This window comes from Rhodamnia argentea, chromosome 2 (assembly GCF_020921035.1).
Source record: "Rhodamnia argentea isolate NSW1041297 chromosome 2, ASM2092103v1, whole genome shotgun sequence".
Taxonomy (NCBI): Eukaryota; Viridiplantae; Streptophyta; class Magnoliopsida; order Myrtales; family Myrtaceae; genus Rhodamnia; species Rhodamnia argentea.
In genome coordinates, this window is record NC_063151.1 from 34,800,664 (window position 1) to 35,057,719 (window position 257,056).

General features: G+C 40.7%; 34 protein-coding genes and 3 long non-coding RNA genes across 60 annotated transcripts; 24 read left to right on the forward strand and 13 right to left on the reverse strand.

Annotated features, from left to right (window-relative positions):
• Window positions 1-665: 665 nt before the first annotated feature.
• LOC115748119 (eukaryotic translation initiation factor 3 subunit I-like) lies at window positions 666-4,587 on the forward strand. The gene is made up of 8 exons (XM_030684566.2): window positions 666-1,046; window positions 1,148-1,363; window positions 2,356-2,483; window positions 2,631-2,750; window positions 2,835-2,924; window positions 3,711-3,797; window positions 3,890-3,969; window positions 4,337-4,587. Exons 1-8 carry the CDS (start codon window positions 863-865, stop codon window positions 4,410-4,412), a joined length of 981 nt encoding a protein of 326 aa, XP_030540426.1. The 5' UTR covers window positions 666-862; the 3' UTR covers window positions 4,413-4,587.
• On the reverse strand, window positions 4,423-4,852 carry LOC115748198. Its single transcript, XR_004016202.2, has 2 exons — window positions 4,715-4,852; window positions 4,423-4,641 (listed from the first exon to the last, which is right to left on the reverse strand). It is a non-coding gene; the product is annotated as an uncharacterized LOC115748198 (long non-coding RNA).
• A 3,487-nt stretch (window positions 4,853-8,339) lies between these two features.
• LOC115748040 (U-box domain-containing protein 3) lies at window positions 8,340-11,654 on the forward strand. Its single transcript, XM_030684447.2, has 2 exons — window positions 8,340-8,739; window positions 10,485-11,654. The coding sequence occupies exons 1-2, from the start codon at window positions 8,450-8,452 to the stop codon at window positions 11,335-11,337; spliced, it is 1,143 nt and encodes a 380-aa protein (XP_030540307.1). The 5' UTR covers window positions 8,340-8,449; the 3' UTR covers window positions 11,338-11,654.
• Window positions 11,655-14,365: 2,711 nt separating this feature from the next.
• On the forward strand, window positions 14,366-22,840 carry LOC115747524 (E3 ubiquitin-protein ligase FANCL). 11 transcript variants are annotated; one of them, XM_048274783.1, is made up of 11 exons: window positions 14,366-14,472; window positions 17,965-18,068; window positions 18,315-18,385; window positions 19,651-19,729; window positions 19,803-19,877; window positions 20,003-20,117; window positions 20,204-20,261; window positions 20,347-20,418; window positions 21,318-21,448; window positions 21,542-21,665; window positions 22,560-22,840. In XM_048274783.1, exons 2-11 carry the CDS (start codon window positions 17,985-17,987, stop codon window positions 22,636-22,638), a joined length of 888 nt encoding a protein of 295 aa, XP_048130740.1. In that variant the 5' UTR covers window positions 14,366-14,472; window positions 17,965-17,984; the 3' UTR covers window positions 22,639-22,840. The 11 variants fall into 11 exon arrangements, 8 of the variants coding, with proteins under 8 accessions (XP_048130740.1, XP_030539727.1, XP_030540112.1 ...); XM_030683867.1 differs by having other exon boundaries at window positions 17,965-18,036; XM_030684105.2 differs by lacking the exon at window positions 14,366-14,472 and adding an exon at window positions 17,070-17,207.
• Window positions 22,841-23,393: 553 nt separating this feature from the next.
• LOC115737203 (probable aquaporin NIP-type) lies at window positions 23,394-25,077 on the forward strand. The gene is made up of 5 exons (XM_030669217.2): window positions 23,394-23,556; window positions 23,703-23,924; window positions 24,281-24,478; window positions 24,609-24,670; window positions 24,746-25,077. Exons 1-5 carry the CDS (start codon window positions 23,419-23,421, stop codon window positions 24,963-24,965), a joined length of 840 nt encoding a protein of 279 aa, XP_030525077.1. The 5' UTR covers window positions 23,394-23,418; the 3' UTR covers window positions 24,966-25,077.
• A 1,594-nt stretch (window positions 25,078-26,671) lies between these two features.
• Window positions 26,672-42,162, forward strand: LOC115740761 (protease Do-like 7). Its single transcript, XM_030674373.2, has 24 exons — window positions 26,672-27,122; window positions 27,705-27,775; window positions 29,105-29,239; window positions 31,306-31,364; window positions 31,808-31,844; window positions 32,221-32,346; window positions 32,443-32,532; window positions 33,425-33,490; window positions 33,586-33,642; window positions 33,715-33,780; window positions 34,289-34,396; window positions 34,639-34,719; window positions 35,449-35,498; window positions 35,852-36,017; window positions 36,868-37,374; window positions 37,780-37,962; window positions 38,044-38,149; window positions 38,668-38,838; window positions 38,917-38,996; window positions 39,066-39,293; window positions 39,592-39,807; window positions 39,998-40,155; window positions 40,683-40,794; window positions 41,691-42,162. The coding sequence occupies exons 1-24, from the start codon at window positions 26,822-26,824 to the stop codon at window positions 41,853-41,855; spliced, it is 3,339 nt and encodes a 1,112-aa protein (XP_030530233.1). The 5' UTR covers window positions 26,672-26,821; the 3' UTR covers window positions 41,856-42,162.
• A 679-nt stretch (window positions 42,163-42,841) lies between these two features.
• On the reverse strand, window positions 42,842-43,324 carry LOC115737627 (leucine-rich repeat extensin-like protein 1). Its single transcript, XM_030669835.2, has one exon. The coding sequence runs from the start codon at window positions 43,322-43,324 to the stop codon at window positions 42,842-42,844; it is 483 nt and encodes a 160-aa protein (XP_030525695.1).
• A 3,664-nt stretch (window positions 43,325-46,988) lies between these two features.
• Window positions 46,989-47,658, forward strand: LOC115740911 (uncharacterized proline-rich protein-like). The gene is made up of 2 exons (XM_030674595.2): window positions 46,989-47,247; window positions 47,281-47,658. The coding sequence occupies exons 1-2, from the start codon at window positions 47,018-47,020 to the stop codon at window positions 47,465-47,467; spliced, it is 417 nt and encodes a 138-aa protein (XP_030530455.1). The 5' UTR covers window positions 46,989-47,017; the 3' UTR covers window positions 47,468-47,658.
• Window positions 47,659-49,209: 1,551 nt separating this feature from the next.
• On the forward strand, window positions 49,210-53,137 carry LOC115737641. Its single transcript, XM_030669861.2, has 2 exons — window positions 49,210-49,620; window positions 52,992-53,137. Exon 1 carries the CDS (start codon window positions 49,291-49,293, stop codon window positions 49,522-49,524), a length of 234 nt encoding a protein of 77 aa, XP_030525721.1. The 5' UTR covers window positions 49,210-49,290; the 3' UTR covers window positions 49,525-49,620; window positions 52,992-53,137.
• On the forward strand, window positions 52,659-52,982 carry LOC115737661. Its single transcript, XM_048273687.1, is given in 2 exon segments — window positions 52,659-52,872; window positions 52,874-52,982. Coding segments are annotated over 2 exon segments (234 nt in total). The 5' UTR covers window positions 52,659-52,740; the 3' UTR covers window positions 52,976-52,982.
• A 3,722-nt stretch (window positions 53,138-56,859) lies between the features above and the next one.
• Window positions 56,860-57,273, forward strand: LOC125313706. The gene has a single exon (XM_048273546.1). It carries the CDS (start codon window positions 56,860-56,862, stop codon window positions 57,271-57,273), a length of 414 nt encoding a protein of 137 aa, XP_048129503.1.
• An 11,010-nt stretch (window positions 57,274-68,283) lies between these two features.
• On the reverse strand, window positions 68,284-69,509 carry LOC115740833 (uncharacterized protein At1g66480-like). The gene is made up of 2 exons (XM_030674484.2): window positions 69,018-69,509; window positions 68,284-68,849 (listed from the first exon to the last, which is right to left on the reverse strand). The coding sequence occupies exons 1-2, from the start codon at window positions 69,292-69,294 to the stop codon at window positions 68,440-68,442; spliced, it is 687 nt and encodes a 228-aa protein (XP_030530344.1). The 5' UTR covers window positions 69,295-69,509; the 3' UTR covers window positions 68,284-68,439.
• Window positions 69,510-70,619: 1,110 nt separating this feature from the next.
• LOC125313878 lies at window positions 70,620-73,236 on the reverse strand. Of its 2 annotated transcripts, none has more exons than XM_048274792.1 (2): window positions 71,864-73,236; window positions 70,620-71,252 (listed from the first exon to the last, which is right to left on the reverse strand). In XM_048274792.1, the coding sequence occupies exon 1, from the start codon at window positions 73,150-73,152 to the stop codon at window positions 71,866-71,868; it is 1,287 nt and encodes a 428-aa protein (XP_048130749.1). In that variant the 5' UTR covers window positions 73,153-73,236; the 3' UTR covers window positions 70,620-71,252; window positions 71,864-71,865. The 2 variants fall into 2 exon arrangements, with proteins under 2 accessions (XP_048130749.1, XP_048130748.1); XM_048274791.1 differs by having other exon boundaries at window positions 70,620-71,249; window positions 71,861-73,236.
• Window positions 73,237-75,622: 2,386 nt separating this feature from the next.
• Window positions 75,623-82,297, forward strand: LOC115729573 (pyridoxal kinase). Of its 2 annotated transcripts, XR_007197350.1 has the most exons (13): window positions 75,623-75,880; window positions 76,662-76,755; window positions 76,876-76,980; window positions 77,936-78,019; window positions 78,585-78,658; window positions 78,800-78,864; window positions 79,481-79,544; window positions 80,436-80,501; window positions 80,923-80,979; window positions 81,178-81,222; window positions 81,306-81,359; window positions 81,788-82,044; window positions 82,156-82,297. XR_007197350.1 is itself a non-coding variant. In XM_030660220.2 (12 exons), the coding sequence occupies exons 1-12, from the start codon at window positions 75,794-75,796 to the stop codon at window positions 81,926-81,928; spliced, it is 936 nt and encodes a 311-aa protein (XP_030516080.1). In that variant the 5' UTR covers window positions 75,624-75,793; the 3' UTR covers window positions 81,929-82,061. The 2 variants fall into 2 exon arrangements, 1 of the variants encoding a protein (XP_030516080.1); XM_030660220.2 differs by lacking the exon at window positions 82,156-82,297 and having other exon boundaries at window positions 75,624-75,880; window positions 81,788-82,061.
• A 1,820-nt stretch (window positions 82,298-84,117) lies between these two features.
• LOC115729263 (protein AAR2 homolog) lies at window positions 84,118-115,319 on the forward strand. 2 transcript variants are annotated; one of them, XM_030659873.2, is made up of 13 exons: window positions 84,118-84,342; window positions 84,583-84,665; window positions 85,203-85,260; window positions 85,377-85,436; window positions 85,817-85,946; window positions 86,173-86,396; window positions 86,555-86,647; window positions 86,723-86,794; window positions 87,583-87,615; window positions 87,767-87,907; window positions 88,129-88,185; window positions 88,773-88,868; window positions 115,044-115,319. In XM_030659873.2, the coding sequence occupies exons 1-13, from the start codon at window positions 84,247-84,249 to the stop codon at window positions 115,083-115,085; spliced, it is 1,185 nt and encodes a 394-aa protein (XP_030515733.1). In that variant the 5' UTR covers window positions 84,118-84,246; the 3' UTR covers window positions 115,086-115,319. The 2 variants fall into 2 exon arrangements, with proteins under 2 accessions (XP_030515733.1, XP_030515656.1); XM_030659796.2 differs by lacking the exon at window positions 115,044-115,319 and adding an exon at window positions 88,943-89,575 and having other exon boundaries at window positions 84,119-84,342.
• On the forward strand, window positions 90,057-118,081 carry LOC115729503. Of its 5 annotated transcripts, none has more exons than XM_048273874.1 (3): window positions 90,057-90,192; window positions 90,278-90,357; window positions 117,071-118,081. In XM_048273874.1, exons 1-3 carry the CDS (start codon window positions 90,098-90,100, stop codon window positions 117,856-117,858), a joined length of 963 nt encoding a protein of 320 aa, XP_048129831.1. In that variant the 5' UTR covers window positions 90,057-90,097; the 3' UTR covers window positions 117,859-118,081. The 5 variants fall into 5 exon arrangements, with proteins under 5 accessions (XP_048129831.1, XP_030515988.1, XP_048129832.1 ...); XM_030660128.2 differs by lacking the exon at window positions 117,071-118,081 and adding an exon at window positions 90,991-91,894 and having other exon boundaries at window positions 90,059-90,192; XM_048273875.1 differs by lacking the exon at window positions 117,071-118,081 and adding an exon at window positions 91,022-91,894 and having other exon boundaries at window positions 90,076-90,192.
• LOC115729662 (transcription factor MYB1-like) lies at window positions 96,470-101,633 on the reverse strand. Its single transcript, XM_030660319.2, has 3 exons — window positions 101,300-101,633; window positions 101,091-101,220; window positions 96,470-96,965 (listed from the first exon to the last, which is right to left on the reverse strand). The coding sequence occupies exons 1-3, from the start codon at window positions 101,415-101,417 to the stop codon at window positions 96,512-96,514; spliced, it is 702 nt and encodes a 233-aa protein (XP_030516179.1). The 5' UTR covers window positions 101,418-101,633; the 3' UTR covers window positions 96,470-96,511.
• Window positions 118,082-123,564: 5,483 nt separating the features above from the next.
• On the reverse strand, window positions 123,565-125,062 carry LOC115735756 (heavy metal-associated isoprenylated plant protein 21). The gene is made up of 3 exons (XM_030667151.2): window positions 124,919-125,062; window positions 124,573-124,648; window positions 123,565-124,101 (listed from the first exon to the last, which is right to left on the reverse strand). Exons 1-3 carry the CDS (start codon window positions 124,988-124,990, stop codon window positions 123,803-123,805), a joined length of 447 nt encoding a protein of 148 aa, XP_030523011.1. The 5' UTR covers window positions 124,991-125,062; the 3' UTR covers window positions 123,565-123,802.
• A 729-nt stretch (window positions 125,063-125,791) lies between these two features.
• On the reverse strand, window positions 125,792-128,253 carry LOC115737157 (suppressor protein SRP40-like). The gene is made up of 4 exons (XM_030669158.2): window positions 127,976-128,253; window positions 127,170-127,519; window positions 126,765-126,807; window positions 125,792-126,403 (listed from the first exon to the last, which is right to left on the reverse strand). Exons 1-4 carry the CDS (start codon window positions 128,088-128,090, stop codon window positions 125,943-125,945), a joined length of 969 nt encoding a protein of 322 aa, XP_030525018.2. The 5' UTR covers window positions 128,091-128,253; the 3' UTR covers window positions 125,792-125,942.
• Window positions 128,254-128,376: 123 nt separating this feature from the next.
• LOC115737166 lies at window positions 128,377-130,798 on the forward strand. The gene is made up of 2 exons (XM_030669171.2): window positions 128,377-128,746; window positions 130,320-130,798. The coding sequence occupies exons 1-2, from the start codon at window positions 128,488-128,490 to the stop codon at window positions 130,472-130,474; spliced, it is 414 nt and encodes a 137-aa protein (XP_030525031.1). The 5' UTR covers window positions 128,377-128,487; the 3' UTR covers window positions 130,475-130,798.
• A 1,648-nt stretch (window positions 130,799-132,446) lies between these two features.
• On the forward strand, window positions 132,447-133,149 carry LOC115736099. The gene has a single exon (XM_030667623.2). It carries the CDS (start codon window positions 132,498-132,500, stop codon window positions 132,963-132,965), a length of 468 nt encoding a protein of 155 aa, XP_030523483.1. The 5' UTR covers window positions 132,447-132,497; the 3' UTR covers window positions 132,966-133,149.
• Window positions 133,150-133,324: 175 nt separating this feature from the next.
• Window positions 133,325-134,800, reverse strand: LOC115736108 (loganic acid O-methyltransferase-like). The gene is made up of 3 exons (XM_048273547.1): window positions 134,729-134,800; window positions 134,501-134,650; window positions 133,325-133,657 (listed from the first exon to the last, which is right to left on the reverse strand). The coding sequence occupies exons 1-3, from the start codon at window positions 134,798-134,800 to the stop codon at window positions 133,325-133,327; spliced, it is 555 nt and encodes a 184-aa protein (XP_048129504.1).
• A 5,657-nt stretch (window positions 134,801-140,457) lies between these two features.
• LOC115735105 lies at window positions 140,458-141,296 on the forward strand. The gene has a single exon (XM_030666193.2). It carries the CDS (start codon window positions 140,619-140,621, stop codon window positions 141,120-141,122), a length of 504 nt encoding a protein of 167 aa, XP_030522053.1. The 5' UTR covers window positions 140,458-140,618; the 3' UTR covers window positions 141,123-141,296.
• A 3,115-nt stretch (window positions 141,297-144,411) lies between these two features.
• LOC115729880 (6,7-dimethyl-8-ribityllumazine synthase, chloroplastic) lies at window positions 144,412-148,768 on the reverse strand. Its single transcript, XM_030660538.2, has 8 exons — window positions 148,549-148,768; window positions 148,320-148,435; window positions 147,322-147,417; window positions 147,118-147,213; window positions 146,902-146,980; window positions 146,091-146,137; window positions 145,922-145,981; window positions 144,412-144,489 (listed from the first exon to the last, which is right to left on the reverse strand). Exons 1-8 carry the CDS (start codon window positions 148,712-148,714, stop codon window positions 144,433-144,435), a joined length of 717 nt encoding a protein of 238 aa, XP_030516398.1. The 5' UTR covers window positions 148,715-148,768; the 3' UTR covers window positions 144,412-144,432.
• Window positions 148,769-150,576: 1,808 nt separating this feature from the next.
• LOC115729756 (DNA ligase 6) lies at window positions 150,577-162,863 on the forward strand. 2 transcript variants are annotated; one of them, XM_030660412.2, is made up of 20 exons: window positions 150,577-152,995; window positions 153,119-153,236; window positions 153,355-153,436; window positions 154,279-154,381; window positions 154,513-154,609; window positions 154,889-154,991; window positions 155,280-155,393; window positions 156,267-156,314; window positions 157,088-157,185; window positions 157,284-157,349; window positions 158,127-158,286; window positions 158,411-158,518; window positions 159,080-159,129; window positions 159,466-159,500; window positions 159,621-159,682; window positions 159,752-159,913; window positions 160,007-160,095; window positions 161,119-161,218; window positions 161,952-162,289; window positions 162,437-162,863. In XM_030660412.2, exons 1-19 carry the CDS (start codon window positions 150,700-150,702, stop codon window positions 162,258-162,260), a joined length of 4,200 nt encoding a protein of 1,399 aa, XP_030516272.1. In that variant the 5' UTR covers window positions 150,577-150,699; the 3' UTR covers window positions 162,261-162,289; window positions 162,437-162,863. The 2 variants fall into 2 exon arrangements, 1 of the variants encoding a protein (XP_030516272.1); XR_004013999.2 differs by lacking the exons at window positions 160,007-160,095; window positions 161,119-161,218; window positions 161,952-162,289; window positions 162,437-162,863 and having other exon boundaries at window positions 159,466-159,544; window positions 159,752-159,791.
• Window positions 162,864-165,697: 2,834 nt separating this feature from the next.
• Window positions 165,698-168,552, forward strand: LOC115737969 (histone chaperone ASF1B). 2 transcript variants are annotated; one of them, XM_030670440.2, is made up of 4 exons: window positions 165,698-166,044; window positions 167,634-167,749; window positions 167,850-167,903; window positions 167,988-168,552. In XM_030670440.2, exons 1-4 carry the CDS (start codon window positions 165,936-165,938, stop codon window positions 168,207-168,209), a joined length of 501 nt encoding a protein of 166 aa, XP_030526300.1. In that variant the 5' UTR covers window positions 165,698-165,935; the 3' UTR covers window positions 168,210-168,552. The 2 variants fall into 2 exon arrangements, with proteins under 2 accessions (XP_030526300.1, XP_030526290.1); XM_030670430.2 differs by having other exon boundaries at window positions 165,702-166,044; window positions 167,850-168,552.
• Window positions 168,553-170,228: 1,676 nt separating this feature from the next.
• On the reverse strand, window positions 170,229-196,364 carry LOC115738843 (zinc finger CCCH domain-containing protein 14). Of its 2 annotated transcripts, none has more exons than XM_048273424.1 (11): window positions 196,003-196,364; window positions 194,799-195,547; window positions 194,030-194,280; window positions 186,438-186,443; window positions 177,255-177,259; window positions 173,375-173,443; window positions 173,170-173,220; window positions 171,789-172,036; window positions 170,717-170,842; window positions 170,578-170,631; window positions 170,229-170,484 (listed from the first exon to the last, which is right to left on the reverse strand). In XM_048273424.1, exons 2-11 carry the CDS (start codon window positions 195,531-195,533, stop codon window positions 170,407-170,409), a joined length of 1,623 nt encoding a protein of 540 aa, XP_048129381.1. In that variant the 5' UTR covers window positions 195,534-195,547; window positions 196,003-196,364; the 3' UTR covers window positions 170,229-170,406. The 2 variants fall into 2 exon arrangements, with proteins under 2 accessions (XP_048129381.1, XP_048129380.1); XM_048273423.1 differs by having other exon boundaries at window positions 194,799-195,553.
• LOC115738757 (2-hydroxyacyl-CoA lyase) lies at window positions 175,364-180,015 on the forward strand. Its single transcript, XM_030671483.2, has 2 exons — window positions 175,364-176,857; window positions 179,095-180,015. The coding sequence occupies exons 1-2, from the start codon at window positions 175,445-175,447 to the stop codon at window positions 179,407-179,409; spliced, it is 1,728 nt and encodes a 575-aa protein (XP_030527343.1). The 5' UTR covers window positions 175,364-175,444; the 3' UTR covers window positions 179,410-180,015.
• LOC125313637 lies at window positions 181,992-183,486 on the forward strand. The gene is made up of 3 exons (XR_007197294.1): window positions 181,992-182,638; window positions 182,889-182,894; window positions 183,476-183,486. It is a non-coding gene; the product is annotated as an uncharacterized LOC125313637 (long non-coding RNA).
• A 10,760-nt stretch (window positions 196,365-207,124) lies between the features above and the next one.
• LOC115738838 (agamous-like MADS-box protein AGL82) lies at window positions 207,125-208,159 on the reverse strand. 2 transcript variants are annotated; one of them, XM_030671572.2, is made up of 2 exons: window positions 208,122-208,159; window positions 207,125-207,917 (listed from the first exon to the last, which is right to left on the reverse strand). In XM_030671572.2, exons 1-2 carry the CDS (start codon window positions 208,145-208,147, stop codon window positions 207,140-207,142), a joined length of 804 nt encoding a protein of 267 aa, XP_030527432.2. In that variant the 5' UTR covers window positions 208,148-208,159; the 3' UTR covers window positions 207,125-207,139. The 2 variants fall into 2 exon arrangements, with proteins under 2 accessions (XP_030527432.2, XP_048129384.1); XM_048273427.1 differs by having other exon boundaries at window positions 207,125-207,918; window positions 208,133-208,151.
• A 2,780-nt stretch (window positions 208,160-210,939) lies between these two features.
• Window positions 210,940-212,974, forward strand: LOC115738771. 2 transcript variants are annotated; one of them, XM_030671519.2, is made up of 3 exons: window positions 210,940-211,717; window positions 211,995-212,511; window positions 212,551-212,974. In XM_030671519.2, the coding sequence occupies exons 1-3, from the start codon at window positions 211,074-211,076 to the stop codon at window positions 212,824-212,826; spliced, it is 1,437 nt and encodes a 478-aa protein (XP_030527379.1). In that variant the 5' UTR covers window positions 210,940-211,073; the 3' UTR covers window positions 212,827-212,974. The 2 variants fall into 2 exon arrangements, with proteins under 2 accessions (XP_030527379.1, XP_030527363.1); XM_030671503.2 differs by having other exon boundaries at window positions 210,941-211,717; window positions 211,995-212,974.
• A 1,442-nt stretch (window positions 212,975-214,416) lies between these two features.
• Window positions 214,417-217,202, reverse strand: LOC115738743 (protein PLASTID MOVEMENT IMPAIRED 2). The gene is made up of 3 exons (XM_030671472.2): window positions 217,030-217,202; window positions 216,690-216,818; window positions 214,417-216,555 (listed from the first exon to the last, which is right to left on the reverse strand). The coding sequence occupies exons 2-3, from the start codon at window positions 216,810-216,812 to the stop codon at window positions 214,753-214,755; spliced, it is 1,926 nt and encodes a 641-aa protein (XP_030527332.1). The 5' UTR covers window positions 216,813-216,818; window positions 217,030-217,202; the 3' UTR covers window positions 214,417-214,752.
• Window positions 217,203-221,143: 3,941 nt separating this feature from the next.
• On the forward strand, window positions 221,144-231,598 carry LOC115738704 (RAB11-binding protein RELCH). Of its 2 annotated transcripts, none has more exons than XM_048273420.1 (20): window positions 221,144-221,604; window positions 222,439-222,594; window positions 223,018-223,190; window positions 224,590-224,697; window positions 225,402-225,572; window positions 225,659-226,225; window positions 226,497-226,571; window positions 226,667-226,795; window positions 226,880-226,954; window positions 227,059-227,268; window positions 227,474-227,626; window positions 227,715-227,929; window positions 228,020-228,137; window positions 228,246-228,378; window positions 229,015-229,213; window positions 229,299-229,404; window positions 229,484-229,624; window positions 229,705-229,828; window positions 229,986-230,102; window positions 230,947-231,598. In XM_048273420.1, the coding sequence occupies exons 1-20, from the start codon at window positions 221,406-221,408 to the stop codon at window positions 231,321-231,323; spliced, it is 3,546 nt and encodes a 1,181-aa protein (XP_048129377.1). In that variant the 5' UTR covers window positions 221,144-221,405; the 3' UTR covers window positions 231,324-231,598. The 2 variants fall into 2 exon arrangements, with proteins under 2 accessions (XP_048129377.1, XP_030527277.1); XM_030671417.2 differs by having other exon boundaries at window positions 221,146-221,604; window positions 222,442-222,594.
• On the reverse strand, window positions 231,467-231,765 carry LOC125313638. The gene is made up of 2 exons (XR_007197295.1): window positions 231,717-231,765; window positions 231,467-231,681 (listed from the first exon to the last, which is right to left on the reverse strand). It is a non-coding gene; the product is annotated as an uncharacterized LOC125313638 (long non-coding RNA).
• A 2,336-nt stretch (window positions 231,766-234,101) lies between these two features.
• Window positions 234,102-234,782, forward strand: LOC125313635 (non-specific lipid-transfer protein 2-like). Its single transcript, XM_048273430.1, has one exon. It carries the CDS (start codon window positions 234,181-234,183, stop codon window positions 234,490-234,492), a length of 312 nt encoding a protein of 103 aa, XP_048129387.1. The 5' UTR covers window positions 234,102-234,180; the 3' UTR covers window positions 234,493-234,782.
• Window positions 234,783-238,124: 3,342 nt separating this feature from the next.
• LOC115738854 (non-specific lipid-transfer protein 2-like) lies at window positions 238,125-238,740 on the forward strand. Its single transcript, XM_030671609.2, has one exon. The coding sequence runs from the start codon at window positions 238,197-238,199 to the stop codon at window positions 238,512-238,514; it is 318 nt and encodes a 105-aa protein (XP_030527469.1). The 5' UTR covers window positions 238,125-238,196; the 3' UTR covers window positions 238,515-238,740.
• Window positions 238,741-245,181: 6,441 nt separating this feature from the next.
• LOC125313636 (non-specific lipid-transfer protein 2-like) lies at window positions 245,182-245,686 on the forward strand. Its single transcript, XM_048273432.1, has one exon. It carries the CDS (start codon window positions 245,225-245,227, stop codon window positions 245,534-245,536), a length of 312 nt encoding a protein of 103 aa, XP_048129389.1. The 5' UTR covers window positions 245,182-245,224; the 3' UTR covers window positions 245,537-245,686.
• The last annotated feature ends 11,370 nt before the right edge of the window (window positions 245,687-257,056 follow it).

A 257,056-nucleotide genomic window follows, 5' to 3' on the forward strand; every position in this document is an offset into this window, starting at 1 on the left:
TCATTCGATTGCGGGCAATAGGAAAAAATCTCAAGCAAACTCTAGATTAAAAGAGAGAGCAATAAAGTGTTAATCCGATATCTATTTCAAAAAACAAACTAAGACTTACGTAAATGGAAAACTAATTAGCTCATTGCCCAACAAATAAAAGCATTAAGTTAAGACTTAATTATCCCGTGGCATTAGCCACATAGGCCATGTCTAATAGTCGCGATAAAATTCAGGATGCGATAAGATTTATCTTATTCTATGTTTGATGTCCGCTCGAGACATAATAATAAAGTTTGTCTATTTCTTAGAATCATTTATATCGATATGCCGTTTATATCAAATAATGAAAACGATACAAATGAGAACATATTCGATTTTATCTTAAATAACAAATAAAAATATAACAAAGTGCGCATGACAACATTTCTAGAATAAAATTTCTCTTCTAAAAATGATTTTGGAATAGAGATTCGTTTGTTTACGCAGTTTTATTTTTCTAATTCTGAAGTATTTTTTGGCTTTAGAAATAATTTCAGACTCGCTTGAAAAAGTAAAAATTACCAGCAAAAGTAGAAAAATCGATTTTTTCGCATGCTTTTGGATTCAGTCTTGATCTTGGATATCATCTGCTTGAATACGATATATGATTAAAATCAAACCTCCGTTAAAACGCGTGTCTGGAAACTAATAGAAGAATCCTCTTCCCCACACTCAGCTAGGGTTTTCTCTACAGCAGAGCACGGACCGGAAGAGCAGAGACCAGCCGGCGGTGACGCGCCCCTCCGCCCGTCGGAAAATCCCCAAACCGAAGCTGCATTAGCCCTAGCCGAGCTTCTAAGAAGGAGGCGTTTCACCGATTCAATCGTCAACCATGAGGCCGATTCTGATGAAAGGCCACGAGAGGCCACTGACGTTCCTCAAGTACAACCGGGAGGGCGATCTCCTCTTCTCCTGCGCCAAGGACCACACCCCCACCGTCTGGTTCGCGGACAACGGCGAGCGCCTCGGCACCTACCGCGGCCACAACGGCGCCGTCTGGTGCTGCGACGTCTCCCGTAAGTGCCCCCACCGCCTCGCTTCTGATTTCGGTTTCGATTTTCTTTTTCCCCGGCTGGTCTAGTGAATCTGCTTGCGTGCTGTCTGTGTTGTTTTGAAGGGGATTCTAAGACGCTGATTACTGGAAGCGCGGACACGACGGCGAAGCTGTGGAGCGTGCAGAACGGGACGCAGCTGTTCACGTTCAATTTCGATTCGCCCGCGAGGTCGGTGGATTTCTCCATCGGCGATAAGCTCGCGGTGATCACCACCGATCCTTTCATGGAGCTGCCTTCGGCTATTCATGTCAAGCGCATTGCCAGAGACCCTGCTGACCGTAAGTGCGACTATTTTCGGCCTCTTATTAGGAAAAATCAAATGGCGAGATGAGTAGAAAAATAATTCGTTCTGTATAGCATGGTTTAAACACTTGTATCAGTGGGGGCTCGCTCGTGTCTTCGATTTCTGTGGGTTATGTTTTAGTTGCTTTGGACCTATGCGCTTCCTGGTATGACTAATTATTGGATTCATTGGCTTGTATGCACCTAGAAATTAACAACCGACTTTACCCCAATTGTTGGCACCAGCCCTCGAATATTAAGTACTCTTTCAAGCGTGGCTAATTACGATTGAGTGATATATGTGATGCCTCTGTTGAACCCACGGCAGAAGTAGGATATCTTCACAGGTTTTAGTTTCACTAACTTCCTTAGTAAGTGTATTGACGTCAATGATTTCATGGTATCTTGTTATCTGCCTGTTTCCTTTCCTCTTTTGTCACAAGCTCTTTGACTTCCTTGTATTCATAGGTAAGTAGTTTGTGCTCTTCTTCCTCTTGTCAAATACTGCCTTAGCAAAGTATCAGGTAACGAGGATCGTTGCTTAGTTTTTATGTCTTTGGCTTGTACATCCTCGAGCATTCGAGATTGAGATACTTGTGGCTAAGCATCCTCTCTCATGGGGTCTATTTCTTATAGAACTTCCAATTATTTGGGTTGATCTAGAGAGGTTGAGTTTCAACAATATGAGCAAATAAATTGATTCGATTGTCAAATTTGTTAATTTGTTGATTTTAATTCAAACATAGGAATTGTTTCAAGTTGGACAACTAATAGCTTTAGGTGGGTAAGTGTTGGCAAGTGATGTGGTTAGAAGTTTCTTCTTGGATAGTCTCAGTCAGCCACTAGTATTCCATGGATGAACATACCCCGTTTTCCCGTGGGCATTATTCAATCTGGTGAATTTTCAGAACCTTGTGGTGACTGTGAATTTGTTGGCCTTTCTTTCGACTCTCTCAATGCCCCGCCTTCATTAATGGCCTTATCGCAGAGACTGGTGAGTCTGTCCACATCCTTCGGGGTCATCAAGGAAGAATAGCTCGAGCTGTCTGGGGGCCTCTGAACACGACTGTTATAAGTGCTGGAGAAGATGCTATAATTCGTGTTTGGGACTCTGAGGTATACAACTCTTTCCTTGTTACGGTTATCAATTTGCACATTTGGCTTTAGTTTGTTCTTGAGTACTTAATGGTTCTTCGTTAACTGGAATTTGCTTGCTGTGGACACAAGTACTGACTTCTTTATTGCTTGTTTGTGAAATTGCAGACTGGGAAGCTTCTCAGAGAGTCAGACAAGGAAACCGGCCATAAAAAGGCGATAACTTCACTTGCAAAGTCCGCTGATGGTTCGCATTTTGTCACTGGTTCACAAGATAAATCTGCCAAGGTAATTATTCCAAAAAGGACATTTGATTTTATTTAGGTCACAGTTCTCCTTTTCTGATACTAACATATCTTTCTATTATCTCAGCTATGGGACATCAGGACATTGACTCTTATTAAAACATATGCGACAGAGCGCCCGGTCAATGCAGTTACAATGTCTCCACTTCTTGATCATGTATGTCCTCGCCTCATCCTTTTGAATGCTGGTTGCTTTTGTGACATGGTCATGAATCTTTCTATTCGTACTGTATTGTAGTTTTCCTGGTTGAAGTTGGCACTTTGCCATGTTAGATTTAGTCTTACTACCAGTACTACCAATAGCTGGCCGTGTAATTCACTGACACTCTTAATCATATTAATGCTATTTCTGTATTAGAGTTATATAATTATGTTTTTGAGTTTACATGTATTGGCATGTTTGAGAACCAATTTTGATGAATCAATGAGTTTTGTGTTAGTTATTAGAGGACTCGATGGGCGCCATTCATTTGCTTGGGGTTAATGAGTCCAAAAATTGGGTGAAAACAAATGTACTTACAAAAAGCAGCAGCAGTACCTAGAGACCAAGGGTTTGAAACTCCTCATATTATTCTTCAAATATTCAATGCTAGCTCCTTACGCTTCTTTTACTTTTATATTCTTTTCCCTTCGGGGCAACCAAGAGAGCCATCAAATTCAGGATTTCTCTTCTTATTCCATCTGTTCTTATTCCTGTCCAAGCTCGCTCTCTCACTGAACCTGAGGAGGCTCAAGCTAATACTACCAGATTACTAGCCTCATCCCCTTGTACATAATGTATAATCCGGGAGTATGCACCTTAAAATGATTTAGTGCGTCCTCACACTACTTTCAGAGTTGACACGTGCTCTCCAAGATATTCCCTCTTTTTTGTGCTTTTATTTTGATGAAATGTCGTACATTCGTGCTGTATTTACACGTCACGAAGTTCTCGTCCTTACAGGTGGTCCTTGGAGGTGGCCAAGATGCGTCAGCTGTAACCATGACTGATCATCGTGCTGGAAAGTTTGAAGCCAAGTTTTTTGACAAGGTAAATTATGCTGTATTGACTCATTGGATGTTCGTTTGTTCACTGGTTTGTTGAGTATTTCATGTCATTTTGGTGGTCCTGCTTTTGCATAGATTCTTCAAGAAGAAATTGGAGGTGTGAAGGGACACTTTGGGCCTATTAATGCTTTGGCTTTCAATCCTGATGGGAAAAGGTAAATTTGTTTAATTCTGTGGTAGTATAATACTGTGGACGATGATGCTGTCTTAATGTCTAATACAAGTGACTTGATAAGCCAAAGTGTAACTTTTTCAGTAAAAGTTGCTTAGAACGTGAAATAAGTTGATTTTTTCCAAAACATGAGAACTGATTCGACATGCCTGGAGTAAGAATATGGTGGAATTTGGATGTGATTGCAAGTCGACTATTGATTTTGTTCCAGTTTTGCAACTGATTTTGTGTGATATTGATACTCATATAAAGTGAAATTGTTGCAACTCTATTATACCTCGCATGTTTTGTAAAATCATGTTATGAGATTGAGTTCTAAACGTTTTCCGGCTGTATTTCTGTCTTTTCAGTTTCTCAAGCGGAGGTGAAGATGGTTATGTTAGATTGCATCACTTTGACCCGGATTACTTCAACATCAAGATTTAGCTTTTGAGAAAATAGTTTTGCAGTTTCGAAAAGTTGCCTCTGCCTTCAGAGTGGCGGAATTTTTCCAGAATGTTTATTACCGTGTTAGTTATCTATCTTAGATTGGAAATTTTGTTTTCAAGATCAGGTTGTCAAAATTATGAGGAACTTAATGAAATGATTTTATTTCCTAGCATCGTCTGTTATATAAAAGTTCTTTCATCTCTTCTATCAGCAAGGTCATGGGGAGCTTCCCCGTGTCCACCCCATTTGATTGAAGAGTTGGACTACGTTCCTTTGTTATTGAAAAAGAAAGTCAGGACCTCTGAAGGTTGAAAATTATCTCTCTAATCTTGGCACTGGAAAAGTAGATGGGAAGTTCGTTGTTCCGCGTCGGTTACTTCTTTAGGATATTGAAACAAAGAGACGCTGTATTCTTTTTCGTTTTGCCTTGTTCAGCTGTAATGCATTCAGTTCGTGCACATAAACGAGTCGGCAAATTGTGAAGATCGATTCATGGGGGATTGCTACAGGCTACGCCCACTTTGTCGACTTGGCGGGTAGGTGAGATCGTTAATTAGTGTGAGGGATGGAAATATGGAGAACTGTTGCGTCATCTTTTGATGAAAGAGATGTGAATGTAGGGCTGGGGTTGTTTTCCCACGTACGGGTTTTGCACCCACCTCGTGCGGTCGCATTATGGACAATTTTGGTGATGAATGAAACGTTGTTGTATTACAACGGGACGGTGAGCTTTGGCTCTTACTTATGGTCCAGACGTCCTCGTAGCCCATTCAAGATGAAAGTGCCAAGGGAGGGTGCTTGAACCACTCGTCCTATATTCACTAGTCACTGTCCTCCGTGGGACGCATTCGAGGGAGATTGAATTCGACTGTTTCCACCGAGACAGGGGACATCGGTTTACCGAGAAGCTTTTTAGCTAGGGCGGCTTCGCTAGTCGCCACTTGCCGGCAGTTTCTTTGCACGCTGCATTCTGTGGATTCCCTCTCGAAGCGAAGCGAGGGATTAAAAATGGTTTCCAACTTTGGCCGTTCCCATCTTTTCCTTTTTAAGAAATCAAACTTGTTAGACAATCACTTGAAGTCCAAGAAAGGGATTTCTTCAGCTCCATTCTTCTCTTCTTTCCCCGCTTACTGATGAAATTTATGGATACATGAATTTTACTCTACGCACGCACATGTGGTCAAAAGTGCAAAAGACGACGCCCCACCAACCAGTGTCCTGACTTTCTCCATCGTTTTATGCACATTTTCCAGGCCAATGACGACGAGCCATCAACCAGATTAGAAAAGCCTCGCGATCATCATTACTGTGAATACGATTCGTCGGGTGAGAAATCATTCGATCCACGACCAAGTCCTTTTCGTTATCGCGTAGTCGATACGTGGTCATTTCGAGACCCTACGGTCGCTTTAAACCTCTTAGAGTAATCTCGACTTGATTGCTGTGGTGCTACTGTGTTGGAGCAGTTGCCATCATAATTCATGGAGATCCCCTGGAATCGATGGGCCAATTTTGAGGAGTCAAGACATGTCTGATTTTGCCAATTTTGATTATATTTTCTCGCACCTTTTCCTTTCGAAGTGTTGGGTTGGTTGTGCTTAACCTAAATCGTGTAAGTCCAAGCTTCTTTTCCATTTCTTTTGATAGATCAAAAGAGGATAACACGCTATTGTTAGGATTAAGCACGAATGCGACCTGCTTAAGCCGCTTAAAATGGCCTAATTTCAACCCCGACCCAACTCGGCCGATCGCGGGGTCCCGATCATTATGGTTCCGTGTTGGCAGTAGCATCATTATTCAAATCGATTAGGCAACCTAGTAGTAATCCAAGGTTAGAAAAACTAGCACACCAAATTGCAAAGATCAGATTGGGGTGGTGGTCAATGGATCAGCAGGATTTCCACCTACCAACCTGACTTGGACTAAGAAAATCAAAGGGAAAGATGTAAAGGAATGATCTTTTGGATTTATGCGAGCATTAGATGTGATTAGAGTCCATTTGCTGCCTAATCATTGAATGAGCCGTCGTTGCAAGAACAGTAATGTTGACCGACAGGGCACTCTGAATCCCTTTTTACCCAACTGCCCATGACCCTCCTTTTCGGACCACGAACTACCACGAGGTCCACGAAAACCCCTGAGCGAATCCCCAATTCGTCTTCCCCCACTCCCCGACATTAATAATCGAAAAAATTGTAAGAAAGTGTTGGAGACACTTGTTAAATCTCGTCAATTGCGCCTCGAAAATGTAGGTATTTTCATATAAGATATGCTAATTTTTCCTCGAACATGTTTACGCCGGTTGAAGCGTGCTGATTTTGCTTCATTCCCAAATTTCAAGCGACTTCAAATGATGCTTCTGAACTAATCGTTGATAGAGACTCTTATTGATTTAAGTCTAAATTAAACGAGATCTAGAGAATTTCATATCGCCCTCCACATTGCCCCCCACCCCTCCCAATGAAAACATGTTTATACTCACGTTATTCAATTAGTGTTAGTATATTTTAAGATATCGTATTGCTAGTCCCTAAAAATGAAATTCTGAATTGATGTCTGAGATTTCGGTAATATAGCGCGTCGAGAGAAAATTAAATATGCAAAGCAACTTCTCTTTCCTTTTCATATTTTCTGAAAAATATTCATGAGACTATACCTCAACTTGGCGTCATTATACTTTTGTTGCGTACGGATACGACGGTCGCATAATCGGCTTAAAAAAAAAAAAAGTAGAGCCATCACGAAATGATACCGAAAATATAGTGATCTTAAAAACTCTACATCCATTTTCGGTACTTACAAGCAAAAAAAAAAAAAAAAGTTTTGTACGACGTCCTTTTCTGCAAAACTCACCCATCAACATTCATCGGCGCAGTAGAAATCTTTAGACGTGAACGGCGTAACAAATCCTACTCATACATTTGTCGCACCCGCCTTTACACTGTTAGATACAAAATTATCAACAAAAGGACATTTAAAGTATTAGTATTTGTGTACGGCGCTAGCTTTTAAGTCAATTTTTTTCGTTGACTCACTTAAATACCAAATCGGAGGAAAAAACGATCACTTGTGTGCCAATTTGGGGTAAAAATAATTACTTAAGTGTCAATTTCGACCAAACAATACACGCGGCAGTTTTTTTATATCAATGTTTTAATATTACATGACAATTTAAAAAAAAAAAAAATCAATCCACGTGGCATCCACATAACTATTCAACTTAAAAATAATTAATTTTTTAAAAAAATTAAAATTAATCCAAAAGATAACCTTATAAAAAAAAAAGGGGGGAGCAGAGGTTGCAGCGGCGAGGACTTTGAGTCCTCGTCGCCCCACCATCATCGGTAATGGTCGACGAGGGATGGGGATGGCTAAGGGGGATTGCCAAGCCTCAGAGACCCCTGTCAAGGTCTCGCAACGGCGGGGTCTCTCTGCGGCTTAGCGCACTTGGCCTCGCCCGGTGATGGCTCGCCAACCCCGGTGAGGCCTCGGCGATGGTGGGGTGGCGGTGACGAGCTGCAATAGCTTCCCTCGTTATTATTATTATTTTATTATTTTTTCAATTTTTTTTTATTTTTTTAATATTACGTGAATTTTGTTTATTAATTCTCATTTATTTTTTGCTGACTATGATTCTCCCGTGAGTCACGTAGATGCCACGTATGATTTCCGATGAAGGTCACCGGAGTTGGCATTAAAATAACCGTTTTAAAAAAAAAATTAGCACTTAATTGATAAAAAAAATATTAATAATAAAGCGAGCACCGCACACAAATAAGAATTAATCATCATCGCTCGATAAATATTTTCTATCTATTAAAGTAAACTATAATTTAATTTATAAATTCATTTTTCGACGGGTGTTGATATATAAAATTAAAAGAAGCAAAAAGCAGGGCCCTAACTGTTGCTTAACGCCACCCCTTCCCTACAAACTTCCCCTCTCCCTTTCTCTCTCTCTCTGTCAAAATCCCACACTGAGATTTTTTTCTCTCTCTCTCTCTAGCTCTAGCCTTCGCTCTCTGTGTGGAGGAATGGACTATTCGCCACCAGAGCACCACACGAATGCTTCGGAGGCGGAGGCCACCCCTCGCTCCACCTCCTCCGCCGTCCTCCGCGCCCTCCGCCTCCTCCGCGCCGACGACTCCGACTCCAAGCTCCAGGCCGCCCGCGACATCCGCCGCCTCACCAAGACCTCCCAGGCCTGTCGGCGCCAGCTCGCCGACGCCGTCGGGCCTCTCGTCTCCATGCTCCGCCTCGACTCCCTCGAGCTGAAGGACGCTGCTCTCCTCGCCCTCCTCAACCTCGCCGTCAAAGACGAAACGTACCTACCTCTCTCTCTCTCTCTCTCTCTCTCTCTCTGTATGTGTGTGTGTGTGTGTGTGTAGCACTGATTGATTGTTGTTCGATTGTCTCCGTGTTTCTATTTATATGGACGCGATTCAAACTCGTTTACGATTTTTATCTTTTTGTTTTGCGATCCTTTTTCCCACCTTGTCATTTTTGTGGCTCGGGGACGATGTTATCGAACGTGTTTGTTCGAAAAATCCAGCCTGAATTTGGTCAGGCTTTGGCGGCTTTTATTCATACCCGACGCTTTCGCTGCCTCATACGCTTTTTCTTTTCATCTGTTCATTGTTTTGGACGTTTTGGTGGTTATCTGTGGCGAATTGCAGCTGTTTCTCGAAGAACTTGATTGGGAATGGATACTTTTTTGTGCAGAAGATTCTTCTTTTTCTTCGTTTCTGACCCTATAGAAGCTGACGGATGATGATGATGATGAAGATGATACTTTGCTTGAGTTGCTGCTGTTCCTTTCCTTCTCTCTTTCTCTCACTTGCTTTTACCTCGGATTCATCAACTAGGGAAATTTTAAAGAGGGGAAAAAGTGAAGTATGAATGGATGATTCCTTATTTTATTACGTCGCTTTTTTTTTCCTTTTCCATCTCTCCAACACTCTTTTCGTGCTCTATTGGTTGTTTCAAGTCGCGGTTTTTTCTGGGAAATGGGAAAGTTGGGCTAATCTTAAGCTTTCTCAGTTGATAATATGTGAAACTTTTCGTGGCATTATTATCTTGTTTAATCAAAAGATGCGATCTTTAACTTATGTTGATAAAGTCGTTTCATTCGGTCAACAAATATCTTCCTCTGTAGCTTCCTGTGAATTACTTTTTTCACTGTTGGATAGGGTCGGTTGGATAGATGTGCCAACCGGGGCATATTCTTTTGCTCAGGGAACATGTGGGTGTTCTGTGGTTGAAAGCTCACCACTAATCAGACTCAAGGGTGGTTCTTCTTTAGTTCACATGTTCCGCTCTTTCTTTTCATTGCCTTTTTCTTTTCCCTTCTATTTGCATCTTATGCTGTGCTGCTTGTGAAGTAATCCAAATTTCAACTGATTCCGAGAGTTCATTGGAATCATTCAAGACTTCTGAGGTGGCTCCATGAGCGTGGAAACTTACATATTTCTGTTTAACCAGTTGGAACTGAATCAGATAGTAATTTGTCAACTGTAGTGCTTATTCTTGCATCACAAAAATATGCGTATGCGGACTATGGCTTCTGCATCTTCGTTACCATGCTATTCTCATGAGCATCAAACCACCCTATAGTGATGAGGCAATTATTGGGTAGTAACTTTAGCTTTCCATGGAGTCAGTAACTGCGGAACTACATGTTTTTTGCCTTGTCTAGAATGAGAAGATTGTTTAAACACATATGGATTATACAGAAATCTCATTAGCTGGTAATCAATTGCTTCTATGATGGGCCAGGCCCATAATATGTTGCGACAAAGCTAAGGCAAATATTTCACTGTTAGCTTCATCGTTCTAATCAATGAAGCTGCTGTTACTGTCAGGGAATCTTGCTCAATCCCCTAGATTGAGGAAATCATAGGAGAGGTCTTAGTTATATTTGTTTTTGTGCCTTAACTGGTCTTTGAATTTATTGATTGCTTGCTGCTTGCCTTTCATTCGTTGCTCATGCTCCACTGATTTTTACGGTAAAATAGCCTCTTGACTGGACTGGAAGATCGACGCTGATATTCATTCCCATTTATCTTGCAGTAATAAGGTGAATATTGTTGATGCGGGTGCTCTTGAGCCAATTATCGGCTTTCTCCAGTCAGATAATGTTGAACTCCAAGAGCATGCAGCTGCTGCTTTGCTTACTCTATCTGCTACTACCATCAACAAGCCGGTCATAAGTTCTTCCCGAGCCATTCCTCTCTTAGCAGGAATCCTGAAATGTGGAACCCAACAGGCCAAGATTGATGCCTTAATGGCTCTTTACAATCTCTCGACACATCCAGATAATCTCAACGTTATTCTCCAAGCGGATCCAATCACTTCCATAGTGAACTTGCTGAAAAGCTGTAAGAAGTCATCTAAAACTGCTGAAAAATGCACTGCTCTTCTAGAATCATTGTTAAACTTTGAGGACGGTAGAATAGCATTAACATCTGAGGAAGGTGGAGTTTTTGCCATAGTTGACGTGCTGGAGAATGGGTCCCTCCAGAGTCGAGAGCATGCAGTCGGGGCTTTATTAGCAATGTGCCAGAGTGATCGCTGTAAATACAGAGAACCAATCCTCAGAGAAGGTGTGATTCCTGGTCTCCTCGAGCTCACTGTTCAAGGGACATCAAAGTCTCAAGGAAACGCACATACACTGTTGCGGTTACTGAGGGAATCTCCATATCCAAGATCCGATCACCAACCTGACACACTTGAGAATATTGTCTGCAACATCATCTCTCAAATTAATGGAGAGGACCAGTCTGACAAGGCGAAGAAGATGCTTACTGAGATGGTGCAAGTAAGCATGGAGCAGACCTTGAGACATCTACAGCAAAGGGCTCTGGTATGCACACCCGCAGATGTTCCCCTTGCCAATTGTACTTCCGAAGTTTCTTCCAAGTAAAATCGTCTTCAATAATTATCATCTCTGGATGAATATTTGTTGTAAAAGAAAAATGTTCCTGTGAGATATGCCAGTCCTGGCCATAGTGGTGGTATCAGGTGACTGGTCGGAATAAAACTGAGTAAGTGTGTCTCAGTACAAGGTTGAAATCATAGTATTTTCTCTGCTGTTTGTTTGTAAAGGTACTATTGTATACATGTTAACACAGATTGTAAAGGTTTCTTTGCCTTCTGTTTCCAAACTTCGTGGTCTCTTCTTGTTGTTGGCAAAAGACATGAACTTAATGAAGGAAGTATATGCGCGAAGTCTTCTCTCAATGCTGTGTAATGAGTTTGTAACTCGAAATAAACATGATGTTTGGGATTGGGATTGGGATTATCTCAACTTCTATGTTTCTGCTGCACTCGTCCTTCCCCTAACGCGTTAGGTATGTAGTGAACCTAGGTCGTTTTAAAAGTGGCATATGTGGATCCTCTGGGCTCATTCCGGTATAATTGGCTTGGTCAACAAAGACGAATCGAAACAAACATCTTCGGAACTGCCTCTGGACCGCATGTCCCTCTTTTCCATCCAACTAGAAGTGTAATCTTTGATGCCTGTCCACTTGATTACTCAATCTTGCTAGTTGATACTTGAATTTGGCAGGACCACGTATAGTTGGTTGGTGGGCTTCTTTCCTCTCCTCAGTTTTGTCACAGGTGACACTGTGACGTTCAGGTCAATGGGAGCGTGCGTTGAGTGACATGATGGAGAGGGAGACGCCATGTTTGCCCATATCACTTGTGAATGGTTTATGACTTTTCCCATTTCTTCTTATGGAATCGGTAAGGCTAGCTCACACGCTGAAGGGTAGAGACTTACGGAGCGCTGATTTCGTGTGTGCAATTCTGTCGTTGAGTAACTCCGGCGAGCCTCCGACTGTCGTATTACATGCGCATAATATCGGCAAGTCATGGACTCCTCTTACCAAAAAAATTATAAACCTATTACAAATTTGCCAATTCAGTCTTTGTCTTTGATCAATTTAGTCATAAAGCTTTTGCATTTGTGTCAAATCAGTCCATCTAGCCAGTTTTGATTTGCTGGCGTTGCGTGGACTTTTTAAATTATTATTTTAATATGTTTTTCTTTATTTTTTTCTTTTCCACTCCATTTATGGTCGGCGAGGGGGAGGGAGTGTGGCCTCTCCCCTTTGATCTAGCGAGGCCACCGCAGGGGTTACTGGCCTCGGACAAGGGCGTCTTGGCCTTCGTCGGCCTAGGTGGAGTGAAAAAGAAAACCTAAAGAAAAAGAAATAAAAAAAAATTATAAAAAAAAAGTCAATTTTTTTTAAAATATTATTTAAAAAATCTATGTCAGTTGCAACCAATCAAAATTTTTCGAATGAACTGAATTGACACAAATACAAAAGATTTATGATTGAATCAGCAAAATAAAAACAAAAGTTTAGAATTGAATTGACAATAGATTTAGGACCTTTTTTTTTTTGTGTGTGGTAATTCTCCCTAAGTTCTTGCCAAGTTAAACAGAATTGCAAGTGCTTAGCATTTCGTCTCTGCTTTCACCACAGCCTTCAAACTTTGTCGTAGCTGCCATACACGACCTGGTTAAGACTTCATTATGTTGTCCTCTTTGTGTTTTAGATTCAAATTCATTTACGTTTTCTGTTTTCGTTCTTTCAGCTCACTTCTCAGCCGTCTTCCACGGTACTGTTGGGGACTCGATTCCTTTCTCTCTCTCTCTCTCTCTCTCTCTTTTTTTATATAATTATTTTTTCCGTATATTTAACAAAATTGCGGGAAAATTCATTTGAAATTCACATAAGTACGTATTAAAAAATATGAGTTTTTTTTTTTTTTTCACTAGAATGGTATAAAACAAGCAAGTGACACAAATTTCCTGCTTTGCAAATTAATATCATCCTAATCTGAACGTGGTTTTTTACCGTATGAAATTAGGCACGCACTTTTTAAAATGTTGTCTGGTTTTTCCAACGTGTAGTGTACTCTATTCTACTATCAACTCAAGTTGGTCGGAAGCCACAACATGAAGAATGAAATTAAAGCATGAACGTGAACAAATCGAAACTTAATTTGAACCCGTGGAATGAACAAGCGCTTCACTCAATTAAGTAGGTATTAGAAATAGAACTCGAGTTGAACTCGATTTCTCTTTTTCCTCTTTCATCTACTTATGAGTTAACCCATTTGTAATCGGTAATTCTTTCACTCGTCAGTTAGTTCGTACAGTTGTCAACTTCTAATAGTTTAAACTTTCATACAAATTGTTACACCACTCAATTTAATGGAAAATTTCAAATAAAGGTTTGAAATATCATTATTTTGTCAAATAAGAGTATGAAGTTGAATTTATTTCAAATAAGAGTGCTCTCATTATTTTAAAGAAAAGCTTGATCAAGAGTATTATCGCCATTTTTTTTTTTCCTTTTCTTCTTTTTCCCCTGTTCCCTCTCTCGCCCATCGCCGAGTCTCATTGATGGCTAGACTTAGGCGAGGGCCACCCTCACCCGCCTAGTCGAGTCTTCATAAAACTTCGAAGCAATCACGTAAAGACGACTTCATCTTCGACGAACTCCTAGGCGAGTGAGGGCGGCCCTCGCACGATCTGGCGAATTAGTGTCCTTCCATTTCCGTCGTTCAAAGACAAACACTTTGCCTAATTCCTTGCCAATCTACTGCCCGATGGCTTTACATAGCTAAGGAAATCCGTAATTGATAGCAAGAGCTAAGAGTCAACCCGTGCCCTTGCCTAGGTTGCCCTCGCCTGACGCTGGCGATGGCTGGTGAAGGGGAGAAGAAAAAGAAAAAAAAAAGGAAAAGAAAATGATAAGAGAAAAATAAAAAATATTAAATTAAATTAAAAAATGAAAAGGTCCCTCGAAGCTTTTTTTTTAGATTATTTGAGCACTTCGTACCTTTATTTGGAAAATTTCCCCCATTTTAACGTGATGAAAATATTTTGACATTTAAAGGATAAAAAATTAAATTTTCGCGAAGTAGTCGAAAGAGTAGCAGAGACTGAGAGAGAGACCTGCAAGTAGCATCGCGAGTTCAGGAGCTGTGGACTGCGTGTATGATGGCGAAGCGAGGACTTCTCCGAGCTGGCATCGCTACAGTATGTCCTCAGACTCTTGAGACCGTGTATCTACTCAGGCGTTTGCTCATTCTCGGCGTCTAACGTTTTCGCAAATTTGCATTTCCGATTTTGAATGTGATTTCGAAACTTTCAGCGATAAATTTCTGTGTTAATTTGGACTCGTGGAGGCTTTTAAGCTTGGGCGTTTGATTCTGTACAATCCTGAATATCCTGGGCTGAGACCACAACTTTTGTTCCTCGTTGAGTTGATTCAGCGATTCCACGGCGAGCCTGACGATAACCTCTCCATTCTACCCTGAGAAAGATACGTAATGAAATACATGTACGTAGCTCGACCCGACCCGACCCGATTTTGACGACAGTTGGATTGAGATAGCATTGTGCTTGGCCATCTGAGGGGAGAATACCGTTGAAATTTGGAAACGCGAGTGAACATGATGGACACTCGTTGCCGCAAATTGTGTTCAGAGGTGACCAAACTGAAATGTGCAGGCCGAACAGTGTCGTCCACCATCTGCGCCGCAGGGAGGTTTTAGTGCGGAGACCGAGCCACGGGATGCTGGTTGTTTTCCGCCGTGTCCCCTCGTTTGATGTGGCGAGCATTCTAGCATCCCGCTTTTCCTTTCCTGTTTTCACATTTCAAATTGTCAGATTTAGGTGTAGTTTGCCTCCCTGCCTAGACAGTAACCTTCATGGGACTGGACACTTCAAGAACTGCACGTTGAGTCTGGACAACTTTTTCGCTTCTCTCATTGAAAACTCAACGCGCTTAAGACACTTGAATCAAATCCATGCCAAGTTGCTGGTCCTAGGACTGCAGGATGATAGTTTTTTGATCACCAAGCTAGTCAATTGGAGCTCGAACCTTGGAGAAATTCGATATTCCCGGAAGGTGTTCGATGAATTCTCTGACCCAGATGTGTTCTTGTGGAATGCTATAATTAGGGGTTACTCAAGGCACAATATGTTCAGTGATGCTGTTGAATTGTACTCTAAAATGCAGGGGACTGGCGTCAATCCGGATGGCTTCACTTTCCCCTACATTTTGAGAGCATGTACTGGCTTGCCTGCTCTTGGAATAGGTAGGCGTGTACATGGGCAGGTTTATAGGCATGGGTTTGAATCGGATGTGTTTGTGCAGAATGGTGTTGTGACGCTGTATGCCAAATGTGGCAAGGTTGAGCATGCTAGGATTGTGTTTGACCAATTACGTGATAGGACTGTTGTATCGTGGACATCTATGATTTCTGGGTATGCTCAGAATGGCCAGCCGATGGAATCTTTGAGAATTTTCGGCTGGATGAGGAAATTGAACGTACATCCTGATTGGATTGCTCTTGTAAGTATTCTTAAAGCATACACTGATATAGAGGATCTTGAACAAGGGAAATCTGTTCACAGTTGTGTCATCAAGATGGGTCTTGAACATGAACCAGACTTGCTTATATCTCTCACAACTTTTTATGCTAAGTGTGGTCTTGTCACTGTTGCCCGAACATTTTTTGATCAGATGGAGATGCCGAACTTGATTTTGTGGAATGCCATGATTTCTGGGTACTCAAAGAATGGCTATGCTGAGGAAGCTGTGGAGCTATTCCGAGGCATGATCTCTAAAAACATAACAACAGATACTATATCTGTGTCATCTGCTATTTTGGCGTGTGCCCAAGTGGGCTCTCTTGAGTTGGCAAGATGGATGGATCAGTACATCTCTAAGAGTGAATTTAGAGATGATATTTTTGCGAATACAGCACTCATTGATATGTTTGCAAAATGCGGAAGCGTACATTTGGCTCGAAAAACTTTTGATCGTGCACTAGACAAGGATGTTGTTATGTGGAGTGCTATGATTGTGGGATATGGATTGCATGGTAAGGGCCGAGAAGCCATTGATCTTTATCATGAGATGAAGAAAGTTGGTGTGTGCCCAAATGATGTCACCTTTGTTGGACTTCTCACTGCATGCAACCATTCAGGTCTTTTAAAAGAGGGGTGGGAATTTTTCCACAGCATGAGTAGTTATGGGATTGAACCACGTCATCAGCACTATGCTTGTGTGGTTGATCTTCTTGGACGTGCTGGACATTTAAACCGAGCCTACAATTTTATTCTAAAGATGCCAATTGAACCAGGTGTATCTGTATGGGGTGCTCTTTTGAGTGCATGCAAGATTCATCGCAATGTGGCACTGGGTGAATATGCTGCACAACAACTTTTCTCACTAGATCCATATAATATTGGACATTTTGTTCAACTCTCGAATCTCTATGCTTCATTACGTTTATGGGACCAAGTTGCCAAAATACGAGTACTGATGAGAGAAAAAGGTCTCAATAAGGACCTTGGATACAGTTTGATTGAGATCAATGGAAAGCTTCAGGCCTTCCGTGTAGGAGACAAGTCACATCCAAGATCTGTGGAAATATTTGAAGAACTTGACAAATTGGAGAGTAGGTTGAAGGAGGCCGGTTTTGTCCCCAGTACAGAGTCTGTGACGCATGACTTGATACATGAAGAGAAGGAGCAATTCCTTTGTAATCATAGTGAGAGGATTGCCATTGCGTATGGATTGATTAGCACTACTCCTGGAACAACACTTCGTATAATAAAAAATCTCCGTGCATGTGTTAACTGTCATGCAGCAACCAAATTTATATCTAAGCTTGTCGATAGAGAGATTGTCGTGCGAGATGCGAATCGTTTCCACCATTTTAAGGATGGGCTTTGTTCCTGTGGAGACTACTGATGAGGAGGTATTGATCAGTCACATCATCTTGTTTTCTCCTCAGTAGAGGAAAGAAAGAACAAGTATGTCTAGTTATTATGGCTTCTCTGGCCGCGTTTTGTTCTTGTCTGGCCTATCAAGGTAGTTCTGGAACTTCAGTAAAAAGGTTGGCATGTACATGGGCTGATTTCAGTGGTGGTAGCACCACATCAAAGTTTTTAAATGCCCTTTCAGAAAAAGCTTATTGCACTTTTATTTTATGACGGTTTGTCGTTGCTGTCCTTTTCGCAACTAAACAGGATTGCTTCCAATTTTTGCCTACTTGAAGAAATAGAAACTCTACATGCTAATAAATTCCATTTATCTGGTTGCAAGTTAGAGTGGAAGTAATTTCCTCAATTGAAGTCAAGTTTCATTATTTCTTATTCCAATTCCCAAAGTTTGTTGATCTTGTTGAACAATTTGTTGTCCTTTCTTATTTTCATGACACGTAATCAATGATTATGAGTTTATTTAGACAAGCTCGTCACCATGAGTGGCCAAGATGATATTGCATGCATTTTCTCGCTCTGGATAATGTTTTTGATATCGATTATTTTAATGACCTATGCACATGTTTCATATTATTCCTTGCATTCAACACAGCCGAGTATATTTTTACATACGAGACATTTACTAAAAGGTCCATTGATCGCAGGATAGCCGAGTTTTCACACAATTTGGCAATCTTAACAACAGCATCAACTCTGTATTTGTATGACAGGCACTCTTTCTTTAAACTACAGGAATGTGCTGGACAAATTAGATGCAGAGAGCTGGCAAACTCATCTTCTTTTTGCCGCAAATTGTATTCAGAGGTGACCAGAGTGTAATTTGCATGTGTGCTTCTGTGAGTATTTGCATTTATGGAACTCTCATTGTATCTCGCTTAAGTAGCATCATCATTATGAAAAGTCCAATATGGTTGAAATTTGCAGCATTGTGCTAGTTCTTGTTCTTCTGAGCTTGTTTCACTATTCTATCTGGGGGAGGATTTTATGTTCAAGATGAATGATTCTCTTTCCTTCTGGAGGCATTTATGAATTCTCTTTGTTACCTTGACATGATAAGTGGATAATTTTCTATTTATATGCAGATCGAAGAGGTTGGATGGGAACATTTGGTGCGGCTAGATGACAATCTAACATTTCTCAGCTTCCGCGTCCTGTAAGTTGCACTCGTTGATAATAATTTTTTGACTTTTTTTTCAAAAAAGGAGCTATTCACCATTTCTTTTAACCCTTTCATCTGACCTGAATTTTTCACCTTTTCCTTGTGCACAATCTTGTAATTCCTATATCTTTTGTTTTGCCTTTTGAATGATTCTCGGTTGGCTTCTATTCTTTTGATTATTTGGTAATTGTTAAGATTTGGATCGCAAGAGAGGAGACAAAAGTACGAAGGGCTACTCTTTTTCACTTGAGTTGATGTAAGATTACATATACTCTACTTATGGAGCATAGAGCAATAATCTACTTAACACCCAAGTTTCTAACTACCTTCCTTATGCTACCTGACACTTATTGAACTAGTATTCTTCAATACTCTTCCTCAAGCTAGGGCATTTCCAGCCTGAAACTAATGTGATGGTACAGTTAAGCTCCTCTCCAGCTGTGAACCCCCTTCACACCTCTTGCGGGTGCACCATTCACAGTCTGTCCATGATTGCCGGTTGTTGTTCATCATCCACCATTGAGTTCATTTGTCTATCCGAGTTGCATGAGCTCAGTGGCTTCTCTCTTCATTGTCCATCAAGTTCTAGGCATCCACTAAATTACCTATGCTTTTGTTGTCTTTGGTTATGAGGCTAGCTTCTTCTGCTCTGTTGTAGTTTTCTTGGTCTTTATTTCATTAACAAAGCACTTGCTGTTAGTGAAAAGGGGAAAAAAGAAAAAGAAAAAAAGGAGGAGGTGACAGCCTTTCATATGCGGTTCTTTCTTTTGGTGCTTCATCAGTTGGATCCGGTTTTGATGTGGTCACACTTTGTCTTTTACGTAAGGTCCGGCTTATACTCCTGTCGTCTACTTTAGCCTGGTTTGATACGGCCACATCCATGTGAGGTGTGCCTACACTTGCTGCTGTTGGAGATAAAATCTATTCCATTAGTGACATTGAAGAAAGTTGTAGCTATACTACTGTTTTTAGCATCCCTGCTGAAACTTTAACTTTTAATGCTGTTGAATATTTAGCTAAGATTTTGGATAAGCTTGCCTTAATGGTTCTTGTCTTTCGTAGTTTCAAAATATGTATGCACACACACAATTTGATGGGGAGCTGTGTGTTCGTGCATATTCTGGAGACATTTACTTTTTTTCCTCTTATACATTGTTTATCCTTCTCCTTGTTTTTACTAGTTTTACTGGATATAACCTGTTTTTCTACCTCTCTCGAAATCCTAAAAGTGCTCAACTTTTTGGCAAATCAATTACAAGGGATGCAAGTGGAAGGGTTCATGTCATGGAAGTTCAAGTGGATAAAACTTACCCCCAATGTCCTCCTTCTATCTCAGGGGTCAGTATACTTACTTTTGATCATATCTAACTTCCTTTTCTGAGGTCATAATACTCGCTGAACCTCTTGCCAGGATGTACCATATATTCCTAAAATCGAGTGGTCAGCGACTTCAAGATTGAAGGATGCGGTGATTCAGTTCAAAAAGGTACATATCCAGGTTGTCAATTGAAGGGTTTGATGATTAGTTCTCTCTGCCATTTGGGAGAAACTCTATCTTCTTTAGGGACTAATTTATAAGGATGGTGTTAATTTGTCCATCACAATTTTTAGCATGTGGATACACTTGAGGACTTTTGGTCCACATTAGATGATATTGACAACTCTCTATGGGTTGTTAATCCTAACTTTCCATGCCGAGCTATGTGCCATCGTCTAGTCAATATAGGTAATTCCTCCTTTCTCCAACATCAAACTATATTTTTAAAGTCTGTCCTTCATCTAACTCCAATATTTCTTCTTTCTTCTTGCAAGGAAATGACTGCATTGTCTTGTTCTCTATAAATGCACGGAGTCCTAAGACTGTACCAGAGTAAGAATAGATTCTATATTATTACTGCAGCTGGTACGGTGGACTTGTTTTGTGCTGCCAACAACTTGAATTTGTACTGCTATAGGTGCCGCTTCATGGGTCCAGATTCTAGTATAAGCCCTTTGAGAAAGGCGTGGAGCAGAAACTGCAAAAAATGGTACTTAACTAGTATATTTTACCATGATCCTTTGGATTGTATGACACCATCGGCTGGCTTTAATAGAAAAGGAAGTACTTGTCGTTTGCAGCCCCTGAGCTACAGATGGACATATTGGGTTTGTACCCTATGTATGGGATCCAAGGTACTCATGCGCGCGCGCATTTGTCAGTGTGCATGTACGTAAGAGAGAGACAGCGCACCTGCGGAAGGAGAGGAGGGGGGGGTCCTTAGAATTGGCACTGGAGGTTGTGTACTACCTTTCTGCCTTCTTGACCATATTAAGATTATGCTTAAGCTGACCAAATATTTGGTGAGGAGTTTAATGCTTTGATATCATTGAAATGATTACTATAGAAAAGATCTTTTATACTTTTTGCTTCTGAATAAGTATTGGCAACTTGCCTATTGTTTTCTCATGTATTCTTAGTTTTTAAATACTTAAATGCATATAAAGCAAGTATATTTCATTAGTGGTACAATCAAGACTTGATTAGCTAAATGTCTTGAAGCTGCAGTTCAATGTGACCCATCACTTTGCGATCAATCTTCATCTCATTTCTAGATTTTCAGTAACTCTGTTGAGAGCTAGTTAGAACTAAAAGGGATCGAGTGCGTGTCAGATCAGTTAATGTGCTTCTAAGTAAAACCATGATCATTATATATCTCTCTTTGTTTCAATAACTTCAGTTGTGATATCTTGTCAGAGTTTCCTATTATTGTGCTCTATACTGCCAGGTCCAACCATCAGCACAGTGCTATAGATCTGGAACTGTTAAACAATCATTTTGGCCTCAATTTGGAACTATCTATTTCTTTCTTTTCTTATACTAGTGCACCCATCTTGTTACAGTCGCTTGTATCATTTAATTTGCTTGATTTGCGCTTCTCTGTTATAGGATGCAAGAAAAATCTTTTCGAGATAATCTGGTCTGTGTTTTTGGGTTTGAGCTACCAAAGTCCCCAGATACAGAGAAGGATGAGCAGCAACTGGAATGTGGAATCTGTTATGCTCAGCATCTTCCCATTGGTAATACATTCTCAGATGCATGACTACATGCAATGGACCACAACTATTAGTTGATACTGTCTCACCTTATAATTTTCTGTTACCTACTCATAGAGGACGAACTTGGAACCAAGAGTGGATGCCCAACGGACTACCAGTGTGATAATGCGAACTGCAGAAGAGCTTTTCATGGTCTTTGTCTAATGGACTGGTTACGGTCTATCACCACAACTAGGCAGTAAGTTGACTTTTCCTAATCCCATGCCTTTTCTTTACCTACTTCATGCATGAAATAGCTCGAACCATTTTAGTTCCTGTAAGTATGTTAGTGAGCAGTTTGGTCTATACTCTTGGAGGCTTCTTCTGTCCTTCCCCTCATAGTGAGCTCTTTGAATACCAGAGGTTAGACATGACCAAAATGAACCGGGGCCCGGAACTGGCCCGTTGACCGGGCCCACGGTTCCAACCTGGTTTTTTTTTTAAAAAAAAAAAAGGGAGGAGGCCCGGGGAAAAATAGCCGTTGGGCCTAGGAACCGGCGTCCGAACTGGAACCGGCCCGGAACCGGAACCGGCCACGTCTACCAGAGGTTGAACAAGTACGCAGCACTTTTACTGCAGTAGTCTACACTACTTTTTGAATTATGCGCCACATGAAATATCAAAAAGTGATTATTGTTTGCTTTTGGAGGACGCAAGGAAGATTTGAGCATTACACGTGCGTATTTTGGCTTTGCACACCAAACTGTCACAAATCTAGACAAATCATCCGTTGAAAAGTCACAAGCTTGCACAATTCGGCGGTCGGTTTTATTTTTCTGAAGTGGATACTTGCAAAAAGCCTAACATTAGGAATTAGCTTTCATAACCACTACAAAGTCACGAGTTTGTCATACGTTATTTTGATCTGAGTCATTGGGGACTTTAGACTCTCATGCCTTCTAATTGTCCATGATGCCCTCCACCTTGATTTGTTCACTGCACTGCCCAATTCCAAATCACCTCCAATATTTTGCGTCTATGGACAATGTGCTATATTTTCCTGGACCTTCTATGTCTGTGGTTGCCTGTTCATCTCCTCTCCTTGTTTTGCTTGCAGTGAATTTGATCTGTTGTTTGTGTGTTGTTACAACAGGTCATTTGATGTTCTCTTCGGCAGTTGTCCGTATTGTTCCGAGCCAGTCGCTGTCAAAATCACCAACACCAGGAGCTAAATCAATGTATCACAGTTTCACTATGAGAAGAGATATTATGCAAGTGATAGCTTTTGGTGAGAATGGGCACCTTCCTCCCCCTAGAATCAATCCCTTCCAAGTAATTTCATCCATAGCCCTTTGTCTGTGGCATGAATTCGTAGAGACCATTGTTCTCACACGCGTTCGGCTTTTGATCTATTTCTCCTTTTACGCCGCTTGATTTATATCGCCCTATCTGTCGTCGCGACGCCTACAAGAAAATTATTTGCTCATGGAAGAACAGTTATTCACATGCATAACTCTTGCAATGCTAAAATCGCAAACGATCTTTGTTTGACCTCGTAATCAATTAGTTACTCAAACCTCGACCTACTTCGACCACATGCCCTTGTCCTCAATATGATGTTTTTGGCTTGCTACATCACTTCTTCAGTATCCATTTATTTTTTTGAAACTTGGTCTAATTCTACGCATAACACACGACAAGATCTCTCCCACCTGAAATTTTGACTAACTATAATTCATATAGGGCTAAAAAAAAATACCGTGTATTTTTACCATATTTTAAAAGATAAAGCAGATATAATATTATTTAGATAGATATTAATTTCGAGTAGATAATGTTTCTAAAATATCAAATAATTTACCTATCCGGATAAACCTCGCTCAGCTGATTTTAAGCTCCCACTTACCCCATGACCAACACTAAATCCACGATATTCTCTCTCAACTATTTCCATTGCAAAACTGCCCATTTCATCTCATCTCATCTCTCTTCTCAACATCCAATCTCCGGCTATGGCGACGAGGGTCGACGAGGTTGAGGAGTCGGAGATTTCGAGCATGGAAGACGGGGTGGCCGCCTCCGCCGCCCGCACGCCCGGCGGCTTCATAGGCTTTTGCTCCTCGCCTTCTGTCGTCACCACTGCGCAAAAGGTTGGCGAATTCATCCACTTTTGCGTTCGTAGAAGTCGTGGCAGTACCAACGATTAACCCTTCTCTTTTGCCGATTTTCTCTTGACGTGGTCACTTCCAATGACTTTTGCATGGCTTGTGTAATTCGATCACGCACGTGAAAAAAGTTGATAGCGGAGGTGATCGGTACGTACTTTGTCATCTTCGCCGGCTGCGGCTCCGTGGCCGTGAACAAGATATACGGGCAAGTGACGTTCCCGGGAATATGCGTCACGTGGGGGCTCATCGTCATGGTCATGATCTACACCGTCGGACACATCTCCGGCGCACACTTCAATCCGGCCGTCACCATCACTCTCGCCGCGTTCCGGCGGTTTCCGTTTCGGGAGGTGAGTGGCCATATTTCAATTTCGAGTTTATGGATTTTGAATTGAAAGCTCATTAGTATCATGAACGGCAGGGGAAATGTGAATGGTCTTTTAGTAGATTAATCTCCTTCTCCTCTTGCTTAAGAGCCATCTGTTAGATGGCATATTTCTGTTGCATTGGCTACTTTTTGGGGGAGACATTAGTAAGAGGAACATAAGAAATAGATCTGGTTTCTAGCAAATCTTACCTAATTGTACATGGAGAGACGGGGCAAAATATTACATTTTGATTTTGTGAAGTGTTCAAATCTTAACCAGAATATAACTAGTTAAGAACAGATGTTATGTGGTCGAAATTAAATATGGTGTTGTTATAGGTTCCACTGTACATAGTAGCCCAGCTCATGGGATCGATACTCGCGAGCGCCACCCTCACCGGAATCATGGACGTGACTCCTAACGCTTTCTTCGGGACGGTACCGGCCGGATCCTGCGGCCAGTCTCTATCGGTCGAGATCGTCATCTCCTTCCTTTTGATGTTCGTCATCTCCGGCGTAACGACGGATAACAGAGCGGTTCGCTTCCTCTATCACGAGCTCGTTTCAGCGCCCCGTTTTCGCACCGTCTGATCGTGCATGGTTTGGCCCTTTTTGTAAGGTAATTTTGGGATGGATCGATTCACGCGTGTTATCGATGTTTTGACAGAGAGGAGAACTCGGAGGAATCGCGGTCGGGATGACGATAATGCTGAACGTCTTCGTTGGTGGGTGAGTCTCTGATCCAATCTCATTACCCTATTTGCCCATATCCCTGCAATCAACAAAGCTCGATTTGATTCACAGGCCAATATCGGGAGCTTCGATGAACCCGGCAAGGAGCCTTGGACCAGCCATCGTGAAGCACACCTACAAAGGTATATGGCTGTACATAACTGGGCCGATCATCGGAGCCCTAGCCGGGGCGTTCGCGTACAATCTGATCCGGTTCACGGACAAGCCGCTCCGGGACATCGCCAAGAGCAACGCCCTCCTGAGGACCATCTCCATGAACAGCCACCCGTGAAGCCAAGGGCCTGCATGTCGAGTGGGATCATCCTGTTCCGTGTCCTCCGCTTTTCTCAGCTAGTTTCATATTCGCCTCGTCATTTTCTCTTGAACGGGAAATCGAGAAGTGAACTTTTTAGGTGTCGTTCTTCAGTATGGACCCAAATTTATTTCGGACTGTATGCTATTATTACTTATATGACTTGCACCGAAGCTGATTCTCCGTCCCCTATTCGCGTTAGTAAATTACGGCCGTAATGGTTGATCTTGATATAAAAATAAGTTGGACTAATAAATTCTTATAATTGGCAAGTTTTTTTTAACATACGAAACATATAAAAAAAACATTTACGTGGTCGATGGATTAAAATATTCGTATGGAAAAATCATAGACATATTGCACTTGTGCCAATTCAGTATTAAATCTTTTGATTGTGTCGATTCGGTCCTAAATTTTTTGAGGATTTGCCAATATAGTCGTTCCGGCCAATTTTGACCGAATAACGCCGACATAGTGGTCTAGTCGGTGCTGGCTGTTCATGTGGCATATCGAATGTGCATAATTATTTTTATTTTTTTTTATTTCTTCCTTATCGTGGCCTGTCTCAAGTGATTGCCGGAGAGAGCTAGGCAAGGGTCACCCTCGCCAGCCATAGGAGAGCGAGGGTTGTCAAGCCCTTGTCAACCGTAAAAGAAGAAGAAGAAGAAGAGATTAAAGAATTTAAAGAAATATAAAAAAAATTGAAAAAAAAACTATCCACATCAAGCATCGGCGGTACCACGTAGGATGGTCAGCCACGTCAATAATTTTAAGTAAAAAAAGATTGAATGGACTACCAAATTGCTAAAATGTATAAGACTAAATTGATAAAGTTAAATGGTTTAGGGCTAAATTGACACAAATATAATAAATTTAAGATTTTTTTTATAGTAATTTTCTCTATTTGTACGTGTTTAAATGATCTTCATGTACATCGAGCAATCAGTTAATATTTACGTATATAAGTAAGTTTCACAATATACAAAAATATACAAAAAGCTTTCTGGAAATCTGAATGAAAATGCATGTGAGGATGCCCTTCTAGGAATAAAATTGATCGTGACGGGAAGAAACCGAATGCTACAGATCCAATGAAACTGTCGTGCATCATGGCGTCTACCTGCCCATAACGACAACGTACACATTGTATACATGTATATAATATATATGGTCTAAGGTCATTATGTTGTCACTTGTCCGAATTACAAGGCTGTGATGTTAACCCATGCCATGCAGAAAACCACACGCCATTTAAATAATTTTGTAATTAGCAGGTTCATTAGGTCTGGAAAATAATTAATTACTCGCTCGCGATGTCGATCCCTCATCTCTCGATTCTTCCGCATTTTCTCGGGGTCATATTAACGAGCGCGAAGGTTGCGCTGCGCGGCTAGCAATATCGCGAGCGGTGAAAATCCGTCCGATGCTCGAATCGCGACATGTTTTTTCATTATATTAATTGAAAAATTAGGCTAAAGAAATATTTTTTATTATATTAATTATGAGAATTAGGCCAAAGGGAAAAGCTAATTAACCCCTTTTTCTTAGTCACTGCAATAATATTTGTTTTTTTTTTCCCATTTTTGTTTGGCAATCTTCATCACTGTGTTCATAAACCCAGAGAGAGAGAGAGAGAGAGAGAGAGAGAGCGAGACAGAGAGAGGGTACGGAAGGAACCCAGGTCCCCGGCTGCCCTTCACTTTTTACTTTCTCTCTCACTTTCCCGAGAAAGTAGAGACCCGATCGGATAGCATCGAAACCCGAGTCGTCGATTCACATCGAGATTCGGCTGTCTCTGAGAGAGAGAGAGAGAGAGAGAGAGAGTTCGCGTTTGGATGGGGGATCCGCTGGAGAGATTGGGTTCGGATTCCGCGACGGCGATGGGGATCGATACCCCCACGAAGGACGGCGAGCTCGGCATGGAGATCGACGGCGCGGCTCCCTTCAGGGAGAACGCCGCCACCGCCGAGGACTGGCGGAAGGCCCTCAACAAGGTGGTCCCCGCCGTGGTCGTGCTGCGGACCACGGCCTGCCGCGCCTTCGACACGGAGGCGGCGGGTGCCAGCTACGCCACCGGCTTCGTCGTCGACAAGCAGCGCGGGATCATCCTCACCAACCGGCACGTCGTCAAGCCCGGTAAGTCGGTGACATTTGATTCTTACTCGAATGGGAGAACGTGTGTTTCTGTCTTAGCTGTGAAGCAAGTATTATCATTTGGTTCTCAGTATGCTGATCGATGATTCGTTGGTTTTAGTTTCCACATGGAAATGTGGTGAATAGCGAGGATTCTAGAGTTTTGTATCCTTGAGAAGGGAGTTTTTTTTTTTTTAATTGCTGCGAAAAGAAAATAATTAAGTTATTGCTAGATTTATCTAATGAAGAAATGCATGTTTGCGGAAGAAATTTTGATAGTTCAACAGTTATCCAATTCAAAGGTGGCTTCTTCCCAATCATTTGTGGTGAGAGCTTTTAGATGATTATCTGTCTGGTCATAATCAGGCAATGTGAAGAGTTCCTGGCCCCTACCTTATGAATTTTTTTAAAGCCGGAGCTGGGAAGAGAAATTACACCAGCTGCTCCCCAGAGTTTTAGTTTTCAATTTTCTTCTTTTTCAAGTTCTAACTTTAAATGCCCGAGAGAAGCTAATCACTTATGTTCTTGTGGAAATGACATACGTTCTCGTTGAATTTTAATTATGATAGCTATGCACTTTTACAGGACCGGTAGTTGCAGAGGCTATGTTTGTCAATCGCGAGGAGATTCCAGTGTTTCCCGTTTACAGAGATCCGGTGAGTCTGACTGTCCTGGGGTATCCTCCTTGTCTTCTGCACTATAAAACTCAGTGCAGGATGTTACTGGATGCTCTTTACTGTCTAGAATGAGGCCAAATATCAGACTAGTTAACTAGATAGAGATTTTGCTTGTTGAAGGCTAATTTAGTCGAACAAAGATTGGTTCTTGAAGTGGAAAAAGCTTTTAGTAGTGGCTATATGAGGCCAGTAGCTTATTGGCCAGGGAGGCACACATTGGAAGTAGGATTGTGGCAAAAGGAAAAGTAATGTGAATGTTCTGGAAGGTCGCTTATTCTGGGTGTGCGAGCCCATCACAACATACTAAGCAACTTTATTTTGAGGAAAAAGCTATAAAAGGTGTGTGGGATGATGTTTACTGAACAAGTCTTTTGTAAAGGTTCTCTTCTTCTTTACGTGTGACACATGTTTTTCTGACTTGCTGTTATTTTTTTTTCCTCTAGCAAGAAGGATTTTTGCCTGTTGACTCTGATTTGCTTCTTCGTCCTTAAAAAGGACTAGATAACTTCCTCCTCGACATCTCTTAATAAGCAGAGTAATTCCTCTGCTCTTTTGGATTTCTGATCGCCTCCCAAAGATGCGTATCTGCATAACCTTTTTAGAATAGCTTATGTCAGCAACTTCTATGTCTCTCATGATGAAAACCTTTTCATTCTCAATCTCAATGCATGTGTTTTGCTGCTATGGAGGGATTCTTGCATTATCAACAAATGATCCATTTCATATAGATTGGGAAAATACTGTCTGTCAAGTTCAACTATATGATTCACTGGAACTTAGGGCTTGGAGCGAGACGTGCAAAAAATCTAGCAGTAGCGAGTTAGAATTAAATGTCGTCACTATAGCGGTGAATCAATGCAAAGCTGGATTAGGTCTTTTCATATTCCTTATTTATTGAGAAATATGTTTGGTTTCACATAATCTGATAGAATGAGCGGATCAGGTTCAAATATTATGTCTTTGTGGACTGCCAGGACCAATGAAGTTAGGCTCTCTGGAATTTATGCCATCTAATATTAATTTGAGATAACAAAGTGCAGATGGATGTACAGCGTTTTTCTGCATGGATGTTAATAATGGGTCGGGATCTCACATAATGTTCTCCTTTGTAGCACGTCATGCTGGATGATGCTTATCACTGAGTATGGAGATCTTTTCATTGCCCATCTGAGTGCCATGTATTTGTCCGATTGTTCTCTTTCTGTTTAAGTTGTGGATTCCATATTTTAATAGTGGCTCTTGATTTCCACTTTTGTTGTTGATATCGTCTTCATGTTATAGAAACTTATGTGTTGTAATTTCTCATAGGTTCATGATTTTGGCTTCTTTCGCTATGATCCTAATGCAGTCCAATTCCTAGATTATGAGGAAATTCCACTTGCTCCTGAGGCTGCATGTGTTGGATTGGAGATTAGAGTTGTTGGTAATGACAGTGGGGAGAAGGTACGTAACAAGCAACTGCAGTTATTTGTTTATCCCCAGATATATTTTATGTGACACTCTTCTTTTGGCTTTCTTTGTCTGGCAAGAGGATGATTGTTAGTAATGTTTTTCGGGGAACTTTTAGGCACCCATTAGCTCCTAGCCCAGTAACAGGTGAAGTGGAACAAGATATTATTATTGCAGATGACCATTTTGTCCTCTATTAAATGAATGAGGGAATCTCTTGCTTTTTAACCCTACTTTTGCTTATGGCACGATAGGATGGGACATGATGGCATAGGAAATCAATCTCATTTTCTAACATCACATTCTTTGTTTGGAGAATGATGGAAGATGAAGCCAGAGGAGCTTATCTGGCTAATTTTACTGCCCATTTCTGATTTGTTCTTTTGCTCTTAGGGAGAAAAACCCGGTTTAGTTGACATGCATTCCTATTCAGTTTAGGAACGCACCATGTAGGACTCATATGAATATAGTAAAGGAACAAGAAACAAACTCACTACCAGTCGTCTAGTGTTATTCAGCATGCATGGCCAGCGTTGGACTTTGGCCATCGAGTTTTACTGGTTTGCAAGTGTCGTCTAGAGAGTGACTTGCATGAAGTTATGGCCATGATATGATTTTCCCTTGCTCAGCCAATCGGCTGATTGAGGCAAGATGGATGTGGCTTGACTTGGATTTTGACATTCAAGTTGTGACCAAATAGTGGTAAAACTGGATGATGTAATTGGGGTTGGGGGTTAGAGAGCTAGGGAGGGAGGGAGATGGTCACTCTCGACAACGACAGTGGAATTTGGAAGTGATTGTCGACATTCTTCAGTTTTTATTCTCTTTTTCCTAATCTTAGTTTTGTTGTATGAAGGCCTTTTTCCATCCACAAATACATCGAGGAGTTTTCAGTTATATCCATCTCTAAAGCTCACATGCTTCTCACTTATTGACAGAAAAGTTGATTGGACTAACAGTTAAGGGCTGAGAGTAGTTGTAACTGTTCACTTTTAGCCATTAAGTACAACACTCCTAAAATTTAGCTGGGTAAAGTGCTACATTTAGTGGAGACATGAAATCTTCTTTCGTCTTCAGCTATATCCTTTTTGACAAATGGGAATATTATAGTGACAGTCATCTACTAGTATTCAGCATGCATGGCCAGCGTTATACTTTGGCCATCAACGAGTTTTACTAGTTTGCAATTGTTGTCTAGAGAGTGAATTGCATGAAGTGGTGGCCGTGATATGATTTTTCCTTGCTCAGCCAATCAGCTGATTGAGGCAAGATGGATGTGGCTCGACTTGGATTTTAACATTCAAGGTGTGACCAAAGAGTGGTAAAACTGGATGATGTAATTGGGGTCGGGGGTTAGAGAGCGAGGGAGGGAGGGAGATGGTCACTCTGAACAACGACAGTGGAATTTGGATGTGATTGTCGACCTTCTTCAGTTTTTATTCTCTTTTTCCTAATCTTAGTGTTGTTGTACAAATGCTTTTTTCCATCCTCAAATGCATCGAGGAGTTTTCAGTTATTTCCCATCTCTAAAGTTCACATGCATCTAACTTATTGGCAGAAAAGTTGATTGGACTAAAAGTTAAGGGCTGAGGGTAGTTGTAACTTTTGCACTTTTAGGTATTAAGTACAACACTCCGAAATTTAGCTGGGTAAAGTGCTGCATTTAGTGGAGACATGAAATCTTGTTTCATCCTCAGCTATATCCTTTCTGATAAATGGGAATATTATAGTGACAGCAGCTGATGCAATTTCACAGAGTTACTTAAAGGAGCCTCATCTTTTGATGTTTTTATGCTTTCTTTCTCATAAGCAATTAGAAGCACCACTCCTAGGCTATGTTAGAGCCTTCGACATTATCTATCAGCAAGATTGCTGCTTGCTTGTACCCTGCTTTGGTTTTCTTTATCACTAACAGTGACATTGATTTTGGTCCTTGCATTGATCTTTCACCTATAGGACCAACAACGAGGAAAAGAAATATACTTCTTATTCTATTTCATCTATTTAATGATATAAGTCTTACATCAGCTCTATCGGCTAATAACACTTTTATTTGTCAGGTTTCTATATTGGCTGGAACTCTTGCTCGCTTGGATAGAGATGCTCCTCACTACAAGAAGTGCGTTCTACTTTGGTTTATTCTACTTTGGTTTATTTAACTATTTGCTAGCATCAATTTGGTGCTAAATGATGCTATGTACTGATTTTTAATCTGTTTTTCCTCCATTGGAGTTGGAGTCTTAAAGAGCTTCTTTAATTAAAGGTTCTCATCAGAACAAGTTGATCAACTATGTTGGAATTCTCTCAGAGATTGCTTGCTCACGATTACTTGATAAAAAAAAAAAAACTCATCTCCCCTTCTTTAATGTAGCGGTCAAAGTAAACTGATTTGGGGAACAAATTACTACATGAAATTGACTTTAGTATTTGGTTAGCTTTCTTTAGTAAGCATGAAAATTAGATGTCATGTTTTTATCATTTACTGGTACTTTCTCATACCTTTTGGTTTACCTTACTGTTAACTTTGTCAGTAGGGTCAATAACAATGATTATTTGGTGCAGGGATGGATACAATGATTTCAACACATTCTACATCCAAGTAGGTTACTTTCTTTGTCTGTAAAAGAGCTATTTTACTGTAAATTGGGTTGCCAGAGTGTTAATTCTTTGATTTTACTTGGTCAAGTAACCTACCGTGGCATAAATTTTAGAGGACAAATTTGACATAATGTGGATTTTCATAGTTAGGTAAAATTAATTTTTGCTTGATTTTAGCCATGATGACAGATATATATAAGTGAGAGCAATCAAGCATGTGACTTTTCTATAATTGGGATAGGGAACATCAAGCGTGCTAGTTGGGCTATCCTGTTTACTCGGTTCTGTTGTAGAAGTTGTTCAGTTTGCAGTTTGTGGATTCTCTTTTTTTTTGGGTATCTGAGATAGTGTCATGTTCTTTGTCACCTTATTTTCAGGCTGCTTCCGGAACAAAAGGTGGTTCAAGTGGCTCCCCCGTAATTGATTGGCAAGGTAGGGCAGTAGCCTTGAATGCTGGGAGCAAGACTTCAAGTGCATCGGCATTCTTTTTACCTTTAGAACGAGTAAGTTCACCTGCTTTTACAATTATTACTAGTTCCTTTGTAGTTCTGTTAAGCACCTGTGAAGTATTTCAATCTGTTGCTTGTGGCTCTTCTCAGGTGGTAAGAGCATTGGAATTTCTTCAGAAGGGAAGAGATTCACATGGAAATAAATGGGAGGCTGTCTCTATTCCGCGGGGAACACTTCAGGTAAGTCAGGACACAAATATTAGTTCTATCAGTGCTTTTGTTTTTGCTTCACCAGTCACATATCAAATCAATGGACCCTAAATAAAGCTTAAGCTTGACTAGCAAACCAATGTAGACTCATTCTTCTCGGCAAGTTGAACCATGTTTAAAAACCAGTCTTCTGCATCCACTCGTTCAAATGGGATTTTCCTGTGGGAGTCTTGTTCCTCTTTATTTTGAACGAGGTTAGTATCACATGTTACTCGTAACATGAGCTCAACATGTTCCATGATATACCCATGCAGAACAGTCTTGGCTTTCACCCAATAAGTCAGTTAATTCTACCTCAGAACTTTCTTTTAGCAAGGTGCTAGCATTAGTAGATTCATTACCATTCCCCAAGTTAACTTCCTCAAGGGTTGGTATGTTCCAATGAAGGAAGGATTAAGATCTTTGGTGATAATTATGATACAAAGCATATATTTCTTATGGATGCAACATCTCAGAGTTACCAACCTAGAAGAGAAGATAATTTGGTCGTACAGTTACGTTGGATGACAGAAGATGTATTCTTAATGCAAGCTATCTCTGTCTGTACAAAGAAAGTCATATGAAAATATGATCATATGAAAGCAGGGATGGATAAGTTATTTGGCCAAACAACTCTTCGTGGTCTGAAGGAGGCAGTTTTCTGGCTCAGTCTTTATGAACTTTAGTAGTTATCTATACCTTCTGTATTGCTAATTCTGCAGCTATCATTAGCCTATAATTTGGTGGCAATTTGTTTAGAGCCAGCAGGTTGGGCAGCGAGAAAGTTTTTGTTTCTACACAGCAATATGCCTTCTTAATCTGTGAGCTATAAGTAGTCTCAGGATGATCAGTTTCTGCTATCGGTATGATTCATATGATGTAGGTGACTTTCCTTCATAAAGGATTTGATGAGATACGTCGATTGGGTCTTAGGAGCGAGACAGAGCAGGTATATATGGCTCTTAATTTTTGGAGGCATTTGCTATATCTTTTTTCAGAAAATTTTCATTAATATCTCCTTCTTGTTATCCTTTGAATGATTAGATGGTTCGCCATGCATCTCCACCTGGGGAAACTGGCATGCTAGTTGTTGACTCTGTGGTAAGATAGGTTCTGTTGGTTCTCAACTGTGCCTATTGATATACGAGGGACTTAGCATTGGACCTATTGCAGGTACCTGGTGGTCCTGCACACAAACATTTGGAACCTGGCGATGTGCTGATCCGGGTGAATGGGGAAGTAAGTTTGACTTAAGATATGCATACTGGTTTGGTGGACTATAGTAAAACGTGGATGTTGCTTTAAAACCTTTTCAAATAGTGAAATTCCACGTCTTGTATCTGCTTATTGGACAAGTCAGATACTTCAATTTTCCTTTGTGGTTGGCAGTGCTGTTTATTTAGTTTGTTGCACACATTGGCTGATAACGATAATTAAAAGAGTTCCTTGATGGAAACAAATTGTTGTAGATGGTACGGTACTTTGTCAAAAATGTTGTTTTAAAGTTCATTTTTCATCCTCAGTTCATTGGTTTTATTTTTGAATTGGGAAAGTTATTATATAAGTGAAACATGTGACTAAATAATATCGTTGTGCTAATTATCACCTTGACATAATAGAATCATATTGATTTATGGGAATGCTCTTTGTTATAGTCTTTTCCAGTATGTGAACTAAATATAACTGGAGGTCAAGTTGTTGCGAGCCTATTATGTTAATGTCTTGACTGCTGTGAATCTTTGTGCAGGTGATTACTCAATTTCTTAAAATGGAAACTTTACTTGATGACGGCGTTGAACATGAGATTGAACTACTGATCGAAAGAGGTGGCATTCCCGCCACTGTTAACCTTATGGTATGATTGTGATTGCAGCCTTTCTTTAGGTCATGTGATAGCTATTTTGCTTTTGTTTACCTGGATGCTGTGCTGTAAATTTGACTTTCTGACCTTTGGACTTATTTTTGTAGCTTTAACTCAGCTGGATAAATCGAATTTTAAGAAGAAATTAGGCGTTAATGCTTGTTTGTCTAAAGTTCATTGGGATGAGACTTTACTGTTTTGCCATCTATTTCTCACTGGGAATATTCAATTTTCAGGTTCAGGATCTGCATTCGATAACCCCTGACCACTTCTTAGAAGTAAGTGGTGCAGTAATACACCCTCTCTCATATCAGCAGGTAGGAGAGATTCTCCTTTTCTCTTGGTCAAATTCGAGGCTCATGCAAAAAATGCACATGTATCTCATAGAATCTTTTTACTATGTTGAACAACGGTTTTCAGCCATAAGTTAAGCTGAGGCAAGCAATGTAGTTAAAATGTATATCAAGCATCATGTGTTTTTTTCCCTTTCCCATGTGAGTGAGCCAAACCTCACATGTGAAACATGGCATGTCGATACAATCACATCAATTAAAATTGGAGGACGTATGAGAGTAAAAGAAGTTGGGATTTGCACCCTTTGATATGAAGCTTTGGTACCATGATGAACAATTGGATTCCAATAAAGGTTAAGCTAGGAAACTTGGCCATTCTATAAACTAAGTACTCATCTTAATAACTTGTACCTGCAGATCTGTTATGTTATCCATGTTCTTGTGTACTTCCATGGCATGTAGTCTGATTCCTCTGCTGCAATGGTTGCTTTTACCACATCGTTCTTGGTGTGTCATTCTGGAGTGCCTGCTAAATGATCCCGTCTTTTTCCCTCAAGAACAAATGTTCCTCATCTGTCGTGAAAACCATTTTAAGCTCACTTTTCCTTTAGTGAGAACACCCAGGTTGACTTTGTCTGGCATGATATTTAGTATTTTGCTTAGAGAATCACATTTGCTTAATGCTTTGTTTGAGGCGATTAATTTGTCTGATTTGTTTAGCACTGATAACTTATTGACCTCTGTTTAACACAGGCTAGAAATTGTCGGTTCCGCTGTGGTCGGGTCTACGTTGCAGAACCAGGGTATGTAGTGCATCTAAAGATTCAATTTGTATATCACTTAGTAATTAGTATCTGCATGTTGCCTTTTAATTATGCCTTTTATGTGGAAGCAACTTGTCTTAATCTCCGTTTAGAAGACTTTATTTTGAGCGTATACTCATGTGCTTGGTACAAATATATATCTATGATATATGTGCACATTTTTAGTTGAGGACAGCTGTATTGGAAAGATCATCAATCGTCTTGAGAGTTGTTTCACTGCTTGGAATGCAAATTGCCCACATCCATATAAGTGATTGAAAATAACAAATAGTGATAATTCATTTGATGTTCGCATATAATGTTTCTTTAATTTTCTTCATGACACAATCCAGATATATGCTCTTCAGAGCCGGAGTTCCTCGTCATGCCATTATTACGAAGTTTTCTGGTGAAGAGATTTCAGTACTTGATGATCTAATTACAGTTCTATCTAAGCTTTCTAGAGGTGCTCGTGTACCATTAGAATATATCAGTTACTTGGATCGGCATCGTACGAAGGTATATTCTGAGTTCTTTTAGTTAATTGTGGTTTCTTGAAACAGTGGTAGCATTACATTCGCTTATATCAGACCAATTACTTGATACGAAACACTGCTTTGTCCTAGAGACATGGCTGTGTGATTTCAATCATTCTGTTATGACTATAAACAGATACCATGCCCAGCACTTATATCCTATTTTTCTTCACTGGAAAGTTATTTCAAAGTCTTAAAACTGGATGATTGGCTTACTGATGCTCCAACTTGGTAGTGGGCCTTTATCTGGTTTTGGAATCACATAAAAATCAGTTGAGTGGTTATTGTTTTCTTGGATCTGCACAGAGCTTTTATAGGCTCAAGACTTGTTTTCTACCTGCAAAGGCTCCACCTTGCTATTTAGGGCCATTGAGACTAACTTCCTAGGATCTGTCGTAGGGCCAGAACAATGGAGTGCCTTAAGTTTTGTATCGGAGGCCTGCATTGATACAGTTTCACTTACTAAAGTCGCGGTAGTTGAAGGTTGCGTCTGTGATATTGATTGAAGTTTAAATTCAATGTTGATAATTTTTCCACTGGTTTGGTTCAGAATACATTGATTATGCTCAAGAACTGCCAACTAGTGCAATACAAACTATCTGAATGAGAGATCGAGGAGCTATTTTTTTGTGCGGGATAATGCTTCTACTCTAGTGTTATCAATACAGTCAAATAGTGTTATGAAGGAAGATGATGTCGAACAGTGTTGAAAATCTTATTGATTTTATTCTCCTGTTCTCATTTTGTGTCATGGGTTCAGTTACACAGCTTTAAAATTGGGAAAAAATATATTTTAGACTTACTCGTTTTATGTGTGCTTGTACTGCCTGCAGTCTGTACTGGTTACAGTTGATCGCCATGAGTGGTATGCTCCTCCACAATTATATAGTCGTGATGATAGTACTGGTTTGTGGTCAATAAGGACTGCCTTTCAACCTCCGCCTCCCCTACCACATTCTTCTATACTCGATGGTGATCTGGTGCTAGCCAAGCAAGCAGCTTGTACTGCTGAGGTCACAATGGAACAAGTTGATCAGGAGAGGAGACAAGAGTTGATTGATGGTGTTGCTAGCATGGAAACAAATGATGGACATTCTTCTGAAGGTTCCCATGCTCAAGATGAATCAGATATTGGAAAGAAGAAAAGACGTGTGGAAGAAGATTTATCAGCTGATGGGGCAGCTGCCGACTATTCATTGCTTGATAATAGGGAACTGGAGTTGAAGGATACCAGGAATGGGGACAGTACAGTTGTGACAGATTATCAAAGTCCACCGGCATCATCAGCGAATGCTTCATATGCTGAACATGTGATAGAGCCTACTCTAGTAATGTTTGAGGTAAGTAACTACAAAAAAATTTATTGTTGTATTTTCCAAGTTTATTGATTAATCAGACACCCTACTGCGACCTTTAACAATTTAATCCTATCTTCATAAATGTGCTTTTGGGATATCACCGTCTCCTTTCTTCCAAGTGGTGTTTTATTCTGCTACCTTCGAAAGTATCAGGATCATGTTTTAAATTAGTGACAACACTGGTGGTGGTGCTTCTTCATATGTAAATTCATGTGGATTTATCTCCATTTGATGAAGACATACTTTGAACATCTGATTTGGATGAGGTCTTATCCTCCTATCTTAGGGGCTCCAGTAGGAAGTCTTAATTTTTGCAGTTTCGCGAGATGTTTAGACATTGCTTGTGATGGCTCTCAAAATTTAATGTTATCATACTTGTACTTGCAGGTTCACGTGCCACCATCATGTATGGTAGACGGCGTCCATTCTCAACACTTCTTTGGGACTGGTGTCATTGTATACCATTCTCAAGACTTGGGATTGGTTGCAGTTGATAAAAACACAGTTGCTATATCTGTCTCTGATGTGATGCTTTCATTTGCTGCCTTTCCAATTGAAATTTCGGGGGAGGTAAATATTAGTTGATGTTAGTTATGGTGAATTCTCTTCCTTCATAATCTGATTTGTGCCACCCTTTACCTTTCGTTGCAGGTGGTTTTTCTCCACCCTGTTCACAATTTCGCTCTTGTTGCATATGATCCCTCTGCTTTGGGTCCTGTTGGCGCTTCAGCTGTTCGTGCTGCTGAACTGCTTCCTGGTATATTTAATTTTCAGTTTAGTTCTTCTTGTTCACATGAAGCTCCAGATGTTCAGAGAATATGCATTTCTCTTCTGACCATTTGAGTTTACCACTCTAAGGGATTGTATTCTTTTTTCTTTTAATTGGATCACTTCGAATGTAGCTAATCTGTCTATTGTGTTCGGGATATGATAGAATGTTATTTCTTTATATTTTAATTGTATTCTGTCTAAAACTGCTAGTAGCGTTGACATAAACACGTGACCATGTGTCAATTGCATTAAGTTGGTGTTTCATTTCCCCGAAAGTAGCTTCTAAGTCAATTACTTTAGCTGTGGCAAGATAGAATGTGCATACTTTCAACCATTAGAAGTTGCATTTACAGCAGAAAATTTCTTTTGGGTGTTCTGGTTGGATCACTTCTATTTGTCTGGCTGTCTCTGTCTCTCTGTCTGTGAAGCCGTGGATTTTTTGTCTGCCAGTTCTTGTAGTAACTTTGTTGCGACTTAAGGGGCTGGTCTTGTTGTGTTCTGCAGAGCCTACATTGCGCCGGGGTGATTCTGTCTATCTTGTGGGGCTGAGTAGAAGTCTTCAAGCAACATCAAGGAAATCCATTGTAACTAATCCTTGTGCTGCTCTTAATATTGGCTCAGCGGATTGTCCAAGATATAGAGCAATCAACATGGAAGTTATTGAGCTTGACACAGGTTTGCATAGTAGTCCATTCTTACTGCAGATCTTGGTTATCCGAATGTTGGCTTCTGTTGTAATGCGGTGTATTGCAGATTTTGGCAGTACTTTTTCTGGGGTGCTAACTGATGAGCGTGGAAGAGTTCAAGCTATATGGGGAAGCTTTTCCACTCAGGTTTGCTAATATTCTTTTGCTTCTATTAGTGATCCTTCTATGTTCTGATGCTTATTTTTCTATTTGCAGCTGAAATTTGGCTGCAGCTCCTCAGAAGATCACCAATTTGTTAGAGGTATTCCAGTTTATAGTGTAAGTGAGGTCGTCAACAAAATTGTATCTGGTGCCAAGGGGCCCCCTCTACTCATAAATGGTGCCAAAAGGCCAATGCCGCTTGTTAGGATGTTGGAGGTTGAGCTGTACCCCACACTTCTTTCCAAGGCCAGAAGTTTCGGACTGAGCGACCAATGGGTTCAAGTAGGTCCTTTCTCCCCCTTTGGCCAAAAAGCAAGTAGGGTTTTTTCCTCACAAATAGGGCATTATATACAGTCATTCTTGTGAGACTTTTTTAACAGTAAGGATATATTTTTGTGTGAGAGAAACAGCAAAGCACTAGAATTGACAGAAACAGCAGAATCGTCTACGTATAAAAAATGACATAGTTTGTCTAGACATGATAAATCCGAATAATTAAATGCTTAAATATGATTTTATGAAGCAGCAATTACCCTGGCATTTGTAGGCAGAGGATTCTGACCAGTGGCAATTATTGTAGGCTCTTGTTAAAAGAGATCCAGTTAGGCGACAAGTTCTACGCGTTAAGGGCTGTTTGGCTGGTTCAAAAGCTGAAAAAATATTGGAACAAGGCGATATGGTCCTGGCCATAAATAAGGAGCCAGTTACTTGCTTCCGCGACATAGAAAATGGTTGCCAAGCATTGGACAACTCTGATGACACTGATGGGAAGCTTAACGTGACCATTTTCCGGCAGGTGAACCATTAGATATCTTGTTCTGATTGCAAAAAAGAAAGAAAGCATACAATATCTTGTCATTTTTTGCATTCTTTACATGCCTAGGTCGTTCTGTTTTATTCAAGATTGAGGTTAACTGTGCTTATAATTTTAAGAAAGAGCTCGAGAAGTAGATGATTTTCATGTTTGAATCCTTCTTTCATTTCAGGGGCGGGAAATTGATATTCTTGTCGGGACAGATGTTAGGGATGGAAATGGTACAGCACGCGTGATTAATTGGTGTGGATGTATTGTTCAAGAACCACACTCGGCAGTCCGTGCTCTTGGATACCTTCCTGAAGAAGGGCATGGTGTGTATGTTGCTAGGTGAGTCTTGCAATATCTTTGAAGACGATACCCTGTCTCGTCTTGAATTGACAGTGATAGTATAAACTTTTCCAGCTCCACGCTTTTTCTGTATTTAAGATGATTCCGCGAGGAAGTTACAGCCCCTTTTTTCTGCTCTGCTTAATTTTGGAATACATCGAGCCTGGCGTCCCGTGGGAGAAGGATTCTTGATTGATTTTCAAATGAAATCGAGCTCTGCCTTGAGTACTCCTGCATTCCTAAGATGCTTTGTGGCCCTTAGCATCAACTAATCTATTATTTCCTTAGCTGAACCAAGCAGCTATTGCTGTACAGTCAACTGCTATGCAGTACTTACTAGTTGTTTTGATGTTTTCTAACCTTTTTCAATGTGTAAGATTGTCTCTTTGAAGCATTCTTTTTAGCTGGTTCTTGTCCTGATTTTATGCTTTAGTTTCACTTTGCCCTATATTTGGTGCTTCAAACAAGTCTCTCTTAGGATAGATAAGCGAAGAATCTCATCTTTTTCTATTTTTTTTATCTTCCAGGTGGTGTCACGGAAGTCCTGTGCATAGATATGGTCTATATGCTCTTCAATGGATTGTCGAAATTAATGGAAAGCCGACTCCTGACTTAGATGCATTTATTAGTGTGACAAAGGTACTTCTACTGTGTGCTGCGGAAGAGTTACAAGTATCATTCTGCCATATAGTGGAGAGAGTGCTCATTTCTTGTGAAAAAAGTTAAAACTAATACAGCATTATCATATTAATCTTCCATGCTACTCTCCCTGAGGTCACTGCTTTGTCCATAGCATTTTGGGAAGTAAGATCTGTTCTTTGATTTGGCTGTATTGGCGCATGTCAACCCTGTAGATATGATTGGATTGACACAGTGAGCGCAGGGTTTTTCGGTAGAATCACTTCATGCGACAGAATAATAGTTTTGGGTGGTCAAGTTTGAACATCATATAGGATAGCAATTTCTGAAATACAACCAAGACATGATATACTGGTGGGCGGTGATTCAGTGTAATTTTAACCGGCATTTAAGTAGTCCAGGTCCTCTGTCAATTCCTTAACCTCCCATATGTACTACCGCACTATGTGTTTTATTGCAGGAACAATGTGTTTTTTTTCCCCCACCAGTATATATAAAATTGATGATTGGAAAAGAGAAGTATTACAAAATTTGTTTTGGTTGCCAGTCATTCTCGGATACTGAGAATTGCGGTCATCATGAAAATGTATACGAGTTGCAGCAACTGCCATTTGTTTTGAAATGTTATTTATGGCTTTCTAAATTCTGATTGTGTACCATGAAAATCCAAAATCGTGTGCATTCGCCCAACCCTGGATGTGTTTGGCTAATGAAGCAGGTAAAGTGTACAATTGAGCTGTTATAATATTTTGTAAATCACCTTGATAGATATTTGTCAATCTTCACTTTCTTGTCATCGCCTCCCGGCATTGTTGCTTAAGTATGCCTTTGCATGTAAATTGTTCCTACCAGAGTGGGGGAGATAGATATACATGATAATATTTTACTGGTTGCAGGAGTTGGAGCATGGGGAATTTGTTCGTGTGAGGACAGTACACTTAAATGGGAAGCCGCGAGTGCTAACATTGAAGCAAGATTTGCACTATTGGCCTACATGGGAGCTGAGGTTTCACCCAGACACTGCAGTGTGGCGTCGCCAAATAGTCAAAGCATTAGTGTGATTTTGTGCAGTCTTACATAGTTGTGGGAGAGGAATGGCCGAAAAGAAGCGGCACATGCATGGAGGCGGCCTACCTAGACCATGTAAAATTTGATTCATCATCAATCCCAATTGCGTTCACTAATGCAGTGCAGTCACCATGATCATGGGCCACTATGCATCATGTGGGCATGGGAGTCTTAAGTACGAAGTCGATGGAGTTGCTATGCAAGTGGAGTACTTGTAATTTGGCAAAAACCAAAGTCACAATACATTGAGTAGAGGAAGGAAATTAATACATGCGAAGTACACTTAAGTCATTGAATTGACGCTTAAGAATAGGTTTGCTGGCGCAGATGATCCCAGGGAATTAATAGACTGCCGAAACTGACTTTGGTCAGGTGGTTTAGATGTTGCTTGAGTATCTGTAAGGCGGGAAAAGAGGCAGTTTCAGAACAGAACTTTGAATAGTCTAGACATGTGGCATGGGAATCGTTTGTTATGAAACTTTTTTATGGTGCTTGAAAATTCAGTGATCCAGACTAGAAGAAGAGGTCTTTGCTCTTCGATTCTGTACCTCCTTACACTGTACTGGACCAAGGCGCACTTGTATTTCACGATTTTAGTCTATCGATCAAACACTCTCGACGCGTTCCAAGAATGGCAAGGATCATAGACCTGGTCTTGATTTAACGATGGAAATCTGTGGATATGTTCACGGAGATCTGTCTATCGTCCGTAAGAATGTGCGAGATGATTGACATTGCAGCGCCGGAGCGATTACCCAGTCAAAAGTTTTCTAAATATCTGGACACTCCACTAAGAAGTCCGAAGAGCATGGATCCCTCAATTCATGCCTCAAATGGCAAAAATGAAGACAAGCTGCTGCAGCGTCTTCCTACTCCTATACTAATTGGTTGATCCGTTAATTCTCAGCTGGTGGCAAAACACCTTATACCTTTACTGTAATTCAAAAAACGCGAAAAAGGGAACATACGCAGTGATCTATCACATAGCCACAAGAAGAACAATATAGAGAAAGCATAGCACCACTGCAATGGTGACCATCGATTGTGAATGAATCGTTTCCGGTGATTGCGACCGGAAAGGAGGATGTTGGTAGTACCACGGGAAGTACGGCATTATTGGGTCGGGGGGGGGAGGAGGGATGGAATTCATGTACCAATTAGGTGGAGGAAAAGCATAGGGTATGTACCCAGAGTCCGGAGGCGGATAGAGGACGAAGGGCGGCGGTTGGTCGGCAAACGGCGGCAATGGCGTCGACGACGGCTGTGACAGCGGAGGAGGCGGTGATGGGCAGTCCATGGCCGCACTCGGTGGCGGAAGACAAGGATAAGGACACTCATTCGAGTATGCCGGAGCCTGTTCAGCTAGTGCAGGTTGCGCCAGCAACGAGAATTGCAAATTCAAGTGCGCCGCCACGAAGTATAAGGCAGTCCTAGTGCTTCCATGACTGTTGACCTTGGCCATTCCAGATTGAGAGAAGAGGGAGTGAGAGAAAATGGGGAATGTGTGGAGTGATGCATCAAAACGTTCGTTGAGAAAGCTTCAAAAGTGAAACTATTTGAGGTGTGGTTGGAAACACAGAAAGCAAACTCTACGTGCATGCGTATCTTCTAAGGGTCGTGATGGTAAAGAGCTCACTTTGTTGCTTTTTGTGTCACCAACCCCCTTTGGAGTTCTTTGGAAGTGTCAAGAACTCGGGAAGGTACATCTCTAGGAATTCATAAATCTCATCCACCATGATTCTCCCTCTGCTTCCAGGGACGCCAAAACCAGGAGACTCTTATGGTGAAGCAAAGCTATTTATGATGGTAGAAAAGTGACTCCTAAACGTCAAAGCTACCGCATACAGATTCAGACCCACTGAACTTGTAGCTACAGTAATTTCGCGATAAATGATCTGCTTTTTGGCCACGAAACTATGTTGGTGGCAAACGTTTCATGCCGGTATGTCTTATATTTAAGCGGCGAAATGATCTTCTTTCACGAAAAGCTTTATCGTGGCCACATTTTCACCGTCGCTCAACAATCGCCTCTTCATCCTTTATCGCTAGAAGTACAATGATTTTTACCACAACTTTTCAACCACGATTCTTACCTTCACCAAAACGGATACACTCATCTTTGCCACAATGCTCTAGTTATGAATTTCGGATATTTCCAACAAGAAAGCTACTGGTCTAACGGTATTATCGGTTATTTTTTATCACATGATCTCCCAATCAATGAGTGCTTATGCAAAACACGCGGTTAAAATGTGTGGATCTATGATTGAGATTGTACGATCCTTGTGATCTCTGTCAGAGAAGCATTTTTCAATTTTTTTTTTATTTGAGATCCCGAAGTTACAACCATCTATTGACTTTTCATCACAATAGGTTGTCCCCTGGGCCATGAAATAAAATTCATAGCCATAGAACGGTTGCTTCACTTTGCTGCAAAAAAACTTTCTGAGCAAAAACTATACTTTTCAGGTATGAAATTATTTGATTTCATCACCGAGACCTATTGCCAAGGATCTTCAGCCATGATCTTTTCGGCCACGAAACCTTCCGTCGCAGGACGCCCTAGCCATGAAATTCCACGCGCCAAAATGTCAATCTTCTTGCGGCGGGATGCATAGGAAATGTATCCTCTTTGGGCTTCCTGATCATGTCAAATGATCTTGTGCTTAGCTAGCTCTTTTTAATATGAATCTTGGGTTCAGTCCTAGTAGTGAGGTGATCCTAGGAAATTTATGAGTATGCACACGTGGTTTTCTTAAATTCCTGGTTTTGAGTTATGTTAGATCTGCCCGAATTGCTCCTGATGGGTTATGTAGTGATAAGTAAGGGCTACTGATATACATCTCTACTTTTTCCTCTCCAATGTAGTATCCTTCGGTTAATAAGATTAGATTCTGTCAAATTCAGTAGAATATGCCTAGCTAACATTAGAGGCAGACATTAAATATTCGATTAGGGGTAAGATGCCATGTCACATCAGGTTAATTTTGTTTTTCGACCAAAAAAAAAGTTAATTTTGTTTAGCATGTATTTATTGCGGTACCACACAAGCAGATAGATGAGATTCAATTGATTCGTGTAAGATTTACGTGCCGGATGACCTTCCCAAATACTCTTCCAAGATGAATTCCAAACATTCATGACTTGGAAGTAAACAAGTCGAATTTGTAGGGAATCACGTGAAAACGGATGGATCTTGCAACTTAATGTCACCCAAGAAGAAGCAATTACCAGCGAAATCGACGTGGAACACAAAGAGCATCGTACATTTACGTGGTTTGATCACAGTGTCGGTACCAACCCACGAGAGTAGACAGGTTAATCCACTATTGATCGGGGAGCTACAGTGTTATAATCGGTAGCTCAATCCCATTTATACTTTCCAGTCCTAAATTACAGCCAAGTGATTTCCAGTCCTGTTTACTCACAATCTCTCACATGTTTTCATCAAGAAAATTCGAACAGAAAATCTTAAAGACAGCGTCAAAATCTACGAGTGATTTACATTGAACGGTACCTTGGACGTCGCACACGAACTCACGCCATAAAGCTTTGCTGCAACAAGGCACAAAAGAGAATAGGTCGAGGGTGGTGGGCACACCCTCCACCAAGAAGGATTTCAAGCCCTTTTTTTTTCTTATATATTGAATTAAAGGTCGATTCACCAAGTCGATCTACAAAATATTGAATCCGATGAGTAGAGCTCGTGTGCTTGGTTGTGATGAGTACCTAAGTCTTTAAAATCGCGGCATTTTATTCTCCAACATAATTGGGCTTCTCACAATCGAGATTTCGGGCCCATCCGGTTAAACGGGCTCAAACTCGAGACGAAATCATCACTCATCCCTCGGTTGATTAGTGAGCTAAAGGCCTGTTCACAAAATCAACCTACAAAATAATGGGGGACTCCATATGATTAGTTGCAAACACATTGTAACTCGATCTTTACGCACATAGCGTCGCCTTATTCCTCGCAGAGACAACGAAACGCGACCCGAGTATATTAGCCGGAAGACCCAATAATCGAATGGAAGAATAAGATGCAAAGCTATGAACTTTTGGAAAAGTGGACAATCGAAGGGGCGTTGTCATGTTGGAAAAAGATACATATATACCCGCAAAAAGGTGGGGCATGTGTGAGCATAAAGCTTAAGACCTTCCAATCCTCTTGATTCGTCCATTGGGAAAAAGTGTATTATTCCCAATGTGGCTTTGCTCAAACATCAACTTTCGATTCATATCTTTTTCTAGGTTCTTTAAAAGCGACGCAGAATATCAAGGAAAGGTCTGATTTTGATAAGCCTGGAGATTCTTGCAGTTACTACATATTTATGGTCTAATTCATCTTTTGAACAGATTCCCCTTTAGCTCTGGCGAACATGGCCTGAGAACTTATTCTTCGCGCAGCCCGACTTTATCTGCAAGTGATGAGTATACGAAGGCATGAACGATCCGGTCTCTCTTTCTTCAGCAAGCAGAGAAAACTCTAGCTAGGTAAAAACAATCTGTATCTCAAAGATCTAGGAGTCTTTAACATTCGGTACCATATGAAATGTAGTGCAGACAAATTCTTTTGACAAACTTGTAACCAATAATGACATCCTTGGGCCTTAACTAAACCGTAGCATCTAGATGTACCATGTAAAAATGGAAAAACTTGACACGTTTTGGAAAAAGGAACTCCATTGGAACCGAAATTGCGACGAAATCATTCGTTTTTCATAGATGCGAAATCGAGAACCTGTGTAAAGAGTGGAGTGGAGAAAAGGAGGAGGAAAAGCTAGGCATGACTTTGAAAGGAGGGTCCTAAGTCTAAGTCATTTAAACCCACCACATGCATCTCTCTCTCTCTCTCTCTTTATATCTAAGACGAGCGACTCATCATCAAACCAATCTCTCTAAAGAGTCACTTTCCTTGCTCAACTGTGCATTCCTCCGAATTAACTGATCCGCCACCTAACGCAACCCCACATTATTTCTCTCCCTCTCTCTCTCTCTCTCTCTCTCTCTCTCTTGTATTTGTGCCACAATCTTACTACGCTCTTCTTCACGTAACTACAATCCAAGACCAGACTTCTAGTTATTCAAGAGAAACCCCATCTCTCTCTCTCTCTCTCTTGGAGCCTCCCCCTTCCATCGCGGACCCGGAAAAAGCATGGTGCACTCGAGCTTTCGGCAGCTCATCTTCCTCGTTCTCTTTCTCGCCGTTTCCCTTTCGAACGGCGATAGCACAGTCCCCAGGGAGACGGAGCCGGACAAGACGACGGGGACTTTCCATGCGACGAAGAGCGGGATCAAGTGCTCGACATGCACTTGCTCGGACCCGTGTGGCCAGCAGCAGAGCCTGCCGCCGCCTCCTCCTCCTCCTCCCCGTCCCCCTCCACCACCGCCTCCCCCACCGAAGGCCACGTACTGTTGTCCGTTGCCGCCTCCTCCGCCGAGGTTCATCTACGTGACGGGGATGCCGGGGAACTTGTACTCATCCGACACCAATGACGACTGGCATTACTATTACTCAGGTGCTTCTCGGAATCGTGTCGCGGGTTACAACGAGTTGGTGCTTTTGGTTGGATTTGGCATTTTGGGTGCTGTAGCAACTTGGTGATGGTGGTGTTTATATATGGCTGTGAATTTGATTCGGCGAAACTAAAAAAGAAACGGTAAATAATGCTGTTGGCTCAGGAGGGTAGGTACATAGATGTCGGTGCTTTATTCATTCATCGATGTTGATGTTGGTACTCTCGACATTATTCTATGAATCTTGTCTCACTGATATATAGAGTTCGTTCTTCTTTCTGAATTCTTTTTGTTGGATGACCTTCAAAACCGAATAAACGGTGGAATTATAGTGTCAATCAAGCTGAAGCTTGGGATAATTTCTCTCGTTCGTGATTGATTGGTCTCCTTAGGAAGATGACCCCCCATTGGCATTCTGGATTCACCCGAGACAGGATTTTGACCGTGTGTGAAAAAATTTCGAAGACCAAGTTAGGTAAGGAAAAGCCCAGTTTCAGTACATGCTCATGCTGAAAAATTAATTACGTACGCCATAGTAGTTGCATGCAACAACATTATCGAATACGGGCTTTCGAGGTGGTACGCTAACTATGGCAAATAGAATTAAAGCTACGAATTACAATTTCTTCACATGGATAAGTCAGTTTAGTTAGTTATCTTTCGTTTCTACAACGCTTAGATTGGGTTGGAATAACATATGAAAAGGATCCATACCCTCATAAAAACTACCATATAATCGATTCTATTTTCACATTGGGTTATCAAACTCAAACTTTATCGGAAAAATTGTTCAAAAACTCTTAAATCTATTGCACTTTTGCCAATTCAGACTTAAACATTTTAATTATGCCAATTAAGTCTTAAACTTTTTTGCATTTGTCAATTGAGTTCATTCGGCCAATTTTCGTCAGAATTGCCGACGTGGATGCTAGCTATGTTATGTAGCACGATAGGCGCTAACATGGGCCATCCTTTACTATTCATTTGAATTTGAATTTATTTAATTATATAAATTTTTTTTTCTTTTTTTTATCCTAAATGTGGCCGGCGAGGGCCTTGCAAGCCTCATCGGCCACTTTAAGAAAAATAATTAAATAAAATAAAAATTCAAAAAATTCAAAAAAAATATTAAAAGATTATCCTCATCATCGTCGATCATGCCACATAGGACAGCCTGAGTCCACGTATGCAATTTCCATTCAAAATTGGCCATATGGACTCAATTGGCAAAAAGTAAAAAAGTTTATGACCCAATTGAAAAAATTTAAAATGTCTAGGTTTGAATTGACAAAAATGCAATATAATAGATCTAAAACTTTTTGGACAATTTGTCCTACTTTACTTGATACAATAGAGACGTGATGCGAGTTGAAAAACACGTATATTCTTCTCTTGGCCCTACAATTAATTTGAAATAGCATGTACTGTTTCATCTCTTAACTTTGTTCATGAAATCTACAAGCGCTCGTCCAAATTAAAGCTATTTCTAGCATCCAAGGCTATCCATCATCCATTGTATCGCCGACCGCCCCATGCCAATTTCTCCTCGTCCTCTCTTTTTTTTGCATATAGACTCGCACCTATGCCCGCATCATCCTACCAATAATTCAATTCGGGCGTTGGACCGGAACTTGTTTCGTTGCAACAAATAGAAAATGGGCAAATCAGAGTGATCCCCACGCGCACGTGTCACCTACGTGTCCGTAACACCTCACCTCGTGGCCTATCCAAACTCTCCTACGAACGCCACGTGGCGGCTGTCCCCGAAGGATGGAGCCCTATAAATTCACTCGGTCGGCCATTCCTCCAACTTCATCGTCCTGTACTAAACCTTCCCTCTCCAATCTATCTATATTCACGTATTCTCATTCACTCGTAAAACCTCTGATCATACCCCGAATCACGAGTGACATGGCCGTCGGCGTAGGAATCCCGATTTGCGTACAATGCGGGACGGCGAGCAACCCGTGCCGGTGCAAGGTGGTGGGGCCGACTCTGGGATTCCTGGCCTGCGCGGCCACGGCCATCGTTGAGTGGCCAGTCGGGGCGCTTGTCTACTGCTTCCGCCACGGCAAAGGCCGCCGCATCATGGCGCATCCGGCGACCGTGGTTTATCCATCCGTCACCAATGCAATTCCCATTTGAGTAGATGGTCCCCCGGGGGCTCCAATCGGCTGACTGGATATGAGTGTATTCAGCTTTTGTTGTGGTGTGCCTCGTGTTACGCTACGAGGGTTTGACTCTGGAGCTATTTCTGGATGTGGAGGACAAGAGCTATTTCCTTGTGGCTGATGATAAAGTTTGTTCTACAAGTCCTTAATGAGATAACCATTTTCACATTCTCCTGTCGTATCTTGTTGATCTGAGCGGGTCTTTTAGTCCATTGAAGAAGGGGAGACATGAATTGACAAAAATTGCTTGCAGCGTTGGTAACGTACGAGAGAAATTGTGAAATTAGCTCAATTTGTGTAAGTTAAACCTGTAACAATGCGATATGCCTGGCCAATTGCCGTTGGAAATGGCCGACGTGGTATCCAGTCATAGCCGCTCATAACTTTTTTTTTTTTACTTAAAAGGACATGCTACGTAAATCATTATGTGAATGATTTTCACGTCAATGATTTTTTGCTGCAATTCTGTGGAAGGATTACATAGGATTTTTTGCATAAAGGTTTATGACTGCATTGGTAAAATTAGAACGTTTAGAATTGAATTGTCATCCATATCGATAAATTATCGGTTATTTTTTTCAAATATTATCAAGGCATCACATCAAAATTACTTAAGAGCAAAAAAAGTAAAAACCAAACAAACATTTGTCAATCCACCGGACGAGTGTGAGCCCACGTGGCTTCACTAAAAATCGGCATGTGTCCTTTGACATGAAATAAAAAAAAATAAAATTAAAAACCTAGTTTTTATTGCGGAAAAGCTAAGCACAAACAAACATTTATCGCAAATTCTTTCTCTCTGCTCTTTGCAACCAAAGCCATTAGTTTGAACGGAGCTTCCGTCCTCCCCTTCCTCTTCCGAAGCCCTGTCACTCACCTCAACCCTTCCCCTCCTCCTCCTTCTTCGCCTCCACCGTTGCCGCCGGAGCCTCATCGGCGAATTCTGTGAGATATAAAACCATTTTCACCTGCCGCTCGCACTTCTTCACCGGACAGATCAGGGTTTTTCCTTCCTTCTCGTCAGCGCCATAGTAAGATCTTCCTCGCTGCTTATCAATGTACGGTGAGACAAGGAGCGAGGGAGGTTAAAATGTAAGGTACGTACCAATGAGAGAACCAGTCCGGCCATTGAGTTGATGGTCCGTTTCACGCAGGGTCTGATTCTTCTTGCGTATAGGATTATGGCGGTTTGCTTGCAAGGGTGGAGGAACATTTGTTGGGTGTGGCTGAGTGAAAGACGAATTCTTTGTCAGGAGTTTGTAGGTGTGTATGAGTAGAGATCTTGTCGTGGTTATGGTTATATGAAAAGCTGATTCCGTTTATATCAAACGTGTTGTGTTCGAATCATATAAAATTGATTATTAGATTTGAACACGTTAGCTGCTGTTCTGGATTTGATTGTTGGCGGTCTTCGAACAAAACCTTGATTCATGGTAAGCGTGAAGAAGGGTGAAGGGAAAAAAAAAACTGCAACCAAGCATGAAGACAAAGAGCTCAACAAAAGTCATTGAATTCTCCATGGAAAGGTACGCACGCTTTCAAGTGCATTTATGATGTTCGTTTTATTTGACTTTGTGTTCGTGATGTTTTATAATTATGGCGAGACCCCATCGACATTCTGGATTTATCCGAGACAAAATTTTGGCCGCGTGTGAAAATTGTGGAAGACCAAGTTGGATAGGAAAAGCCCAATTTCAGTACATGCTTAACGTGAAAAATTGATCACATGCCCCATAGTAGTAGTGCACACAAAGCACGTAGAAGCATGATGATTAAGCGCTAACTATTGATTGCCAATATAATTAAGGTTACAAATGACAATTTGTTCACATGGATAAGGAAGTTTAGTTATCTTCCGTTTCTCTGGATGACGCTTGGATTGGGTTCGAATAATAAATGAAGAGGATCCGTAGCCTATTAAAAGCTATCGCATCGCATTGAATATTGCTCGTGAGTTATCAAGTTCAATCTTTTCTTGACAGACAAAAACACGATCGAGGAGGAGAACTTCGTATATTCATTTCTCATCCCCAGCATTAATTTAATGTAGCTGAAGAGTTACCAAAAAAAATCATAAACCTATTATAATTGTGCCGATTCAATTCTAAACCTTTTTTTTTCATTTTTGCCAATTTGGTCCAGCCAACTAATTTTGATACAAAATTGCTAACACGGGGCGATCGACACCGACATGGACAATTTTTAATAATGTTCTAATGTTTTTTTTCGATTTTTTATTTTTATTTTTTTTATGTTTCTTTTTATTTTTTCCTTTCCTTTCTTCTTACTCCAGCCATTTGTCGGCATCTCGCTAGAGGCGAGAACCGGTGAGATCGAGGTGAGGTCGTGCCTTGTGCCTTGCCTTGTCATATCTAGCCGAGGCTCAACCCCGCCCAACGACGGCAAGGCCGCACCTTGCCAATGCCCGGCGAGGGCGAGTTTCACCAGATTGGCCCTTGCCTCCGGCTAGCCTCAGATGTACGGCGACCAATTAGAGGAAGAAGAAAGAGAAGAAATAAAATAAAAATTAAAAAATAGAGAAAAATATTAAAAATTTTCACTTCAGTGCCGGTCGTGTCACATCAGCAATTTCCGATTGAAATTGGCCATAAAGGATTGCATCGGTTCAATTTCAGTAGGTTTACGATATTTTTTATAATTTCCCGGTAAAGTATCATAGATTGTTTCATTTCTGAATTTTGTGTATGAAATCTATAAGCGTTCGTCCAAATTAAAGCTACTTCTAGCATCTAAGGCTTCCCCGTTGTCCATCCTATCGACCACCGCGCAATACCAGTTTCTCCTTATCCTCCCTTTTCTTTCCATAGGCTTGTCCATGCGACGCCCACATCGGCCCACCAATAATTTAATTCGAGGATTGGAACTCCAAAGCCACTTTCATCAAAACTTGTGTTATTGCAACTAATAGAAATGGAGGGATAAATCAGAGCGTTCCCACACACGTGTCACCTATGTCCGCAACACCTCGCCTCGTTGGCCCATCGAAACGCTCCCACGAACGCCACGTGGCGGTCGTCCCGAAGGATGGAGCTCTATAAATTTCTCTCGATCGGCCGTTCCCTCCAACTTCATCGTCCTACACCAAGCCTGTGCTCTCCAAACCATCTTTCACAAAATCTCAATTCACTCCGTGAAACCTCTGATCATCCTCCGAATCGCCAGTTGTGACATGGCCCCCAGCGTCGGAATCCCGATATGCGTGCAATGCGGGACGGGGAGCAACCCCTGCCGGTGCAAGGTGGTGGGGCCAACTGTGGGATTCCTGGCCTTCGCGGCCGCAGCCATCGCCGAGTGGCCCATCGGGGGCCCTCGTCTACTGCTTCCGCCACAGCAAAGGCCGCCGTGTCATGGCGCATCCGGCCACCGTGGTTTATCCATCTGTCACCAATGCAATTCCCCTTTGAGTAAAGACGGTCTTAGTTTTGAGGCTATTTCTGGATGTGGAAGACAAAAGCCACGGTTAATAGCTGTTTGTGTATTTCCTTGTGGCTGATACATCGGTCAACAGTTGCGTTTTCTGCTGATGGTAAAGTTCGTTAAATAAGTCGTTAATGAGATAACCACTTTCAAATTCTGCTCTCGTAGCTTGTTGATCTAAGAGGGTCTTGGTCCATTGAAGAAGAAGGGGAGATATGAATTTGACATAAATGCTTAAAGTGTGTTGGTACGCACGAGAGAAATTGTGAAATTAGCTCGATTTGATTTGTGTAGGTTAAAACAGTAACAATACGATATGCAAAGGTCGCAATCATTTGGTTATTAGGAAGTTTTATTATAGTCAGGCTCCGTTTGTTTTGGAACAAATCGAATAATTTGAAATTTTTTTTGTTTTTTAAAACGATCACCGGCAACAAATATGTAAGTATAAATATTATCGATAATGAAAGCATTTCTTGTTGATGAATTATTGCAATTGATACATGCGCTCTCGTTTTTTTTTTTTTTTTTTTTGAAAAATGTTATCAAAATCGTCTCTTTTTTCGCGAAGCAAACGGAGCCATTAGTAGTCTCTCATCGAATTGCAAACGGTCCCTTCATCCAGGAAATTATTCCTATACTTCTCAAAAGGTGCCATCGTTATATAGTTTTCTTACTCCACTCAATTATCTTTGAAATGGATTACATAATTGTGGGCATGGATGTCCAAATTCACGGGTCATGTGACGATTAATTAGGATACTCTGGATCGATTACCAAATTAACGATACATCTATTTTACGGATGTCAATTCAGTCTTGGAAGTTTTCAGTTTTGCGAAATCGTAAACTTTTGCACGGAATTTTAAGTCCCGCCAATCAATTGTCGTAAAAAATTGTTGACGTGGCATTCAGTTATCGTTGCTCAACCTACATGGCACGTGGAGTGGGCAACTTAACTCAAAAGGTCATCCTACGCGAATCACCACATCGATGATTTCAACTGCAATTCGCCGGAAGGATTATATAAGGATTTTGCGCAAAGATTCAGGACCACATTGATAAAATTTGAAAGTTTAGGACTGAGTTAAGATACATACAATGAGCTATTGACAATCAGTCACATCAAAATTACTCCGAGGGTGAGAAAATGCGTATCCATTCTTGATGCAAGGGTGCAAGGTACAGAGCTACGTGTGTGCGTGTGTGCATCTGATGTTTTTTGTACGCGAGAGAAATGAAGGTGTACTCAACTTGCTATTTGGACTGGAGAAGGAAAGGGAAAGTGTTTGTGATGAGGTGAACAAGGGCTTGCACTGATCTGCATCCCTCACCGCCAAGCTCAAGCTCTAAGCCCATGGCCACAAGGCAAAAATTTGGAGCTCGCGGGCAACATGGCCAAATGTAGAGTTCACCGTATCTCAAGCTCGTGGCCACGATCGCTTTCGATCTGGTCTCGCAACCATAAGCTTGTGGCTCTCGAGTTCGCCGCCATGATATGGTCTCGCGGCCACCATGGTACACAAGATCTAAAGCTCATAGATCTTGGGTTCCCAGCACCATGGCAACGTGACCTCTCTGCATCATGGTTGCACGAATTGGAGCTCGCGGTTCAGCCGCGAGCGATAGCCATGAGCGGGGTATTTACTAAGCATAATTCTCGCCGCGCGGCTGTTAAATTTCATAGAATTTTCATTGACTTTGGTTGGGTTCGAAGGAGAATCTAGAGAGTGTGTGTGTGTTAATCAATAAATATGTAGCAGCATCAACATCACGTCAGTAAAGTCCGTCACTTGAACAACCTAGGGACTATCTATGGCATATTTCTTTCACAATAGACGGATACTTTTCACCAGAAAATGGTAGAAAGATGATTATGCATTTAAGAAACGAATGTACACATTAAGGGCATATTTGGCAACGATTTTGATTCTCTGATTCCGATTCTGTTCTTCGGAATAGAAAAAGATTATAAATCTGTTCGGTAACATAAATGATTGTGATTCTCAACTGTTTTGATTTTGTTCCCCGGAATAGATTTGGAGCATAAACAAGAATAAAAAAAAAGTTGATTTTTTGTTCCAAAATCACTTTTGAAAATCAAGACCAAAATCACTTTTGAGAAGCAAGACAAACAAAGTGAGAAAACTTGGGGAAGGCTCTCACTTTCTTTCCTTGACAAAAAAAAAAAAAAAACAAAGCCTCAAGAAGAATGCTCAACCAGCCATCTCTCGTCACTCAACCACCGCTCCTATCACTTGACCAGCCAGCACCAACGCTGCCATCCGCCGGAGACAAAGGAAAAAAAAAAGAAGAAAAAATAATACTTTAGAAAGAAATTAGAAGTACGATTGGACCTCGACGCTTGAACTGGGGATCCCGACGCCGGGGCCCGAGACCTCAACTCCTGTGCTTGAGACCTTGATGATTAGGCCCTGGTCCGCCATGGCAGGCCTAGGTGCCTCGAGCCCTAGTTCAGGTCCCCGGTGCCTAAACCCGAGGACCTAAATTTAACTCGAGACTTTTTCTCAAGTACATATTCACTAATTTTGTAGCAAACATCTGAAAATGACTTCCTTATTATTAGTTAAAAACAGCTAAACATAAAGGTAAATGTCATTCTCCTTATAAACAAGTTAAAATAATAGTAAAAACATTTTCGAACAAGGTTTATTTCTCGCCAATCAAACGATGCTGGAACGGCTCGTGGTTATCCCTTAACCGGCTAGAAAACTAACAGTGGTAGATTGGAAGGATCCTGGTTCAGGGTGCTGAAGCAGAAGTGGCCCTAATCGCACGTCACAGGCTTGCCCTTCAAGTGAATTTCTGCACGCTTTGACGTGAACGTTGTACTGGTGCATCAAACAATTTGACAGTATGCACTACCAAGATGCCTCCACAGATTGAATTGGTTACGAGACATGGGGATAATACTCACTGCCTACCACTATGTATAAAGAACTTGGAAAGTATATATATAAATTCAGTTGGACTCAGGCCTTTGCTTAGAAGCCTCTCAAGGTGCTTTATTCTTTCCAAGTCGAAGCAAGCACTGGGAACCCACGTAAAGCAAGACATAAACAATCCAACACATCCATCGACCTTTAGGGTACACAAATTTAGCTTTCGTTAGTTTTCGTTAAATTATACTGTCAAATTGTAAAATTGGATGACATGTAACGCTTAACGTGTGTACCGGATTGAGATTTTCACTCTTCGTTTATCACAGGTGTACATATGTAGAGTTTTTTTTATGGTAATAACTTAATTTATCGAAAACTAATGGAATATAAATTTGTCACGGGTGTACCAATTTATGGTTTTTAGTGGTCAAAAAAATAATTTGGATTAAATTTGTCACGAGTGTACCAATTTTGGATTTTTTTGTTATATATATTATTACAATCTTTATGACTTCCCAAGTAGTACTCGAGCTTAACGGTCAGATCATATTCCTAGTGCAATTTTAACGTTGAACGAAAGATGATCGTCATGTCTTATTTTTCTCTGTCTCTTGTCTACTTTCGCCAAGAATGACCAAATAGGCTGTGTTTTGGTGGATATAAAGTTGGCATGATTGGACCGCCGTGGACGACTCAAGTCGACTCTCAGTCAAGGTCAGAGTCAATCCAACCGGGTGAAACACGGCGTGCTTATCCCTCACTTTTCAAAGGACCAATTGCCAAGAGCCATCTCATAAGTCTTGTTAAAATGATGGACTTTTTGACTGACTATGTATCACAAGCCAATAAGTTCTCGTCAAAGATTGACGCAAATCTCATAGAACATATAGAGGCCGAGCGACATCATCAACCTCCTTCATATGTTTCCTTCTCTTGACAACCTCGTCCTTTCACTAATTCTCACACACAATGGCAAGACCAATGCCAAGACCATCGGTCTCGATCAAAACCCTTGTTCCGTTCTCTGCAACCTCTCTCACCTTCATCTTCCTCTTAATCTCCGTCCTCCCCGTCCTCTCTATCTTGACGTTCCTTTGCGCTTCCCACGGCAAACCCAAGAAGTCGGCAAAGCGCGGCCTGTCTGTCCCTGGGTCCAGCGAGAAGAGGCTCTTCTCGAGGCTCAACAGCAGCATCAGCAGCAAGGCGCTCCTGATGGCGAAGATGATATCATGGAAGAAGACGGAGGGAGGAGAAGAAGACGATGGCGAGGACAGCGACGAAGCTCTCTGGAGGAAGACGATCATTAAAGGAGAACGGTGCCGGCCCCTGGATTTCTCCGGGAAGATCGAGTACGACGCGGAAGGAAACATCGTAACTGCGTAGTCCTTTCTCGTTTTCTTTCGGAAAGTTTCTTAATAATCTGTTCCAAGCTTGTATCATATGCTTTGAGCACGTCACGGCCTCGCTCGAACTAGTTGGGGTTGGCTCAAGTGTCTCGGAATGAACAGGATGTGCGTATGTGTCTTACAGTTTCCTCAGGAATTTTCGCCAAGAACCATTCAAGCCAAATAACAAAACTTTTCGTGCGAGGATTATTCGTAGTTATGTCTGATCATTGAACAACAGATATGCATGGTCATGTTCAAATCTTTTCATGTCGGTAAATCTCTATAAATGTAGATAAATTTCGAATGCAATTGGCGGATTAAAAGGGGCCAATCATAAGATATCAAATCTAATGAGGAATTACCGCATTTATCTTTTTGTTTGATAATGATCAACTTTCACAACAAATTGTTCATGTTTTATCAACATTCTAAGGCTTGTTTGTTTCGCAAAAAATATTTTTCTGGAAAATATTTTCAAGTCAATGAAAAATGTCTTTCTAAAATCAGGGAAAATGATTTTCGTCTGTGAAAGAAAGGACATCATTTTCAGTCGCCCTCCAGTCACTCGCCCGTTGCCCTCTCGCCTTCGCGTTGCCCTTTCGCCTTCCCATCCTCTCTTTGTTTTCCCCTCTTTCTCACGTGTCGTCTCCTCTCTCCGGAGCTGCTCCTTTTCCCAAACTTTCTCACACAACTTAGGGCTTCTTCATCTCATTCGCGCTGCCCTTTCACTCCTCTGTTGCCTCGCGCTTTGCCTCGTCCCTCGTCACGCCCCACGAAGACACGATTCCCCGAGGTAATCACTGTAGTTAGCTCTCATTTCTGTAAATCGATCTCTTTGCTCAGTAGCTGATTAAGGAAAAGTGCGGAAACTGACTTTTCGAGTTTAGTTTGATAACAATGTCTTTCCATTTGGTGCTATTAGCAGTTTTGGGTCTTTGTCCAATTGTCTGTTCAGATCGTTGGTCCGCGTCTTGACGAACATTGTGCGAATCTTTTGTTTTCTGAATTGGGATTGTGGTCTCTTCGTTTATTTCGCATTTCTAGAGCAACTTGTGTTGTTCCATGCTATTAATATGAAACAGAACCTTTTAGGTGGGATGGCTGTAACTAGTTTAGGTGGTGGATCACACGTAGATAAATTACGATTATATGGGGAAAAGTGTCAAAAAAGTCCTAAACCTATTGTATTAGTGTTAATTCAGTTCTAAACCTTTTTTTTGTGTCAATTCAGTCCTAAACCTTTTGTATTGATGTCAATTAAGTCCTAAACCTTTTATTAGTGCCAATTCAGTCATAAACCTTTTACAATAGTGCCGATTTAGTCCTAAAAATTTTGCATTTATGCCAATTGAGTCAATTCGGCTAATTTTGATTGGAAATCACTAGCATAGAAGTCAATTATCTTACGTGGCACAATTAGCGCTAACATGGATATTTTTTTAATATTTTTTTGATATTTTAACTAATTTTAAAAAAAGCAAAAAAAATGCTTAAAAGTTTATTTAAAATATTAAAATAATATTAAAAAAAATGTTAAAGTTAGCGCTAGCCGTGCCATATAGGACAATCGATATTCACGTCGGTGATTTTCGGTCAAAATTGACTGGATTAACTCAATTTGTATAAATATAAAAGATTTAGGACTGAATTGGTAACAATACGGAAGGTTTAAGACTAAATTAGCACCAATACAAGGTTTAGGACTTAATTAGCATAAATACAAAAATTTTAGGACTGAATTGGCATAAAAAAAAAGTTTAGGACTGAATTGGCACTAATGCAATAGGTTTAGGACTTTTTTAACACTTCTTCCCCGATTATATGGGTGTTTCGGGCTAAACGATTCTGGGAAGATAAAAGATGCCTCAGTTTCATTTTCCTTGTATAAACAAAGCTGCTTTTGTTTGGTTGATGTCTAAAAGATAATTGAACCTTGAAAGATGTACATATTGATCAGGAAAATAAAAAAGGAAGATAACTCGACTAGTAGGCTTGTTTTGGGTTAGAAAATGAAGCTTCTCATTGTCATTTACTTCATGCTATTGGGCTGAATGCTTTGGTTTTGACGTGATATGCCCGTGTATAGATATGGAATTGAGCAGAGAAGTTTCTTGTGGTCATCTCCTTGCTTACAGCTTCTATTTTCCCATTTATGTTCATCGCTTGTACCACCGAAAGCTATGATTATCTTTTACTTAGTTCTATCTCGTGCCTCACCGGAATGCAGTTTGCTGTTATTAGATATGATACTTTAGATGTCTTTTCATTTTTTAATGTTAATCATCTTTAAATTTCACTACTGGTCCTTCTTCACCAGATTCTTTCTTATTCTGCTGTTTAAAATTGTTACATAGTTATCGGGAAAAAGTGTCAAAAAAGTCATAAGCCTATTGTATTAGTGTCGATTCAATCCTAAACCTTTTTTTCTTGCCAATTCAGTCCTAAACCTTTTATATTGGTGCCAATTAAGTTCTAAACATTTTATTGGTGTTAATTCAGTCCTAAACCTTTTGCATTAGTGCCAATTTAGTTATGAATCTTGCGTATTTATGTCAATTGAGTCAATTCGATCAATTTTAGCCAGAAATTGCTAGCATGGATGTCAATTGTCCCACATGGCACTACTGGTACTAACGTGGATTTTTTTTAATATTTTTTTAATTTTAAAATATTTAAAAAAAAACCAAAAAATGCTTAAAAAATTATTTACAATATTAGAATAATATGAAAAAAAATATCCAAGTCAAGGCCAGCCGTGCTATGTAGGACAATCGACATCCACATCAGCAATTTTCGGCCAAAATTGGCCGGATTAACTCAATTGGCATAAATACAAAAGATTTATGACTAAATTGGCATAAATGCAAAAAGTTTAGGACTTAATTGGCACCAATGCAAAAGGTTTATGACTGAATTGACACCAAAAAAATGTTTATTACTTAATTGGCACTAATGCAATAAATTTGGGACTTTTTTAACACTTCTCTCTAGTTATCATGATGGGAAAAGGTATGGCCAATGATGAGAAGGTCAAGCAATTTAGGTGGTCTAATGGTATGGAATGTGTTCTACTTGAAATTCTTGCTGATGAAGCTAATAAAGGAAACAAACCTCCGAGCATATTCAAACCCTCTTTAATTGCTCGAGTTGTCAATACAATAAATGAGAGGTTTGGCATTGATTGTGAGCCCGACCACTTTGAGAACCAGTTGAAGACAGTCAAAAGCATTTGGAAGACAATTCAAAATGTACATGGCAAGAGTGGATTTAATCGGGATGACAAGTTGAAGATGGTCATAGCTAGGAAAAATGAATTTGATCAATATGTGCAGTAATTCTTTTCATTACTTTTCATGGTAAAAAAATATTCTTGCAATTGAACCAGGAAGCAACTTTGCATTTGCTTATCTTTTATGTGATGATGTAGTCCTCAGTGCATTTGATGATCTGCTGCACTTGTTGTTCCCTTTTATAATCTTCAGTTCATTTTCAAGTTTGTAATGTATTCCACTGGAAAACACTGATTTACGCTAAAAAATTGAAGAATAGTCATACTTCTCTAGCAAAACAATGCCATCACTTCTCATCAAACAAGAGCAACGAGGTCCACTAGATCCGATCACTACTTCGAGACTTCACAGCAACTAAAAGCATTCTTGTATTGTCTTTTCTATTATGAATTTTAAAGAGTTGATACACCCTTTATATTCCTGTGATATACATGAACTTGTTTGATGCTTTTGTTCTTGTTGTTTAAAAAATATTTCATTTTGTTTGATTTTCTATGGATTATCTTCATTGACAGGTCCATGCTTCTCATGAAAAGTATATGAACAAGATGATAGATATGTATGATGAGATGGCTCCAGTAGTTGGGAGAGATATGGCCACTGGAAGGTACTCCAGAGTAAAGTCCCTTCATTGGTGGTAGACAAATTCAGGATAACATTTTTGTGGTTCAGGAAGTCATTCATCAATTAAAAGTCCGGAAGAGAACCAAAAAATTTCAGGCCTTATGGAAACTAGACATGCAAAAAGCTTATGAGCGGGAGGAGTGAGTGCTTATATGTGAAAAATGAGGTTTTGCGACGAATGAGTGTCCTTGGTCGCAGTGCAATTCGACCGTGACCTTTACCGTGAAGTTAAATCGGGAACCACTATCTTTTTTCCGACCGCCCCGCGAATTGAGGCAAGGAGACCCTTTGTCCTCGTACTTGTTTATCATTATGAAAAATGTTATTTCATATCTTTTGAAACATGCGATCGAAGAAGGAAGCTTAAAAGGGATTAGGCCAAACAGAAACTGCCCCATATTATCCCATCTACTGTTTGCCGATGACGCCATCTTCTTCGTTGATGGGACTATTAAGGAATGCCAGAACATGGCAAATGTTCTTAATCAATATAGCTTTGCCACAGGCCAGACAATCAACCTCAACAAATCAGGTCTAGTATTTCAGTACTGGTTGCCCGTTGAGTTTGAAGGAAAATATGGCAAAATCATTGAGAGTGCCCATTATTGAGAAGACTGAAAAACACCTAGGCATTCCATCTAACTAGGGAAACTCAAAGAAGACCATGTTTGCCTGGATTCTTGCAAGGTTGAATATGAAACTTCAGGGATGGAAGGAGAAATTGATTTCAAGGGCGGGCAAGGAGACCCTAATCAAAACGATGGTACAAGCTTTGTCTCAGTTTACAATGTATATCTTTAAAATACCTGTTCCCATGTGCAAAGCCATTGAAAGAAAGATGGCATCCTTTTAGTGGAACCAAAGGAGCAAGACAAAGTCAAGAATACACTGGAAGAGTGGGGAAGTTTTAAAAATCGGGAAGTATAAAGGCATTTTGGGATTTAGAGATTTTATCAACTTCAATAAAGCTATGCTTGGCAAGCAAGCTTGGAAGCTATCTCAATCCCCTTCACCTCTTTGGAGCCAAGTTCTACGTGGAATCTACATTTTCAAATAATGATTTTTGGAAAGCAAGAAGGGCTCCCACCCCTCTAGGGGTTGGCAAAGTCTTATTATGGGAAGAGATGCAATTGCATCGAATGTGAGATGGGTAGTTGGAGATGGCAAAAAAATTAAAATCAGAGAGGACAAATGGAATTAATAGATGCAAGTGCAAAAGCCTGGGATATTCCAAAGCTGGAATCCCTCTTTCATGAAAAGGTTGTGCAGGATATCATGGCAGTAGGGGTGAGCATGGTTTCAGGATAGAACTCAAGAACTGAACCTATGGTTCTAGTTTGGTTCTAGGTTCTAGTAAACCAGGGTCCGATTCTTGGTTCTACCTTTTTAGGAACTGTCTGCTCCGGTTCCGGTTCCCGATTCTCTATAGAACCGAACCGAAACCGGATCCGGAACCTATTAACATATAAACCCTAAGTTAGGCTTTTCCAGTTTTTATTTCTCTTTGCTCCTCTCAAGTCTCTCAACGACAGCCGCAGCATGCCCGAGTCCGCTCTGTGGCGATCTCCCACGCCCTCGAGTGGCTATCCCTCACCGTCAACAGCCTCATCCGGCCCTTCGACGACGACTCTTCCCTTGCCGTCAACCGCCTCGTCCTTGGCACCCACACCTCCGACGGCGTCCCCAACTTCGTCATGCTTGGCGATGCCCTCCTCCCCACCAAATTTGATCATTCCAGCGAGATCCGACAAAGGTGGGTTTATCGGTTAATCTCTAGCCCTAATTTCCTTTATATACTTGTCTCTGCTTCTTTGTTTGTATGCACTGTGTTTTTGCTAAGTTGAGCATAGCTTCTGCACTTGTGGGTATTTGGAAACTCCCTTAAAGATTTTGATAAATACCAAGTTCGTGATTTTGCCTATTTTGCTAGTAACTGGTTCATCTCTATTCCGAGTCAACCGAAAAGTCCTAGGATCTACACTTGACAGTATCTCTTGCATTGAACATTTGTTTAACGTTATGAAAGGCATTTAGCTGGTTTCGATTCTCTTTTGGGTGCACCCGCAAAGTCCGGTGCTTGACTCGCTTAATTTGTTGTTTCGTTTGATCCTCTTCTAATTCTGGTCATTTTCCTCCAGTTTTTGGTTCAATATTATTATGATCGTCTGTCATTTTTTTGGTTTTTTTTTTTTTGTTCTTTTTAGGTGTGCATCGAATGTAAATGGTGATTTTGCTGATGAGCGGAATCGTCATATCTATAAATTCTGAATTTGTTTGAAAGATGCTCAATGAAAAGGAAATATTAATGTTCTTTGTTCCGGCAATATCCCTCAATTGATGACGGCTTTTGACAAGATAAATGAGTGTCCGATATTATTGTCTTGCTTCCGGAGATTAACTCCAATAAACTTTGTACATCCACAACAACTTTTACGTGGTGGAACGAAAAGTTTAAGAGAACTTCATATACGCTTCCATGGCTTGGTAGAGACAGATGACTGGTTTGTTTGATTGTTATGTGAAGCCAAGTTATGGGCTCGCTAGAAAGTCTCAACAGGCCGACGGTTTATTGCTGTAGTAATGCATTTACTTTTCTTTATCAACTGCTAATCACTCTCTCTGATTAAAAATTATTATGTGGATGTTGAAGCTGCTTTTCTTAAGTGTTTTTAGTGAAATTGACAGATTTTCGGGTACCTTGGAACCGGACTCGAAATCTGTGACGGGATAGGTTCCAGCTTCCAGGGAATGTAAGTAGGTTCTAGGTTCCGAAAAATAAGCAACCTGTACTAACTTGGTTTTAGGTTCCAAGTGGAACCTACCCATAACCTGGAACCGTTCACCCCCTATATGGCAGCGCCTCTTTGCTCTTGTCCAACCACTGATGAGATGGACTGAGACTAAAGATGGCTCTCACTGTGTCAAAAGTGGGTACAATACAACGCAAATAGAAATCAAGAGCACAATAGTGATCAGAGCCTCATTCTCTTATCTATCACCTCAGAACTTGTGGACTAACAGTTGGAAGCTACACTCCCCTCCAAAGATTAGGTTTTAAATTTGGAGTGCATGCCAAAACACTCTCCCTACCAAAAAAAAACTATGGGGACGCAAGACTCAACCAGACCCAATCTGCCCAAAGTGTAACCAGACCCCAGAAATCACAGAACACCTATTTTTATTGTGTGATTGGACAAAACAGATTTGGTTGGACCCAAGGATGAACATTGACATTGATCCTCAGAATATCACACGGTTCGAAACTTGGTGGCGATAGTCCTTTGGCAGATCTAGAAGGCCAGAAACGACTCGGCCTTCCGAGCTAGCAAACCAGCGCCAACCCTCATTGTAGACGAGACCCTCGCAATGAACAGGTACGTTGAGTTACCTTCGCGGCAAGAAAGGTCAGAAATTTGCTCGAAGGAAAGAGATGCGAACTCCCTTGGAATGGGGTCGACATCGAGCCAAGGGATCTGGGAAATTCTCATCGATGCGCGTCTTGGGTGGAGAGCAGATCGGAAGTGTCGGTCGCCGGGACAGTGAGAGACAGCCGCGGAGCATTGATTGATGGCTTCATGGAGTCAATCCGAGCCGAGTCCCCTCCCTCGGCGGAAACCGTAGCTTTGATTTGAAGCTAGGTCTGCGAAAGATCTGAGAATTGAAGGAGTATTCTAAGCCGTCGCACTCTGCAAGTGATATGAACGCAGGCATGGCTGATCTGCACTGAGAGCTTATCAGAGATAACTTATCACTTGTAAGGGTATTATCAAGCCAGGCCCATTAGTCCTCCAGCCCATGGCCCATCTCGAGTATAATTTCGGACTGTAGAATGTTGATGGGCCAGCTCGAGGATGTATGAATTATTCGCGGAGCAAATTCTTGTGTGGATTGGTTAGCCAAGGCAGGTAGATTAGGCTATCTCCCACCTAATTGGTTGTCTAAACCACCCCCATCCTTTGGGATTTGCTATGTTTTAATGTTATTTGTGGTTGTTTCTCGAACGTTATTAAGTGAATGAAAGTGTCCGTCTTTTCGATCGAAAATAATATAAAGATTATCGACCGGAACCAAATCAAGCAACACATTTCTACATTTGAGATATTACAAATGGGTCAATTTGACTTATGAATTAAAGGAAACTGGGCCCAGTAAGAATATATCAGTAACACGACAGCATCTTACATATGAACAACATGCTATTTACCTCAGAAAATTACAAAAGCTAGAATCTAAACATAGTTATGAACCAAAACCATTCCTTGTCATAGAGAAATAGCGCCGGATATTGTGCCCTCCAGAGTAGCAATGTCGAAGCTATTAGCCGATCTATTTAACATCGAACCGAGCTTCGAGACTGTCGCCGCAGGTGTAAGCCTACATGAACTTCCCTCGCAATCGTCAGATCGAAGCTCACCCGCTTCTGCAGATTCACGTAGTAACAGAAAAACGAAAACATTAGTCAGCCTTCTCCCACATGAATCATTTTATGTTCAATTTTCCCAATTAAAAAAAAAGATATTAATTTTCTCGTTTAAGGGAAAAATATAAAAAGAGGAGCCACTGGAGTGTAAGCCCCGTTCTGTTAGCCCAATCAGACTTTGGGCCAAGTGAATGACTGTGAGTATCGGCCAATTCAAGCTTCGGGGAGAGAGCCCCCACGGAGGCTCCGCACGCGTCTCAGCCTCATTCGCACGTGGCGATGGGAAACTCTTTAAACCCTCGGAAGCCCATCTCGTCCCCGAGACTTGCATCTCTGCAGGCTGTGGCCCGGGGACTTTCCTGAGCCCGACCCAACATATGTTTGGGCTGCAGCCCATTCACTCCATCCAGTGGTCCATGCCGGTCGACACCCATGATTCCATACTTAAAGAAGACAAATCAAGATCGCCAAACGATGTGGGACAAAGTGAAAACGCATTCAAGCTCGTGAATCTCTCTTTATTCAAAGTCAATGTCTGAAAGTCTTGGAAGCTTTTTTCTTATATGGAAATTTTGCTCCGTGTCTCAGCCATTAAGCAGAAGAAAAAGGAAAAAAAACAAAAAAGAGCATTTTATCCATAGTGTCTCGCAGCCATGGCCACGCCAGATCTGAGCTCGATGCCATGAGGCCCACGACCGTGGGATCTGAGCTCGCAACTATAGCCACATCAAATCTGAGCTCGCGACTATGTCGGTCGAATCCGGAATCTCGTGGTGAGGAGAGGGTTTGACGGCGGCGGTGAATTGGGGAGTCGAAAGCCGCTGGGCGGGAGGTCGCCGGTGGCATCAAAAGGCGACGTGGGATGGTGGGGAGGGGAGATGGGATTCCATGGATGATGGAGGCTGGGTTAGTGAGAGAGTTTACAGGTTCAAAGTAGCGATTAACAATTTGATATTTCGAAAAAAATTGCAGGTATAAAAGTGATCATCGAGTGAAAAAGGGAATTTATTTTCTATAGTTGTCCACTCCTACCAATGCGCCAATATGAAAGTCGCTTTTAATGAACTTGGGTCCCTTACAAGTTACGCCCACTTTAAGGCCAATGAAGTTAGGAGCTATGTGTGTCATCTTCTTTGTTTTCTTATTCCTTTTCTTATCCCAATGGCTTAAAACGATTTCACACCCACAACCACAATGCGTGCGCTTATCCTGTTTGACGTAATGCCAAGCCGGCCTATTTGGCCCCACAAAATTGCCAAGGAGAAAGAAGAAGTGCCCCCACCAAACACAACCACAAATAGTTCCATCCGCATAAAAATTGATGAGCAAGTGCTAACGATCAAGATTGAGGTAGAATGTGTCAAGTCTTGTGAGTTTTGACTTGCTTTTTTAAGTCAATCGCACCTAAGTAGCACCGACACTGCCACGCGACGCGATGCGACAAGCCGACACCTCATTTCTCAAAAAATATAGAATTCTGACACGTTGAGACACTTTGTACATTAACATATATTTGTGTATATAAATAATAATTTATATCAACGATAGGTTTCTTTTTGTTCTGTTAGAAAATTTTTTTAGCTGGCTTAGTATAGTAATTTTGGGGTGGCTGGGTATATGACTTAAGTATATATATTTTTGATAAATTTATATTTTGACCCTTAATTTATTGAAAATACTTAAAATTGACCCTTAATTCTCGGGAGTTGTTGCCGCGGCTAAATCCCGCTTATCCAAAACAACACGGACCTCTGACCAGCCTAAATTAATGAGAGAATCTGTACCAACTCTGGCTTTCAATTGGGGAGACTGCTCTTTCGGGAGTTCCATTGGATGAATGGAAACCTACAATTCTGGCCCCAAGTATCTGTCCAGAACCACAAGCAGCAAGCACCTCTTTTCAGGATCATCCCGACCCGGGTCTAATCAGAAATTTGCATGGGGTGCGGATGCTTCTTGTCGTGAAATTTGCTGGTATAGATCTCAACCTAAGCCAAGTTATATACATGGGTCGTGCCATGAACGTGCGTGGGAACGGGAGAGAGAGTGCATCATGTGCTGGAGACCTCGGAGGGACGAGCGTCTGCGAACATGGGGCGAACACATGGCATGCATTGAGTGAAGCACATGTTGTGCTCCTCTTCTCACCCGCCAATTCCCCGAAGTTCCGGGACCAGTTCTCATCGTCTTTACTTCTTTTACTGTATGAAAATGCACTCCATTCAATGTCTTAATCGTTCCACAGCTATCTAGTACACAGGGGTGGTAGTTTTAAGGTCGGTCCAGATTCATCGGAACCGGAACTTAGCTTGTCATAAATTTCTAGGTCGACTTTTGGATCTACTCAAGTTTCGGCTGTATTTTAAATTGAAACGATTACAGTGAATCATCATCTTTAATGATCATTATTTGCTGATGCAATTCACCGACCACAACTCATATTTAGACACGGAAAAACATTAACAAAATAAAAGTATCGATCATGGTTATCACTAAAAATGAAAGGTAAGATTAGTAATTTCAGATTACACACTTGTCATTAAAAGTCATGGAATACTACATGATCATGCGAAAACATGGGACAAGAAAAACACACAAACTTGTTCCCTAATTTTCGAAACCTGAAATTGACCTTACATACCCTAAAATCTGAAACTAGACCGGTGATTCCTGATTCTACCCGGGCATCATGCTCACCCTAGTAGTACATCCGCTCAATTTCAGTTCAATTGGATAAGTAATTCGAGTTCTAAAATATCCTTAATACCGATTTTCTTTCGATGCAGCGTCCCCATGTTACTATTTCCTAGCACATAATCGACATGTCCTAATGGAACGAACTTAGGTTTGCATTCCTCGAATTTAATGATGTCGACGGAGAAGAGAAACGAACCGCCGGGGCCATGAAGCTCTCCCTAATGCCACCAACTGCAGGCTTCCAATGACACTCCTGACGCTGGTGCATCAACAACTTCTGATCACTCCCCAAATGCTTATCCTCTCTGAGGACTCCAACATTTCCCATGTAAAGATCGACGATCCTCTGAGCGACCTCCGCGTCGTCCATACTTTCCTCCATCAATTTGTCCAGCTGCGCCCTCGGAATCCGCATCTTCACCTGCACCGGCGCCGCACTGTCTCGACGAAAACTCGCCCTCGTCGGCCTAATCATGTCTGACTCGGCTCTCCGTGACAGCATCAGGCATTCCAGCCGGTCCTTAGCGCCCATCTGTATACCTATAAGCAGATGCATCCAGGCAGAACAAAATTGCCGTCAAATATACTGATGGCCTAAATTATGATCCGTATCGGTCATTCCATCGATTTAAGCATTACACATGCCGGGGAATTAGGCTTTCATCGTCCTAATCGAGTTTATGTACGCAGCGATATCTGGTACGTTACCTGATCGAACCCGCCTGGGGGCTTTCTCGTGCTCGTTGGGGAACTTGGGCAGCTCGACGAGGAAGTATAATTTCTCGGGCTTGAGCTCGTGGTGTGGCTCCAACGGCCGAGCTCGGATGCCGAAGCGCTTGACCGACTCGGAGTCGAGCAGCACGTGGCCCGGGTGGTCGTCCACCACTTGGCAAGCTCGAACCGGAGTCCGCAGCTTCATGGTCTCGCCGTTGATCTTCATCACCTTCGCTCTCCTATTCCTTCGTAATCCTAAGCCGTTCCCCATCTCTCTCTCTCTCTCTCTCTCTCTCTCCAATGCCAGAACAGATTGTGAATGGAGGGACGTAATCGTCGGTTGATGAGATTGCAATGCGCAAGAAACAAGACGAATTCTTAATGTCTGGGACGAAGGACCATGCCGGGCAGATGCTCCATATTTCCTGCCTTTCGTATTCAATGTAGCGGACAGTTTTCCGGTATTTCATTTTCCGGGACAAAAAAAAAAAAGGATGAGCTTCGTGGAAGGAAGGGACGTGGTGAGTGTGAACAAGAGTATAAAATTTGCAATTCGGACTAGAAAATAATTGCGGGCATCCGCTCCCGACCGTGACTTACGTACCACACGGCCCGGGCTGTCGAATTCGACCAATTTGCCGATTGTATTATTGTATAATCATTTTCCCAAAGGAAAAGAAAAATCCGCGATTCATTTGACCACAAGCATCCGCACGAGCCAAAATGCACAAGGTAAGCTGTCTATGCAGGATGATTACGCACGTCGCTAATCGTTTCGATTTTTAATGATGCTGCATCTTAACAATCGTTCCGATAGTAGCATGTGGCGGAAGATTCCAGTTCTGTTCTTGCGTTTTGTTGTGGCAATGACAAGAGACGATGAGAACGTGACGTAGAACAGCCTGATGAAACAAGGAAATTGCGTGAGGGCAATCATCTCGAGCTTTAACTTACAAAGAGGACGAAGCAATGTGATTTCGGCTGTGTTGGATTTTTCAGGACAAAGCAAAATCAGCATTCCCACCATAATCCCTCCAAGTACACACAATCAAATGAATAGCTACCTCTAAAGTCCCACCTAGGCCCGTTAGATTGGGTGGACAAGATCGAATTTGAGTAGTGTCATAAATGGTTCGATCCAAATAGATCTATTTTATTGTAATGAAAATCTAGTCACTTATACCAAACACGGAATAATTATCAAAAAAATCGTAAATCTATTACAATTGTATCAATTCAATCCTAAAATTTTCTTTTTGCCAATTAAATCATAAACCTTACAATTGTGCCAATTTGATCCATTTAGCCGGCCGGCACTAACGTGTACAATAATTAAAATTTTATTTTTATTTTTTTATCTTTTAAATAATTTTTCCTGTCCTTTTTTTTTTCCTCTTTCTCTTTTTGGTAGGGCCAGCAAAAACCCGCCCTAACCCAGTTGCGAATGATGGCCGCAAACCTCACCTCGGCTAGCAAGGACTTGTGGCCCTCGCCGACCACTAGGCGAGGGTCGTGAGCCCTCGCCCAATGGCCGCGAACTCCTGCCGACCCTAAAGAGATAATGAAATGCCATAAACCGGCGAGCCATATTCAATCTTCAAAGAATCTATCACGTAATCTTAATATACCTGGCATTTTCCGAAAACAGAAATGGTCACATGTCTCTGGTCCATGGAGAGCAGAAAGAGCTATCTAATCTACCATTCTGCCTTTGAATACAAATCCAGAAAGATCGATCTTCTTCCTCTAACATATGCCTCGGCAAGAGATTACACTGCGCACTCGACAAAGGTAACTCTTATGAACACGTGACAGGAATTGATCAACCCCCTCAGAAGTGCACAGATCACTCTCTGTTTCGAAACAAATTCAGAAAGATCTATCTTCCTCCTATTACATATGCCTCGGCAAGAGATTACACTGCGCACTCGACAAAGGTAACTCTTATGAACACGTGACAGGAATTGATCAACCCCCTCAGAAGTGCACAGATCACTCTCTGTTTCGAAACAAATTCAGAAAGATCTATCTTCCTCCTATTACATATGCCTCCACAAGAGGTCAGACTGTTCCGCAAGAGATCAGACTGTTCACTCCACAAAAGTAACTCTTATGGAGTTACGACAGAAAGTGATCAACTCCCACAGAAGCTTGAGATTATCTCTGTTATGTATTTCTTCTTCCTCCACCATCGATCATCCCAACCTTGTTAGTTGCGGAACAAATACCCGCAACTGCTCATAATCAGACACCATTATCTATTTCACCAAACAAATTTGACTTGCACAATCTCATCCCGCCATCCTGTTCCTTTCAAGGATCCTTATATAAGTAGAAAGGCAACATGATCACTCAGGCATGAAGTAATCAAATATACCGTCTAGTAGTAAATAAGGATGCCGAAAATAATCTCAAGGAAAGAAAGCACTGCTTAAACAAATTCTAAACAAGGTCCGAGCAGATATTACCATATGAGTATGGCCTATGTTTATGTGCATGACTCGTTAGGTTTAAACAATGGTAAGATGCATCATCTTGGATTTCTACAAGAACCAATACTGCCAGAGCTCCAAAGAACTCTCAAACCAATTCGCAACAAGCTTTGCAAATATCAAGTCTCTAACCAGTCGACCCTTCACCAATTGACTTAGACACACGATTCTCCAGTCAAAAATCAGTAAGTTCCTAGGGCTTCTTCAACAGTGCAAAAGAGTTGCTACTGAGACTATCTCAATCCAAAACAAGCCACTGCAGAGACTTTTCCTTACACTGTCATGTTCAAGGAGTATTCGAATCGACAAGACAGAAAACATGAGCCACGCGGGAAGTTAGAACAAACTGTTCATATGAATTCCGAAGGCGAATTCGTCTCGGGCTTGGCACTATCATCCAAACCTGCGGGATGCTGCAAGTTCTGCAAAACTTGTGGGGGCAAGCCGCTCAACCCGCTGCTCAAAGCATCGCTCGCCGAACCGAAGAACTGACAAACCATCCGGGCCATGACCCCGAGGATCTGCATTTGGTTCTGGCAAGCATCGGCTTGCATCTGCATTATCGCCTTCTCGTGCTCGACCTGCAACTCAATCATCCTCCCCCTCCACTCCATCTCCTCCTCCTCCCTCTTCTCCTCCATCCTCCTCCTCCGCCGCCGCTCCTCATCGAACTCCCTTTCTAACCTCGACCGCCGCCCGATTTCCCTCCTCGCCCAGATCAATTCCCGTTTGTCCAACTCCAATTCCCGGCTCTCCAACCTCTCCAACCTCTCGCTCTGTTGCATTCCCTTCATAAACTCCAGCTCCCTCCTATTTTCTGCTTTGTCAATTAAGCTCTTCTCTTTATAAAACTCTATCTCTCTCCTCCTCTCTTCTCTCCTCACTATCGCATCCCTCAAGTCAATCACTTGCGCACCCAAAACCGGCCATTTCTTGTTCGATCTTAGTACGAACCCACTTTTGAATTTATTTGACTTAACAACACCCGATCCCCCATTTTCCCCCCCATTCCTAACCTCCCCCGCACTATTCAGTTGATCAATATCAACATTATCACACTCGATATCATTGCCGCTCACACCATCATCATCAGCATTTTCATAATCAGAATTTGCCGCTGCTTCTGCTTCTGCTTCTTCTATTTCTTCTCCTTCTTCTATGTCTTCTCCTCCTTCTTCATCGTCGTCGTCGTCGTCGTCGTCCTCCAAATCAAACCCTAAACCCAGATCGCTGGAACTCCCAAACCGGGAATCCCCCAAGAAATCGACTGCATTCAACTTTTTGCCCTTAATTTCGAGCTCAACATCGCCGAACACTTCCTTGTACCTCAAGAAATTCTCCCAGTGATTCTCGCCGTCGTCCCAATTGAACTCACCGCTGGAGGCCCTGATCTTCTGCTTCACACCCAGGTACTGGTGGCGCATGTTCTGGACCTTGATCGACACGTCCCGCCACGACCACTTGAATGGGAATCGGGTCGGGTCCTGGAGGTGGTGCGCGGCGTTCACGTGCTCCGCGATGGGCTTGAACTTCTTCTCGCGGGTCTTGAGCTTGGCTAGGGCACCGGAGCTCGAGAGCTCTGAGTATTTGGTGAGAAGAGTCTGCTCTTCGAGCTCCGACCATTTTTTGCGCTTCATGTGGAGAGAGAGAGAGAGAGAGAGAGAGGGGCTCGGCGAGTTGTCTGAACGAGCTGAGATGAGAGCTACAGGGACCGCAATATATCGTGATACTGAATTGATAAAAAAATTGAATGTTGGCCCAAAAATTCAAATGAATAAAACAAAGGTCGAAGATATTAATGAAAATTTCCTGTTTATTAGTAGAAAAATTGATAGCCTTAAATTTTTACTTTTTTTATTAACATTAAATATTGTTAACTTTTAGAGATATGACATTTGTTACGAATCTTATAAAGGAAAAATATCAATTTTTTTTTTTAGTATATCATGTCTCCGAATTTCTAACTCTCCTCTCTCTTTCACATTTATTCTACCTCTTTGCAAAGCACGAGAGTTGAACTCCGCAATTATGATACTAGTGTCCTCATTCTTACTCCGCATATATGATATTAGCATCCTCATTCTTTAATCAATTTAACTGCGGGGTTGCATGCCTATTAACAATTAACTCTAATTGGCGTGCTAGTAATCCTTGAGTCTTCAAAAGCCCTTTGAGCAAAGTGTTGGTATGCAATGACACTTTAGTCCAACTCCAAACCAATTTTGATTCGGCCTAATTTCTTAAAAAAACTTTGAACTTTAGATTCAATCTCAAATCTACTTTGAACTTTTTTTTGTCTCGAAAAATTCACAACATTAGGTCTAGTATCAAATCTTCCGCAAACTTCTTTTGTCTTAGAAAAAAAAATCTCAAATTTTAGGTCCATTCTCAAACCTGCTCGAATTGTTTTGTTTAAAAACTCATAAACCTTCAATATATTCTCAAATCTACCCGTGGTCCAATCCCAATTTAACGTGGCATTTTCACGTTGATAAAAAATCCACATCAACAAAGTAATGTAACAATAAGTACGGACCAATATGGCATTTTCATGTGGATAAGAAATCTACCCCGATGAAAATTGTTGAAATTCTCTAAAATGAAACCGTTTTATGATATAAAAATTAGGGATAACTAACGGTGATTTTTAGATAGAGGGCTAATGGAGACAGATTAGAGAGTAGAGTAAAAATTTGTGATTTTTCTTTTAGATAAAAAAAATTCCGCGTAATGTTGGAATTAGACCAAAAGTTTGCGATTTTTTTTATACAAAAAAAATGTTTGAGGCATTAGGTTTTTTTCTGAGATAAAAAAAAAAGTTCGAAGAAACCGAAGAAGCTACTTTAGGGTTTAATGAGTTCTTTCCTTTTAAACTTACCCTCACTATTATTTTCGTTTTCCTGTCTTACCCTCGCTCCAAACAATGTCGATCGTCTCTCTTGGACACTCCACTTCTCTTTACTCCAGATCTAGCTCACTAGTCGAGGGTCGTCGCAAGGCAAGATTCGTCTCACCTTGAGGAGCCCGAAGTCGCTTCGCCTCATCTATGGTCTTCACCTCACCTCAGGTCACTCGAGGTTGGTGCTCGCCCTAGTCGCTTAAGGTTGTCCCTAGCCTCTAGTCACATCTAGTCATTGTCTCGCCTCTCTAGTTCCCATGCCACAACGCTTGCTAGCTCTAGTTGACGCTCATCGGATCCAATAAGCCTTGCCCTTTGCCTTTTCTATTTTCTTAGGGAAAATTCTATAAATTTTGTTTTAAAAAAGAGTTTGAAGTGCTCTCGTTTTTTTAAATAAGGGCATGAAATGGTAATAAAATCTAAAAAAAAGGACCTAATTTCAAAGGCGTTTTCATCATTTCACCTTTTTTAATTTGTTTCCTTTTTGTTTATTTATTCTTTTTCTTAAAGAAAAAAAAAAAAAAAAGAAATTAAAAGAAAAAGATATGAAGTGAAAATTCCAAATAAGGCCCGAATGCCTTTATTTTCTTAAATAAGGACATGAAGTAAATTTTTTTTCCAAAAGAACCCGAAGTGCACTTAAATAAGGATATGAAGTGAGCATTGTTCAAATAAAGGCATGAAATGACAATAAAGTCTAAAAAAAATATACTGATTTCAAAAGCATTTTCATCATTTCACCTTTTTTTTTTTTATAAATTTGTTTCCTTTTTGTTTATTTATTCTTTTTCTATTTTTTTAATTAAAAAAATTAAAAGAAAAAGACACACACAGGCGGGAGGGTAGGTAAATTCGGTGACGTCAGCAATGACCTAACATGAAGATGAAAGGATGTGGACAGAATTTCGACATACAAAATCTGGCAAAAGGTCGATGGCCTTGGTTGGAGCAAAAATTGTCTCGCAAAGATTCGTCATAGAAAATTATTATTCCTCGTAACTACGGCCAAATAATCAAAATAATTTGCGTATTGGTAAATGGAAAAATCCTTGAGCTGACCTAACCGAATCAGATTTCGTTTAGAGCGAAATCTCTTTATTGCCCTCCATCTCCCTGCTTGCAACAGAGCGAAGCGCGACAAAGTCTCCCGGGTCAAGATGGTAAATTGGTCACATGGCGCCCGCCCGAGACTAGTCTCAGTATAAACTCCCCACGCAATCTCTACACTCTTCGTCGTCGGAGTCCTTCGCTCGCATTTTCCCGTCGGACATTTTTCTCGGGAAAATTTCCATGCGCTTTTGACTTTGGAATCGAGCTCCTTTCTCGACTGATTCGGACCGGTTCCGACCTGACTCCGAACATCGCACAAAGTCCGAGGGATGTCGAGAATAGTGCCTCCGATCCTCGCTCTGGCCTTGCCTTCGGAGACCGGTCGAGTCCTCAGCATCCAATCGCATACTGTTCAGGTTGGCGTTTATTGTGTTTGCTCATTTTGTGTTACTGTTTAGAACGAAAGTGACTGGGAAAGGACTTCTATTGGGGAAGTGTGGACGAGAATTTTCTGTTTGTTGTGCTTCCGACAAGAAAATGAGATTTATCCAGATGTCCAAGTGGAGCTGACTATTTTGCTTGTGCTTTTATGTTGTGAGAAAAGAATATGTATTTGCAGTCATTGGCTTGTAGTTAATTGGTGATGTTTTGGGGGCCCTGGTGTTTGTCATCGGATTTTTGTTGATGATGTTACTCAATACGGATGAACGTCGTTGACTGGACGAGGATTTACGCTTGATGGGCATTAATCTTGGTAGCTTCTGTGAAACTCCTCGAAACGGGGCCTAAGACAGAAAATGCTTTTTCTAAGCCGTCTAAAAGCAAGCAGTTCATCATATTAATCTTTGTAATCAAGATTTGATAGTGACTCGGTGGTAACTGGTAGGGATTAAGTTTGTCGAGTGCAGCTCTTCGAACAGTTCTTTGAAATTGGAAGCTGGACGTATTCCTTCTTTGCTCGAGACAAGTGAGAATCTCTCACTTTTTTGGGAATTTACATCGCAAGTGTTCCACTTTATCACTTTTTTTTTTTGTTTATCCTGCTCACTTGATGAGAGAGAACTGATCACCGGTTCATCTCCACAATTATTATTGTGGAGATGCACATGTGAGTTGCGTTAAAAAAATATTACATCGGAGAATTGGTGTGGTGTGGAGTAGTTAATTTAACGTTAGTTACATTGTCTATTTCCTTAGGGATATGTTGGCAACAAATCAGCCGTCTTCCCTTTGCAGCTGTTGGGTTACGACGTTGACCCCATCAATTCAGTACAGTTCTCGAACCACACAGGTTAGCTACTACCGAGGTCCTATACTCTAGAATAGGATTCAGTGTCACTTGTAAGCACGGGTGACTTCACGTTTTTACTGGAGTTTGGGGCATGGCATAATTAGCTAGATTTCTTTTCAGGTTACCCAACTTTTAAGGGTCAAGTCTTGAATGGACAACAATTATGGGAACTAATTGAAGGCCTTGAAGCGAATGATCTACTATATTATACGCACTTGTTGACAGGTATGTGACTTCACTTTTTATATAGCTATTGGGATTCTGCAGGTTTGTCTACCGGTTGGTTGCTTTTTTCACATTAATGTGTATTTGGGATCATATAATTGCTACATCTCTTAAAAAGATTGATTGTTTTCCTTCTGCATTTAGACTTGGTGGCACGTACATGCATATGTGGAGAGCGAGGGAGGGAGGGAGAGCAAGAGAGGGAGAGGGAAATAGTGTGGTTTTTGTCTTTTGGAAGATGGTAGTGTTTGCAATAAGACAATTTACAGAATATGTTTGCCCTGTGGAAGCGCTTAATATATGAAGCTCCCTGTGGGAGCTACTAACATTAGCAGCTAATCCTCTTGATAATACGGTCAATGTCGGAGGTTCTAAATGTGCAAATGTTGCGGTAGGAGTAGGGGGGGTTAGGTTGTGGTTTTTGTCTTTTGGAAGATGGTAGTGTTTGCAATAAGACTATTTACAGGGGATGTTTGCCCTGTGGAAGCGCTTAATTTGAAGCTCCCTGTGGGAGCTACTAACATTAGTAGCTAATCATCTTGATAATACGGTCAATGTTGGAGCTTCTAAATGTGCAAATGTCGTGGTAGGAGTAGGGTGGGTTTTATTGGCTGTTGGTGGAGTGATTTACCGGAATGTCTCTCTCAGTGAAAATGCCAAAACGCTTTCATCATAATTTGCCCTTTTTGCTGGCATCTTCGCATACTTCATCCAGTCAATCTATTTAGTGTAACCCAGAAAAAATAATTATCCTGAGAAACTGTTTCACAAGGCATACATCTGGTGCACATTAGACTTTGACATGCTCTCGTCTGGCACATTAAATACAATTTCTGGAATTATTTTCTTATTTGGATTCTGTTCCCTGGGCGGTTGAAGTCACCTTCTAGTGGTGAGGTAAAGTTTGATCTAGTGAATTCTTTGTAAGTTCGATCGTACTTTTTATTCTTTGCAGGTTATATTGGTTCAGTTTCATTCTTGAATACTGTGTTGCAAGTCGTCAACAAACTCCGTTCTGTAAACCCTAAACTGACGTATGGTGAGTACATCTGTCATAATAGATAGAGGTCGCTAGCTTTGAAGATCAGTGTCAGGAGCACGTGCTTCTGCCCCCATAGCTACAAAAAAATGGTTTTCTAGTGAAGGTTCTTGTATTATGGGTTTGCTTGTAGATCTATTTCTCTTTTCAGATAATTCGCATCCAAGAAAAGCATAACCTATATCATAGTGCTTTCAGATCAACAGGGAAAAAATAAATCAAATCTTTCTTGAGAGACATAGTGCAGAATGGCTATATTTGCTTTCCTTCTGATTGTGCTAATTGTTGATAATTTCGCAATCAGATAGTACCTTTAAGTATTTGAACACCATATTCACCAGTCACCATACAAATTTAAGGCATATTGAGGCAATTCCCTTAAATATGATGTCAACATACGGGATACGTCTATTTATCGAAAGCTTATAAAATTTTGTCTGACAATAAGTGCAGTTTTCTGTTTCTGCTGGATACTGGGATCAGCATGTCATTCCTCATCTATTTAAACTAACAGAAATGACCAAGGCACTAACTGCGTCTTGTAAAACTTGCTATACTTGTCTAGTCTGCGATCCTGTGATGGGTGATGAAGGGAAGCTTTATATTCCTCAGGAGCTGGTGACAGTCTACCGGGAGAAGGTGAGAAGAGCAGCTGTTGATGCATAAGCTGGCTGAAATTTTTGCTGATGTCATGGAAATAGAAGTTGGATGATCATTCAGAAGTTCTCCAACTTAATGGTTCAGTCTGTTTTTTCACATATTGATACTTCTTTCGTATAGGTTGTTCCAGTGGCCTCAATGTTGACTCCTAATCAATTTGAAGCCGAACTTTTGACTGGGTATAGGTATCCTCTTATTCTTATGCCAAATCAACTTTAGTTAATTACTCTAGGAAAGGTTTGGGTACGATTCTTGGTTCCACTGTTCTGTTTAATGCCAAGTTTAATGTCCTTATCAATCTATTTGTGTTGAATAGATAATCTTACCCACATACACAAAGCTAGACCATACGACAAAATAGTGAAGCATTTTCAGATTTATGGGTATCTTACTATTCACACCGGTTTTTTGCTTCCAAATTAACTAAAATGGCATCAGTTCCCAGGGGATGACATATTTCTAGTTTCCATTGCCTCCCTTGGCTGGCAAAAATGAGGAACACTTGCACATATGCACATTGGCACTTACCATGTGGGTACATGTTGCACAAACTAAAAGCTTGCGTAATCTAGTGTAATCAGAACAGTTTGTTAGGAGATACTATGCATCTAATGTTTCTCTTTTTCACAGTTTAAACATTTACAGCCCTGGTTTTTCTTTCGTTTCTTGTAATTGTCACTTTATTAAACAATTGTCTGCAATTTTTCTTGCAGTGTAATATTTGGATGTGATTATCTTGTTCTGCTTTTAGGAGTGCAAATCTTGTGCCTTCGCTTGATTTCTTTGTTTCTTTTGTCTCAGGATAGTGTCTGAAAGGGATGGCAGGGAAGTTTGTAATAAGCTTCATGACGCTGGACCTTCGAAGGTATCATTGTAATTTTATTTCTAGTTTCTCTTATTGTGAATCACTCATGTAGCAGATAATATTCTTGATGTTGGGAACTCTGTAGAGGGCTTGAATAATATATAATGTTGCATTACCTATGCATAGTGATGGTCTTCTTGGCAATGTTAGTTTGTGTTTTGCGCACTGGGAAACATGTAGTACGACAGGAGCTTGGCTCAACCCAATCGTAAAGTTTTGGCCAGAGAAAGCTTTCCCAAAAAGTTATGCTAGTATGAAACAACACTTACTATGCCCTTGTCACCCCTCGGCTTTGTGTTCTTTCCAGAAATCTCTCTCTCCAAGCTTCATGATTTTTATAATATAGAGAAGTTCTAATGTGTCTTGCTTGCCAATTGCACCAGCTACATAGAATGATCTCATGATATAATTATGAAGCATGGAGAAGTTTTTGTATTCCCCAATAAGAGCAAAGAATAAGGACATTCCTAAAGTTGCTTGAAATTCAAAGACTTTGTTGCAGCCATTACATTTACTATGGATTTATGTGTGACTGTAATTGGGCACTTATCCTTCAACTATAACAGGTGTAACTTCAAAATGATGTCTACCATCCCGCGTCTTTGCTCTCTTATTAAAGCCGCATAATTGTTTTTTACCGGGTATAGCCTTCATTGCTCCTACAATTTCCTGGATGTTTTTCTAAGGTTGGTAGAGAAATTGTAGCTCCCTAGTGCAGGATTTCCCTGTTCTTTCTGCTCAGTGTGTGATTTTTTTTTTTTAAGTGACATGCTTGTCAGTAGCTCAGTTCCAGCTCTTAGTCTTTCCACAAGTTTCCTGCAATGAACGATCTTTTCTGAATCTTATTTTTCCTGCTCGCTTGAAGGTTAATCGTCTTCTGATTAATCTCAGGTTGTGATTACAAGTATAAATATAGATGGGAACCTGCTCCTCATAGGCAGTCATCAAAAGGAAAAGGTGAGTTTTTATGCCATCTATGATTTGTGTGCTCATAAAATTAGTGGTTTTGATTAAATGCTGACATTTGTTGGTAATACAAGACTATGTAAAGGTTTGGACATTTTACCATAAGAAATGCAGCATTATCTCTTGGTGGATTTCGTTTATTGATGCGTTATCATGTGTGATCATGTGTAGTAGCTCTCCTTGATGATATGGTTCCATTCTGGTATTTGGATATCTCCCTAATCAAAAGAACATTGTTGAATAGTTCTTCTCTTTGCTGAAACACAAAAGTATGTTCTAAACTTGAGCATTGAGTGTCAAGAATCTCGAGCATTGAGTGATCTTGTGTCTCTTACTTTACCTTGTTTACATCAATAGAGTGCTACTTATCCTTTGGTAGTAACAGTGCATTGACTCCCTTGCTTTTTTTTAGGGTCAGGCTCCTGAGCAATTCAAGATCTTGATTCCAAAAATTCCTGCTTATTTCACGGTACTTTTTCCTTTATTTCTCAATGTACTGGTTGAAAGGGACCAAGCATCTGACGAATAAATAATTACGAATTAAGACATAGTTGGAATTGACCCACAGGATTTCTGGGGGTGATTCCTTGTTACTTTTTCACTGGCAGTCTAGCATTTCTGAAAACTCTTACACTGATACATTACAAATACTTTTATGCGATTGTAGGGAACGGGAGATCTCATGACTGCACTTCTTCTTGGATGGAGCAATGTATTGCGCACTTTTGGAATTTTGCTTTTTCCTTACTCGCAGTAATTTACTCTCCCTGAACCCAATATTGTTGGTTTTTGCAGAAACATCCTGACAACCTTGATAAGGCGGCAGAGCTTGCGGTGTCAAGCTTACAGGTGCTTATGGATCTTATTCTATTTTAGGTTGTGTTTGGTCTTTCGTGTGAAATTATAGTAATGGGATAGGATAGGAGAAGAAATCTTCCAAAATTCGTCATATCCTACTCCTATCCTCAGCTTGGAGGCTCGCTGGATACAGAGTCAGATGTTGAGCTTGACAATGTTTATCTGTTCTTATCTAGCCACTTGGGGTCGACATTCACTGGCCATCTTCTTCCATCCACATGCATTCACACACGTAGGTCACCAAACACCATCTGTGGACGATATACAATGCAGCATCAAATTCTTTAGAAGAAAGTTTAACTGAAAGTCAATAGATTGGCCACATCCTATTTTTACTAGGATCAAATAAATTGACTCTTGTTCGCATCGTTTCGAGGTATAAACATTATCAACTGTGGGGCTTCTACCATTATTTGCAGGCAGTACTTCAGAGAACAGTGAACGACTACAGAAGTGCCGAGTTCAACCCACAATCGAGCAGCTTGGAGATTCGATTGATTCAAAGTCAAGATGATGTTCGGAACCCACAGGTCAATTTCGAAGCGGAAAGATTCAACTAGGCACTATTTGTTGTCCAATGTCATTCACCATTGTATCAGTTATAAGACTGATTTTATGCTCTGGGCTGTGCTTCGAACTTTTATTTGGTTTTGTGGCAATAATTAAAGGGGAAAAGGTTAGTGTTCTTCTCTATTTGCTTGTGCATCCGATACTCACCTCGTCTGATCCTCCTTCAGAGGCCGGATTTGACAATGGAGATCAATTACATGTTCACGGTCCTCTGAAGGTTTCGAACTAGGGTCCAGCAAAGGGGGTACGTGGAAATTGGAATGGTTCAAGGGGGAGGGGGCCATCATCACAATTGGTATCATTTGAGCAATGGATGCGCATATTTCGCCTTTTTAGAGAGTTTGAGGGCTTTATTTTAAGAAAAAAAAGTTGTGATTGCATATCTAGAAAGTTTAATCTACGGAAAAGTATACTTCCAACCCTATAGAAACGAATATATCGGACTTCATGGCTGATAGAGATGGGCGCTTTGTACAATGGTAGCAAAGAAAAGAAAAGAAAACGGAAATCATAAACCTCCGGCGTCCATGTCGGTTCTAGTTAGATGTCAAACTAACCGAATTGAACCGAATGACTTGTATAAAAGTCGAGAGGAAATCGGACTTTCAATTTAATAACTAGTTATTTATTTAATCAATTATCCAAATAGTCACATTTTGGTTAAATTTAGGGAAAAGGTCATGAGAAATTGAAAATATGCATACTGTTACACGGTTATCCTGAACTTTTTCTTACGACATTAAAGATCTAAAATTATACTTATGTGGTACATTTATCCCGTTGAAGTTTATGTCAACATCGTTTGCTTTTCAGTGTTCGTGTAGGTAGGATTTCAACGATTCTCATTGACGGAACTTCGATAGAGGGTAAATATATTACGCAGGTACAAGTATGAAATTCTTGCCGTGGAATAAGTAAACAAGTTTAGAGTAAATATGTCATATTGAGTATAGTTTGAGATTTTTGGTGGGTTTTGCCTTTAAATTTAAATGCACACAGTTATTTACTTATTGCTTAAAATATTTTTTAGATGGACTTGAGGAAAAAAAAAAGTATTTTCTTCTGCTTTGGAATTCCGTTTGGTCTTAAAAGAGTGACTAAGATATGCTAATCAGACTCGGGAATTCTCGTTCCGAAGGGACTGTGATTCCCTCCTTTAACCAATGAAAAAGGGCATTTCTTGCCGGGCTCGAACATCAATGCCTTCTTTTTCCTTAAAGAGGTTTTCTTTCTGAGCGCATTTGTCCTGTTTGTCCAAGATTCTCGTTGTTCCCGCTGGAACAGATGAGAGAAAAGGGTGTTTAGCTTCTCAAACTTAGGATTAAGAATATCATTAATTTCATCTTGAGGAGCTCTTCTAAAAAAGAAAGAAAAAATAGCTAGTGATGGCAACTGGGTGCCTGGAAGAAAATAGCTTTGAACATAACAAGAAGCGAGCACAATTTGTTATAAGTGCTCCGGCCGTAATTAACAGTTTATCGGATGAAAATATAGAAAATGAAAAGTGTCTATTGTTTCCGTGATAGAAGCAAACAAATGGTCGAAATTGAAATTTCAAATTCATGCCGGATCAAACAGGGGAATCGGAATTCTCATTTATTCTCAATTCATTCCTTTCCATTCCAGTCTGATTCAATTGTCTTATAATAAATACATCGGAGTTATACTTAAAAACATATGTGTGTGTATATATATTTTACTTTGGAATAATGACAAAAATGAACTACACCGAATAAGTTAAAAGCTTAAAGATTACATTACACGTTGAGTTAAAGTTAGGAAATCACATTGAACCAATTAAAAATTCAGGGATCACATTGCACGTTGAGCCAAAATTTAGGAATTATTTGTATTGCTTTTCCTTTTACTTTTTTTTTTTTCCTTTTGTCGAGTAGATTTGAAATCGGGCACGAATGCTTTAACTTCCGTATATCTCAGAAAAATAAAAATAAGTACTTCTGGTTTTGAAAAAAAAATGAAATGTGAGACATGAAAAGGATGTAACAAAAAAATAAAATCCGAACCAATTTCCCTCTAATTTGGAATTAACATCACACTGTTTAGTTGGGTCCGGTTCAACTCGGCCCAAGAGTTTGACCCGAAGTATACCCGACTGCCGTCGCAGGGGGGAGCACTGTTAATACAGGAAGACTCCGGAGGAGGGACAATGCAGACGGAGGCTTCTGGAGCTCGCAGTCAGCATTAGCAATCGCAATAGAAGAAGAAGAAGAAGAAGAAGAAGCAAACATATCCTGAAGGGAAGGGAAGAGAAGAGAACCCACTCGATTTCAATTTCAGTTTCGCGACAATGGACGCAGACACAGCTCTGGAGCTCGTGAGGCGAGGCGTCACGCTGCTTCTTCTCGACGTTCCTCAGCACACTCTCCTCGGCATCGATACTCAGGTCGCCTGTCGCTCACTCGAGTACTGATTGGGGTTCATTGTTACGCGTCATCGCATTTCTCTTTGGTTTAGAGCTCTCGTGATGGTCGCATGCGGTAGAAATGGCCGCAATTGGTTGGTTTTTCACGCATCGGCAATTGGCACAGCTATATTTTGCATTAGCTTTTGTTTGGCAATGAGCACTGTTGATCGTTTTTCGTTTCCCCTATTTGTTGATTCTGTGAAATACGGGTTGCTGCAGATGTTTTCTATTGGACCTGCTTTCAAGGGGCTTAAGATGATTCCTCCCGGTATTCATTTTGTCTACTACAGCTCTTCGAGCAGGTCGGTTTAGCACTTTAGTCGATAGTCCTTTATGTTGAATCAGTCATGGTGGTATTCTGTTGGTTTCATTTTGTTTACTTTATAGAGCAATGTTATCCTGTTAGTATTAGGTGATGAGTTAATTTTTTTTTTTTTTTTATTTTTTTTATTTTGTAGCAGGATAAATCAGTTAAGTTATTTTGATAGGTTGAAGTAGGTGGTGATCCTGAATCACTCCGAAGGTGTATCAAAACGTCATTTTTTTTTTCTTTCTGTTGAAAGTTTGTCAAATGCGTTGTATTTTCTTGTTTCATGGGTCTGGAACTCTGAGATACCTCTCTGTCTTGTAATTTGCCGTGCTATCTTTCTGTTCTATTCGTGTTAAGTGCTTCGCTTTAAGAAGATTAAAAGTTAATGTAGCTTCTGTAAAGCTGCCATTTCTCCATTGGTGAATTGGTCTCAAATGCTTGAGTCATAGCAGATTGGCAACTGCTTAATTGTCAATCATCTTATACTAATTTGAAACTTCATGTACTTGAATGTCTTATTGGCCTGCAGAGATGGCAAAGAGTTCTCACCAATTGTAGGATTTTTTGTTGATGCTGGTCCGTCTGAGGTATGGAATTTGATGGAGTCTTCCATTGGTTACCGCCTAGACAGGTCATTATATTGGAAATTAATGCGATTTGTTTTTCGTCACAACTAGCTTTCTTGGTGATGATGTTTGACCAGGTTGTCATTCGAAGGTGGAATGCTGAAGAAGAGCGATTAGCTAGTGTGTCTGAAGAAGAGGTCTGTTGCTGAAAGCTTGAGCATTTTTTTCCTCTGTGTGGATGACATGCGCCTGCAAATATGGAGTTGGATGCTGATACTTGCCCTTTCATATTTTAACGCACAATTCTACGATTCATAAAAGTTTAGCTTCTGTTGAATTACATGATGCTTGAAGTGACAGAAGCATGATGCGAGTTTATGATATTCTACTCGGGGGAAGTGGGTGGGCCATCTGATCTTATTATAAAAGGTGGACAATAATGCATCTAAGATTAAGGGGCGATTAAAATTATAGTTTTTCTACTAAAAATTTTGTATTTTGCATGAATGAGATATCCTTTTTAGACACTCATGGAATGATCCCTGACACGACGTCATCTCCTGTTGACTTTGTCAAGGCAGAGAGGTATTGTCAAGCAGTAAGAAGTATGGAGTTCGATAGACAACTGGGTCCTTATGATCAGAACCGATTTGGAGATTGGAAGCGTTTATCCAATTACATTACTAAGGAAACTATTCAAAGACTTGGTATGCATTTTACCACCCTGAAACCTCTTGTTAATTTTTGCAGATCTTGTCTGTCACCGAGGTGTCTTCTCACTTGGTGATGGAGCACTTTTAGTATTTATTGATGCTTGTTTTGCATCCATATTCATATGTCTTTTATCTCTTCTCTCGATGATACATATGCTTTCCAGTTTCCATGCAATGTCCAATCAAGAAATATTATCATGGATGATTCATTTGTTTTCAGAACCCATTGGAGGAGAAATCACGGTCACGAGTGAGTCAGAGATCTTAAAGAACACCCCAAAAACAGCAATGGAAAAAGCTTTAGATGAACAACTGACAACAAAGAAGGGTTCAGCTACTGAGGACATGTCTCAGGGTAGGGGATGTTATTACACATCCATTCCCCGCTTTGTCAAGCGCCAAGGAATTGAAAGCCATGAACTTACTTCTTTAAATCTCGACAAGGTACTCTTCTTGCGAAATATGGAAACTGCAGGCCAGATGTCAATGTTTTATGTTAGAAAAAATTTCATGTGTGTGCTTTTCATAGTGGATTGTAGCTCCATGATATCAATTGATGCAGTAGTTGCTGATCATTCTGTATTTTTCTCTGTGTGGTCCAGACACTATTGCTCGAAACCATACTTGCAACAGAATTTGGAGGCTCGGAAGACTTGCTTCTTGGGGAATTCCAATTTTCCTTTATCGCATTTCTGGTAATGACTGATTTGTTTTTTTCCTTTTGACGTGGTAAATGAGTTGCTCTATGGCTGATATTGTAGATTTTTCAGATGGGACAATCATTGGAATCATTTTTCCAGTGGAAAGCTTTGGTTGGCCTTTTGCTTGGTTGCACTGAAGCTGTAAGTGTTTCCTTGGATAGTTTCATATGTTCCATCATGATTTGGATGTTGTTTTTGCTGTCGATGTTAGAATATTCATGCCTATGTTTTTGGGAGTAAGAACCTCGCTGTCTCTCTCCCAATCTACCTGTTTTACTTTTGCCATTTGTGGAAAGCTTTTTACCACTGACTGCTTTTTACATTTGTCACACTGTACTGTGTATAATCTTGGTTTTGAAATATGCAGGGCTTCCCCTGATATGTTTAGCAGTGGGGTATTAGACATGGGCCAAGCATTTATATTGTGCAGTTATTTATTTACTTATTTATTATTATTATTATTTATTTTTTGCGTGTGTGGGTATCTATACTATATGGGAGTCATAAGAAATGTTTGGGAGAACAAGATAAAACTACAAAAGCATCTCTGCAGAGCAACTTTAAGTAATTTCGGCTTTCAAGTACTTTGGCAAATGCTCCACTAGATCCGGACATAGTTTCTCAAAAGCCCATATGGCTAATTCTCGAGTGGCTGGTACTTAGTCTCCTTTTTAACTCAATACGTTTGATTATTGTTTATAAAATAGCCATATAATAGTTGGATCTGTTAAAGTCATGCTTTATGAGAAGGCCACTGGCAGTAGCATGTGCTCGGAAGGTGCAACGAGACTAGGAAGTGAATACGTGTTAATTTATAAACTTAGTTGACTTATGGAACTACTGTCAGCACGTAGTGCTTCATTCCTGACATTAGCAGTTTTATAGCATCTGGCGCAATCCTAACTGCTTTTTCTGTGATACTTGAGCAGCCTTTCCAGACGAGAACTCAGCTGTTCACAAAGGTGCAAGTCTATGACTCTTTAAATGTTGTTTCTTAACTGCACACTGGATTATATTTCTAAGAAGTGATGCCCATTGGCTTTACTCCCCATATTGGTCGAGCTCAGTCACGACACCTCCAGTATTGACAAATGGAAATAAATTTTGTTTCAGTTTGTTAGGGTGATCTACTATCAGCTCAAGCACGGACTTCAAAAGGAGACTGCAGACAACAGGAATACAGAGCAGGGAACATCAGCGCTATTGGATGATTTGTGGTTTTCTACCGATAGCTTTTTGCACCGACTTTGCAAGGTAATGGGATAAGGTGATAATCATTCTGTAGTTTTAGCTTCTTTTCCATGTTGGGTTTATACTTCATATCCCTCAGTATTTTCGAGTCTGCAAACTCATGTTGAGTCCTTATGGGTTCATGAGTGAGCTGTCTTATTGGTTGTCTTCTGATTAAACTGAGTATCATTCGTCAATCCAAATTGAAGTTTAGAACTTGTGACAATATCTTTTCTGAATTTCAGGATTTCTTTTCGTTGGTGCTAGGTGCTCCAGTTGTTGATGGAGAACTTCTATCTTGGGTTGGTTTTCTGAGCCTTGACCTTATCTGTTATTTGCCATTGCTCTTTTAATGATGATATACAAGAATTGCACCTTCTTTTAAAATGGCATGAGATGATATGATTGTTGTCACAGTCACCTGGTAATAATTTTTCACGTTAATGAGGGGTCCTTAAAAGCGTATGCATCCGAGTGAGGACCAAATCTGATGTCCATTTAAACCGTTATGATATGTTCCCCTTCCAATATTCTAGTTTTCTATCTACTTTTGAGCTTGTGTGAGCAGAGTGTGTACCATAAATACAATTGACTAGTAAAACATATATCAAAATTTTGCAATTGCGTCCGGACTTAATTGCTTCTTCTCCTGCTTCTCATGGGAGTTGAACCATTGAACTTGCTTCAGCTATCCACAATAGTAACTTTGCCCCGACTGTAATTAGACGTTCTCCTGTGGCCCTGGGGAGAATTTCGTTGAAAGAAACTTGTTCGAGTTCTGTGCGTCCTATCTAGCAGCTGTTGATCGCGATTTGCTTACTTGCTAGTCACTTAACCTTATTTAAATGGATATGAAGGAATTCCTTAGAGGGGTTGTTTGGCTTTGTAGACGAGGAAATTTAAAGAACTACTTGAGAATGCTCTTGGATGGGAGTTCCAGCAAAATAGTGCTGTTGATGGAATGTATTTCGATGAAGATGATGAAGTAAGCCTTGCAGACTCTCTCTCTCTCTCTCTCTCTCTCTGACTAAGATTTCCCCTCTCTTTTCGCCTTTACAGTTTGCTCCCACCATTGAAATTATTGACGACCAAAATCTGTAGTGCGGCTGTGACAGCGGGAGCATGCGCATCAGTCTACTGCTCTATTTCATAACGAAGCATGTCATTGCATCTAGGGAGAACTTGCAATAGAATCATCTCTTAATCAAGTTCACGTAATGTTATGCTTTTGAAACTTTACCAGTTCATGATCGGTCGGATGCCCTGTAAATAGAAGTGTGTGATTAAACCCCTGGCTCTCCTTCTCTTATTGTAAGTGGTTGACTGGCAGTAGGATTTGACATATCGAGTCAGTAATGACCGGGGAAAGTGTTGCATGACATCATAGAAGCTCCTGAAGACTTCTTTTGTGTGTGTGTGTGTGTGGAAGTCATGTATATTTTCATCAGATAGTTTCCCCCAGATTTGATGAAGACCAGTTGAAACGTGAGCCAAATCATGTGTTGAAGCTGCAACAATTTCATGGCGATGCAATCATGGTATCTTCTTCGATGGCCCGAGAAGCAAAAGCACTGTCATTTTGTTATGGATTGGATAAACTATCCGTATCGAGTTGATTCAGTAATGAACTTTTGCAACTCATTTCCTGGGGTGAATGCGAGTATTAAGCAAATTGCTTGATATATTGTTATCTGCCGGGAGAATTAGAGGCGATGGTGTTATTTTTCCAAACCCTTCGGGGGTAATATCACTATTGATGCTGGCGATCGACGTGTCTTCAATTTTATTTGTTTCAATTTTATTTGTGTCAAAGTTGTTTGATTTCGAGAGCTTTTAATACCAGAAATTGACAATTAGGAAAATTTTTTAAGAGTGATGAAAATACATCAGATCACGACGATTCAAAATATGATTTTTGGCTAGCGTAAAACACGATCAATTTCGAGTAGGTGCAAGACGAATTCAATAGCATGGTAGGTGCAAAAATGAATAACTCGATTTCATTTCTCGATAGATTACACCCGAACACATCTCTCCCGGACAAAGCAAATAACTTTTGTATGTGGACACTTCCATGTACTTATGAATCTCGTGTGGGATTCGCTACGAAGACCAAAATATTTTACACACGCAGGCACCCATTGCTCCCGGACATCGCTTGCGGCAATCGTATGCTCCTCGTATCGGCAGTCTTGGAGGTGCCAGAGATTTGGGATGACCCCGTTTAGACTCTCTTCCCGAGCCTCCCACTCGCTTCTCTCTTCTTTTTGCAGAAGAAGAGACTTGACTGTGTTTCCGTCTCTTCAAAGGTCATAACTTTTTGATTGCATGTCGTTCGTAGCTTACGGGAACATTTTCCCTTCGTTTCTCTTTCTAACTTGACCGTGTTTTCAGGTCGCAATGCTTTTGCCAAGAATTGGGTCCGAGTTCAAGAACGAGCCGCTCCCCTGGCGGGGCTTGTCCCGTTTTTCAAGGTCGGGGTTTTTCTAGATTGGATTTCTTAATCTGGGGCAGTTCGCTTTATGTTTCTGCATGTAAATTTCGTTTAAGTGTGCGAGTTGGACGATTCCGTTTCATTATTCGGAAGTGCAAGCTGCTATTGAGGAGGCCTTTCGTTGAGCGTTGACGTGCCTATCACATGCTTGTGAATTTTCCTTTATGAAGCCTTTTAGCTAATAATCATGCACGGGGGGTGCTAGATGTTATATTCATTATTCAGGATCGGTAGGATGAGATTCATGACTGTATCCTGGTCATTATTTCCCTCGAAAATGTCGTCCTTTGCTGTTTCTAGTTGAAATTTTGAAGGAGGACGGTTGCATGTCATTAATTTAAAACAAAAGCGGGAGGGGAGGATGTTAGGGCATGAGACATAACTGAGTTGCGATAATACAAATTGCACTTTATTTGCTGTTGAAATAATTTTGACAAGTTCCTCTTTCGTTTTTGTTGCTGTTGACTCTGCCTCAAGGACATGAGTTGGCAACCCAGACTGATTTGCATCTTTTTGCCAGTTCAAAATTTGAGGACAGACTCTTGTTTCTTTTCTTCCTTTATTTAATTGATTATGCTAAGCTTACCATATACTGTGTAACTTATCTCTGCAGCATCACGTATGTATGCTGGTGATGAGCGCAGATGTTACAATCTCTTTAACAGAGGTAAGCCAGGAGATGAAGAATTCAGGAAATCCTGGAGGCAAGAGATGGAAGAAGACACTTCCGTATGGACAGGAAGTGAGGATGAAGGCGAAACTGATGAGAAGAGTCAGAACAATCTTGAAAGAAAGATTCGTAAAGTCAGGCAAGAGGCGAAAGAGCATTCTGACCTGATTGATGCAGATGATAGTGATGAACTACATAGTATATGGTCTGATAGTGACGAGGAGAAGACATTGTGGACCGGCAGTGAGTGCGACGACGACAACGACATTCCTACTGAAGCATTCCCCAATGAAGCCAGTGATAAGTACATAGACAAGTTATTTGAGTTTGAGGAAAAACCGAAATACAGGACGATCTCAGAGCTGCTGAAAGCTGAAAATGAACCAGAAGAGTTGTCCCCTGGGAAGAAAGCCCGGAAAATAGCAGTTGAGAATGCCTTGAAGAAATTGAAAAAGGGACCCGATGGTCGGTATGTTAACGTGTGGGAAGTCATGAGTGACGTGGACATTTTAATTGGTGCTTTCGAGAATATAGTTTCTGGACCCGAGTACGAGGAACTCAGACAGGGAGGACCTAAGAGGTTGAATATGCAGTTCTTCAAGGATATCCAAGCACGCATGAGGGATCCGAATTACAAGTTCTCGCCTGAATTGAAGCTGAAACCAAAGAGCAAGCTCGTTCCGAGGAAGAAATGGCAGAAGGCGCAATCCAGGAGGAGAAAAGCACAAAAGCGCTAAGTAGCTTCTTTTCAATTTCAATGCCAAAACTACCTGTGTAAGCTGCTTCTTTTCGACCATTGAACCACCTGTGTTCTGATTACTGGGTGCTTAGCATAATTCTATGATTCCATTGATTGGTTTGGTTGTTCTATAGTCGATACGGTACTATTCATACAAGTAAGATGTGTTACAATAGTTGATTGAGATAGAGAAACAGTACAGCTCTAGGTTGGGTTTGGCTACTGAGTTTAATCTTCTGAAATCTGGAAGCAGGGAAGCAGGTCTTGTAAGTTAAGATAAAAGTAGACACCAGAATGCTGTTTTATTTTTGCCAAACTGAGATTACATGCAAGATTCTCCATGTTTACTGATTTTAAGCCATAATTGTGATAAGAAAAAGCACTAACAAATTGTGCCAATTGAAAAGAATAAGCCTTTTAGTTCTACAGTGTACTTGGTTTGCTACCTGTGCTCAAAGGCCTCTTGGAAGTACTCGAGTCCTGGAAAAGATTCAAGCCAAGCACGGCCCATACTTTGATTTGTTTGAAACGTCTGTCCATTTGGGTTATTGTTTCCACAATCCATCGAACTAGTGTGCAGGTTTCAAATTTATTTTGATCCCATCACTAACAATAAATCTTGAATAATACTCATCACTGCTCTTCTTTGACTCTGGTGAGTAGTGATTCAGGTATGGCTAAACTTCACCTAAATATTGCACCAAGGACAAGGATTTGGGGCACGGAGATATAAGTTGTGAAGGCATAAACGGGACAGAATAAAGTTTAGGGACAGCTTTCTTATTTGTCAAAATAACTCAAAGGAACCAACCGGTGGTTCGTCGAGTGGTCCAAGACTTGATTGGGCATCTGCTCCTCTTTTTGAGTCTCTCGAAAGCTCAGTACAACATAGGAGCATGATGTCTTTGATTGAACCCATTGTCATCACACGTGTCGCAAGCACATTGGGTAGCTGTAAATCTAATTTCGCCAAATCTAGACAGTGTTCCCTAAACAGATTGCACAAGGTACCTTGCGGACAAGACTAAAACCAACAGGGCCTCCAGGCTCAAACCGGCAATTACGATGGTAAAAAGTCAAAACAAAAGTCAACTAAACACATTATCCCATCGGGTGTTACCTTTATTATATCGACATTGGTAGATCTAAGAGGACATCACAAGAATTTTGGATGAGACATTAAGGGTGCCATTAGTAACATTTCTGAAATTGAATTTTTGCTCCAAAAGTGCTTATCAAGTAGAAATCTATTTGGTAATGTAATTTTTAAAGCAGAAATTCGTGTGGTAAAAAATTTTACATTTGAAAGAAATTTCTATTTCTAAAGTGAATTTTCACTTCCGAAATTATTTTTTCCCCAGTTTAAGAAGTTAAAAAAAGTTGCTTCTCAATTAAAGAAACACTTCTTGAACCAAAAAAATAAAATCAAAAAATCAAAAAAGTACTTTTCGTCTCACTCTTTTTTCATTATGCCTGCACACTCTTTTTGACCACGCTCACCTCTGCTAACTTTCGCCGCCATCCACTGCCGACAACCAAACACCGCCGCTTGCGCGTACCATCTGAGCCCAAGACTATCGCCAACTGCCGACCATCGTCCACTACGGTCCAGTGCAGACCTCCACGGGTCGCGACCCACTGCCACTTGCGACCGCCGTCACCTGCTAACCGACTCCCACCACCAACCATCGCCTACAACCGACCTCCGCCCGCGACCTCTGCCGGCCGCCTCCATATGCCGACCATTGCCGATCTCCACAGGCCGTGACCACCGCCAACCGTCAACCACCGACCTACGCCGACCGCCACGGTCTATCGTCGACCTTCATCGCCCGTCACCGCCAAGTCACTGTCTCTAGCGGTAGGAGGAAAAAATAAATATTTTTTTCATTTTTAAAAAGGAAATAATATTTTTTAATAATAAAAATTATTTTTTAAGAGAAATTTAAAAAGTTTAAAAATGAAGTAGAAATTTTCGGCTGCCGAAAATAATTTCATCGAAAATTTTATATTAATAATATTTTAGAAGGAGAGATTTTAAACCCTTAAAAAATGAATTTCTCTGATTAGAAATTAACTTCGGGAGCAGAAGTAGAAAGATCAATTTCTTGCTATAAGTTGATTTTTGAAGCAGAAGTGTTGCCTAAGGACGTGCATGGTAACACTTATGGAAATGAATTTTCGCTCCAAAAGTGCTTCTGGAGCGTAAATTCGTTTGGTAATTTAATTTCTGAAGCGTAAGTCCGTTTAGTAAAAAATTTTACTTCTGAAAGGAATTTCTGCTTTTCAAGTGAATTTTTACTTCTGAAATTATTTTTTCCCTAATTTGAGAAGTTAAAAAAAATTACTTCTCAATTCAAGAAGTATTTTTCGAAAAAAAAAAAAAAACTTAAGAAGTACTTCTCGCCTTACCCTTTTTTTATTACGCCATCATCCTTTTTTTCACCATGCGCTCCTCCACCGACCTCCATCGTCGCCCATCTCCTCGCGTAGCCACTGCCACCCACCGTTGGTCCCCCCCATTGTCGCCTGTGACCACTGCCACCCACTGTTGGTCGCCCCCCATTGTCGCCTGCGACCACCGCCATCTACCTTCTCCTCGTTGCCCATCGTCGACCTCTACCGGCCGCCTCCCATTACCGCTCGCGACCATTGCCAATCACCAACCATTGCAAGCTGCAACTCATCGTAGACCTCCGCCGGTCATTGCCCATCGCTGCTCGCTATTGCTGCTACTCGTCGCTTTCGACCGCCGCCACCCGTTGCTCGCCCCCTGCTGCCAACTACCGCCCATTGTCGACCTTCGCCGATCGCACCCGGCTCCACTAGCGAACACCGCTAACTATTGCCAACCGCCGGCCGCAGCCATTGTCTCCCCGACCACCGCCACCCATCACCCACTGCCGACCTCTGGTGGTCATCGCCAACGACCACTACCCACCCTCGACTGCCGCTGATCGTCGTCCCCCACAATCCAGCACCGCCGCCGACCACAGCCCACAACCGCCAACGGACACAGCCCACTCGCCCGCCGCCACCGATCGCCATCGCTAGCCGTTGACCGTCATTGACCACCATCGCAACCATCGCCCCCTGCCGTCGCTATCGAGCTGTCGTCTCGGACCGCGAAAATAAAAAAATAGACAATATTTTTTACTTTTGAAATGTAAATAATATTTTTAATAATAAGAAAAGGGGCCAAACAGCGCCATCTAGCGCTGGATACCCGTGCGCCGACCCAGACCGAGACCTAGCCCGGCACCCACCCGATTCCACCAAAATGTCGTCAGATTGCTCATTAAAGGAGTTCTTCTTTCAGACATTTTGTCGAGCGCCTTACCTACACGAAACGCCTAGGACCAGCTTCCGATGGGATTTTCATGGCCTCCATTCTCCGTCCTTGAGCATAATCGAAGGAAAACTAACACATGGATGTAAACTACTACATTCCGGGGATGATATTACTAAGTAAAAACTATTAAAACGCAAAAAAACATGACCAAATCATGCATCAAAGCAGCGGGTCCAGCTTGTTTTTACAAAAACTGGGTTTGAACCCAGGCCGAGCATACGGGTTGGATGCTCATATTCAAACCTCGTTGGCCGGCTGCACCAACCATGGACCGACCCGCTCGCGTAGATACAACGATCAAGACACCAAAACGAGCCCAAAACAAGACAAGACAAAGGATCTACTTGATCTAGAACTTCAAAAAAGACATAGAGGAAGCTAATGGACCATGAAAACTGGCCGGAGATTCGCCGGACAGAGGGATGGCCCTCGGCCCGACGATTCACGCTCAGCCAGTAGAACGAGCAACCTGGCTGCTCGCGAAGGGGCAAAGAGCTACTTGCGTAGGACTCACGGAGTCAAACGACCGCGAGATAAGGGTGGCAAGTGATAGAAGAAGTCTCCTTCAAGGTATCTCGAGCTCACTTTCTCTCTAGAACTCTCGGTTTGTCGCTCAACTCTCTCAAAGATCCTTCAAGGTCAGCCCTTCTCGGCCTCCTCCTTTTTCCTGATCTGACCCTCCTTTTTTAGTCGGCTTTTGGGGATGAACCATCGCCCCTCTGAGCCAATGGTTGGTCGAATCCTGCAGCTGGTCACCTTGCCGTTGCTTAGGACCAATCACGATCCATTTTGGCCTGCAATATTCCCTGCAATAGTCTCTGCAAGATTCCTCCCCAGCTCGGCAGCAGCTTCCGTGGCGCCCTTATCCTGTTCGACAAAATGCCAAAGAGAGAGAGAGGCCAGCAGGCTACAATGGGCCTGATCCATTCGGGCCGACGAGAAAGGGCAATGGGCTGGGGAAATAAAAGAAAGGAAAAGTGGGCTGGAAGAAAATAAAGAAAAAGTGTGCAGGCCCACTTCGCTGGGGGGAAACGGACGCGGGCCGGGTTACCCGCGTGGACCTGGGCTGACCCGGCCCGATCTGATCCTTCTTCTCTTTTTTTTTTTTAATATTTTTTTTCAAAAAGATAAAAATAGGATAACTGAAAATAATAATAAAATAAAATAATAAAAATTTAATTTTCCTTATTTGCAATAAATAAGGGTAAAGGCAAATTGAATTTGGGCCTTTTCCTATTTTAAGACAAAAGGAAAATAATAGATTAAATTGGAATAAAACCAACAAAATTAGATGTCAACAACACGATTAGACATAAATGACTTGTCTTTGCCCTAGTAGAAATAGCTAGCTAGACGATTGAGCAAATTCATGGCTAGATCACGGGTTGAGGGTTTGCCCCAAGAAGTTCCCAAATGTCCGCGTCGAAAGAGTGATTGTTCCAACCATTTCGCCCCTCTTCCATGGCAAGTTCCTGAGGCCATGAGCTCGCGTCCGGCTGTCCTTCGTCGAAGCTGCTGTCAGTGAACAGGTTTTCCCACCATGCACTCTTCTTGTCCTGATGAGACAACACTGGAGATGGTTGTCCATGGTTTCCACCTAATGGAGTCCTTGAAGCCACCAGCGTGGCTTTTCCATTGAACCATGCCGAGCTCTTCGAGAAAGTCCAAGGTCGAGGCCGTATGACGTTCACTTTGGCGGCGAACTTCCCGGGCGGGTCGTCTCCGTCCGGCTTGTGATGGACGACCTTTTTGGCCAAGTGCGTGTTCCAGTAGTTCTTGACGTCGTTCGAGGTTCTTCCCGAAATTCTCCCCGCAATCAGTGACCATCTGCATGAACTTGGACAAGTTAGTATCCATAATACGAGGATTACGGGGGAATGGCTCATTAGGTCAACATTGGTTACCATCAAAAGCGAAATGGAACACTTATTTTCCGTCATCATACACATGAATTGGAATTTGATAATTATGCCCAATCGAAAAGACAAGCATGGACAACCAAATTGTTCTACAGTTGTAAAAAGGTTTGAACTCGTGACTCTCATCTGGAAATGTCAACGAGTATTACTAGACCATCCCTCACCTCCAAAGCAAGTTACTAAACTATTCTTAAGAATTCTATTAATTAGTGTTTCGAGGCACTTGTTAAGTGTACAGTTCTGATATAATCTTCCATATTGAAAAAACAATTGGTTGTACGTGTTATGAGGACAGTCAACATTGGAAATTGCAATATTTTCTTATTTGGTTGTTAACGAGCACCATTGGCTTATTATTAGATAAGAATAGTCAATTTTTTGTTAAAATTGTTCGTAACGTTTCATTAACTCATTAAAAAACCCTACATATGGAAAATTACCGAAAAGTTCTAAACCTATGTAATGTGCTAATTCAGTTCTACATTTTTTTTTTTATCAATTGAATCCTAAATTTTATGCATTTATATTAATTCAATCAATCCAGCTAGCTTTAGTTGGCTGATGCCGACATGAACTTTTTTAAATGATATTTGAATTTCATTTCGAAGTTTTTTTTTTCTTCATATTCTTCCTCCAGCCGATGGTTGGATCAACGACCGACCGGAGGAGAGGGCGAGATCGCTAGGCAAGGACAAGCCTCACCATGGTTATGCGAGCTCGACCTTGCCCGGCGTTGGCGCTTGCCACTAGATCGGCGACCGACTGGGGGAAGAATGAGAAGCAAAAAAAGAAAATGAAAAAAAAATAAAAATTTCAAAGATATTAAAATACTAATAAAAGTTGCCACGTCGGTGCGGGCATACACGTCAACTCCAGAAGGCTAAAGTTGGTCGGATGGATTGAATTATCACAAATACAAAAAATTTATGACTCAATTAGCCAAAAAAATCAAGATTGAATTGATATTATTACAATAGGCTTAGAATTTTTTGGTAATTTTTTCGCCCTACACAATTTGGACACGACACTTAATAAGTTTGTTGCATTGCTTCTACATCGATCTCTCTGCCTCTCTCATCAATTGAATCTGTTGGCCAACCTTCCCTGTAAAAAAACAAGAAAGTTCTACAAGGAAAATTCGAAGACGCTAAAAGTCTGGACTGGTTTGGCAAAATTGATGGCACATAGACAATTACCCTCAATTAAAAGTCTATACTTTCGCCACACACAAAACAAAAAAAAATGAAGTGACGGAAAATTCACTGATGGCAACACACAAGACCTTGAAACTAAATGACCCAGATTGCAGCAAATCTTCCTCGACATGAACAACAAATAGAGAGACTATGCATATGCAATCTTGGGTTACGCAATAGGCAATATCGATCAATCTCATTCTCAGTTAGAGTTTCCTCTTCACGCTGTCTTATCGGTAAATGACAGATTAACCCTAAACTACTTATTACCTCTACTCAGATGGAAAATATGAATTTCGTCGACGAATATCAAAATTATTTAGTTAATGCCAAAACGACGGCCGATCAGCCGCCGTATATTTAGCACATGACATTGACGTGGTCCGCTTAAATTTCACATTGGCTTCACGTGGTGATCACGCCCATACTTTGTTGAGGAATTATAATCCGATTTCGGTGACATTGTAAACATTAGACGGATATGAAAAGACTAAGTTGCTCATAAAAGTCATCTAAACCCTATAAAAAGTCTTTCTGAGGGGAAGAAAAAAACTCTACATATTGTAGCTTTCACCAATAAGATCACCCTACAAAAGCTCAGTCTTTTTTTCGTTGCTCTGGTATATTTATGTGACCCGACATAATGACGAGAAGCATTTTTCGGAGGCCTCCCTTGGCTGTGTGGTGGGCAAGAGTACGAACCAATAAATATCTGTACGTTCATTTTCACAAACATTCTTTCGTTTTCCAAATCAAGATGTACCTTTGCGCCACTCGCCCTAGCTACCCAGACTTTTTTCCTTTTTCAGTTTCTTTGCCTCCTCATTTCAGCAAGGTATTGGTCACTAGTTCATTCCTTGCAAATAATTAAAAAAAAAAATTAAGTTCCTAAACAAGTTTATGACAGAAGATTTTATAACGAATATGCTAATCGTGCTTCACCATTTTGGGAGTTGAATCATCTTCATCTAAGATAAATGACATTTATGTGGTTTGAGATTACTTCTGTAGTGCCTCAACCACTCGTCTTTGGTGTCGCGACAAATTCTAATACAATGAAAGTTGTTTTGAAAGAACTTCTGGACTTCGCCAGTTTTAAGCGACTAGTAACTAGGTGCTTCCAAGACCATCAATGTTCCGTTGACTAATGATAGCCAAACGTAAAGCTAAGTCGACTTCATGTAAAAATGAGCTGCTTCCACACTCAAGCTCGTTGAATTGATCCTTGGACGCTTGTCGAGTATTGAGAGCACTGTTTTTTCTTGATGTTGAAGTTTACTGAAGGGTATTTATTTCAAATTTTAGGATTCCAAAACTCAGTTATTGTATTTTAGCAAGTGGCCCAACCTAAGGATATTCGGACCCTATTTCCACATTCCCTGTGGCTAAAATGTTCCCTAACTAATTATTGAGTTGTTGAAATAACTTCAAGAGGACTGATGAATCAAAATCAAGAAAATTATCAAAGAAATCATAAATTTATTGCAATTGTGCCAATTCATTCTTAATTATTATTTTTTGCCAATCTAGTCCTAAAATTTTTGCATTTGTGCTAATTCAGTTTATTTGGCAGGTCGACACCGACGTGGCGGCGTGGCGGTTGACGTAGATAATTTTTAATAATCTTATAATATTTTTTTTATTATCTCCACACTCCCGTGGCCGATGAGGATCGCCGGAGTGCGCGGGACACTGGGTAAGTGCAGCGAAGCCCTAGCCGGCTGCGGGTGAGGCGGAGAGATGGCCACGAAGCCTTCACCGGCGGTTGGCTAGCTCCGGTGACCCGCTAGCCACATGGGGAAAGAAAGGAAGAGAATAAAAAATAAAAAGGAATAAAATATTATTGAAAATTGTCCATGTCAACGCCAGTTGATCAAATGAACTGAATTGATACAAATGCAAAAAGATGAGGACTGAATTGACAAAAAAATGGATTTATGACTAAATTAGCATAATTGCAATAGGTTTAAAAAAAAAATTGGGTAATTTTCCTAATAAAAATCTCAAATGAAAAGGGTGAAAGTTTCTATTCATTGAAAATGAAAAAAGTCGCACGAGACTGTCCGCATTAATCCAAACAATCATATTCTATTCCAACCGCCTCATGTCATTTTCCGTTCGTGTTTATACAACTTTTTATTTACTCTTTTGCACTTACCAATGTGTCTAAACGCTAATCTTTGTTAACTAGCACATGTTAAATTTAAATTTAAATTATAAAGAGTTCACAACTCTAGCCAAAGAATTCCCCTTAAAACACTCGAACTAAATAATTGTATATCACAGGGAATTATTATATACTTAACTTTAGAGAGACATTGGAACATAACTGTACTTTATCAATATTCTTTTAGAATAGAATTTTGATCACTAAATTTCTTGAAATACAACGAACATGTCTGATTTGAAGCAAAAAAAGAAGAAACAAAAAATATGAAACGTTGATAAAAATCATTAAATTGATTATCTATATTAAAAGTATACTTTTCCTCTTTCATCAATGCCTTACGAGAGCTGTTTTGAACTATTTAAATTTTAGGGCGCGTCTAAATCTCGTACAATGTATATGCCAGATTTTAAATGCATGTTTAAGCAGACGGGCTTCATATTCATGACCTCAACAAGTCCTTCTCGTCTCTTTTATATACGATACTTTCTAAACCGAATTTTGTATTCTATCTTTTGTGATGATCCCGCCAGCGAAACTAATATTGGAAGACCCGAAAGAGATGGTCGAAGAGACAGATATGCTTCATTAGCATCGATAGGTTGACATGATGATGCACATGACATGATATGTGATAAGTAACACGAACTTGGGAGAGCTCTTTACTCACCGATTACCAAGAAGCTTGTGAAGCCTGATGATCATGTCGACCTCGTCCTCCTGGAACGCCCCTCTCTTGATGTTGGGCTTCAGATAGTTCAACCACCTCAACCTGCAACTTTTCCTGCACCTGTTCAACCCTGCAAACACAAACCCATTGATGCACACTCGCTAAAATCTGTGTGTCTCCGTCTGTCTGTGGGGTGATCAGTAGTATACCTGCTCTGCGAGAGACTTGGTGCCAGTTTCCTTCACCATATCTTTCCACGCACTTCTTCAGCAACACGTCCTCTTCCTCAGCCCACGCACCTTTTCTCATTCCTATTGCTCCCTTCATTGTCTCCTTCCTCTCTCTCTCTCTCTCTCTCTCTCTCTCGTGTGTGGGCGCCAACACACGCTTTTTTTGGGTGCAGAAACGATTCAGGACCAAAGGATGAGCATGCGTTGGATGAAGGTTCACTCGAAAAAGCCATTTATATATAAGCAGGGGATCAGAGTTCAGTGAGGCCCATCTGGCCCAGAATACCTGTATAAAGGGGAGTGAGAGCGAGTGCCGTGCATGTCTAGCGTCCACAAACGACCATCTCCATGCCGTGCATGGCTAGCGTAGCTTGGGCTCGGTAGATGTCCGTGGCGGCTAACCGGCCCTATCGGGGGCGCCGGGAGAGTGTCCATATTGAGCGACAATATCGAGCGGTGAATCTAGACTATGAGTTGACTGCAAAATCAAGTTAAGATGGAGATTGTTTAGTATGTCTTTAGTTGCTGTCAAGCTCAGAGATTTGGCAAGGTCAGAGATAGAGTTTGGCAAGGTGTATCCCAAAGTTGCGATTGGTATGGATTTCGGAGAGTCCGCGCTAAGCCTTTGGCTTAGTAATCTATTAGCTTTCTTTTCTTGTGATTCACTTTTAGGAAGGCCGCGACAAAACTAACAATCACCAATAAGGGTGGATTTCACCAGTTGCTCTTTGAGTCGATATAGTTGTAGCTTGCATCGCTTCTACTCAAAGCTGGTAAGTCACGTGCACTATTACAACACTTGTACTCTTCTCAAATGGATTTACAATCAGTGTATAACTTGTCAGTAAGCGAATTTGCATAAGCAATATGTTCTTGAGATTTTCATAGCTCGTTTCTATCTTCTTTAGCTTGCATTGATCCCTTTCTATAGTTGTCAATCTTCAAGTTGACCGTCGAGTAATCTTGAGATAATCAATTTAGCTATTGTAGATAATAATCAAATTACTAGAGTTCCGTTCTTTCATACAATTAGAACTTGCAGCGATCTTGTTTCTTCCAAAAATAGAGACTCAAATTAAGGGCTGTCAAATTCTTTTAAATACTTGATAATTCTCTAATGAATATACGAGTCTTCATTTATTATCCAACATCGCTAATAATGACCTTATCGGCTTGATGTGAGCAGTAGCTTCTATCAATATTTTGTGATTCTACCCATCAATTTGGCCGATAATATTCCATCAACCTCCATGGTATAGAGAAATAGTTACTATATATCATAGTTGTCTCATAGTTCATTGGCTTAATTTTTTTTTAGTTAATGTGGGTCCAACTGGATATATTAGATGATTAGGACTTGGGTCTTTTGGTGATCTCTCGGGTGTAGGTATTGCACTTCTATTGTGCCATTCCAACAACCACCTAGTCATATTGGTTGGTGAAATGAAGGCACAAGAGGTAAAGATTAGTAAATGGAAACTCTAATTCCACTCCCTAGTCGTATGCTTTTCCTCTGAGAAGGAAAAGTACCGTTCTTTCTTCCTTGTTAATGTTAGGGAAAAAAATATCTCTTTTCCCTGTTCAAACTGGTCAAACATGACAGCTATCTAGTTACCTTGTTATTGTTAATCAACATGCATCTCTTATTCGGCTACTAATTTGTCACGTATCCCTAGTTTATCTTAACGACTGAGACGAAATGCAAAATCAAGTTTTAAGATTATAGTCTCGCAACCTATTTACATCCAAAGAGTTTGTCTAAGTTCACTTAAGATTGGTAATTCTTTGATAAGCAGTACTAATCAGTGGGGAGACAAACACATCCGTGAGTGATCTTGGAACAGTCAATTATTTCCAAAAGTGGACCGGTCGAATCTATCAAGCAAGGAATCACGTTGCATGAGCTTCCATGCATGTCCTTTTTTACTGTTTTTGGTCGAGCTGCACGTCCTTCGACTGTAACTAAAGGACCACAACGGTTCACGTGTCTCGCTTTACACAGCATGTGTCTATGTAAGTCAGCCGGCGGAGAAAATATTGGCTACAGACCAGGTATATATTGCTGATCTGGTCCCCATGTCCACCCATCATGACACACGTGTCCGGAACGGGCCCCACCAGTCAGAAAAAGAAAAAACTCCTCTCTCTCCTCTCACGATCACGGTCTCCGTCTCCCTCCCTCTCTTTCTCTCTCTTCACCCTCCTCCCTATCTCGTCCGCCTGACTCCTCTTTCTTCTTTGACCTCGAGCCCGAGCCTCCGCCTTTGTCGGCCGCCGTGAAGAACACGATCGGAGTCTCCGGAAACGGGCGCGCCAGATGTCGATCTTACAGTTGCCTCGCCCGTGGCCAGCGAACCCAAATTCGAGCTCGAGCGGCCATGGCCGCGAGTCGCAAGTCGAGCTCGAGCAGCCACGGCCGAGGCATCCTTGTCGGTTCGTGGCCATGGCCGCCAGATGTCGAGCTTGCAGCTGCTCGCTCATGGCTTGTCGAACTCCAGAGTGACCGGCTTCGGCTTCTCCGTGAGCGGCTCGAAGGGCGAGAGGTGGCTGAGGACGCCGCCCTTCACGTTCGGATCCGGATCCTCGGGCCACAGGCACTCGTACTTCTTCACCTTCCTGAGCTTCGCTGCCACCACCGTCAAAACCTTCCCTCCTCTCGTCCCCAGCCGCGCCATCCCGAGGGCCCTCAGCGACAAGTCCCCAGCGCCGTTGCCCGAGTTGCCTCCCAAAAGATCGGAAGCCGCAGCTCCGGCCAGGGACACCGACCGCCGAATCAGAAAAGCCAGCTCCTCGACCAAATCAAGCATTTGCCCAAGAAACTGCCGAGGTTGGAGAAGAAAGGGGTCGGGCGGACGAGAGAGAGAGAGAGAGAGAGGAGACTGAAGAGAGAGAAAGAGACCCGGGGGGAAGAGACGGAGACCATGACCGTGAGAGGGAGAGAGAGGAGTTTTTTCTTTTCTGACTGGTGGGGCCCGTTCCGGACACGTGTGGCATGATGGGTGGACATGGGGACCAGATCAGCAATACCTGGTGTAGCCAATATTTTCTCGTGTAAGGAGAGCCGTGACTTGTCGGGACAAGTGGTCGTCCTTTGATACCTCTTGTCTGACAATTATTGGCTGCTGAAACTTGACAGGGAAAGGTTTCAAGCATTTATGCTATAGTACGATGATTTTGACCCCAACATCGTACGATTACAGCACGATGCTTGGTTTCCTTCCACTCGTTTGCATGGAAGAAGAAAATCTCCAAGAAGAGATATAGGTCAAAGATAAAAAATCGAAGACTTTCCACCAATGAAAAGTAAAAGATTGTAAACCGCCAAAATCTAAAAGCTGGTTTTGTCGCTTTTTTATGATGAGACGACCCACTTGGTTTGTGATCGAATCCAAAATGATAAGGTCGATGCCACTTGTTAGATGTTATGGGACAGCATCACTTGGGAGCAACCGTCGCCAATCGCCAACCAGCTAGAGGGCCACTTCTAACAAAAGGAACATTAGATAGATTCCTGCTAACATGACAGGTTTTTTTTTTTTTTTTTTTTTTTGAGATTAACAGCATATTATAAGCCATAAAAAATAATTAAAAATTATTATGAAGTCTATTTTTTTTTTAAGAATTTGTGGCTCACAACATGCTGTTATTCTTATTGTTATAAAAAAAACTGTTGTGCTAGTAAAGCTCTAGATTCATTATATCAGCAATGACGGTGTGAAAAATACGTAGTAAGTTGTGTCCTTTTAAAAGTAAGTACATCCATGACTAAATCAATCTTAGTATATTAAAAGGGAGAAAATTACCAAAAAAGTCATAAACATATTGCATTTTTGTCAATTTGATTAAAAATCATTTTTTTTGGCCAATTAAATCCTAAACCTTTCACATTTGTGCGAGTTTAATCCATCCGATCAACTTTGGCCAGCCGAAAATGATGTGGCGCCGACATGGTAATTTTAAATAATATTTAAATAATTTTCAAAATTTTAAATTATTTTTCTTTTCTTTTTCCTTTTTTTTTTTTTTTGCCATCTTCTTCCTTCAACTGGTAGCCAGCCTCGAGTGAAGCTCACCCCCATCGGCCACCGATGAGAGTAAAGCTTGGCCTCACCATTTGGACGAGGCTCACCCTCACCGGTGGCCGAGGATTAGCTGGAGAGAGAGAGAGAGAGAGAGAGAGAGAGATAATAAAAAAGGAAAAATAATTAAAAATTGAAAAATATTATAAAAACTTATCCATGTCGGCGCCGATCGCACCATGTCGGTAATTTTCGGCCTAATGGATTGAATTGGCATAAATACAAAAAGGTTTAGAACCGAATTGACAAAAAAAATATTTATAACTGAATTGACATAATTGCAACAAGTTTAGGACTTCTTTTTTTAATAATTCTCCCTTTCAAAAGTTATTATGTCCTTTTCTTTTGATCTTCCAATTTTATCGGCTATTAGGGCTTTCTTTTTCGTGCTTTGCAAGCAATTTATGTCCGCCCTTGTCATCTATCTCATCGGCATTCCCTCGATGTTTTTTTTTTTTTTGTGGTCAAATCGTTCTCTCGATGTTGGAAAGTTAACTTATCCGACATTTCATACTAGCCGTATTAGGGCTAAGCCATCTTCCAATCTTGTCTTTGAGGCAAAGTTATGAACCAGTCAATTTCCGACATTATATTTGGACTGTAGCACATATAGTCAATACTAGAATTGGTTTTCTAACAACTTGTTCCATAATTGGATTTGACTATACCATGTCAATTCTTCTTTTCAAAGCCTATAATGATAGCCATTATTACATTAGCTCGGATACATGAGATCCGTCAAATCAACGGCTAATGCTTTAAGCAGTCTATCTATTTTATCAACTCTATTATTATTTAGAAATGGTCATTTATCTTATATTCTGATTTAAGCTAATGATACATATTAGGCCAGATTTTTCACTTTTACTTTTTGTTTAAATCTAGATCTTGTGGCATACGCATTTAGATTTTTTCCTTAGCCCAAAACACCTAAAATTGTCTCAATAGACAAATGTCAACACGTAGATATTGCCTATAGAAAGACATAAACAAAGGGGAACTAAATAAACAGGGCTCATCTCCTATTCTTTGAAATTATATTTTCTTTAGGGGTGGACGTCACGCCGCAATCCCCGGGCACACAATAATCCTACCAAATCGCTTCAGGTCATAAAAGGATGTTCCAGGCACGTCATCGACCCATTATTTTTATTTTTGTGTTAAGTGCACGCGGAACGTACTACTTTCCCCGGACAATATTTTAAACAATAGGGACATAATAGTAGGCTATCAAATCACACAATAGTAAAAGATTATTTTCATTAAATTGATATTCATTAACCATTGGGAGGCTACAATATCTATAAGCCTACTCTTCAGGGCTGATTCCTACGACCACCAAAAGATACCAGGTTGAAGCTGGGGTTAATACTACTTCAAAATAGAGACCAACGTCCACATCCTCCACTCGGATCCATTAAACCGCTACTCTTTAGCTATGAGCCCGAAAAATGGTTAACAACAACGAGTGAGATATAAAATCTCTGTGAGTCACCATCGAAGTCCAAGTAAGGGGCTAATTCGCTCAGGGCGGCCTAAACATGCAAGTCAACTTGTCGATAGAAGACCAATAACGTGCGATTAGCGCCATGCTCTAACTACCACCGGTCCAAGCATAAACCCCACAATCAATCATCAATCGTACATAATCTTACCTTGCTTTGGTCCCCACATTGAACAATATATCACACGCAATCCACTGCACACAATCCAAGGCACACAACCCCACAATCAATCATTAACGGCATGCAATCTTACCCCGCCTTGGTCCCCACATTGAACAGTATATCACATACAATCCATTGCACACAATCCAAGGCACACAAACATAACACTCATCATCGTCTGCATGCACAATGTACAACACGTGTTTCGGTTATTAAAGGTCATTCGACCCGGCACACTAGACAGTTGGTGCCCAACACACTAGTTAGTTGGTGCTTTTCTGGCATGACCAGGCATCATTCCATTGTTTTAGCAACGGCGATTGACAAGCCATGTAGTTTCGAACTTCCGCCGGTATGGACATATCAGGCATTCCTGTAGGGAGAGTCGGTCCGCAACTTGCCTCAACCAACATCCAATTAGTCGTGTGATTTCGAACTCTCGCAGGCACGATCCGTCATGCGACCGATAAGTCGTGTGATTCCGAACTCCCGCCGGCACAATCATATCAAGCATCCAATAAACCATGTGATTCCGAACTCCCGTGGGCACAACCATATCAAGCATCCATCACGCGACCACACCAAACAATCAAGTCGGTTTATGCCTTTGCATTTAATTTCAATGCATACGTGTTAATGCTCAAAACTTAGCTCAAGGCCATTTTCATGCTTAAAAGTCGGTCCATACGTAGTTACATAAATACATTTTATCGACCGGACTTTACATCTATAATAGGGTGATTAATTATCGTATATATATATATATATACATGCATCCAGTGTACACAACAGTCAATCAATAATCACCCAATAGCCACTTAGTAATAATAATTAATTATTCTGATCGTGGTTAATTATTCTAACTGTAATTAATTAATCTAATTATAGTTAATTAAGCTCATTTTAATCAATCGGTCCAACAATCTATAGTCCACTATGCTCCAACTAATTAACCCGCTCGTGATCGGTCAAACACAGTCAGTCAATCAAACACAGTTTACTATCAACTAACCACAGTCTATTTTATATAACCATGGTCCACTTAAACTAACTGTGGTCATTTAACCTAACCAAAGTTACTAATCTAATTCGACCACAGTTAACTAACTAATTCGTAATTAATATTAATTAAATTAATCATAAGCGCAATTAACGACCTAATCGGAGATCAGGGGTTAACTTACAAACTAATCGACGTTCGGTGATGACTCGGTTGCGTCGATGATGACCACAACAACGGCAAGGTTTACAAATTTGAGGGGTGCGCACGGTCACGGTTCGGTCGGATCGAGTCGAGCCTTAGGTCAAATTGGTTCGGGTTCGGTTTGGTTAGGGTTTCGGGTTGGGTTGGGTTTTCGAGCAAGGGGGCTCCGTGTCGGGCCCGGTCGGTGGTATAGGTCGGGTCGGCCGGGCTTGAGGGTTTTAGGTCTAGGGGGGTTGTGGGTTTGGGTCAACGGGGACAGCGGGTCGGCTGTGACATCTGCCGGGTGGCTTGCGAGGACAACAGAGCTCATGGGTCACTAGACGGCGTTTCACGGGCGCCGGGGTTGGCAATCTTGGCTGGTCGTGGGCGTGGGGCTCGAGGCTCACGAATTCGCACAAATCTCGAGTCTAAGGGGTTGAGGGTTTCGGATCTCGGGCGACCACCGTGGGCCGGGCCGACAGGCGAGCTTGGCCGACGACGAAAGTAGGTGGCGCGGCTCGGAAAGAGAGGAGGGGTCTGTGGGTCTCTACTGGGGGCTCTTGGATCTCGGTGAGCTCAGCCGAGAGGCTCGGGTCGGCCGAGTTTGAGTCCGAGGGTCCGTGGGTCGGGGTTTCATGGCTGGGTCCAAACGAGTCGGCCCGCGGGCTAGTGGAGTAGCGTCGGATGAAGCTCGGGAATCGGCGGTGCGACGGTGGCAAGGCGACGACAGGTGGAGGCGGCGGTGGTGAAATCTAGTCGAGAGAGGGGTAGAGAGGGATGGGTGTCGGGGCTCGGGTTCAAAGGCTCTCGGGCGGCTCGACCTCGAGAATGACAACGACGATCGGCGAGCTTGGCGGAGGCGCCTAGCGGCAACGGAAGTGGATGGTGGTGGTGAGTGGCGTCGGCACGGGAGCAAAGGCGAGGGAGGGCCCGGTTGAGCGCAATGTAAGGCAAGAAGAAGAATTCGGTTTTCTTACAAACGTCGAAATTTTAGGATGTCACAATGGAAGTATAACAAATTAGTACAATATTAACCTTCTATTACTCCTTAAGTCCATCCCAAAACCATTATCGATTTTGATTGATATTGAGAGAGAGAGAGAGAGAGAGAGAGAGAGAGAGAGAGAGAGAGAGAGAGATATGCTGACTAGTAGAACCGAGAAGAAGAAAGAGGAGTGAGGAGAGGGAAAATCACTAGGGTTGATGTCCTTCTCTTTTGTTTTTTGTCCTTTTTTGTTGTATTTTTGTACGTGGGTGAGGGTAACTTTCGGATGATACATTTAAAGTTTCCAAAAAAAGATTCACCAATCATTAGGGGAAAATGTGGTCATTTTGACAATTTATCTTCCATAGAAAACCTATAGGAAATTTTCAAAAAAATCTTAAATTTATTATAATTATACCAATTCAATTATAAATTTTTTTGGCCAATTGAATCCAAAATTTTTTGCATTTGTGCCAATTCAATCCATCGTCCGTCTTTGCCTAGGCTGGCTCGACGTGACAATTTTAAATAATATTTTAATATTTATCAAATTATTTATTTATTTATTTATTTTATATTCTTCTTCTTCTTCCTCCAATCGGTCGCCGGGGCTTGATCTCGCATAATTGGCGCTCACCTTTGGCTATTCACCGATTTGGCTACCGGCTGGAGGGAGAAGGAGAAGAAAAAAATAATAAAAAAATTTGAAAAAAAAATATTGAAATATAATTAAAATTGCCACATTGGCGTCGGCAGGCCAAAGTCAACTATATGAACTAAATTGACACAAATATAAAAGGTTTATGACTCAATTGATGAAATTTAGGACTGAATTGATACAATTACAATAAATATAGGACTTTTTTTGGTGATTTTTTTGTAGCCAACATCAAATGGACGATTGATCATTGGTATAGGGTGAACACCATACAAGCTTATCGCGATCCAACGCCGAACACAAGTCTTCTGTCTCGGAGACCAAATGATAGGATCATGAATGCCCACAAGCTACTTCTAGGGGTACAACGGCGTGTTCGGATCAGATAACTACTGTTCAAGCAAAGTTAAAGATGCAATCAACTTCACAAGCTCGGAACATCTTTGCTTTTCCACTTCATAGCAAAAGAGAACGAGAGGGATTTCAAGAATGCATACTGCAGATATGAACCAGGTGTCCGCCGCCATATGCACCACTGGGATGCTTTAGGAATTGTTTGGCATGCAATAAAAAAATCTAAGTAAATATGCAAATAAATGTTTCGCATATGACATTATCTACACTTAATAACATAGACAGTCCAATTATTATAAGGATTTTGTGAGCAAATGATTACCGGGGAATTTGTTTAATAACATAATTTATATATATATGTATATGTATATGTGAATGGAAAATTGTCCTTCAACGAATTCAATCCTATATATTTTAATTGTGTCAATTGAGTATTAAACCATTTTACAATTTACCAATCTAATCCTATCGATCAATTTTAGTCATAAATTACTTACATGGATGCCGGTTATCCTACATGACATAATTGACGTTGATAATTTTATTTTGGAAGTTTTGATTCTTTTGAAAGTTTTGTTATTAAGGGTTGATTGGGGGCCGCCGGCCACAAGCCAAGGCCCAGATACTACCGGCCACTACATGAAGCCCCCGCCGACAAGCAGTGATGAGCGAGGGTCGGGACCCTCGCCTAGTGGTCGACGAGGGCTCACGGTGTTTGCTTAGAGTTAGTCGGCGGGGGTCGCCAAGCCTTGGCCAATGGCTGGCGGCCCTTTGCATACCCTTAACAATAAAAAGAGGGAAAAAATCATAAAATAAAATCAAAATTTTTCACGTCAGTGTCGATTGTACCACGTAGGACGATCAGCATTCATGTAAACAATTTCTGGCTAAAATTGAAAAATTGTCAAAATGTTTAGGATTCAATAGGCACAATCGAAAAGCTTTATTACTGAATTGGCCAAACTACAATAGGTTATATAGCTTGATATTCTGACAATCTTGTTAATTATTTTTGATTACATGATTTCTCAATTAATGAGTTCTTTATACAAAACACTTAGTGATGGTTTGAGATTGTACTATCCTTGATAGTACTTGTCAGAAAATATTTTCCATATGTATGTTTATGTTGTCAACAAGATTGTTTAGGCATATGTTGTTGTTAATAATGACATCAATTTTTTGTTAACTTGCTTTTCTAATCGTTGTAAATGATTAGAGTTATGAAAATAATTTCTAGGATGTTGAGTTCTCGCTAAACAAAAATATCTGTAACGTGCGGAACAATTACTTCTACGTGCTCGTCAACATCATGGATACTTTAATCATTAAATGAAAAGGGACCCCATATTTCTAGCAAAATTTGGCGGTTGAGAATGACGTCGAACCCAAGAAACCGATTGCACGATCATTGCGGGAGCGACACTGCAATCATTACCACTGTGTCCCCAGAATTAAAAGAAATGTTTCTCAACCTCCCTACCTACTACGACCACAAAATAAATAAATAAATAAAACTACCCTACCTATCAATCATATGACCGTCAATTTCTTTTTTGATTCATCCGTCCACTCTTCCCTTTTGAGAAAGCATTCTTATACTTAATAAGTGCCTAGAAAGCAGCGCGAGGCTGAACCATGAATAAGGTCATTTGTGACTTTGAGTGTTTCAAAATGCTAGAGATTTCATATCATAGTCACGGCTAATATGGTCATGTTCGTTTTGGGTCCACCTCAGATATTAATTTTTCTTTTGGAGATGTTCTGATTGCTTTCTACATTATTTGTCGCTTCAATCGTGATGCGACAATGGTACTGAACAACGCGATAGAATTAGTCACGTGGTAGTCTAAAAGACTTGGCCACCCAACATCATCTGAAAGAAAAATCATATAAACCAATGGCACACGGTATTTGTGAATGTGTTGTGTCCCTATCATTTTATCTTTTGTATACTAGTGAACGAAAAGGTCCCATCACTCCACCACTGCTCAGATGTTGCATGAATTATGTTGGAGAAGTTCCATATTGAAGAATCTGTGTGATGAGCAGCATTTAATATATCGCATTTAGCTCGTAACTTATTGACTTAAACGTTTGAGTAAATGTGGGTTAACTGAATATGTTGACGGGGTCGGACCCGAGCTCTCCCTTGGCAATCTCCTTATGCTTCTACCACGTCCTCCCCACAAATGGTATCAGAGTTAATAGTAGATTGGTGAGTTCCTAATCTACTCTGGTGTGGAAGGAATTTAATAACCAACGTGGTTTCTGGGTAGATGGACGTTGTAGTATAACAACGTGGTCTTCATGATTCGGGGACTTCGATCTCCCTAGACTTATCGGATATCTGTCGCACTCCCAACAAATCCCCATTGTTGTTTTTGTCACATTGCATGATTCCCAATCATAAATCCTCTTAAATGATTCTGTTCACACTTAATTGACATATCACAATCAATAAATATGAACTTTGATTGCAAAGAGCACAGGGCCATGAAAGGGTATGGAAAGACAAGTATTTCTGGTCAGGCTTCAACTTGAAGAGAAAAGATTTAATTCTTTCCACCTCTATACGGCAAACGATCGCTTTCCACATCTGGGTTGAAAAAGATAGCACAGAGAATGGAATAAATATACTGAATTTAATGAATGGAGGAATCAGCAAACAACTAATCTCGAATTTGTCCACGTGAAGCAAATTAGGACAGTGAGAAGGAAGAGTAGATGAAGTTAGAGGTACATGAAATTCCGATATATTCTTGACAGGGTCAATTTCTTTATTTTTCTTTTGAAGAGCATATAGTGGACAGAAAATTATACGTCAAACTAGCTTTCTTTATGCAGTCAAGCAACACTAATATGAAGTTAAGTAAAGGGTTATCATTGATTCCTGGCATTTTAACTTTTGCTAGAGTTGCAACCTCTCCAATGAGCTAGCAACTTCTCAAACTTAATTATGTATCGTAACAAATACCATTAATTGTCAGATTGATGCAGTTTTGTCTTTAGGTGAATATTAGAATAATAACATAGTGTGAGCCATAAATTCTTCAAAAAGTGGACCCCTCAATAATTTTTAATTATTTTTTTATTTATCTTTTTTTGGCCCAAAATAATCTGTTGATCTCGTAGTAAATTAAGGACAGTCACATAATCATTTTTTCTTTCAATTGGGTCACGAGCATTGATTTCAATGGTCAAATGGACTCTACTTTAAAACCTTTGCAACTGATACAGTATGACCGTTTTCTAGGTAAATTTCAATCAAAATATTATGTGTGGTCTACTTCCATCCTTGAATACTGCATAGACTGTCATCTCACTTCACCATGACTAGTTACCAATGAGATCTTTTTCCTTCGTTCGATAATAAAGTAGAACATCATTCTCACCATTTTTACTTGTTGACACTAGAGACAATTTCTCCTTGTCTTATTTAAACAAGACTGGCTAGCTAGCTAGCTTCTGATTATTAATTAACACGCATATCGTGTCCGGCTATTATGTTGTTATCCCTAATTTCTATTAATGATCGAGACGAAATGGGAAACGAATCTTACATATAATAGTCTCGTCAAATGTAGAAGTTCTTTTTAGACCCATTTACATGAAAAAAAAAATTTGTCTAAGTTCAATTAACGTTTGTAATTTTATTCATAAGAATATTTCATGCATGTCCTTGCACTCTATAAAATCCATGTCCTTGGACTCTGCAAAAAGGACGACGACTACGTGTGTTGTTTTAAACAACAGGTATTTGTCTAAGCCGAGGCATGTGAGGACGAGTTGTTGACAATTATTTGTCGCTGAAACTCCACAGGGAGGGAGGATTTTCCAGGATTTTGCTCCAGTAGGATGACTCCAACCCCCACGTCAAGGGATAAAATTAAACCACGATTATTAGTTTTCCTCCATTCCTTTACAAAGAAGAAGGAAAATCCCACAAGAGAACGAGTTCCACAGAGAGATGAAGAATAAAATACCTCTAAAAAAGTAAGGGTATTTTGCGACTGTTCTTTGGTAGATGAAGAGCGAGTATTGGATAGATTGATTTTATAAATAATGTGCGGTCTGAAAAAAATGTACCAAGTTTAATACTAAGTGTTGATGTTTGTTGTAAAACAAACAAAAAATGCCTTTTCCTGAGATTGTTCTATAATAATTATTCGGCGGTATTAGAAGGATACACCAACACTAATTGGATTACAAGTGTGAGAGATAAACATTTCATTTCTGGATTTAAATTTATGGCTTTAGCAGCGGTGGGAAAGAGAATCAATAGATAAGAAATTTGTTGTTAGACATTAAGTATGGTCTAGTCCTACGCCTCCTATTTCTATTCACCGTGATAATCAAACTACTTTGGCAAGGGCTTATAGTTGCACCTATAATAACAAGTCTAGACATATTAGTTTAAGATATGAGTACATGGACAATTAATTCAGGATGGTATCAGGTCAAGCAAGAATCTATCTTTTCCTTTTATAAAGGCTTCGCCAAGAGATGTGATAAAGGTGACCTCAAAAGAAATGGGGCTGAAACCCTATGACTAAAATCACCAGTAATGGTAACTTGACCTAATACTAGTACATCACTCGTTATAAAGTTTTAATGGGTAAAAACAAATTACTGAAAATAGTGCTCTTGAGAATACTCTTGGATGGGAGTTCCGGGAAAATAGTGCTGTTGATGGAATGTATTTCAATGAAGATGATGAAGTAAGCCTTGTAGACTCTCTCTCTCTCTCTCTCTCTCTCTGTGACTAAGATTTCCCCTCTCTTTTCGCCTTTACAGTTTGCTCCCACCATTGAAATGATTGACGATCAAAATCTGTAGTGCGGCTGTGACAGCGGGAATATGTGCATCAGTCTACTGCTCTACTTCATAACGAAGCATGTCATTGCATCTAGGGAGAACTTGCAATAGAATCATCTCTTAACCAAGTTCACGTGATGTTATGCTCTTGAAACTTTACCAGTTCATGATCGGTCGGATGCCCTGTAAATAGAAGCGTGTGGTTAAGCCCCTGGCTCTCCTTCTCTTATTTTAAGTGGTTGACTGGCAGTAGGATTTGACATATCGAGTCAGTGATGACCGGGGAAAGCATCCCATGACATCATAGAAGCTCCTGCGGACTTTTGTGTGTGTGTGTGTGTGTGTGGAAGTCATGTATATTTTCATCAGATAGTTTCCCCCAGATTTGATGAAGACCAGTTGAAACGTGAGCCAAATCATGTGTTGAAGCTGCAACAATTTCATGGTGATGCAATCATGGTATCTTCTTCGATGGCCCGAGAAGCAAAAGCACTGTCATTTTGTTATGGATTGGATAAACTATCCGTATCGAATTGATTCAGCAATGAACTTTTGCAACTCATTTCCTGGGGTGAATGCGAGTATTAAGCAAATTGCTTGATATATTGTTATCTGCCGGGAGAATTAGAGGCGATGGTGTTATTTTTCCAAACCCTTCGGGGGTAATATCATTATCGATGCTGGCGATTGACGTGTCTTCAATTTTATTTGTGTCAAAGTTGTTTGATTTCTAGAGCTTTCAATACCATAAATTCACGGTTAGGAAAATTTCTTAAGAGTGATGAAAATACATCAGGTCACGACGATTCAAAATATGATTTTTGGCTAGCGTAAATCCCGATCAATTTCAAGTAGGTGCAGGACGAATTCAATAGCATGGTAGGCGCAAAAATGAATAACACGAATTCATTTCTCGATAGATTACACACGAACACATTCCCGGACAAAGTAAGTAACTTTTGTATGTGGACGCGTCCATATACTTATGAATCTCGTGTGGATTCGCTTCGAAGACCAAAATATTTTACACACGCATGCACCCATCGCTCCCGGACATTGCTTGCGGCAATCGTATGCTCCTCGTATCGGTAGTCTTGGAGGTGCTAGAGGTTTGGGATGACCTCGTTTAGACTCTCTTCCCGAGCCTCCCACTCGCTTCTCTCTTCTTTCTGCAGAAGAAGAAACTTGACTGTGTTTCCGTCTCTTCAAAGGTTATGACTTTTTGATTGCATGTCGTTCGTAGCTTACGGGAACATTTGCCCTTCGTTTCTCTTTCTAACTTGACCGTGTTTTCAGGTCGCAATGCTTTTGCCAAGAATTGGGTCCGAGTACAAGAACGAGCCGCTTCTCTGGTGGGGCTTGTCCCATTTTTCAAGGTCGGGGTTTTTTCAAGATTGGATTTCTTAATCTGGGGCAGTTCGCTTTATGTTTCTGCATGTGAATTTCGTTTAAGTGTGCGAGTTGGACGATTCCGTTTCATTATTCGGAAGTGCAAGCTGCTATTGAGGAGGCCTTTCGTTGAGCGTTGACGTGCCTGTCACATGCTTGTGAATTTTCCTTTATGAAGCCTTTTAGCTAATAGCCATGCACGGGGCGTGGTGGATGTTATATTCATTATTCAGGATCGGTAGGATGAGATTCATGACTGTAGCCGGGCCATTATTTCCCTCGAAAATGTCGTCTTTTGCTGTTTCTAGTCGAAATTTTGAAGGACGGTTGCATGTCATTAATTTAAAACAAAAGCAGGAGGGGAGGATGTTAGGCATGAGACATGACTGACTTGCGATAATACCAACTGCACTTTATTTGCTGTTGAAATAATTTTGACAAGTTCCTGTTTCGTTTTTGTTGCTGTTGACCCTGCCTCAAGGACATGAGTTGGCACCCCAGACTGATTTGCATCTTTTTGCCAGTTCAAAATTTGAGGACAGACTCTTGTTTCTTTTCTTCCTTTATTTAATTGATTGTGCTAAGCTTACCATATACTGTGTACCTTATCTCTGCAGCATCACGTATGTATGCTGGTGATGAGCGCAGATATTACAATCTCTTTAATGGAGGTAAGCCAGGAGATGAAGAATTCAGGAAATCCTGGAGCCAGGAGATGGAAGAAGACACTTCCGTATGGACAGGAAGTGAGGATGAAGGCGAAACTAAGAGTCGGAACAATCTTGAAAGAAAGATTCGTAAAGTCAGGCAAGAGGCGAAAGAGCATTCTGACCTGATTGATGCAGATGATAGTGATGAACTACATAGTATATGGTCTGATAGTGATGAGGAGAAGACATTGTGGACCGGCAGTGAGTGCGACGATGACAACGACATTCCTACTGAAGCATACCCCAATGAAGCCAGTGATAAGTACATAGACAAGTTATTCGAGTTTGAGGAAAAACCGAAATACAGGACGATCTCAGAGCTGCTGAAATCTGAAAATGAACCAGAAGAGTTGTCCCCTGGGAAGAAAGCCCGGAAAATAGCAGTTGAGAATGCCCTGAAGAAATTGAAAAAGGGACCCGATGGTCGGTATATTAACGTGTGGGAAGTCATGAGTGACTTGGACATTTTAATTGGAGCTTTCGAGAATATAGTTTCTGGACCCGAGTACGAGGAACTCAGACAGGGAGGGCCTAAGAGGTTGAATATGCAGTTCTTCAAGGATATCCAAGCACGTATGAGGGATCCGAATTACAAGTTCTCGCCTGAATTGAAGCTGAAACCAAAGAGCAAGCTTGTTCTGAGGAAGAAATGGCAGAAGGCGCAATCCAGGAGGAGAAAAGCACAAAAGCGCTAAGTAGCTTCTTTTCAATTTCAAAGCCAAAACTACCTGTGTAAGCTGCTTCTTTTCAACCATTAAACCACCTGTGTTCTGATTACTACGTGCTTTAGCGTAATTCTATGATTCCAATGATTGGTTTGGTTGTTCTATAACCGATACCATACTATTCATACAAGTAAGATGTGTTACAATGGGTGATTGTGATAGAGAAACAGTACAGAAACCTCTAGGTTGGGTTTGACTACTGAGTTTAATCTTCTGAAATCTGGAAACAGGTCTTGTAAGTTTAAGATAAAAGTAGACACCGGAATGCTGTTTTATTATTGCCAAACTGAGATTACATGCAAGATTCTCCGTGCTTTACTGATTTTAGGCCATGATTGTGATAGAAAAAGGCACTAACAAATTGTGCCAATTGAAAAGAATAAGCCTTTTAGTGCTACAGTGTACTTGATTTGCTAGCTGTGCCCAAAGGCCTCTTGGAAGTACTCGAGTCCTGGAAAAGATTCAAGCCAAGCACGGCCCATACTTTGAATTGTTTGAAACGTCTGTCCATTTGGGTTATTGTTTCCACAATGCATCAAACTAGTGTGCAGGTTTCAAATTTATTTTGATCCCGTCACTAACAATAAATCTTGAATAATTTTCATTACTGCTCTTCTTTGTCTCTGGTGAGTTGTGATTCAGGTATGACTAAACTTTACCTAAATATTGCACCAAGGACAAGGATTTGGGGCACGGAGATATAAGTTGTGAAGGCATAAACGGGACAGGATGAAGTTTAGGGACAGCTTTCTTATTTGTCAAAGTAACTCAAAGGAGCCAACTGGTGGTTCGTCGAGTGGTCCAGGACTTGATTGGGCATCTGCTCCTCTTTTTGAGACCTCGAGAGCTCAGTACGACATAGGAACATGATGTCTTCGATTGAACCCATTGTCATCACACGTGTCGCAAGCACATTGGGTAGCTGTAAATCTAATTTCACCAAATCTAGACGGTGTTCCCTAAACAGATTGCACAAAGTACCTTGTGGACAAGACTAAAACCAACAGGGCCTCTAGGCTCAAACTGGCAATTACGATGGTAAAAAGTCAAAACAAAAGTCAAGTAAACACATCATCCCACCGGATGTCACCTTTATTATGTCGATATTGGTAGATCTAAAAGGACATCACAAAGAATTTTGGATGAGGCATTAAGTAAACACATAATGCCACCGGATGTTACCTTTATTATGCCGACATTGGCAGATCTAATGGGACATTAGAAGAATTTTGGATGAGACATTAAGCAACCCCCATTGGTCAAAACAAGTGAAATGCTCCATCGAATTGGACCTGATCGGATGGTGATGCTTCACCCACATCTCATTCTCAATCGACTAAACAACTCTAGAAAAATCGAAACTTTACTTCACTGATCATTAAGGGTGCACATGACAACACTTACGTTTCAAAAATCAACTTCTGAACAGAAGTTGATTTCTCTATTTCTACTCAAAAGCAAAAATTGATTTTTCTACTTACGCTTTATAAGTTGATTTTTAATTAGAGAAATTCGTTTTGTTGAAAATTTATACTTCTAAAATCATTTATGAAAAATTATTGTCGGCAATCGAAAAATTTCTAAAACTTTGTTTTTAAACTTTTTAAATTTCTTAAAAATAAAAAATATTATTTATTTTTTATTTCGGCAACCGGAGACGAGGACTCTGCAGCAGCGGTCATAATGGTGGTTGGCGGCGGCAAGCGAGGCGGTGATTGGCGGTTGGCGACAAGGGCGGGCGGTGACGGTGGTTAGCGGTGAGGGGCAGCGGTGGGCGGTAGTCGTCTATTGGAAATGATGGTCACGAGTGGCGATCGGCGGTGGTTAGCGGTAGGGGGCGGCCGATGGGTGGCGGGGACCGGCGGAGGTTTGCGATGGGCGACTACGAGTAATGGTCGACGGTTGGCGGTAGTCGCAGATGGCGATGGGTGGCAGCGGGCGACGATCAATGGTGGGTGGCGGTGGCGGGCGGGGTCGAAAAGAGGATGAAGGCGTTATGAAAAGAGGATGAGACGAAAAGTACTTATTGAGTTTTTTTTTTTTTTGTAAAAAAAAAATCAAGAAGTAAAGAAGAAGTTCTTCTTGAGTTGAGAAGTAACTTTTTTTAACTTCTCATATTGGAAGAAAAATAATTTCAGAAATGAAAATTCACTTTACAAGTAGAAATTTATTTCAAAAGTAAACATTTTTACCGAACAGATTTCTGTTTCAAAAGTTAAATTACCAAACAAATTTATGTTCCAGAAATGCTTTTGGAAGAGAAATTCACTTTTAGAAGTGTTATCATGTGCACCGTAAAGGCTCGAGACAAGAAAAATAAAAAAAACCCTTCTTCAATGGATGTGCTTGCGGCGCTTTTAAGATTAAATTAAAGCGTGGTTGATCTATGGGTGGATCCATTCCTCATGTCTGTGGTCGGGTCACTTCATGGGGGTGTGACCCCTCCATCATCTTTCGAAACTTCTTTCTTTTTTCTAATAAAAAAAGGGTTATTCTCAACCAAAGGTGGTCGCTCCCTACAATCATTCCCCTTTCTTTATCCACTATCATAATGCCAATTATTTATGCAATTGTCATCGTGCGGTGCGGCGACACCGGGAAAATAAAAATATGGACAAGTATAAAGACAAAAGGTAATAATTACGCTTTCAATTCTTAACCCAACTTAATCTTTTGAGGATTAGGAAAATGACACAAATAGTCTCTAAATTTTGATCCAAGGTGCAATGTCATCCTCAAACTTTGAATATGTTCAATCTAGTCCATAAATTTTCAATTTATTAAATTGAGTCCTTCAATTTTTTCATAAAAAATGTCAAAAGGTTTTCATGATTGCACTACTGTCCGGATTTTAAAATTTCTTTTCATTTCAGGTTATTTCCTAAATTAACAAAGATCATAAGTTCAAATATACTTAAATGGAACCATAGTAATATTAATAAAGACAAAATTTAATAAAAAGATAGCATGTTTTTATTTATTCATTTATTTTGGAAGTGGATTGAAATGAAAAGATATTCTAAAATCTGGGCAATAAAGGAATTATAAATCTTGTGAATAATAGCGGACGACTAATTTGCCTTTATTATGAAAATTTGAGGGACTAGATCGAAAACTTAGGAATAGCCTAAGTATCACATTGAACGGAATTAAAAGTTCAAAAATGACACTACATAGTAGACTAAAGTGTGAGGACTCTTTATGTCATTCTCCCTTATATCATCCTTTTTTAGCCCGAATTTTATTGAAAATAAGAAATGGGTTTAAGCAGATACATCAAAGTTGGATCAGGATATCATCTTACCACAGTTTAGAATGAACCAAAAAGAAAATGCGACAATTAAGTTAAGGTTAAAAATGAGATTATGTAACCTTTTGTGTGAGCGGCGGTGATTGAGATAAGATCGGTCAAGAAAATGGTCAGATTCTGTTGTCTACTTTAAGTGGTAAACAACAAAGTTGGGGCAAAAGTCCAAGAAGGATCATATAATAAATGGGTATGTGGTGTATTATGAGGGCTACTAAATGAGGATTACAATAGTTGGGCTACGTCATTCCATTTCAAAAGCCAAAATTCAGGGATGTGTCGTTGACAGCTCAACGTTTGAATTAAACCAGCATGGAAGGTTGTGAGAATTTTGCTGTGTTGTCACTGTAAGTTACAGCAATCTAAGAGTATTGACAAGATATTACTGTCTCAATTCACTACAGGTATCACACATTCAGTGCAAATAATTAGTTCTGATTCTCCAATTTGCAGAAAGTAGAGATGAAATCGTTCAATCATAAACTGGCTCTATACATCACGTCCATAGTTAGTAAAATCGACTGATAATCACGAAAGAAAGGGTCGAAATCCATATCGACTTGATTAGTAATAGCATGCGCACTAAAATATCGGCTCGACTCACCTCACTAACTAATCATTCTGCTCTGTCTGTAGCAGATGAACTCGAAGCGTACTGTTAGAATGTATAGAGGGTTCTAGATCAATGCATGTCAGTTGATTACCAAGGAAGTTTTCTCAAAACCAATCAAACTTAAGAAAAAAACGACATGTTCCGAAAGAACAGCTGCCGAAGAAAAAGTGTTCAAAAAGGAAGGAATAATTATAAGCTGAAAAGAGGAACGAACCATTCAAAATGAAACGGAAGTATGAAAAATGCATCAACTTGATTTGCATCGACTGACTTTGCAACAGTTGAAGGTATCGGCTACAACAAATTATGGGCGGTGGGTAGATGGGGAGGGCATTTTCGCGTTTCACATGAGAAGTTATCTTTGTATAAAGATCATTTTTTTTTTTTTTTTGTTGCAGAATATGAATCAACTTCCATTGAATTGAGGGCATCATTAGGGTTTGAATTCGGAACAATATGCAGATACTAAACTTTTCACGGATCGTGCATGATATAAAAGCATTCTCTTCCCTTCTTTCTTTCGTTCTTGAGAACAAGGGTCGCCTGGCTAACCGAAGCGAATATCACATGCGGGGATGTAGACGGTTCGGAGGACTTGGTAAAACTGACCTAGTAATATGATATTGCGACGCTAATATGAAGCTCCCTGTGCATGCCATATGAGCTTGCCTTTACTCTTTGTTAGTGGTTGGGAAAACAGGAATCTAATTCCTTCATTAGGACCCTTGAAGGCTACTCTTGTCTATGCAATACTTCTGTTATTCACAAAATCCTTGATCTTGAGAATTTCAACCCTTCTTTCTGGATGTTGTAAAAAGTGCGGACACATCCCCCAAAAGTGATTCCTTGAGAAAGGGTTGAGAAATTTGCCTCTCTCGCAGTTGATCTCTTGACGGGAGCCTCCATAAAATATTATGAGCAACCCTAGAATTACTATTTTTCTTGTTTTTCACTAAGGATTGATTACCAGATCATGTGGTATCAATACTGGTTCCATTTGACTGATCTTGATATCGATGTTGAAACCAAGGGAAAAGATTAGCCTTTTGTAAAATGTATTGAGCCCGATTTACAAAATTGGTTTCAGTAAGTGATCATGCTCCAGACTATTCTTGTAAGCGTTGAGTGTGGCCCAAATATTTAAATATCCACTAGCAGTCTGGTAAATTATTTAGTGAATAACTTTTGTAAATAAGTTTTAGTGTTAGATGTTGCCGTGAACCTACCATGCGATTAACATGGAATTATGTATTTCGACTTTGCGACAATTAATTTGTGAAAGCTTTGTTTTCGACTCAGTACGAGCACTGGTAGGTCGTTGTGGATTGAAACTCCCTTGAAGGTCACATTCCACTTTTCTTTGAACAAACGAGCATACAAACATTACATTATCGGCCTCAAACCGAAGCATTACTGATTGATCGTTAGAAGCGGATATAGTAAGCCAAATGGGTTCATCTTGGAGTATCAGCCTGTTGAACCAAATTGGCCGGTTCAAATCGGGCATGCGACATGACCGGCTCAGATTCATTTTTGTAAGATGTACAGCAGATTAAGGAACTAATTAATCGATGTTAAGTCAATATGCTTCTTGCTTTACTGATTTATTCATTTGTAATTGCAACTCTGCCATAGATACACATATACTTCCATCGATAAATCATGGAAACTACCTCTGCTAGTTCTACTATTTAGAAGATGTAGCATTTCATGTCAATTCTTTTTAGCTAAAACATCGAAATGGTGATCCGAATCTCATGGTAACAACATTAGAGAGAAGAAATACTGGTAAAAAGAACAGGCACAGCATTATAAAAATCAGCCGTGGCTGACATAACAACTGGTAAATGAAATCGAACTCAGTGATTTTCATCCTGTTAATCTTGCCGCAGTGACACACTCACACACCAACAACAACGACGTTAATCCTCATCCTTTAGAACCAAACCATGCAATATAATTAAAATCGCATGTAGTACGTAACTGGCAAATTATTACATGATAGAGCAAGCATTAACATTGTCGTCGCTGAACATGGAGATGATTCTCTCCTCTGGCACAGCACTAGAGCTACTCGGGAAGGCCTGCACGACATTGCGAACGTACCCGGCTGGTGCTCTCTTGTCATAGACCTGTGCAGCGTAAGGGTAGTAAACCAGGTGCTGCGGGATGTAAGGCCAGAACTCGGCTATTTTCCCAGTGCTCTTGATCCTCTTCAACACCTTGTTCGGGTCGACGTAGCCGCTCACTTTCACTCGGCTTTGCTTCCGGTTCACCTCCACGGATTTTATGCCTGCGGGGTTTTATAGAAATGTACAGATTTACATTAACATGGAATTTTTGTTTTGAAATGTGTTCCTATGGTGACCCAAGATAATGTCCAGTATATTATATAATTTGGTAATTATGGAGAACACTTCATTTGACTGATACAATTAATTTGGACGGAGACATGGGCCTTTTTTAACAGCCTTGTTGAAATACTATTTCTAGCATTTAGCAAACAATAAACAAAAGACCACCTACTAAGTGAGAGCAGAATTAAGCTCCTTCAGAATCTTACTAAAAAGGAAACAGCATGTGAAGAATTACTCTGGAGCAAATATCTATACATCTGCCCCCGTTTACTTTTCTTTTTCTCTACTCAGAGTTCACTGTCATTGCAAAAATATGTAGTTTACCAAATAGGCTCATTGTAAAATTGAAGAGAGAGAGAGAGAGAGAGAGAGAGAGAGAGAGAGAGGGAGGGAGGGAGGGGAAGGACCTCTCATTTTGTTAACAGCATTCTTAACTCTTCTCTCGCAGCCATCACAGTCCATTTTAACCTTGATCTCCACTGTCTGAAAGACAAGATCAACAGCTTATGAAAACCTCATACTTCTTGAGGAGCTGAAAAAAATATCCATATCTATAGAGAGAGAGAGAGAGAGGGTCCTGCAGGTTTGAAAGAAAAAGGAGGCCCTCACTTTCTTGTGATGAAATAAAGCACAAAGAAAGAGAGCGAGAGAGAGAGAGAGAGAGAGAGAGAGAGAGAGAGAGAGAGAGAGAGAGAGAGAGAGAGAGAGAGAAAAAGAAGCACCGAAAGAGAGAAGGTTTCCAAAAAAAAAAACCTGCATTGGCTTGCGTTTGCTTCTGATGCTGGTGACAGTGCAAAAGTTTGATAGGTAATCGAGTGCCCCCATCTTCCTCCTCCTCCTCGTCCTCTTTCCCTTTACCACAAAGCTTTCTCCAAAATATGACAGAGAGAGAGAGAGAGAGAGGCTCTAATTCATAGTCCTATTCTCTCTGCTGAGAAATGAGTGTTTATATAGGTAGAGTATTTAGTATCTCTCCGTTGGTTCTATAAGAAAAAGGGTGGGGTTGTGTGGGCATGAACCCGCTGGGCTTTGAAAATTAAAGTGTGAGGTTCAAAAGCAAAATTTGAAAAAGAAGAAGAGGCCCACTAGGCCCCCCAAGGTTTGTGCCCAGAAATCATGAGAGGCAATAGTGCTCTGTTTGGAGTTTTGATGGTCTCATTGTTTATCTTGAGTTTGTAGGTTATTCGGAAAATGTTGTAAAGTCCTTGCATGGTTTGCTTTTTTCATTAGTTTATGTGATGATTGTTGGTTTGAACAAATCATTACATGTACCAACTGTACTTATTCAAGTTTCAATTCGCAAGACGCGGTTGGACTTCTTTACGAAATATCTCGTAAAAGCGTTGTTTAGACACTGGTGTGATTTATAGTATCGCCAAGAAATTGACAGTTCTTAGTTTAGCAGCTATTTCCTCATATATTTTGAGGTTGAATTGGTTATTCCATAAATTTGAGTGAAGAATATGGTAGCAACTGCATTAACGAGTGGATCGGACTAAGTCTTTTGGAATTGTCTTTTGGAATTGGCATATGATGAATTCTCTCTACTGGTTTAGCAACCTGTGTTTCGCATTATTTATCACGAAGATGCAGAATTAAGTTTAGAAAGATATTGCAGGACAAGCGTAACAGAATCTGCATAATTTACACATCAATGATAATCCTACAATTATGCACAACACACTAACTAGTTAATTCATAGAATTTACCACGCTCAACTTGACATAACCACTAGAATATCAACAAGTGCAACAGGCGAGCTGCAGTTCCTAGTGAACTAAATTGAGGTCACTGAGTCACCATCACTACTTTCACTGTCACTGCCACTACTGCCACTTCCGCTCCTACTCCCACTGTCACTGCTACTGACGCTACTGCTGTCACTGCCCTCACTCTCACTGCTACTGCTTGAAGTCGAAGATTGCTCCCGTCGTTCGCCCGCAACCTGGGCTCCGAGAGCTTCAGCCGCATCACAACCCAGATTGCCTTCGTCATCGCTAACATCTACATTGGCAATCTCATCATCATCTTCATCCTGATGGGGTACATTGATGTCGATGCTGCTGTGAATTTCTCTTCTGGAAAGATTTTCATCCTTTGTTGCTTCATGGCCATCTCCACTGTCGATAATGTCAAGATGTGCCTCTAGTTCATGATTAGTCAGGTCAGTCGATCCCTTTGGGGCGCTAGAACTTGGAGGTAGCGTATCAGCAGTATTTTCATCTTCAGGTTTCAAATCTGCGAAGCAGACATGTACATAGTCACCTTATGTCAAATAGAACTAAGTATTGGGGAAGCGAACAGACTCTGCCATGATCGTGATGTGATAGTGTCTCAATTCGGATTTTCCAAATTACCTTCCATTGGGCATTTTTTGCTTATCCTAGTCCTAGTCGACTATCAACACAGTCCTGAGTATTCAATTAAGAAAGCCACCGAGAAAGCTATTATTGCACCTAAGACCAACCAATTGCACCAGTTCACACAGCTATACAGTTTATGCTAGATAGCGTTATGAACACGGTCAGAGAGAAAATATAAATCATCAACCATCATCAAGATGTTGTGATCATTCATGAGCATAGCAATTTAAACATACCTACTGCCTCCGAATTGTCCATGTCAATCCTCTCCACTTCAACCTGTTGGAATACGACGGAGTTCAGAATGTCAACATACAATGTCATTATGTGGCGTTCAAAAAATACTGGTACAACTTTCACAAGAAGGTACACAACAGACTAACAGAAGATACTAATAATACTATATGCAGCCTACGCCCACATAGAGAGTTCCCACTTGTTTGAGCAAAGCATAACAGTGCCCATAAAGAAGGTATCTATTGGAATGAGCTATATCCATAGGATGATCTTTCCTTCAGATGGAAGTATGATTAAAAACACCTTCACTGCTCTAATCAAAATCACACCTCATACGCCTCATATGAGTTACGAAGCCGTAATTTTAGTGCCTCAAGAAACACACACCAAAAAATAAAACTCACCGGCATGTGTTGAGCCTCATCCTTGTTGAAATTCTGAAGGTTTGCTGCATTACCATCTGGCGGAGAACTAGATTCAACAGCTGGACCAACTGCTACTGCAGCTGCAGACTCACCGGGCACCCGCATGTGCCTCAACCGCTTCACTGCCCGATGCAACCGCTCCAGACGGAAGGTCTCACCATCAAAAAACAGAACCGCATCGTTATCCTTGTAATCCTCGCCAACTCCATCGAAGACCACCTTAGGCTTTCCGTGTTGGTTGTTCTGAAACTCCACAGAGACCCGGTTGTCCTTCTTCTTGCGAAGCAATCCAGGTTGGTTCTTATCAACAGAAGCCGGCTTAAATTCATCTGCACAGCACGTACTATACAAGTCAAACAACTAATAAAGCTAACAATAGTACTATTTGCACAGTCCACGCATCCAAACAACACTTGGGAGGTAGAGGATCTAACAACTTAAACGGCCTCCCAGTAACAGCTAGTTTTACTTTGAAAAGGAGGTACCATCACTAGAAAACCAGAAACCATACAAGGAAGGTCCTTTCCACCTCTATAGAGAAGAGAGCGGTAAACTTGTATTCTGCAACCGAGTTATCCATTGGGAAGTTCGGTTGGTTCCTCTCCCCCTCGACTCTCACATATACTAAGCATCTTGTCACTATTCCAACTATTTCCGCGTGCTACGCCACCAGAACAGACATACCTGGTAGCACAAATAGATCCTGCATTTGCTTTTCTTCCCAATAGAAACGCGAAAAGTTACAGAAAGGACGAGGAAAATTCGGAGAACTTGAAGCTACATACATCGTAAAGTGCAGAACTTGGAAGAGGGATGGTGGTGTCCGAAGGACGGACCAAGGCTGATGTTGTACCATCTATCCGGCACGGGAGCGATGCTCGGCTCGTCCTCTTTGCTCATGCTGGCGATGTTCTTCGCCACCTTCGCATCACGGAATCGAAAGCCCCAAATTCTAGGGTTCTTGTTGGGCGCTGGAAGTTAGGTCAAAGCAACATTGAATTGAATTTTCGGAGGAAAGGGTCGCAGGGGCATTGTCGTCCTTCCGGTCGCCACTCACTTGACGGTAAGTAACGGTAAAAACTAATAACCGCCTGGGGCTTGACTGGGCCGTAGGAAATAGACGGCGAGGCCCACTCTAGAAGGAGCTTAGTAAATCGTGATTAGCCTTCGATTACCTCAAATGTTCCCTTAATCATGTATTAACATCGTCAGCTAAACGGTCAACATCAGACCTGCTCCATACTATGGACCCAGTAGTAATCTGAGCCGAGCCTTCTCTGTCGAGGGACGAAAGAAGATGGCTCTCACTTTCTCCCGTTCACTCAGCCACTCGCCATCACTGCCGCAGTTACAGAGCTCGGCATCATCGATTCCGCTTCGCAGACCGCTCAAAACGCGGACCAGTGCCGCCTCCACAAGACTCTTCGCCGTCCGATGTTGCTCTATTTCAGGTCCCGGCAAGAACGACCTCAGGACGTGCAGGAATTGCAAGACCCAGTTCGACCCTTCCCTCAACCACCCTCGTGCTTGTCGCTTTCACACCGCCCACTTCGGAGGTCGATTGCTTGCTCTCCCATGTCTCCCGCTCTTTTTCTTGTTTCGGTAGACTCTGAGACTTCGTTATTGTCCTTATCCAACTTCCAAGATATTTGGTCGGAAGATTTTGGTAATTTTCGGGAAAATGGACGAGCTGGCGATTTTGATTCTTTGGCGGAGTTTGGGAATTATGGTGGCGAAATGCTCGAGTCAAGGATTTAGCTGTAGCTGGCGGTGTGGTGGTACAAATGGCCCAAATCCACTTAATTTATTCACCCCTTCCCCAAACCCTTCTTTTTGGGCATGATTTGGGTGAGTGTGCTTGTGCAAGGCCAGAGGTTGATTCAAGAACTTTATGCTGCTAGAAGGCGCATCCAATTAGATAATATGTATTAGCCGATCCTTTAGAATCAGCTGAACTCTAGAAATGATTTGATGGCGAATTGCAATTACATGGATAGGATGAACAAAATCGAAAAACCCTGCTGCGGAACTACCGAGCAGGCAAGATCGGTCGTCAATCAAGTGAGGTTACAGGACTTGAAAATGATTCTGATGCCATGATACCCAGCTGTTTGTTCCAATTTGTAGAAAATTCATAAATGTTCATCAAGCATATTGCTTGATAGATCACTGATGGTCCATCTCACTTGGGTCGAGGTACTTTCACACTTCGGTGCACTTATACATTTTGGATTAAGAGCTTCTGATTTCTAGTACCTTAAATGCTCGATCAGCCTCCAGGATGAAAGCACGCTGCCTGGGCTTTTCTCAAATAGACAGTGCAAACTGTAAATTATATCCGAAGTGCAATGTCTCAATTTTCTGCAAACAGTGAATGAGAAAACGGAACCTTTTTTAACATAAATTATTAAAAATGAACTTCCTGTATTTCATTTTGCTTTAGAAGGTCTACAATGTTGAAATTTTAAGCATCTTTCGTATCTGATCCTGCTTTATCGGTTGTTCTCTTTTAACAAGCTTTCTAAGCATGACCAATGAAACACTTCAAGTATAAGCATTGTAGGCTTTTGCATACATATCAGTCTGGTAATTGGTGGAAGTGGTGGTCAACTCTACCAAGATTTCCTTACTAGCAGAAAGTTCAGTAGAACTTGTATTATATACTCGAGTACTATCAACTGAAGCACAATAGTTCATCTTTGTGCCACTGTTGCTATACATGCTTAAAATTGATAGTTACCATAATCTTGAATGGAATCTATAAAATTTCCAAAGTATCATGTATTACTGGAAATACGCCCATCGGAGTGCGGTGAAGCCCATGATCTTGTTACTCAAATTGGATGATTATCAGCCGAGATTACATAAACCATGCATTGTGCTAAACAGTTGCTTGATGATCTCAGTTAATGACATGTATGAAACCAGCCTATCGTTCTAGATTTCAGCTCATGCCCAACTTTAAAAGTCTGGTTATGGAAAATAAGACGTGTATTCCTTATAATCGCCAATACACTGTTTTTGAACGATTTGAGCCAGTTTGTCTGTTTATGTTGTCATTTGTCTCATGTGCATTTTCATGTGAGGGGTGATCCAACGTGTAATATTTTGTGCTGTTCATTTCTTCAGGGGAAACAAGGAGGAAGTTTGAGAGTGTGTACAGTGGAGGCACCATGGATACTCCAAACTCAGGCAAAGTTTTTCAATATTGGCACTGCTGTGGATCCGAAGATCCCTTTGACCCTGGGTGCACCGCTGCTCCTCATGCCTCATATGATGACTAGTACAGCTCTTTCTTTTCTTTTGTTCAATCGATTGTTCAATTGATTCTTGTTGGATATGTGCATAAAGCCAAATCCTTTTGATGGTAAAATTATTTGCCTGTCTTGGTTTGGCTGTAACTCTAATACTGATCGATGTCAGAACGATTAATTCTTTGGTTCTCTCGGGACCCCTCCCTCAATCATTCGTTCTTGAGGAAATTGCGTCATATTTTGTTTAGTGAGAGAATAGTCATTCAGCTCAAGCTGCCTTCTTGATGCACATTCTGCGGCAAAACAGGCATATATTCATTACTGATTCATGTCAATTGCCTTTTCCTTCTTTGCGCCTTCTTTGTATTTTATCTCATCAGTAGAAATTAGTCTTTTGGTCCGTAACCACCATAAGTTCTACTGTAGACAGAATTCGACTGCAGACGAGATGTATATGAAGGAACTCATTTTATTGTCCTCTTTCACAACTCAATGAAATCCTGTTTAGCAACTGTAGGCACCCTAATAAAGTTAACTTTGATGCTAGTTAAACATGTGGGTGTCAACAGCGAAAGAGTAAACAGTATGTTGGCCAACGCATGTGATCTGAATACGGTCAATAACCAAAACAAAAACATTGTCCGTGGAAGCCAATAGTATTAAGTAGACAAGGTGGGAATTGTTTTTTGTCTTTCGACTAATAGCCTAGCCGTAGCCACGTTAGTCAATTCATGCCGGTTGAGTCGTAGAAACGTTGGCATTGACAAGGTGAAGTTTGAATGGAATCTGGAATCAAATCAACTGCAAGTATCGGGAACAATTATTGCAGTTTAATCTTTCAGAAGGTGATTTGTGCTGTCGTCGGTGCACTCATTCCATCATTTTTAAAATCTAATCAAATTCTTGTTCCTATTCCGACACACAATCGTTCGTCAATACGAAGTACGAGGACTACAATGTTTGGCCACGATTGTTGATCAGTCGAATTGCGATAATTTTCACAGCATAGGTTGTGCGACCCCCATCTAGTCTGCGACATAGCGAAACAGTAACTCACTGAAATACTGAATTGAAGTACTCAATAATGCTGAGCTAATTCGGCATTTAATAAGAAGATAGAACTAAATATCAGTCCAATAATGTCATAATATGTTGATTACATATCCTGCAGAAAACATGTTACCATTGTGAAAGAGCCGAATGATTCCAATGAACTAACTACTCACCCCACTCAGTACATGCATTTCAACCACTAAACTTAAGGAATTAGGCATTCCATTCATTGCAGTCTCACTTATTCAACAATTGAGATGCACTTAGAACTGGAATGATCTCGTCTTAACGTGCGTATTCAATAGAGAGAGCCTACATCACAAATGGTTAAGATCATTCAATAATTTAAAACGGATCGAAAACGTACTTTAGTGCATTACTTGAAATAGGAAAACGAGCACAGTAACAAGAATGATAAATGGGAGAAAATCGAAAACAAGTGGCGGGATTTGAATTCTTGACCCGCGCTTTGTTATCACGTTAAATATACCTTCTTTTTTTTTGGTAAAGCTTAAGTCGCTAGGAAACTGTTGACTTTGAACTTACTATATGTTTTGCTTGACGTTATTGTTGATGCCTTAAAATTATCTCCGTTGGAATCTGCAGTTTTAATTTGTTTTGTGTATAGTCAACTCTACGGCTTAAGTGGGGGAGTTACTAACTAAGGAGATGGCCCAATCATTAATTCAATTAAATACTGAAATCGCCGACCATTGCCGTCATTCAGATTCCCAGAGCACCGTTCCCTTACATCTTATTGACAAGTGGACGGCCGAGATTAAACAGTTTCAGATCAGCATTTGTTTTAGCTCCAGCGCAACGCGGAAACGACACGTGTCCTTAACCGAAGCTTGGTCCCCAACTTCCTAGTCCGGCGTCTCAGTCTCAGGAAAATCCGTTTATTTTAATCATCACAGACTATAAATACAGAACCAATCCTCTGTTTCTTCCATCAACACGTTCTCACAAAACTAAACTCGACTCTACGCAAGATCTCTCAATGGAATCGACTTCACTCTGTTCTTCTTCACCATTCCTCCCCTTGAATTTCACTACCCGCCAATCCCACCGCCCGAGATTTAGTCCATTCGCGTCCCGAGGAAGGAAGCACGACGCCGTGGTTTTGGCTGCGAGACGCGACAGCAATGAGGGGGGTTGCAGCGGGCGGCTCGCCGACGAGGGCATGATAATCCTGAGGAAGCGGATTCACGAGATGAAGATGATTGAGCGCAATTACGAGCCCCCCAAGGATTGGATGGAGTGGGAGAAGAAATACTACACTTGCTACGACGAGTACGTGTGCAAGTTCGTCGGCGTGTTGCAGTCTCGATTGATGAGCACTAGGCCGAGCGTGGCTGTCGGGATGCTAGCTTTCATGATGATGAGCATCCCGGTTTCGACAGCGGTGATCTTATCGAGAGCAGTCGAAGTGGCCATCAGGGCTTGGTCGGCCGTTAGTTTGAATTGAAATGTACATAGAACAGATTAGATGCCAAGTGAAGCGATAGTGACAACTTTTTTGCCTTCCCACGCTTTGGTCTTGGGGCAGAACTTCCTTTTCTGCTTGTATTTGGATCAAGTGAGGAACTTCTTTTGATTTACTGTACGAATCTTGATGCACCAAATCTAAGATTGATTATATTTCATTAGTATGAAACGTGTAGATTATTCTGGTCGAACGAGGATAGAGCATGTGTGCTCTGTCTGAAAATTAACAAGAATGTGATTCTTAATTGGCCTCCGGCATCAACCACGCTTGCTGCTCCTGAGTCCTGATACGCCTCCATTGAGCCCGTCTCCGACTTGTATTGTATCTGATCACAAGCGCTACAGGAGGATGAAAGTCTCGGCCTTCCGATTATACGAAGGGTCTGCAAAGACGGACGATTCTTTGACCTTCTTCCGGAAGTGTTCGAACACGGGGTCAACCATTTCTCCCCCGAAATGCGCCTTTATGAGCCCCTCCCAGCCGGCTCTGAAGTGCATCATGGTCACATCGGCCATCACTTCAGATGCCTCCGGATGCGGCAGACGAACCAACGGACCCATCCTCTCCATGTTGAATTGCCCATTTCGCTTCACCAGGGCCTCCATCTCCGCCAAAGTCGGATGGTAAAGGGGCAAGTTGAATGAGTGGATTTTCTCTTCACAGGGCAGTCCCTTCAGGATTAAAACACCAAATCAAGGATGAAATTGACCATTTGACAGTTTCTTGTACATTTGATCGCATATTTCTCTCTTCTAACTGTAAACATCACCATGCAATTTGAACTTTTTATAACCTTAGAAGCTCTCACGTTTTGGACCAGGATACTTGTTGAATATAAGCATACTCAAATCAGACGAGAATGCAAACAGGGCAAGCGTGACCCGAATTAATTCACGCAAAAAAAATTACAGCTTTGTGTAGCGAAATGACCATCTTTGTGAACTTCATCTAGACAAACCCCAAATAATGTTGTGGACGCATGAGAAGTAAATCTCGGCGTTGCAAAGACTTACAGAGCTCACGAGATCCATGAGAGCAGATTCCATAAGCTACATGAGCGCATCAATAGTGCATTTGGAACAAGTCGGTGTGGTTGGAATGAGAATGGCCATTAGTCCTCCAGAGACCAGCTCTGCTGCTCTTGCATTCAAGAAAATCTCCATGTCATTCACGAATTGCTCGTGGTAAGCCTCCACGACCTCTTGTGGCGGCGTTTGCTGTGTGAATCCTCCCCTTGTTCCAAGTTGAAGACCCTGCTTCTGTTACTTGCAGCGGCACTCTCGATAGGAGTGCATAAGATGAATTGATGAATTGAAGAGAAGCCCTTGGGAATAATCGACCGTGGAAAGAGCCCGGCACAGCGGAATCATGGTAAGCTTTTTCCATGGGGAGGGACTTGAATAGCTTGTTGAAATCGTTGGTGACTTGGTCATTAAGGAAAGCTTGGAACTCGAGGTTCTTCAAATCAAATCAAGACCCTGAGATTGGCACTTGTGCTTGATACATTCTATAACTCTTTCCACGACAAAGTACGTGTTTGGACCGACGGAACATCCTAAGTCTGCTATCCTGAATATCGATGAAGTTGAGATTAACGCCCCCACATCAAGCTTCTCTGTGATCATCTCGTCAATCATTTTCAAGGCAACATCTATGCCTCTTCTCTGCAAACAATACATACAACTTAGACTGATTATGAAGGAAACAGAACATAGAGGTTAGACTAACTACGTTGAACTTACCTGCAAGAAAGAACTGTGGGAGTAACTGTAGATGCCGCCACCATTCATGGGGAAGGACTCAACACTGGCCATCTCCCTTTTCCCGTGGAGGTGTCTCTGCGCAAATTGGCTCGATTTCAAAAGCACCGAAAATAATTCATCTGGAGTTTGTATAAATGGGATGAGATCGTCAGGTCAGTCGGACCGCACATGTCCAATTTGAGCAGACCGCCGACAGTAGGCCCTAGAGAGAAAGATGGAACCACAGGGAAGATCAAGTGCAAAAGCACCAAACCCTCGATGAAGTGAAGGTCTCTCATGGCCGCGAAAGTTAGAGTGAGTCCAAACGGAAGGCTCCAAAATAATCAATAAGTGCGAAAGTAAAACAATGTCATGTTTTGTCTGCATGATTTCAGGAAGCATCCCAAAAGGTACCAGCTTTACTTAAGTTGTGGCTCCTGGTCCTTAGTTTCTGTCTGCTTGGCTCAAGAGCATCAATGAGACTTCGCAGTGCAGTGATACACGACGTCCATTATGTTCCTATTACGAAAGACATAGGATACTGAACTGATTGTTGATCGCATATGGCATTGAAACGGATACCAAAGAGACTGTTCATTTCTGGTAGTGCGATCTGAGCGATGTTTCGAGCTAGCTTTCCTTCGATGAGACAATTTTTACCTCTCTCGACCGGCCAAAAGCATGCTATCGGCACCTGGACTGGACTATGGGATTCATGAGGATTAACTTCCTAGGACTTGATCACGAGAGCTCGCCTCGAACGGTAATTGAACCAATTGAGTGTACGTGGGGTTCGTATGTTGTTTTGCTGAACATTAATTCGATAACCTAGTGTTTGTAGCATTGATATACAACCGTCTTCCCATCGTTGTCGGACTCCTGAATGAACGACTCCCATTTGGGTTTGTTCTGGTTAGAACTCTCGACTCTCAACACCTACTGAAAGCCAAGAGAAAACCAGAAAGATCAATAGGTGATAGCGACTCATATCTAAGGCCCTTAAACGTCTAATATCTCATGGGTTCATTGGCACATATATATCTGGCCGGATCGCATTTACGCAGTGCAACGAATCGTATGATGTCTCCTTCAAGTAATCCTATTATTGGTAAAAAGCCATCCTCTAGCTGCAACTCCGATCTTCATTTATTGCGAAAGAGGCCCTTGATGGGTGAGAGAGTGTGTGCGCGCGCGTCTCTGAATTCACATATTCTTTGTCGACCTTCCATGTTCCTGAAAAGCTTGTGTGTTTTCCTTCTCAAGACATCTTTTGCGCACCAGGTGATATAGCCATTGGCAAGGGGGAGTTAGACGCAACCATTCCCAAACAGTCAATTTCTTGGTTTGCTAGGCCATCATCGACCTGCTGCAGATTGGCATCGAGAGTTCTCTTGGGCTCTTCAGGATACGGAGGGCTCTCGCATCAAAGTTAAATTGATGAACTTAGCATGGAATGCTTCCCGAGAAAGCATGTTGGTCTAGCAGAAACAATTAGTGGGCTTGTCCATGATAAGATTTCTCCTCATCCTAGACTAGCTGGGGCTGAAATTTCGATTTGCTGTTGAAGTTGCATTGGAAACTTGGCTTCAGAATGGGAAAAGAACTCACCCAGATGATGTGACAACTTCGTGTGGGAACCGGAGAATCGATGCTGAGTCATATTACTTGAAACTCTCGGCCTAGGAGCATATCTGAGAAGTTGAACACGTTTACCGCTGCGTACTCTTCCAGTGAAGCTCTTTAGAAGTTGAACTTGGCATTCGATGGGTTGAATATCGAAGGTGCTCAGGGAATGCTTGCGGGGATAGCTCAGTGTTACTGGTATTGTTAACGTCGGTAATCTTGCTCAATCCGGAAAAAATAAAAAAATAAAAGAGATGCTCGAATTGGTATGACCTTATTATATGCCGAATAGTATCGAAAATGAGCATATCAAAACTCACAACGAAGCACGAGTTGGTTGCCGATTGAGCTACCCGAGAGCTCGGGTCGCTAAGAGCTAGCAAGTTGTCTGCAGTTGCACCTCCTAACAAGAATGTCGAAACAACACCCGATTCTACACAGCTACTGATCTACTTTCTTGAGGACAAATACCCAGAGACATTGTTCACATATAATAAGCTCATCGATCCGAGTAGTTAGATGGGGATACGATTCTATCGCAGCTTCGAAACTGGATTTCGACAGACCTCCTTCCACAGTTGTACTTTGAAGGAGTACGAAAAAACGAACAGATCACCTGATGGAATAACTTCTGGTTGTGGGGTGGTTGCTGGCTTCTGAACTATTCATTAAGCTTTGACTCTTACTGTAGACAACTTAGAATAATGAACAGATAATGTAGGTAATGAGATGAAGGAGAATGAGGTGTGAAATCATGATAGGTTGACAGAGGAAAAGCATTGAATGATGAGCTGCATTTCAGCGTGGCAAAGTAACCGACACCGTCACCCAGCTCACACCCTTTTCGAAGTTAACATTATAATAAGTAAAAACAATAAATAAAAGATTGCTACACTAATAATTTAATATGTCTTCAAGTAAAAGCTGACCACGAACGGGAGATCAACTTATTAACCTCGCATTGCAGGGCACGCATTGCGCTGCTGCAAGAGACGAGATTCAGCAGTTCTTTGGGGGTTGGTATTGAAAGCAACCACCGATGAGGTTCACACCATTTCCGTTTGCCTTGTTTCTAGGAGATGGAAAGTCAACATTTAGGCGGCGAAAAGAGGATGATGAAGAGATTTTCCGCTGCTGTCGAGTAGCTCGGAAGGATGCAGCGAAAGGCTTGGTCCGGATCGGTCGTCTATGTTCGGCCAAAATGAGTTCACATCTATGTTGGGACGGAGCATGTATTGACAGTAATCATAACTCTTTAAGAGTTCATTCCATGTACCTTAATGAAGTCTAAAAGCCATACGCATCAGCTGTAATTAAGCTCTGAGGAAGCAAAATCGACTAGCTCATGAAAAAATGGAAACGACATCGTAACCGACGAGTATTGCGTTCGGGAACCATAGTTTCGGCAAAATCTCAGTTTGGCTCACATCTACCACGGGGAAGGATGAGGCGTCTAGAAAGAGTTGAAGACAGTTTCCAAGAAAGGAGGGGTTCTAGTTTTTGCTTGTTTCTTGCTTAGAGAGACGGAGAAGAAGTTCTCCCCAGACATGCACCATCCGCAAGTCAAATCTCAGCTCTCACAAAACTCAAGAACTGTATGAGGAAGTAGAAATGCGGCAAGGTACTTTGCAACCTTTTTACGCACTGAAAAATCACCCGACGGAGAGAAATTACTCGTTGTATCCTCATAAAAGTACTGTAAAAAATTCGTGAATCAAATAAGAAACGAGCTTGAAAGTTTGAGTAAGTACTTCAAACTATAAAGTACAGATGGACTTATCGATGTGATCAATCACATACCGGGCTCCAACACCATCCACGCAACCTCATCTTTTGAACGATCAGGTAGCTTTCCCTTAAATTTATGTGATTGTTGTCAGCTTACCAAAACTTCTAATATCTTCATGTTCGAACGATCTAATTACCATTTACTAGTTATTTAACAAGTGCCCCATTGTCACTTATTTATGAAGCATGCTTAACGAGTGTTTTTGTTGTACAGTTTCCAACACACTGACTGCCCTTATGACATGCATAATCATTGCTTTGTAAAATGAACATATATGACGACCCTTAACAGAATTTCTCGATTTACTTGAAGGGTTCGCTATATTACTCGCGAGTTTAAGCCCCGGCCGATGATTTGCCGATAGACCTGAGAACATACAGAAACTACAAAACGGCAATATCATCTCAATTTAAATAAGGCTTCACGTGATTAAAAACTATGGCCGGACTAGTATGACATGTTTGCCAACGATTCCGATTCTACGATCTTGTTTCTTAAAACAGAAAAAGACCGGCAAAAGTACACTTTTAGTGCCAAAAGTTACGTACAGAGATCGCTTTGCTACCCAAAGTTTCAATCCGATTGCTTTAGTGTCAAATCGAGAGAAAAAGAATCACTTTGGCGCCTCCGACCAAAAATTTCGGCCAAATTGTCATGTGGTATTTTTAATTAATTTTTAAATTTTAATTGACATCTTTTTTTAAAAATGAAGGTCATGTTGGTTCCATGTGGACTTCAAAATTGAGAAAAATAAAATAAAATAAAATTTTTATAAAAGAAAAACCAACAGAATTTTTTTAAAATAAAAAATTTATTTAAAATAATTTAAAAATAAGCTGAAAAAATAAGAAAAAACTTTAAAAAAAAATGTTAGGCGGTGAGGGTTGATGTAACTGGCGAGGGTGGGCCGCCGCCGGCCCACCATTGCTAGCAATGGCCTGCGAGGGTTCGACAACCTTCGCTGCCTGCAATATTTTCTTTTTTTGAATTTCTAGCTTTTTTTTTTCATTTTTCAGCTTATTTCTCAAATTGTGTTAAATAAAAAGTTCAAATTAAAAAAAAAAATCCACGGTGGACCGTCAACGAGCCACGTCCGTCGCAAATATTAATAAAAAAAGTGCCACGTCAAAATTCTCGCGAAGCAAATCGGACTTGACACTAAAGTGATTGTTTTTCAAAAAAACTTGGCACTAAAGTGATCTCTGTACATAACTTTTGGCACTAAAAGTATACCTTTCCCGAAAAAGATGAGAAACATATTTGGTAACTTTAAATGATTCCGATTCTCAAACTCACATCAATCACTTCACGCAAATATTGATAAATTTCTATAAAAGCTTTCAAGACAGGTTGCGACTAATTTTTGGATGGACGACACACGTCTGAGGCATTTATCCATAATGAGGCGACAACTCCCCAACCGCATTATCTACTTACCATCAATGCTCGCTCCACTACGTCAAAGTTAGAAAAAAAGCTTCCGCAAATTCACTTTGACAATCGTGGTAGTGGCCCGAGCAACTCCCTGTTTAGTGGACGGGTAGCCGTTTTCGGACCACTAACCATGTCATCAAATCATCCCTAAAGTCACTTAGTTTTTATATCTATGTGTTTCCCTTTTAACCAAAATTGATTGGAAAAAAAAAAGGAAATTAATCGTCTGTCCATCCAATTTCCGCGTTGCTTGTACAAAGCTCGGCCGGAAGCCTCTTCTAATACACGAGATAAGATAAGAATACGCGAAAGAGAGAATTATGCGTGAGGTACTTAACAAAATTTTGCGGGATCACGGGCTAAGACAACAAGATATTATAAAATTAACTACAATAAAAGGGCAGAAATCACGGGGCTTCCCGCGGAAAAAAAAAAAAAAGGGACGCCGGGCCCCACGTCAAGAACCTGGGGGACCCACCACCGTGTCACGAGCCTCCGCGAATCCGGCGCGGTCCCATCAGACCCGCGAGCCAGGTAGGTTCTCAGAAATTCGGAAAGAATAAGGTTAAAAAAAAAGAAAAGAAAACAGCTGCGATTCCGTGTAATTCGCCTGTTCCAATATGGTTCTTCTTCGTACACATAATAATATTCATAATTTGTCCGGTCTCCCGACGCGGATTTAAACCTAAAACGAACAACTGTCCAACTTGAAGAACCTTCCATTTTGCTGCTTCAAAAAATTGGACCTTTTCCATTAAATTATTTGTCAAACCCACTCAACCTCCTCCGCTTTATAACCATAAATTCTGACACATAATCTCTCTCCATCACTTAAAGATCTCTCAGCTTCAGACATTGTCTTCTCTCTCTCTCTCTCTCTCTCTCTCTCTCTCTCTCTCTAGATAGATAGATAAAAGTTCCTCATCTCTCCGCCATTCACGCCTTGAAACCCAAATCTCGATTCTTCCCATCTTTTGTCCCGAGCTCTCGACACTAGCTTTATCGTCGCCGGAAGAGGCCTGCCGTCGTGTGCGTTCGCGTGCTATGGGGAACTACGTGTCGTGCACCCTGTCGGGCCCCGCCGGGCGGCAGTCGAGGGCCGCGAAGGTGATCTTCCCGGGCAGGGAGGTCCAGCAGTTCCACGCGCCCACCAAGGCGGCCGAGCTCATGCTCGAGACCCCGAACTACTTCCTCGTCAACTCGGCGTCGCTCCGCCCCGGGCGGCGGCTCTCGGCCCTCAACGCGGACGAGGACCTCGAGATGGCGAACGTCTACGTCATGTTCCCGATGCGGCGGCTCAGCTCCTTCGTGACCGCGGCCGACATGGGCGCCCTGTTCCTCACCGCGAGCTCCGCCGCCAAGCGGGGCGGGAGCCGGGTGAGGGCCCTGCCGGAGTCGGGCAAGGAGAGGGAGGCCGAGGCGACGACCGCCGCCGCGCCGAAGCTGAACCTGGAGGAGATCGAAGGGTTCTCGACGACGGAGTTCATGCATAGACTCTCCATGTCGAAGTCAAAGAAGCCTTTGCTGGAAACCATAACCGAAGACTGAGCGAGGTGGTTAAATGGCGGCGATATGATTGATTGGGTCGTGTAGGATTTTCTCCCTCTCTGATCCGTCAAATTAGCTTAGACGTGTAAGAAACATGGAAGGAAATATTGTATTTTGTTGGAGGGATCGGTGTATAAAAATTCAATTTAAAGGTAATATTGCCTTTCTCTCTCTCTCTCCTTTTTTTTTCACTCTTTACCTTCCCGTGTTACTGCGAGCTGTGAGATTGCTTTACAGGGAAAAGTCAAAAAGAGATAAGAAATGCGACAATTTATTTAATCAAGTAAAATTTTGTAAGAATTTAGTGAAAGTTAATCACTTTATGTGTGTGCATATATATATAATTATTGAAGTCTGTTTTACTCACCTAAATATATACTACCTGACAGACAATTGATTCTAGTGCAATAGTACTGAAAAATTATCGAAAAAGTGCTAAACTTATTACACTTTTGTCAATTCAATCATAAACTTTTTTAATTTCATCAATTCAGTCTAAAATATTTTGCATTTATGTCAACTCAGTCATAAACCTTCTTTTTGTGACAATTCAATCCATTCAACTAATTTTGATCGGTCGGCGCTGACGGATACAATTATAAATAATATTTTAATATTCTTTTCAAATTATTTTTTTCTTTTTGTATTTCTTTTTCATTTTTTTTCCCTTTCTTCTTCCTCCAACCGGCGATCGGCCATAGACCAAGGCTGGCGAGGTGTCACTCGTTGTCCGCTGGCCTCACCATGGCTAGCCGACCTCGCCTAAGCACCAACCGCCAAAGGAACTGGAGTCCAAAATCAATCCCACAACCCTCTCACTTTGGAAGCTTCTGCTCGTAATCACCATATGCGTTTCGGCAAAAATCTCAAGGACAAAGCCATGAACTCGATTTCGAGTCTCTTTCGAACCAATCCTCGCTCTTCACCTTGGCGAGGGCAAGCCTTGCCGTCCATGGTGAGGCGCGACCTTTCCTAGGAGCCAAATCTAGGCAAGATTGCACCTAACCATGGTTGGGCAAGGCCGACCTCGCTCGGCAACGACGACTAGCCTCTAGCCGGTTGCCGCCGGCGATAACTGGAGGAAGAAGAAAAGAAAAACAAAAGGAAAGAGAAAGAAAAGAGAAATAAGAAAATATTTAAAATATTATTAAAAATTATCTACGTCAAAACCATTAGTCAAAATTGGTCGCATAGACTAAATTAGCACAAATGCAAAATGTTTATGACTGAATTGGTACAAAAAAAAGATTTATGACTAAGTTCTCACAAAATTAAAATGTTTATGATTGAATTAGCGAAATTAAAATGTTTAGGAATAAATTGACAAAAGTGCAATAGATTTAATTTTTTTTTTTACAATTTTCCCTAATTGTACTCTCTTCTCGTGGACGTACACAGTACATATGTGGATGAGTCTTTGATAAAGCACATTATAATTTCTTAAAAATATGATGAAATTTCTTTAATATTAGTCCCTCCAAAAAAATGTTTGTCCTATATATTCATCTCGGTAGATGAAAATGTCATTCGCCCATTTATTTATCCAATCATAATCGAAAGGAAGAAAATGTCAATAGGTGATGCTTAAGAGAACCCTAACGCTAGAGATTGACAAAGAACGTCACCCCTTTTCTAATGTACTTTCAATTTTTATAGAAGAACTTGATCGATTGTTCAAATTTACCTTTTTGAATGATTGTCTTTCTATTGGAGATTTTTTTACCAGACCTTAGAAATGTACAGTTAGGTCTTGGGCCAACATCCTAGTGTTGAATTAACGACCTTTTTCTCGGTATCCAATATACACAGAGCCGCTTTATCTTTTCAATGTAATACCCCTTTAGAAAGTTTCTGGAACCTTGTGACTGGGGTTTTCTTTTTCATTTTTCAAATTCTTTTCCCTCTCTATTCATCGTCTATCTCATTCGCGGTATCCCATGAGGCACGTACCCAATATGGAAAAATTATCCAAAAAGTCCTAAATCTATTATACGGAGGCCAATTTAATCTTAAGCATTTCAATTGTGCTATTTTAGTCACAATCCTTTTGACGATTTGTCAATTTGGCCCTAACCTATCAATTGCGCAAATTTAATATCAAATCTTTTGATAATTTCTCAATTTAGTCCTAAACATTTGGGTGATTCGTCAATGTCGTCCTTCCGACCGGATATCCAAATTATAGGTTTAAGACTAAATTGATAAATTTTCAAAAGGCTTAAGACTAAGTAAATACCATTAAAAGGTTTAGGACTAAATTAGCATAATTGAAAGATTTATGATTCAATTAACCGCCGTACAATAAGTTTAGGAATTTTTTGACAAATATCCTGTATTGTTTTGAAAAGCATCGCGAATAGCTGGTTCTTTTCAAGTTTGTTCATGGATATATCCAAAATGTAGCTTGATCATTAGGGTTGCCTCTAATTGTGTTTTTAGTCATATTTATTCACGAAATATACACAATGGCGGAATATAACTCTCTTAAAAATAAAAAAAACAACTGTAGAATTTTTGTAACGATGGGTTCGTTTCATTCATTTAGCAATAATTATTTCATTGATTATTTAATATTTACATATGAAAGATGAGCTAGAATTCTCTAATGATGAATTTCTCATTGATCCACTGATAACATTTAATTATCAAATAGAGGGTGTCGTGTTGTAAAAGTTTTTTTTAATGATTCTGTAGCATCATTGAAAGATGAAATGACCAGAATCATGTCATGGAAACCTTTTGAAATAATTGTTTTCTTTGTCAAACTATTTGTAACTAATGAGAAAGTTGCAGTTAATTTGCCACTCATACTATAAAAATATGTGCAATAAAAAATTACAACTTTTAACCTTACTTTTATGTGGATAGCTCAAAATATAATCTACATTACATTAACAATTATCCTTTCAAATTGGTCACCCAAACATGCAGAGTATGGCTTTCTTCATCTAAGTGTGTGTGTATATGCGCATTAGTCCATCAAGTTATTCATTAATAGAGTAAACCAACTCTTGCTCCGTCCGGATAAACACGCACGCTCTCAAGTTTCATAGATCAAACAGCAAAAACTGCTTCTTCAACCAAGATCAACTAAATAAAGATAGAAAAATTCCCACTTATTAATTTGCACTACAGTCCGCAACTGGAGTTTGATGCCAATAAGCTCCGTTTGGGCAAAAACCAAAGGTCCGAGTGCGTTGCTGAGGCACCAGATCATTTTATGGCTATGGCGATCCGACGACAAAAGGTACAGATACCCTTATGTCAATAAGCTGTGTAGGCATTTTCTACTGCATCATAGTCTCGTAATCTAAATGTCCTTGCAAAACAATACCAGGTGGTGCTGGAACAGAGATGCCATCTCGATCTGCCAGGCATGTGAAAAAAATTAAAAATTCGCGACACAAGGACAACAGTTTCACAAGGCAAGAGAACGAATAAATTCAAAAGGGCGAAGGCAGGGACTAAGATTTATCTCGCTGAACTCATAGGATCATCCATAGCAGAAACCAAGTTAACATTTAGGGCCAGACAGGGTAGCCAGCACATTGGTCAGGGTCATTCACCCTCCTTGTGCCTCAAGAGAAAAGCAGGATTGGGCGAATCTCGCCCAAGACCAATAAGGGACACATGGCCCTTGCATGACGATGAGGCGAGCAGGCGATGATGCAGATGCAGATGCATTGCGTATGTACATAAGTAAACCCAGTGTACAGGAATTGCAGCAGCAAGATCAACCAGTGAAAAATACATAGAGCTATTTATAGTTTGTTTAAATTAGACTATGGTTTCCTTTCCTCATAGTTCTATTCTCACACAAGCAGATCATACTGGAAGGTCATTAGCTGATCCATGAGACAATTCCCGAACAGTCCAATAGCAAGATACTCGTGGTTTTCTCAAGCTTCCCAGAACTAGAAGCACGTCATTACATCATAATCAAACACCGGTCCATGAAATTTCTGATTATTGTTGTTTGCAATGGCAACAAGAGAACACATCCAAAGATGAGGGCCACGATCCGTGCAGATTTAAGTACATTGTTTGTCAAATTAAGAGATATGAAATCTCCCTAAACTTGTGAAAGGATTGAAGATAGAGCTCCAAATGACAGTGAAATTAAGGAATTTCGGGCGAACTATCGCTGGGGGCACCATCTTCAAGGGCAAGTTCAATTAGAACGTTCAAGGAATCTTAAAGCCTATGGAGGCTGGAGCAAATCAGGATCAGCAAGTTTAATTGGACTTCTGGATAGAGATGTTTAGGGGATTCGCTTAGCCATATCTCCATATAGAGGCAGTTTAGGCGTAGGGTGAGTTATATGTTCAGGGATATCTTTATGGGTACTATGATGTTCTGGATCGTAATTTCCTCGTTGACTGGAGAACTGTACTTTCTCATATTGAGAAACTCCGTCTAGCATTCGTTCAGGCACACCGACAGTTGCATAAGAGACTAGAGGTATTAAACTTAAACTGTGTTCGAGGGAGCCCATGCGAATGGCAAACCTGCCATTGTGGGATATGCTACATTGCTAGTACCAAATTCATCTAATACCACCTCGATTAAATACTTTTAGGGCTTCTCATGAAGTCATTTTATCATGTTCAAAGACAAAAATCAGCCCAAACCGAAGGAGGATGGGATGGACAGAACAGTTTACACTTTATCCTTCTTCCACAAATCAATAATTGGGGAGAAAACCAGAATCAAACTCGAAAGGAAAAGAAAGAGTAAAGCAACACTACAAGCAAACAAACATGACTGCTCAACCGAGAGAACAAGTAGCAACAACTTACTGCAGTTAAAGCAGCCTCAGATCCCTTGTTCCCGGATTTTCCACCAGCTCTGTTCAAAGCCTGCAGATAGTGGGAAAAGTTTCATTATGGGTGAATCTAACCCTGATGAACACAAACAATTTCAAGCACATATAACAGAATCCATCAAAACCCCAGAACAATTGATCACCTGGTCCATGTCATCACAAGTCAAGACACCAAAGATGCACGGTACACCTACAAATTCACCCAGAAGATTATTTTCTTTTTGAAAAGCTAATATCTAGCAGAACTGCAAAATCAACAATTATATGAGAATAGGAGCAAGAATATCGTCAACTCTGTGCATTTTCGCCAACTTCTGCGACCACTTAAGAACATCAGATCAATTCAAAGATTTACAAAGTATGTTTCCTTACACAGTTGTACAAAAATGATAATCTGGACAGATTAGTCCTCCATAGATAGAGGTTCTTACACCAATCAAGTATCTGCTTTGACCTTCAGTTTGATGCAATTGCCAAATTACTAACATTGTCATGAACCATTCAAAATAACTAACACGAATAATCACTTTTGTACAGCAATTGAGAACAAACTGTGCAGCAACATTTTGTAAGAAGAAACACATACTCATTGTGAGGGAAGCCACATTTACAAGGCACAGGATAAAACCAGTAGAAGTTAAATATCTGATTATCAATTTTTTTTTAAAAAATTATATGCTCTATGTCTAGAGAGAACAACCTGTGACTCCCTTAAGGTAGTTGAAATCTCTCTCCCTGTGTTATCATCACTATAACTATTTGAGGTCAATTTTCTAGCCATCATTACAAATATAACAAGTTGATAAATGCTTATAAAGGAATTAAATATTGCTTTATGATTTGAATCTTGATCTAATAGTGATAGATGTAACAAATAAACAAACTCTAGAGTTCATGTATATTTTGACAATAAAACCTGAAAGCAGCTTAGTAATTAAAAGAAAGTACGTAAACCTGAATTGAGACCAGCAGAAAGCACCCCAGAGGCTGCTGAATTAGCAACAGCATCATAGTGGGAAGTGTCGCCCCTTATCTACTGACAATTTAAGACATGTCAAAAAAATTAGCCCCAAACAGCAAGTTATGCACATCGTAGACATGATGAAGGGACCAGGACTTGAAGGAATCCATCGCAAAATATACTATTGCCAGAAGGAAGAGAAAACATACCACAGCCCCAATGCATAAGATCGCATGAAATTTCCCAGACTTCCCAAGCTTCTCAGCAACGAGACCTATTTCAAAACTGCCAGGAACCCATACAACCTGACGACAGTGGAAAATTATTATCTCTACCAACTCTACAAATAGGAACTATGTAAAGTCCCAGAGCTGTGGGCATGTGGAATGTAAGAGCGACAGAGTTTTTCTCACTTCTATGTCCTCTTCTTGTACTGAATATTTCCTGAAAGTGTCCAGAGCACCCTCCAGTAGGAGCTTTGTCACAACCTCATTGAACCGTGCTACAACCTGTCAGTAAAGTAGATAAATGGAAACCACAAGCATGCAGTTCAGGTTGAATTAATCGAATCATCAAAACCAAACAGGATCTCTTTTTTTCATGTGAGAAAGACTATTACAACTTAAAAAATCTCATTATGGCATTACAAAGGCTATTCAAGTTCTTCAGGTTTCGGTATTGATAAAAATCCACACTGAAAAGGTAAATTTAAAAGTCCAATGTCATGTGGCTAAAATCAAATCAACCGAGGGAAATATCCTGAAATAGTTACACACTCGTGTAAACATCTACCTAAGAATTTGCGATTTACCAGACAAATTAGTACAACAATAAGCACAAGATAGTACGTTACACCACATAATATGTTAGTCTGCATCACATACGTTTACATATAGCAAATATCCATGGAAGATGTGCTTTAAAGAGGATCTATGAGTATCTACATAGTAAGCCCCATGACAATGGTAAACGAGCAAAGTTTCAGCTGCCATACTGCACAATATCGGTAAAAATTGCCAATGAAACACTAAAGAGAAACGAATGCCAACTACATAATGTACATAATTCCTACCTAACGATAATGAAGACAGTCCCACAATGTACATTCATTAGATGTTTCAGCGCATAGACAGTCCTCTCAAACTCTTCAAACTATCTACGCAATATATGTTTCACATCATTCAATAGTTATGATCCTCCAATTCAAATGTGTTCGAACTCATCCATTCTACGAATGTCCCGTTCACAAACTCCTCCCAATTCAAGCAAAAAGTTTTAAGATAAATCGGTATTCCCATTAGAACATTCAGTGACGAACCTGAATACCCCCTCGGATCAAATAAACACAGCGAATTTATGCACCGAACGAATATAAACACGTCGAAAGAAGAAGTGGAAAATGCAAACTGACCACACCAAAGCGAAGGCCCCTAGCGTTGGTGAGAGATCCCTCCAAGTGCCGAACTGCAGCTGTTCGCAACGATGAACAAGATTTCCCCTCCTGTACCGGAAAGTGAGAACGAGCCCCTAAATCAAAAGAGCAAAAGTAATTGAAACTAATCAATCCAAAGGGGGGGCATAAAAAAGAAGGGACGAAAAGAAAGAGCCTTCAAAGAGGAAAAGAGGCAAAGAAGCGGGACCTTGCAACAAAGAAGAGGAAAAGGAGACGGCGGCTGATTTCGGTCGGTCGCCAGGCAAGTCCAAACGAAGCTGGTGAGCGAGCGAAGATGGAGTTGAGGGTGAGGACGATGGAGAGAAGCATTGAGGAACGGAGCAAGGGTCGAGCGAGAGAGTGAATGTCGCCATTTCTAAGGTTGTTGTCCGTGCCTCGGTCGGAGAAAGCGTGAGAAAGAGTTGGGTTGCGTTCCGACGACTTCTTTTTCTTCTCTTTTTCCCTTCCCTTGGACAATGTTGGGTTTTTGACCGAACACTGAAAATGCCGTGGACCTCAAAGATGAATGTTTCGCTTCCCTATTTTTTATTTTTATTTTTTCGGTCTTCGAAAACAGATTTGAAACAAAAAATCTATTTCATAAAATAATTTTTCTGAATTCGCGATAAATTTTTAGCCCACAAATAAATTTAAAATAGAAATAAAGAGTATAAATTTTCTATTTTTGTATTTCTAGGACATAAACATAAATAAGAATTCTTTTTATTATTCACTCCCTCTCTCTCGTGCGTATTATTCCTTTCTCTTGCAATCCTATCGCCTATCGCCGATATCCATCTGCCGGTCGCCATTTGTGGATCGCCGGTCCAACAACCAGCAATCGTAGAAATTTTGTATTATTATCAAGCGAATTTCTGCACCGACAACTAAATTTTGCATAATTGTCAAAAGCGTTTCTTTGCTCAAAAACTTGTCCAGAGAAAAGAAATAGCTCCCGAAAATATAATAGTCATCATTCGCACCCAATGTCTCCAAATTCTTTGTGCTTGAAAGTTACACGCAACTTAAAAAAAAAAAAGAATTATGAGGAAATTCTGATTTTGAATAGTGAAAGACATAAGACCTTCTATTTCCTTACATTTTCCTTACTTTCTAATTAATTTCCTTTACCCATTTATTCATATATTATTTTTTTTTCTCTAAAGATAAAGATAAAGAAAGGCTACCAGAGTAGTTGAATATTTCCAAAAAGTTATGAAATGTCTCACTCAAGCGAGAATTACTCAAATTAGAGGGCGGCTTTAGGCGGTCTCCAAAATTGAAAAAGTTGCCCCATACCCAATAATTTTTTCTTAGTTAAGCTTAAGCAATATGAGCAATTTAAATAATAATGACGAGTTTCAAATTTTGGATTATGTTTTTCATTTAGCTTTTTCTCAACTTGAAGCGCCAAAATTTTCCAAAATATGTTAATAACGATGCATAAACTAAGCAATCATTCTCGAAAAACATAAATAAAGACCAAAGAGATACTGTCGCCTCCAAAACGTAATCGTGTGTATCCCATTGTACTGCGAATACAAAATGATATTTCGTAAGTAATATTCCGCGTTTGTTAAATAAGTTTTAGCGTTCTAAATTACCTTTAAGTCAGTAAATATTTTATAAAATAAAACAAAAAATTTCTTGTAGGCTTGTAAAGTAGCTAAAATCGGCGCAAATTAATGAATGACTATAGCCGTGACACTCCTGAATTAACTTATTCGAAGTATTGTCTATTTTTGGCACATTTGATTTTCCTTTCGTGAGAAACTCTTTTCCGAGAAATCATCCGAAGTCAGTATCGATTTCATATGTGCAACTATGAAACAATCTCATCCTGTTCAAAGTAAAATCATGTTCATTCCTTGCCGTCTCAAAATCCTGTCGCGAATTGAGCCTTGTTCAAGCACTTTTGGTTTTGCAAAATGCTTGTTAAACGAGGCACATAGCAATTGGTTAATAAGCACTGTGTGAAGTGTAGGTCGGCTACGTAGGAATCGAAACTTTGATGACTCGCTTCAAGAGTGAAACGCTATTGTACTTGTTTACCCGATGATGGTTAATAGAAATTGATGTGGAATCTATTTTTTTAATTGCCACCTCTCAAATTGAGAGAAAATATTTTTTTGCCTTTCATCTCGGAAGATATATTCGAATTTGACGTCTCAAAGTTGAGACGAAATAGTTTAAGTAATTGTTTAGGTCGAATCCTCCCGCCGTGATACGGAATTATGGATCATACACCGGCGCCCTTCTTCCCGTTTTGCCCCCAAGTTTTTACCGGCCTCCCACTCCGCCGCGTAACCGCCGAAGGAAAACCCGAACCGTCTTTTTTTCTCTCTCCTCCGCAGTAGAAATGCGCTCTCTCCTCACCCTTTCACTTCACTCCATGGCCTCCTCGGAAACCACCCCATCCTTCGACTCCACTCGTCTCTTCCTCGCCGCCACCGACAAACCCTCCCTCTCTCTCCCTCCACTGTCGCCCTCCGACCTCCCACCCTCGAAGCTCATCCCCCACACCCGCTTCCTCGTCGACGCCTTCCGCTACGCCGGCGACCACTCCGTCTCCTACTTCCTCTCCCACTTCCACTCCGACCACTACACCGGCCTCTCCTCCGCCTGGTCCAGGGGCATCGTTTTCTGCTCCCCCACCACCTCCCGCCTCCTGATCGAAGTCCTCGGCGTGCCTGCCGTGCTCGTCGTGAGCTTGCCGGTCGGAGAGGTGGTCTCGATCGATGGCTGCGAGGTCAGGCTCGTGGACGCCAACCATTGCCCTGGCGCGGTCATGTTCCTGTTCAAAGTCCCAGGAGGTGGTGATGGTGAGTTCCGGCGGTATGTGCACACGGGTGATTTTCGGTTTCGTGATTCGATGAGATTGGAGCCCGGTTTGGGAGAGTTCGTGGCTTGTGACGCAATCTTCTTGGATACCACTTATTGTAATCCTAAATTTGTGTTCCCCTGTCAGGAAGAGAGCATTGATTATATAGTCAGTGTCATAGATAGAGTCGGAGGTGAAAATGGGGATTCGGCAAAGAGCATTTTGTTTCTTGTGGCGACTTATGTCATTGGGAAAGAGCGGATTTTGCTTGAGGTAGCCAGGCGGTGTGGTCGTAAGGTGTACGTGGATGGTAGGAAGATGGCAATTTTGCATGCTTTGGGGTACGGCGAGAGTGGGGCATTTACAGAGGATGAAAGTGAAACTGCTGTTCATGTTGTTGGTTGGAATGTGTTGGGCGAAACATGGCCATATTTTCGACCTAATTTTGTTCAGATGAAGGAGATTATGGTGGAAAAAGGATATAAACAGGTTGTGGGCTTTGTGCCCACTGGGTGGACGTATGAAGTGAAGCGAGATAAGTTTGCTATTAGGAAGAAAGATTCATTTGAGATTCATCTTGTACCATACAGTGAGCATTCAAACTACAATGAGCTAAGGGAGTTTGTGAAGTTCTTAAAACCAAAGCGTGTTGTTCCTACAGTTGGCTCAGATATTGAGAATCTTGACAGCAAGCATTTTCATAGAGTGCAAAAGCATTTCGCTGGATTACTTGATGAGACTGCCAACAAGAAAGAGTTCTTGATGAATTTCCTCTCAAGGTCCTCTGAAAAAGAGGACATAGTTGGAGGAGTAGTTGCTACTGCTTCAGATGATGCTTCGATGCAAGAAAAAGAGGAGAATTTATCAAAGGAAGATCTTAGTGAAATTTTGGATCCAAAATTTCTTTTAAATGAAACAACTGATCTGAAAAAAGGAGGTTCTGAAGAGTCAGATTTGCCTTTGGAAGAGGGTGAGAAGGAAATCTTACAGGCCCTCCAGGATTGTCTTCCTGCATGGGTCACGCGAGACCAGATGATAGGCCTAATCAACAGCTCAGGGAGGAATTTGGTTGATGCAGTTTCTAATTTCTATGAAAAGGAGACTGAATTCTACCAACAAGTTTCTGCTTCTGCTTCTGCTTCTTCTTTCCTGGCATCCGTTACGAGTTCAAGTGATGTCCATCCATCACCTTCAGTACCAGATTCTGTAAAGGGTAGCACTTGTGGAATGGGAAGTACATTTAGCAAAGACTTCAAGTTGCCCACCGTGCAATTAAGCATGACCAGCAAGTCTCCTGGAAAGAAGAAGAGAAATGTCAGAAATAGCCCGAAAAAGAAGCAGAAGAGCGCTCCAAAGTTGGAGTCAAGTGGGTCTGGACAATCTAGAATAACAAGGTTTTTCACTAAAAGTGTGCCCAACAGTTCTCAAGATGGTGGACTTGAATCCGACTCTCAGCCATGCTCTAAAGATGATAACATTTCATGCTCATATCACGACAAAATAGATCAGTTTATGCAAATTGTAAATGGCGATAATTCGTTAAGAAGCTATGCTGCCAGCATCTTGGAAAAAACAAAAGGAGACATCGACAAGGCTCTGGATGTGTATTATCGTGATACGGAGAGTGGAGCTGTAGACAATAACGACATTTCAGTTGTATCAGTGGTCTCAAGTCAATCTGTCACCGCTAGTGATAGTAAATTCACCACTGGCCACATCACACTGTCAGAGAACTCAGGAAGCGTGGCTGCTATTTCAGTGGAGCGTCCACTAACTGAAATATGCACAAATTTCGTGTCAGTTCCACTTGAAAAGTATAATCCTGTTGAGCATGGTTGGCATCTTTTTGTGAATTGTGTTTTTCTTTAAGGAACTCACTGCATACTACTTTTGGGCCTTTACACTTTTTATGGGATCCTCAAACCAAGCATGTGATGACAGTTTTGAACATTTGCAGCTTCCTGGAGACTTGGAGAGCCCGCTCCTTATATGCATCTTGCACGGACTTTTGACCTTGTTGAAAGGGAAAAAGGCAAGATAAAAGTTACATCCATGCTTTGCAACATGTTCAGAAGGTGTGCTGAAGCTATTATAACTCCAGCTTCTTCATTTTCTTCCCTTTCTTTTTATGGAGTTACTCTAGCTAGCTATCAGAGATGGCTTAATATCTATTCTTATTTTCTTAATGCACAGTTTGTTGGCTTTGTCACCTGAGGATGTTTTACCAGCTATGTATCTCTGCACAAACAAGATTGCTCCTGACCACGAAAATATGGTTAGTTTATTAGCTTATTTAACGTGTCATCTTCTTTGGTCATGGAGGATGTTGATGTGTCTTTGAGCCTTCTGAACTTTATACTTCCATGAATTGGTTTTGGAAATTGTGAAAATGGATGATAAACTAGTCTTAACAGGGTTTTTTTTTTTTTTTTTTTTTGGTGCTGACGTTCCAGTGATGTTAAATCATGCAATGTGTCTGACCAAAATGGGCATTTAACCCTTAAAAATTCTGAGGCTTTAGGATGGATAGGACTGAGTTCTTGTCATGCTGATAAGAATCACCTATCATCACTGGAAAGACAAGTTAGATGTATGGTGTGAAATAAATAGCTTCTGTTAGTTTGTGAGTAATTCCAGATTGATTAGCTTCTAGCATTAGTGAACAAAGTAAATGGTACTTCTGTGGTTGTTACTTTATCCAACTTGAGCTTGGAAATAAATTATTTTTATTGAGGTCAGTTACATGCCATGACAGAAGCTTAAGGGTGCGGATGCTTACCTCATATTCCCATGATCCTATAACTATGAACAAGAAAGGGTCGATTCTGTGCCACACACTTGGAAATCTTGTTCCTTAACTGTAACATGCTAAGGGGGTACGGTACATCCCTATGCGAGTGTTATGTGATGAGAATTAACATATTTTCTCTTTCTGAATATATGCATATCATGAGATTAAGGAATGTTATCCTGTTTGCAGTCAACTTACTTATCTTGTATATGAAAATATCAAAGCAAAAGCATGATTTTTTTCCATTTTATGTGATTAAATTGACTGATTGCATTTGCATGTGAATGAGAGATGAGATAAACATGTATTGTGTGATGATCCTGCAGGAGCTAAATATTGGTGGAAGCCTGGTTACAGCAGCCATTGAAGATGTCTGTGGAGTGAAAAGGTCTAAAATAAGGGATATGTACAACAGATTGGGTGATCTTGGTATGGAAAAAATCAATTGTTTGTTTATTTTCAGAACATATTTTTTGCGTTGACTTGTTGCAATCTTTCCCCACCCTCTATCTGTGTATGTATGGTGCGTTATCCTATTAAATAAGTTTAGAATGTTTCAGGTGACGTTGCCCAAGAATGCCGACAAACACAAACTTTACTTGCCCCTCCTCCGGCGCTGCTGATTAAAGATGTATTCTCTGTGCTAAAAAAAATAAGGTATGAGATATTCAATCTTCTTATCTAAATTCAGCGGCTTAAATCTTAAGAGAGAAAGCATGGTTAACTTATCAGTGATTCTCATTTTTTTAACATTATCGCAGAATATTCCTCCTGGGAGAATTTTGATATTCCTCTATATTTTTTTTAACATTGTTAATTAATTTAATGAATGAGGTAATCTTTTAGCACATTCTTTTTCTTCATCTCTGATGAGTGATATTTTATTTTGGCCACTTGGTAGATTCTTACTCTTCTTTCTTAAGTGAAGTTTAACAGTTTCCAAACAGGGACCGGGAGCAATGTCCGCAAAAAGAACCTTATTGTGAGTCTCATGCACTCCTGTAGGGAGATGGAGATGAAATTTATTGTGAGAACCTTGGTAAGAAATAATTTTAGTATAAGAGCAATGGATCCTTATGTATAATTCTTTTATTCCGGATAAAACAAGCACCCTCTCACTTTTGTGAGAGAGAGAGAGAGAGAGAGAGTGTGTGTGTGTGTTTCATTTTTCCTGGCAATTGGTTAAGTTACCAATAGATGCATTGATGTACTCTCAGCTACAAGCAGAGAAAGAGAGAAAGGGAGGGAGGGATTTAATTCGCGTAGTTATGGCTTTTTTTTTTTGAAAGAAATCCTTAGCAATATTTGCCATATGCATCTATTACAGGTTAGGAATCTAAGGATTGGAGCAATGATGAGAACTGTTCTGCCCGCATTTGCTCAAGCTGTTGTAATGAACTCGTCTTTTGAAGACACATCACAAAAGTTGGAGAAGATTCAGGTCAAATTGAATTGTGCTATTCCTAACTTTATTTTCGTTAAGTGGGATGATTCATAGGTGCCTGGGGGTCTTTAATAAAAAAGATGTTAATTTAATGTAAATTGTTATTATAATGGCTTTAAGTGCAAATATTTATGTAGTTTTAATGATGTGAGGCCTTTCAATCTTGTGTGCCATGACAGAACAGACATAAATACTCAAGAGAAAAAAAAAATTTGAAGTAAAATTTGCCTAAAGATTCATGTGCCATTTGCTGCATCTTTTTTTGCACTGTACTGTTATTTTGTGTCATTCCGACCAAAAAAAAAAAGTTATTTGTGTCATGAGCTGGTGATTAATAGAGTTATTTCTTCTCTTGGCTCGGGTAGAGTAAAGGGTGCGTACCATGAAAAATGGAAACATGAAAGTAGTGGAAAGTTAATTGCAGTTTAAACAAATAGGACTGTGGGATGATATTTTCCTAGTTAAATTATGACAATGTTCAGCAGAAGATGATTGCCATCTTTTCATTGCAGTTCAGCTAAAAATGTAGTTAATGAAAAAATTGTTATGAACTCTTTAATTAATAGAAGATTAGTCATTGATAAAAATTAAAAAAAAAATCCGATCCCATATGTCAAAAGTTTTAGCTAAAGTCAAAAGTTAAAGCCATGGTTAAAAGTCGCACATGTGAAGCACACACTATTGTTTTTGGCATATTGATATAGTCACTGTTTTGTCTTTTACCCTAGTAAAAAGTTTCAATGTGATTCTCTAGTTATTAGCTGTTAGAATTATTCTAAATTAAGGAATAGCAATGGACTTGCAACAGGAATATGCACTTGCAAACAATTGACCCAGTTTTGCTTAATTGATGTCTTTGTTGCTTGGCAGAGCCTTTCTGCCTCCATACTTGAAGCATATAATGTACTTCCTAGTTTGGTAAGTCTTTCATTCAAGTGGTAGTAATTTTTGGTTCTGATGTCATTTTTCTGCTTTCTTAGACCTGCATATACCAGTATGTGGCATTTTATACGTAGTGTGCTTAAATTTAAAGGGGGAAAATGCAATTCTTTTAGACTAGTTTTCTATGGTTAATATGTTAAGTCTTAATATGTCAAGTCGTATCTGATTAGAGACTGTTTTATTTCCTTGTTTACTTAAACATAGGGGAACATTCTAAATTCTTGCTTTACATTGCACCCACTCCGCATACCATGTCACATCCTCAAGTTTTAGAAATACCAGTTTCATCTTAGACTAGCCTAAAAGACCAAATACCATTCTTTTAATGAACAAAACTGAATGTTGAAGTTAAAAAATGGTAACAGCAGTTTTCTTGGTAGAAAATTGGCAACTTGGTCCCATTTGCAGTCGACTAACAAAATTTGAAGGTGACAGGGTGGACGTATTAAGGTAGGGAATACAAAGGGGTACATGGACAAAAGCTGGAGGGGCCATTTAGCATTTTCCCTTAAAAAGTATCATAATGAGCTGAGCTCTGTTTCGCTGGAGCATTCACAAAGTTTTCAGTTGAGATATCCTTGGTCAAGCTAATTTGAGCAGTAATTAGAGACCAAAATACCAGCACGCGAAAAGAAAATACTACCTTTTGTTTGTTATATAATAGGCATTATCTTCTTTCCATCAATTTTTTGGGTACAAGGTTCTGTTTTGGCAAATGCTTTACTTGAGCCAGTGAGTTTTGTGGACAGGATTTGATTATACCTTCTCTCATGAAGGAAGGAATTGAATTTTCTTCCTCACATTTGTCGATGATCCCGGGATTGCCTATAAAGCCGATGCTTGCAAAGTATAAACTCAGTTCTCAAGCTTCCCCTTTGGCCTTTTCTCCCTTTGAAATTTTTCGTGGTTTGATTAATTTATGCTTCTTTTTCTATTTGGCGACAGAATTACCAATGGATGTCCATCAGTATTGAAACTCTTTGAAAATAGGGCCTTCACATGTGAATATAAGTGAGTATCACTCTGTATCTTTTCTCCTTTTTACTTCTTATTTTATTCCATCTTATTACATTTCAATGCTTATATTAATTTATACTAGGGAGGCAACTTTTTGGCTAATTGTTTACATAAATCTCTGCTTGCTTGATCTCACTGTTCATAAAATTTTGAGTATTGTTCCTTGGTTCTTTCTTGTTTAAAGCATGAGACAACAGGAACCAGAAACAATGCCATCCAAACAATTTATTCTGAACAGGCCATAAAAAGGGGACACCATGCCTTCTGAACACGTACTGGTCATTTGCTATAAATCTCAGACCTTGGATGATAATCGGCGGCTCTTGGAAATTTTCTGATCTGGAGCTGCGCCATCATTATTAAGGAATATTCACCCTTAAATCTTGATAGAAACCTTTCAACTTGTAATGGAGAAGAAAACTGAAATTGGACTCTATCATAAATGGAATAAACCGAAAGAGCTGGGATGAATTGGTACATTATGTGGTGCTTAAGGTTCTACTTCGATACTATATTGCAAAAGATTGGTTGTTCTATTCTGTTAAGAGTTCTATATTTATTTGTGGATGAGTAATTACTTATGTTGCTGTTTACACTTATTTTGGTGATGTCTTCATTAGGAAACGCTTGTGTGGTGGCATTTTTCCAGTGAGCGACGCATTGAATTTTTTTTTTTGTTTTGCTTGACCAGTTGCCTGTCTTTTTAGTATTTTTGAAGTTTTATGCTTTTGTATGATACATCTTGAACTTGCCTCCTTGATTGAATGTCAGATATGACGGTCAACGTGCTCAGATTCACAAGCTATTTGATGGATCTATCCGCATTTTTTCAAGAAATGGAGATGAGACAACTTCCAGATTTCCAGATCTGATTGCCATAGTTAAGGAATTGTGTAAGCCTTCTGCTGGGACTTTCATATTGGATGCTGAGGTAAGATTATACCATTGTGTCAAAGTTAAAAGACAATCATGTTTTTGCCTTACTTAAGTGGTTGGACATATGTATCTCATAGGACTGGGCTCTGCTAACTTATCTCCGATCCGGTGTCATATAGGTAGTTGCTGTTGACAGGAAGAGCGGATGCAAGCTCATGTCTTTTCAGGAACTGTCTTCACGAGAGAGAGGGGGTAGAGATTCTTTGGTTTCATTGGATAGCATTAAGGTTTGTACAGCTGCAAATTCAATGTTCGCTTATTTGCGTCACTAGATGTCTTGTCTTAGTCACCTTATGGATACGGTTATTAGTTTCGCAGGTAAGGGGTGCAATTCTCTCTTTGGCTTCTGAAACTAAATGTAGCTTCTATTTAGCCTTAGTTTTCTAATGAGCTCCTGACTACAAAGCTTACAACCATAAACTTTTCTCCTTTTGCAGTTTTGAAAGAGCATTTCTTCAGTGTGTCCTGTTCACTTATTACTCGAAAATCATTTTGTGTATTGATGAAGTTTTTTGAACAAGTTAATTGTTTGTGAATTGTCGGAGCTATGTGTCTATGTGTCTTACAAGAGTCTGAAAACCATGTTGAGATGTTCTCCTGAGGCGAAGCAACTTTGCTGGTTGTAGTAAATTAATTTCAGAAAGTAGGGATCAAGTTCATCCTCTGCCAGGCAAAGGTCTTGTCATTGTATATTTGATGTATCGACCTCCCCTTTTTATCAAAGTTTCAGCTATAGTAATTGGGTGTTGGTTTTTGCATGGATGCTGATGTTTTTTCTCCTCATGCAGGTTGATATCTGCATATTTGTCTTTGATGTCATGTTTGCAAATGGAGAGCAGTAAGTATCAGCAAATTCATGCACTTCAACACTTTTATCCTTTTAAGTTGCACCAAGATTTCATGTTCAGTTCCAGGAGGTTAGGATGAACCATCATCTTATGTTCCTCTTAGGTAAACCAGCCATGTGCAAGTGCAATGGATATTTATGGCTTGATCCATGCTAATTTTAAGTCTGCTTATTCGCCGCAAATTGAGGATGTAATGCTAACTTTAAGTCTGTTAATTTGCTGCAAATAGAAACGTGCATTTGGACTATTATCAACTTTAAGTGGCCAAGTTAATCAAATAGACATTAGGTCCTTCAAATTTGAGCTGAACTCATCCTCTTTTGCAGGCTACTTGGTTTCCCCCTCCGTGGAAGACGTAAAGGTCTGCCCTTCCCCATGTTTTACTTATGCCAAGAAACTTAACTGATGAAATGTTATCCTGATTTAGACTGCTCTGTTCATTTGTTTCTGATGTACTGCAAATCTGCATGATGTTTAACAGTCTTGCGGGAACTTTTCAATGATGAGAAGAAGGGCTTTCTCGAGTATGTTGAGGAAATGACTGTAAGTTCCTGTTTGAGTGAGTTTTCTAGGCATTTGCATAGATCAGTTGAACATGATAGCCCAATGTAGGTGGATGCCGAGGATTCTCATTTGGATAGAGAAGATACATTGGCTAGGATGAACTTGTTTCTTGAAGATGCACTCCGTTCTTCATGTGAGGGGATTATGGTAAAATCTTTGGACATCGATGCTGGATATTCTCCATCAAAACGTGCTGAAACATGGTTGAAGGTCTTATGAGATGCCCTTTCTGTGAACTCCTTTATTTCACTTAAAGAAACTGAGAAAAGACTGTTATTACCGACAGTGCTATTCTCTTTATAGGTAAAGCGGGACTATGTAGAAGGATTGGGTGACTCTCTAGATTTAGTCCCAATTGGTGCCTGGCATGGTAATGGGAGGAAAGCAGGATGGTAATTATCATATCTTGCTCCCCATTGTTACTTCTCATAATCATTAATCCTCTTCCTGATAAGCGTGGATGGCACCTAGTAGTAAACCCCATATCACTGTCACAATAGATGGACATCTTAATTTGCAAACTTGCACTAACCACCTCTTTCAGAATCACTGTTGGTCTCGTTCTTTTCTGGATGAATATAAGGGTATTGTCTCTTCAGTTGATGATCACTTAACAAATTGGTACAGCCAACAAAATCATGCAATGTGATATTAGTTCCCATGTGAATGTTTCTGCAGAGTTGTGGCGAAGATCAATCATTGCACCAATTCACAACAAACAAGGGTGCTAAAGGATTAGGATATATTTCCATGGATAAGTGGTAGCACGATACCTATTATGATTTGATTCTTGTTAGGGTTTTATTAACTTTCCTTTTTCTATCATGTTTCTTGCTTAGAAGTCGACTATTGCAACTGGAAGTAGAACTTTTGGAGAGTCTATTTATATGGTAGTCATACTTTCTTTTTTTTGATAGAGTTGATGATTACTTTTGGCAAGTCTTTGCTTTGGAATCGTGTGATTCAATTTTTCTCTTAGGTGTGATGCTTAAGAAACCATAGATGTTATGCTTAGGAAGCTTTAGGTGTGAATCGTAAACATTTATTCTTTGTTGTCGGACTCATTGTCCTACGTCACAAATATTGTAGTCAAAGTGCTAGGTCTAGGTTAGTGGTGGTCAGCTTAAGATTTGAAATATAGTTACTCTTCATCTTCATCAGACTCGCTATTATGGAAGATTATTTTCACATTTTATACTTCATCATGGATGATCTCTAGTCTTAGCATCCTATGAATGTCAGAGAGATCTTCATTTAATCAATTAGCTATTTCAGATTGCTATGCCCAGAATGAGCAAACAAACAATAGCTTTCAGACAAGCCTTGGTTTCCAATTTGTCTGTTAATCACTAGCATTTGAGTTTCAAGTGGCATTGCATCTGCTGTGCTGAAATTTGACATTGTTCTTCTATCAGGTACAGTCCGTTCCTGATGTCATGTTACAATCCTGACACAGAGGAGTTTCAAAGTGTATGTCGTGTAATGTCTGGGTTTTCGGATTCATTTTACATCGAGGTAAATGAGAGGTGTATTTATTTTGATCTCTTTATGGTTATCTTTTCACGCCGTTGTTATTGAGGATTAAAAGAAAAATGAAATCAAGTAACTATGCTTTCGCTTGGTGACTGCACATGCTTGGGAATCGAGCACTATTTTCCCCCAAAAACCTGCACAATAGGCCATCCTGCAAAATGCAGGCACAATAGTTTTAGAGAACTCCGCCATGGTACGATATAAGCTAACTGTGATTCCCATCTTCCTTGCCACGTTCAGTTGCAAGTAGTGTGGATTTGGCCACACACGATGAGGTTAAAATAATTCCCAACTTCTTCCTCAGCCTTGTTTACTGCTTATAGTTGACTGCTTCATGGAGTGGGCCTTGTAAGATCAAACTCTTATTCATGCGTTAAATTTGAATTAGTAGTGGGCAACTATCACTATCAATGGAGGGAGAGTTTTTAATAACTCAATACTAGCGAACCCCTGCTGACTGGCCACTGTTCAGTATGAATGCCATTATTTTACCAACTTATTTGAAAAATGTGTTTGTCCAATAAATCCTAATTGGAACGTGTTTCGCTTAGATCTAATTATTATGCACTTTTCTCAATGGAATAATTATAAATTAGTCAAGGAAGACCGGGAATGTTTGTTGAGATAGGTGTCGTTTTCCCGTATGTTATAACCAGTTTCTTGCTGATGAATGAGGAGCTAAGAGGTTTTATAATGCTGATTATTCTTGTTGTAGATGAAAGAGTTCTTTTCAGGGGACAGGATCTTGTCCAAGAAGCCACCTTGTTACAAAACAGCGGAGGTGCCTGATATGTGGTTCTCTCCAGAAGCAGTCTGGGAAATTAGAAGTGCAGACTTAACTCTGTCACCTGTCCACCAGGCTGCTGTAGGTTTAGTTCATCCTTCCCGTGGCATCTCTATGCGGTTTCCCAGATTTATTAGGTGCGTGTCGGATAGAAATCCAGAAAATTGCAGCACAGCAGCTGATATTGCTGAGATGTTTCAGTCACAGACTAGGAAGATGGACATGAGCTCTACGGGTTGAAGTTGAAGTACCGTTTTGCAGTTTCAAGGGTAAGGAACCATACATGTGTGCGTGTGTATCCTCATCCATTTAATCGTCTTTTGGTGTCCATTTTCGGAGTAGGCCACTATCTCACGCTACATATTTTTCATCTGTCCATGTGGCTTCTGATTATTTTGGCATTTGTTCATGGATAGGAAGTACAGAAGGTCAGTAGCTGAGCAGCAGCTGGTTGATATTTCACTTGCAGATGGTGTAAATAGTTTCTGTAAAGAAGAAATTTAGGAAGGTTATACTGACATACCCTGTTCAGATAAGGAGAGAGGCGGGCGGTGTTCAACTCAACATGATGCTCACGAGTCACAGGGGATCTTTGCAACTTTCAGGGGCTCTACTAGTACTTTCAGCCAAGCCTTTAGCAGCATGCGGCCTCTTTTGTGCGGGGCACAGCTTGTTAGCGTCAAGCCGTGTGTGTTGCATTCGGCTCTTTCTGTCTACATGTAAGCAGTAGTTAGGTAAACGGACAGGGCCGTAATGGCAAAATTTGGTACAGAATGGTGTCCTGGAGAGGATGTAACCATGCACGTACAGGCGTATGACTGGGTACACGAGATGCATTTCCTCATTTTTCTTGTGTCTAATGGCGAGGTCTTCAGCTATCCAACCCAACCAACCCCTAGGGCCTGTGGTCTCTCTTGGGGTTTGTATGTTTGAGAGAAAGTGCTTTTTGAGAATTAGTTTTTGGGACTTTCACAGGTTTGTCGAAAATGACTTAGCCAACGAAAAACACTTTCCAGTCATTAGAACACTCATGCATAAAATTTCCTAAGTTTAAAGAGGTGAAAACATTTTTCAGAATTACTTATCTTGAATATTTTAATATTTTTACCGACAAAGAAATATTTGAGTATATTTTATGTTTTTATCTTTTTAAAGTTTTCCCTTTTTTTTCCCTTTCTTCTCCGTCGGCCATTGCCGAGGTCCGGTGACTGACGGAGCACGAAAAAGGAAAAAAAAAAGAAAAAGAACAAAATAAATTTAAAAGTTCTTACTTGACTTTGGTGTACTGTGTGGTCCATGACATTAAGAAAAACCCTTCTTAATTTGACCTCTTTGTCATGGAAATTTTTTACTTTCTCCTTATTTGTAGGCCATAAGTTTCTCTTCCATGCCTTCTATAGTTTGTGCATAACCCTCCAAGAAGTGCATCACCTCCTCAGTAGATCTTTTCGGCGCAAATTCGACTTTTCTTCTCAAATGCTCTTTTCCGCTCTGGTGTAATTTTATATATCATCAAATAAATTACTCTGCATAGGTAGCAGTGTTTCTTTTTCTTTTTTTTAATAATTTTCTCCCTTGGCTTTTCTTTATTCTAAATCATTATGGAAAGGACATCTTGTTCTATTTTTCCATAGGGAGGATCTAAAACTTTTGTAACATTGTACAATGATTTGTAGCTTCGTCTGAGAGAGTGCCAAAATGTTGGTCCTCGCCCTTTGAGAATAAAAGTTGCCGGATAAGTGGAATTAATCACTGTTAAAAATAAGTATATGTTTTCAATTAAAAAAGTCCATTTACTAAATTCTCAAATACTGCTAGAGAGAAGGTCGCGGAAGCCTCGCTGCTGATGATCGGACCCTGCAAAGGAAGGATTGAATGAACTCACAAATCGCAGGTGCTGGTTGGGAAATAAGGGCACACAGAGTGTGTTCTTTGGTGACTGAATGGGCGATAATGAGAAGCGATCATGGGCCGGCGACAGTCAGGCGATGAGAGAAGTAAGGATTCAGAGAGGATCACTTACTATAATACAAGAATTCCTTCCCGACACTCTCTACTCGGGATAAGTGTCAAAAAAGTCATAAACCTATTGCATTAGTGCCAATTCAATCCTAAATTTTTTTTTGGTGCTAATTCAGTCCTAAACCTTTTGCATTTGTACCAATTAAGCCCCAAACCTTTTATTGGTGCTAATTTAATCTCAAACCTTTCGTATTATTGCCAATTCAGTCCTAAATATTTTATATTTATACCAATTGAGTTAATCCGGTCAATTTTGATCGAAAATCATTAACGTGGACATCGATTGTCCTATATGGCACGGCTAGCGCTAACTTGAACATTTTTTAATATTTTAAATAATATTTTTGATTTTTTTAAAATTATTTTTAAAAAATATTTAAAAATATATTAAAAAAATATCCATGTTAGTGCCAACCGTGCCACGTAGTATAATTGACGTCCATGCTAGTGATTTCAAATAAAAATTGGCCGAATTGGCTCAATTGGCATAAATGCAAAATTTTTAAGACTAAATTGGTATTATTGTAAAAGGTTTAGGATTGAATTGGCACTAATAAAAGGTTTAGGACTTAAATGACACAAATACAAAAGGTTTAGGACTGAATTGACATTAAAAAAAGGTTTAAGACTGAATTGGTACTAATACAATAGGTTTAGGACTTTTTTGACACTTTTCCCCTCACTACTCTGTTCTTAGAGGTTTAAGTGCGAAGAGTCTGCGGGGGCCAGCAATGAAGGACACAAAGCTCCCAACGAGCGTTTTGGAGATTCTTCTCCCCTCTGTGTGTGCTTTTGACGATGAACATCCAGTTCAGGTCGGGACGAACATAAAGGAGTATGTTGCAGATAAAGGATGTTGACGACGATGCTAAAAACGCAACCAGAGCTAAGCCACAGGAGAAAATTCTGGGAATCAAGCGTGTCGTTTTGGATTCAAAACGCCACGTCAGTTCATCCATTGTCCACTTTGGAATTGACCTAAAAAAAAAAAAAAGAACAAAGACCAAGTCGGACTTAAAAATAAAATGCCACTAATCAAATTTGGTTGCTTTCGTCTTTTAAATTGGATGGGTGCGTTCGTAGCCATTTTGGCCTTTGAATTAGAGAAAAATCCTTTTAGTTTAATGAAACTAATTTATAGTTAAATATTTTCGTGAATGATGAAAATATTTCTTAATCATTTATCTTAATAAACGATACAAATGATAATTATTTAGAAAATATTTTCTGAATTTTATTTTTTTCGTGAAATGAATGCATCTTAAACTTCAAATTTTCAACTGCAAATTAGTGCGAAATATCCTATCGTATTGTAGTCTTTCTTTGCTACGAAAAAAATTCAATTATAACTAGAAAATTGAAAAAAAAAAAAAAAGCAGTTTGGCTCTTTTCATCGGCATCCATAAAATAATATATTTTTTACTTCGTTTTTTTTAAATCTTTATTAGTTCCCTTTTATTTATTTATTTTAGACTTGCCTCCTTTTCGTTGTTACAGGTATTTTCCCCAAAAAGCCCTCCGCCAATCTCCCGCCAAATCTTTCGACCGGCTATCGCCGGTCACCTCTCGCGCTCCCTCCAGCCCTTTTCCGGTTGTCAACTATAAAATCCCCTTTAACCCGAAATCACCTTCGTCGAAAAATTAAAAAACGAGAAAAAAAGGAAAAAAGAAAAGAATCAAAATCCGTCCTTTGCTGTTCCTGCAAAAAATCACGAAGTTCTTTTGATTCTGAAGATTTCGCTTCTCTTTCATCTCCGCGTCTTTCCTCTGTATTCGCGCGCCTGTTTCGAGCTCCATGAAGGTGGTTCCGCTTCTAGGAAGCTAGGGTTTCGCTCCAATTCGCTGAGCCCGTTTCACGCGCAGGGACGGCGTCGCTCCCAGATTCGAAGAGCAATGAGCGCTGTGAACATCACGAACGTCACGGTATTGGACAATCCCGCCTCTTTCCTCACTCCTTTCCAGTTCGAGATCTCCTACGAGTGCGTCACTCCTCTCAAAGACGGTATGCTTCCCCCCCACTTTCATTCGAATCCTCGGATCGTTCTTCCTCCCCATTCGCAGTTTCGTCCTTCGAGTTGCATTTCTCGGCTGTTTAGGTTTTGCGATTGCTTCCTCTACTTCCGTGAGATGAGAAAGTCCGTGAATGATTTCATTGGGGGGGTTACCGCTTCTGTTGCTTGAGATGATTGATTGACTTCACGCTAGGCTTCCTGTGTTATTTGCCACTTCTTCTTGAGGTACAGAGAACTAGGATGGCTGCGTAGAACACCAAACACAGCGAAAAGGAATTTCATTGTCTGTTTCTAGATGTTTGCTTTCTCTTGTGCATTTATAGGTGAAGTTCCTAGGATTGAGTTAGCTCAAATGGGCAACTTTGCATGACATGGTCTGAGGTTATTATGTGCAACCTGAGAAGGTTTTTTTCTCTTTCTTTTGGGTGCCATTGAGAGTACAAGAAGATGGCAGAAGATGTTTGGATTGTATGGCTAGGAATATGAGAAAAGAGGTGAAAAGGGTATTGTAGCTTTATTCCCATGGCAAGCTTTTTTGGTTGCTTCTTTATGCTCTTATTTGACTAATCTGCACGTCGAATCAGTTCATATGGTTGATGCATAGCTAACAGAAAGGTATCTGCATCTTGAAACATCTTCACTCAAGTGAAAACATCTTGTCCTTTTGAGATTATCTTAGCAACAACTTCAATTTTTAGAGTAGATACTATAATATGTGGCAGAAGATGTGTGGCAAACCTCATGCCAAGTTCCTCTTTTTTCGGGCATCACAATATGTCGTAAAAGCAAAAATTGATGAAAATCTAGGGCTGGAAAGTTGAACCACATGATGGAATCGTCATCTCTTATACGTTTGCATCACAACTTGTGTATTCTGGACATCTTTCGCATGCTAAATGCCTTGTCGTGTTTAAGTTCTTTTTAATTAGCTATGTTTGTTATAAACTCAAATTAAGGATCAAGATGAATAGTGAGATAAAAGGGAAAACCTGTGCTGTACATGCTATTGGATTATTTGGATGCCTTAATGATTGACATTATGGAGGAAATTTGGAGATATGTTCATTTGTCATGTTTGGAAATTAACTTTTTGAGAATGTGTATTCTGGACATCTTTGCATGCTAAATGCCTTGTTGTCTTTAAGTTTTTTCAATTAGCTATGTTTGTGCTAAACTCAAATTAAGGATCGAGATGGATAGTTGGATTAAAGGGAATACCTATGCCTTTTGTGCTATTGGATTATTCAGATGCCTTAATGATTGACATTGTGGAGGAAATATAGAGATATGTTCGTCTTTCATGTTTGGAAATTGTCTTTTTTGTGCCTAAATCTTAAAGCCATACGTGGCTTTAGTTCACAATATTTGGTTAGAGCTATTGTTTGTACCCATGTTATCTTATTGCTGCATAATAGTTTGCCCTGTTGACTCACAGCACATGGTTAAACAATGTTGTGGATGGGATGAATTTGCCTTGGTGAATTGGTGTTCAAATTTGTAGATGTCCTCTTTGTTTATGTAGCTCCTGTCTTCCAAATTTATTAGACTGGCTATATACTGATTTTCCATAACTATGCAGATTTGGAATGGAAGCTCATATATGTAGGATCTGCAGAGGATGAGACATATGACCAATTGCTAGAGAGTGTACTTGTTGGACCAGTCAATGTTGGGAATTATCGATTTGTGTTACAGGCAATCTTGATTAACTTCTTGTACAATTCTTTTGTTCCCTTTAAGTACTGCATCCTTTTGATATCAGTTACAAATCTAAGAAATGACAGATGTTTTGCAGGCAGATCCACCAGATCCATCGAAGATTCGGGAAGAAGATATTATAGGAGTGACGGTACTTCTACTGACCTGCTCTTATCTGGGTCAAGAATTTGTCCGTGTGGGCTATTATGTGAATAATGATTACGATGACGAGCAGTTGAGAGAGGAACCTCCCCCAAAGGTACTCATTGACAAGGTCCAGAGGAACATTCTCTCCGATAAACCTCGGGTCACCAAATTTCCCATCAACTTCCACCCAGAGAACGGTGGAAGCGGAGAACAATCCCCTTCACTTGATCAGCAGCCTACTGAAACTGATGTCGATGGGGAGCAACCATCTGATTTGCCAACAAATCCGTCAGATGAGCAGGTATCTTAAGCGGCGACAAAACAAAGTCTATTCCTGACCTTTGGTTTTCGAGCACTTTCAGGACCCACCATGGTGCCAAATTGGGAGATGGTCGATGCTAGAATTTCGATCGTGCCAGGCATCTCAGCATGTGAAGATATTTTGAGAGTAGCGGTTCAGACAAAGTTTCAATCTATGTTGGCTCCTCGACCACTGGTTCTTCTCTTAGCCCGTTTTAATGAGTTCATATTTTTGTTTTTTCTGTTACAGATGTCGATTAGTAGGAGGAATTTTGATTTCTCTAACTTGCCCTGTGCTCGTAGTGTTCTGAGAATTTGAAATGAAATGTTTGTGGCAATTTTACATTTGTTACGAAGTTGATTCTCCTTTGGCTTGTCTGGACGTGGACGATTACGTTATTGCTCCTAGTTCTGTTATCATGGCCTTGAAACTTTTAAAGTTTCTTGCTGAAAAACTCCTAGGATGGATTGACAGGATCAATCTTGCTTTTGATTCTCTCAAAGGGAGACCTATTGCGAAGAAAATGCAGCAAGAAAGGTCGACCCAATGTTTAGTCCTCTCGATGTCTATTCTTATCATTTCCTTCATCGTCTTTCTCGATCTTCCCCTGTCCATTTTACGCAATCACAGCTTTTATCCATACCGATGAAGAATAATTACTACTGTACGCTAGCCCCTGCTCATAAGAATGACCGTGACGGGAAGTATAATGATTTGAACCTTCACCTTTGTCAAGCAAGAAATACGAACTCTCTTATAATTAAAAAAAAAAGAAAAAGAACTGCCTATTATGGCTATGTAAAGGGACCGGCTTCCCCGAGAGTTTAATGTCCTAGGATTGGATTCATCCCAATATGGAATTGGGTGAGGGATTCCCTGAACCAAAAAATCGATAACAAGCCAAAAGGTGCATTTGATCCTCCACTAGTGATCCGAAAAGTGCGCGACCGTCTTTCTTCGCAGATTGAGTGCGCTGCCTAGAGCAGTTCTAGCGGAATTGCTTTTGCTGCTAGGGCTAATCCACTACTGAATGATTATGAGCAAAATTCACTACTGAATGATTATGATACGCTATCTTGATAGATTTTTCTATCCCTTGACTGGTATTACACACCAGCAGAGATTGGGGAAGATATTCTACAGCTGCTTGTGAGCTAGATTTGCTTGTCTGATCACCTTATGAAAGAATGAATTCGACTAGCGGAGAGGTAAGCGGCTCAGAAAAGGCATTTCTCAAGCTTTTTGGATGCTCCAACTGATGGTTTTCCCCACTTATTTCTTTGAAGCAATAATGCAAAGAGCTGTTTGTTGTTCCTCTTGTTAAAACTCGAAGGGAAATATTTTCGTAGAAGCTTCAGAGGCTACATAGCGAAAGATTCCTTCAAATATGGTCTCTCTTAAGTTAGGGGAAATTTCTTTGATTGATTTATTAGAGATAAAAAGCAATTCTTCATACATGATGAGATATAGGTCAGGTCTATTTTCTTGCTTTCCTTGTACAAAAGGACTGGCATGTATACATATGCTTTTTTTCTTCTTAAAATTGAAGTATAAATACTATCAGCTTTCCCTCTATACTTTTCCTACACGGATCGAGGTTCTATCCTTTCCTTTCCGGTTAATAGATGAAATAAGCCCCATCTTCTATAGCTTCTTTTGGAGGGTCCTTTTAAGTAGATGACTCGTCGGGCATCAAAGCGGGACTTCTTTAAGAAAAAGAACTTAAATAACTTCTAATGTGAAAACAACTATGTCACTTAATGAAAGACTATGGCAGAAAATCCTTAGGTGCTGTTAAGCCCTCTTGGCAGACTATGATCAATTAGATGGTTAGAGAACAGGGCTCCCCCTTACACGGTTCCAATTCCTCCCGTTGAGTTAATAATTGTGAGGAGATTTAAATAGAATATACCTCAGCTTCTTTAAAATAGTCGCCCTAATAATAGTCGATTTTTTTGTGTCGAATTACAATAGTCAATTTAACCAGCAGGTTTTATCACGTCTCCTAGATATAAACCGAGACGGCACGGCAAAACAATTTGTCGTAATGGATTTGTCATCCAGGGAGGCTTCATTTTCTCAGCAACATCCAAACAAAAGGCAAAAGATACTCTGATGATGAAAACCGAAAACAAACGAAAAAACACCCGACTAATTTCTTGGCAACATCTACACTCGTTCCCGGCAAACAAAAACAACACTTTCCTCATTTCTTCCGCTGTTTCTTGGCAGGAGATTTGGTTGGTTGCCCTGCGTTTCCAGGGTTGGAGTCATCCACCATTTTCTGTACAGATAAGGAGGAGCAGATAGCCATCATCTTATCTTTATGCTGAAGGAAACAAGCATCTACTAGTACTAGCAGGAGAAAATAACTCACCTTTTTTCTTGATCTCTGCCTCTGTCGCCCTCTGTTCTTCCTCCTCCCAACATTCTGGAACAGACACAATTTTCTTTCAGCAACCGTTGGCAAAATTACTACATTTTACTTCATTTTTGGTCAGGAAATTAAGGCGAACCTGTGCCAAAGCTACAACCCGGGCATGCATCTCTGCAGCTGTCTCTTGATGTTCAATTTCCCCATCACTGTTGAGCATTGCTTTTAGCCGACCTTCTTTAAGCAATTTTTCAGATCGAGCATGCTTCTGAATCCATTGAAGGCAAAATTCAGAAAAAAATATTCACTCACAAGCCAACCGCTCTTATTCACCTAGGATTACCTCACTCAAGAGAATTTCGACCGCTAGAAAAAGGAAAGTTGGGGGGATATATTTGATTTTGCAGGCTGGAAATGAGACATCAAAAGTTTTATATATATTTGCACCTGTGACTTTAAATTTTTCAAAAATATTCAGTGAGACAAAAGATTTGAATTTTGAAATCTGATCTACAAATTATAAAAGACTGCTATGAAAAGGGGGGTAAAGCTAAAGTGGAGCCAGTAAAAGCCGCTAATCAGATTCATTCAATCTGGGAGACGAACTAGATGGAAATCAGGTTGACTGGTAAAGGTTCTCATCTGGCAACTTACAATAACGAACAAGTGTCCCTCACCACATAATGCACCTATTACTTAAAAACTTAATGAGTTCAAGAGGCATATAAGCGCGAACATCACCTCAAATATGGAAGCAACAAAATCCACAGAATGGAGTAAGAGTTTGAGCTCTTAGTGATAGTTTTAGTTCTGATAGCCTATCGTTTGTTATTAGTGAAAGCCTAAGGGACCACACCAACAAAACTGGCTCGCAGTACCAAACAGTTCTATATGACACAGAAAACAAATAAGGGAACCAAAATCTGATGGAAGGCAAATATAAGTGAAACATGTTCTCTACACAAAACATAGGAAAAGTCTTAATTCCAGAAAACTATTAAGCAAGTATAAAAAACAAAAGAACACGAGCGAGGAGTTCTTTTAACCCCCTCTTCTTTCACTGGCAGTAGTTTTAGTATTTTCTTTCCCTTATTCGGGTAGGATGGAAGGTGGGATAAAGAGCAAATTATAGAGGGATGCATCACATTGTAAAGAAAATCTCTTTTTGTCCCACATTTAGAGAGGATGGAACTTTGTCATCACAAAGCTCTCACCTTGGATTTAAGATGGGTCTTCAAAGTCTCTTCCTTCAGACAGACAACTCTTGGGCATATCCTGCACTTGAAAACAGACTTGGAACACAAGATATAGTCTAGAGCATCATCAGGTATTGGATCCTTTTCATCCACGTCCTCACCCTTTGGCTCTGTACTTCCCTCACGTCCTTTTAAAGACAGCTGACTGTCATTAATTAGTGGCAAACGAGTTCCACTTTCGTCATCTTCTTCATTGACTGATAAACCTGAAATTTCATCTCGATGTCAGATAGAATCACGTTTTCCTAGCTAGACAGATAATTTCAAATTGCAGCCACATTGTTTTTGATTCATGAAGACTTCTATATGGGTTGACAATCACAATGATAAATAAATAAATAAATAACAGGATCAGAATACAGTGCAACCACATATGTGCGTCCTGATAAGGAGAAACAACAACCTACTTGACAAGTGCTTCAAAAAATTCACACAGACACAAGATGTTGCAACTTTGATTACTCTCCTATCCTCTTCTTGATTGCAGATTTGCTCACACAAAACTAATTCTCTGTTACTTATTTAGCCTTCTACTCAGAAGAAGCTAGGAATTAAGGACCTCCAATGTTACCTGGCTTCAGTAAGGAATGTCACCTCCGCTTTTTAATTCAATATAATGGCAGCCAAAACCATCCTTAAAAAAAAAAAAATCTTCCTCAAATACGTTTTATGGACTCTAGAGTCTCTTCCCACAAATGACGGTCTCTAACTAAGAACACATACTTCTCCAATAAAGTCCCTGAACCGAAGAAAAGAATTAGGCAGGTTGCACTTGCACTGTTTACTGCTAAAACCTAACCTTAGTCTAAGAATGAGTTTCCACATGAATGCCTTTCTTGAACTTCGCATTCACAGCTGCAGAATTGGCTTACTAATGATACATTTTCTTCTCCCAGGAATTTGAGTTTTCCAAATGAAAACTGTCAGCTCTTTTAGTAACTTTGGTAATCGATTCAAGCAAATGAGCTTCAAGGGATCAAGATAAGAGACTGAACTTCTCTTTTTCGCAAATGAGCTCAAACAACCTCCTATCGACACATAGCAACTCCACAGATCCATCCAAAATTTCTACCACAACATAAAATGAAGTAAGTCTTCACTAGAAACCTCTAAAAGAGCATCCCATTCACCAAACAAGATCGAAAGTGGCATTTACTACCATCAAAGAACCGAGAAAGAGAAAAAAACAAACTCCAATAACAGAGGCAAAAAGGACTATAACATATTTAAGAGTTGTAATTTGTCCAAGCTCTGAGAAAATCGAAACAGGAAAGTGTGGAATTCGCCAGGTGCAAGAGCAAGTGAAACCAACATTATAAATTAGACAGGACGATCATACCTGACGAGTCAACACCGACCTCATTAACAGAGCTATCCTCGCTCTCATATCCTGCAAAACTTGATAAGAATCTCCATTTAGCATCTCCAGAGGAGATTTGCAAGAATTCTTAAAAGCAGTTCTTATACTACACTTCTCGTGCAAATTGAGCACGAAAAACAACTTAATCGATGAGGGAATCAATGTAGGCTCAAAAAGAACGAACCAGATGAGGAGGAAGGAGATTCAGGATCGACCTTCACTTCTGCTTCTCCTACGTCATCGTCGTCACCTTCTGATTCTCCCGCAACTTCCGGTTGGAGCTCCGGCTCCGAATCCGACGAGGAAGATCCGGAGGCGCCATCATTGTCGCCATGGTCGACCTTGTAGAACCGACGCTTTATCATCCTGCAAAAGAATCCGCATTCGCAACACCCACCGGGAAAGTCCAAGCAAGGCAAACAATCCAAGAGTTGCTCGCAACACGAGCAGACAACGGATTACCTAGCTCGCTGCTTCTTCAGCGTTCACCAAATGGTAGATGCGGGGAAACAAGCAGCTCCGAATCGCGTTGAAGATGGACGGAGACAAGCCACGATGACGGCCAGTCGCAGAGAGAGAGAGAGAGAGAGGGAGGGAGAGAGGGTTTTGGGTTTAGCTCTTCGAGGATGATTATGGGCCTTGGGTCCAAGACTTCATTTGGGCCTATAAACCAGTTTAACGTTAATCCGAGATTAGAGCTTTTGTTACGCAAAGAATGACTGATTTAAAAAATATTTTCTAAAAATAATTAATTCTATTGCTTGAAATAATAAATTAATAATTTTATTTATTTTTATAACTAATAATTTAGATCTAAATATTTTATTTAACATAAAATAAATTTTATTTATTCATTTTTATAAATTATACAAGCGATTACTTTTAGAAAAAATACTTTCCTAATCATCCATTCTCCGCAAAAACAAACGAAGCCCAAGCCTTTTGAATTCAGTGCAACTCTGCTTATTTTCTATAGGCCCATATCTTTGATGGGATGGCCATTATTTTCTTATTCATTTGGTTATTGGTGGATTCAAATTTAGATTCAAAATCAAATTCCGAACCGATACGGGTTGTTCGAACGTGTCGAGGAAGAGAAATCGATGCGATCTGCCATTTAGATCAGCCGATTGTCATTTTCGATATGAGTATTGCCGAATTAAATATCGAAATGTTACGAAAAAAAAAAGAAATCCATGTATAGAGCGGCTGTCCACCAATGTCTCGTGTGAGAATAGTTTGCTTAGGTTAGGATTCAAGTAGTAATCAAGCCATGTTTTGCGTGCCGCCACTGCACTGCGTTAACCAAGACCGGAATTTTCTCGGACAGGTGGCGGCCAGCACAAAGCAAACTTGGAAGAGACTTCTCTTTGCTGTGTCCCAAAGGCCAACGACCGATGGACGGCAGCAAAAGGTTAATATTGTTCGAAATCGAATTGCGACTTCACTTGTTCTTCTTCCTCCTGCAATCAATCAAGGTCCAACCAAAATCACCGGAACTGCTTTCCCCATTTTGCCCCTCCTCTCCCAATAACCTCATCTCATAGTATCGATAAAGTTTAAAATTAAACAGAACGTGCAATCAATAGTAGTTGGAGTTGGTTGCAGAAAGATACTCGAATTTCATCTAATTTTTCCTTTTCCAATTCATGATCCCTAGAATGTTGGGATTCCTCCAAATTAATGAAATTATCAAATTTACCCTCACATTTTTTTTTTCCAAAATTGAGTTATTAAGTGACGTGAGCCACACCTTAAAAAGAAGGACACATTCGAGAAAGTAACGTTAAGAAGAAACTTCACTTAGTAAATTAATTTTAATAAATTCGGCACTTTTCAAATAGATTTTCAACAGAAAATTATTAAAACAAGCACCCAAAACATTTTTTTTCTTTTTTTTTCTTCAATACAAAAACAGCATAAGGTACATGTTCACTATCGAAATGCAGAGACTATTCACGAATGCGCATTGAACGATAATATTACCAAGGTACGTCGTTAAAATTGCACCTTGTGACAAGGCAGCAAATTTCCCCACTTCGTCACCCGAAGGGTATCAACGTAAATTCGAGTAGTTAATCTGAATTAGATAACACCTTCCCGGATAATCGTGGGATTAAAAGTGGGGTAGACGGCGGTGTCGCTGCCTAATCAGCAAGTCGTATATATGCGCTCGCTCTTATCGAACTTCTTCCCACATCACTCTCTTTTACTTGACATCTACCACCCACCCACCTCGAGTACCTCACGTTTCATGGCGGATCCGAACTCGAACCCCATCGGAGCTCCGACCCCGATCGACGGCAACGTCCTCGCCGCGAAGTCCCTCGCCCGGTTCGGAGTGGACCGGATGTTCGGCGTCGTGGGCATCCCCGTCACCTCCCTAGCCAACCGGGCCCTCGCTCTGGGCGTCCGGTTCGTCGCCTTCCACAATGAGCAATCCGCGGGCTACGCCGCCTCCGCGTACGGCTATCTCACGGGCCGGCCCGGCGTCCTCCTCACTGTCTCCGGCCCGGGCTGTGTCCATGGCCTCGCCGGACTCTCCAATGCCATGGCCAACACTTGGCCGATGGTGATGATCTCGGGCTCGTGCGACCAGAAAGATTTCGGAAGAGGAGACTTTCAGGAGCTCGATCAGATAGAAGCCGTGAAACCCTTCTCGAAGTTCTCAGTGAAAGCGAAGGACATAAGGGAAATCCCCAGTTGCGTGGCTCGGGTCCTTGATCAGGCGGTCTTGGGTCGGCCCGGCGGGTGCTACTTGGATATTCCGTCGGATGTGTTGCACCAGACGGTGACGGAGTCGGAAGCTGAGAGCCTTCTGGACGCGGCCGAGAAGTGCGGGTTGAAGGAGGAGATTCCGAACGTGTTGAGCTCGCAGATTGAGGAGGCCGTCGCTTTGCTAAGAGGCGCCAAGAGGCCGTTGATTGTGTTCGGAAAAGGAGCTGCCTTTGCGAGAGCGGAGGACGAGTTGAAGAAGCTGGTGGAGGTGAGCGGAATTCCTTTCTTGCCGACTCCGATGGGGAAGGGCCTTTTGCCCGACACGCACGAATTGGCAGCGACCGCGGCGAGGTCGCTCGCGATTGGGAAGTGCGACGTTGCGCTTGTCATCGGCGCACGGCTCAATTGGCTGTTGCATTTTGGGGAGCCGCCCAAGTGGTCTCCTGATGTGAAGTTCATTTTGGCTGACGTGAGCAAAGAGGAGGTTGAGTTGAGGAAGCCGTTTTTGGGTTTGGTAGGCGATGCTAAGAGGGTGTTGGAATTGATCAACAAGCAGATCAAGGATGACCCATTTTGCTTGGGGAGGTCTCATCCGTGGGTGGAGGCGATTTCGAAGAAAACAAAGGAGAATGTGTCCAGGATGGAGGCTCAGTTGGCGAAGGAAGTCGTGCCCTTTAATTTCTTGACACCGATGAGGATCATAAGGGATGCAATTTTGGGACTGGGGAGTCCGGCGCCCATTTTGGTTTCTGAAGGGGCGAATACGATGGACATTGGGAGAGCAGTGCTGGTTCAGACTGAGCCAAGGACTCGATTGGATGCTGGGACGTGGGGGACCATGGGAGTTGGGTTGGGTTATTGCATTGCAGCTGCTGTGGCTTCCCCTGACCGGCTCGTTGTCGCGGTTGAAGGTGATTCTGGGTTTGGTTTCAGTGCAATGGAAGTTGAGGTATGCATTCTCCATAAGCCGTTGAACGGTGCTTGATTTATCTCATGTTGTTACTGTCCATTGATTCTTCCATGATTCGAAGCGTGTGAGTTGCTTGTCTCGAAGGATGATAGGTGCACATTTAATGTGCCTATGCAGACCGCCATCAATAGGAACATTTGAATCCTCTATTTTGCAAGATTGTTCTGTTTTGTTCATATGTAGATGCCTGATGATCAGCATTTTTTTGCTAATTAGCTGCCCGTTGTGCATTGTATCTCAACATTAGCTCCACGGGGGATGTGATATGCATGATTCTTATGGGTCAAAATATAGTTCGAGTGCCAACCAACTAATGGCAATCCTTTCAGATTTGGCTGTAGGAGCACCTACAGTGCAGCACTAGTCATGTTTGGACCCTCCCTTGGAGATCCATAAGTGGGGGTTGAATGTAGATTTACATCCAGTCACACAGCCAGTCTAGTTTAAATGTAAAACTGGTGTTGATAGAAATTGTCTCAGGCAGCATAGCTGCATTGGTGACAGCACATAGCTATCAGGACAATAAACCCTGCGAGACTAAGCTCCAGCAATTAGACTATGCCAAGTGGCAAAGAACTTTTGCTGGCTTAAATTTTACAATTTAGGTATTAGTGGCAACTTACATTTGCATCTAATGAGAGGAAGAACTTTTACTGGCAGTATCAAACTTTGGATGGGTGGATCTTCCATTTTCTGCCCACAGTCAATCCCCTTATAAGTAGCGGCAGGCTTGGAGCAACAATAGTAACAAATAGCTTTTAAGAACACATTCTAATGAACCATCAGAGGGAACTAAAGTTACATTTCACGAATCAGACAGCAAAAAATTTCTCGCAGATGGATACGAATAGGACAGTAGGACCACATCCGGGATGCTGTTTTATTTTGTGTGTATGAATTCCGAACTTTTGATGGGTCGGGTATTCAATTATATTCCATATTACTCGCGTTGAATTAGTTTGAGTCATAGATGGCTGCCGTAATTTATGCAGAGAAAGATTCTGAAATTGTAAGTGGGTTTTGTGTTGCCTTTTGAATACGCCATCTGTAGTAGAGCTTATGTTTACCTGGTAGAGATATGCGGTAGAATCATGGCAACTTGTGGTATATGATGTGGCAAAAGGAAATGAACCATTATGTCTTGATGGGTGAAATTAAGTCTCCCGGAGGACAAGCTTCGTCTATAATGGCAGCATTGAAATGAACTGGTGAATGTTCCACTAATATATTTCTTTCAAATATATCTTCTTTAAGCTTGTGCCACTTGTATTTCTTTCAAATATATCTTCTTTAAGCTTCAGTCTCTTATGGACGCAAGTTTAATTTTTCTTTTCTTCCTCTTCCAGTCTGAGTGGAACTGCCTGCTTTCCTTCATTAACTGTGCTTTTGTTTGACCTCTCGACCTAATTCATTTAAATGACAAGGCACAAATTTGTTAGCTTCAGGAGCATGTTCCATACACGACACATGGTTGCTCACATGTGAAGGCTGCACATTATGCTTGTTTATCTACATGATGCATGGCTTGAGGTATAACTTGGACTTTCTCCGGATGCCTACCAAAGCGATTTGCTTTCCAATCCTTTTGCACTGGAACAAGAATGCGTGTTGTTAGCATTTATTGTGCCAACTTTAGGTTCAATCTAATTGTATCTGTAGTCCATTGGCTACTGAAAGATGAAGATCTCCTCTTGGCCCGTATACCTTTGAGAGAGAGACAGAGAAACAGTTATGAACTTGTAGGGCTTGCTTTATGCCAAAGCATATGACAATAGATAGTAATTTCCATTTTCTCTTAAGTTCTTATGTCCTGAGTTTCATGTCAGTGAGTAAGTGATTAGATTTATAATCAAGCCATATAAAAAGAATGATGCTCAGATCAAAATGGATTTCTGGGTTTAGCCAGACTACACATTGCGTATGGATTTCTTGAGTGACGTAGCATAATTGTTTGTCTAGTTTGCTCCTGGCTGCACATTGTTAAATGAAACAACGATCTGTTAGCATGCCTTTCTTGGCAAGCTTCGCAGCTAGATAGTTACTTTTATGTAGAAGGACCTATGTCACGAAGTTCTATTCTGCTTGGTGTACATCACTTACTATCCTTCTCTTTACCTCCACTCCAATGTTTTTTCACATATGTATGGACTTCTGTCTTCTATTCTTCTATGAAGGAATTTCTGTGTATGCTCACTTCTCGTATCCCGTATTTGCAGACTTTAGTGCGATATCAGTTACCGGTGGTTGTGATTGTTTTCAACAATGGCGGTGTATATGGTGGTGACCGGAGGACCCCCGAAGAAATCGACGGGCCCTACAAGCACGACCCTGCACCTACTTCATTTGTCCCCACTGCTGGATATCATACTCTAATTGAAGCTTTCGGTGGCACTGGTTATCTCGTTGCTACACCTGAGGAGCTCAAGCACGCTCTCTCGGAATCCTTTTCTGCTCGTAAGCCAGCCGTGGTAAATGTGATTATTGACCCATATGCTGGTTCAGAGAGTGGCAGACTGCAGCACAAGAACTGATCAGCGTGGTATGCCCTCCTTTACTTCCAGCAGCCTTTGGGAGAACTTATCTATCAGAAACCGTTAGCCTCGTGTCGTGTAATCAGAGCGCAGAGTGCACCATGTGATGCGACGATCTTTCACAGATGATTAATGCCAAGCATAGCTGGTGTAGAAATATGGAAAGAGGAGGCCATACTCGATCAATCAGTTCTTTCTTCATTGCACTGTTTCAGGTTTTTCATATCACTCTCACCTCTAATGGCAATTGCAATCGCAAAGTGATCGCCATGGCCATTATAGAATTTGCTCCTTGCTGCTTTCTGGTGTTGTGCCGCTCGCAAATGTTCCTGTGTAAGTGTGTAGTGTCCTAGGAGGCGTGACAAAGTTTTTCTTTTAACTGGGCAGCAAGAAAGGTGTTGTTAATTGTACGAGTGTCGCAGTGTGGAAACATTAGTTGAACAATAAAAGTTAGGAGTCAAATAAACCATTGTAATGTGTAGGGGTTGAAAAAGTAGATCTTTATATACTCAAGCCTGTTGTGTGTGAAGCTATATCCATAGAAGGATGTTACGCTGTCTTTTGCTAGGCCACTCTTAATGACCCCTGTTCCTGATTTTCGTTTGATTCTCCATTGGTTGTTATTCTAATCGGACCGGACCGGCCCGGCCCGGCCCAACCAATTATGGCTGCACCTTGCCTAACGAGTGTCGACGAGATGATGTTGAGAACATAAACTAAACCGTCAAACGTGGGTGTCGCGGCTGCGCCCCTCAAATGTGGCGAAATGGGTCCAAATCCTTTCCTTTTAATAGGACACTGGTCAGTTTAATTATCATAAGTAGTATCCTTGAGGAAGGTGCTTCTCAACTCAAATGTATCTAATGGTAAGGATGCGTTTTGATTTTTCCGGAAATTGATTGCTTACAAAAATGAATAAATAAAGAATAATTTCATCGCAAAAAAAAATATTTAGACATAAGTTATTGTTGATAATGAAAATAATTTTTATTAATTAATAGTGTTTTAATAATTTTAAATTTTGTAAATATATTTTTATTTTTTAAATAATTTTTTCTGTCCTTTTCTTTTGGTTGACAAGAGGCTACTGGCCATCAGCTAGGGGCTCGCGACCCTTGCTGTAGCTGGGCGAGGTTGTGAACCTTGCATAGGGGTCGGTAGAGGTCGTCGACCCTCGGCCGATGGCCAACAGGTCTCTGTCGACTCAAATAAAAAAAAATGAAAATAAAGACAGAACAAAAAAAATTATAAATTTGAAAATTATTATTAAAAATTTATCATGCCAATGCTAGCGGCAATACGTTAGTACCGATCGGACAGATAGATTGAATTGATATAGTTGCAAAAGGTTTATGAGTGAATTTGACCCAAAAAAAAAATTACAATTGAACTCGTACAATTACAATAAGTTTTGGACTTTTTTGGTAATTCCCCCCAACAAAAACATATCATATTAAATTATTATCAACTTGCACTAATGTCAATATGAGATAAGCGTTGCTTTAAATGTTCCTTCCCTATCTCTCATGCCTTTCGATTTTTTCCCCTTTATAGATGAAATGAAAGGGGCAAGCCCATAGGAATATTACGTTAATAGAGAAAACTATCTAAAAAGTCTTAAATTTATTGTATAGCACCTAAGGCCGTGTATAGTAACGCTCTAGAAACACATATTAGTAAAAAAGTGTTCCCAAAATGTTATGGTAAAAAAATGTTCCCAAAGTGTTCCGGAAACACTTTTGAGAAATAAAAACACTTTTGGAGCAGAAATAAGAAACAAAAAAAACTTGTTTCTGTGTTTTTGGAACACTTAATAGAAACACATTTGGAACATTTTTTAGAAACAATTGGGAACGTTTTTTTTCATTTCATTAACACACTCTCTTCTCTTTTGTTCTTGCTCGAGCAGCTCCTCCCTCCTCTCCTTTTGTGTTCCTCGATCGCCCGACGCCGCCGCTCTTCCGTGTTCCTCGATTAGCCGATGCTGCTGCACTTCTGTGTTCCTCGATCAGCCAATAGTGCCGCTCCTCTGATGAGTTTTCGCTGGTTCCTCCTCTTCTCGGCAATCGACCGACACCCGACATGGCTGGCGAGCTTGCGAGAGCCCGCTCAAATCTAGGTTGGGCTCGGCCTCGTGCCGGGAGCGCGAGCCCAACCCCACCATCACCGGTCGAGCTTCAACCTTGGCTGGCTATGGCAGGGGTCGGCCTCTTGCTCTCGGCACGAGGCGGAGTCCCCCCCCGAGTCAAACCGCACCATTGCCGGCCGAGGTTGAACCTTAACCGACGATGGCGGGGGTTGGTCGAGCCCCGCCCGGATCTAGGGGGGCTCATGCGAACCCCACCATTGTCAAGAACGAGGCCGAGCCCCGCCCGGATCCGGGTGGGCTCGCGCGAGCGTCGCCATCGTCGACGGAGGTCGATGCTCGGTTTGAGCCGATTATGAGTTAAGTTTGAGCTGAACGTGATCGATTCTATGTAGAAGTTCTTGCTGGTGGAGGATTTTTGTTGAGGATATGGCCTTTTATTATGTTGAGCTCGCATAAGGTTTTAATGAGCAATTCGAAATTGGATTGTAGTTGATAGGAAGTGATTGCTCTGTTCTTCTTTGTAATCATGCATACGTTTGCTAATAAGGTATGAATCTGGGAATGTGGAAGCTGCTTCATAAGCTACACGGTAGTTTAACATTTGCAAGCACATATTTCAGCATTTGAGGATAGGCTCTAGCATGAACTTTTATATCATGAATCTTAAACTGGTATTGTAGTTATTGTTAGCGGCTTTGATTGTTTGAATTGAGAGCATATTATTCTTTGACATATTATTTTTTATTGGAACTGTTTCATTGCTTGTAATTGATTGAGCTTGTGATTGCATTGTTAATATGATGATGAATTAGTCAAGATTGGATAGCATCCCAAAAAGAGACATCCATGGCAAAATGGACCGAGACTTCCACCAACTTGTTTGTGAGTTTGCTGGTAGAAGAGATCAAAAAGGGAAATCGCACCTCTTGTACTTTCAACAAAGTAGAGTGGAAAAACATAAGGACCGCATTCAACAACAAGATAGAAGTTCAATATACCCAAGCACAATTGAAAAATAAGACGAACAAGCCGAGAACACAATATGGTAGTTTTAAGAAGCTTTTTTCACAATCTGGATTTGGCTGGGATAATGTCAATAAAAGAGTGACCGTCAATGATTCAAGTATATGGGAACTTCACGTCAATGAATCATTGTGTCATTTTTAGACCATTGTATATGTAAGTTTTAACGGGTTTGATTATATTACTGATGTATACTATTTATTGTGAAAATTACAGGATAATAGTGAGTGGATGAAATTCAAGAAGGTTGCGTTTCCTCTTTATCTCTAGTTGTACATTGTATTTGGTGATATATATGCTACTAGAGATCATGCAATAGGAAGTGACTAACATTTGACACTGTCGGATGATGATGATAATTGTGAAGATGATGGTAATGATTTTCTAGAGGGTTTTGGTGATTACCACCTTGATAAGGAAGGCTTACACCTGGCAATCCTAGTACTCCAGTTCATGATAAGTACAACTTAGATAGGACTCCGAATGCCAAGAGAAGAAGAAAGAGTAGCCAGTACAATTTAACCATGACCTGCAAAGCCATTGAAGATATGATCAAGTCCTCCTCGAGCCCACTTATGAACCTCTATTCCGTAGCTGATGTGGTTAATATCCTATTTGTCATACCCGAGTTGGACGATGGTCTTTACGCCAAAAGAGTGGACAAAACATGTGTTAGTGCTAAATGGAGGGAGGCTTTTATCACAAGCACCTCCGAAAGGAGGAATGCACTTCTCCAAAATCTTTAGTAGATGTTGGAAAATGTATTATGGATTATGTGGTGTTCGGTTTCATTTTATTTTGTGACTCATCTCGTCGGTTGTTGTTTGGTTTTGAGGATATTCATGTTGAGACTCTTCTGTTTGCATCCGTTATGAGTATGATGGATTGCGTGAAATTTGTGTTTTTTTTTCGAAGCGCCTACACTAATGTCATTGTATTTGTGTAATGGTATAGGTACAATGGAATAGGAATCAAGTATTGTGTCTATGGATAGTTAGCTCTAGTTAGAACATGCTTGAATGAGTTTTATATTAAGATAATACGTTTATGGATCTACGCTCAAATCTTGGACAAGTGCTTGCATGTGAAAGAACCATGTATGGACGGTAAACAATCGGGAGCCGAATGGGTAAGCGAGATTATTCGTGGACACTCGGATAGAATATATGAGACCTTTAGGTTGGAAAGACATTTTTTTTTAATCTATGTGATTTAGTGAGAGAAAAGGGTCGGTTGAAAGATAGTCAGTATATTAGGATAGATACACAAGTCGGTAATTGGTCAAGAGAGCTCTATGAGAACTTTATGCGAGAGATTTTAATATTTCCCACAAACAGTTAGCAAGGATTTTATTGTAGTGTTGAAAGCACCGATTAAACTTTCAATTTAAGTTATCAAAGCACCTTACTTTGATGTTGTGTCGGAGGAGATTATGTTGGATACTAACCACTCGTGTTACTTGAAAGTATGTTTTCCATATTAAGTTTACATAATCAAATACTTGTAATTGATAATCTTGTATAACACTATACTTTTGTAAAATCACGGGGTTGCGTAGGAGGTATTGATGGTACGCACATTAGTGTTGTCGTATTTGTGTCGAAGCGGGTCCCATATAAAAATAGGAAATAGACCACCATCCAGAATGTGTTATGTGCTTGTTTTTTTGACATGAAATTTACCTTCGTGTATATTGGATGGGAATGATTGGCCAACGATTATCGAGTGCTTTCGGCCGCACTTGAAGATCCCGAACAGAATTTTCCTCGACCACTACCAGGTATTTTCTTTATCTATCAACAGTAGTTTGCTTATGATCATATTGCGGTTGCATATCATAACAAATCTATATTGTATCTTGTCGTAGGCAAATACTATGTGGTAGATTCTGGTTATGCAACACTTCTAGGATTTTTAACGTCATTTAAAGGTGAACGGTATCATTTGAAAGATTATAGAGGTAGAGGGAGACGGCTGTAACAATAAGAGAAATGTTCAACCATAGGCACTCTTCACTTTAGAACGTAATTGAGAGAGCATTTAGGACACTGAAGAAACGGTTCTTTATATTGCAATACATGCCTTCCTTTCCAATTCGGAAGCAGGCGCTCATTGTGATTGCATGTTGTGCTCTTCATAATTATATTCGCGACCAAGATAGGATGGACAAAAAAATTTCCGATTATGATAATCCCGACTATGCTTATGGGTTTACAAAAGAAGAGGTTGCTGATGATGTATCGGATATGCGGACAAGTGAGATGAACATGCTTAGGAAAATGAATTGATTCCAAGATGGCCTTTTGTCTCTCTTGGGTGCGCATATATTCCATTGGATTGATTGAAAGCGGGGTTAATAGGAGTCTAGATTCAAGCAGCCGGCTTTTCCCATCTCAATATTAATTAAGCGCACAATCACTAGAAATAGATAGTAAAAACGAGAAAGACAAATCAGCGATTTCCGGTCAAAATTAGTTGGATGCACTGAATTGGCACAAATGCAAAAATTTTATAACTGAAATGGCAAAAAAAAAAAAATGGTTAAGATTGAAGTGGCACAACCGCAATATGTTCGGGACATTTTGGATAATTTTTTTGATAACAAAGTTTCGTAAAGTTTGTGGATATTTCAATGAGCTGCGATCTTTTCACGAGACAATATAGCGGATGCCATAACAAAATACCGAGAATCGGTCGAACCGGTTCCGTGACAATTCCTAAGTGATGAATGCGCTCATACGCTACACGGGATTGCAAGGACAATGATCGAGGCATTAAGATTGCTCGTCTACTAAATTGTTTTGCTCTGCACTTTCGATTGTACCCAAATTATTTAAATTAGACCAAACAAAAAAATATCACATCGCGTCAGGTCACTGGTTCGAAACTCCCAACTCGACTTCATGACTTAAGTGGGGGGCCATGGCTGGTGGGCCGCTGTACTAGCTTCCCTCAAGGTGCTGACGCAGTGCTAACGCAGACGCAAGCTGTTGCGTAAACCTGCAGATCCTCGGTTACAAAAAAAAAAAAAAAACATCACATCACAACTGAAAGAGAGAAAGGGAGAGAGTGGCGTGAGCGATTAAGACCAAAGGGGGTCAAAATGGGATCGATGCCCTCCGCCCGCCATCACCCCTTGAGCTCCCATTCTCATTCCGCTGGTCGGAAGTGTTGCATAGAAATTTGAAAGAGCATCACATTCTCATCCACAATCATCAGACAGTATGGTATTCCCTTGATCAAATGGAAATCAAATATATCTTTGCTTCATCTTCATATCGAGTGGTCAAGTCGAAGCTGCATTAGATATTAATCCGACATTTCGTGATAAAGAAAGAAGCTTTCTGTGAGAATCGGTTTCAGGGAAAACGGTTAGTTCTAATTTGTTCAGTAGAACGTTAAAAAGTGATTAGATCAAATCTCAAAATAGATGGTGAAGAAGCTATAAGCTTTTTCATGCTGTCGGCCGGCAACTCCCCGTCGCCTTTGTTAATTGTCCGAGGTTGCTGACTAAAAGGACTTAAGTCAATTTCAATCTTGCCATGCCTTTCTCGGTCTTACTCAGCCCCAGTCTACAACAGTCATAAGCTCGGGCAATTTTGGGTGTCCACACGACTTAGTCATTTTCAACGCAATTAAACGCTTAAAAATCCGAAACATTAATTTGCGGAAAGCTGTTTGACATGAACACACATTTACTTATGATGTACATCACAGGTAAGTGAAGTGATTTAACAACCTTATGCATGCTGATTATTGGTTTGAAAAACATTAAAGACGTACGGTCCTGCATAATCCGTAACCCTACGTCTTCCTCCTCTATGTAAAATCAACGAAATGGTTTTATTTCCTTTATTTTATCAGCAATTATGTGAGAGAATTTTTGTGTTCAGATATGATTGAAATGTGATCAGACTCATTCCTTTTGCATTTCGCAGTTAACTTAAGGTGTAATTTTATTTATTCCCTCTTTAATTTGGAATCCTCCGTTGTGTAAGCAATGTTCGAAATGAATATATCGAATTTTTGTATCTTCAACCCGCCTTAAGTTAGAATTCTCGGTTCGCAGTCGACAAATGGTCCGGTTTTGGGGCCGAGGATTTTGTTGCTGGATGAGGTGGAGGTCCAGGGAAGAAGTACGAGGGACGGATCCATCCTCCAGATGCGATTTCGCATGTCCGAGGCCTTCCGGTTAATGCATCTGAACCTACTTGTATGATCGCTGGAAGATGGATATTGACATCTATTGGCGGAGCGAAATGGTAGAAATGACCATCAAAGGAGGGAACATTGGAAAGAATTTATAAGATCAAATGGGGCAAAAAGGGGAAACTTTGATTCAAAGTGCTATGTACAAGACAAATGTTTCTGCTAAAAGTAGAGTCTTTTCTCCACTCAGACTCAAGATCCGTTGATCCCTATCAGTATCAGTGGGCTTGTAGCTGTAGCATCTTCAAGAATGAATCTTTCTGATCCAATTCTGCATCCCAACGCTCAACTATGGCTGTTCCCTTTCGATTTGCCCTTCGTGAGCAATCTGTCAAAGAACAATGAGCCGAGCAGACGAACAAGTGTTTTGGCATACGAGGAGTAAGGAAACAAACATACATGTTTTCATAAGCAGATCTTCGACGATCTTTCATAAACTAATCGAGAAAGCACCTGATTATACATACCCTCGGCGTTCCGCAAATTGAACAAACACTACCTTTATCCCCCTCTCGAGTAGCACGGTCGTATCTCCGGGGCCGTTGGGGTGACAGTAGACGTAGAGACCAGAAGGGAAAGGGAGGAGCCGCCGGAAATCGTCGGAATGGGCGGCCTTGGGAAAAAAACTTAATTGAAAGAACTCATCAAACCGAGATCTCGACGATATTTTTTTTCTTTCAGGTTTCTCCCAAACCGCCCATTCCCACAACTTCCGGTAGCTCGAATCTCCCTTTCCCTCATCTCAACTCATTCACTTCGTTTCTCTCTTCTTCATTCTTCTTCTCCTAACACTAAATCGCTCTCATATGCCAACTTTGAGTGTGACTCTTAACCTCAACGCTGTCAAGAGCAAGAGCGTCCTCGCCTTTTTATAGTACCCAAGGCCAATGGAATCCGCTCCCCTCGCCCACCTACCACTCACGGTAGCATTTTTGCTGTTATACCCTCCCTACTTCTATATTTGCCCATATACCCCTCAACTCTTCATCCAATACAAATAGAGGTCACGATGATCCGAGGGCGCAGCTTCATATAAAGCTAAAGTCATCGATTGGCCATAGAGGATTTTGAGGAAAGGACGTCGCAAGTGTCGTAACTTTCGTGCGACACTTATTTGAGTGTCATAACTTCTTTTCTTCGGTCACTTGAGTGTCATGTAATTTTTTAATCAATTACTTGAATGCTATAACTTTTTGAAGATGTTCACCACAAGTGTCATGCCACGACGGATTTCCAACACTTAGGTGAACGTTTTAGTTTTAAATTATGGCACTCAGGTGAACATTTTTTTTTAAAAGTTATCATACTTAATTGGTCGAAAAAAAAAATAAGTTATAGCACTGAAGTAAGTACCGTACGAAAATTATCGCATTTGTGCTGTTGCCTAAGCTTTTTTTTATTCAAGTGGAACTGGGGAGGGGCTGAAAGAGCAAATAAGGAGATTATGAGGGACTGAAGCCAAAAGAATCACAGGGAAGTAAAGTGATGAAGATGCCTTCGTGTGTCACGAGTGCGACAACTGGACCAGCTCTCTGCTTTCTTTGTCATAAAAAAGAAGGGAAAAAAAAAAGCTTCCTAGCGCTCGGGAATCTTCCCAGAACTTTCTCACCTCTTTTTTGAATTTGCTTTGCAGCATCAGATTCCCATATCTCCGCGCCTGTGCAAATCAGAAGGAAGAAAAAGAGCATTAGTCTTCCTTCCCATCATTCAATAGGAGCGGGGATGCGATCATATCAGCATTAATGTGTCGGATCCCATCAAAATTTTGATGTTACGTGTGCTTGGGCGAAAATAGTACTATGATGGATGACCTCTTGAGAAAATGCGGCACAAACCATGGTAGTTAGTCAAAGTTCAGCTTTGCTGGAGTTGAGGCAGCTCTTAAAAACTGGATTTTGATTGCTCTTTTTTCCGCTCACAAAAAGATGCATGATGAAAATTCCCATGTTCGATCAAGACATCGCGAAATATACAAGCCTCCCCTGGATTTAGAGAAAGAATTTGATTTTAATGCCGATCATCTAAATAACTTTAGAGCCAACCCATATCGAATTTGAACAAGCCTCGTAAAAACCGAATCGAACCAACAATTTCTCTCTCTCTCTCTCTTCTTGATATTATCTCGACTTCTATTTCTTTTCTAGTGGTTCACCTCCCCAATTTCTATGATTTGAACCGGTTTTCGCCACTCATCGACGTAGCTCGCTATCGATTTCACCTCAAATCTTTTCTGGGGTTGGAAAAATTGGGTACGATGTCGAAAATTAGACGAAGGAAACAGGCCCAATTTTGCCAAACGCACATTGTGGCTCCTGACGCAAGAGAGAAGAATAAAGTCTCCCAACACTAATTTCTTCTTTTCCACCAATGAGGAAGGCGATACATGAGGACAGCGTTAGGGGCACGCCAGGGTGACGAAAGAAGTCTCTCCATCAATGAAAAAGAGGGAATACCAAATTGGGTTTCCCATGAATTGAGACGTAATTGAATATTTATATAAAGTTAGGCAAGGGCACTTCGATTGATATGGACGTAAGCATGCATTTGCATAGTTTTAAAGCTGGTAGGAATCAAGTTAGAGATCAATGATACGAGATATTTCCATCTCTCTCTCACTATGCATAGGCAATTAGTTTTAGTCTGAGGTAAAAGTGACGTCGCATTGGAATAAATAAATAAATATATAATACATGGTTTGATTGCGTGCCTTTTTTCCCCACCTCAATCCCATTGAAATGGAAAACCATTTGAGATAGATTGCAAAATTTCTGTGGTGACTCGGGTGAACTATGGCCGGTTCGAGTCGAAAAGGTTTTCTTCCAGTGATTAATTATAAAAAAAAAGTCATGAACATATTGCACGTATGTCAATTCAATCACAAACATTTCAATTTGGCCAATTTAGTTTTGAACCTTTTGACAATTTGCCAATGTAGTCATTCGAACCGATTTTGACTGGAAATCGTTGACGTGAACACTGGCCATTCTACGTGACACGGCCGGCCAACATTGACATTTTGCAAATATTCAAAAAAAAAAAAATTGAAATTGCCTATTTCTATTTTCTTCATTTCTTCTTCTTCTTTTTTCATTGTGGCAGGCGTGGGTCGCTAAGGCCTCCTAGGCCATTGGGCGAGGGCTGCCTTTTGCATTGTCGACAAGGCTTTTGCGAGGCGGCCCTTGCTGGCCATAGTGAAAAAGAAAGAAAGAAAGAATATATAATAAAAAAAATCCACGTCGTTGTCGGTTGGTCGTGCCGCATAGGTCGATTAACATCTACATAAGCGATTTCGAGTAAAATTGACCGGAAAGACTACGTTAGCAAATTATCAAAATGTTTAGAACTAAATTAACTAAATTTAGAAATTTATCGCTGAATTGATGGCTGTACAATAGATTTAGCACTTTTCAGTAATTTTCCCGTTGCATAACTTCTCTTATGATCTATCTCTTATTGTTTCACGTTAAAAAAGCTTCTTGTTGAAAAAAGGGTTCCTACGAGAATGATTTGGAAGATCCAAAACCATCGGTATTTTTGAACCACGAAACACTCGGTTTCCATGAGAGGAACAAATCGTCAACGCAAATACTTCAGCTTTGTAGATGAAGAGCAAGTAATCCAAAAAAAAAAAAAAAATTGGTTTTACAATTGGGACAAGCATACATGTCCTCTAAACTGTGTTTGAAGCGTGAGATCAGAATTTGTTTGAGGAAGAAAATAAATGATGGCTAGCTTTGGCAATCGAGCTTTTCCATCCACATCGAAGAGAGTGATTCACCGATAAAGGGAATCAAAAGCAAAGCAAAAGGAAAGGAATCAAACGAGTAGGCCATGGCCAATGGGCATGGATCATTTGGATCGTGGGATTGTGGCCGCGGAACATATTCACCAGAGTCAGTGTTGTCCGCGATCGATCGTTCTCATGAAGTGGATGAGTAACGTGCAACTGTGCCCACCCTTCCAAAGAGTATACTGAATGAAACAACAAAATTGAGAAGCCAACCCCCCTTTTTATGCTTTCACACTTTATTAGCCTAATAATTGCTGACGTAGACGTCGGTTGTCTTACGTGGCATAACCAGCATTTACATGGACATTTTTTTAAAAATATTTTAATAATATATCTTCTTTTTTCTTTTCGTTTCTTTGTTTTCTTCTCGATTGAGGGCCGGCGAGGGCGTTGTGGCCCCGGCTAAATCGGAGCGAGGGGCTGTGCCCCCTCTTTCGACCCAATGGATTCAATTGACAAGATATGAAAACTGCTTGGTACTCATCCGACACAATCAAAAGGTTTATCATTGAGTTTGCATGGATATAACAGGTTTATGGCTTTTTAGGCAATTATTCCATTGGAAGACAAAACCAACGTTCGGCTTTGACGATCTAATCGCGCACGCTTGCTGGACAGCCATGGACAACGAACGAGGCCGAGGATACGAAGCCCTTCGCTGCGTCAATCGTCAATTCCTTCAACTAGAATCTAACAGTAGTGGTACCGAATCGAACACGTGATGACTTGAATCTTGAGTTTAATCAGACAATTTATTAGCACTTCAGCTTAGCTGGACCCCCCCTGCACCCCGGGCCAAAGGGCAAACCTCTCCACCATCTAGGCGAGCGCAAACAAGAGGCGGGGGTTCGAACTTCGAAGGTCCAGCGACTGCCCTTTTGTTATCGACTTTGATCACTTCAGATCATGCGATCCTGCGTAATTCGACCAACGTGATAAAACGAAATCCGATTTACCCAAGAATGGTTCTAGTCTTGTTGGCACTAAAAAAGAAAATGTCCAGAGCATGGGAGTTGGTAGTCAAATCGACTTTGTAGGAAGGACAACGGGAGCGGAAATGGCCTAGTGTTGAGGATACTTAGTCCGTAAAGTGCAGTCCGTCGACAACAGAGTCCTCCGGCTCTAACCAACAAGGATTGTCAATGACGTGGCTAAGGGTTGGAGCAAAGAAATCGATAAAGATAGGAGAATGGGAAGAGCGTTAGAGAAGTCATAAATTTATCGTATTGGTATCAATTTGATCGTAAATCTTTTAACCTAGAGCTAATTCAGTACTTATTGCTAGCGTGGACGTTGGACGGCTTACGTGACACGGTCAAGATCGACGTTGATATTTTTAATATTCCTCCGGTGATTGGCGAAGGCTGGCCTCACCGGCGCGAGGCGAATGCCGGCGTCGCCAAATCGGGTGAGATCGACCCTCGCCGGCCACGCTTGGAAAACAAAGACAGAAAAAGAAGAAGAAGAAGAAAAAAAATAAAAACTCAAAAACTCAAAAATTAATAAAATACTATTAAGAAATGGCCACGCTAGCGACGATCGTGCCACTTAGCCCCGTTCGGCGTCAAAGTCAGCAATATCCAGTCAAAATTTGTCAGAACAATTGAATTGGTTCTAGGTCAAAAGATTTATGACTAAAATTGACACTATTAAAATATTTAAAATCAAATTGACACAAATGTAATAAATTTAGGACTTTTCGGACACTTTTCGCATAGCAGAATAGATGAAAAGGGCAGGGCGTAACCGGACATGATATGACCATTAAAAAAGTGGAGACCGAGCAACCGTCAGTTGGGACTAACATAATTGTCCAGTAGTGGAGTGGACCTCGGATGCGATTGTTAAAGGTGGTAACCACAAAAAACGTGGAGGCAATGCGGCTGAATCAACAAAGTACCATTAACAATTATTGGAAAAGGACAAATTAACGTGATCTAATAACTTAATTCCTCCTATTTTCTAGTATTTTTTTTTTTTTGCCGTAGATTTCCATTGAAAAATTGTGGAACAAATATGGATTTGCTTATCAATCCATATTTCAAAAGATATTTAATTTTTCAGTGAAACAAGTCTCTATTAGTGACACAAAGTTTGACCGACCTAACACCAAAAGGAGCATTTATTCCTTAGGAGGCTAGAACCTTGGAGCATGTACTCAATGTGAGGGAGTTACATGCATTGGGACCTTGGAGCATATTTAGTGGGTCTCACATGGGTACACATATACCCCATTAGATCTATCGGTCCAAATACAGATTAATACAATAATACACTCACCGAATAATTTCTCAGAAATGTGACACCAACCATGTCCAAATCTTAGATTGAGGGAGTTATTGGATGTGATGCCCGCTCGACTTCAATAGCTATTAGAAGAGAACAATGTTAGATATGTTAAAATCAATGTAGATGAAACTTGATGCCGCATACTTTTATAGACTATTGAATGATAGTATGAAGTAGATGTGCACATTTTGTCACTTACATCATACCATGATATAATAACTTCGTAAACTAGCCATAGCATACCTAATATAATTCTTGGAAAACGATGGGATAAGCAACCGAGTCGATCCCCAAAAAATAGAAAGTTTTATGTTTTTATTAGAAATATGGTGAAACTATTATTTGCATTCAGGAAATATTTATATGTAATATCACTCTCTCATTTAAAAATTTAACCTTTTGCTTTAGACTTATGGGGAAGCTCTCACTCAGGAAACCAGATAAGAGGTCTTTATTTTCTGACCAAGACATACGGAATTACCATAAAAGTTGCTTTCAAGTCTGTTTGCCGTCTGACAAAAAAAGAAGAAGTCTGTTTGCCGCGGTCGATCGGGATCCGGAGTACACAGAACGATAAAAACAATGAAGAATCAACCAAAGATAAATAGTGGCTCCACATTTTCGCGATTTTGCTAACGAATTGACATCTTCTCAAACGAGCATCTCACTGATCGCAACCGCTTTCGAGAGGGGAGGGGGACAAGGGGATAAGTAGCTTGAGCTGAAAGTAACGTACTCCCGTGTGTAACAAACTGTGTCATCATTACAAAACCCCCAGACTTTTTGGTATGGTTGGTTAAGTTGGTCACCCTGTGCCCCAACCAACCCCAGGTCAATAACAGGCAAATTCACAGTTACAGAAACAGCCAAATATGCCTTTGCACGATAGCTATACATGCATAGTAAAAAATCCAATTGAAAAGTTTTGTCTTAATCTCTTCAGGCTAATCTCATCTATATAAGCACCTGGATATATTTCTCCCTCCACTCAGAAAACCGACTATCAACCGCATTTAGTTTGATTTACCACTTTTTACCGTCTTTATTATCCTTTGATTTATTATATGTGGGTTTGATGAATTTCTTTGGGGAGTTTTTTTTTTTTTTTTTTATGTACATAACCTAATCAATGGAGAGATTAATGAATGCAATGACATCGTCAGGATCAACGCGAAGCCAGCATCATCTCCTGCTCAGTGAGGGAGTGACGGAAGTGGCACCTGTGGCCGTAGGGACACATGTCGCCGGCTAGGACCATCCTGCAGACCTCAGTCTTGTAACGTGGGTGCCTGATCACCGGGCGCAGCTCCGAAATGCCATGCGCGAACTGGCAGTGGTCGCCGTACGGGCAAGCGCCAGTCTCCTGCCACTTGTTGCACAGCTCCGTCTTGAACATCCCCTGGCTGAACACTTCGAACTCCAATGCCTCCTGCTCTTTCTTCCCACCAGGCACATACACGCGCTGCTGCACCTGCAAACACGAACTCTCCTTCCTGAGATAATGCCATCATCAATGACAATTTCAACCAAGATCGTAAACGAGAAGGGAAGATTAGAGTTAAAATGGACGAGAAATCTAGAAGGCCAAATAGAACGTAAAATAATATGTATATGGAGGACGCGAAGATGCTCCGACTTCAAACATGGATGAAAGTGACAATCTAACCACTGCAAACGAGAAGAAGGGATCCCGTTGCAATTCCTAACAGAAAAAAAAGCAAATGAATAGGAGATACCGTTTCAATCGACAGTGACTGCAATTGACCAATATTAAAAATCATAATCAAACTCGTTCAGCAAAATGATACGAGAGACGCAATACAGCGTAGTCATGATACAAAAAAACAGTCATATAACGAAACAAATTAAATACGAGACGCCAGTTCAATCAACAGAGGTTGAGATCGCCCGATCAAACAACGAAGCGCAATCTCATAGATCAATAGACAAAATTGCGCAGAACATATGGAATCTAGAGAACAAACTGACCTTTGCAGGCTCCTGTGCTTTTGGCAAGCGGAGTTGACTCACCGGTCGACTCGAGCGGCTGTTGCTAGCAGCAGGCTGGTTCACTTTAAGGTAGCCGCTGGACCGAACCGATATGCTCTTCGGCAGCCAAACTCTCTCAGGATTACTAGTCTCATATCCGCTTTGATCCATGACGCTCGTCGGACTGTAACTGCAGACGTCATCGCTGGAGAAATCCGATCCCGTAGCATTAGCATCAGAGAGACCAAGACGGCGGAAGCAGCTCTGCAGAGTGCCCTGTGAGGGAAGGTTAAGGAGCTTTACAAGCTCGGAGTTCGCCAAGCGAAGACGCGCATTCTCACGGCGCAGCGAGTCGATCTCCTCCGTGAGATCGTTAAGGTGAGCACGGCAGAGATCGTAGTGGTCGCGCAGCTGCTGGTACTCCAGAACGAGCCGAGCTTGGTTGAGGCGGTGCTCTATGGCGATGGTGCTCCTGGCGGTTGCGTTCTGGTTGTTGTCGGAGGAAGCGGACGAGCACAGAGATGGCGGAATCAGCGTGGAGCTCGAGTGAGGCGATTTTGGCGGGAAAATGGAATGGTACAGCGCACTGAAATTGGCCGCGAACTGCTGGTTCAGCGGAGAGCTCGAGAATTGAGCCGGAGGTGGCGAGTTAGGCGCATGTGGCGGCTGCTGCTCCTGCGAAGTTGAGGAGGTGGTGATGGTTGGATCCGACTGAGGCGAAGCGTCCTTCTCCATGAGCCTCGAACTTGCTGCAAAAGAGAGCGATAACTATATTCAGTTACTTGGAGAGGAAGTTCGTCACCGAACGACTGCGTGGGAACAAATGAGGGAAAAACCGACATTCAACAGTGTCCTCCTAGCTCCATTCGTCTTCCTATTTACCGAATCCGTTAATAATCGCCATTAGAGCAAAGCAAACACAGCGGAAGCACAGAAAAGCGAAAGAGATCAGACAGACATGCGCCTCTCGCTGAATCATCGCTTCGGCCTCGAAATGATTTGAAATCACAGGACGATTTGAGACAGAAGCTAGATCAAAACATACGCAGATTAATCGACGAAGATCGAAACTCAGATGTCTAACGCGAGAATGCAGGACACAGAGCAGACCGATACTAATCCACGAGTCGTCAAACTCGAGGTTTCAAGCTATAATCCATGAAAAGGTCGAAGCGAAGATGTGTTGATGGAGAGCGATTCTCACCTGGTTCAGCGTGCGCAGAGATAGATGAGAGAGAGAGAGGGAGGGAGGGAAACAGAAAAGGAAGTAGAAGTAGTAGGGGCTACTTTATAGTTACAGGCAGCCGGGGGAGAGGAAAGAAGACGAATGTAATCGGGTACTCTCTAGTGCAGGAGAGCGCCGATGCAGATGTTCACGCCGGGCTCAAACTCCACCAGAGGCTCCACGTGGAGGGACGACATTGGCCAGTGAGATACCTCGGCACCGGGAAAAAGATCGATTCAAGGCCTCGTTTTCCCGCCAAGGGACAGCGGAGCGCATGGAATCCCCAAAACCGTTTCTAGAGAGAGAAGCGACTGCTCGAGCCTTAGTGCCAGCTGGGCTAGAGAGAGAGAGGGGCGGAGGGGATGGTTGGTTTGGTTATATACGGACGGAGACATGGATGGTTGGTTAGGGGGAAGAATAGGGGGAGGTTGGTCAGACGAACATTGGCGTGGAACGGAAGTGATGTCAATGGTTTGTTGTTGTCTTCTTATGATTAGAGAAGGATGGAGGAGGGGGGGTTGATGCAATTAATTATGGTTATGTGTGCATCGCAACCGTCGAATTGAGTTGCTTCCTTGTTACAACTTTAACTAACCCCTCTGGCCCTTCTTTAGCTTTTGCTTGCTTCCTCACTGGCCATCACCTCATCCGTCGACAAGCCTCGATGGCGTGATGTGCTTCCCATGGCCAACCGCTAATCATCAACTTTGCCGTTAACGGAGTTAGTGTAGATCAAGATTTGGATCGCACGGATGCCAAGTAGTTTGTCCGTCGGAAAAGAAGACGCTCTTCGACGAGATTTCGACAGCCGGAGAGAGAAATTTTCAGTTACCAACCTTAGCCACTGTGACGATAATCAAACGCCTTAAAGAGTTTGCCGCTTGTCTCGATCTTGTCCCAAGTCAATTCCGATTTTCGGCGATTTTATATCATGCATGTGAGGAAATAACCTCGATGTGGCTTTGGATATCGACATCGACATAACTGGAAAAGTCTCCCCACTTAAGGGTGACCGGTCCTCAGCCTAGTTCCCGAGTAGTCCAATGGAATCGGTAGATTATGAGTAAGGGTGAGCAATATAAACTTTAATTTTAATATACTGATTAGCATTTAGGTTTGCATTTAAAAAGTAAATCAATAATTATTGATCGGGTTTAAGCGGTCCGGTTCCCTCCTTAGAACCGAGAACCATATAAAAAATCATCGGTTTCAATTTTGTAGAAGTCCGGTCCATACCGTTCCCGATTTGATCGGTCTGTCTTACTCACCCCTATCTCCACTCACTAGCATGATCCACTCGTGTGTAGACCCGATCGTGACCCTCGTGTTGCTCATCTCCTATCCATGGCCTTGAGAGTAAATGGGCGGGCTTAGGGAAAGGGCTTTGCATCGAAAAGCTTTGTTGTCCGATGTGATTGGGCCTAACTCAGGCCCAAGTGGACTTGAACTTTGTACGCAATCTTCTGATGATGGAAAAGGGTTGATGATAACCAACTCAAGCCCGACCTCGGTTCCGGTTCGGGTTAGGTCCGCCCATTGAAGTGGGTCTACTGCTGCCCATTGTCCACTACAGAGGAGAACACAATCATTTTCAAGTTGAATCTGAATCGAAATGGCCTGCTGGGTGAAATGTAAGGTGATACTATCGACGAAAGGTCCATCGGAAGAAGATTTAATGATCGTAAGTCGCGGGCATTTAATACAGACATTTCATGGCTGTTGCACTTGCCCGTACGGCCAACTGATTTGCAGCATATTTCGCTTCGCTTCTGAATGATGGAACTTAAGTTGCTATCATAGTTTAAATCTATGTTCAATCTACCTAAAATGATATAAGTTGTCGATCCTCTCAAAAACTACATCGCAGCGGTGGTACAAACACCACGGGAAATTTGTCCGAACTCCATTAAATGAGGGAAACTAGATTTGGTTCAGATTACCCAAAGGGCTGTGAGCCCCTTAGGAAAAAAATGAGGCATTTGGTTCAGCGTTTGGCCAAATGTTAGCCTTGACAAAGTTGAAAGCCCAAAGCAAATCCCACCAGCTTTGGTTTTCAGCATTTTCGAAAGGCTATTTTCTGGTGTTAAATGATTTCTTTCCTTGCAAAACTACCCTTACTAATTTCTTCATTTTTCTAATTTGCTCTTGTTGTTACTGTTCATCCTCTCTGTGGGAGGGTAGTCGGCGAGGCCAGATTTTGGTCGACCTAGGGCCATGAGAGGCCAGCAAGGTCGCGCGACCCCTCGCGGAGGTCGTGTGACCCCAACAAGAGCCACCTCAATTCACCACCCAAGCTTCCTTTGTCGAGGTCGCGTGATCTTAGGAGGCCCTCGCACGGGTCACACCATCCCGACAAGGGTTGCCTCAGGTCGCAACCCAAACCGCCTTTGTTGGGGTTGTGCAATCTCATATAGCCCTCGCTGGGGGTTGCTCGAGGTCGAGCAACCTCGGATGATGGCCGCCGACGCCAATTCTGGCTCGTCGGCAACTTGTGCCCTTCACCGGCTCTAGCGAAGGGTTTGAGGTTTTTACTAACAAATATTAAAAAATTGAGCCAAAGCCCTGTGTAATAAAATTTTTGCCAAATACTATTTAGCCCAAAGTTGTTTTACAAAGAAGATTTTACTAAACGCAATCTACATTTCCCTAAGGAATTTTAGGCTGTCAACCTTTGCACTTTTACAAAGTTCATTTCCAAAGCCGAACCAAACGCAACGGGAGTAGCACAACATGAAAGTTAAAACATAGTTATAGAATCTCGGAGAAAATTGTAACAGTAAATTGGAACCTCATTAGAAATATCTTCTCATGTAAAAATAAATTTGATCATGCTAGTATGCATATTAACATTGCTTGGAGACACGCGTTAAAAAAGTGATGCTAACGGGTTCTTATTGATTAAACTTATTGTACTCCACTTAAATATGTTATTACCGTTTCTTGATTAAACTTATGTAATATACTGTCTTTGTACACTTAGCATTATGGTCAAATAACGCGATGGCAATTGGGTGGGGTGCGGATATTTAGTTTTGGGTGTAGGGTTCGACTCCCATAATTTACGAAGAGGCAGAGGAAAAGTCTGAGACAGAGGGAAGAGCTAGAGTAAGACAGGTGAAAAAGAAAAAAAGCGATAGGGAAGTTTGTGAAATGACAAAGACGAGACTTCTAGGTACTTTGTTCTATTTTCCTTGATCCCATGACGAGAGATCTCTGTTTTCTCCTTGAGCAAGATGAGTTGGCTGAAACGGTCCCTTGACGGAACGTATGTCATGAACTTTGACTCTATGTGTAATATGATCCATTAACTTTTAATTTGTTAAATGTTGTCCATGAAATTTATTTCAATATGCAATGTGATTTGTTCGATGTGATCCCTAATCTTTTAGTACATGTTCAATTTAGTCTCTAAACTATATAAAAATATTAACTATTGAAATTCATTAATTCAAGTTATAGGGCAATATTGACTACCTTCATAAAGTGCATGAACTAAATTAAACATATATCAAAAGTTTAAGGATCATATTGAACTTAAAAGCTCAAAAATCACGTTGTATATTGACATAAAGTTAAGAGATTACATTAAATAAAGTAAAAGTCCAGTTATCATATTGCACATTGGACTAAAGTTACAGATCATTTGTGTCAAGTTTTTTTCTTTTGTAGTTTCAAACTTCAATGGTTATGCGGTCTATTCACCACTTTTGCTGGTGGAACCTTTCCTTACGGATGATCCAAAAGCAGAATTAGTCGTGCGCAAATTTACCAGGTAGTGAATGAAAAATGTTTTCTCAAGGAAAAGACACACATACACACACATATATATATATTTATATATATAATAGTATCTATATTGTCTGTATAGGTGTCGGGCGGCAATGCTTTTTACTACCAACCCCGCATGTCTTGTCTTTATTCTTGTTTGGCTTTATTCAGTGTGGGAGCATAAAAAAGTTTACTCTAAAAGCACCCTATGCTGAACTAAACAAAGAGTTTGAATAAGTCGATTCGATCGGGGCATTGCAATTGATACGGTATCAATGATACCCATGTCGTAAAGAACTAGTACTATTCCGGTAGCGATGCATTTGAGGCAGTAATCTTCATCATGACCCAACTCGTCCCGATTCCTAATGCTCGCAGCCCCATTCGTATATTCATCCGGTTTGAGATTAACATGTCTATAGAGAGATTATTCTAAAGTAACAACGTAATCCCGCCGGTTCACCGCATGAATGTTCGAATTGGCCAAGTTAGGTTGAGATTTCATTCTCCTAAACGCGTGAGGCTCTCTGGGTTCGATTCTCGCTCGGCTCCGATCTCTGTTTATTAGGCAATGGGAAATACTTATTCTTCGCGACTGGCTTCGAACAGAAGAATGATACATAGACCGAATTCTGTACATAGATCTTGACTTTTGGACTTAAATTTGGTAGTCGGGCAGGCAAACAATTTTGCTCCGCTGGCAAGTCCATCCAAGTTGCGGATCGACACATAATGAAGACCAACCCGCAATTAACTCAATAGCAACACTAAACAAGAACAAGAACAAGAACACATGATCAACTTCCAGAGAGAGAGAGAGAGATGTGTAAAGAGCCTAGACATGAGAAAGCTCACGAGAAGCTTGCAACTGCAACGCCTTGTAAATCTCGTAGACGAGCCTCGCCTCCACCTCCTCGCTCGAGTACACGATCCGAGGCTGTCGGGACTTCGGGACTCGCTTCCCGCCGAAGAAGTTGTTCGTGTTCAAGGACCCGACCCTGCCGGCCAACCCGACCATCATGCTGACATAAGCGTCCCTCAGCCGCGCGAATATCTTGAAGGGAGAGTAATAGATGGCCCTTAACCGAAGCTTCGGCATGATCTTGATCTTCCAAGACCTCCGTGGACTGCGGGTGTTGCCGCCGAGCCTCGCGACCTGCAGCCGTCGGCTGCGGTCGCAGTCGAGCCGCCTGTACTTCCTCCTCCTCCAGAATCTCTTCAAGCTTCCCTCGGGTGGCTTTGCCACAAGATCCATGAGAGAGAGAGAGAGAGAGAGAGAGAGAGAGAGAGATAATTCGAGAGTTTTAGTTGTGGTTCGCAATAATGAGGTGAATATATATGGCGAGGAAGTTTCATTGTCCGCAAGCAGCATGAGGGCCGCTCCAGTCAAACAAAGCCGGTTTGACTTGTGGCCATTGCATTTCTTATTTTCGGTTTTGAGATTTTTGAGATAATGAAGTCCCTTTTTCAAGTTGGTAATATCAAATTTACGAAAAGAAAGGGCGAAACAAGACACGAATAAACGAGCTAAATATGAAATTATTTGTACTTAAAATCGGGAGATTGAACTTATCTATTACATCGGAACCGTGAGAACGACATATCAATTTTTCAATAATCAATTCACGTGACCGGGTACGATTGTAATTCTCTAATTTAAAAAGAGCACAAGCGTTTTGATGAACTTGATATGTAATTGATACTCACGGGTTTCCATCCTATTGTCTTTAACCTCGACCTAAAAATGTAATTTTCAGAGAGAGAGAGAGAGAAAAGGGGGGGAATCAATGTGTGGATCAGGGTCGGGCTAGGGAACAAGCGAGAAAGGTGATGATGGTAACTTATGCGAAACTTTTTGGATGGAGACAGGAAGAGGAAAAAGACGAAGAAAACGCCAACCGAACCGAACCAAACCACACCGCAGCCCGATAAATGTTGTGCTGTGCAGGTCGTGGCGGTTGGCCGGGTCATAGGTCTCAATAATTGACCCACAACCATCAACTAAATCGGGCCCGGGGTTTTGACCACAAAGTTGGAAAAAAAACACGCAATTTGCTCTTGAATGTTCGATTGGATTTGACCTCTGCCTAAAAGTATAAGGCTGTGTACCTTGACCGTGACATCGTACAAAGTAACCGACAACCGCGAGCGAACTTTGTACCAATCCGAAGGAATGGTATGCCATAGGAAATTAAAAACGGGGGGGAATTTTCTCCGCAAGGCACGTGTCGCGATGTCGAGAGATCTTATCACGTTTGTAATAATGAAATAAGATTCTAAACTTTGATTTCAACACCATATCACGTGTCATGATTAGACTCGAGTAGTAAAACATGTTACGGCAGTAAGAGCGTGCGCCGGACTAATCAAAACCGAACTGTTGGTGGGAAACTTTTCATTTAGTCAGGGGTCTGTAGCCAGTTTGAGGATTCCCAGTCTCAACTTGTGCCACGTGTAATACCCCTATTGGCAACCGATGTTAGGTAGCGGACGTAAGGTATGGAATTAACGCATGCGCAAACTATAATTAGAGGCACGTGTGACATTGAATTAAATGACCGCTGATGAAAGCATACAGTACAGAATTCACGGCTGCCTGCTGATTAAACTGAGGGTACGAGCGTTTCACGAAAAATAAGAAATTTAAAAATATCTTTCTAAAATAATTATTTGTATTATATATCGTTCATGAAAATATTTAGGCATAAATAGTTGTTGACAATAATTGAAGTGATATAGAAATAATTTTTTTAAAAAAATATTTTTAAATTTTTTTATTTTTGGGGGGCGAAATGAGCCGAAGTGTGAGCCCCACATGATCCGGGACCAGAGTTAGCCAAACCCAAGGAGAGGCCTATGAAGCTTTGACTTTCCCGTGGCGGGCTTGCCGGTAGAGGGGGCTAAGGCCTGCCTAAAGCACTCGTTTAGCGTTTGTCGTTAGGGTGGGTTTTGCCTTTTTTTTTCGCTATTTAGCATAGGCTTTACTTTTTTTCATCGTATATTGGAATAGATTCTTTATAGTCACGATAGAGACAAGCACTCGTTTTGCAAATCAGCCCAAAGTGCCTCGTGCGGGAAATAATTGCTGAAAACGAGTTTGAACTGGCGATCACTAAGAAACGGAGGGCAGATTTTTTTGGCAAGAAGATACCCCAAGCGTTACTATTTATGTACGGTGCTCACTTTGATACTAATATATTTTTTGAATCACTTAAGTGTCAATTTTTTTGAAAACGATCATTTAAGTGTCAATTCCGGTGAGATCGCCGGAATTTCTTACCGTTGGTAGTAAATTGGATCGTTTAAGTGCCCATTTTTTTTAAAAACGATTATTGAAATGCTAACTCCGGTAAAATTGCCGTAATTTCTCGTCATTGACACTAAAATGGCCACCTTGACTAGAAATCAAGCAATCTTGCTTTCAGGAGTGGGTTTTGTGTAGGCGCGTGCTCAAAGGCGGGTGGTAGTATGAAGGAACTCCGGGGTTGAAGATTGGCGAGGGACTTTAAAAGCCATTGAAGGAGACAAGTTAGGGGTTCTCGCGGTGGACTTGATTCTCTTCATCACTGAGAGAGTCTTTTAATAACCTTTACTGCTCCTGCTCATCTGCTTTCTACTTCTCTCTTGGATCGACCACCGTACGAACTTCGCCAGGTTGTATGGGATTCAAAGACTTTCTTCTAAGCAATCGCAGCGAAACATGGTGGTTGAGTTGTCGTGCTTCTTGGCATGGAAGTCCGGCATTGATTGTCCTCCGTTTTGGAGGAAAACTATCAACCTTCTTCTTCTCTCTTTCTTGACGATGAAGAAAACCCCCCACATTGATTAAGCCGCAAGTCGAAGGAGAAATTGTCTGCGCTCGATGGTGCGTGTAGATATAAGGTTGAGATTGTACCGTCCTTAATAGTGCTGTTCGGCGCGACATTTCTCCGATGGAAACGGCGTGACGTTCATTTTCTTACCTTCATAAGAGGGAAGCAATTTGCGTGGGATTAAGTTGGCCATCTTGGTGAACCTTAGGTTTTGGCACTTGAGGTGTTCTTGTGCAGGATTTTTTTATTTATCGCGAGTTTTATCTACCAGGGCTAATCGGAAAAAAAATTACCGCAAAATTTCTAAGTCCATTGTGATTATGTCGATTCAAGTCCTAAACATTTTTACGTTTTGCTAATTAGTCTATCCAATCAATTTTGACCGGAAATCGCAGAAGTGGACATTAACCATCCTACATAGTATGGCCGACGCAAACGTAAATAAGTTTTAATAATATCTTGAATTTTACATTTTATTTTTTCTTAACATTTTCTTTTTTTCTCTGTACTTAGGGCTAGGACGCCCTCATTGGCTCTAAGCCAAGGAAAAAATGCAAAGAAAAAAAATTAGAAGAACATTCAAATATTGCAAAAAATTGTCTATATTAGCGTCGGCCGTCCTACATCGGATAGGACGGCTAGTGTTCATGTCAGCATTTTTTGGTCAAGATTAGTCGACGAGACTCAATTATAATAGGTTTAGGACTTTTTTGGCAATTTTCTCGAGTAACCGGCGATAAATTCTTTGCTTACCGATAAAAACTGGGAACTCTCTTAAGCACAAATTACCCCTCGCTCCTAAGGAAATGTCGGTCTCAACTCTCAACGTATATTTAAATAAAAAATAAAAAAACTAAGGAGTCCGGGGTGACACGTAATCATTGGCCACGCCTAACAAATTTTTTATGGTGTCAAGACTATTCCATTTTCAATTATTTGCCCGCGCATTGTGAAGATATCTTAATAGAATAAAACAATTAAAAAAATGACAAAAAGTGCGCGAAAAAATTTCAAATAAGGATCTGGAGTGGACTTATTTCAAATAAGGAATTGAAGCGCCCTCTTTATTTTAAAGAAAAGCATGACCAAAGGCATTTTTTTCATTTCCTTTTTTATTTTGAATTTTCCCCTTTTTTTCTTGTTTCCCATCTCTTCATTTTTTCTTTGTTTTCGCCGGCGATTGTCTCCTTGTCCAAGCCCTCGCTGGCCTTGGGCTAGGCGACCCTCAGCCAAGTCCCTTGCGGTCATCTTAGGGTGGCCTCACCTCAGCGGCCACAAGCAAGGCAACTCTTGCCCAAATCTAGTGAGGCCAACCCTCGCTAGATTTGGGCGGGGGTGGCCTCGCCACGATCGACAAGGGCCGGGCCGAGAGTCCTCTCCCTTGCCGATTGAAACAAAGATGGAAAAAAAATTGAAAAATAGAAAAAAAAATGACGTAAATGCAATTGATCAAGTCATTCTTTGAAACAAAAAGAGCACTTCATGCCTTTATTTAAAATAAGGTCCACTTCATATTCTTATTTGGAATTTTTCCAAAAGCGCGGAAAACCACCTACACAGCGACCTTCCTCCATATTTATAAACGATGAGAATAAAGCTCATGATTCCCAAAGCATAAGAGGAACCTAGTGATTAGTACTAACAAAAAATGGGAGATTGACTTATAAAAAAAAATGAAACTTCAATTTGCAAAACACTTGTCAGGCCGAAACGACAACAAATCTAACTAGAAGAAATATTGTATTTTTTTCCCGTCATCAATAATCTCGGAATCAAATTAGGTAGAATTCACATTCGGAAGGAAATTATTTATCGAAAGCATCACAGGCACGTTCCGTTCTTGTTTTAGTCATTCATATTAAGTGCTTCGAATGCCAAGAAAAGACCATTCGACTTATTTTGTACAGAAATTTGATCGGATTTGCTGATCAAATGATTTCAAGAAAATTATAACATGAATTCATTGATCAGTACTGAAGTTGAAAGATTCGACAATTGGGCAAAGACCCGTTGAAAATATGTCTCGATTTTGAGTTCGAAATGAAAATATAAATTTTGAAAATAAATAAATAAAATTCGAATTTATGCGGATGTACGAAATCAAGAGAATCCGAAGAAAAACATAAAGGATATATATGGACATCAGTTTCGTGACCATGCGTAAGAGTCGTTGGCTGAATTGGAAAGTCCACCTGGGACTTTGAATTTGAGTTGGACCATGGGATATTTATTCACGGTGGCCATAAGATATCAACAAGAAAGAAATAAAGAGAAGGTTTGCTTTTCTATTTCTCTTGAAGTTGCGTGCAGGAAGAGAAGTCAATGTTGGACTTTTCTTGGGTTGACCGAATCACATGATCCAAGAGGAAGTCAGCTTGCTCGTCCCTATATATACCGTTGGTCTCGACCATTGGAGTAGATATGGAAGCGCTTGGCTTGGGGTTTCTCCGTTGTCTTTATTCGTGAAATTACATCAATAACTTTTATGTTTTAATCGAGAAATTCTTATGGTAAGAATTTGTTTTTAATTCTTTTGCGAGATTGAGAGATTATTTCACTAGAAATTGGGGGCTAAACATTGTATGCGTTCTTGGATATAATTGAAGGCGAGAAACACTGAAAGTGTTTGAGTGACTCGAGTGTGGTCTATAATTTTCGTGTATCCCTTGATCTATAGTTGAATTCGTTGCTACTCTCTCCGTGGACGTAGGTCTCTACGATCGAATCACGTACATCTAATGTCCGCTTTATTTTTTTATTCTGTCTATTTTATTGTTTCATCGCTTGGTTCCGCGCAATAAGGCCAACCCACATTCGCACTAAAAGGCCCATGAAGTGTAAGCGCGGGTCGCCAGACGCTGGGCCCGGCGTATGCGAGGCCGAGGTCAGTTGGTGATTTGGATGCAAGCAAGATGATCATGGTTTCAGTTAAGGTGAAATGTTGGTTGTGTTTTATGCTTAGAGACAAGAACGATAGCTCTTCCGATACCATCGTTTTGGTCATATTCTCATGAACATGCGCTTGATTCTGTCTTTAGTTGCGTGTACGGATGGCGCTATCGTTATGTTTCACCGCATCAAGGTTGTGACATTACCCTCTGAACAAATTTCTTTGGTTGCCCACCTATTCAACAAAACATCACGCGTTCACAGTTAACATCAAACGTGAGAAAACAGGTTCTTCAAGACATGTGAGAAGCCTATTAACATCGTCAGAGTAACGAAATATGCTTCATGTCAGAGAAACTGGATTCACTAAACATTAGAAACACAAGTAGCTGAATCATTAACTATACTAACATTATCAAGACTTTTCTGTACGAGCATCGCAAAATCGCCGGCATTAAGCCCGGTCTGATCGTGTCCAAGCTTTCTTGGGAAAATTAAACAGTTGAAAGAAAACTAAAGCGACGGATGAATCCTGCCGGGCCTTTAAGCCGGTTTTTGTAGCAGTGGATTGCTTGGGGCCATTGAAGAATTGAGCCGGATCATGATGAACATTCTCAGGATAAAAATTGCTGCAGGGGGGTCGCACGTCACGCTCTGAGCTTCATTGACAGGGCTGAATAGTCAGGCGGTAAGGAACTCAATGGTAACTGGTAACGGACAATCATGGATTGCTCCCACTGTTGATACACGAACTCAAAAGGCATTCTGGCTTCGACCACCCCATCATCTTGCATGAAGCCTGCATTACTTGCATGGAGGTCCACTCTGCCGCTGGCTACAATCCAGTCACTTGTCGCCGCCATCTCGACCCTTCTCTTCTCCTCCCTCATTGTGGCAAGCCTCGTCTTTGCCTGCTTGAGTCTGTTGCCCACGGCGCTCAGGTGCGAGGTCAATTGAGGCTCTGGCAGACCTTTGAGGAACTCGTCCGAGACTGGATACTTGGCCTCCCAGTTGGCCTTGCGGATCTCGGCGACCTCAGCATCAATCTTCTTCTTCCGGCTTGCGAAGAACTCGCGCAGCCCGCTGGCGTGCTTGGCACGGCGATCCGCGGCCTCACTTCGATAGCGGCGGAAGATGCGCTCCACCTCCTTAGTGTCTGGCGGCCAGATCTCCGGCTCGACCAGGCCCTCGCCGGGCATTCCTATTGGGTAGATGATCACAGACGTGTCGACGCCGCAGAGGATTTTGAATTCCTCGGCCTTCTTCATCAGTCCCTTCTTTCTTTTCTCGAACGTGATTCTGCGAGATCTTGAATTGGACATGAGTTCGAGCTTCAGTTTAGCGCGACCCATGTTGATTCGAAGGCTTAGGGTTTCGTCGTCAAACGTTTGGGTCCGACTAAGCCGAGACGTCCTTTTCCCTTGTCTGCAACAGAGAGAGAAAACTATGTTCAGTTACTGGAGAGGGAGTTCGTCCATCGAATGATCTTGTCCAATCAAGCGAGAATAAAATAGAGTCTCCGCCTAACTGCGCTCGTCTTTCTCTGTCATCTTTTTCAACAAACCTACCAAATCTTGAGTGATCGCCATCAACCAGCAAACCCACATAGAAGAGCAAAAGAGATCGAACAGAAGAAACACCTCTCGCTGAATCATCGCTTGCCCTAGAAGTAACTTAAAATCTCAGGACGATTTAAGATGGAAGCAAGATCTTCACATACACAAATTTATCGATCAAGAACGAACTCATCTACGCAGATATGTAACGCGAGAATATGGGACGCAGATCAGACAGACACTAATCCGTCGAGTCGTCAAACTCAAAAATTTCAAGCTACAGCCCATGAAAATCTAAACCATGATGCGCCAATGGAGAGGGAGTCTCACCTGGTTCAGCGTGCGAAGAGAGAGACGGACGTTGGAAAAGCTACTGTTTACGCCGGAACTCAGAACTTCCATATATATCTCCGATTGTCGTAGGATCCGTGGAAGATTTTGTCCGTGTGAGACTGAGTATCGTATCGTATCTCAAGGGTATATATTTCCTATTTTGCCATACTAATGTTACCGTTACGATCATTACGAGGTTATTACACTCTGTATATATGTAATATTTGCATAATGATAAAAGTAAGTGGAGTTAAATTGAATATATAATTTCTAAATAATTTCCTGTCGATTAATCCGTGAATGAACATGCCAGCAACCGGACATTTTTTTTTTGTCGAAACAACCAGACTTGTTTTCTTCAAATAGCGAATTACATAAATACTTAAGAGTATTTCGTGTTATTAAGAAAAATTATTGACCATAAAAGTTGATAATCAGATATAAATTTCTTTTCTTGTTAGATTTGGACGCTAGTTGCCTGCAAAATATGAGTTAAGGAGTACAACAAAAGACAACCTATGCATGTCTTGTGAGATTTATAAGACCACTATCAGCTATCAAGCTTACACCATTAGATGTAAATGTTGATTTAATATTTAAATATTCTAACATCCCCTTAACCATAGGATGCATGGACTTTGGCCTAAGCCCGAGGTGTCAAAATATGTAATTAGGGAAATAAATAGAGGTTTGAAAAGATTTGAAGTTGGGATCTACTGTTACGATACGATGTGAAATTTTGGAAGACCATTACTCGGTGTTCGATGTTCTAAAAGCTTAAACTGTTATTGTTATTGCGCAAAATAGGTCTCAAATTAATTTCTTACTTAAATCGCCGCAACAGTGTGCACTGTTAGTCAACCCCAACATTTTGACCTCTTTAATTAGCAGTATGCTTGGAAAATTTTAGCAAAATTTCCTTGCGCATCTTGTAATTTGAGATTTTCACCTAGAAGCTGCATATATTCAGGTACTGTGCCCGTAAATTGGTTATGGAAGTTCACGATGGCAAATTCTTTATTTATCTTATCGGTAAGAAAGGGTCAGAAAGTATGACTATGCTAATAGATTTGGTAAATTACGCATCATGTATAATAAATATCACTAAGCACTGACTATCGGTCATTAATTCCACTCGAAGCTCCCTAGATTGCCTGTCACGCAACCAATGAAATACTCTTGGATTAGGGCACTTGGTATTTACAATTACGAGCCATTTCTGAACTCATCGATAGATTCAAATCTAATTAATCAAACGAAAAAATTATTGAAAACGTCCCGAACTTACTGTGCGATCGTCAATTCAGTTCATTATTTTTTTTTTAATTTGGCCAATTTAATATTAAACCATTTGACAATTTTCAATATAGTCCTTCCAACAAATTTAAGCAAAAAATCGCTGATATTTACCGAGGCGTTTTACGTGGCACATGTGGCGATTTGATGCGTCTGATAATACTCAAAACTGCATCCTTTCGAGAAATTTTCCATCTTTGTCGTTTTTTTTCCTTCATCTTTCTCGATTTCAATTGGCGGGGTTATACAGACTTTCGCATAGGATGACTGACTTTGACGGACTATCAAGTAAGCGGTTTTCGATCCGAATTGATAAGATGCACTGTATTGGAAAATTATCAAAAACTTAGAGTCTTGAATTGCCGGCTAGGGGTGAGCGGTTCTAGGTTCCTTATAGGTTCCACCCGGAACCCGGAACCTACCCGTTGGAACAGGTTCCTCATTTTTTGGAACCCGGAACCTACCCGTCATACTTTGGAACCTGGAACCTACCCTATCACGGGTTCTAGGGTCGGTTCCAAGTACCCGAGAACCTATCAATTTATGTTATTTTATTTTATTTTTTCATTTTTAGTTAAGCAAAATGACGATAAACGCTACAATATCTAAGAGAAAGTAGATGTGAGTGATTTTAAACTCTGTACGGGTTGCATTTAGAACCCGAAACCAATCCATTGGAACACGTTTATCATTTTTTGGGACTCGAAACCTAAAAATTTGTTTGACTCCAAATTATACACTCATCATCGGATGCCATAGAATATTATATGATCGTACAAAAACATATACCAAGAAAAATATAAAAATTTATTTCAAAATCTAGGGCTCGGGTTCCGGGTTCCGGGTTCTAGATAGTGGGACCTGGAACCTACCCGTTGAAACAGGTTCCTCAATTTTTGGAACCTGGAACCTACCCCGCATACCTTGGAACCTGGAACCAGGCCGGATCCTACGGGTTCAGGTTCCAGGTTATCGGTTCTACCCTGGAACCATGCTCACCCCTATTGCCGGCCGTGTAATAGCTTTAAGAAATTTTTTTTTTTACAGTTTTCTCGTTCATCAACACCGGGAAAAGTCCGACAAAAAAAAAACACCGGTAAAAGAAAAGGTTGACGATAAACTTTTCTATTTTATTATCGTATGTCATCGGGAAAGGATTTTCACGTGGCCGCACGTGACAACCGGTGTCTCCGCTCCCGTTATCCAAATCCAGCGCCGACGAGAGAGTACGTAGCTTTTTATTAATTTTATTACTTTCATTCGAAGCAAAGCCCTTCAAGCTCGAACTTTGACGCAGTACTTTCTTCATTTCGGCAAGCAACTGAAGCCAGGCACATTGAGGATTGAGGCCAAAAATCTCCACAGATCCCCCACCGCCCGTCGCCGCCCCGGCGCGATGGAACCGCCGCCGCGACCCTCCGCCTCGAAGCTCCGCCTCATGTGCAGCTACGGCGGCCGCGTCGTCCCCCGGCCCCACTCCAACTCCAAGTCCCTCTTCTACCTCGGCGGCGAGACCCGCATCGTCACCGTCGACCGCGCCTCCTCCGCCGCCGCCACCCTTTCCTCCCTCGCCTCCCACCTCTCCGCCACCCTCTCTGTCGCGCCCCCCTTCGCCCTCAAGTACCAGCTCCCCGACTCCGACCTTGACGCCCTCATCTCCCTCTGCACCGACGACGACCTCGCCGTCATGGTGGATGAGCTCGACCGCCTCTCTTCGTCCTCGGACCCCAGAGCTAGGCCCTCCCGCATCAGGCTGTTCCTCTTCCCGACGAGGCCCCAGTCCGGATCCGAGTCGGCTCCGCCCCCCGTCCTGTGTCACCCCAAGACCGAGACCTGGTTCATCGACGCCCTCAAGGGCGCGAGGATTGTGGGGAAGGAGGACGACTTCGATCAGAGCGGTGGCGCTGAATCGGTGGTTCTCGAGACGAGCTCGTCTTTCGGGTCCACGTCGTCGTCAGTTTCTCTGTCGAATTTGCCTCCTCTCGTGGCTCAGGTGGACGAGCTGGGAACTAAGAATCATCCCCAAGATCCAGTGGCAAGGTACTTGTTGTTAATGATTTAATGCCATTACAATTTACATTGCAGCAACATTAGTGTGAGATAGAAATGATAACCTGTTCAAGATTGTTTCTTCAATTGCATTTCATGTCCAAAATGTCACATTGAAAGGATAACTCTTCAAATTGTGCTTCGATTTGCTAGAAAAATAGTTGTCAGCAGTTTATTATTGGACACAACGGGACGATGTGGTCCATTTCATTGATACGATTGGGTTTGTGTTTTTTTATTTCCCTTCTTGATGGTCTATGATTTACAGAGATAGTAGCAGTGTTGCGAGTGCCAATTCGAACCCGAGGACTGGACCCTTTACTGCCCCTGTTGCACATGTTGCATCCCTGCAGAACCAGACTTTTGCGAACACTCTTGAATCGAAAAGTGGGACCTTTTGTTCTGGTGCACAGCCGTGTACAACTATTCCGGTTTCTGGTTATCCGGTGAATCCTCAATTCGAACAGTTGCAACATGTCCAGTTTGTTCCCACGGCCTCGCCTTACAGGTCCCAGAACCCCGCTTTTGCAGTGCCTGTTTCACAGTACTGTCCCGTTTATCAACTGCAGCCACAGCAACTGTGTTACATGCCAAATCACTCTTATCCCACTTACGCGGTGCCTGTGCCCGCCGCCCAGTCTCAGAATCTGCAGATGCAGGGTCCATCGCGTGATGCTCTGGCTATCGCCTCTAGTCAGCTAGCTCCGGATTTTAGTCCTTTGGTGAATCCTCCTCAGGTAGCTTGTAAGGAAGTCCCTGAAGCTCTGAGAAAACCGGAATTAGCTGCGCAGATTTTCACTACCGTGCCGGGGACAGCACCACACGCTCATGTACCCATTACTGAGAATAAGCAAAATCTCATCCAAATGAACCAAGTGCGGAAACATCCTCAGCCCGTTGATGTTGTGCATGAAGAAACTTGTTACTATGATGATGAGTATGTCGATGATCCTGCACGGCTCCAAATCTACAAATCGCAGCCACTACCTCCAACATTACCTTCTCAGTACCAGACCATGACTGAGGCGAATACTTTATTGCTGACAGAGGCGTTGGTCCACTTGAATATGGATCGCATGAAGCGGCAGAGTAAAAGCTAAATGCCACGGTGAGGCATTTCTAGCAAAATAAGATTTAGGTTTCCATAGAAGTTTTCATGTTTCCCAGGCTTTTCTTCTGTGATCCTTGTATGAAGCAGTGTTTTTGTGCTCACTATGACAGAAATAAATGTCACAGTTTCGCGAGTTACTGATTATTGCTTTATTTGTTCTTGGTGCCATGCATCATGTTTCCCTGTTAGAGGATGAAAAATGCATCAAACTCCAGTTTCACACATCATTTCAGATGTGATCATGGAACGTCTTCTCTCTTGATAGTTCGATCCATCTGCCAAGTGGAAGTTTTGTTTGAAGAAATCGTCTGAGTCAGCATTCGGCTTTGAATTTTTAACCCTAAATCAGATTAAGCTGTTATGATGTTTGCTAGTGGCTCTGATATCTCATCGGTGCTTAACATCTTGACACAACGATATGGGAGTCTCTCTTCACCAAGGACCACCTGCTGCAGATGCAAACATTGATTAGTGGCAGCACTATTTGAGCAGGGGTTTACTAAACAGGTGATGTTTGCGGCAGGGTGCTCTATGGAAGAACGTAGTTTATTCCCAGATTCTGAAAATGGGTTGATGTGCATAATCTCTGAATTGTGTCCTTGTCTTATCCTAGTAATTTTCCAGCTAGACTATGGATGTGGCCGCATCGAGAGCTTGTGATGCACATGAACTTTTAAGCGCTTTCTTCTGTTTTCCCTTTTTCTGTCACCTGCGGTGGAGGGGAATGGTGATACTCAAGTCCAGGTCTACTTGGGCAACCATGCGGGACGAGGTAAAGAGAGAAGGGCGACCATCCTGATCTCTTGTGTGATTTGAATCATAGACATGTTTTCAGCAGGAGAAAGCTATCATTGCCAAACTCTGTTCTAACTTACATGTTCAGGATTGCCTATAGTTGGGTGACATGTTTTAGCAATGTGATCTACAAAGAGGCTTTGTCCAATGAAATCTAATGTGCCAAATGATCACAGCCTAGCTTATCATCTCTCCCGAGAAAAATTCAAATGAGGGCCTGAAGTGGAAGTGTTTTGCCAAAAGAAGATTTTGAGTTTCAGGCCCAAGACAACTGACTAGCCCCAAGATCAATTATGTTTTTTTTTTCTCTCCTTTTCTTTTTGTTTTCTTTTCTCCCTTTTCTTTTTTGCCTTCTTGTCCAGTGTTGTGGCGTTGAGGTGGAAGTGCAAGTCGCTAATCGCCATTGTCTCGACAACGTGCAGGTCTTCGTTGAGACGGACAAGACGGCAAAAGCTAGTAATGAGCGTGTCGAAGCTGCTTTTGTTGGGGAAGCCGCAACCGAGGCTGGAGCGGGCCCAGAGGATGCCGTCCGGTGCGGAGAGGGAGGTCCCTATGGTGTGGATGTGGAAGGAAGAAGGAAGAAAGAAAAAAAAACAAAAAAGTGAAAAAAAAATAAAAAAGAAAAAAGTTTTTTCCACAAAAATGCCCCTGGTCATATGAAGATTTGAGTGATACTAATTTATCACTTCAAGACTCTTATTTGAGATAATATTTACTTCAAGGCCCTCTTTTCATATGCAGACCGGGGCCATTTGTATCTCTTTTCCTGGCTACAGGAAGTAGGAATTGCACATAGAAATGCAACTCTTTCTCTTGCGTTATTAGGGAAAAAGAAGCAGAAAAATAGAAACAGTACAACAGTTTCTTTTGTACACAAGTAATCAAATTTAACTCGGCAGTCTGTTGGGTTTCCTTGTACAAGCTCGACTAGATCAGACACGGCTCATGGAATGTGCCGACGGTATGGTCGCCGAAGCCGGAGCTCAACAATGTCGAAAACCGATGTAAGGACAAGGAAAAAGGACAACCTCCCAATGCACTCTTTCAATAGCCTTTGAAAGTTGAAGCTCCCCCAACGGTTACACCCCCTGAAAACTTCCCTGAAAGAGTGGACAGCCACTCAATGGTGGAGGGCCTTGGAGGACTTCCTCTTCAGGCCACCTCCGCTGAAAAGCTTGGATAGGTTCGGCATCACCGTCTTTCTCTTCCTGAGAGTTATCGAGGGTGACCCAGCCATAAGACGGGTTCTTGGCGAACCGGACTTGCGAAACTTTGCTCTTCTGGCTGGAGAAAATTCGGCATTGTCCCCCTTGAGCTTTCTCGGCGACTTTCTAGGCAGAGATAATTGAGCATTCTCGCTTCCTGAGATCTTATCCCGCTTTTGCCTCCGATTTGTTATCTCTCTTTCGACCCTTCTCTTCGCGGAGAGCGACCTTTCCTTCTGATACACCTGTTGCTCTTCCTCCACCCTTAGCTCTCTCAACTCTCTTTGCATCAGCTCGCTCTTCAGCAGGATCTCTCTCTCGCTTGCCTTCAGAGCTTTGATCCAAGCCTGAGCTGCCGCAACCTTTTTATCCGCGATTTCTTCGGCTCCAGTGGCACGGCCCGTCAAATAATCATACTCGAATTTTGAAATAGCAATTGAAGAGCTGTGCTGAGATGCAGCAGCTCTTTCTCTCATTGTGCCCTCAATAAGAGTCCTGAGTTTCTCAAGAGCTTGCGCTTCTGAGGCTTTGACTGTTTCAAGCTCCTGCATAGCAGCTTGAAGCCTTTCATCAGTCAAATCTATCTCACCCTCAGCTTTCTGAATCTCTTCCTTCATCGCTTTCGTCTCTTCGAGAATTAACTCCTTCTCTTTCTTTGAGGCCTCCGCTTCTGTCCTTAACTGTTCGAGGGTGAGCAAAAGATTGGAAGCGACCGACTTAGCTTTCTCCTCGGCTGCTGTCGCGGCTTCCAACTTGGATTTCGCTCTCAGCAGCTTCGAATTGAGACTCTGAACAGTCAATTCTGTTTTCTCCTCTGTTTTCTTCAGCCGACCTTTTTCTTCTGTGACAAACTTCAACTCATTCCTTATTACGTCCATGGAGGCCATGAATTGAAAGCCCTCTTCCTTAATTGCTGCCAATTCTTTCTTCGCTTCCTCCAATTCCACCGTGACCGCCCGTAACATGACTGAAGTTTCATCTTCTTCGCCTTTCTTGATTCCGTCTTCCGGATGCTGGAAGCCATTATCTGTCGGAACCCTTTTGTCCAGATCTCTCACTAATTTCAGCTCATTCCGTAGCACATCGACATCAGACAATGTTCCAGCCAATTTAGCCTCTAGCTCCTTCGAGTTCTCAAGTTCTTCTCTCACATGATCTATCTTTTGCCTCGTTTCTTCCACTTTGGTCGAGTACTCGCTCTGTTCCTTCTCTCTCTGAGCTTCGATCACCGCGTGTTCCTTCAGAGCTTCGATTTGCGCTAACTCGACCAGCACCTGCTCCTCACCAACTTCCTCAATCTCCTTCCTCAGTGCCTCCGCCGAGCTCGTGTAAGACCGCATTTTCGAGCTCGACGCTTCCGCTTCTTTCTCCATCCGCGATTTCTCGTCCAGCACTGAAGCCACGTCCAGCTTAAGCTTGCTCAGTTCCTGCTTGACATATTCGAGCTCTCTCATCACTCCTTCATACCGAGACATGTCGCTCTTCCTAACACCCTGCGGCGCCTGCGGTCTCCTTCTCTTATCGAATTCGGGCAGCTGCGACTTGACATTGGAATCCGACGCATCGATCAGCGCTTTGAGATTCTTGAGCTTGCTCCTCGCTTCCGAGAGCTCGGTTTCCGCCTCAGCTATCGTGGACTCGTCGTTCCTTCTGCGCTCGCGGTACCGGGTAATGTCCCTCTTGGCCAGAAGCAATTCCTTAGCTTTCGAAGAGGAATTCTTCACGAGAATTGGAATTCGAACGAATTAAACAATGCAACGCTTGCATATACTCAAATAACCATGAAGCGACATTGTTAAAAAAACACTAGCTAAAACAGGAAAATTAATCCAAAAGTGACGAATGATGATACCTCGGGGAGATTCTTCCGGGTATTCCTCAAACCTGGGCTGCTCTCAAGAATCCGCTCTCCATACGTAGTAATGGCTGCTTTGACAGAGCTAAGGTTTCTGCCGCCAAGCTCCCTCCTTTCCATGACAATCTGTTCAGCAATCAAGAATCAAAGGTGAAAATTTTCAAACTTGGGGACTTAAACGTGAGCTTTTTCAATCAGAGGAATGGCTTGCACTCTGCAAATACCGTGATGAGAAACGCTCGGGCTTTTTGACTTAGTTTAAATTGCGAGTAAATTTCAAAAAAGGGTATCCTTTCTTTTTTTTAAGGGTCGAAAAAGAAAGGGTTATCTGGATTACCTAGTACCGTTGCTTAGGTATGTGCGGAGGTTGTCTGAGGGGACGAGCTGAGGCCTCCGGAGGTGGGCGATGAGTCCAAGAAGCCGAACGCGGCACGAGCATCCACGTGCACAGGAGGGGCACCTTGGAATGAAGAAGATAGAGCGGCAGCAGGCATGAGTTCTGATGATTGGCTATAGTACTCAGAGGATCCTCAGCCGTCTATTTTTCAGTTTCATATTTTTTTTTTAGATTTTTGAGTTTTTTTTTCTTCCTTCTTTCCTAATGTCAACCTTAGCTAGATGGGAAATCGAATGATTTATAAAAGATTTTCCTAAAAATGATTGTTTGTATTAATTATAAAAAATGAATAAATAAAAAAATATTTTCATCACCCAATAAATTACTTAGAAATAAATTATTATCAATAATAAATTTCTTCAAATTAATTAATTATTTTGAGCGATCATTTTTTAAATTATTTACTTTTCAGGAAACAAACAAAGTGTAACTGAGTCTTGGCTTTGAACTTTCACTAGGAGGCTAATTGGTTTGAGAGTGTTTAATAGCTTTATCAATTTTCAGGGAATGAGGAAATTGTAGGGCCCAGAGGGACGGTGCCCTAGAAATAACAAATTTTGTTAATTCGATTGATGCTAACAAAATCCTCACGCAAAACCTTATGTCTTATTTACACATGAAAGAGGGCTTTTCCGGAATAAATGAGGTTTGGGTGTTTGCACAGCGCCTTTAAATTAGAGGTATGTTGTCTACAAGTCGGTTTAAAGACACTGTGCGAAGTATAGGTCGACAATGCAGGAGTCGAAACTCTGATAATTCACTTCGGACGTGGGACGCCACTATACGATCCTATCCGATTGTAGTGAAGTTTACATTTTCTATCATCATCTTCTTAAGTTGAGAAAAAATATTTTTCTTCCTTTCATCTTACGAAATACTTCCGAACTTTATATCCCGGAGTTTAGATGATGTAGTTTAAGGACTTACTCTGGTCCATACTTTGACTGTATAAGTCCTGATAAAAAAAAATACATGTTTAAATCCCCTGTAAATCAAAGTTTACACACATTTAAAATCCCGTTTTAGATACCAGGTGTCGAAGATACCTGGTCTACTTTTCGTGGATGTCCAAGAGCCCTCTTGGGGGTTGGGGACAGAGAAAGGACGCGTGGCCTGATTGATACGGCACCTCGTATCTGTCACAGGACAAACTGCACAGGAAACAAATGGGACACAGATTAATCCAATGCACCTGTCGGAGACATCAGAGGTAAGAGAACCCCCACGCTTTTACTCCCCAAGCCCCATGAATCTGTCATCCAGCCTACACCACAAAAATAAAAAATAAAAATTCAAGTATTGATTATTACCCACATGCAATAAACTCAGTCGGTTGGAGCCGAATTTGCTGATTTATGAATGAAACTATCGGTTATCGCTTGCCAGTGAAGGCATCGGCAGCACGCAACGTAAAGTTATCGACAATAACCTTGAGGATAAACGCCGGTTGGTTATTTTACTGCTATCTTACGATTGCTATAACTTTTCGTAACCACTAGAAAGTTAATTTAATATTCAGCACCATTTGTAACTTCTGTTCATAACTTCCATTGATATCTATCGATTGTAGGCTTTAAATAGCCACATCGTACTTTTCGAAGACCCCGCACACAAACCACAAACATGTCATCTTTCAATTATCTTTTAAATTCGTGTCGTCGATTAAATTCCAGAGTGTTTCTTAGCGACAATATCTAGATTTGTGTCTTGTATCTTTGCTATAGTTCTTGAGTGCCTCGTCATCGATTAAATTCCAGAATTGCATCTTCGGGTTCTCAAGCTTCATCGTCGGTTAAATTCTAATGCACTTTGTATAGGCTCAATTCCATTTGAAGTGAAGTTATTAGTTCACTTTATCTATCTATGATATTTCTTGTCCAAAGTCGCCACGGAACCCGTCTCCTCTAATACAAATCAAATAACGACTTTCGGTGGAAGCTATTTTTTTACAAAGTGGAATTATGGCGTAACATTTTTTTTGCACGCCTGATGAGATTAGTGTGGTTAATTTGAATAAGTACAATGTCGAGAATAAGGAATCACATGGAGCCTGATCACGGTAACAACTCCGGTGAAAGTGTTGCTCGGTCTGAAACTTCAACCACTCATGTAGTAGTAGAGCCAAGTCGAGGGGCGACGCAAAAAAGCCCGCGACACTTTACGGAGGAAGAGGCGGACCAGGCGAAGGAGTTAGCACCAAAATCCATGTTGGTGGTTACCATGAAGAGGTTGGTATGCACATCTCTAATGTGATCAAACCCAGCGTCGTTAATGCGATCAAGCATGTCATCTCTAGGCGTGAGACATCGGAACTAGTCCACATTGTTTTAACCAATACGACAGTTTTCCAGTATGTTCCCCCAACTCTCAATCAATGGAACTGTGGAAATAATCCAGGCCAACCGATCCCATCACCGGTAGAGATACGGATGTCTGGAAATTCTAATTACACCGAACCTCGAGGGCGGGAAGGACAGGAAGGTGAAGTCTATCAACCTATTTACCATGGGCAGGAAAAATCCTGATGAAGTGGTTGAACTAGTATTACAACAATTAAGTGTTCATAGAGGAATGTGAGGCTATTATATAGGAAGTCATGTACAGATTGACGCTATACCTTATTCAAGAGAATTCAAAACTTCCAACTTCACTGTTCTCTTTGGCGAATATGACAAACTGACTTTTGAACACATCGGTCGATTTATTGTCCAGTGTGGAGATTCAAAAACAAATGGTTTCCTAAGACTTGGGTCCTTCCATTTGTCTTTATTAAAAACTGCATTTACTTGGTATACCGTATACGATCTATCTCCTAATTCAATTCATATTTGGGCCGAGATGAAAAGACAATTCTATTATCAATATGATAGAATGATAACCGAGGTATTATCAATGATAACGAATCTGTCGATCATTTCTTTGCTCGATTCAAGAGGGCTAGAAAGAGATGCCTTACTGCATTATCGGATAAAGAATTTACAATTTTAGCTTTCGATGGATTGAAATTAATTCTCATAAAAAAAAATCGAAGGCCAAAATTTTGCTAATTTAGTCTAAATTGGTAATAAGGGTGTCCAAGTATGAGCAACTACTTAAAAACAAAGATAGAAGGCCACACGAAAACTTCACACAAAACATGTCTTTCGTGGAAAAACATGCTATCTCCATTTATGTTTCAATTCCTCTACTATAGTTATAGTTTCCATATTTGCGTCGTCGATTAAATTCTAGCGTTACATATTTTTGTTCTCGGGCCTTCTCGTTGATTAAAATTCTGCACGGTTTGTGTACATTCGATTTCGTTTAACGTAAACTTATCGATCTTCTTGTTTACCTGTGACATTTCTTGTCCGAAGCTGCTACAAAACATGTCTCCTCTAACAAAATCGAAAGAACAACTTTCAGTAAAAGGTATTTCATCGCAAAGTTGAATTTGGCGAAATAGATCCATTAGTAGTACTTCTGGGACTTAGTTAAGCGAAAAGTCTGCAGAAAATAAAGAGCTAGTAGGAATATGAAAAAGTTGTACTGATAACAACTAATTTCCTAATTAATGAATCGATAATTCTTTCGGGTTTCGTTAATTAAAAAAAATTAATACGAAATCGAGCTTTGTTTGTTTTGCGAAAAATAATTGATTTGAAAAATATTTTTCTAGAATGTATCATTTGAAATAATTAATTAATAAAAAAATATTTTTATTACAGTAAAAAGCGAAAATATATTTCTTTTATTATTATTTTCAGCGATATAAATGATTAGTTTTTTGAAAAATGTTCAAGTTTTTTTCGGAAAAAAAAATGGGTTGTTACTCTGCAGGTCAGTATGGAGCATTAGGGGGAAGAAAGGGCAAAAGGAGGGAGTTGACTCCTGACAACTGGGGAAGCTTGACGGTCCACCAATCTCCAAAGCTCACGTGGCACGTGCTTTCTTCTGCGACGAGGTTCACCGAAACTCCCTCAGATCTCATCCATCACACCCTCCGTTTTGAGGCCCATCTCATCGTGCGTCCAGGAAGAGAGGGCCCATTGAGCTCTGATGCTACCGCGACACAGGTGAACAAGAAAGCGACTGCAGAACCCCGAGTCCCGACTCGCGACTCGGAGAACTCATCACTTCGCCTCGCCAATACGTATAAAAATCAAATCGAGCTCAACGTCCATTTAATGACGACAGATCTCATCTCGGATCCCGAATCTCCATCGACTTCATCATCACCAGTGGAAGACGAGCTCTAGACTTGAGCTTCGGTTCCAGATGTGGAAATTGTCGAGCGCGATTGGAGCCTGAATCTGTCGATCCCCTGGGTGCTGGTTATGGATGTGGAGCGATCGTCCCTGTGCAATTGCGTGGTGAACTTCTTGTTGGAGGAGAACTACCTGCTGACGGCGTTCGAGCTCCTTCACGAGCTCCTCGACGATGGCCGCGACGCTCACGCCATTCGCCTTAGGGAGTTCTTCGCGGATCCCTCCCATTTCCCTCCCGATCAGATTTCGCGTTTGAACACTCTCCGAGGTACGTCCAGGATTACGGATATGCTTGTGTAAGTACGTACGTGTGTATGTCTATTTGGATAATGAGGCTTGGAAACACGAATTGGAACTGTTGTTTAATGGTGAATTGGAGGTTTTTCTTCTTGATTTGTTCATTTCGAAGTTTTGGATCTCGATGATTACCTGTTCGTGTAGCTTCTTGAGTCTGTTAACTCTCTTAAATGATTGAGGCATGTCAGGGGACTATGACGATTAATGGATATGAAGCTGCGCAGGATTAGTATTTGGTTTCTTTGAATATTGGCAGTAGTAATAGAATGATCTTCTATATAGCTAAAAACGACGAACTTGTCTTGGGGTAGAGAACTTCTGTCGAGCTACAATTGTAGAGGATGATAGGTTGTGGCGACTGGAGAGGACTCATTGTGCTTCTAAGGTCTGCTTCTTCATTAGTTTTGGTTTGTTTCCTAACTTCATATCTTCCATTTGAATGGAGACTTTGCATACGTTCTAATGTATCTCGCAGAGAGAAGAAGTTTCTATCTTAGTTAAGAAGCTGCTGGTAAACGTCATATTCTGTTTGTCCCCAACTGCCTACGTATGGTTGAAGTTCTGCTCATTCTTATTGTTCGTGTTATATGTTTCGGAATCTTGCTCATAAGTTTCCGGTCCTGCTGTTCTGTGAAATGGGAAGTTGGGATCTGGAAGTTGGCATCTCTTTAACATTATGCTGTGAACTTTTACTGTGGTCCATGACGACTTTTAGCATCTTACATAGATTTACATGTTCTTTGAGTACGTGATTTTTTTATTTTCTTTTGTCATGGTCAATAACATGCTGTGTTTGTTTCACAAGCAGTTGCAGACCCTCAGAGTTTGCTAGAAGAGAAACAAGCATTGGAGGAAAAAATGGCCTTTTGTGAATATGAGCTCCGTTTGGCGCAAGAGGATATCACAAAGTTGAAGGCAGAATTGCAGAAGAAATCAGAAGTTTCTGCAAATGAATTAAGTGGTAGGCTCTGCTTCTTTTGTAGGTCTTAGCTCGGTTTGGTGAGGACGAACAAATTTACCACGTGTCGATTAGTGAATCTTTGATGATACCGTGTCTATTTTCTTTACAAAACTACCATTCAGTTGTGGAGAAATGTCAACAAAGAAAAGCAGTTGTTTTCCAGAGTAGAAGTACGTAAAACAGTTTTCATGCTCCCCCTTATTTTTATGCGTTGACGGTTTCTTTTCGTACAAACCTTATGGATAAACGGTCCTCCAATTAAATGATACAAGTACAACAGTGCAGAATGATGATGGGACTTACAACCGCTGCTATGACGATATTCCAATCTTTCAGGAACAGTTGTATCGCGATAGTCATGAACATACACGGGCTTCCTATAATGCTGGCACTGATTTCTTTTAAACTTTGATGCATTTACAGTTCCTAACGTAGAGTCTACAAAAGGAGGACCAGATATACAGAGACAAAAGAGGGATTCATTTTCTGACCTTGGGCCTTTAAAGGATAACGAACGTTGCGATCTTAACTGTGCGGTGAAAGAGTATTTGCTTATAGCAGGCTACAGGCTGACTGCAATGACTTTTTATGAAGAGGTATGGAGGACATCATGAACACAATTATCTTGCATCTGTTGCTTCTGATGAATAGGACCTTAGCCTTTATATGTTGGTTCTTCTCCTTCTGGATTTGATTCTTATTCTTCAAGCTGGATTTAAATCTCTATTTACTTTTATCTTTTCTCACTGAACAGTGATTCCTGGATATAATGTTTGCCGTCAGTAGTGTAGATAACCACGGTTTCTATGGCAGATTTTTGTTGTTTTAAAAGAAGTAAGCTGTCTGAACATAATATGAGTATTGTAACAAACAATCAGAAGGGATAAATGTACTGGAACTAGCATTTCCGATTAATCTAATTTACCATATCAATCTTTGATTGGCCGCCAAACCCCACAGACTTGCACATTTGTTTATATATATAATTGCTGCACAGATTTTTGGAAGAAGCACGATTAGCCCAGTGGTTGGGAACTGATGTGCTCATTTGATGCCAGGCAGAGGGTTCAATTTCCAAGTCTGTCGCCTCCGGTGTCTTCTTCTTATTTTTTTCTTTTTCCTTTTCCTGTCAATAAGGCTCTTGCTTTTTTTTTTCTTTATCCAATTGATTTTTTGTTATCACATTAGTTCATATTATCAAACAAAGTAAAAAAGAAATAAGTCTAATATAGAAATTAATGTCTACGATCGAATTGTTTATAGAAAATTAATTCCCTTTTACACAATTCGTTCATTTTAATTTTCTATCGACTTGCAGAAGATTCTTTTTATACGAGTGTATTGTTTTACTTAGCTTTATTCTCAATCAGTTATTTGTCATTGCAATTAGATCATGTATGTGTAGTTCATTGTGTTTTGTTATCGCCTAATATGTTAGCAAAATATATATCTACTGTAAATGAGAATGCTTCAATGCTATTATCAGATGTCTTGAAATACTTGAACTTTATCTTTTGCAACAGATGAACTTAAAATCTAAACATGAGATATTGATTCACCATCTAATAAGAACGCATATGAGATGAGGATGTTGAAATATCCGCTAGCCAAAAAGTGTTACATAAAAGATTAAGTTGATCCGTGGCATTGTGCAGGTCCATTCTAGTGTTCTTACTTGCTGCATTAATTTGTAACATTGGCCTGGTTGACACTTGGATGGCCATGTAACCAACTTCCAATAAAGTAGTTGGTCTAACCCGACTTCAATTTTCCTAATGGGTTCAATTGGGAAATCTAGCAGCTAAAACATTTTATTCAGCTTGATAAAGTATTAGGAGAACCTTAGTTAACATTTTCCAAATTTCCAATTATTTTTCTGCTTATCAATTAACCGTCCATGTGGCTCATTAGAGAATAAGATCCTATGGAAGCAAATATATATTTCCTTAAATAGGTTTCAGAAAGTTATAACAAAAGACCAATTTTCTTCTGCAGGTCACAGACCAGAACCTCGATGAGTGGCAGGAAACACCAGCACGCGTGCCAGATGCTCTAAGACATTACTATTATCAGTATCTTTCATCCACTACAGAGGCAGCTGAGGTACTCGCGGCCATGTAGAAAATTCCTCACAAAATTACTTTCCTTTTAAGTTGGTGTAGTGATTTGCATGTGCTCTTTTTCCAAGTTTTGGGTGAGATTGAGAAATTCCTCAAGCACCTAGATAACAAAGGAAAATAAATTCTCGCCCTCCCTATTTCACTTTTGTTAAGGTCACTCTAGCACTCTTTTACTACCCTTCTATCCCCCAAGCTTAAGCCTTTCCGCTGGAAGAAGTTGTGCGTGTTCGTTATGACTACCACTATATCTGCATCATTCCAGTGTGACATATTCCATCCTATGTCTCCACTCACTACCTTTTCCTCTGTTGTAAGCATACAGACCGACAACCTTTTTCTCTGTTGTAAGCATACAGACTGACTGTAATTTATGTCTTTATAACCATACACTTTCTGTTTCACTGTGACTCTGTTACCATTAGTGCTGTTCAATTGTTATGAGCTATTTGACATCAATAAATAATTTGTCTATGGAGATGTCTTTGCCTTTCTGGGAGAACTTTTGGATTTCTTTCTTTAACTAAATGTTGTTGAAGCAAGAAAGTTTGAGCTCTATCAAAACACATATCTAGTGAAGATCTGTGTTTTTCCTGGGATTGGGTATTCAAAAACTGATCGTTGCTTGAATACAAATTTTCTTCCTATTTGCTTAAATGCAAAAAAATATTCAAACCTTCATACATGCAGGAGAAAATTGCCATGATTGGGGAAAACGAGTCTTTACGACAAGCAAATGAGAATTTGATTAATGCAAAAGAAGTTCTGTTGAGAAGCAAAGATGCAGCAGAGTGTCAAGTAGTTGTATTGACCAGAACAGTAGAAGCTTTGCAGAAAGATCTGAAAGATCGAGAGACCCAGGTATCTTTTCATTTTTCTTGAAACTTCTCGTTTGTTCTTTTAACACTGATCCTGTGATGACAAATATTTCAGACATGTATCCTCAGGTACAAGTTTTGAAGCAGTCCTTGGAGCACCAAAGGGAGGAGCTAAATGAATGCAGGGCTGAAATTACGTCACTGAAGATGCATATTGAAGGATCTCTTTCTGGAAGAAACTTGGCAGCTGTTGACATTGACCATGTCCAATCTCAAATAGTGGAAAGATACAAGGAAGAAATAAAACTGCTGCAGCAGGAATTAGAGGCATTGAAGGCCAAAAATTCAGTTGCTCCTGATTTTCTTGATTTAGTCAACTCTAAGGAAGAATTTAGGGAGAGAGAAGAAGTTCTGGATATACATGAAGATAAAGATGTCTTGCCTCAGTCGTTGGATAGTCAACCAGGCATTGGGGATGTGCTGGTTAGCCGTTCACCTGCTGTTCAAGCCTTTGGTGATGATGCTCCTAATCCTCAGGAAGTTTTGCAAGATATAATTATTAATCCTTCATCTGAGAACCACACTTCTAGTAATGGTGATAGTGTTGCAAAGCAAAATGGTGAACTTCCAAATGAGTTCAGTGGGATCCTCGCAAACTCTGATGATTTAAAGGGTGGAGCTGTTGCAGAAAAGATGGTAAGCTAACATTTCTTCTGATAGAACGCCTTAAAGAGTCAAGCATGTGATGTTTTTATATACTCATCTTAACTGCAGCAGCTGAAGTGCCTATTGGCTGGGTGGCTGCATTTTTTATTCCCTCCGTTTCTTGAAACAAAAATAGCACGATGTGTTGGAATACTGCGGTCACCCACATCCATTCTGAGGAGGAGAATCCCTTACGATGAGCTCTTGTATATGTTGTTTGCGATTTAGTTGCATTTAGCTGAAGTAAATGCATGCCTCACAGGGTCCGGAAACAGTTCAAATCCTCGCAGATGCTCTACCAAAGATAGTCCCTTATGTTCTGATCAACCATCGAGAGGTTGGCATTTTGATTACTATACAATCTGTCTCTAAGTGTTACGTTACATACGAGGGGGATGGCCTTGATACCTATCGAGGTTTGTTTGATTTCAGGAGCTTCTTCCTCTGATCATGTGTGCAATCGAGCGGCATCCAGATAGCAGCACAAGAGATTCCTTGACACATACCCTATTTAATTTAATCAAACGTCCGGATGAACAACAGAGGCGAATCATAATGGATGTAGGTCATTTGTTGAGAACGCCAGCTCAACCGTACTGAACTTGTGATTGATCATAGTGCTTAATCTGTTGGTTTTTTTTTTAGGCTTGTGTTACCCTTGCCAAGAATGTAGGAGAGATGAGAACGGAAACAGAATTACTTCCTCAGTGTTGGGAACAGGTGAGTACCAAATCCCGTGTGCTGAGGATTTTGCAGTTTTGCCTTTTTCCTGTCTTCTTCTTTTAGTTTTCTGAATACCAATCTCCGTGGCCTTTGGTCTTCAGATAAACCACATGTATGAGGAGCGTAGACTGCTTGTCGCTCAGTCGTGTGGTGAACTTGGAGAATTTGTGAGGCCTGAGATTCGTGATTCTCTTATTTTGTCAATCGTTCTACAACTGGTGGAGGATTCTGCTACCATTGTCCGTGAAGCTGCTGCACACAACTTGACTTTGCTGCTGCCACTCTTTCCAAACACGGACAAATATTTCAAGGTCAGCCTCACTATATTTCCCTTGAGGCAATCATGGAGACGAAATCTGACTTCTTGCCAGAATTGGCTACAATGTAAGCTCTAGAACAGGTTGATGACATGTGTTCTAGAGAGGGAATCCCCCGATTGTAGTGTGCCTTGTCCCAGGAGTGCATGGAAAGACAAGGCATACTGATTCTTTGTTCTAACATTCTGTTGTTTGATAGGTTGAGGAGTTGATGTTTCAACTGGTTTGTGATCCCTCTGGTGTGGTGGTGGAAACTACTCTGAAGGAACTAGTTCCAGCAGTTGTGACTTGGGGAAAGAAGTTGGACCATGTCCTTAGAGTTTTACTCTCTCACACCTTAAGCTCAGCTCAGGTAGGGTTGTTTGAATCTCTGTTATTTTCATTCGTGGTTCTCATTTACATACTTGGTTGTCCTATGATTGTCTTCCTCTGTACATCAGCGCTGTCCACCACTTTCGGGAGTTGAAGGTTCTATGGAGTCATATCTTCATGTTTTAGGAGAACGTGAGCGGTGGAATATTGATGTTCTGTTAAGGATGCTTTCAGAAATGCTTCCCTTCATATATCAAAAAGCAATTGAGACATGCCCATTTTCTTCTGCTTCAGAATCAACAGGAACTGTGTTTTCGAGCTCCTTATTGGAGTTGTATTCTGAGTAAGTTTTCTGTTTCTTGTTAAAACCATAATTTACCTTATTAAAGTCCTTTCCTTGCTATACCTGGTTTGAATTTGATCTTGTCTTCAGGGGAAGATTGGAGTGGCCTGCATTTGAATGGATGCATGCAGACTGCTTTCCTGATCTAATACAGCTGATGTGCTTGTTGCCTCAGAAAGAAGACAATTTAAGAAATCGAACCACAAAGGTGGAGTTCTCCTCTTGGTTTTCTTTAAATTCTCTAGCTTCTTACTTTTAATGTTTATATTAGACATTTGCTTTGTCTATATTTACTGACTATGCCATAATAATCCAGTTCCTATTATCAGTATCAGAACATTTTGGAGATTCCTACCTGACGTACATAATGATGCCCATATTTATGGTGGCAGTCGGAGACGATGCTGATTTGAAGTACTTCCCACCGACAGCCCGTACAAAAATCAAAGGTAATGAAGAGAAACGTTAACAAAGCTAGAGCGATTTCCTTTGCAAATTGGTCAAATCTCACCAACTGTACCTTGCTTTTGAAAACTATTCTTACCTCGTTAAGACTGCTGATCTTACCTTGTTAAGACTGTCGATGACCGTAATTTACATGTTTGCTTGAATATTAGAGACATTGTTTGCCCCAAAAGAAAAGGTGCCAAGGAGTAAAATGTCCCTGTATTTTACTGGGAATTATTTCTTAACTAGATATGCTTTTACTGGCATGCAAATGAAGTTCCTTAAGTGCCCACATCACTAAATAAGATAGGGTACTAGAAGAAGCCTGTGTTTTGTGGAATAGTGGCGTTTGTTAGATCACTAATGTACGAACATGTGATTGTAAATGCCAATGAGGTGTCGGATGAGTTGGTGAGACGCATGGGCCTTAGACAGTTAAACCGATGAGGTACTAGGTTCGACTCCTAGCGACCACGTTTTGGTGGACTTACCTCGTGGTATTGGCAAAAACCCTTACCACCCCGAGGAATAGTCCATTGCATGTGGGAAATCTCGGTTATAAAAAAAAAAAAAATGTGATCGTATATCATTACTTCCTTCTGGCATTTGAAAGTCAGATGTTCTTTCCTCGGTAACAGGTTTGAAACCAACAACTGCTGTTGCTGAGAGAATTGCGACAATGTGTGTCTTGCCACTTCTCCTTGCTGGTGTTTTAGGTGCTCCTAGCAAGAGAGAACAGTTGGCAGAGTACTTAAGAAGGCTCTTGGTTCAAGAAACGGGGATGGAGAGTCAGACAAAGCAAGAAACTGAGATTTTTTATGCTGTTCGCTTCCTTTGGTCTGTCTTTCTTGATCACCATGTGCTTTTACGCTTCTTGTCTTATTGTTCATCTAATGAAGTTTCTTCCTCCTGAAATTTGCAGTACATCTGAAGAGCATCATGCCATGATCTTTGGTATATTGTGGGAAATGGTTGTTAGCTCTCATGTAAATATGAAGATCAGTGCAGCCAACTTGTTAAAAGCCATTGTAAGCTTCTGTATATTTTAGATTTCTCCATGCAACGAGTGACCTATCTGAAGCTTAACATGTCTCAATCGTGTCATAGGTTCCTTACATTGACGCAAAAGTTGCATCAACTCATGTTCTTCCTGCTCTGGTGACTCTTGGATCTGATCAGAATTTAAATGTGAAGTATGCAAGCATAGATGCATTTGGAGCTGTGGCCCAACATTTTAAAAATGACATGGTAAAGTTTTTCCAGTAAGTTGAATGTGAAATGTTAAATGACAATTATTTTTTATTTACTGATCATATCATGTCAAACAGATTGTCGACAAGATACGGGTACAAATGGATGCTTTTCTTGAAGATGGATCGCATGAAGCTACTATTGCTGTTGTTCGTGCGCTAGGGGTAGCTGTACCTCATACAACAGAACGGCTGAGGGATTATATCCTCCAAATCTTTTCATAAAATCAAGTGTGCTCTTGCTTGTTTCGCTTTTGGTCTTTGATGTTATCAGTCTTAAGTTTGTTGGCTAGGAGTTAGATTTCTACTGGAAGCTTGTGCATTTGCATCAGATATTTTGTTTCTTTAACAAGAGATACATCTTTTATCCAAGATTTTTCACTTCACCACCATACCAATTCCTGCCAGTGATGTGATTCGTCGTCGTGAAAGAGCCAATGCCTTTTGTGAATCTATTCGTGCTCTGGATACTACAGGTTAGTGCTTATAGTATTGGAAGAACAATCTCAAGTAAATGCTTTATCTTCTTTCGGAGTGCGATCATTCCCCTCTCCAAATAGGATCTCTAATCTGTGTTCATGAACGACCTTTGAGCTGCTCGCTCAATGGCGTGGAAGATGCTGGTTTATTGCTAAAAACCAAATGAAGTGCCTCTTGCTAGGCATGGGTTATCAATATTTACTCTCTTCATCTTCTCTGTGTTCAGAGGTTGGGTGAGCTTAGTGTATCTTTTGGATAGTTGTTCGGACATATGCTTTGCCCTGAGAAATGGCCAATCTGTGTTAATTTCACCACCACTCGCTTCTTATTTCCAGTCTTTTGGGACTGCATCCATCTATTTGCCTCAATTTTGCGATCTGCTTGATCATTTACCATTTTATCTCTGGAAAAAAATGGTTTGTTGGGCGCTTATTTGTTAATTGTGTTTTCAGACGTATACTTCGCCCCGAGAAGTGGCCATCTGTGTTAACTTCACCATCACTCGCTTGTTATTTCCAGTCTTTTGGGACTGCTTTCATCTATTTGCCTCAATTTTGCGATCTGCTTGATCATTTACCATTTTATTCCTGGAAAAATGGTTTGTTGTAGTACGTTGGTAGATGGGACATTAGAAAGTTCATCCATCCTATTTTGTCTGTTTACCTATTGCTTATCGGTAGAAACATGTTCAGTTGACCAGCATCAGTTGCTAAAGAAACCATCGTTTTGTGTGTCGTCTAAGTCAGTTTACTTATAATGGATGACGTGTTCATATGCTCATTACACTTGGCTTGTTTGGCATCCACTCGTGATTTATCTGCTGTATCTTGTTTGCTGCAGATCTCTCTGCAACTAGCGTCCGGGATTTCCTCATACCAGCCATACAAAACTTGTTGAAAGACTCGGATGCACTTGATCCAGCTCACAAGGAAGGTCTAGAAATTGTACTGAAGGAAAGATCAGGTGGAACTTTGGAGGCTATCAGCAAAGTGATGGGTGCTCATCTCGGGCTTCCATCTTCTATGACTAGTTTTTTCGGTGAGGGAGGACTTCTTGGGAAGAAAGAAAGTGCGGAGACACCAGTAGAACAAGCAGAGTCGCCAAAGCTGGCCCCACAGCCTCCAATGGAGGACACACGCTTCATGCGTATAATGAGAGGAAACTTCACGGACATGCTCCGGGGAAGGTCCAAAAGTCAGGAGGATCAACCTCTATGAAATGGTCAGTTTTGAATTTTTTCCTTTTTTTACGTGTAAATGATTTCAATCAATTCTTTTGACTTCAACAAGGTGATATTAACATTGGATCGATAATAGAGGAAAGATGAGACAGCATAGGTCTTTATTTCCCACATCTTTTAGGTGGGGTTTACTTTTCGAATAAAAATTCGATTTTGTTTTTTGTTAGTTCTGTCCAGCCCGTTCATCATTGGCTGCTGTTGTCTTGTACCCGTTTCCAAGTGCTAAGTCGCTTGCAAAAATTCTCAAGTTCTCATCTGGTGTAGATGTTAAATTTAATGTTGATTGTGCATTTTTGTAGGCTTTAGCGACCACTTCACTCGCAAATGTCGTTTTCCTCTTCCTTTTCTAGTTTTTTTTTTTTGGGTCGACTCTTCTTTTCTTGTTGCTGTGGTCGTTTCCTAACAATTTACATTGGAACGATTTTTGTTTTCTGTTATTTAATGCAATGTTACTAATTTAATCGGTAAAAAATTGTTGCTCGAAAATCTTACATCTCCAATAAAATGTTTCATCTATAAGTATGGTGGGCTCGATTTATAGATACCATAAGTAAAACAAAAAAGGCTTAGTAGAAAACCGCATATTAATCGTCGAGGAATGAATTTTTGTGGGTGAATTATGTAAATGGTACATGTTCGGTTATCCACGCCATCAAGTGTAAACAAAAGTTACACCGTTTTAATTGGATTTTGAATTGTGTAACATATGATTCATGAGCTTAGCACTAGCAGGGGTATTTCACAGAATATGTGATTGGAAATAATCTGATTTTGATGTTTATTTATGGAAACAATTTACGCTAATCTAATTTTGGTGTCATTATGGGAATAACGTATTATCATCCGATATTTAAAGAATGATATCTACCCAAATAGTTTAAAAAGTTTAACTAAAAATTCTATGCTCGAAAGTTGTTACTCCCCTTGAAGAATCATCTCAATTGGACCGGCTTCACCATTAGCATACTTGCGCGGAAGGGTAAAGCAAGTTGAGTCCCAGTCAAGAGCAGATCATAGGAACAATCCCATTATGTTTTTCTTGGATTCGATTAAGAGGAAGTTTCCCGGCATGCGACGGACTCAACGCCTTCGGAGCTATTCCACGATTATAGCTCCCCGAATACTTTCGAGGAACCCGAATTGGCACTACCCGGTGGGCGGCTGCTGCTGCTGGAATTATTTCCAAGTACTCTGTTGAATTCTAAGTCAACCAATTGCTATCATGTGGCTCAGAATGAGAATTGAAATTGAATGGACTAAAGTCTCTCTCAATCTGTTTTCCCCACTTGGATGCATCCAATATTCTTTCTCTGCTATTCTCCTCCTGAGGTCCAGCCACGCCCCTTCAGGAGTAATCGCATCAAGGGGAGGGTGTTTTTGAAACTTCTCTGTGACGATGATGAGGATGGCGATGACGATGATGTTGCCGTCAAGTAAAATCCAATGGCGCTCCTTTTCTCAGAGGAAACGAATCCTCTCTGTCTGTCTATCTGTCTCTCTCTCTCTCTGCTCATCGAAGGGAGGTTTTCACTTTACGTTAGACTTGAAGTACCAGGCTAATGAGTTTTTATTTGTTTATTTATTTATTCTTGCTATCATTCCTAATGAAAAATAAACTCCGCGAGCCATATTAGATGATTTATAAGTGCGTCCAGCCCAAATATTAGAAATTAACTACCGTTTCTCTAAATAGAACTCAGTTTCACGCGTCACTACGTTGAAATTAACTTCGACGTAATTAAAAAAAAAAAATCCCTATTCGCTAGACTTGTCTCGATAGTGAAAGTTTGTGCGCAAAATTTGCATGGTAATAAAAAAGAAAGTGATTCTTTAGACGGTTATTTGTATGGTTAATTTCTAAATTTTTTTCTTCATAGGAAAGTGAATTCCTAAATTTAAATAGGTGAAAATACTTTCTGGAATAGCTCATCTTGAAATTTTTTAATGTTTTTTTTTTGTTGCATTTTATGCCTTATATTCTTATTTTATAACTTTCATATTTTTAGGTTTATATTTTATAATAATGATAATAATAATAATTATTATTTTTCTTTTTTCTTGGCTAGTGGCAAGCAAGGTGGCTGGCCACAAGCAAGCACGAGCCTGCCCAAGGCCAGTGAGGCTTGGCCTCGCCAGATTCCGGCTAGCTTGCTGTGACTTGCCAATCTTTACAAGGCCTCGAGCTCGCCGATTTGGCAAGGACGAGCCTCATCGGCCTTGGGCGAGCTCGTCCTCGCCTGTGGCCAATCGTTGGTTGTCACAGTGGCTGACCACCGGTCAAGAAAGAAGGAAAAAAAAATTAAAAAAGAAAATAAAAATCAATTTATTTAAAATTTTAATTTTTTTGGCCTCAAATAAAGGTCATGAAATTGAAATCATTTTCAGAATGAGATCCAAATACGAAAAAATATTTTTGATCACATATCACTAAATATAGAAAAATTAATCATTTTTCAAAAAAAAAAAAAAAAAGATTTTCGGGAAAGCTTTTTTTTTTTATGATGGAGTTTTCCTCCAACAAAACGCACCCTAAATTCGAATTCGAATTTTACAGACGGACGATACAAGTCGTCAATTCCTTGTCCTAAAATGCGTGCACAAAATGGAATATTCATCACCTGCACATTGAAGAACACAGAACATATTGCATGCATGCTTTGAGTCTAATTGTTTCTTAAGATATGTGATTAGCACATTCGATTTAAAGTAATTTTTACGAAATTTAATTGAAGTTTCATCTCTATAAATCTCCCGTCACTCGCCTTGGCCACACAACACACACCCCCCACCTTCCTCTCCAGTCTCCTCTTTTCCCTCGCCTCCCTCTGAAGATCATGGCCAGGCCATCCAATCGCTCCCCATCTCCACGCCTGCTTGTGGCAGCTCTCATGGCAGCGCTTGCGCTTCTCTCGCCGGATCGAGCCCCCGCAGCGGAAGCGGTGACATGCTCCATCAATGAGCTGAGCCCGTGCCTGTCCGCGATCACGTCGTCCGCGCCCCCGTCCGCTCTGTGCTGTAGCAAGCTGCGAGAGCAGAGGCCATGTCTCTGCGGGTACATCAGGGATCCGAATCTCCGACCGTACGCCACCTCTCCCAACGTCAAACGCGTCGCTAGCACCTGCGGCGTCGCGTACCCGACATGCTAGTGTCCGGAACCTGGGAGCTCCCACGTTCAGACGCCGACGGAATACGAGGATAAGAATGAGCGTGGTAGTAGTCAAGTCACTAGTTAAATCAGTTGCAATAAAGAAAGCAGCAAGATTGCTGGTAACATCATAAAGCAACGACATCATGATGTTGCCACGACCTATATAGTTGTGCCCTATTAAGTCGAAGAGATTTACTCTTATTCAGTGTTCTACAGCTGCACTTCTCTTGAAATATTATAATTACCTCTGTCCACCGTCGTATTATCAATGAAATGACTTCATCTAAATATCCTCTCTCTCTCTCTCTTTGTTTGTTTGTTTGTGTTGTAGATAGGATTGAACACCAATTTGGTAAGGCCTTCTGCGAATGAGTTCAGCATTTGGTTGGACCAAATTTGGGGCGATTTTCTTTTTGGTCCAAGGAAGATTTCCGTTTCGTACGAAAGGGAGATACAACACTTTGAATTAAAAAATACGAATTTCATAAAGTAAATATGAAAAATGAATCAACTTGGAACAAAAACTCGTTCATTCTTCCAAGACGGATCTTTTATAGCATCGAAGCATGACCAGCGACCGATCACCGACTCTCACATTATCATTAGTGATGAGCAGATTCCAAGAAATCCGTCTTCAGTAGTTACGATTTTTGCCAAAAGGTGATACGCACTTGTGTTCCATATCACCAGCACCATCACTATATGGAGACAATAACATCACCAATAGGTTGAAAAAGTACAAAGACGCCTTGTCATCAAATGAATCGGAGGCCGGCGATTGGTAAAATTTTATGCTGTTATCAAACGAACGCGTTTTTTTATTTAGAAATTCATTGAGGGAATAGAAATAGAAAAAATCCATTTTTGATGAGAAGTAAAGTTTAAAAAACAAACTGATTATCATTCGTGCTCTTGATATTTTGCAAATTTTCTTGTTTAACAGTTATGCTTCTAATTGTCTCGAAAATCATTATTGCCACAGTTTCAGTTGGAGAGATGTCTCTCTCTCTCTCTCTGTCCAGGTCAGGGACTGATAATGATGTCTAACGATTCAGATGCTTACTGATGTAAGAGGCTGCAAATGAGTGGCTTAGCACAGCTCTGCATGGCTTGGAAGATTGAATCAGGTTGACTCCAAGTCAAGAGTAGAAAACAAAATTTCTGCCGGCATTCGGGAAATTTCGTAAGCTTTACTGAGCCGCCTTCACATTAGGCATTCTTGCGTGGAAGAGTAAAAGCAAGTTGACTTCCTAGTCAAGAGCAGATCATAAGAACGAGGAAAAATTTCATGATGGGCATAAAGTATCATTATTTTCTTAAATAATGACTTCAACTTAATCTTATTTTAAATAAAAATTTAAAGTGATCATGTCAATCTCAAATAAGAGCCTAAAATGACCATAGCAATTTCAAAGGCCTTCACATTAGGCATTCTGCGACCGGACGAGAGTTGGCCTCGCTTGTGGCTAGTGAGGGTAGCCCTCACTGGTTGCTTTGAGGGCGGCCTCATCCAGCCCTCTTTGAGTATCGCAGGTGGCTGGCCATTGTCGGAGACCAACACCGGCTAACCGATGTCGGCAAAAAAGAAAACAAATGAAAAAAGGAACAACAAACAAAAATGGAAAAACATAAAAAAAATATGAAGAATGAAAATGTCCTTACTAGCCAGAAGGTTGTTTGAGACTATCATGCTCACTTCATATTCTTATTTGAAAAAAGGTCTACTTCATGCATTTATTTGAAAAAATGAGAGTACTTCAAGCTCCTATTTGAAATAATATTCATTTCAGACCCTTATTTGAGAAAATGAGGACATTTTATGCTCTTATTTGAAAATTTTCCTAGAAACAATCCCAATAGGTTTTTCTTTCGTGTATTTTATCAATAGGAAGTTTCACGGCGGCGTGCGGCGGATTGAACACCTTTGGAGCTATTCTATCCTCCTAGCTCTCGGAAAACTTGCGAGGAATCGAATTGGCAAGTGCTGGTGGGCTGCTACTGTTAGTAGGGGTGAACGGTTCCATGTTCCGTATATGTCTCACGTGAAATCTTGAACCTATCTATCGGAACATGTTCATCATTTTTTTTTTAACGTGGAACCTACCGGTCACAGGTTTTAGGGTCGGTTTCGGGTTCCACTAAGGTTTCACTTGCTTTCTTAATTGAACAATTGTTGTGAACCATCACCTCTAATGATCACCATTTGCTGCTATACTGATCACAACTCATATTTAGACGGATGAGTGAATATGAAATATTAACAATCTTAATAGTAAATATCGCTGGAAAGGAAAGCTCACACTAGTGCTTCTAAACTACACGCTCATCATTGGACATCACGTATTACCGCAGAATCGCGTGAAGACGTATATCAAGAAAAACACACAAACATATTATAGATTATATGTTCCAGATTTCACTAGCCTAAAACTTACCGATCAGAACAAGTTCCCCAATTTTAGAATTTAAAATCTACTACGCATATCTTGAAACCATCCTCACCGTATCTACTAGAATAATTTCCAAGTTTTCTGCTGGGTTCGAAGACAACCAAGTTCTGTCATGCGGCTGAAGTTAAAGTCGATTGCTGCATTATTTTGCCTGCCATGCATGTCCTAGTCCCCTCTCTCTCATCGACTTTATTTTGCCTGCCATGCATGTCGTAGTCCAAGTTCTGTCATTCGGCTGAAGTTAAAATCGTACAAAGGGGAGGTTTGAAAATTCTCTGGGACGACGACGGCGACGATGATGTTGCCATCAAGTCGTCGACGATGTTGCCATCAATTAAATTCTAGCGGCTTTCCATTTCATAGAGGAAATGAATCCTCTCTCTCTCTCTCTCTCTCTCTCTGTGCAAATCGAAGGGAGGTTTGATGCGACGGTCTCAGTGGAAATAAAGTTCCCACTGAGCGTGGAAAAATTTAGTTTTCATTTTTCTTTAGATTTGAAGTAGCGTGCCAAATGATCCTTCTTTGCTTTTTCCTTCCAATCACTCGTAATGAAAAATAAGCTCATCGAGTAATTTTAGATGATTGATGAGTGTGTGCACATGAAAATCCTTACAATTAACCAATGTCCTCTTAACTTTAGAACACACAACCCCCCCCCCCCCCCCTTAAAAAAAAAATTAATGTCCTCTGACTAAGATTCAATTCATTCCACGCGTCAGCACATTGGAATTAACAAGACATAATAGAAACCCTAATTCGTTAGGACTCATCTTGATTTTGAAAACTCATGCATCAGATTTGCATGGTAACGAAAAAGAAATTCTAATGATAGGAGGACTGATCATCTTTCGTCCTCCCTCTCTTTCCCTTCATGAATGTTAATTATACTATCGTGGTTCCCACGCCCGAAGCTGCCCCAGAAAACACGGCGGTTATTAAGGAGCCTTAAAGATCAAGCACCGACAGAAATTCAACTCGAGGTCTACAAATGGAGGGTGGTCAATTCCTTGTACTAGAATGCCGAGCAAGCAAAACACGTTGCAAGCATGCAGCCATGCCCTTTAAGTCATTGTTTCTTGAATTTTATTATACGGTAATTCTTAGTAATTTATGAGATACTTGATTGAAGTGCCATCTCTATAAATCTCCTATCATATCACTCGCCATGGCCACCCAACATAGAACCTACTCCCCCTCCCTCCCCCACACCTACCTCTCCACTCTCCTTTCACTCGTTTCCCCTCTGAAGACCATGACCAAGCCACCATCCATTCGCTCCCCATCTCCACGCTTGCTCGCGGCAGCTCTCGTGGCGACGGCGCTTGTGCTTCTCGCGCCGGATCGAGCCCCAGTGGCGGAAGCCGTGACGTGCAGCCCCACGGAGCTCAGCTCGTGCGCGTCCGCGATCACGTCGTCCGCGCCTCCGTCTGCTCTGTGCTGCAGCAAGCTGCGGGAGCAGAGGCCATGCCTCTGCGGGTACATCAAGAACCCGAACCTCCGGCAGTACGTCACCTCTCCCAACGCCAAGCGGGTCGCTCGCACCTGTGGCGTCCCGAGCCCGACGTGCTAGTTTCCCGGAACTGGGAAGCTCCCATGCCCGACAACGCCGAGGAAGACGGAGATGAGAGCTGAGTATGGTACTAGTTTGCCTAGTGAAATCAGTAGAGAAATAAAGAGACCAGCAAGATTGCTGGAACAATCTCATGTTGCAAAGAGATGATGTTGCCATGAGCTATTTAAATAGCGGTACTCTATGAATGAATGAAGTGAAACTCTTATTTAGTAGTGTTCTACAATACGGTTTGTGCCATTGTCGCTTCGGGAAGGTTAGGTAATCGAGACCACACAAGTTGCTATCACGCCAGGGTTAACTCCAACCCGTTACATGCTTGAACTATTAGTCTTTTGGTTTCTCTTGGTTAATACATCAATCCCACCCTAAATCGAACCGATTAACATGCCAAAACAGAGTCTATAAATAACAAAGAACCGAGACTAAGGCTCTGTTTGGCAGTGATTCTGATCCTCTGTTTTTATTCCCAGAAATAAAAAAGGATCAGAAACATGTTTGGTAATGAAAAAAAAAATGATTTTGATTCCAGTCCCGGGAACACTTTTGGACCACTTTTCAGAAGCAAAAAGAAGATGATTTTGGTATTTTGGAACACTTTTGGGGATCACTTTTTTGCACGATATACTTATGACTTATCCCTCATACTTATAATTAAATTTTCAATATAAAATGGTATTATTTAAAAAAAAAAGTTCACGTGGATTTTCAACTTTACATAAATTAAAATAAATTAAAATTCAATTTTAAAAATTGCTAAAAACTAATTTTCTTAAATTAAAAATTTTATTTAAGGTAAATTTAATAAAAAAATTAATAAATTAATAAATGGGGGAAATAAAAAAATTTTAGATTTTTAATTTAATAATTTAAAAATAATTAAAAAAATTAAGATTGAAAAAAGCTAAAATTTTGAAAAAAAATTCTCGTCACCGGATTCTTCCCCTCCCCTTTTTAAAAAATTTTTTTTTTTGTAAAATTGTAATCCTATTTTTAAATTCAATTTATATTTATATTTATATTTATATTTAAAAAATTAGTTTTATAAAAAATTTAAATATAATTTATTTTTTTATATTATGGGACCTCTAATACGCATGTTTTTTTTTCAAATTTTTAGCTATTTTATTTTTTATTCTAATTAAGTTTGTAATTTTTTATTTCCTATTATGTTTTTTCAACTTTTATCTTTTTTTTTTTAATATTAAAAACTGGACCCAACCCTCCTCGTCGCGAACTAAATATCCATTTTTTCTCCATTTTTCGAGCCACACAAAAAATTTGTCGAGTCAAGTGAAAAAAAAATCAATGTAGTTGAGTTGCGGGTCTTGTAAGCTTGTACGATATGTATTTACAAGAGTGCAAAACTATAGGCGGTTGCACAATGAGGAACTTTTCTTTCATTTTTTTTTTTGGTAATCAATTTAAAAGTCACAAGAAATAATAACAAACAAATGATTTAGACAAATTCTGTAAATGTAATACAAATTACTTTTCAAACAATATAAACGATCGCATACTCATGACAAATCGACAAACGAATTGGGAACGAAAATTTTGTTGCTGTTTTTTTTTTTTTTTTTGCTCCATAATCCCTATTTGATTATTTTCAAATTTTGTTGCTTTTTCTTTTTTTTTTTTTTTGCTCCATAATCACTATTTGATTATTTTCCCTATTCTTTGCCATCAAATGTGATTATATAATTATTTGATTTAAATGACAAATTGGGAACATAAATTTTGTGCAGCTACCAAACGAGTTTCTGTTTCGGGAACAAAAATTTTAAACATTTACCAAACCCGTTCTGATTCTCAAAAAATCATTCAAGGAACAGAATCAAAAAAAGTGATTTTGATCGGAATCATTTTTTGGGAACAGAATTACTGCCAAACAGAACCTAAGTGGGTCTCCCACAAAGAAAAAAAATGATATGCAAGTCCTCAGCTATTCTCTTAAGCTAATCATAATTAGCACTGTCCACCGTATCATCAATGAAATGACTTCCACCAAACATCCTCTCTCTCTCCTTCTCTACTCCGTCGTATTATTAGTACTTGATCAGATTCGAACAATTGATTAATTTCTCGCATCCACAAGTTCAGAAGAAAACAGCAGAAGACAAATATGAAGAACCATTGAAATATTATGGGTGTGGAAATAGCGGCTAGGGTGAAAAAAAAAATGATGTTTGAGAGGGACGTGGAAGGTTTTGTTTTTAGTAAAACTGAAATCAAAGTAAAAAAAAAATGCAAGAAATAACCTAAAATTAATAATGGGTTCCGCCCAAAAAAAATAATATGGTCGAGAATCGATAAGGGTGGAAAAAGAGCAAAGTCTAAAATTTAATATCGTTTGTTTGATTAATTATCCTACGCGCGATTTACCGAGATTGGTGTACTCAAGAGAAGCTTGGATCAAGAAAAGGTCAACTTACCGTGGCTTGACACCTCTTGGTTACAAAAAGCCAGGGTTAACTAGAAATTGAAGTTGAAGTTGAAGTTCCGGGTAAAATCGAGAGTTTTTACATGTTGAGGGTGCAAGTGAAAATCGCATTGAGTTTCGGAGGGAATTAAGCATCGAGATTATAAACATGCTAAGAAAGTTTTCGTTGCCTTTGGAAAAAAATTATCTTTTGAATTTTTATGCTTCTTACTGTCTCGAAAAATAGAATTACCAACCTTCCATTGGCGAGATGCTTCCGTGGCCTCCCTTCCCCCACCTCTCTCTCTCTCTTCCTCTGCACCCGGCATGCCCAATTCTAAGGTCAGGGACTAATAATCATATATGATGAAAAAATGCATACTGATATCATAGATAACCCATGGAAAAATATAAGAAAAGTCCAAAACTTGTTGCTTTTATATCAATTCAGTTCTAAACCTTTCAATTGGATCAATTTTAATCATAAACCTTTTTAATTTGGTACCAATTCAGTCTATTCGGCTAATGGCACGACTAGCTCCGACGTAGACATTATTCTTTTTGTAATTTTTTGGCCACCAACCATACACCATGGTCGGTGAGGTCAGCCGCTCTTGGTGAGGCCAACCCTCGTCTAGGCCACAGTAGCCTCGCTGAGCCTCACATGGGCGAGGGTGAGGCTTGGCGAGCCTACCCATGGCTAGGGTGAGGGAGGCCTTGCTGGCACTCGTCCTCCATTGTGGGCGACCATTCGTGTCACATAGAACGACTTACGTCCATTTTATCGTTTTTCGGTCTAAATTGATTGGATGAAATAAATTGGTATCAGTGTGAAAATATTTAGGATTGAATTAGTCCAATTAAAAAATTTAATGCTAAATTGGTATCGGTATAATAGATTTAAGATTTCTTTTAATACTCTTTTCGGATGCCAATAGGTGGGTTAGGCTAGGATTCATAATTTGGAAGATTGAAAGCTGACTCCAAGTCAAGAGTCGAAATGAAATTGCTGGTGGCATCTGGAGAATTTCACAAGCGTTGCCGGACCGCCTTCATCATTAGCATTCTTGAGTGGACGACCAAAGCAAGTTGACTTCTAAGTCAACAGCAAAAAATCACGGGTCATGTCCATATTTAGCAGGGTTACTGCTATAATCAAATGGATATATTTAAGATAAAATTACTCCAAATTATTTTTTTTTAAAATCTCAAACTGATACACTTATAATAAATTTACTTTAAATCATTTTTTTTACCAAAAAAAAAATCCAAACTGGTAAATCTATGAAAAAATTATTTTAAATTAATTATTTTGATCACCAAAAAATTTAAACTGATATAGGTACATATGTGACAAATTTATCATCAATTAATTTTGATTAAATTGGATTAATACCATGAAAAACTCCAAATTGATACACATGTGATAAATAGAGGATAAAAACCCTAAACATGTACTTTCGACAATTATCACGTGTCATCCAACTCAGCAATTTTGACGATAAAATTTAATGAAAACTAACCGAGGTAAATTTTTCAAATGTATATTAGCTTTGGATTTTTGGTAGTCAAAAAAATAATTTGGGTTAAATTTGTCACGGGTATATCAGCTTGAGATTTTTTATGGATTCATAATTTGGAAGATTGAAAGCTGACTCCAAGTCAAGAGTCGAAATGAAATTGCTGGTGGCATCTGGAGAATTTCACAAGCGTTGCCGGACCGCCTTCATCATTAGCATTCTTGAGTGGACGACTAAAGCAAGTTGACTTCTAAGTCAACAGCAAAAAATCACGGGTCATGTCCATAGTTAGCAGGGTTACTGCTATAATCAAATGGATATATTTAAGATAAAATTACTCCAAATTATTTTTTTTTTTAAATCTCAAACTGATACACTTATGATAAATTTACTCTAAATCATTTTTTTGACCATAAAAAAAAAATCAAAACTGGTACATATGTGACAAATTTATTCTAAATTAATTATTTTGACCATAAAAAATTTCAAACTGATACTGGTACAAATATGACAAATTTATCATTCATTAATTTTCGTTAAATTAGATTAATACAACAAAAAATCCCAAATTGATACATATGTGATAAATAGATAGTAAAAATCATAAACATGTACATTCGACAATTGTCACGTGTCATCCAACTAAGCAATTTTGACGATAAAATTTAATGAAAACTAACAAATGTAAATTTGTCAAATGTATATCAGTTTAGGGTTTTTGGTGGTAAAAAAAGTAGTTCGAGTTAAATTTGTCATGTGTGCACCAGCTTGAGATTTTTCGTAGTGTTAAACCTATTTAGAACCCACTAACTAGAGGAATGATCCCAGGAAATCTCCTCTAATCATGGATGGTTAAAAACTATGGCCTTTTTCATATAGGCTTAGATGAAAAGAAGTTGATTTCAAATATACATAACGTGATAAAAGATCATATAAAGCGCTAACATGCAATGGGAGAAAAGAACTGTGGTCAGAGGAAATCGAAGTCCTAGGAATCATATTTAATTGGTATATTAAATTATATGGTAGCATTTTATTTCACTGCTAATAACTGTACACGATCATGGGGCATTGAACTTGTCTAATATGGACCTTATCAAGAGTTCTCGAAGCTAACCGTTTGATTGCAAAACATAAAAAAAGGGGAGAATTACTAACAAAAATATTAAAAACCTATTGCAATAATATCAATTTAGTCATATTTTTTTTTGACCAATTCAGTGCATCCAACCAATTTTGATCGGAAATAGCCGATGCGGACGTCGGCGATCCTACATGGCACGACCGACACCGATGTTAGCATTTTTCAATAAATACGATGATTTTTTTTAGAATTTTATGTTTTTTCTTTACTTTTGTTCTTACCTTAACTTGACGGCCACATGCGAGTGCCGAGATGCCCTCGCCAGCTCTAGGTGAGGGCCACGATGCCCTTACCAAATCTGGTTAGGCACGGGCACAGTGGGCAAGGGTGTTGCCGGCGTGGGTGTATCGGCCGTAGCTTGTGTTGTCGGTCCTAAGTGCATGGGAAGAAAAAAGGTAAAGAAAACAAAAGAAAAAAAATTATAAATTAAAATCCTATTAAAACGTTGTTTAAAATGTTCGCGTAAGCACCGATCGTGCCTATGTAGCACAATCGGCGTTCATGTCGGCGATTTCCTATCAAAATTTGATGCATGGACTGAATTGGCACAAATGCGAAAGTTTATGATTGAATTAGCCAAAAAGTAAGTCTAGGACCGAATTGACACAATTGTAATAGGTTTAGAAATTTTTTGGTACTTTTCTTTGAAAACATATTGATAAATGTTGATGTTTTGCGAGAGAGAATCAATCTGAAAAGAATCTCAAATTCCTTAGTCTGGTGGATTGCTTTGACAACCAAGTTCTATCGTCTGACCGAGCATTGAAATCGAATGAACTAGAGTGGGTAGCGACATTCTATAAAGGGGACAAGTGTCAAAAAAGTCCAAAACTTATTGCATTAGTGCCAATTCAGTCATAAATCTTTTTTTGATACCAATTCAATCCTAAATCTTTTACATTGGTGCCAATTAAGTTTTAAACCTTACGTATTGTTGCCAATTCAGTCCTAAATCTTTTATATTTATATCAATTGAGTTAATCCGGTCAATTTTGAACGAAAATCGTTGATGTGGACAATGATTGTCCTACATGGCATGGCTTGCGCTAACTTGGACATTTTTTAATATTATTTTAATATTTTAAATAAAATCTTAAGCATTCTTTTGGTTTTTTTCAAAATTATTTTAAAAAAATTATTTAAAATATTAAAAAAATATTAAAAAAATATCAATGTTAGCACTAACCGTGCCACGTAGGATAATTGATGTCCGTGCCAATGATTTCCAATCAAAATTGGCCAAATTGACTCAATTTGTATAAATGCAAAATTTTTAGGACTAAATTGACAATATTTTAAAAGGTTTAGGACTGAATTGACACTAATAAAAGGTTTATGACTTAAATGGCACTAATACAAAAGGTTTAGGACTAAATTGACATCAAAAAAATGTTTAGGACTGAATTGACACCGATACAATAAATTTATTACTTTTTTGACACTTTTCCCTCCTATGAAGGGTGGTTTGAAAATTCCATGTGATAGATGATAATGTCGCCATCAATTGAAATTTAACTGAGGTGCCATCTCTATAAATCTCCCCTCACTCGCCTAGGCCACACAGCATACACCACCCCCACCCCACGTCTCCAGTCTCCTCTTCGCTCGCTTCCCATCGAAGACCATGGCCAAGCCATGCAATCGCTCCCCATCTCCAAGCTTGCTCGTGGCAGCTCTCATGGCTGCGCTCGTCCTCCTCTCCCCAGATGGAGCCCCTGTAGCGGAAGCGGTGATGTGCAGCGCCACGCAGCTGAGCCCGTGCGTGCCTGCGATGACCTCATCCGCACCTCCTTCGGCTCTGTGCTGCAGCAAGATGCGAGAGCAGAGGCCATGCCTCTGTGAGTACATCAGGAACCCTAACCTCCGACAGTACCTCACCTCTGCCGACGGCAGAACGGTCATGCGCGTCTGCGGCGTTCCGTACCCCACGTGCTAGTGTCCGGAACCCGGAAGCTCCCATGTTCGATGCCGCAATACAATAATATCGTAAATAAGGATGCGTGTTGTACTAGTTACTAGTTAAATCCGTAGAAACAAAGGAACAAACAAGCTTGCTGTAATAATTATGTGAAGTTGAAGAGGTGAACTCGGATCTAGTGTTCTACGGCTTGGTGTCCCTCAATATTAGCTTTAATATGTTCTTTACTTCAGGGTCTGGTAAAGCCTTTGCTGATGTTAGAAATCTACGACAAGCTTAATGCCATTGTCGCTTTGGGAAGGTTTTGGAATGTGAGAAAAGAGAAGTTGCTATAATGCCGGGGGTAACTCTATCCCGTTACATGTTTGCACTTTTGGGATTTTGATTTCTCTCGACTAAATAGTTCGACCGATCCCCATATTGATCCGACTAACATGCTAAACAAACAGACACTTTATGTTAAATAATATACAACAGATCTTAGGGGCAGCGTTCTCCAGTGCAATCCAAAGTTTTTACGGGAGCACGATTTGTCGTCATGCCTGTCGCTTCCTCACTCATATGATTCGCTAGTTATATCCAATCCTTTTGGGGTTATCATATGTAAGATATATGCATTGTTACCCTGCAAGTTTGGTAGATGCGACACCAGAAAGTTCTTCCAACCTATTTTCTGTTTTTTACATATTGCTTGTCGGTAAAAACATGTTCGGTGGACCAGCATCAATTGCTAAAGTAACCATTGTTTTGTGAGTCATCTAAGTTGGCTCACTTATACGTGGATAATGCCGTCCATATGCTCATTATACTTGGCTCATTTCGCATTCGCTCATGATTGATCTGCCGTATCTTGTTTGCTGCAAATCTGCAAAACTTGTGCGAAAGACTCGGATGCGCTCGATGCAGTTGACAAGGAAGCTCTAGAAAATTATACTAAAGGAAAGACCAGGTGGAACTTTGGAGGCTATCAATTGGGCTCGATCAGAACCATGACTATAAAAGAAACAAAAAGAGCAGCTTTATAGCTTCTTTATAGTAGAAAACCGCATGTTAATAGTCAAGGAATGAATTTTGCGCGTGAATTAGGTGCACCGGGTATGTTTGATTATGCACGGCAACAAGTGTAAACCCAAATTAGACCATTTAATTGGATTTTGACTTGTATTTTACATGATTCATGAGGTTAGTGACTGACAATAATCTAATGCCAACGGTATTTATGGAGATAAATTTATTCTCCTCCGGTATTTAGTCGATAATATCTACCCAAATGATTTAAAAGTACTAATTACCTAAATGTTATTTGAGCGAGTGAAGATTTCAATTTTCTTTTTATTTGTCAGCTTTATTACATTTTGGATCACATTATTGATCCAATAAATTTGTTTTTTTTATTGCTACTAAATATTGAGAGATGTCGGTCTCACTATAACTGTGATATCATATATCTAATTAGTTCAAATCCGTGGTTCCACGAGGAGCTTTGATTAAGAAAAAGTCAACTCACCAGTGGTTTTTTTTTTCGATCAGTGAGACGGCCTTGATTTTTCGCGCAAACCCATCTAGCAAAGAACCAGAGTCGTCCCGCAAGACACCCGCGACAGCTCCCTCCCTGCATCCGGCGACGATTGAGCCATCAACGTTTATCCTCGCTACAAAAAAACAAGGTTTTAGCCACGAAATTTGTAACGAAAATTTGGGAAAAAATTCGTGGCAAATCGATTTTGCCACGAAATTTACAACAACAAAAATTTCGTCGCAAATCAGGAGTCGCAAATTTTGCCACAATAATTTTTATGTTTCGTTGCAAATTTGCCACGAATTTTGCAACGAAACTGTCTTCGTAGGGAATTTTGCGAAAAACTTGTGTTTCGTGGCAAATTTGTGACGAATAGTGGTTCGTCGCAAATTTGCGACGAAAAAGTGATTCATCGCAAGTTTGCGACGAAAAATTTGCCACGAATTTTGCAACGAAACTGTCTTCATCGGGAATTTTGCGAGAAACTTGTGTTTCGTGGCAAATTTGCGACGAAATAGTGGTTCGTCGCAAATTTGCCACGAATTGCCGAATTTCCGTCGCAAAATTTGCGACGTCGTATTAGTAACGAATTTTTTTTTTCGTCGTAAAATTTATCACAAATTTGATTCATCGCAAAATTCGTCACAAATTTGCTACGAATTTTTATTCGTCGCAAATATTTGTCGCAAAAAGCGTGTTTTTTTGGTAGTGTTCCTTTTTATTCAGTGGCGGAGGGGGTGAGGGAGTCTTGGGTCGCAGCGGGTCGAGGGAGTCCCCGGGTTGAGGTGGATGGCGACGGGGCTGGCGAGCTGGACGGTGGCGGAGGGGGTGGGTCTCAGCTGGAGCAGCGGGCGTCGCGAGCAGAGGAGGAGCAGAGCAAGTGGGTAGTCGGGGTGCTGGGACAAAGAGAGGGAGAGAGACCGAGAGATGGAGGTCGGGGGCTCGGGCTCAGGGCGGACGGCTGGAGGGACGACGACGAGGCCGATGGTGATTGGAGGAGGCGGCAGGTGGTGGCGTCGGTGGTCAGCTGGAGGCTGGTAGAGCAGTAGTGGAACAGAGGAGGAGGGCGAAGCGTCACAGGTCTAGCGGCTTACGTGGCTGGCCGGGTGAGCTCGGCGGGCTCGTGGGGCTTGCGGGACGATGGAATGGTGCAGCGACGGTGCAGCTGGAGGTGGTGGCTGCAGGCTGTGGGCGTTGGGGCTTGAGTTGTGGGGAATAGAGAGGCGGTGGGGTGGAGGTCAACGACGGCTACGAGGAGCTGGCGGGCGAGTGGCGACGGTCGCAATGGCGAGGTGACGACGAAGGCGGGTGGTGGTCAGCTGGAGGTTGGCGTCGGCTGGGGGGGTTGCCGAATGAAGAAGAAGAAGAAGAAGATGATGAACAGGGGGGAAGGGGGGTCTGTTCGCACAAAGAGGAGGAAGAGAGAAGGTGAGTGGGGGGAAGAGAGAGAAGGACGAAGAGAGAGAAGGTGAGTGGGGTTAGGTGGGGGAAATTGAATGTTGTGGAGAGCGGAATGACAGAAAGGGGGCTGGAGAGTTTATAGAATGGGCTTAGGTGGGAGGAGAGAGTGGGATCGCTAAATTTCAAAAGTTCCCTAAAAAATTTAGCGACGAAATAAAATCCTTTGTCGCTAATTGGTGACGAAACACATAATTTCGTCGCTAATTAGCGATGAAAACATAATTTCGTCGTTAATTTAAAAAAAAACAAATAAATTTGTGACAAAAGATGAAATTAGTCGCAAAATTTGCGACGTATTCTCATTTCGTCGCAAATTACTGATATAAATAAAATAAAATAATAATAATTAGCGACGAAAAAATGATTTCGTCCCTAATTTCCAGAATAAATTAAATAAATTTGCGACGAAATGTATTATTTCGTCTCAAATTTAGCGACGAACACTGTTTTTTCGTCGCTAAATTTAAGAAAATTCAAATAAAAATAAATATTTAGCGACGAATTTTACATTTCGTCGCTAAATAAATTTAAATAAAATAAAGATTTAGCGACGAAAATGAAATATTCATCTCTGATTAGCGAGGAAAAAAATATTTTGTCGCTAATTTAATTTTTTATTTATTCTTTTTATTATTAAATATTTTTATTTTTAAAAAGAAAATATAATTCAAAATAAAATATTCAAATTAGCAATATTTTTATTTCTTCACTAACTTTTACATTCGTCGCTAATTTCAATAAAAATTGATCGGATGAGACTGGATTCGTACTAGTGTTAAAATGGTTAGTACTGAATTGGTATCATCTCAATATGTTTAAGACTTTTTTAGTACTTTTCCCATCTTTTGATGATAAACTAAAAAAGAAAAATGGATCTTTGTAAACAAATAAATAAAAAAGAAAATGTACAACATTTCTAATTAAATTTTCAGTCATACAATTTTCAAGCATTTTAAATGAGTAAAGTACAATGATCTTACAATGATCTACTTTTCCCATACTTTTGTGACGAATTTCAACTTTAAGCATATTTTAAATTTTTTATCCACTTGATATGAAATTGAATCTACAATCAAAATTAATTTATTTCCTTATATCAAGAGCGTTTTTGTCGAATATATCAAGAGTTAAACATCAAGAAATTTCAAGTTTTCCCCCTATTACTCATTCTTTGTAAATACTTTAGTCGCTAAATAATTTTTTGTCGAATATAAATTAAATAAAAATAATTTAAGAAACAATTAAATAAATTCGCAACGAAATAATCTGTTTGTAATGTTAGAAACTTTTGGTTATAATGGCTTATGAACACACAATGAACTATCAATTCCAATATGATTATCAAGAAGATTTTGATTTTGCGAAAAAAATTTCAAATGACTTATGGGTTTCTAAGCTTATAAATCGTAAATTATTTTTATTTTTTATTGAAGTTATTCTAGAATTTTGCGACGAAGGATAATTTCATCGCCAAATTTGCGACGAAAGGCACATTTCGTTGCAAATTTGCTAGATTAAATTAAATAAAAAGTAACAAATTTTAAAAATAATTTGCAACGAAATTCTCCTTTCGTAGCAAAATTATAGAATAATTTTAATAAAAATTAAAAAAAATTGCGACGAAATCATAATTTCGTCGCAAATTTGCTAGATTAAATTAAATAAAAGTAATTTGCAACGAAATTGTAATTTCGTTGCAAAATTCTAGAATAATGTTAATAAAAAATAAAAAATAAAAAATTTTGCGACAAAATCATGTTTTGGTCGCAAATTTGCTGGATTAAATTAAATGAAAAATTAAAAATTAAAAAAAATTTGTAACGAAAGGAAAAAATTCCTCGCAAATTTTCGACGAATTTACCCTGTCGTCGCAAAATTCTAGAATAATTTTAATAAAAAATAAAAATATTAAATGTAATTTTGCGATGAAACGTACATTTTGTTGCAAAATTTGCGACGAAATTATATTTTCGTTGCTCAATTTGCAACGAACACTAGTTCGTGGAAAATTTGCCACGAAAGGTGAATTTCGTTGCAAAATTTGCGATGAATTTCTTCTTTCGTTGCAAACTAATTTAATATTTTTATTTTTATTTAAATTACACCAATTAATTTTGTGACGAAATGTACATTTCGTTGCAAAATTTGCGACGAAATTATATTTTCATTGCTAAATTTGCAACGAACACTAGTTCGTGGCAAATTTGCCACGAAAGGTGAATTTCGTTGCAAAATTTGCGATGAATTTATTCTTTTGTCGCAAAATAATTTAATATTTTTATTTTTTATTTAAATTACACTAATTAATTTTGCGATGAAACGTACATTTTGTTGCAAAATTTGCGACAAAATTACATTTTCGTTGCTAAATTTGCAACGAACACATATTCGTGGCAAATTTGCCACGAAATATTGTCTTCGTCTCAAATTTTTGCGACGAAACCGTATTTTTCGCTAATTTTGTCGCAAATTTGCGACGAAAACAATATTTCGTAGCAAATTTCGTTGCAAATTTGCAACGAAAAATTTCCGTCGCTAATTTTTCGTGGCTAAATACGTGTTCTTTTTGTAGTGTCAGGTTCTTCGGGGTCTGCGAGTCTCCATAGCAATGACTGAGCCATATCTTGTACCAAAAGCTTCGGGTTGGTTGGAAGGATGACGAAGCTTGGCAAGTTTTCTGCTTGTAGTCCTACGCTCGGAGCTTATTATATGCGCTCTTGACATAGAACTCCCCCGGTTTTGTGGCCCTCCACACTAGTTTATGTTTAGATTTTTGGGGGTTGAGAGGGACTGCAAGTATCTCATCTGCTAGTTTGACTTCGAAAAGTTCTCTGATGGTCTGCTCGTCCCATTTCGCTTCATTCTTGGCAAGCTATTCATCGACTCTTGTAGGGTCATTTCGATTTGTTGGTCCCCCAATGTTGCCATACTTCATCCATTTATCTTCCCTAATTTTAATGTTCTCTCCTGTTCCCACTGCCCGTTGAACAGAATCTGAGATTGTTTCCCTCCCAGTCAGAATAATTTGCTATGCCCAAGAAGGTCATGTTCCTATATCAATTTGCCAAAATGGTTTGTTTTGGAAGTAAAAGGCTTTAAATGTACGACACCACAAGGAAGATTGGTCCCGAGGTAGGCGCTTACTTGCCTAGCATAGCTATGTTAAAAGTCAACAATGCTAGATATATTATATATATTAGGATTAGGGTTTTCTCTTTAGTATGGTAAGGGTTCGTATGGTAACGTTTCTGTTCTTGGAAACATAGTTCGAACAGAAACATTTTTTTATGTTTCTATTCCCGGCTATGATTTTCGGGAACAGAAACGCGTTTGGCAAGTAAAAAAAAAACATTTTTTTCATTAAAAGGAAGGATCTACAACCGCGGCCGCCGCCGGCGGGCGATCGACGACCGGCGGCGGTGGCTTGCACGACCTCACTCTCGAGTTGTTTTTAAAAAGTGTTCTAAAATCCAGAAACAAGTTTTTTTGTTTCTTTTTTTGGCTTCAAAAGTGTTTCCTGGAACACTTTTGGAACATTTTTCAACTATACGTGTTTGTGTTCCAAAAGTGTTCCCGGAACACTTTTGGAACAGAAACACTTTCTAGGGAGTGTTACCATTTGGTAACCCTAATACTCCTTAGAAAGTGTTTCTGTTCCGAAAGTGTTCTTGGAACACTTTCAGAACGTAAACGCGTATGATTGAAAAATGTTCCAAAAGTGTTCCAAAAAAGAAACACTTTTCAATCCAAAAAAAGGAACAAAAAAAAAAACTTATTTCTGGGTTTTGGAACACTTTTTAGAAACAACTCGAGGGCGAACTAGTGCAAGCCACCACCGCCCACCATCGTTGACGAGGAGTTGAAGCGGCGGTCGCCGCCCCCGGCTGCAGCCAATTGCTCCCCTGCTAGTCGCCACTGGCCGCCGATTGCAGATCCTTCCTTTTGATGAAAAAAAAAATATATTTTTTCTACTTCCCAAACACGTTTCTGTTCCCGAAAATCGTAGCCGGGAACAGAAACACAAAAAAATGTTTATGTTCTAAATATGCTCCCAAGAACAGAAACGTTACCATACAGACCCTTACCATAACTCTTCGTGCTTATTCTGATGTTAACTGGGCAGTGGATGTTACCGACCACATGTCCGTTACAGGATTTTGTGTCTTTCTAGGTGATTCTCTAATGTCTTGGGATGTCAAAAAGCAGCCTATCGTGTCTCACTCTTCTACCGAGTCCGAGTACCGTGTTATGGCCGACACTACAATTAAAATTATTTGGTTTGTCATCTCCTTGTTGATCTTGGTGTTGCCTCCTCTGCTGCCATTCCTCTTCATTGTGACAACAAGAGTGCTATTCACAATGCTACAAATCCGGTCTTTGATGAGCTTACCAAGCACGTCGACATTGATTGTCACATCACACATCATCAGCTCCGGGCACACATCATTTCTCTTCCCTTTGTGGTTGCTTAGTTTGCCGACTTATTTACCGAATCTCTTACATCACAACGATTTGCTGCTCTTCTTTCTAAACTCTCTTTGGTTGACCCACATTGAGTTTGAAGGGGGTTATTAGATATATTGTATGTATTAGGATGATGGTTTTCCCTTTAGTGTATGGATTTACGTTTATACCCTTTATTGTATGTATATTTATATCGGCGTTGTACCTAATTGTAAATGAATCATTCTATTATCTACTTCTCTAAATCTACCATTCGGGACCTTTTTTTTTCACACTTTTTCCTCACCTCCTCTTTTCTTCCGTCTACCGGCACTGGCAGCCCATGTATATTTATCCAGTAAAAACAGGAATAAAAAAGGATACCGTCCAGGGGAGTGCTTGCTTCCCAGGGCTGAGCTCTTCATTGCGAGAGTCTCTTGCTCCTTTTAACTTATCTAGATTCGACATTTGACACCTCTTGGTTACAAAAACCGGGGTTAACTAGTTACAAAAACGGACCCTAAAATCTGTGACGAGATAGGTTTTAGGTTTGATTATTCACTACAATCGTTTAACTAATAATACATGTGAAACATGGGTGGAACCTGAAACCGATCCTAAAATCTGTGACGGGATAGGTTTTAGGTTTCAAGGTATGTAAAGTAGGTTCTAAGTTTCAATAAATGAGGAACCCGCATAGACGAGTAGGTTCCAGATTTCAAATGAAATATGTACGGAATTGTAAGGATCTTGAAATTGCTCATTCCTAATAAGTAAGGGAAAAAGAGATAGGAGACTTATAAGTGAAAAGGGAAGGAGAAGTGGGGGGGGGTGGTGTTTGTGTGTGTGTAATTTTTTTTGTCGAAATCATCATGGTATTTCAAATCTAAAGAAAAAGTGAAAACGCAATTTTCCACGCTTAGTGCGTCCCCAATTTTCACTTAGTGCGTCCCCAATTTTCCACGCACTCGGTGGAAACCCAATTTTCCTCTAGGAATGGAATGCCCCTAAATTTTAATGATGAAGTCGGTCCGACAAGGCTGACGAATTTTTTCCAAGTGTAGCCAGCAATTTCGTCTCGACTCTTGACTTCAGGTCAACTCGATTCAATCTTCCAAGTCATAAAGACCCTAGCCTAACCCAGTCATCGACGGCCTCTAATGGAGCATACACATATCCTTATCAGTCCCTGACTTACATTGGGCGTGCCAAGTGTATGAGAGAGAGAGAGAGAGAGAGAGAGAGAGAGAGAGAGAGAGAGACCAGTAACATCTTGCAATTAAAGTTTGGTAATTATAATTTTTTAATATTTTTCCGGAGCATAAGAAGCATAATTATTCAAAAGATAATTCTTCACAGGGAACAACAACTTTGGAGCACGTTTATGATGTCAATGCTTGATTGGCTCCAAAAACCCTATGCGATTTTCACTTGCACCCCTCAACTTGAAAAACTTTCAATTTTACCCCGAACTTCAACTTCAATTACCAGTTAACCCCAGTTTTTGTAACCAAGAGGTGTCCAATGTCGAATCTAGATAAGTTAAAAGGAGCAAGAGACTCTCTCGCAATGAAGAGCTCAGCCCTGGGAAGCAAGCACTCCCCTGGACGGTATCCTTTTTTATTCCTGTTTTTTCTGGATACATATACATGGGCTGCCAGTGCCAATAGACGGAAGAAAAGAGGAGGTGAGGAAAAAATGTAAAAAAAAAGTCCCGAATGATAGATTTGGAGAAGTAGATAATGGAATGAATCATTTGCAATTAGGTACAACGCTGATATAAATATACGTACAATGAAGGGTATAAACGTAAATCCATACACTAAAGGAAAAACCATCATCCTAATACATACAATATATCTAACAACCCCCTTCAAACTCAAGGTGGGTCAACCAAAGAGAGTTTAGAAAGAAGAGCGGCAAATCGTTGTGATGTAAGAGATTCGGTAAATAAGTCGACAAACCGAGCCGCCACAAAGGGAAGAGAAATGATGTGTGCCCGGAGTTGATGACGCGTGATGTGACAATCAATGTCGACATGCTTGGTACGCTCATCAAAGACCGGATTTGTAGCAATGTGAATAGCACTCTTGTTGTCACAATGAAGAGGAATGGCAGCAGAGGAGGCAATACCAAGATCAGCAAGGAGATGACAAACCAAATAATCTTAATTGTAGTGTCATCCATAGCACGGTACTCGGACTCAGTAGAAGAGCGAGACACGATAGAGCGCTTCTTGACATCCCAAGACATCGGAGAATCACCTAGAAAAACACAATATCCCGTAATGGACATGTGGTCGGTAACATCCGCTGCCCAGTTAGCATCAGAATAAGTACGAAGAGTTATGCTAAGGGTTTGTATTGTAATGTTTCTGTTCCTGCGAACATATTCGGAACAGAAGCATTTTTTTGTGTTTTTGTTCCCGGCTATTATTTTCAGGAACGTAAACGCATTTGGCAAGTTAAAAAAAATATTTTTTTCACCAAAAGGAAGGATTTACAAGAGGCGGGCGGCGGCGACTGTGGACGACCGGCGGCGGCCACCGGCCGCCGCCGCTTCAACTCCTCATCGACGATGGTGGGCAGCGGTGGCTTGCACGAGCTCACCCTCGAGTTGTTTCTAAAAAGTGTTCCAAAATCCAGAAACAAGTTATTTTTTGTTTTGGCTTCAAAAGTGTTCTTTTTCAACCATACGCATTTCTGTTTCGAAAGTGTCCTGGGAACACTTTCCAGGGAGTGTTACCATAGAGACCCTAAAGAGAAAACCCTAATCCTACTATATATAATATAGCTAACATTGTTGACTTTTAACAGAGCTATGCTAGGCAAATAAGCCTAGCGCCTACCTCAGGACCAATCTTCCTTGTGGTGTCGCACATTTAAAGCCCTTTACTTCCGAAACAAACCATTTTGGCAAATTGATAAGGGAACAAGACGTTCTTGGGCATAGCAAATTATTCTGACTGGGAGGGAAACAATCTCAGATTCTGTTCAATGGGCAGTGGGAACAGGAGAGAACATTAAAATTAGGGGAGATAAATGGATGAAGTATGGCATCATTGGGGGACCAACAAATCGAAATGACCCTACAAGAGTCGATGAATAGCTTGTCAAGAATGAAGCGAAATGGGACGAGCAGACCATCAGAGAACTTTTCGAAGTCAAACTAGCAGATGAGATACTTGCAGTCCCTCTCAACCCCCAAAAATCTAAACATAAACTAGTGTGGAGGGCCACCAAACCGGGGGAGTTCTATGTCAAGAGCGCATATAATATGCTCCGAGCGTAGGACTACAAGCAGAAAACTTGCCAAGCTTCGTCATCCTTCCAGCCAACCCGAAGCTTTTGGTACAAGATATGGCTCAGTCGTCGCCGGAATGCTATGGAGACTCGCAGACCCCGAAGAACCTGAGGATAAACGGTGATGGCTCAATCGTCGCCAGATGCAGGGAGGGAGCTGTCGCGGGTGTCTTGCGGGACGCCTCTGGTTCTTTGCTAGATGGGTTTGCGCGAAAAATCAAGGCCGTCTTACCGATCCAAAAAAAAAAAACAAAAACACTGGTGAGTTGACCTTTTCTAGATCAAAGCTCCTCGTGGAACCACGGATTTGAACTAATTAGATGTATGATATCAAAGTTATAGTGAGACCAACATCTCTCAATATATAGTAGCAATAAAAAAATGCAAATTTATTGGATCAATAATGTGATCCAAAATGTAATAAAGCTGACAAATAAAAAGAAAATTCAAATCTTCACTCGCTCAAATAACATTTAGGTAATTAGTAATTTTAAATCATTTGGGTAGGTATTATCGACTAAATACCGGAGGAGAATAAATTTATCTCCATAAATACCGTTGGCATTAGATTATTACCAGTCACTAACCTCATGAATCATGTAAAATACAAGTCAAAATCCAATTAAATGGTCTAATTTGGGTTTACACTTGTTGCCGTGCATAATCAAACATACCCGGTGCACCTAATTCACGCGCAAAATTCATTCCTTGACTATTAACATGCGGTTTTCTACTATAAAGAAGCTATAAAGCTGCTCTTTTTGTTTCTTTTATAGTCATGGTTCTGATCGAGCCGTATTGATAGCCTCACCT

Coding starts and splice junctions, on each gene's coding strand:
- LOC115736108 (XM_048273547.1), bottom strand. CDS start 134,800: ATGGCCAGTGTTGAGTCCTTCCCCATGAATGGTGGCGGCATCTACAGT. Junction 134,651..134,728: donor CCCACAGTTCTTTCTTGCAG/GTAAGTTCAACG, acceptor TATTGTTTGCAG/AGAAGAGGCATAGATGTTGC. Junction 133,658..134,500: donor CGTACTTTGTCGTGGAAAGA/GTTATAGAATGT, acceptor TTAATCCTGAAG/GGACTGCCCTGTGAAGAGAA.
- LOC115737166 (XM_030669171.2), top strand. CDS start 128,488: ATGGCTCTCACTTTCTCCCGTTCACTCAGCCACTCGCCATCACTGCCG. Junction 128,747..130,319: donor TCACACCGCCCACTTCGGAG/GTCGATTGCTTG, acceptor TCATTTCTTCAG/GGGAAACAAGGAGGAAGTTT.
- LOC115738854 (XM_030671609.2), top strand. CDS start 238,197: ATGACCAAGCCACCATCCATTCGCTCCCCATCTCCACGCTTGCTCGCG.
- LOC115737203 (XM_030669217.2), top strand. CDS start 23,419: ATGGCGACGAGGGTCGACGAGGTTGAGGAGTCGGAGATTTCGAGCATG. Junction 23,557..23,702: donor TCGTCACCACTGCGCAAAAG/GTTGGCGAATTC, acceptor ACGTGAAAAAAG/TTGATAGCGGAGGTGATCGG. Junction 23,925..24,280: donor GGCGGTTTCCGTTTCGGGAG/GTGAGTGGCCAT, acceptor GTGTTGTTATAG/GTTCCACTGTACATAGTAGC.
- LOC125313635 (XM_048273430.1), top strand. CDS start 234,181: ATGGCCAGGCCATCCAATCGCTCCCCATCTCCACGCCTGCTTGTGGCA.
- LOC115736099 (XM_030667623.2), top strand. CDS start 132,498: ATGGAATCGACTTCACTCTGTTCTTCTTCACCATTCCTCCCCTTGAAT.
- LOC115738843 (XM_048273424.1), bottom strand. CDS start 195,533: ATGGAGAAGGACGCTTCGCCTCAGTCGGATCCAACCATCACCACCTCC. Junction 173,221..173,374: donor ATCTCCTTCCTCCTCATCTG/GTTCGTTCTTTT, acceptor CAAGTTTTGCAG/GATATGAGAGCGAGGATAGC. Junction 170,843..171,788: donor AGACCCATCTTAAATCCAAG/GTGAGAGCTTTG, acceptor CAATGGATTCAG/AAGCATGCTCGATCTGAAAA.
- LOC125313706 (XM_048273546.1), top strand. CDS start 56,860: ATGGCAAGACCAATGCCAAGACCATCGGTCTCGATCAAAACCCTTGTT.
- LOC115737641 (XM_030669861.2), top strand. CDS start 49,291: ATGGCCGTCGGCGTAGGAATCCCGATTTGCGTACAATGCGGGACGGCG.
- LOC115735105 (XM_030666193.2), top strand. CDS start 140,619: ATGGGGAACTACGTGTCGTGCACCCTGTCGGGCCCCGCCGGGCGGCAG.
- LOC115729880 (XM_030660538.2), bottom strand. CDS start 148,714: ATGGCGACATTCACTCTCTCGCTCGACCCTTGCTCCGTTCCTCAATGC. Junction 148,436..148,548: donor TTCCTCTTCTTTGTTGCAAG/GTCCCGCTTCTT, acceptor CTTTTGATTTAG/GGGCTCGTTCTCACTTTCCG. Junction 147,418..148,319: donor GGGGCCTTCGCTTTGGTGTG/GTCAGTTTGCAT, acceptor CTTTACTGACAG/GTTGTAGCACGGTTCAATGA.
- LOC115737157 (XM_030669158.2), bottom strand. CDS start 128,090: ATGAGCAAAGAGGACGAGCCGAGCATCGCTCCCGTGCCGGATAGATGG. Junction 127,520..127,975: donor CAAGTTCTGCACTTTACGAT/GTATGTAGCTTC, acceptor CGTGCTGTGCAG/ATGAATTTAAGCCGGCTTCT. Junction 126,808..127,169: donor ATGAGGCTCAACACATGCCG/GTGAGTTTTATT, acceptor GTATTCCAACAG/GTTGAAGTGGAGAGGATTGA.
- LOC115747524 (XM_030683867.1), top strand. CDS start 14,431: ATGATGGCGAAGCGAGGACTTCTCCGAGCTGGCATCGCTACA. Junction 14,473..17,964: donor TCCGAGCTGGCATCGCTACA/GTATGTCCTCAG, acceptor TTTAAACTACAG/GAATGTGCTGGACAAATTAG. Junction 21,449..21,541: donor TGCTCAGCATCTTCCCATTG/GTAATACATTCT, acceptor ACCTACTCATAG/AGGACGAACTTGGAACCAAG.
- LOC115737627 (XM_030669835.2), bottom strand. CDS start 43,324: ATGGCCAAGGTCAACAGTCATGGAAGCACTAGGACTGCCTTATACTTC.
- LOC125313636 (XM_048273432.1), top strand. CDS start 245,225: ATGGCCAAGCCATGCAATCGCTCCCCATCTCCAAGCTTGCTCGTGGCA.
- LOC115735756 (XM_030667151.2), bottom strand. CDS start 124,990: ATGGGGGCACTCGATTACCTATCAAACTTTTGCACTGTCACCAGCATC. Junction 124,649..124,918: donor GCAAACGCAAGCCAATGCAG/GTTTTTTTTTTT, acceptor CTTGTCTTTCAG/ACAGTGGAGATCAAGGTTAA. Junction 124,102..124,572: donor TGCTGTTAACAAAATGAGAG/GTCCTTCCCCTC, acceptor AAAACCCCGCAG/GCATAAAATCCGTGGAGGTG.
- LOC115729756 (XM_030660412.2), top strand. CDS start 150,700: ATGCGCTCTCTCCTCACCCTTTCACTTCACTCCATGGCCTCCTCGGAA. Junction 152,996..153,118: donor GTATAATCCTGTTGAGCATG/GTTGGCATCTTT, acceptor GAACATTTGCAG/CTTCCTGGAGACTTGGAGAG. Junction 153,437..154,278: donor CTCCTGACCACGAAAATATG/GTTAGTTTATTA, acceptor ATGATCCTGCAG/GAGCTAAATATTGGTGGAAG.
- LOC115729503 (XM_030660128.2), top strand. CDS start 90,098: ATGACCCCGTTTAGACTCTCTTCCCGAGCCTCCCACTCGCTTCTCTCT. Junction 90,193..90,277: donor GTGTTTCCGTCTCTTCAAAG/GTCATAACTTTT, acceptor CCGTGTTTTCAG/GTCGCAATGCTTTTGCCAAG. Junction 90,358..90,990: donor GGCTTGTCCCGTTTTTCAAG/GTCGGGGTTTTT, acceptor TTATCTCTGCAG/CATCACGTATGTATGCTGGT.
- LOC115729662 (XM_030660319.2), bottom strand. CDS start 101,417: ATGAAGGGAGCAATAGGAATGAGAAAAGGTGCGTGGGCTGAGGAAGAG. Junction 101,221..101,299: donor CCAAGTCTCTCGCAGAGCAG/GTATACTACTGA, acceptor TTGTGTTTGCAG/GGTTGAACAGGTGCAGGAAA. Junction 96,966..101,090: donor CACAAGCTTCTTGGTAATCG/GTGAGTAAAGAG, acceptor AAGTTCATGCAG/ATGGTCACTGATTGCGGGGA.
- LOC115738757 (XM_030671483.2), top strand. CDS start 175,445: ATGGCGGATCCGAACTCGAACCCCATCGGAGCTCCGACCCCGATCGAC. Junction 176,858..179,094: donor TCAGTGCAATGGAAGTTGAG/GTATGCATTCTC, acceptor CCGTATTTGCAG/ACTTTAGTGCGATATCAGTT.
- LOC115748119 (XM_030684566.2), top strand. CDS start 863: ATGAGGCCGATTCTGATGAAAGGCCACGAGAGGCCACTGACGTTCCTC. Junction 1,047..1,147: donor CTGGTGCTGCGACGTCTCCC/GTAAGTGCCCCC, acceptor GTTGTTTTGAAG/GGGATTCTAAGACGCTGATT. Junction 2,484..2,630: donor TTCGTGTTTGGGACTCTGAG/GTATACAACTCT, acceptor GTGAAATTGCAG/ACTGGGAAGCTTCTCAGAGA.
- LOC115738743 (XM_030671472.2), bottom strand. CDS start 216,812: ATGGAAAGGAGGGAGCTTGGCGGCAGAAACCTTAGCTCTGTCAAAGCA. Junction 216,556..216,689: donor CCCGGAAGAATCTCCCCGAG/GTATCATCATTC, acceptor ATTCTCGTGAAG/AATTCCTCTTCGAAAGCTAA.
- LOC115748040 (XM_030684447.2), top strand. CDS start 8,450: ATGGACTATTCGCCACCAGAGCACCACACGAATGCTTCGGAGGCGGAG. Junction 8,740..10,484: donor CTCGCCGTCAAAGACGAAAC/GTACCTACCTCT, acceptor TTTATCTTGCAG/TAATAAGGTGAATATTGTTG.
- LOC115740761 (XM_030674373.2), top strand. CDS start 26,822: ATGGGGGATCCGCTGGAGAGATTGGGTTCGGATTCCGCGACGGCGATG. Junction 39,294..39,591: donor TGAGCGACCAATGGGTTCAA/GTAGGTCCTTTC, acceptor CAATTATTGTAG/GCTCTTGTTAAAAGAGATCC. Junction 40,156..40,682: donor CATGGTGTGTATGTTGCTAG/GTGAGTCTTGCA, acceptor TTTATCTTCCAG/GTGGTGTCACGGAAGTCCTG.
- LOC115740833 (XM_030674484.2), bottom strand. CDS start 69,294: ATGGGGAACGGCTTAGGATTACGAAGGAATAGGAGAGCGAAGGTGATG. Junction 68,850..69,017: donor CCCCAGGCGGGTTCGATCAG/GTAACGTACCAG, acceptor ATCTGCTTATAG/GTATACAGATGGGCGCTAAG.
- LOC125313878 (XM_048274792.1), bottom strand. CDS start 73,152: ATGAAGCGCAAAAAATGGTCGGAGCTCGAAGAGCAGACTCTTCTCACC.
- LOC115738838 (XM_030671572.2), bottom strand. CDS start 208,147: ATGATTCAGCGAGAGGTGTTTCTTCT. Junction 207,918..208,121: donor CAGCGAGAGGTGTTTCTTCT/GTTCGATCTCTT, acceptor TCTCTGTTGCAG/ACAAGGGAAAAGGACGTCTC.
- LOC115738771 (XM_030671503.2), top strand. CDS start 211,074: ATGGAACCGCCGCCGCGACCCTCCGCCTCGAAGCTCCGCCTCATGTGC. Junction 211,718..211,994: donor CCCCAAGATCCAGTGGCAAG/GTACTTGTTGTT, acceptor TATGATTTACAG/AGATAGTAGCAGTGTTGCGA.
- LOC115738704 (XM_048273420.1), top strand. CDS start 221,406: ATGGATGTGGAGCGATCGTCCCTGTGCAATTGCGTGGTGAACTTCTTG. Junction 224,698..225,401: donor CCACTACAGAGGCAGCTGAG/GTACTCGCGGCC, acceptor TCATACATGCAG/GAGAAAATTGCCATGATTGG. Junction 226,955..227,058: donor TTCCTCAGTGTTGGGAACAG/GTGAGTACCAAA, acceptor TTTGGTCTTCAG/ATAAACCACATGTATGAGGA.
- LOC115740911 (XM_030674595.2), top strand. CDS start 47,018: ATGGTGCACTCGAGCTTTCGGCAGCTCATCTTCCTCGTTCTCTTTCTC. Junction 47,248..47,280: donor CCTCCCCGTCCCCCTCCACC/ACCGCCTCCCCC, acceptor CACGTACTGTTG/TCCGTTGCCGCCTCCTCCGC.
- LOC115737969 (XM_030670430.2), top strand. CDS start 165,936: ATGAGCGCTGTGAACATCACGAACGTCACGGTATTGGACAATCCCGCC. Junction 166,045..167,633: donor CGTCACTCCTCTCAAAGACG/GTATGCTTCCCC, acceptor ATAACTATGCAG/ATTTGGAATGGAAGCTCATA. Junction 167,750..167,849: donor ATTATCGATTTGTGTTACAG/GCAATCTTGATT, acceptor GATGTTTTGCAG/GCAGATCCACCAGATCCATC.
- LOC115729573 (XM_030660220.2), top strand. CDS start 75,794: ATGTCGAGAATAGTGCCTCCGATCCTCGCTCTGGCCTTGCCTTCGGAG. Junction 76,756..76,875: donor ACAGTTCTCGAACCACACAG/GTTAGCTACTAC, acceptor ATTTCTTTTCAG/GTTACCCAACTTTTAAGGGT. Junction 81,223..81,305: donor TTCTTCTTGGATGGAGCAAT/GTATTGCGCACT, acceptor TGGTTTTTGCAG/AAACATCCTGACAACCTTGA.
- LOC115729263 (XM_030659873.2), top strand. CDS start 84,247: ATGGACGCAGACACAGCTCTGGAGCTCGTGAGGCGAGGCGTCACGCTG. Junction 84,343..84,582: donor TCCTCGGCATCGATACTCAG/GTCGCCTGTCGC, acceptor GGGTTGCTGCAG/ATGTTTTCTATTGGACCTGC. Junction 87,908..88,128: donor TTTTGCACCGACTTTGCAAG/GTAATGGGATAA, acceptor TCTGAATTTCAG/GATTTCTTTTCGTTGGTGCT.